Source organism: Mchenga conophoros, linkage group LG16 (genome assembly GCF_057382185.1).
Source record: "Mchenga conophoros isolate Kocher_MC1m ecotype Shallow Benthic linkage group LG16, M_conophoros_male_GT1.1, whole genome shotgun sequence".
Lineage (NCBI taxonomy): Eukaryota > Metazoa > Chordata > Actinopteri > Cichliformes > Cichlidae > Mchenga > Mchenga conophoros.
Window position 1 is genome coordinate 12,046,113 of NC_140541.1, and position 288,358 is coordinate 12,334,470.

At 41.5% G+C, this 288,358-nt stretch overlaps 7 protein-coding genes across 35 annotated transcripts; 5 read left to right on the forward strand and 2 right to left on the reverse strand.

Moving 5' to 3' along the window:
• Positions 1-3,885: 3,885 nt before the first annotated feature.
• On the reverse strand, positions 3,886-20,791 carry dnajc10 (DnaJ (Hsp40) homolog, subfamily C, member 10). The gene is made up of 26 exons (XM_085249674.1): positions 20,596-20,791; positions 19,951-20,057; positions 18,735-18,991; positions 18,455-18,617; positions 18,253-18,303; positions 17,015-17,097; positions 16,647-16,778; positions 15,892-15,985; positions 15,663-15,740; positions 15,420-15,463; positions 13,995-14,060; positions 13,478-13,543; positions 13,308-13,397; positions 13,066-13,176; positions 12,869-12,983; positions 10,366-10,493; positions 8,838-8,954; positions 8,645-8,746; positions 7,172-7,232; positions 6,586-6,680; positions 5,759-5,892; positions 5,523-5,576; positions 5,245-5,392; positions 4,934-5,056; positions 4,338-4,445; positions 3,886-4,263 (listed from the first exon to the last, which is right to left on the reverse strand). The coding sequence occupies exons 3-26, from the start codon at positions 18,942-18,944 to the stop codon at positions 4,252-4,254; spliced, it is 2,385 nt and encodes a 794-aa protein (XP_085105800.1). The 5' UTR covers positions 18,945-18,991; positions 19,951-20,057; positions 20,596-20,791; the 3' UTR covers positions 3,886-4,251.
• A 1,573-nt stretch (positions 20,792-22,364) lies between these two features.
• nup35 (nucleoporin 35) lies at positions 22,365-28,217 on the forward strand. The gene is made up of 9 exons (XM_085249085.1): positions 22,365-22,655; positions 23,256-23,423; positions 23,529-23,665; positions 24,325-24,382; positions 25,552-25,660; positions 25,738-25,807; positions 27,363-27,491; positions 27,603-27,731; positions 27,824-28,217. The coding sequence occupies exons 1-9, from the start codon at positions 22,643-22,645 to the stop codon at positions 27,899-27,901; spliced, it is 891 nt and encodes a 296-aa protein (XP_085105211.1). The 5' UTR covers positions 22,365-22,642; the 3' UTR covers positions 27,902-28,217.
• An 8,392-nt stretch (positions 28,218-36,609) lies between these two features.
• Positions 36,610-52,770, forward strand: ddx3xa (DEAD-box helicase 3 X-linked a). Of its 12 annotated transcripts, none has more exons than XM_085249919.1 (23): positions 36,610-36,945; positions 37,703-37,754; positions 38,044-38,091; positions 38,946-39,005; positions 39,907-39,963; positions 40,070-40,162; positions 40,257-40,328; positions 43,446-43,619; positions 43,942-44,077; positions 44,479-44,583; positions 44,664-44,763; positions 44,852-44,987; positions 45,159-45,256; positions 45,337-45,435; positions 45,516-45,676; positions 45,784-45,928; positions 46,022-46,166; positions 46,453-46,503; positions 47,600-47,781; positions 47,948-48,065; positions 48,146-48,299; positions 48,518-48,636; positions 49,574-52,770. In XM_085249919.1, exons 1-23 carry the CDS (start codon positions 36,901-36,903, stop codon positions 49,657-49,659), a joined length of 2,436 nt encoding a protein of 811 aa, XP_085106045.1. In that variant the 5' UTR covers positions 36,610-36,900; the 3' UTR covers positions 49,660-52,770. The 12 variants fall into 12 exon arrangements, with proteins under 12 accessions (XP_085106045.1, XP_085106049.1, XP_085106046.1 ...); XM_085249923.1 differs by having other exon boundaries at positions 43,446-43,553; XM_085249920.1 differs by lacking the exon at positions 46,453-46,503.
• Positions 52,771-53,769: 999 nt separating this feature from the next.
• nyx (nyctalopin) lies at positions 53,770-66,295 on the forward strand. Its single transcript, XM_085249809.1, has 5 exons — positions 53,770-54,425; positions 54,623-54,687; positions 63,139-63,425; positions 63,708-64,012; positions 64,513-66,295. The coding sequence occupies exons 2-5, from the start codon at positions 54,666-54,668 to the stop codon at positions 65,339-65,341; spliced, it is 1,443 nt and encodes a 480-aa protein (XP_085105935.1). The 5' UTR covers positions 53,770-54,425; positions 54,623-54,665; the 3' UTR covers positions 65,342-66,295.
• Positions 66,296-71,756: 5,461 nt separating this feature from the next.
• Positions 71,757-234,251, reverse strand: caska (calcium/calmodulin-dependent serine protein kinase a). 16 transcript variants are annotated; one of them, XM_085250296.1, is made up of 30 exons: positions 233,953-234,251; positions 176,640-176,752; positions 160,572-160,677; positions 155,903-155,980; positions 155,664-155,736; positions 128,633-128,735; positions 124,100-124,275; positions 122,917-123,039; positions 118,420-118,503; positions 118,193-118,292; positions 117,772-117,789; positions 116,869-116,990; positions 107,760-107,837; positions 101,925-101,972; positions 97,003-97,083; positions 92,922-93,110; positions 92,442-92,520; positions 91,973-92,058; positions 90,024-90,092; positions 87,842-87,910; positions 86,933-86,968; positions 82,925-82,966; positions 82,277-82,473; positions 81,484-81,599; positions 76,640-76,705; positions 76,479-76,559; positions 76,181-76,383; positions 76,017-76,100; positions 74,046-74,072; positions 71,757-73,227 (listed from the first exon to the last, which is right to left on the reverse strand). In XM_085250296.1, exons 1-30 carry the CDS (start codon positions 234,009-234,011, stop codon positions 73,051-73,053), a joined length of 2,883 nt encoding a protein of 960 aa, XP_085106422.1. In that variant the 5' UTR covers positions 234,012-234,251; the 3' UTR covers positions 71,757-73,050. The 16 variants fall into 16 exon arrangements, with proteins under 16 accessions (XP_085106422.1, XP_085106421.1, XP_085106423.1 ...); XM_085250295.1 differs by having other exon boundaries at positions 76,640-76,720; XM_085250297.1 differs by lacking the exon at positions 117,772-117,789 and having other exon boundaries at positions 76,640-76,720.
• LOC146556371 (putative G protein-coupled receptor 34) lies at positions 129,454-132,909 on the forward strand. 2 transcript variants are annotated; one of them, XM_085249961.1, is made up of 3 exons: positions 129,454-129,923; positions 130,308-130,857; positions 130,950-132,909. In XM_085249961.1, exons 2-3 carry the CDS (start codon positions 130,337-130,339, stop codon positions 131,509-131,511), a joined length of 1,083 nt encoding a protein of 360 aa, XP_085106087.1. In that variant the 5' UTR covers positions 129,454-129,923; positions 130,308-130,336; the 3' UTR covers positions 131,512-132,909. The 2 variants fall into 2 exon arrangements, with proteins under 2 accessions (XP_085106087.1, XP_085106088.1); XM_085249962.1 differs by having other exon boundaries at positions 129,454-129,825.
• Positions 133,220-136,994, forward strand: gpr82 (G protein-coupled receptor 82). 2 transcript variants are annotated; one of them, XM_085249959.1, is made up of 4 exons: positions 133,220-133,527; positions 134,691-135,514; positions 135,646-135,780; positions 135,871-136,994. In XM_085249959.1, the coding sequence occupies exons 2-4, from the start codon at positions 134,696-134,698 to the stop codon at positions 136,111-136,113; spliced, it is 1,197 nt and encodes a 398-aa protein (XP_085106085.1). In that variant the 5' UTR covers positions 133,220-133,527; positions 134,691-134,695; the 3' UTR covers positions 136,114-136,994. The 2 variants fall into 2 exon arrangements, with proteins under 2 accessions (XP_085106085.1, XP_085106086.1); XM_085249960.1 differs by lacking the exon at positions 133,220-133,527 and having other exon boundaries at positions 133,539-135,514.
• Positions 234,252-288,358: the final 54,107 nt, after the last annotated feature.

The following is a 288,358-nucleotide window of genomic DNA, read 5'->3' on the forward strand; positions in this document are numbered from 1 at the left end:
AGAATGCACACGCAGTAAGTGATTCCAGTGGTTTATGGAGCAGTGCTGCGTCAATGCTGACCTCCAACTGCCCACAAAACGGAGAGAGAGAAAGAGGTAAAGGGGGGGACTACATAGAAATGTCCTCCTCTAATAATGTTCAAGTGGAAAGTATCTAAGGTCATTTAGGTAATTACAGTAATAGAGAACATTTTAACTATTGGTCTTTTCCAGACTGTGAGAATTTCTATGTCTGATGGTTACACTTGTATGTAATTATATACAGATTTATATAGAGAGGGACGTGATGCTGTCCAACAGTATAATGTGTAAGGTTTGTGTAACAGGTGAATTACTAAAGGTAGACCTGAAACACAAATGCCTAGCATTATATTTTTTATAGGTGTCACTGATCACATGGACACATAAAGTAATTTAATTTTCATGTCCCCCATAAAATGAACCACGCTAACCTCAGTGATCCTCTCACGTTTCATCTACCGCATAGGGTAAGTAGCAACCAGGTCCTGCTAATCAAAACAACTCTATAAAATCAGAAGTTTTGGCAGTTTGTAGGTGTGCAGCATTCTCAGGTGTCTTAACACATTTTCAGCATTCAGCGAAAACAAACACCTCATAGGAGCTGTCAGTGGCGATGGTAAAGGGGTGATGATTTGGGCTTGTTTTGCAGCTGCAGGGCTTGGGCACCATGCAGTCACTGAGTTGACCATGAACCAAACCAAAACCAAAGTGTTCTAGAGTCAAATGTGAGGCCATCTGTCTGACAGCTAAACTTGGCCCATATGAGGTAATACAACAGGTCAGTTATCCCAAGCACATCTCAAATCTACAACACAATTGCTGAAAAATCAATGAATCGAGGTGTTGCAGTGGCCCAGTCAAAGTCCAGAGCTCAAATACTGTAGTGGGACCTTGTAAAGAAGAGCGGGCCAAAATTCCTCCTCAACAATGAGAGACTGATAAAGTCCTACAGAAGCAATTACTTCAACTTACTTATAATTACTGCTAAAGGTGGTTCTACAAACAATTGAATCATGGCATGCACTTTCACAGGGCCGCACAGAGCCCTGGGAAAATATTTTTTTCACAGGACTATGTTTGACCTTTTTTCTGTTTTCAACACCAACTGGATGGATTACTGCGAAATTCGCATTCCCACTGGGATGAGATTAATTGTTGGTTATGCCCAAGATGTGATTTGTTGCCAAACAAATAGGTTATCAGCAAAATCAAGAATAATCTTCACGAATCACATGGATTTAGATGGGTGTAGCTACTGTGACGTCACTGGTTTGTGAACTCCTTGAGAAGAAAGTTTTCACTGTCATCACATCACAGTGTTGGCGTTTTCAAACTGGAACCAGCAAGCACGTTTGTTAGCTAACAACTTAAAAATCATGAGTCATTAGCCAAGACGTATATCCAGTTAATCCTGCTTTCTGACTCTTAGAATGACCAAAATGTATAAAATGGAAATAATGTTATATTAGGTATGAACCAAAATGAGTGAGCCCATCAGGAAAGTGCTTACTGCAGTCAGAGCTGAGAGCCCTTTCCCCAAAGACTTCTACAGGGTTTTTCATGCAACAGGTATCCCCCCCTGGTGGCCATTAAAAGGCATTACCTGAATTGGCTTTGCTTCTCAGAGCCAGAGGCTACATTCATCTTTTACACTATGGTGCAAATTAGCCAGATATAAGCATCACTGCTGCTTAGTAGATTTTTACTTTTGAGGTAGACTCTCACCTACTGCTACAGAAGACAAAGAAGAGTTTCTCATTATCATCAAGAAATCTTTAATGTGAACCTGGCCAGTTTCCCAGTGTGATCATCAGAGACAGATTCGATGGAAATTATATGCACAGAAACATTAATATCACCACCTTTTTCTGTCTTACCGAAGGCATGGATGAACTTTAGGCTTCAGTTCACAAGGTTAGCAGACCAGCTGCTATCTACAGCTTAATTGATTGAGTATAGTATAGTCAGTGTCGGGAAGGTTACTTTTAAAATGTATTCCATTACAGATTACAGAATACATGCCCCAAAATGTATTCTGTAACGTATTCTGAATACTTTGGATTACTTAATATATTATCATGCTGTTTACAACTATGTGAATGTACTATTGCTGTGATTTATTATTGTTACTGAAGGTCCGCGGCTCCGAAGCGTAGTAAAGGGACCTCTGACTAATACGGCGGGTTCCGAGTTGGGCTCATAGCCGAAAAATAGCTTTACTTTGTTGTCTGGGTCAACTTTGCTTGCGAGAGACAGAGAGAGGCGTTGAAAGGCTGCTCCAACGGAAATTATTGTTTCAGAGGAAAACACGAACACAGCGTACAGTCGAGTCTTAATAGCTTACTTACAACTGGGCTCGTCAGGCACTCTTCTTGGCTGCAGTGGTTATTATTATATTTACATGCTTCCAGCTCCCGTTTTTCCTCGACGACAACTCGTACTTTTCTACTCGCCTTTTTCTCCCTCCTCGAGTTCACGGACACATAACGGGTATGGCAGTCCATTCTCCCTGCAGCACGGACTACACTGCCCATGATGCTACATTCTTTAGAGCTATACCTGTAGCATTCTGCCTGTTAGCTTAGCACAACAACAACAACAACAAAAAGGCGCTCTCTCACCCAGGAAACACGCAGAGAGAGAGTGTCACCTTGTAACCATGGCAACCGTAACGCTGCCACCTGGAACAACAGAACGTAGCTGTCAAACAAAACCCAAACAGTCCTGACCCGCGACAATATGAAACAGGAAAGTACTGCCGTGTAATCCATTTAATTCAACAAAGTAACTGTATTCTGAATACCACCTTTTTAAACGGTAACTGTAACGGAATACAGTTACTCATATTTTGTATTTTAAATACGTAACGGCGGTACATGTATTCCGTTACTCCCCAACACTGAGTATAGTAGATTAGTTTTCTTCAGACCACATAATACAGAACCGTGACACAATGTAATGTTCTCATGGTAATGTAATGTGACTCAGGTCCGTTGTGGATAAGCCCGTGTTCCAAAAGTTGAATCAGTGCACAGGTTCTGTTTCCTGATCAACTCTTTTCTGGGGAAGTCACTGCACAGAGAAGCAACAGTGACACCTGCTGCCCTTCTTAAGATACACAGCCATTACAAACCATTAAAAAGCTCCAAATTATTTCAATACAGTTTGTTGCTTTTGTTTTGTTTTTTATTTGTGTAAAATTTCCAAGAGCATAAGATAAATGCATCAGTTTTATTTGTTTGTTTTTTCTGTGGGAATACATATTACATATAACAAGTAATTAATGATCTAATTAACTTTAACGCATTAACAGTATAAACCTTTTTTTTTTACTGAGGATTTCAGCGGGCACCCAATCCTTGATATATTCTGAGCTCTTTTCAGAGACTTTATAAACCCTGTCTGCACGTATTTATCTTGTCAATCCAACTTTTCTTAAGCTCCTGTCTCCTACAGTTTTCAGCCAGATGACACAGTGAGTGAACAGTGAGTGAACAGTGACACCTGCTGGTCAAAGTGTGAATAACTAAGAAAACATCTACAGCTGTGTGTTTACGTTCTGGGGTCCATACAGAGCATTGAGGTGGACGATCATGTTTTCAGCGGGGCTATTGCCACCTCATGTCCCTCTGGATGCACCCCTATCCAATCCCCAAAAACTCAGTTTGACACACAGAAAAGCAACAGTGTTGAGAAACCATGAGATTGAAATGCTTGGCACTTTTGCTTGAGAAAAAAACAAAGTAATTGAAAGAGTTAATACTTTGTGATTATTTCTTTTTTCTGAATCTTGTCAACATCTTTGTATACTTTGAATTTAACCTGCAGGGATGGTTGTAAAACTCACAGGGATGCACACACATCTAACAGAAACGAACCGTTTTATTCTCAAACTGTTTTTACATGAGCAATAAAATACAACACTATGTCAACAATTGGATCGGTGAGTGTGTGTGTATGTGTCAGTAACATGATCAATACACAGTGTCCCAAAGTTTTACTTCATAGAGTAAATAGAAACAATGGAGACAATTCTAAACCAAACATAAACAAGGCAGAAGTGTTCAGTACATTCAGCACAGCAGGTAACAGTCGGTCCCAGTGTTCCAGCTGTAGCTTCTATAAAGGAGTGTTGACCGATTGATCATCTTGCTGGGCCAATCAAATTCACTTCTGTCTCTACCTGACCAATCAGGTGGCTCATCTTCCTCACAGTACCGCCCGCTTCCATCACAGCTCATCCTACAACATACAAACGTGTCAGACTCCAGTTCAGCGGCTGGGTTGATTTGTGCTTGAAGTTAACCGGCACTTACCTTTGGCTTATTGTGTAACCGTGGCAACAGCTGTTGTAGCCGCTGTCTGACGGTGTCAGCGATCACGTTAGCGTCTCGGCTATTGATATGCTCCCCACTCTGTTCATGCTGTCAGAACACACACATACACACACATTATAATCTTTTCCACTATTAAGTCAATCCATAACTGATTCTTTCCCATCAAATCTGATGATGAAGGCTGTGCTTTTTGCTTTTCTTTTGTTTTATAAAAGTAAACTGAGCTCTTTTTTTGGTGATGAATATAAAACATTAGATTATAAACCTTGCTTTTACTTTTTTTAAATGGTATTTGATGGACAAAATGTTAGAATGGGGAAAAATCAGGAGTTGATTCCTAATTAACAAAAATATTTGGGAGAAGACAGATTCACCAAAACAAAATAAAAACAAACATAAAAAACTGAAGCATGGAGAAAAACATGGCAAGCAACACAACTTACAAAATAAAAAGAGGCTACAGCCATGAAGTCTAATCCTAGAACATTCTTACTCTGAAGTGACAGTGCTAGTCACGGTGTGTGTGTGTGTGTGTGTGTGTGTGTGTGTGTGTGTGTGTGTGTGTGTGTGCTTACCCTCTTTTTTCCCAGGTATGGGTACAATCTGACAGTTGGGTAGGCGGTGATACCAGCTAACTGACAGGTCTGATAATGAGCCTGACAGTCAACCTTCCCTGCCCGGACCTCGCCTTTAAGCATCTGTCAATCGCACACACACAAAAAGCATGACTGCAGGACTCTTGACTACAAGAAAACCATACTTTTAAGAAACTCTTAATTTGTGCTTCGTCCCACAGTCTGTTGGAGAAGTTTACTTTCGGTTTGTCTCATCAGTCACTGCAGAAAAAAAGCAACAAGATTCATGCAGAGAAGCAAAGTTTTCACACCCGAGCTAGGACCTCAAACTCCGGGGCAAAGTGTTGACAGGGTCCGCACCAGGGGGCATAAAAGTCCAGGACCCAGTGATCCCGACCTGACAGAACCAGAGATCTGAAGGTCTCTGGAGTAAGGTCCACAGAGGCTCTGGGTAAAAAACTGTACACACAAGAGAATAACTCAACTATTAACACTGGACACGTCCCATTTCATTGGTTCTTTTACTGCAGAAAGAAAGAAAAACCCTAAAGAAATACAGAAAGACAAGAAAAGGCAACTTGCATCTCACCTCAGTGCCCATGTTCTCAGTGAATGGGCATCTCTGTGCCAACCATTATAACTCCTACAGAGACAGGCAGGCGAAAAGGAAATCAGTAATCAATAATCTAAGTAAAAAGAAGATGTAAGAAGGTAAAACAAATAATTCTGATCATCTGAGATGTTGTGATGAAACTCATATCCATATTCTCATCTCCTGGGAATATTCATTTCCCGACATCTGAGCATGTAAAGTGAGTTACATACGTATAGCGATCTGGCTGCCGGCTGTTTCCAGGGTACAGGCGGATTTCTGGGTATGCTCTCACACTCTGGCTCTGACAGAACGACTGAAAGCGCTGACAGTCGACCGAACCGACCAGGATCTGACCTGAAAGCAGCTGGATGGAAACCAAGACGGCGTCAGGTTAGAGGCTGCTCTCTCCTTCTGCTAGCTGAGTCCTGACCCTCTGTTTTCATCTGCTGATTTCTGTCACTTGCTTTAGGTTCATAAACAAAATCCCAATGTTCCTGGTTTTCTTCACAAATTCACTGTTTTGTGGAGTTGTGCAGATTCAGTCATAGGTATTAATTTTAAAACTGACATCTAAACTGAATTTCTTTCCTTTAAGGTTCATATATTTTTGGACCAGGGCACAATTTGGCTATTTTAACTGTTTAATAAATCGCATTCAAGCTTATGTTATACAATAAATATGGGTTTAAAGGAAAGAATCTCAGCTCAGTTTTTAGAAATATGCCATTAACTGTCAAGGACAGGTCATGCTGCAGAAACAAATCTATCAAAGAGAGAGCAGGAAAATTATGAATGGCAAATTGAGACCTTTGTACATTCTGAAAACAAAATACAAAAAGTGTCTACTAAGGTTCATCTAAAGCATACAACAGCAGAACAAGCTGGAGGCCGTGTCATGGCTCGAGCTTCCAGTGGCTCAGGGTTACTGAAGTTTACTGATCAGGTGACAGTAGAGTGAAGCAGCTAGATGACCTTTAAAGTTTATACAGCTCTCCTTCTTGTGTTCTTTCATTTTGTGTCTATGGTCTATATATGGCACATGTAAAGTGAGTTATACCCGGGCCATGCGTCTCCATTCAGGCATCAGAGCCTGACAGGGACCACACCAGGGAGCGTAGAAATCTACCGCCCAGATCTGTCCTTCATCTCGACCTGCAGCAGAGAAACAGACCACTGTGTTAGACTTTAACTTTAATAATCCGGCCTCTATGGTGCTTTAAACTGAAAGATGGGAATGGGTAGTTTTCATAAAACAGCAATTGCAGCTGTCAAGTTCTTTTACAACAGTGCTGTTCAAAGTCTTTGCAACTAGCCCTTTGTGCAAGAAGCAGTTTATTGTCACGGCCGTGGTTCAGGGGGTTAGGAAGCTCATCTTGTAACCGGAAGGCTGCCGGTTCAATCCCCAGCTCTGTCTGTCTTGGTCGTTGTGTCCTTGGGCAAGACACTTCACCTACCGCCTACTGGTGATGGCCAGAGGGGCCGATGGTGCGGCAGTCTTGCTTCTGTCAGCCTGCCCCAGTGGTTTGCCTCCACCAGTGTGTGAATGTGAGAGTGAATGAATAGTGGAATTGTAAACCACTTTGAGGGTCTCGAAAAGCGCTATATAAATGCAATCCATTATTATTGTCAGGAGCAGGTTTTACCTTTAATTTTCTCTGTGAAGCTTGAAGGATCCAAAATCAGGACCGATGGATTAACCAGGTCCTGCAGAGATAGAAAGAAGCCCTTTGTGATCTCACTGTCTTTTAAATACTCCACTTTGAGACCAAAGGCAACCAAAGGAAAACAGCAATGAAAAAAAATTATACTATGCATCAAATGTTATTTTGTAATAATATTGACAGTGGTGATGAGCCCTTTAGCTGCAATGATTTACTGAGTAATAAAAAAAAATTGATCATAAAAAAATTCTCAACACAAACTTTGCTTCGATGCTTTGGTTAATGCACGGCTCTGTATTGCACTGATGTGTTAAACGATGTAAACGTGAGCGCTTAACACAGGTGTGACTAAAACAAACCTTCAGAATAAATGTGTTTAGGAGCAGCGTGTGAATAAAAAGTCGGACAACATTCAGCCCACTCAGGCCTCAGTTTTAAACAAAAACACTGATAACACAACAGCAGCAATGATGATGATGCTGGCAGTTTAACGTGGACCCGGAGTCTGTTTACACACCACAAAGAGCAAAGAGACGGAGCCGTTACTGAGACATTGAGCTCAGGTAGAATGAAAGAAAAATGTTTCTAGTGACGTAAACAGCAGGGCTGTTCCTGTGATCACCAATGGTAAAAGGCATTAATCTTTAGTGGGGGAAAGCGAGCGGGAGTCCTTCATCAAAACACCCGATCATCAAACTCTGACGTAAAGAAAAGCAAAGTTTGTAGCTGCTCCGTCCACCGCTGTTTGTTTTACACAGAAAAATCTGCAGTAAATCTCCAGAAGTTGTATTAAAATGTTCAGATGAACCGTTAACTTCGTCCGAACCCGTGTTCAGCTCTCTGAAGGCTGACAGCAGCCGTCCTATTTTAGATGGAAACAATACCTGCAGTAAACAGGGATCAGTCTAAAGGGGGACATGGGGTGTAAAAAACCATATAAACGGCAAGTGCTTTCATAAAACATTTCAGATTAAAGTGAAATAATATAAAATATTGTATCAATTAAATTGCACTAATATTTAAATATATAAAAATAAAAGCTTTTTTTCACAAGCCAATAAAAATGTGTTTAATATATATATATTTGCATTTAAGAAAGCGTTTTCTTAAAAAAAAATGAAATTAATATGGTATGCAAATACAGCTAAAGGGTTTAGCTGGGTTTCTTCTTTTACATGCAGTGAAACTTTAAAATATTGCAATTTCCAAAATGGAAACCAATGAGCAGTTCATTCTGAAAGACCTGTAATCTCTTTTGAGTTTTTATTATTGCTCATAAATGAAACTCAAGTATTTCTTATCCGATTACTTGATTAGATTACTGATTCATTTGAAAAAGATTACTCATTACAGCTGGAGCTGTAAATTTCTTAAAGGTACATTTTGACCAAACGGTGTACAGATGACAAAAATCCAGGCAAAGAGGAGCCATTTCAGTTGTATTTGATGTAGTACCTGTATAAACTCCAGGATGCCATCAGCTGAATGATGGCCTTCATATTCATGCACAGAAGAACCATTAAAGATCACTGTGGTGGGATAAGCCTGAATATTATACTGAAAAAAGAGAAAAGTAAATTACTAATTGGTCGGCACATTTTAGCCTTAAGCTTAAAAATCAACAATATACACGGATGTGTGTGCTTACTCTAGAACAGAGGTTGTGATGGATGGTACAGTCCAAAGTGCCAAACTTCATCTGCCCAGCTAGCTGGATTGAAGCTTTTCGCAGTTCCGGCAGTAAAGCTCGACACGGGGGGCACCACTGCAAGCAAGAGCCAAATGTTTGTGAGGTTAATAAGTAGCAACAACAATTCTTACCCAATGTTCAAATCTGAGCTACCAAGGATTTAGGCTGTCGGTGGTCGTTATCACGTCAGTAGTTTGGTTTTTAACTAGTGCTATTTACAAACTTCAGTTTTCACAAAGTGGTAATAGATTAAAACTGATTTTAAGTCCCATTTTCTCACTTTTGGTTTTTAATGTTTTTACTACGGTTGACAAAGCTTGATTAATTAGCCCTTGTTCACACAGCGTTCTCAGTGTTTCAGGGTCTTTCTTGCCTCTTACAAGCTCACAATGCTCCCAACAAAGTGGTCCATATCTGCCTCGGAGTTAGTGACTGTTTGTGTTGTAGGTGTAGCACCACCACCAGCCCTGAAGTTAAACAAGGACTCTGACTGGCTGCATCATCAGTGCCAAAAACATTTGGCGCAACCAGCAGATTACTCTTGTGCTACGTTTGGTCCCTTAGCTCATAGCTCAGTCACACTAGAATAAAGATAGTATTAAACTGTCAAACCCTGCAATTATAAAATAAATAAAAAATAACAGTGATTGCATTGAATATTGTTTGCAACTGAAGAATGCACAAATAGCTCGCCTGGTGGGAGACGTGTCTCCAAACGATCCCAGTCCAGCTCAGACTGGATGCAGTCACGTGAAGCTACATCAGGGTCAAAAGCTATTTCAAAGTGAAATTCTGATATTTTTTATATTTAAAAAATAAAAAAATACAATTTTTTTCTTTAATAATTATTTTATTTTAAATAATTTATTTGTTTTCATTAACTTCTTTTTTTGGGTTTCAAATTTATTTTTTTTCACTTTCAGACTCTTGATCCTGATTTTGTGTTGTGACAGATTTCCAAAGTTTTGCAAATAACTCCGTCTAAAAGACAATGCAATCAATGTGAGTCAATCTGGACTGATAAGAGTAACTTGCCTCATCGATTGGCTTTTATCAATGTTTTACAGTCAATTGTCACATTATCACAGCTGTGTGTAACTTCTCAATCGCATTCAGCCAAATATAACATAAATATCAACGCTTAGAAGAAAGAGAACAGTATGGATATATTTTACAATTTATTTACTGGTTGTTCCAAAGTGGTTTACACTTTGTATTTTAGTCACTGAAGCAACTTTAGGTTTAGTCTACTATAATCTCGTAATATTTAATCAACTAAAACTAAAAGATTTAGATGCAACAACTACAAACTCTTTTGTAGTGAATCAAATGTAAATAAATAAATAAAGGAAGAGTTTGTTGTTCACTTTTGAGGTCACAGCTTAATAAATCATTTTAACCACTAAAATAACCACCTACTTGAAAATCTGCCACCAAAAGATAAAGCACAACATCATAATTGTGATTAAAGTAGTCAAATACAAACCGGAGCGAAGAAGTCGACGAGCCACGGCTCCTTTCTGTCTGAAGGAAAGTTGTCCGGCCCCAGAGTGGTGACAAAAGCTCGAACGCTGTCCCTCGCAAAACCCACAATATTGTACAACACATCTTTGCCTACACAAAACACACGAGTTAATGCAGATGAGCAAACCTTCTCTGAACGGATTAACTTAATAAGCCATTGTTCAACCAACCTTAGAAAAACTGGCTCCTCAAATAATAACATGAGCCCTTTTTTGGAACTCCTCTATCCTTGTAACCTTGTAACAAACTGCTAGTTGGACAAGACGTACATGTCCTCCTCAAACATGCAGAGATATTCAAACTAATTTAAACAAATAAAATGCAAGTGGAGAGCAACATGTATGGGCTCAAAATGTGGTCATAAATATTTTGTACTTGTAAATCGGTTTTGTACTTGTAAAAAAGATTTGTATGTGTAAAAAAGATTTGTGTGTGGAGTTAGCCCAAAAAAAACCCTGAAAGTTACAACTACGAATTTTGACCCTATTTTTCTTCCTTTAAGCTGATTGGTCAATGTCATGTCAATCACAAATTAAACAATCCAATCAGAGAACAGATGGGTTTGGCTGTCGGAGGGGCACTTTTTTGAACTGCAGGTCCTTGAAGGGTAATCTCTATATAAATATCCGATAGCAGTTAGGTCCCCTAACTTTCAGCAGCTGTTGAAAGGATAAAGTTGTGGTATATCAGTGGTTAGAAATACCATTATTACTTTAGGATTAGTTTAGCACAAAGTCAGGGCTGACCCAGGACCATTGCTGTGAGTCACAGTGCGCAGCATAAAAGTCCTTTCACATCGGACGCAGGATGTGCTGCTAATGCTAATTGCTAACTAAAAGCAAAGGATCCAGAATTTGTTGCTGGCTGCTGGGCTCTGTGGGTTTTTGCAGCAGCTCTACCTGTACTAGATGCACCTGCTCCTTGTCTTTTCTATCTCTGACTTTATGTCCTCTACAAGAGTTTCTGGTTTTTTTGCTAGTTCTTCAAATGTTCAATAAAAACATGTATGCTAATTCATAACGAAGAAAGCTTTGTAATGAAGACTGTCATTTCCAAAACACTGCCCCCCCTGCGTCCGCAGCGCTGTTGAAAAGGCTGTGGAAGTCCCTGTATTAAACACGTAGTCCTGTGACACAAAAATCACCAAACTCGGACGACCACAGACTGTTTTCCTTCGTGGTGATGAAGGAAAACGCTGGGTTGGCATGTAAAAGGGCATTTATTCCCTTCAAAGACCTGCAGTTCAAAAAAAGCGCCCCTCCGACAGCCAAACCCATCTGTTCTCTGATTGGATTGTTACATTTGTGATTGACATGACATTCACCAATCAGATGAAAGGAAGAAAAATAGGGTCAAAATTTGTAGTTGTAACTTTCAGGGGTTTTTTTGGCTAAGTCCACACACAAATCTTTTTTACACACACACAAATCTTTTTTACACACACACAAATCTTTTTTACGCACGCACAAATCTTTTTTACGCACGCACAAATCTTTTTTACGCACGCACAAATCTTTTTTACGCACGCACAAATCTTTTTTACGCACGCACAAATCTTTTTTACGCACGCACAAATCTTTTTTACGCACGCACAAATCTTTTTTACGCACGCACAAATCTTTTTTACGCACGCACAAATCTTTTTTACACACACACAAATCTTTTTTACACACGCACAAATCTTTTTTACACACACACAAATCTTTTTTACACACGCACAAATCTTTTTTACACACACACAAATCTTTTTTACACACGCACAAATCTTTTTTACACACACACAAATCTTTTTTACACACACAAATCTTTTTTACGCACGCACAAATCTTTTTTACGCACGCACAAATCTTTTTTACGCACGCACAAATCTTTTTTACACACACACAAATCTTTTTTACACACGCACAAATCTTTTTTACACATACAAATCTTTTTTACACACACAAATCTTTTTTACACACGCACAAATCTTTTTTACGCACGCACAAATCTTTTTTACACATACAAATCTTTTTTACACACACAAATCTTTTTTACACACGCACAAATCTTTTTTACGCACGCACAAATCTTTTTTACACATACAAATCTTTTTTACACACACAAATCTTTTTTACGCACGCACAAATCTTTTTTACACATACAAATCTTTTTTACACACACAAATCTTTTTTACACACGCACAAATCTTTTTTACACACACACAAATCTTTTTTACGCACACACAAATCTTTTTTACACACGCACAAATCTTTTTTACGCACGCACAAATCTTTTTTACACACACACAAATCTTTTTTACGCACGCACAAATCTTTTTTACACACACACAAATCTTTTTTACGCACGCACAAATCTTTTTTACGCATGCACAAATTTTTTTTTACACATACAAATCTTTTTAACAAGTACAAAATATTTATGACCACATTTTGAGCCCAGTACAATGCAAATGTAGTACTGACCATGGTGGATCTCAAAGTCGTGGATTCCCAGTCCTTTAAAGACAGCCATACAGGGTTTATGAATGTAAAGAGACTGACACAGCTCTGAGTCCGCTATACAGTCCACTCTGCCAACCTGGAAGGACAAACAGTCAGTCAGACAGGCAGGCAGACAGATACATGCAGAGACACGCACAGACAGTCAGATAGACAGATACCTGTATGTGGTCATTTCGGAGGAAAGCTTGTAGCTTCTTGTACTCGTTGGAGGCAGAGTTTTTGTTACCAAATGTAAAACTGATTAACCAGCGATGATGGGCCAATTTACTCTGGACGAAACAAGTTACACTGCATCAGAACAATTTTACATTGTACTTCTGTATTATATTGAATTGTGCTGTAATACAATACAAGTAATTATATTATGCACAGGTGGACTGTGCATCTGGAGTCAGAATACCTGGAAACTGTCGCTGGTGAGAAGTTCCAAATCAGGTAGATGGTTGATGACCTGATTATAAATTTCTTTACTGTCCAGAGTATTCAGCCACTGAAACACATACACATAGAGTCAGTATTCCAGTACTATACACAGTATTAGCACAGACAGTAGTGTGTTCTTCGTCTTACAAGTACACTGTCTGGTTTATTCAAAGCACTTCCAGGTGGGAATAAAGCAGTTGCTCCACTGGTCACCTGAAACACAGCAGAAAGATTAGCCAAGCAGGCGATACTGCTGGAAATAACTAAATCAGTCTAAAGTCAGTTCTAAGCAGAGCACTATGTGTTGACAAAATATCATCCTCCCTCCTGGCTGTAGCTCAGGGGGTATTGCAGGTCATCTACTAATTTACTAATTGGAAGGTTTGGTTTGTTCCCTAGTTGCTCCAGTCTGCATGTCAAACTATTCTTGGGTAAAATACTGAACACCACGTTGTTGTCTCATTGGAGTGTGAATGTGTGGGAAAAAGGGTGAACGAGGCATGCTGTATAAAGTGCTTTGGGTGCTGAGGTAAAGTAGAAAAGCACTATGTAGAAACCATTTACCCCCATCTTTGCAGATGATACTCCCACTTACATTGTATATAAACCCAACTACACAGATATCTCATGCAAGTACCATTACTATAGTACTTCTGACCCTTACCTGGAAACTTGCACAGATCTGTTCATCTGCTGTGCAGTCCATCCATCCCACCTTAACCAGACCATCCTACATTCAGACACAAACACTTAGCAGTTATAAAGAGATCAAACAGGCGCTGTAGTATTTATTACAACACATACATCAGCATCACAGCTACTAATAAACTTGTCATGATAGAACTACAAATAAAAGTTAGATTTTTTTAAAAGATTTTTAACATTACACAATGTACGTTACAAATGAAACATAACTTGAGGATAGTGAGCTACCTTTATAGGATTCAATCAAATTGCCTAGACGACACTAACTGTCATAGGTCTGTCGGTCACACACAGACATCGTTTACAAGGCTGTTCCTCGCAGCTATTAGATTGGAATGACAAGCTGGAAATCCAAAGTACGTCCTCACTTCAAAAGGTTAGAGGACAAATGCATGAAGATGACACACAACCCCTCAGAGAAAACATTTGCCTGTCATTCATCAGCCCCAAATAAAGCTTATCATTTGAAAAATATAAAGAGCCACACAGCAACACTGTGGTTAGACACACGGTCTCTTTGGTGACACATTCACATAAGTAGAATTTAGCATTTAAGCCTTTTTTTTTGTCTTTGTCTTTCATGTAGGACAGTGTTAACATTATTAGTGACATATATCCTCAAGGCCCTTTCACATAGGACGCGACATGCGCTGCGCTGACCGCTAACTAGAGCGAAGGACCCAAATTTTGTGCTGTGCTGACCGTTGTGCTCTGCCTGTACATCTTTTTTTTTGCAGCCGTTTTACGTGTAGTAAGATGCCCCTGCTCCTTGTCATTTCAAAATCTCTCTCTCTGACTTTTCTCTCTTCTCAAGTACTTTAGAGGAAAAAAATGACCTCTTCAAGTGTTTGAAAATTTCTAAATCCATCCAGGGCCAATTTAACCAATCCCATAAAACACACCTGCTGTGTGTCTGTGATATCACATCTCTAAAGCAGTTTTGTTCTGTTCTTCACACAGCTTCAAATGACATAAAATCTGAATGATCGTTAGAAGCAGAGCATGTGGTCTGCACCAGGCCTTATAATTTGACTAGATTCTCTCTATGCCTGATTTACTGTCCTCCTTATCTGCTCCGTGCAGCTTGAAGCAACTTCCATAAAAAATATTTTATGTAAGTGATGTGGCGCACAAAGCAGATTCAGGGATTCTTCTGAATCACACTGCAGTGTGTCTGGTGGGATTTAAGCATTTCTCTGAGTGGGTATTTCAGGTGTAAGAGTCATGGGTCTGGGAGACTGAAAACCAAAGCTGCGTGCCCCTCCCTGCATGGCTTTATAAAATGCTCTACTGGCTCAAATCTTTAAAGTGAATTCATTTATTCAGCAGACACAGCATGTCTCTGTGATAAACAGCTGTAAAAACATTACTGCTGTTGTCTCACCAACATTCCTGCCAGCTTCTGTCTCGTTCTTGGCTCCAGGCAATCTGAAAAAGAGACAAACACCATTTATTTTAAACAACAAGCTTGATAACACCAGTACACTCTGTGTGTCCACGTATCAGAGCACATGGTTATGTAGACTGATTTGTGACACATCTGCCTGTCTTTTCATAAAGAGTCTTGTATGTGTGTGTATGTGTGTGTTAGCATGCAAAAAAAAAGCTGACTGTGCACATGTGTTACCTCCACTGTCAGAGCAGAAGGTGATCAGCCAGCCAAGCCCTGACGAGAACGCGCTCTCTATCTCGCTGAACACGTTACCTGGAAAAAAAAACATTAGTACGTATAGGATGAGGAATAAACTCGAACAACAGAAAAACTCTCCACAGACTGTATTTCACTGAAAGTTTAGCCAGACTGCTCGCTAACACAAAGTTAGCTCATCTCAGTGTGGTCGCGGGTTGTAGTTCACCTTGCCAGAGCTGAGTGATGGTTGTAGTGATGAACTGCATGGAGAAGCGAACCAGGTTGTCTCTATTGCGCTCCCCATTGAATTTCTCTGGTCTCTACAGAAATGCAAAGAATTGATAAGAAATTATAAGAAACAAAACATGGAACATGTTAAATAAAGCTTTCAAACAGTGAGCGCAAACTTTTATGTCTGGGTTTTACTTTGTGAATGTGTGAATGCACAAACTCATCAGCGGAAAAGTGACATTACAATGCACCAACTAAACATGTGCCTCAAGCAGCAAACATCAAAGAGGTTTAACAGAAATAACCACTCGGCTGTCGGGTCTCCATCTGTCTGTCTCCGCATCCACAACAGAGTGCAATCAAAGCTATACACGGTTCTCCAACAGCATCAGTAGTTGAAGTAAATGTACCCTTGAATGAGAACGTACTCACTGATTTTCCTTAACATGCACTTTTTGCTTAGTGTAAACAAACAAAGGAGGCAAAGGATAAATAAGCTGTTTGCCTATCATAGGAAAAGTTCAATTATGGACTAACACTGGTAACTGTATACAACTGGTTTCAAGCTTTTGTCATTACTTTGATGAGTCTGTTAAACTCATTTATCGACGTTCGATTGAAACTTTTACTTGGTGCCTGCTCAGGTTTGTAGTGTTCAGGTGCTTGAGCTAACTCAGTATGTGCATGTACTACATTCATTTTTCAAAGTTGAGCTATATCCATTTTTGCTACAAAAAGCAGCAAACACACCTGTCCTGATCTGTATATGTACAGACTGGGGTAGCTGTTGATGCCCTTCCTCCTGCAGAGATGATTGTTGTCTCCACAGTTCACCGCTCCAATCCTGATCACACCATCCATCTCCTTGGCAAAATCCCTCCACTGTGACATGCAAAGGTCAAAGCAAACAGACACGTACATATTTTAGTAACTCACTCTGTCTGACACAGAGTCTAACTCTGTCTATGTGATTATTATCAAGTTACAACTTGAGCAAGAAACTAACAAAACCAGGAATGTTTTTCTAACAGATGCATATATAACACAGAAGAAAACAAAATCATAAAAGGGTGCAAGACTGAGGATGTGTGTTTAGTGTGTTTCTTGTGTAGTGTTACCGTCGGAGCCAGCTGGTGACAGTGGGAGCATCGTGGGAAATAGAAGTTGATGAACCAGATTTCTCCAGAGTTCACTGCTGCTTCTGAAGCAGACACACAGACACGTCAGTCACTACCTGTTTACGCTCTTGTTTCTCACACGGTGTTTGTGTCGTGGTGCCTTTGAAATCCTTTTACTGTTGCTCCCACTGATAAGAGTGGGGTAAAACTACAGTTTGGAGAAAGCTGCACAGCTGTTCTGCTTTATGCTAAGGTCTGAAGACTTACAGGAAAAAAGGTTTACGGCACATATATACACACACAAAAAAAACAGACAGCAAATAGCAGTTACTCTGGAGTTGGACCAGCCATTCCCAAACTTCAAAGTTTGAATAGTACCCTGCAGCTCACCCAAAACTAAAATCAAACAAGAAAACCATTAAACATTCCCTTTGTGTTTTCAATTTGATTTGCTGCTGACAGGTTTACTTCCAGATTAGGCTCTTTGTGTCTGATGACAAGATATGAAATAAGTTCAGGATAAAAAACATTTTAGAACCAATCCAGCATGCAAGACAAACAACTGAGAGCCTCTTCACTCATGAGCAGAGAATTTGAAATCAGAAGAAGACAAAGACATCCGTCATGAAAGAATGGAACCTGATGTCTATGTGACAGTGGGTAGGACTATTACAATTACAATGTGTGGAACCGCACATAGTAATTACAAGTGTATAAATGTGCGTCTGGGATGTCAAACATAAGACTGAGGGGCGAGAACCACAGATTAGATTTTGGACTTTGTACTGTGTTTTGTCTTTCAGACAAAATAATTTTTCTTCAGTCCTCTCAGACTGCTCATTGTGGATAACTAAATGTGAACATTTGAGAATGTGCTAAAATGTTTTTATACAAGAACAAACAAACAGTTTGTTTGTTTGGTGGGTTGATTGGTTGTTTGGGGCCATTGCACTGTTTTTCTGTTCCAGCACAATTAAGATTAGCTCAGGCTCTGTATGACAATGAACTAAAATGTGTTTGACACCTCTGAAGTTAATTATGCAATGTATGATGTCTGTCATTAAACAAGAACAACAAGATTTCAAAAGCCAATCAAAATAAATTTGAGAAATCTTTAAATTTACATAGTTCTTACGTGTTGGCTTTTTCTGAAAGGAAAACATCAAACAATCGAAAAAGGATGAAGGTTTTTCTCATTTGTACACTAAAGCAAAAACAGAATATGTTTTATATCTTACCAAAGTCTCCACTGTCCAGCGTGATGATCTCCAAATCATCGTCATATATACCTGGACAGAAAGACGAACTTAAATACTGAACAACTCTTTGTTCACAGCAGAGCTAGCTATTCTTTTCTTTTTACAATATCCTCATAAAACGATTTCTATACAAACAATTGTAAAAACATTCAAGTGTTGTAACATCCCATTGGTTACTTACCAAAGTCATATCTGTAGTAGTTCCAGCTCTCATAGCGTCCGCCCTGCTGCTCGTCCAGTCCTTTTTCTCCATATTTATCATATTTCTTTCTCAGGTCTTCATCCTTCAGAACTTCATAGGCACGATTGACCTGCAGGAACTTCTCATGGGCTGAGGGGTCACCCTGAAATAGTCGATAAGCATCAGTTTTGTCAGGGTTTCATAGAGACGCGACAGATTTCAGAGAATTACTGTGTCATTTTTTTGTGTTTCTGGATTGTGGTTTGTCCGTGTAACTCACAGGGTTTTTGTCAGGGTGCATGGTGAGCGCCAGCTGCTTAAAGGCCCGTCGTATCTCTTTGGTCGTCGCTTCCCTGCTGACTCCCAGCAATTCATAGTAGTCCTGGCCCTCTGCCCAAACTGCCACCAAAAGGACGGTGAGGAGCATCGGCAGCACCATAAGCCAGATGGACCGAGGGTGTTGGGCCCTTAAGGCAACCCTGTGCGCCATCGGGAATGTTCCTTCAATGAGTCAACAAGCAGCCGCAACTAAAGGAACTGGGGCAGAAAGACACAAAGATCAGTTCTAAATACCCTGTCCACCCAACCCTGTAGCCATTACCATCCCCTTGCCTCACTAATATCACAGTAAGTGAGGCAAACAGCTTCTTTCCACAGCAAGAAAAAAAAACAAATACAGTCACTACAGGAGAGCCAGCATGTCACCTTAGGAGTGTCGTTTACATATGTGGCCTGTTTGGATTGGCTTAAAGGATGGAAGCATTATCTCTACTTTTATATGGCCTCAGGCTTTGGAAGGACAAGTGGTCTGCAGATAAAAGAAAGAGGAGCATTTTTTTACACCGTTGTCTTTTGCATTGCAGTTTCCTGCACCTTGAACTATTCAAACAGTTGCTTTGATATCCGCAGATTTCTTCCCTGTTTTCAGGGTCACTCCAGGAGGATCGCCTATTTTTATGGTACAACAGTTTTCCTCGAGAAAAATGAACATACTACAACATATTTAATTTTACATCTTACACAAACAAAAATTTAAATGAAAGCTGCATCTGCTTCCACGAAGCTGCCTTTTAATTAAATGGTAATTACATTTGATAAACGGTAGCTTTCAAAGTAAAAGCCTCCATTTCTCTATTCTTGATCAGAAACAGAGCATCCATGTAGATTTGGGAACTGTTTACGAGATTAAGGGAGAAATAAATAGCAATAATAGCACTCAGATATTTAATCAAAATTCCAGAAGATTCTGAAAAACAAGCCTAGTGAAAAATATTTTTCTTGATACAGTAGACGAAGCCAAAAAGGCGATACATCAAAGTACATGCATTGTTAACACGCCTGTGGTTATTCCTGTTACAACTTGCTCAGCTAACTAGCTCGTTAGCTTCACTGCGACACGGAGCTGTTTGCTGTCTTATTGGTGAAGCAAAAGCCAATATTCATGTAATATTTAGCAGACATTTCAATATTAATTTTTAATGCGTCGGCTTTGTTACCTTTAAAGAGTCCCAACTTCCAAAAGTCTGGAGATGAAGATCCGCATCAGCGTCCGGCTCGGACCCGGCATCAAGTTGCACACAACAGCCCAAGCTGCTTCCGCTTACTGTGCTTCACAATAAAGGTCGTGCAGCTAAACGGTACACTCTGAGTCTCACACAGACAAAACTAAAACTTTATGTATGTTCAGAAAGCCACTCGTTAATCTAATTTCATTGTGTTATTCTGTTTATGATGGCCTGTTCCCAGTGTTGGGAAGGTTACTTTTAAAATGTATTCCATTACAGATTACAGAATACATGCCCCAAAATGTATTCTGTAACGTATTCCGTTACGTTACTCAATGAGAGTAACGTATTCTGAATACTTTGGATTACTTAATATATTATCATGCTTTTTACAACTACGTGAATGCACTATTGCTGTGATTTATGAAGGGCTCCGAACCCGTAGTAAAGGGACCTCTGACTAATACCTCGGGTCTGTGTCGGGCTCGTAGCCAAAAACTAGCTTTACTTTGTTGTGTGGGTCAACTTTGCTAGCGAGAGACAGAGAGAGGCGTTGAAAGGCTGCTCCAACGGAACTTATTGTTTCGGAGGAAAACACGAACACAGCCTACAGTCGAGTCTTAATAGCTTACTTACAACTGGGCTCGTCAGGCACTCTTCTTGGCTGCAGTGGTTATTATTATATTTACATGCTTCCAGCTCCCGTTTTTGCTCGATGACAACTCCTACTTTTCCACTCGCCTTTTTCTCCCTCCTCACGGTCACAGACCCATAACGTGTATGGCAGACCATTCTCCCTGCAGCACGGACTACACTGCCCATGAGGCTACATTCTTTAGAGTAGCATTCTGCCTATTAGCTTAGCACAACAACAACAACAAAAAGCCGCTCTCTCACCCAGGAAACACTCAGAGAAAGAGCGTCACCATGGCAACCGTAACGCTGCCACCTGGAACAACAGAACGTAGCTGTCAAACAAAACCCAAACAGTCCTGACCCGCGACAATATGAAACAGGAAAATACCACCGTGTAATCCATTTATCTCAACAAAGTAACTGTATTCTGAATACCACCTTTTTAAACAGTAACTGTAACGGAATACAGTTACTCATATTTTGTATTTTAAATACGTAACGGCGGTACATGTATTCCGTTACTCCCCAACACTGCCTGTTCCACCCACCAGCTAGCGTTATAATTTTATTTTGATAACAGAACTCTAGCTACCGGATACTTCTTGGTTTTCTGTAGAATAAGTGACAAATATTTAACAGTATTTGCCACATATTGATGACGTTCACGCAAATGGTGTGTTCGTTCGTCGGTGGATGTGCGATCCCAATGCTTCCAATTGGAATTTCAGTGTCCGGAAAAGAATTATGAGATAAAAATTTCTTATGCATAATTAAAATAAAGTAACCAAATGGGGGAAATATATAATATTCAATTAAAAAACGTTGATTTAATTACTAGATCAATGCATTTTAGTTATTCTTGAACTTTTGGTTAATTGATCAGCAATCCAACCTTCTAATATTTCACAACATATTTGTTTTCTAGCATTCCTTGTGTTTATTACACTATATGTAAACGACCTGTAAGGATTGTTTTGTTTGTTCTTTCTACTAGTGCTTTTCTTTTCATGGATTTTTCGTGGATGCAATTACTCCATCAGTCAGTACAGGTCCCAAAGAGGTTATTAATGTGATGCTAAAATGCTGGTGTTTAAATGAAGCTATTAAAAAGTTCATTTACGTTAGACTTTTCAGGTACTTAGGTTGTAGTGATTTCATTAAAAATCCTCGTTTGGCCAAACCAAGGGGTTAATAATGCTACAAAAATCTTATTTTTAAAGCAGTTCCCTTAAGAACTGGCCACACTGGATCATCTTTGTTTGTTTATCATTCAACACTGATTCCCCGTCAAATAGCAGATTGTATCACAGGAATAAAGTCTGTAGTGGTCAAGAGTTTTCTCCTGTGACTATGTACAGAAACACCCTTTTTCCACAGAGCTTGGTTGCCAGGTTTTCCCTCGTTTAATGTGACTGGGTCAGATTTTACCCAGAATGTGAAACATCTAAAATAGGAATTACAACTGGAGCACTTACAGCATGAAGCAAAAGAAAAAAGTGTAGTACAGTCTATAGTATATAGATTTTATTGAGTCCCTTAAATGTTTTCGGTTAAGCCAAAAATAAACAGATTGAAGAATCATTAAAAACAGATCCCTAGTATGCCTGTTGATAAAAAAAAAAATTAAGTGTAAGAAAATAAAAGCCCTCAGATATTTTCTTTTCTTTGTACGTTCATTTCATTCATTAGAAAAATACAAAGGAACGACGTTACGCAGGGCCATTGAACGCGTCATCACATTGACGCTTTCTAAATTCGCCGGAAGTAAGCTGTAGTACTTCCAGTTTAGCGTCAGCCTTTTCCCAGTGCCTCTGAACTCCAGAAACACCCCGTGGCGGACTGAAAGAGTAGATTTTAAATCGGTCAGCTGTAACAGTTTAGGTCCTTAAAAACAACACTGACTCCTAGTCGCGTTTACGGTGCAGTAACAGTGAGATATTGTGACACATCATTTAGCTTTGTTAGCCGCGTTAGCCGGCTGCCATCCTTTTTTCCGAGCGTCACTTCCTACTTTTGAAAATCGCGGCCAGAAAGGAAAGAAACAGAGATGGAGTTACAAGGTAAGGAAAACTTTTAGAAATGTTAATCCGTTGCGTTCTGATTGATGGTATTAACTATTCGGCATTTATGGCTTTATTAGGCAAGCATGTCATATGTCATCTGTCAACTCTGTGTTGGGGCAGCGGTGCTAATTTTCTTGCTTTAGAAGAAGGTAGAAGGTAAAGCACTACAAAAAAGCCCATGTGTCGACCACAAGTGGCTGTATTTTAGTATTTCTTTATATAGATAGATAGATGAATACTTTAATCATTAGTTAAGATTTTTATAAATTGCGGATGTCCTAAGACAAGAGAATAAGTTTTAAAAAAATATGCTCATGGCTCACAATAAAGTTCACACCATGAGAACATTCGTTTTTTCAGTAACTAAGATTCCTCTACACAGAGCATCATTCAAATAAATATACACCAATTTGCGTTCATCTCCAGATTTAACATTGATAATAAACACCTAGATTTGGGGCATTTGTTCCCACTTGTCAGAGTGAAGACATGCTGTCAGAAGCTTCATAATAATATACTAGCATCTAAGCTCTAAAGCTGTATTTCTATTAATGGCTGTTTTGGACCGTCTGTCATTAAATTATCCCTGTCCCTCAGTGGGTTCAGAGCCGATGACCTTGGGCTCTCCTACCTCTCCTAAGCCAACCTCTGGGGCTCAGTTTCTGCCCGGTTTCCTGATGGGTGACCTGCCAGCTCCAGCAAGCCCACAGCCTCGCTCTTTTAGCCTGGCCTCACCACTTGCGGATAGCACAAGCACACTTCGAGGTGAGTGGAAGAAGAGACATACCTGATTGTTGTCTAAAGCTTATATTTTAGATTATTTAGATTAATTAGTGACTCATATTCATACTTAACTTATTTTAAATGGAGGAGGAGGAGGTGGTGGTGGAGGTTCTGCCATGCAGCCTGTTGTCCCCACACCCAAAGACAAGAGTGGAGCCCCACCTGTTCGCAGTATCCATGACGACCTGGTTACTGTAGCGACACCTCTTGCTGCACACAGACAGGTGGGTAAGCATGCACGGTAAAGTGAGTTAAACCGCCTATTTTCACATGAAAGCTGCCACCTCCTGGTTTTGTAACCAAGACAATAGCAGGGATAGCAGGGGGGGTTGGAGAGGGAGACTGAATTAAGAAATGCAAATGGGTGAAGGCTCTGCCATCAGACGCTCCCCAATGAACCCCGACCCCAGGTCAGACACAGTCACCTTGTGTCCAGTGACACAAGTGCCATTCTTCTTCACAGAGGTGTCTTTTGAATCACATTTAGTTAAGCACCTAACCCCGGACTAGTTTGGGACAGAACTCCTGGGATCTTTCACAAACAGCAACGCCTCTACCTTCAGTAAGGTGGTGAAACATGGAGGCCTTATAGCATTTCATGGTGACTTAATTTCTGTACATCATCATGCATGGTCAATATAATTTTCATATGTTCACAGATGTTCAGGAATAGATACAGGTGGTTGAATGGCACACAATTGATTCCTGAGAAGGTGCATGATGAAAGTAAACATAAAGTAGGCAAACCAAAAAAAAACCCAGCGTGACAAGGCTCATTACAGGCCAGATGACTGGCTAGTGCTTGTGTTTGATGAAAGTTCACGGTGACATGTGAAAAAGGCTTTTTAAAAACATGTTCCTCTGTCTGATTAACTCTCTACAGTCGTTCCCAGTCATGCAGTCTCCTCTGTCAGCACGTCAGGCCTCCACTCCAGGAACAGGTACACACTGACACTGCTGACTACTCTGTTCGTAGTGACTTGACAACAACTTCTAACAGTAATGCTCGTGTTATGCGTCGCAATGGCTAGAAGTCATCAAGGATAATTTTTTTTGTAGAAACATTTAAAAACAGTGGCTTCCTGAGAGTACTTTAAAAAAATGTAAATAAATAAAAAGAGCAGCTGGTGACAGAAGTCATTGTAGCTAGTGAAGTGAGGGATTAGCCGGCTAAGTCAACAATCAAACTTTGACGGGAGCAGAAATATGAAGTTGGTTAGACTAATTATTACTGTCACTTGTAGCACTGGTTCACTGCTCAGTTATGGAGTGACAGATCTATATCCAGAGCAGCCCAAAATCCTCTCACTCATCATGCTTTTGCCCTTAGTGGAATTCCTGGTGGTACTTTTATCTAGACAGTTGATGGTCAGTGGCATTGCAAAAGCATATTCGGTTTTATAAAGGGAAGCAGAGTGTTGGTTGTAGCACTAATTAGAAAATGTTACTCTTTTCTTACTTTTTGACTAGCCTAGATTTAGATTGCATTTTGATCACAGTGACACTAAGGGGAAATGGTGGTATGAGACTGTGGCACAACCATAATTATTGCGACAGTTTGCAACAAATATGAGGCCATGTTTTCTTTAGGCTGGTTGCTTCAAAGACGGGTGGCAGGGCTGGGATGTTTCGCAGTCAGTTGCTGGCTTCAAAGTAACTTTGTTGCATCGAGATGGCAAAACGGATGAAGTCTGTCTGTGATCATTTTTTCTGTGTTAATAGACAAGACAAATAGTGACGTGGCTGCTGGATGTTGATAAGACTGCAAAACAGACACTTTGCAACTTTTCTTTTATGTGGGAATATAACTAGAACGTGATTTTAACTCGCTAGACAGCCACGTTTAGTATTTTTCCTCTCTATCTTCTAGTTTACAAGGTTTCCATCCTACTTTCATTCTACTGTTACTGAACCATTAGGAGAATTGGTAGCTAGTAGCTTACCTGCATTCTTTCATTGTTTGTTGCTGTAAAACCTGATAACACTTGCAGCTGCAGATACTGACACATCAGTGCACAAAGCTTTGTTTGTGTTGGCACTGAAAAGGTTTATCCTTTTGCTCACAGTGGGGTTTATGGGGATTAACTGGGTAACATATCTGTCCCGACAGGCATGCAGCAGATGTGTCTGTCACCAGCTCAGGTGGACCCCTTCTACACTCAGGGAGAGTCTTTGTCATCTGACGACCAGCTGGACCAGACCTGGGTCACAGTGTTTGGGTATTTATGCTCACACTTCATCACACTTCAGTTTAAATGCACTCTGTGTACATTAAGGGTATGTCTGTGTGTTTTAGCTTCCCTCCAGCCTCGGCTTCCTACATCCTGCTCCAGTTCGCTCAATACGGAAACATCCTCAAACACACGGTGAGACACTCGCACATCATTATCAGACTGCAGGATATTTGTGTCTGATCAAACGGGCACTATATCATATAGTGTTTGCATATTAACTATATACCGTTAATATGCAAACAAGTAAAGATGAGCTGTGTTCCAGTAGTAAAAACAAATACTAAAACAGAGTTAAAGGTGTAGTGAAAATCAAGAATGGGAACTCTTCATGGGATTTTATCCCAGTCCTCCTGGAAAAGAATTGTGATAAAATACACCTAAGAAATCCACCCAATACATAGGAACAAAAACTCTGTTACGTAATATAATCAGCTACTTCTCCGGTCAGTCCATCGTCCCATGGATGAAATTGCTGTAGTGGCTCGAGAATGACCTGCCTGTCCCTCCGGATCGCAGCAGACCTCCAGAGCAGAACAAGGTCACCATCACTAGCTGCAGAGCAGCAGGCTACATGACTGCAGGGCACAGTACATAAGAGAGAGAGCAGAATAACATGTTTGCTTCCTGACATTTCTGGTGTTTAACTGAATCCATTATACCTGCTAGCAGTGAAATACAGTTAAGTCCATAAGTATATGGACGGTGACACTTTTTTATCGTTTTGCATCTGAATACAGTCACAGAGGACTTTAAATCAAACAGTCGAGATGGGACCAAAATGCATGGTCACATCTTGTGGACCTAACTGTATTTTCAGTGCCAGTGACTGCAGCACAGGCCCCAACTACCAACCAACACTTGTTGAGCTAAAAATTGTTTCAATGACGTCAGTCCACAGGACATGTTTCCAAAATGCAGCACGCCTCTGGATGTTTATTTCTAAACGTTAGGCATTCAAATTCATGCTGAGGATGCAGGAAAGGTTTCCTACTGAGCATCGTTGAAGGTCATGCCTGAATCTTTTTAAGTCACTGCGGTTTTTCTTGACCTCTTGGCCACCACAGGCCCTGATGGCTGCCATTTCCTACAGACGGATGAAACGTCTATCAAAAACAGTTTATGACTGCTGGTTTTGCATCGCTTCCTAATGACTTTCCTAGTATTGGCTCTGAACAAGCACCAACAGACTAAATGAAGTCTGACATTGTAGCAGAAAGTTTCTGATGGTTCAGATCTTTCGGTTGTTGAGATCTTTCAAAGTTGAGTCAGTGACCAAAGTGTAAAAGTTGTTTGTTACCGGTGAGAGTTGATCCACATAAATCTTACAAATCATCTGTGAAATGATTGCACCTGTTTACAATCACAGTATTGGTATTTGGAAATCAGGTGCAATGAGTGAGTCTGACTGTGAAACCACATACTGTTTAAAACTGCTTCATTGTTGGCTTCACTTTTCAGACCTGGAAGCTGCATCTGTCTCTTATGCTGTCTGTGGTCCAGAGCGGACAGTCAGTGTATTTGAACACCTTGAAATCAGAGCACAGACAGGCTGTTGGAGCCCTGAGTCAGTGTTGGATGGTGTTTGTGATTTAGAGCCCAGCTCTAGTCGCAGCCCAACCAGAGAAGCAACTGGAGTTTGAGGTGTATTGCTGTGAACTAAGTTAACCTATTGATGACGTGTTGACAGATGGCGTCTCCTGGTAACTGGATGCACCTTCAGTATCAGTCCAGACTTCAGGCCAGGAAAGCACTGTCCAAAGATGGAAAGGTGTTCGGTGACTCCATCATGGTGGGAGTCAAACCCTGCATAGACAAGGTTGGGTTCCTGCTGCTCCTGTCTGATCTTCTCTCTGAGCTGTGATCAATTGTCCACACTAAGTTAAACTGAGTTTGAAGGAGCAATGAAGTTCGTTTATCTGTCTCTCAGAGCGTGATGGACAGCACTGAGGCTGTCTCTACTCCTGTCTCCTCCTCCTTCTCCGCGCTCCCTACCACCCCTCGCTCTGCAATCAGACCACTCAGCGCCACCTACAGGAACTCAGGCAGTGACTACCAGGTGAACTGTTACCCAAGAGTTTAGTCTGGTCAACTTTAAGAGTTGACATCTTGTTTTTCTTCGACTATAAATGCATGTGTGTCTGTGTTTAGGTGGTAGCAGACAAACAGACACCCAGGAAGGATGACAGCTTTGTTTCCAAGGCGATGGAGTACATGTTTGGCTGGTGACGCTGCATAAAAGGATGCCTGCAGTTTCAGGAGAGAGAGGGCAAGTGGTGGGAAGAGAGATGAACTGATTCACTACACTGTGTGTGTGTGTGTGTGTGTGTGTGTGTGTGTGTGCGTGCTAAAATGTAGGATCTTTTCTTGCTGTCTTCTTTTATAATCAGTGTTTCAATGTTTTTTAATCTTTGTCTCAATAAAAATGTTGTTTTGTTTTTTTTAACTCATTGAAATCGTTTTCATTCAGAGATGTTCTTCCAGCAGCCAAGGAGTGGGCTGTTCACTACAGTCACATTGTCAAGTAGATAAGGATTTTTGGCTGTATTAAACGGTATGAAGGATGTGGCCATCATTGTATCACCTGCTGTATGATGAAGACCTGTTATGACAAACAAGGGGTCGATATCACACACACGTATTGTCACTGTTCCTATTTATGTTCCTTTTTAATCTGAAACTAGTGATTGAGCTGTTACAACTAGAAGTCTGCAGGCAGTTAAAAAGAATCCAGTTTTAAGATACATCTATGCTGTCTCCCCTTTTCAGATCTGCCAGGTATATTTATCTTATGCCATCTGTGGACAAGCATAGCAAAAAAAGGAAGTGTTCAGAGCAGTCTGAATCGAAGCTTTAGGCTCACAGTGATTACATCTACACACACTGATCACCATTATTTAAAACTTTTGCCATATTTGAGCAGAAAATATATTTTTTAAAAACCCATAATAGATTAACACATCTTCCAATTGTTGCCAGAATGCATTCAAGAAAACTCACTTCTCTAATTAGGATATTTAATGTCCACTTTGCTAAAGTGCATAGCAAAAACTGCAGACATTGGGAAACTGTCGTCAGGCTTCTCTGCAGTGCCCCCTGGTGTCTGGAGATTAATCATTACAGTTTGTTTACATGGCAAACTTGTACTGTAACATCTGCGTCATGCCAGCAAAAATTATCAGCAAAAAAAAAAGCTCCAAATATGTTAAAGTAAAAGTTTAGCTGTGTTATTCTTTTCAAGCAACTGTGCAGCAATACTAAGTAAGACTTCATAGTTAATCTAAGGAGCTGGAAAGAAAAGTGTCTGGACTTCTTTAAGTTGCTTGAAGACGTTTCACCTCTCATCCGAGAAGCTTCTTCAGTTCTACGGTCAAATGGTGGAGAGTCCCAGATTTAAACCCGGTGGGAGTTTCCACCCAAAGAGGGACAAAAGGACCCCCTGATGATCCTCTACCTAATCACATGAGCCAAGGTGTGAAAACGGGTGTGGGTCACAATCAGCCAGGGTTTCGAGTAAAACCTGGCCTTCATAGTTACATAGAAAGATTCATAGTTAATGTCCTACACTTTCATGCTGGCAGATATATTCAGGAATGGACATAAATATAGTAAAGGCTGTCGGTGTCTTCCTCAGTTTTAGCTAATAGCAATAGCATTGGGATGTTTCCATGAGAGGTTTTAAATAAAAAAAAATTTTAATGATGTGTAAATAAGCTCCAAAAAGTGCTGCTGCAGAAAGAGGTGGGGCTTTTTGCTTAAAGACATTTAAAGTATTTAGGTTAACAATAAATTTCAACTTCGGGCATCTGACAAGGATGCCTCCTGGGTGAAGTTTTCTGGGCGTGTCCCACCGGGAGGAGGCCCCGGGGCAGATTATACCTCTCGGCTGGCCTGGGAATGCCTTGGTGTTCCCCCGGACAAGCTGGAGGAGGTGGTTAGGGAGAGGGAGGTCTGGGCTTCTCTGCTTGGGCTGCTGCCCCGCGACCCGGCCCTGGATAAGCGAAAGAAAATGGATGGAGAAATTTCAACTTGGTGTAAAATAATCAGCTCCTGCCACCCCAAAGAGTCTGCAGTAGAGTGGCCTTTGTAACTCCGACACATGTAACAGAATTTGTCCAGCAGATGGAGTCACAAATTCCACCAGACAAGCCTCAAACCTGCCAGCTTGAGGAATTAAACGACCGCTGATACTCCACATGTTTGGATTACTTTAACTGGGACAAGTAAATCCCGCAGAATTAAAATGATTCCAAGAACAGGAAAAGAACTGCCGAGAGTGAAGCTACACAAACACAAAGAATTCAATGGTCCTCTGTGGCACCCACACCCTGACCACTTTTGTGTCAAGTTAAGCTGCATTTTTTAGTAGGCAGGAGCTCTTCGGTGCTCTCCCGGTGTGTTTGCAAATACACGCCACATGAGTAATAGAGGATGACTAATGCTGAGGCATGGAGCAGAGAGGTGCAAACATAGCATGAGCTGATGTTCCTGTTTAAAGAGCAGTGGTGCAGGAAGTACTAGGATCCCATGCTGAAGTCGAAGAAGAAGCTCCAACTCTGTGCTGTCTATTTTAGCAGGTGAATCAGGCGGCAAGAGAGTCTGTAACGTAACGGAAACGCATACAAAAACAACAATTACACAATTCTTTATGATGTAATGTTGAAGACTGATGTGCAGCTGTAAAGAGCGTTATGTGTCAGGTCTAGAGCAAAGGGCTAAGACATTGTTAATGCTTCTGAATTGTGTGATGGGCCTGGGTTGGTGATAGGGCATAAAATGGATTTTTATTATTTATGAGAAATTGTAAATAAATATCGTTTTTATTTTCTAGCCATATTGTTGCTCTTTATGTGCACTTTGCAACAAGAGCTACAATTTTAATTTTAATCTTCTTCTATTTTTCCCCTGTTAAAATGAATGCGGTGATGATTATGAAATAAATGTGGGTTTTATATCTTATAAGTGTTTAAAAAACGGACTGCCCTTCATATCCCCGGCAGTGGTTTAGTCCAATGCCTATCACTCTTTAACTCCTTCACTTCGAAAAGGTACAAAGAATGTGTGATAAACTCTTCTTTACTTCTGCTGCTTAACAGAATCAATCATATTTGATGCTGTAATGAGACTGTGGCTTAGTCTGCTTCAGTGCAGCTACTATTAAAACAGACTACTGCTCAAACAGCTTTCAAATGGCCATAGTCCCTGTGCCACCTGAAAGCACAAGGAAAGAACAAGTTACCAAACCACTGCCTTGGCTTAGTGGTGTGAAAGAGACTGTGAATTATACTTTCTCGTTGTGGCATCTTGGTAAAAGGTAAAAAAGGAAGGGTTCCCTCACTATCAGCTTCATTTATGGCATGTCATCTTGGAAAAACCTCTTACCACTTGAACTTTGTTCTAGTAGCCACTTACCTGTGGCACACCTTATCCCAGCAGCATATGGTCTAAGGCTTCCTTCACTCTAACTAGTACATGAGCACTGAGAAGGAGGGATAAATAACAAGACCTGGCCAAACAGCCTGCCCTGAGTGCAGACAGAAGGCACGCTGCTAGGCTAACAACAGATAGGGGGTTAAGAGTAGAACAGAAGGGGCAGTCTTTGACTCAGCTTATACTTGACCTTATTCTGAGTTTACAAAAGGCTTTTGATACCATAAGATAAAGTGAGATTTACCCACCCTAGATGCAATGTTTCAATCCAATGTTGAAATTCTGATTCTAGAAATTGTGGAAAAATGTTGCGCAGACTTCTCCGATCTATCTAATTCTCTTTTAGCTCCATGTGAGCACTGTAGTTGAGTATGTGTCGTCCTTCCACTGTCACTGTGGTGAAGAGGACGCTGGGTGGAAACTTGCACTGGAAGTTGCTGTATATTTGCCTGGATCAGTGCTCACATTATTCAAATTATACTGACATTTTGTTTATCCAAAGCAGAAACTTATACTTGCTGTCTAATTTTGGCTGTCATTTAATTCAGTTTATCACAACAGCAGTTGCCTCAAGGAACTTTATATTGTGAGGTAAAGACCCTAGAATAATACAAAGAAAACCCCAACAATCAAAGGACGCCAAGTGAGCAAGCACTTAGTGACAGTAGGAAGGAAAAACTCTCTTTAACAAGAAGAAACTTTGGGTAGAGCAAGGTTCAGAGAGGGGCGGACATGTTGGAGGTGTTCTGTCACCAAACACCCTTCCAAAATTAGAAATTCATCAACATATCTGACTTACTTTGCATTTCGATTTTTCTCACTACCCAAAAAAGCCAGACAGGCTAGCATTTGTTCAGCAGGCAAAACAAACCAATCCAGTCACGTATATGTACACAGTCTAGCTCAGTATTGTCCCATTTGATGTTCTGACCACTCTCCAGTGCTTGTTTATTTTTAAAGATAAATGTAAAGAACAAAAAATACAAATAACACTAATGTAAACCCCAAACTCCAGATTCAAGGCCGCAAATCCATCTGTGTCATTTTTTAAGAAGCTAAAAACCAGCTTCTGAGCCAAAGACCCTGCATCAGTTTGGAGAGGCCTGCAGCACATCACCAGCTACAGGAGTCCATCCCCCCACCCTGAAGAGAATCCCAAACTGCCTGACAACTTTAACACCGTCTACTGCAGATTTGAAAGACCATCACTCACACCTCCCATCTGCTCACCCTCAACTCACACCTAAACAAAAGGACTACCTGCAGCCCTCACCCCCCTCCCCTCTGACCCAGAGACAGAAGACCAGGAAGACTGGTGTGTGCCTCTGGTGCTGGAAGGTCTGTGCAGAGCAACTGGTCCCCATCTTCACCCGAATCTTTAACAGACCTCTGGAGCTGTGTTAGGTGCCCTCTTGCTTCAAATGCTCCACCATCAACGCTGCCTGAGGGAAGCAAAGGACACCTACAGGAGGAAGGTGGAGCAGAAGTTGGAGAGGAACAATATGAGGGAGGTCTGGAATGGTGTGAAAACCATCACAGGCCACAACACCAAGAAAAGCACAGTGGGGGGGACTGTGGAGAAGGCAAACGAACTCAACAACTTCTTCAACAGGTTTGACCAGCCCACAACCCCCCCACCCTCACCCTCACCTTTACTACAGAGTCCTCTCCCTACTCTCCTACCTCCCTCGCTTCCCCCCCTCCCTGACACTATGACATCCCCCCCCTCCTCCTTCTCCAACCCCTCTCTAAACAGCACAACAGCCTCTCTCCCCCCCTTCCAATCATCTCCCAGTGTCACAGTGGATCAGGTCAGGAGACAACTGAGGAAGCTTCGCCCCAGAAAGGCAGCAGGCCCAGACAAGGTGTGTCCTAGGATGCTAAAGGCGTGTGCTGCTGAACTTGGGGAGCCGCTACAACGAGTCTTCAACCTCAGTCTGCGACTGGGGAGAGTGCCCGCCCTATGGAAGACATCCTGCATCGTCCCGGTCCCCAAAAAGAACCGGCCCAATGAGCTGAATGACTTCCGACCGGTGGCACTGACGTCACATCTTATGAAGACTCTAGAGCGGCTCTTCCTCAACCTCCTCCTACCACAGGTACAACATGCCCAGGACCCGCTACAGTTCGCCTACAAGGCAGGTGTCGGAGTGGAGGATGCCATCCTATACCTCCTACACAGAGCCCACTCACACCTGGATGGGGGAAAAGGCACGGTCAGGATCCTGTTTCTTGACTTTTCCAGTGCCTTTAATACAATCCAGCCCTGTCTGCTCCAGGAGAAACTAAACAGGATGCAAGTGGACCCCTGCCTGGTGGCTTGGATCTCCGACTACCTCACCGACAGACCACAGTACGTCAGGCTGAAGGACATCACATCGGACACTGTGGTCAGCAGCACAGGGAACTGTGCTGTCCCCTCTTCTCTTCACCCTGTACACCTCTGACTTCTGCTACAACTCTGAATTATGCCACATTCAGAAGTTTGCAGATGACACGGCCATCATGGGGTGTATCTGGGATGATCAGGAAGAGGAGTACAGAAGTCTGGTGAGGAACTTTGTCACATGGAGTCACACAAACCACCTGCAACTCAACACTTCAAAGACCAAGGAACTGGTTGTGGACTTCGGGAGGTCCAGAGAAGGTCCACTGCCAGTTCAGATAGAGGGGGAGGAGGTGGAGGTGGTCAACACATACAAGTACCTCGGGCTGTGGGTGGACAATAAACTGGACTGGTCATGCAACACAGAGCACCTGTATAAAAAAGGCCAAAGCCGACTGTACTTCCTCAGGAGGCTGAGGTCTTTTAACATCTGCAGGAAGTTCCTGAGGATGTTTTACCAGTCAGTGGTCGCAGGAGTCCTTTTCTATGCTGTGGTGTGCTGGGGGACCAGCACAGCAAAGAGGGACTCATCCAGACTGGAGAAACTAATCAGGAAGGCTAGCTCTGTGGTCGGCATGAAGCTGGACACTCTGGTGACAGTGGCAGAGAAAAGGACACTAAAGAAACTGATGGACATTATGAACAATGCCGGGCATCCTCTGCACACGGTCGTAAACAATCAGAGGAGCCTATTCAGCGACAGGCTGCTTCTCCCAAAGTCAAAAACCAACAGACTTAAAAACTCCTTTGTCCCACACAACATCAGACTGTTTAACTCCTCACTGGAGGGGAGAGGGAGGAGAAACAGGGGGACAAGGGAGGGCGGGAACAACTGAGTTGTAGGGGCTTTTCTACACGGTGCAATATTTGCAATATTTGTTTTTTGTTTTTTGTCTCTTTCTTATATTTGACTGTGCAATAATCACTGTGCAATATACTCACTCAAATGAGCAATCCTATTTATCCATATTGTATATTCTGTATCTATATATGTGTATATGTGTATATATGGTGTATTTATGCTTATATCCTTACTCTCATTCCCCTTAATGTATCTGTAACATGCAACTTCTTTCGGTGCTTTGCTACTGGAAACTGAATTTCCCGGAGGAACCCACCCGAGGGATTAATAAAGTTTCATCTCATCTCTCTCTCATCATCCTGGTCTCAAAGAAGTCCACCATTGCAGGGTTAATTGAGTACAGGCCCGTTGTGGTCATGAAGTCCTTTGAAGGACTGGTGTTGAAACAGGACATCACAGACCCCCTGCTGGACCCCCTACAGTTTGCCCCCTACATCCTGCACCACCTTGATCAACCTGGGATGTACGCCAGGATACTGTTCGTGGACTTGAGCTTGGCCTTCAACACTGTAATCCTAGACATCCTCCACCGAAAGTTCAACCAGCTTACTGTGCCCACCTCCAGCTGTCAGTAGATCCCAGCTTCCTGACGGACAGGCAGCAACAAGTGGCCATCAGCACTAGCCTCCCCCAGGGGTTTGTGCCCTCCCCGCCGTTCTTCTCCTTCTACACTAACGACTGTACCTTAGGAGAATAATCTGTGAAACACCTGAAGTTCGCGGATGACACCAAGGTCATTGGTCTGATCCAGAACAATGACGAGTACGCGTACAGATGGGAGATGGACCACTTGGTCCACTGATGCAGTCAGAACCACCTAGAGCTGAATTTGTTAAAGACGGTGGAAATGACATTGGACTATCAGAGAAATCCCCCCACCCTCTCCCCCTCACATTCCTAAACAACACATGCCCCCAATGTGGCTCACTTCAGATTCCTATGATGTAACTTTTCACGCAATCTGAAATGGTCCACCTTATGGACTCTACAGAAGGAGGCCCAGCAGAGGTTGTATTTCTTGTGGCAACTCAGGAAACCTGCCAAAGGAATTGCTGGTGCCATGATCCACTCTGTCCTCTGCACATCAATCACTCTGTGGTTTGGTTCAGCCACAAAGCAATACAGGGCCAGATTTCAACGGTCAATCTGGTCTGCAGAGAGGATCACCAGTGCTGATCTTCCCTCCATCCATGACATGCACAGGTCCTGGGTCAGGAAACGGGTAGAAAACATCTCTGCAGACCCCTCACATCCTGGACACAGACTGTACAAACTGCAGGCACTACAGAGCGCTGTTTACTCAAACCGGCAAAGAGAGACTTTATTCCCCCTGTCTGTAACTAAGATAAGATAAGATAGAACTTTATTAATCCCTCGGGTGGGTTCCTCTGGGAAATTCGACTTCCAAAAAAAAAAGCACAGCAACGACCGAAGTTACAGTTACAGAATTGTTATATATATATATATATATACACACACACACACACACACACACACACACACACACACACACACACACACACACACACACACACACATATAAATACAGAGACAAATATAAATAAAATATACAAAGGGGATAAATAGAATAAATAGGAATAAAAAATAAAAATACAAGTGAATTGCACATTTCAAGTATTGAGTCTATTGCACTGTTGACTATTTACAAAAAGTATTGCACAAGGTATTGTACAGTGAGGTGAAGAGGCACTACAGCTTAGTTGTTCTCCCCTCCTTTGTCCTCCTGTTTCCTGTTTCCCCTCCCTCTCCCCTCCAGAGAGGAGTTAAACAGTCTGATGGCGTGTGGGACAAAGGAGTTTTTAAGTCTGTTAGTTCTTGTCTTCAACTCTGTTGAACACTGTAAAATAACCCACTGTTGTATCATTTAAGTCATATGCACATTGCACTACCCAGATTTACACTTTTTCCTTAACAATTATTTTTTGCATGAAGAGAACAATGTGAAGTGGAGTGACATTCCTTGTTTGTGTGCACAAACTTGGCTAAATACAGATGATTCTGATAGCGGGATATAACATCTGTCTTACAGTTGTTTAGGTTTCAGTCATATTTTTCTTTCTTTCTTAATTTTTTTCAAGGCAAAATGCAGTCGATTTGCTCGGTGGCAGTACACACACTAGGGATTGAGTTTCATGTTTCCCTGGCTAAACCAATCAGAGATTAAAGGAAACATCGCGATATTTGCTTTGTAGCCCGCCGACCTGAGGTGCCAAAAGCGATATCTCGCGCTACCTCAACCTTCGGTGTCTCATTCCACCACGGTCAAGCCTACCGGGAGGGGTTTTTTGCTGAACAGCTCCGCAACGATCATTTCAATCGGAAACTTGATCAGCATTTATATTTATAATAAATAACGTCTTTTTATTTATTTAAAGTAAATATAATCTTCAAGGGAACTTTATAGATAACTGTCGATTCAAGTTCGTAATTTGTACAGAAAAAAAGCTTTAACGTTACGGGAATAGCCGGCTGTGCTAACAAAGAAAATCCTTTCTCTTCAGAAATAATCCCCCACTACTCTCTTTAGTTATGAGTCATGTGGTCGTTGATAATCCACACGGTCTAGATCAGCAGGTAAGAAACTATTTTGTTCTTCTGTTGTTCTCCTAGAAATTTTGGAATTTTCCATTACGCACTTGTAGTTTCGAGGAGAAATTGAGCGCTTCGTTAGCCCACTTCCTAGCCTGATGCTAGGCTAACGCTGCGGCTGCTAAAATGGAGGTGACGACGTTTGTGATGGCGACGCTTGCCGATGCGTTGTGATGGCTAATTGGCACTAACAAGCTCGGACACTTCCAAGTTTTTACCTTAAAATACGACAAGTTGTCGCCCCAAGCCATGTTAAGTACAGCAAGTGAACAGACTCTGGTGAAAACGTACTGTAACCAATGGAAATATACAGGGTTGGCTAACATTTACCACCCGGCCGGTATCCAACCGCGTTAGCCCGGCTAGAGTGAGGCCTTCTGAACCTGAAACGTGGCGCAGGAAAAAATGTTGGCACCGTTTTTCAGCGACAGTTATTTCTGAAATGTAATCCTCTAAATTTTTTAAGTCGCTTGGAATATATATTTAGGAGTCGAAATTGAGCGAAATTAAGAGGGCATATTTTTATTTCCGGTATATATAGTTTTATTTTTACTGTTAGGCCTAACTTCAATGATCGTAAATTCTAACCTCGGTTATTTAGAAATCCACTTGAAGCTGTCCCGCTTCAAAAAAGCGGCTAACCAGTGTTTCCGGTCAAGTAATGGTTTTCAAATATAGCAGTTGTGTGTTCTAGTTCGTTTTTTACCTTTCTTTATGTTTATTTTTTCTTTGTAATTTATAGCTTGCTGCCCTAGACTTGAACTCGGCTGACGGACAAGGTGGAGGAACTGGCAGTAAGTAATAAAGCAGATTTTACTTGTCAGTGGTAAATGTAAATCGATAACGCTGCTTTATCAGCGTAAGCCTTGTGTAACGTTGTTTACAGTGTGGTACAACTTTCATGGAGTTCTTTGGCACTCGAGACAAAGGGGGGGAAAAAAACCTTGTTCATAATAAAACTTTTTAAAACCTGCTTGGTGGGTTAAGCCCTAAGCATTATTTAAATCTACAGTTGTACCCATAATCACTAATATTGCCAGATTTCATACATTTTGGTAAACTTTTTTTTTCTCCTCTATCCAGGACGTTACATTCCACCTCACTTGAGGAACAAAGATGCTCCCAAAAATGGTAAGTTTAACACTTACCTGCCGATCTGCTGTTAGCCCATCAACACCAGTTTGTCTTTTTTGTTGATGATAAATGCCCATCAGAGCATGGTAAAAGCAAGCACAATTGAGGGGGGAAAATGAGGCTCTAAGAAGATGCATCTTATAATCTCGACTAAAACATTCGTACCAAAAAATTGGTAGTTGTGCAGTGTTTGCAGCATTTTAGAGCATACAAAATGAGGGAACATTTGTCCTAGGCAGAGATTGAGGACAACGTAATGTCAATTGGGCTTTCTGCATCTTTGCATGAGAACTTATTTTGGCACTGCAAAAGTAGGGCAAGTGGTATTGTATTACAGCTCTGGCTTTGTATTTTCACCCTAGACTGCTCATAAGTAGGAGAATATGGCAATTTTCAAAAGTTTTGATTTGGTTCGAGTAATTTCATGCGCAATTTTTCTGACTCGTATTCTTTGGTTGGTACAGTGTATCGCATGTGAACAAAGAGGAGTGCTAGCTATTGGCTGCTCTGATAAAGGGGGATGTGGAGGGAGGGTGGGTTTGTGTGTGTGTGGGGGGGGTGTTTTATTGATTTATTTTTTTTTAAAACTGAGGTAATATTTTGGTTTTGTAGCCAGAGTGAGGTGGCTGAGGAGTTTTTTTTTTTTATTTATTTTATTTTTTATATATATTATAATTTCCTTCTGTACATATTTGCTCTGCTAAAGGCCTTAAATCCACATACGTCATGCCTGGCATAGTAAGTCAAAAACTGACATTAAAACTTAAAAAAAGGGCAACATTTGGAATCATACTCCTGTGTCATTGCACACTTGACGTTTTTTCTCGTTGTACTGTTTTCTTATTCCACAGCAGGAAATGGTTATTCCGCTGGTAGACAGTGCGGTTATTCAGTGGCACCAGTAAATTTCTGTAAGTCCCTTCTGTCTGCTTTTGCTGAGGGCAACTTGCATTTTTTTTAAAGATGCATGAAATAGCCATTTTTTGTACACACCAGCAAAGCCAGTGTGAAGGGAGGGTCAGGTTAGATCCATACACTATACTTAGGGCTGTTCGATATAACGATATATATATATATCGGATGACGATATAAAAACGTCTATAGTTTCATTTTACGCTATCGTTTGTTTCGTGGTGTCGCAAAATAAACTGTTTACGGCAATATTTTTTCATCGTTTTGATGGTCACTGTAGTGACTGTATTAATTTCTTAAAGTTCTCTCTTTCTCTTATGTTTAATATAACCACACTACGGACTGACAAGCACCTGTTTTTATGCGTTGTGGTTAGCAACAACGACGGTAAAACCATCGCGTGTCGCTTGTTTATGTTCCACATAAACCTTTCACAATAAAGCTCAAGATCCTGTTGAGAATTTTCAAAAATAAACTGAATCACGTGAAAGAGCAGATTATTTACGGATGAGAAGTAAAAAAGAGCCGCCAGGTGCTAATAGGCAAACCTTAGCCTCAAACGTTATAACAGGCTTTTCTCCGCAGCACGCCGTGTAATAAATACTCACAAAGAAAACGGCGGCCGTTACAACTTATGTCTAAAAATGTATAGCTTCATACATCGGTTAAAACACTCGACTCCAGCTACATGATGCGCAGCTGGAAACACTTCCCGCAAGTCGAGATTCACAGAATTTACAGAAAATGTTACATTTTTGTGATTTAAATCGTTATCGGGACGATGGAATTTTTATATCGGGATATGAGATTTTGGTCATATCGCACAGCCCTAACTCCACTGTAAAAGTATAATGAGTTCATGTTTAATTGATGTGCTTCTCTATGCTGGAATGCTTGCAGTTGAAATTGGTTGGAGTTTTGAGGGGGGGGGAGAGGAATCTAAGCATCACCCTGTTGGTTCGTTGCTTTTCTTCACTGTAGTTAGTTAAAATATATTCGATTTATTAGAACTATATTCCCACTGTATAATAAAGCCAATATTTTACCTGCTGTGTGCCCCAAGTTTCTTCTAAGCCGTGCCCCCAACCATGGCAGGCAGTGTGTCAGCAAAGACACAGAAATAACTATACTTCAGGATGGGATGACTGTCAGACTGGTAACTATAAGCGTGAAGTCAAGCCCAACACTCATACTGCATGAGCCAGTACTCATGAGTCTTTTTATAGCCTGCTTCCCCTACCTTTGCTCAGGTTACCCAAGACTGGCCTCTCAAGAGCTTGCCTTTTACCATGCCTACAGTGGGGATTGGCGAAACCAATGTGGTATACTTTGACCTCTACCTGCATGCCATGCAGAGTTTCTTAGTGTATGTAGCTTAGTCAGTGTGCCCTTGCTTTGTTGTGGTCACTTGGAGGAAAAAAGCAGCACAAATCTGGGCCTAACACTGCATTTTTCAAAGCTTGCAAACAGAGTTGCTAATGATGCATTTTTATTTTATTTTTTTAAGTGCATTGCATCACTAGTGTGGCTGTTTTACTAATAACAAGACGATATCAACTTTTGTGTTGTCCAGTCATGCATACGTTACACCATGTTAGCCTCAGTCATTAAGTCAAAGTAGGACTTTTGTGGTCAAGTTATTTGAACACTGAATTATTATTGGGATTCACAATATTTATTAGCTGGAGCCTCTCAGTTGCAGTTCTGGGTTCTTTTTTGACTTCACAGCTTTTTATCTGCTTACATTTTATGTTTTTAAAAGGATTGGCCATTGAATACAGCACTGATAACCTGGTTGCACACACAATTGTGTTCCAGCTGATAACCTCAGGTGATTTCCTTGGTTATTTTACGTGGTGTAAAGTCAGTGTCCAGTGCAATCTGCAGTTGACTGTTAGAACAGAAATCTGCATACAAACACCTCCTTGACACATGATTGAATCATGATCTGTGTGTGTGTTTGTCTTAAACTCATGTTTTGTAAGTAGACTGATTAACAGTTGTCCTTCGTGGCCTTTTTTTGTTTTGCATTTAAATGAAAATAGTTGACTGAGGGCATCATTGTTTGGCTTTTTAGAGTCTGTTTAATCTCTCCAGTTGGTAATGGAGCAGAATTAATTCTTCATAGCCTGGACAGCATGGCAGCCAAACTTCCATTCAGTGTAAATCTGTGTTCTATAAACAAAAAGAAATCTGTGAGCATGTGGTCTACAAGCATCTCCAGAACATGCCATACATTTGCTGTTGAATGTTTTTTTGTTGTTGTTTTTTTTTTTTTGTGGCATGATCAAAATGGGGCAGAAGGACACAGTGCTGTTTTCTGTAAGTTGTCCAGAATCTCCAGATGAATTATAACTCGAACTTGTATGGTAAAACCTTATACCTTTGTGTGTATTGTATGCTTTAATGACTGCCAAGTATTCAGTCATGGATGTTTAACTTTTTGTAATCCTTAGTTATGTTTTGTGGATTCCCTTTTTCTTAAAGTGCTGTGTTCAGTTTTATGGGAAACATTGGCTGGGGATTTTGACTTGTTATTCAAACTATTTAAAATTCAACTCTAGTTGTAGCTTGCATTGTTTGCGTAAGTATTTATGGATGAATTTGTGAATTTTCTCTTTGGTTTATGTAGGTTATTGGTTTGAAGTCCACTGGACTCTGTCTCGGAACATCAGGTTCTAACATTGCTGCACTCTGTGCTTTACCACATGTATTTTTGGGTCTGATGCCACTCTGAGTCACTAAAATCTCTCAAATCCTGGACCCTGCAATACAAAGCTACAACATACCTGGAATATCTGTTATTTGGCTTCAATATCTCTAACATCAGCAAACAGGCTAAGTAGTGGTTAGATGGTTAACAATTCAGTAAATCAACTCCGTGCTCATTATTTTAGCTATGCACAAGTTTACACATGACAAGTTGAACTTGTGGCAATGGAAGCATCTGGTCAACATTTGCAGGTCTGTATGCAGCAGAAGATCAGATGTGAAAGGAAATTACAAGGGTAATATTTGATATGTTTTTGTTCTTTCAGCTGCAGCCTAGAGGTGCCTTTTGGTACAGAATTCAAACGTAGGCTGAGTCTGCTTGCAAAGTTGATATGTCAGCAAATACAAAGATCATATATTAATGTTTGAAATAATTTTGTGTGTGTTTGTGGTGGGGTTGGGGGGTCTTGGGTCAAAAAATTGAGTAATCTATTTATCAGTACAAAGATTTTCGGTGCTTTAAATGGACAAAAGGATTGTTTAGTTCAGAACAGGCGGGGTTACCATGGTGATGTACCCTTGTAAGAAGTGAAGCGCCAAAGTACTACTCAAAACCCAGATAAAATCAAGATAAGTCTTGCTTCATAGTACAAGTATTACGTGCAATGTGTCATACTCAATTTAAAATTGGCTTATGTATGTTTGTTAAAGTCAAGTCGGAACATGTTTTTCTAAATATGCAAGATTAAAGTTTGCAGAGTTGGTTGTCTGTCTGAAATGTACCTTAAAATGGCAAATATTCAGCTTGTAAAAAAAATTATATTTTTTGTTCTGTTGACAAAATATTTTTTTCTCTTTAGTGACTCAGATCTGTATCAAGACAGAATTTACTGGTTCACTACCCACAGACAGATTGGCCAGTGCTTGTGAATCTTTGGGGTTGTTTGTATGTGTTTAAATCTGCCGCAGTGGTGGAAATGAAAAGCCCCAGGGCAGGTTTAATTAGACCTTTAGGCTGAACGTTTTTGTTTGTTTGTTTTCCCTCCCCTAAAGCCAAACTACTTGAAGAATAGGTCTGTGTGGTTGGTCTGCCCCTTGATACTGCTGTGGCATAGATTGAGCTTTTCAGTATGGCAGCACTAACTACCATTGTCCCCCTCCACCAGCCTCATCCTCAGCCCGCACTGGTAACAGTGTGGCCACCGATGGGAATGATGACACAGCCAGTGTCCAAAGCTGGGCAGATCGTTGTGGTAAATGTCCCATATAGGAAGAAACGAGGTTCAGCTGGTCTTTGTAGAACAACTTGTGTGTAACCAAATAAAATAAGGCAACACCTCAGTAGTCACTACTTCTTTTAAACTTTTTTTTTATTTAATGTAAACACCATTGACTTGTCCACAGCTATTCCTTTGTACAGATCAAGTACATGGTTATGCAACTTAGATAATATGAATATGTGACACTAATGGTGGTGATGCTTTACTTGAGACTTGAGTCCCAGGTTTTAGTGTAATTGAGTTGCTTATATCCACTGCCAGTAATTCAGATTTAAAAATAGGTCAACTAGTAATGAGAGGCTCATGGATAGACAGCACTGAGCGCAGACGTGTGTACTGGCTTACTGACACAAATAAGTAACATGCCGCTTTCTGCTTTTCCTAACAACTCTTATTTAATATATTTTTATTTATTTTTTTCAATTTTTCTTTTTCCGCCCAATAAAGATTCACCTGGATGGGATTCCGGACGCACCAATGGCTTTGTGAATGGTTACCACGACAACCGCACAAACGGGGGCTTTGGAGGGCGTGGACCCCCTCGCAATGATAGAGGTGGGCGTGGTGCCTACCGTGGTAACAGGGGTGGAGGTTCGTTTAATCAGCCATTGCAAAATGCAGGTGGGAAAAACCTGTTGTCCTTAAAAATGTCCAGCTGTAGCCCTAGTCGTAGTGTAGTTTTTCCATTGTAAAGTCTACCCTCCCCCACCCCTTATTTTTAATACAGTATATTTACTCTGTATAAACTGGAAGTTGTTATTTGCAATATTAACTTTGCACTTTGTTAGAGTAACTAGATTTTTAACATTTAATGGTATTTTTGCTTTAGGGGAAACACAAGTGTGTTTTGCTGTTGGTAAGAAGGGTGTCGGTTGTAACCGCTCTTTTGCCCGCTCCAAAAAAGGTACAAATATTGCCACTGACCAATATATTTTTATTACAGGGTTTGGCAATTACGAAAACAAAGAAGCTGGCTGGGGAGGACCTCCCAGGGATGCGGCCTACAACAGCTTTGGGGGACGTTCTGATAGGTCCAAGTCTGCCTTCTTCAACGACCGCGGGGCAGGCTCAAGAGGAAGGTGGGTGTCATTGCGTTCAGTAATGTACTGTTTATAATTTTGGTATTTTAACATGTCCCGAGAGCAAAGTCTTGTATTGCCTGATAGTATTTGCATTTGTTCATTTTTATGTGAAATTGTTTCTCCATCTGGTAATTAACCCAACCAGTCTGGCTTCACTGATTGTTTAAACCAATTAGTGAAGCGTTGACCTCACTAATTGGTTTACTGTTAGAACAGCAGAGAGATTAGCAGAAATGTTTTTGATTGTACCATACAATCCCAGCATGGCTATTATTGCAGAGAGTATGGAAAAATAGTGCTGAGAGTTTGGAAAAAGAACTGTCGGTTATAGCTTGTTTTTATCTAATTTCAAAGTCTCATGACAATTTAGTTCATTTAAATAACCTTTGTGTGCACAGATACGAGCGTGGAGGTTTTGCTGGTGGAGGAAATAGCCGCTGGGCAGAAGAGTCCAGAGATGATGACTGGTCCAAGCCCACTGCTCCCAATGAGCGTCTGGAACAGTAAGACAGATTCCGTTCACCTATAGCAAACTAACAGCCGTGGTTATCCAAAACCTAAACTTTTCTGTATTGTCTTCTAGCGAGCTTTTCTCTGCAAGCAACACCGGCATAAACTTTGAGAAATATGATGATATTCCAGTGGAAGCTACTGGAAGCAGTTGCCCACCCCACATTGAAAGCGTAAGTGATTTAGTTTCATGGTTTTGTTTTAAAAAATAAAAATGGCTTGTTTATATGTTTATATATGGCATACTTTATTCTTTTGTAGTTCCATGATGTGGAAATGGGCGAGATTATCATGGGGAACATTAACCTTAGTCGCTACACTCGCCCCACCCCTGTCCAGAAGTATGCTATCCCAATCATCAAGTCCAAGAGAGACCTGATGGCCTGTGCCCAGACTGGTTAGTATCTCTACATATTCTGCGTTCACTTGACTACCAGCGAAAACTGGTAACCATGAACTTTGTTTCTGTTGTAATATTTAAATAACCCTAGAGAGGGCTTGTTTTTTGGGTCCGTAGTTTGATGTTAGTACGCCAAAATAACACTGTATGACCCTTGCTGTGTTTCAGGCTCTGGTAAGACTGCTGCTTTCTTACTGCCAGTGTTGAGTCAGATCTACACGGAAGGGCCAGGAGACGCTCTGCAGGCTGCCAAGAACAGTGGACAGGTGCTGTGGACAGAAACGGCACAATAACTGAACGAAACAAACATCTGGCTTTTTCTCATAAACATGTTTTGTCTTCTCAGGAGAATGGAAGGTATGGACGCCGTAAGCAGTACCCAATCTCCCTTGTCCTGGCTCCCACCAGAGAACTCGCATTGCAGATCTATGATGAGGCGAGGAAGGTGAGCTAGAAACGTCTGGCATAATCTTGGTCTGCCAAAATATTGACTCGCCAAGCTGAATTGTTTCCTTCCTCCTTTAGTTTGCCTACCGCTCAAGGGTGCGTCCCTGCGTTGTGTACGGTGGTGCTGATATTGGCCAGCAGATCAGGGACTTGGAGAGAGGCTGTCACCTGCTGGTGGCCACACCTGGACGTCTGGTCGACATGATGGAGCGGGGCAAGATCGGGCTGGATTACTGCCAGTGAGTATTACACAGAACAATTTTGGGTTTCATGGGAAGAAATGTTGCTTTAATGGAAATGTCTGATTCCCTTATTTATAATTGCTAATTATTAAATGTACTCGCAGCTACCTGGTTGTGGATGAGGCTGATCGCATGTTGGACATGGGTTTTGAGCCACAGATCAGACGTATTGTGGAACAAGACACAATGCCACCAAAAGGCATCCGCCGGACTATGATGTTCAGTGCTACCTTTCCCAAAGAGATCCAGGTACGTCGGCCTGCTGGCAGGTATACAAAACCATATTTCATATGTGTGCAATATAAATATTTGCATACTCATATTTGAACTTGCTTATTGTAGATCCTGGCTCGTGACTTCCTGGAGGACTACATTTTCCTTGCCGTGGGGCGTGTTGGTTCCACTTCAGAAAACATCACCCAAAAGGTGGTCTGGGTAGAGGAGACAGACAAGAGGTCCTTCCTCCTTGATTTGCTCAATGCCACTGGTGAGATTGCACATGCACTTTTATTTTTATTTTTTCCCCCTCCCATAAAGGGCTTTGGGCTCTAACCCTTCATCCTGTTTGTCTGCCCCATACCGAGCTAATATTGACTTTGCTACATTTCTAACAATCTGTCATTATATCAAAAAGTGAAATGTAAAAATGATCTGATGCAATTTGGTGAGCAGGCACTAAAACCACTTGAATGTGTTTTTAAGGGGTTAGCTTCTCACAATGATCTAAAGCTGTTGTAGCCTTGCGTTTACTGGCCGGTTTGGTTTTATCTTAGTTATTCCCAGTGAGGTTCAGGAAAATGTGACAGAAGCCCCAGAGAAAACGGGTAAGTGTTAACATACCATAACTTTACTTTGACACGCAAGAAACATCACATCCCACAGTTCATCCCGTTCCCTCTGCTCTGCTGCAGCTGACATGCCTCAGTTTAGTTTTGTTTTTGTCTTTCAAATTTCATTTCCAATAAGTGGTAACACTTGCCAAGCAGTGCATAGACTGATTTAAAACTCCCCTGTGAAATGTTAGACAGTGTAGTGTTTTAGTGTGTGTTTAGTTTTGGAACTAGGATCAGCTGGCTCTTTCTGAAAGTCGGAAGGCTGTGACAAATTTAATGGCGCTGATCTGTGAAGTCAGTGAACAGTGTGTCTGTTAATCTTGGTTAGAGCTCCTAAATGGCTATAATAGATGACAGTGAATAGGACCAGGTTAGGGTTTAATGGTGAATGAGCCATCACTCGATTATATGTCTAGGCACCAAAGCAACATGCCACCTCCATGGTGACTTAATGCTACCACCAAAAATGTGGTTTAGTTGTTTTAAAAAATGGTGAACATGGTACCACGTTAACCATTCAGTTGGATTTGGCTGATCTGTTTTATTTGAAGGTACTTGCAAGTTTTGAGGAATGTTGTTTGTTGTTGGCGAAACTATTGCAGGGTTAGCTGTGAATAATGCAAAACGTGGAATGGCCTGTCTTACCCCAATACCTCTGTCATGTTGATTATCTTGAGCTTTTATTCTGATGGCAATTAATGCCCAATATATAAACAAATTACTCCAGATGTAGTAATGTTTTTTTAAAGTCATTGAAATAATTATTCAGAGAAACCAAAGCCATTGTTATCAATTAATGGTTGTCAGTAAATTTAAAGCTTTTTTTTTTTTAATGCACCACTTGTCTCCATTTCTAAGTTGTCATTTTGGTATTTGATTGTTTTCTTTTTTTGTGAGTCATGGTCTTGCAACTGCCAGCTGTTTCTGATAGTGTTTTGAAGTTTTGCTTTTTTTTTCTTTTCTTTTTTGTTTTTTTTTTTAATTTTTTCAAATTCACGTGTAGCTTTGCATAAAGTAATAATTATTTTTCTCTTATGCTTTTTGTCCTGCTCCTCTTTTTTTTTTGTCTTAATTTCTTGCTGCTCAGGTAAAGACTCCCTGACTCTGGTGTTTGTGGAAACAAAGAAAGGAGCCGATGCACTGGAGGACTTCCTTTACCGCGAGGGTTATGCATGCACCAGCATCCACGGAGATCGATCCCAGAGAGACAGAGAGGAGGCTCTGCATCAGTTCCGGTCTGGACGCTGCCCCATCCTGGTGGCTACAGCTGTAAGTATTCTGACAAGTTCTTAATCTTCAAGGTTGGGGAGGGAACTGTGGCACACACTGAACCAACAAACTTTGCTACTAATGGCCAATAAGAATGTGAAATATAACATGTGGCATTTTTACAGATGCTTAATGTTAAACTTTTTTTTTCCATTGTCCTTTGCAGGTGGCTGCTAGAGGTCTGGACATCAGCAATGTGAAGCACGTTATCAACTTTGATTTGCCCAGTGACATTGAAGAATACGTTCACCGTATCGGCCGTACGGGACGTGTGGGCAACCTCGGTATGAACTGATTTTTAAAGAATATTTGCTCCTTGTTGGTGTACAGTCTTTTGACTGTGTACTCTGACCTTTGTGTGCAGGTCTGGCCACGTCGTTCTTTAACGACAAAAACAGCAACATAACCAAAGATTTGCTGGACATTCTGGTTGAGGCCAAGCAGGAGGTTCCCTCCTGGCTTGAGAGCCTGGCCTATGAGCACCAGCACAAGAGCAACAATCGTGGGCGCTCTAAGAGGTACATGGAAACAACAAATGCTGTCTTATTCATCTTAGTTCTGTGCTGCAAAATGTAACGTGTTTCCTGACTTGTACTGTAAATTAATTGAGCTATCTGAGCACTATACTTGTTAAGGTGTTGGGGTTTTTTGGGGGGTGGGAGGTTTTTGTTTGTTTTGTTTTTTTTATGTAATGCCTAACCTGTAACACTTAACCAATTGTTTTGGTTTTGTTCAGGTTCTCTGGTGGTTTCGGAGCTCGAGATTACCGTCAGACGCCTGGCTCTGGAAGTTTCAGTAACAACCGCTCAGGGCGCAGCGCTGGAGGCCATGGAGGAAACCGTGGCTTCGGTGGAGGTAAGCAAACTATTCGCACAGGGGTTTTTTGCAGCTTTTTTTTTTTTTAACTGTTATGAAAACTATGGGAGAATGTGATTTGAGAATGAGGTGATGTCTGATGTGAAATTCATAATATAGGTTAATTTACCAACAAGTTTGAATTTGAACTCAAGGTCAGATGTCAGCTCTGAAAATCGCCTAGGATTTTTAGATTTTGGAGCCTGAGGGGTTAACACTGGATACATCCAGTGTTTTTGAAACCAGACATGAGTGTGGAGCAGATGGCCTGTGTCTGGCATGTTTATCCTCCCTCTTGACTGTAACTGTGCTCATCATTTTCAAAGTAGCTTAGTCTTATTTATGAAAAAAAAGTGTTTTGAGGTCAAATGTTTTCTAGAGAAGAGAATTACTTACACATGCAAACCTTGTTATTTGGAACTGTTTAATGTGGGCACTTGGTGGGGATTTGGTTATTGAGCATGCATCAAGGAATTGCAGCATCCACGTGCAGATGTCTAAAAAGTTGGACATCTGGGCGTAGCGTTTTCAGGTAAGTAAATCACCAAAAGTTGATTCTGTTCATCTGGATGTAGTGTTTTGTGGGAGAAATGTTTTGTCACTCGTCCAAGTGACTGTCTTCAGTCTCTAGCTCCGAAACCACCAGAGAAGTCTTCAGTCTGGAAACTGAAGAAGTCACTTGGACGAGTGACAAAACGTTTCTCCCACAAAACGCTACATCCAGATGAACAGAATCAGCTTTTGGAGATCAAAGTGACTTCTTCAGTCGATAAAGAAGGATCAGCGATGAAACCTTTCTCCCACTGAAAACGCTCCATCCAGAATTTTGGGGGAAGTTAGTTAATAATAACTTGATGTTTGATCAATTTCTTCTAAATGCGTGTAAACAAAAACCTCACTCTGCCGTCAATTAATGTTTAGTTGGTGTCCTTCACAGGTGGATTTGGTGGGAACTTCTACGGCAGCGACAGCTACGGAGGAAATTACAGCCACTCGGGTAGCGTGGATTGGTGGGGAAACTAGTCACCATAGGAATAGGTTGCCATGCCAACCCAATGGAAACCACATGTTGACTTAAGCCAGACCATTAAAAAAAAGAAAAAAACCTTCCCTGTGTAGCTTCACTGACACACAGTACATTACCAACCCTGGTTCTCTGCCATTCGCTTCTCGAAAAGGAAGTGCAGCACGAAGCAACGGAGCGTCACCAGCACGTGCAGCACGCCGGAGACCGCAGAGATTTCGCACACCTCAGAGTGAGCATGGATGCTGACATGCATTGTCCGACAGCAACCTCGGACTTTCGTCTTTAAAACTATTTTTGTTTTGTTTTTGGTTTTTTTTTTTGTGGGGGGGAAACCCAACCGAGTAGCCTGAGGATCATTTGTATGTTAATGTACTGTGCCTTTTGAATTTAAACAGGAAATCTATGTTTTCATTTCACCAGATGAACCTGGCCAAGAGCTGAAATTTGTTTTACTATGACTTTGTTTGGTGAAAAATATTAAAGGGTAAAATAAGCTTGGATTTGATCAAACCTTGGCAAACACTGGGGTGTTGTGGCTCTCAGGAGTCATGACTCCATTTGAACTTCAAATTTATTACAGGAACATCATGTAGCCTTTTCTATACTCAAACAGCTAATGGAGCCATTACTATATCTAATACAAACTGGGCCACTCTGTGAGGTGACCGTATTTTAATCGTAAGAGACAAAGTTACATTTGTGTTCTTTTTTTGCTCACTCTATCCTGGACAGGCTCCTTTTTTACGGAAATGGTAGTCTTTGAAATAGCCATTCCTATCGTAATCTTAAGAAACACAGAAGTCATTAAGCTCAGTGCCAACAATTGCTGAGGTTGATACAAGAATAATAAATGCTGGAACTTGTTACTCCATGCTTTTCAATTGACTTGACAGTGTTACGGCAGCTAGTATGTTACCAAGTGCTAGCTACATTAAGTGGGCGGTGTTTCGGTGTTTTGTTCCTTTTTTGCGTGAGACCTTTTTGATGCAGGTGCGTGAAAAGTTTAAAAAACTGAGTCAGGTTTTGCTTTGTTTTCTTGTTTGTTTTTTTGTTTTCGAATAGTTTCTCTACAAATGTGTAACAAGACAAAAATGCCTGCCATCCTGAAAGTGAAGTTCAAAATGGCTGCATAAAGGACCACAGCATCGGGGGGGCATAGCGCAGTGTTAGTGTTTACCTGAATCGACCTGCAATCACGAGGCCCACACGGTATTCTACGCTTGCAAGTGTTTTGTTTTTTGGTCAAGGAGAAAGGACACGTGAACTGAGTCGCAGGCTTAACTTAATTACAAACGTTTTCTCTTTTCAAGCTGCGTTGGAGGCATGGTTCATCTTAAGGAGACAGGCATTTGAATAATCACTGAGGTTTTTCAATTAAACAGCAAGGAACAGATGCAGGTTAGAGGAACACTCCGACCACTGGGGTTAGGGCTTTAGGGTGGGGGGGGTTGTAGGCGATGGGCGCAGCTTTCAGTGCACCGCCATTGTCAGTGGCTTTGGTTTCCATCGCTGCGTTTTGTAACTGTGGATGTGGCCAAAGACTGGGGGGGGTTGGGAGGGGTGGTGTCTACTTCCTTTAAGAAATATTTAAGTACTGTCAGGTCTTCTGGGAGTTCATCTGCTCAGAACTGTATAAAAATGATAAAGACAAAAAAAATCTGTGGCTTCGTGAAGCCAGAGGTGCTTCTCCTCTTAAAGAGGAGCAGCCGTGGAGAGGAGGGGAAGACACGCATGGGGCGTTTCACCTCAAAATGCTCCCAGTTTTCTCATCGGGTTTGTTGTGCCTTGAACTTTTTTTTTTTATTTAAGAAATCAAAATAAAAGTGGATGCACTGACAGTGTTGAGAACTTGAGATTGAATGGTGCTACTTGATTTAGGTGTGTAGGCCCTCGTATGTTGTGCCCATCGAGTTTTACGAAAGTTGTTTTATTGCACATCTAGAGTTTTATATAGATGTCTTGGATATGTGTCCTTAAGCTTCCAAATATTGTGTGAGGAGACAGAGGAGGAGAAAAATAACGCAGCTTGTTTACAAAGGGGAAGGGTTCTCAATGTTAAAAACCAGGATTTATTTGGGACCAGGGGATTTAGCAGTCGGGGGAATTTAGCCATTTGCACAGATTTCTAGATTCTACTTTTGCTGCTAGTTTTGTGTAATTTATTAAGCATTTTTGACAAATATTTATTTTTGTAAGCCTCAGAGTGATTCTTTGAAAGTTTCAGAAACTTGACCAAAAGACAGTTCAAAAAAAAACACTGGCACTTGAATGTTGAATGTCACCTGTATGCGTGAAATTTATATATTTCGGGGTAGTGTGAGCTTTTTAATGTCGAAGATACATTGGACTCAGTAAATAATATCCACAGCTGTTTCAGGGCCTCCTCAGGGCCAGTCATCTCTATTAGATAATACTAATTGGTCAACGAAATTTGAAACAGAATCTTAACAAACATGCCAAGGTTTGGTATAATGCTGTCTAAAAAGCAAATAAATGTCCTAAGCATATCAGTGCAAAAGTGTTCAGATTCTCCAATTGTGTGCATTAATAACTCTTTATTCTAATTTGACCTGATGATTATTTTTCTCCAGTGAATGTCTGGCACATGGCAATCCTTAAAGAAACAAACATGTGGTTTATTCTCATTGTTGTATTTGCATATATGACACCTCTGGGGTTCTCTGGGAACGTGGAGCAGGTCTTTTACACGGCAGCTCTTTGGGCTGCTGGGGATTAACAGGAGGCTCTGTGCATGCTGACTGCAGGCAGAACCCGGAGACTTGCTCCACGGTCTGCGGAGAACCTCTGAGCTCTTTAGGTGTAGACTTTGCTTTCTGTATTAGCTTATAGGTAACTGCACTGCATGGGAATTACTCAGCTGTGCAAATTGTATGATTTTTACCTAAATAAAATGTTTGAATGCAAAAGTATCTGGATAAATCAAGCATGTTTCATCGAAGACTTGTTTGACATAGACATGCAAAGAAAACCTGTAGCAAACAGCCTGTGGCCAACGGCCAGCAAAATTCAATTTAGTAATGGTGATTGGATGGATGGGTTTCATTTCTTTTGAAGAAACTACATAAAGATTTCATTTGTAAATTAAACTGTGTCAGTTGATTTATTTTATTTTTTTGTCTTTCTGCTGAGCTCAGTGTGTCACCTCTGCTTTTGTATTTGCTGGGATTCCAGCTTATTCTCAGTCTAATCACAGGTGCGTGACTACTTAACTACTGCGCATTTCTAGTCAAATATTCAAGTTTCTGGCAGCTTGCACACATTTAAGAGGACTGAACGGTGCTCCCACTCATGAAGCGGTCTCTCAGTTGTAGACTGACAGTGGATATGCCGTCCTCCTTTAAAGCTTCTTGTCTCTGACAGGTTTAATTGGAGTTCCAGTGACCAAATACAAATAACATTTCAACTCCTGATCTTTAATCGATTTGATTTAATGCCGTAATGAGGGAACAGGCCTCATGTGGTCATGAAACTGCTTGTCCATCAATTTTCCAATTAATTTCAAGCCTTTGACAAACGGTAACTATGCGTAAAAATGTCTAATTGTTAAACAGGTTATGTAATTCTTTGTAAAATCCCCTCAGTTAAGTCTGCACTTGATTTAATATCCAGTATAGTGGTATACAGGAGCAAATTCACATGGTGTGAATGCAGTACATCTAAGAAAGTTTGAATACCTCACTCGCAGCTACAAAGACAAAGTCAGGTTATGTTTTCATGCCAGTGCACAGCAATGAGGTCGCTGAATTCAGTCGAGACATGTGACTTAAATCTCAGGCATGACCTAGATTCAGAGGGCTGCCCTTCCCTGTATGCTAATATTCTCTCCACCTATTGTGGAGAACCACATGTTCAAGGAGCATGGGAAGCTTGTGTGCAGAACTTTCTAGTGAAACCCATTCTAATAAAATAAAGAAGAAAAAAAACTGACCTGTGTTTTAGTCCTCTACAGATGGTCTCTACTTTGGCCATCTGTGGCAGCTTTTTAGGCAGTCAGGACACACAACAAATATATATCTTTCATCCTACATGAAAAGCATGTTCAGTCCAATTTTCCAGGGGTTTTCATGTTACTCTTAAAAGGTCACATGGTCTCTAATGTGCTGAGTAGGTTTCATAACCACTGAGTCAGTGACACCCATTGAAAGCCTGTTGTATAATTTCTGTGTCATGTTGTGAGAATGAGGTTTTAGGGTCATTTAAGAGCCTCAGATATGGGGAAAGATGCTGATCCATGAAGCTTGTATGGCACAGGCAGCCTTATTTAACTAACTGCTCTCAATCGCTTCTCTCCGACCCAGCAGTGACGACTCGATAAATATCTGTTCGCTTTCAGCATCTGCATTATTTTCATAAGTTTGACATCCAACATTCACTGCTCTGTCTCTGCAGTTTGATATGACAGAGGTTCACTTTACTTCTGTAATCCTGCCATCCGCTCTCCATCACTCCACTCTACCCAGGGGATTTGACTGCCATTAAGAGATGGCTTTTTGATGTGTGTTTTCCATCACGAACGCAGACAGGCACACGCACGCGCATTTGGTGAAGTGGGGTGGATGAAGGGTAAAAACATGCAGCATTTTTTGTTGGGGAACCGTGGCAGGCAGAAGCTTCTGCTCAGCTCACTCAGTGATGCTGTTGAAGGTGCCCTTTGTGGACTGACATGGGATGGACACATGCATGACTATTTGGGCAGTGACGTTTGGTACACATGGATGCAACTTTCTGGAAAGAGCTACAGGTATGTTGCTTTGAATTTCTTGGATTTCCTCTGTGATTTGCTGTAAATTTAGCATCGCTGTAAAGACCGACTGTCTGTGGTTTCCTGCCGTTAACAGATAAAACTATCCAACCACACTAGATCATCTAAAGATCTCCAGCAGCATTTGTATAACTCATAATTGTTCATCATTAAGATCTCTGTTTGTGCCATTTCAGACCTCCGTTAATCCTGGCATGTCCCAGATGAGCGGCTACAGTAATGACTGTCATCATTTTCACTGGTCAGTCTCAATCTCTTCTCTCTTCCACTGTTTCTGGGCTCATTTGACTTAGTTTCTTCTCCTGCTTTCAGAATTGCTGTGGCTCCATCAAAGACTGACCGATCAAACTGCAAGGCAGGGCTGAATTCGAGCTAATGCGAACCAGATCAAGAGTGAAAGCACAGGCGCAGACAATACTTATTGTTGTGGAGCTAATCTCTGATATAAGCTTGTCTTTCTTAATCACATCATCGTTTCAAACGGCCAGTTTAGCCTTCGGGCCACACATCGACGTCACTCAAACATCTAGTCTTTAGTTAAGCAGCAGTGTCCTGCTGTGGATGCAAAATCTTTTTAATATCAAAGATGTATTTATTTATTTTTAATTCATTATATCTTTTTATTTACTGATGATAGTAGACTTTGAAGGATTTGATGAATCAAAAACATCAAAAACTTGCGAAAACAATATTGTTTTCATGTACAGTAATACGGAGAAATAACAAATAAAGGAAATATTATGAAACACACATCATGAAATGTGCTTGTAGTGGGGTACACATATACAGAATTTCCCAGATTGGATAAATAGTATTATATAGTGTATTACTGTTATTGTTCAACAATGATAATTAAAATTTATGTTCAAGGTTAGTCGTTTTGCCTCTTATAATATTTTTAATGATTATGTTGTATCTTAGTCAAGCACTTTTTAAAAACTCCTGTCTGTTGTTTGAATCTGTCACAGTATTTCTGACCAATTTTTGGATGCATAAAAATAATTTCTGTAATTAATAAACCAAAAAAAAAAAATTAAATTCATTGTCAACAAACAACAACAGCAACAAAAGGAAAACCTGTAAAGTTTTTTGGGGTTTTTTGTTGATTCCACCTTGGTGGCCTCAGGATCTCGTCTCTACTTTTTGTGGATGACGTGGTTCTGTTGTCCTCAGCAGATTTCGTTCTCTAGCTTGCACTTGAGTGCTTCACAGCTTTGTATAAAACTGCAGGAATGAGAATTAGCAGCTCCATGTCCAAGGCCATGGTTCTCAGTAGAAAAAGGTGAGGTGGCTGACCCAAAGTGGCGGAGCTCAAGTATCTTGGGTCTTGTTCACAAGTGCCAGGACTTGACGGACAGATTGGATCACTGCAGACTGATCTGTTGTGGTGAAAAAAGTTCAGATCATGAATACAAGTGTTGGAAATGAACTTTCTCTGAATGGTGGTTGAATGGGCTCACAAAAAGGATGAGGTACAGCCATCTGGAAGGGGCTCAAAGTAGAGCTGTTACTCCTCCAAATCAAAAGGAGCCAGTTCAGGTGGTTTGCACATCTAATTAGGATGCCTCCTGGCTGCCTCCTGGACGAGGCGCTCTGGGCATGTCCTACTGGGTTAGGACACACCTGCAGGACACTGGCCCTCGAGGCCTGGAGTTGGACACCCTTGGTTTAGGCTGTTGCAGTAGAAGAGAATGGATGGATGGTTTGTGGCTGAGCAGTATGACAAGTCAGATAAAACAGCATACATTTATTTTATACTAGAAATACAGTGGGGCAAAAAAGTATTTAGTCAGCCACCGACTGTGCAAGTTCCCCCACATAAAATGATGACAGAGGTCAGTAAGTTGCACCAGAGGTACACTTCAACTGTGAGAGACAGAATGTGAAAAAAAAAAAATCCATGAATCCACATGGTAGGATTTGTAAAGAATTTATTCGTAAATCAGGGTGGAAAATAAGTATTTGGTCAATAACAAAAATACAACTCAATACTTTGTAACATAACCTTTGTTGGCAATAACAGAGGTCAAACGTTTACTATAGGTCTTTACCAGGTTTGCGCACACAGTAGCTGGTATTTTGGCCCATTCCTCCATGCAGATCTTCTCGAGAGCAGTGATGTTTTGGGGCTGTCGCCGAGCAACACGGACTTTCAACTCCCGCCACAGATTTTCTATGGGGTTGAGGTCTGGAGACTGGCTAGGCCACTCCAGGACTTTCAAATGCTTCTTACGGAGCCACTCCTTTGTTGCCCGGGCGGTGTGTTTTGGATCATTGTCATGTTGGAAGACCCAGCCTCGTTTCATCTTCAAAGTTCTCACTGATGGAAGGAGGTTTTGGCTCAAAATCTCACGATACATGGCCCCATTCATTCTGTCCTTAACACGGATCAGTCGTCCTGTCCCCTTGGCAGAAAAACAGCCCCATAGCATGATGTTTCCACCCCCATGCTTCACAGTAGGTATGGTGTTCTTGGGATGCAACTCAGTATTCTTCTTCCTCCAAACACGACGAGTTGAGTTTATACCAAAAAGTTCTACTTTGGTTTCATCTGACCACATGACATTCTCCCAATCCTCTGCTGTATCATCCATGTGCTCTCTGGCAAACTTCAGACGGGCCTGGACATGCACTGGCTTCAGCAGCGGAACACGTCTGGCACTGCGGGATTTGATTCCCTGCCGTTGTAGTGTGTTACTGATGGTGACCTTTGTTACTTTGGTCCCAGCTCTCTGCAGGTCATTCACCAGGTCCCCCCGTGTGGTTCTGGGATCTTTGCTCACCGTTCTCATGATCATTTTGACCCCACGGGATGAGATCTTGCGTGGAGCCCCAGATCGAGGGAGATTATCAGTGGTCTTGTATGTCTTCTATTTTCTGATGATTGCTCCCACAGTTGGTTTTTTCACACCAAGCTGCTTGCCTATTGTAGATTCACTCTTCCCAGTCTGGTGCAGGTCTACAATACTTTTCCTGGTGTCCTTCGAAAGCTCTTTGGTCTTGGCCATGGCGGAGTTTGGAGTCTGACTGTTTGAGGCTGTGGACAGGTGTCTTTTATACAGATGATGAGTTCAAACAGGTGCCATTCATACAGGTAACGAGTGGGGGACAGAAAAGCTTCTTACAGAGGACGTTACAGGTCTGTGAGAGCCAGAGATTTTCCTTGTTTGAGGTGACCAAATACTTATTCGTAAATTAGGGTGGAAAATAAATTCTTTACAAATCCTACCATGTGGATTCATGGATTTTTTTTTCACATTCTGTCTCTCACAGTTGAAGTGTACCTCTGGTGCAAATTACTGACCTCTGTCATCATTTTAAGTGGGGGAACTTGCACAGTCGGTGGCTGACTAAATACTTTTTTGCCCCACTGTAGCTGTCATATTCATGTACCATTCATGGTGTTTACACATTTCAATTTCCAAATGTACTTAGAACACATGATCAAGAAACGCATGACTCAATGAATGAACAGTGAAGTGCATGTAAGGTCAGTCATTCCACTGGGCTCCAAGCAAAATCAGATTATCTGCCTTTGAAATGCCTTTAATATCCCGAAGCTCATCCAATTTTGTTTCTTTCATCCAAGAAACACAGCAAAAATCAAACTTCTGTGAAAACTTAGTACACAGTTATTCAGATTGTTGTTTAGACTTGCATGTAAAGTAGTTCTTAAATAGTCCAAAACACAGCAGCTAGGCTGACAATCACACATTAAAGCAAAGTCTAATCTGAGTGAGTGGAACCGGTGGTTTGCACTTAGTCGTAAACTGTTTATTTTACCTTTCATGAAAGTGCATCTTAATTGTAAACTTTGACAGTGGACTCCTGTCTCTTTGAGAATGTTTTTCAGTTAGTTAGAGTGCAGTGGCTGAAGCAAAAACCCGGGTGTGGGAGGAGTTCGGAGAGGCCATGGAAAAAGACTTTCGGACTGCCTCGAAGAGATTCTGGCAAACCATCAGGCGTCTCAGGAGGGGAAAGCGGTGCTCTACCTGCACTGTGTATAGTGCTGGTGGAGCGCTGCTGACGTCGACTGAGAAAATTGTCAGGCGGTGGAAGGAATACTTCGAGGACCTCCTTAATCCCACTGACACGTCTTCCGAGGAGGAAGCAGAGTCTGGGGATGAGGGGAATGACCCGCCAATTTCCGGGGGCGAGGTCACTGAGGCAGTTAAACAACTCCTTGGTGGCAGAGCCCCTGGTGTTGATGAAGTCCGCCCCGAGTTCCTGAAGGCTCTGGACGTTGTAGGGCTGTCCTGGTTGACACGCCTCTGCAATGTTGCGTGGAGATCAGGGGCAGTACCTGTGGACTGGCAGACCGGGGTGGTGGTCCCCATCTTTAAGAAGGGGGACCGGAGGGTGTGTTCCAACTACAGGGGGATCACACTCCTCAGCCTCCCTGGGAAAGTCTATGCCAGGGTGCTGGAAAGGAGAGTTCGTCCGTTAGTCGAACCTCGGATACAGGAGGAACAATGCGGTTTTCGTCGAACACTGGACCAGCTCTTTATCCTCTCGAGGATACTTGAGGGTGCATGGGAGTTTGCCCAACCAGTCTACATGTGTTTTGTGGACTTGGAGAAGGCATTCGACCGTGTCCCTTGGGGTGTCCTGTGGGAGGTGCTGCGGGAGTATGGGGTGTCTGGCCCATTGCTACTGGCCATTCGATCCCTATACAACCGTTGCAAGAGCTTGGTTCGCATTGCCGGCAATAAGTCAGACTCGTTCCCGGTGGGTGATGGGCTCCGCCAAGGCTGCCCTTTGTCTCCGGTTCTGTTCATAATTTTTATGGACAGGATTTCTAGGCGCAGCCAAGTGGCGGAGGGCTTTCGCTTTGGTGGCCTCAGAATCTCGTCTCTGATTTTTGCGGATGATGTGGTTCTGTTGGCTTCATCGGGTGAGGGCCTCCAGCTCGCACTGGAACGGTTCGCAGCTGAGTGTGAAGCAGCGGGAATGAGGATCAGCACCTCCAAATCTGAGGCCATGGTTCTCAGCCGGAAAAGGGTGGAGTGCCCACTCCGGGTCGGGGATGAGTTCCTGCCCCAAGTGGAGGAGTTCAAGTATCTCGGGGTCTTGTTCGCGAGTGATGGGAGAAGGGAGCCGGAGATCGACAGACGGATTGGGGCTGCAGCTGCAGTAATGCGGACGCTGCACCGGTCCGTCGTGGTGAAGAGGGAGCTGAGTGTAAAAGCGAAGCTATCAATTTACCAGTCGATCTACGTCCCTACCCTCACCTATGGCCACGAGCTGTGGGTAGTGACCGAAAGAACGAGATCGCGGATACAAGCGGCGGAAATGAGTTTCCTCCGAAGGGTGGCTGGCCTCTCCCTTAGAGATAGGGTGAGAAGTTCGGCCATCCGGGAGGGGCTCAGAGTAGAGCAGCTGCTCCTCCACATCGAAAGGAGCCAGCTGAGGTGGTTCGGGCATCTGACAAGGATGCCCCCTGGGCGCCTCCTGGGTGAGGTGTTCCAGGCATGTCCTACCGGGAGGAGGCCCCGGGGCAGACCCAGGACACGCTGGAGAGATTATATCTCTCGGCTGGCCTGGGAACGCCTTGGTATTCCCCCGGATAAGCTGGAGGAGGTGGCTGGGGAGAGGGAGGTCTGGGCCTCTTTGCTTAGGCTGCTGCCCCCGCGACCCGGCCTCGGATAAAGCAGATGAAGATGGATGGATGGATGGATAGAAGTTGTTTTTCTTAATCATGAAAATAATTCTGTCATCACGCCCTTTGGTTGTCTTCTGTAATGTTTCAGGCCTTTTGGTGCTGCTGAGCTGGTCAGTTTATTCTTTTTTTAAACAATGTATCAGATCATTGATTTAAGACAGTGCAACACTAGACAGAACAGGACGATACAGACACAAGACAGTGCAGTGGAAATGTGCAAAATGCTGAGTATTGTGCAAAAGTAACTTGGTGTCTGTAGTAGAGATGGACCGATCCAATATTACGTATCGGTATCGGTCCGATACTGACCTAAATTACTGGATCGGATATCGGAGAAAAATAAAAAATGTAATCCGATCCATTAAATATCACGAAAGCACCTCAGAAAACTTGCAACACGCCATAACTCACCTCAGAACGTTAGCACGTCGGAGCAGTATGCATCACGTGATAGAGCGGCTGTGGCATGCGGGACCTGTCGGTGGTCTGGATAGCATTTGGAGCTTCGCTAGCAACCCGGCATTTCATCTCCGACAAAGTTATCCCGAGAGAAGTAAAGCAAGTGTGTAAGTCCATCTCTGAATGTTTGTAAAGCATTCCTGCGTTAAGCTTAACAAGCCATATATGGAGCGACTGCCTCTTCTTGCTGCTACTTCAATCATGAAACTGATCAATGATCAGCTGATCGGCTTTTCTGTCGCGAGTCCGTCTCTCTTGTTTGTTTTTGGCCCACTTTGCACCAGAAAGAGGAAACCAGCGGCTGAACAACAGCAGCACGTTTAAGCTTGATCAGCTGTTGTTAGAATTTATTTAATATTACTTTCTACTCCAGGATCTTTTTCTACGTAGCTGACGCTGGTAACTGTGCAGGGGCGGATCTAGCAAAGTTTAGCCAGGGGGGCCGATAGGGCATTAACAGGGAAAAGGGGGCACAAAGACATACTTTTCTTTCTTATTCTCATTTAAAATGTCGAGCTTTTAATAAATAATTATCCAAATCTTACACCCAAAGTTTTAATTTGATGTAAAATGAATAGAAGTCAATTACTGCATATAGTAACTGTTAAGTCTAATATACCCTAGTAAGCTATAGTACTTTTTCCTTTGGGAAGGTACCATCTGTGCAGTCTGCAATTCTGTTGAAGAAAGATGTTGAATCTATTTAATATTTCTTGAAAAATAATTGATTTCTGTGCATTTTTTTTCACACTGCATCAAATTAAGGTTGATTACGTCGATTAAGCATCATGAGGTGGAGCATGAGGGGTGGTTCCCTATTTTTTATTTATTTATTTTTGTTGTTGCTGGGAGTTGGAACCCTATTAGTTAGGTTGCTTAATATTTACGCTAAGTACTCTTTAAAATACCAGAATAGGGAGGATGGTGTAGGTTTAAGTTTATTAGATTGATCAGTATTGCTGAACTATGAAATTTTTTTTTTTTTTGCATACAGGTATAACAGAATAGCTTTAGTGTAGTTGTTGTTTTAAACTTGAGTATGAACTTATACAAAATGCAGCAAGATATTTAAAAAAACTGTTTTGTTGATTAAAAAACACTATATCGGATTCATATCGGTATCGGCAGATATCCAAATTTATGATATCGGTATCGGTATCGGACATAAAAAAGTGGTATTGTGCCATCTCTAGTCTGTAGGTGTGTGTGTGTATGAGTGTGAGATACTGCAGATAAGTGCTTGGTAGTGACATGTATGAAGGTGTGCACGTGTGTCAGTCCAGTCAGAGTGTTCAGGAGTCTGACGGCTTGGAGTAAGAAACTGTTCTGTAGTCTGGTAGTGAGGCCCGGATGCTCCGGTACCTCTTTCCAGAAGGCAGCACGGTGAAGAATGTGTGTGAGCGGTGTGTGGGGTCCTCCACAATGCTGGTGGCTTTGCGGATGGAGCGGGTGCTATCAGTGTCCGTGATGGAGGGAAGAGGGGAGAGACAGGTTGTTGACTCTACACCAGTCAGTAATGATGGCCTCCCTAACTTTTATCAACATCTCTTTTGGCCTGATATTTAAAATTACAACGAAAAGGTATAAAATAAAATAACTTCAGATATTATGTCTGCTTCATTTGTCATGATACAGTTTCACCTGACCACGAAACTGCTTGTTAGGCAATTTTCCAGTCAATTTTTGACTGGAAATAGGGGATGCAATTCCAAAACAATTCATGGAAAAGTTTTGTAAAACCCTTTCAGTTAAAGTTGAAGGTTTGCAACCATTCATGTGTTGGTTGTGATGGTGTATAATGACAAAACTACAAAAAGTTCCTCCAACAAGTTATGAGCCCAACTCCTTTTGTTACATTGTGCAACTGATGTTTTTTTTTAAATGGGCAGGAGTGTGAAAGGTTTTCTGTCTTGATATAGAGAAACTGAAGCATTATATAATAATAATTATAATAGTGCTTGATATAAGGGGATGTGGTAAAGCCCTGTAGTTTGAAAAGGGTCATACTACAGAAAGGTGCGTCATCAGAGTGATGAAAATCTGCTGCTAAAACTTCTTTCACAACTCTAAACTAGATTATATTGCAACAAGTAGAGCTTATTGTCCTTTATTTATTTTTTTATTTGTTTCATTACATTTTTTTATGTGATTTTTTAAATTCATTGACTACATTTAAAAAACAGTTATGAAAAACACTGCAGCCTAAATATTTAGTTAAAGACTAAGAGTAGACAAATGAAATAAAGAAACAACATGGTATAAATTTATACAATGTATATATTTGTGTCACTTTTAATTTCAAATCATCCGATGACCTGATTAATAAAAAAAGAAAATATTGTTAATAGTACATAAGATGACATCATAGACAACAATATTAACACCAGTTGACTTTTTGGTGGCTCATTTAGTATGCATTAGCTCACATTTCTTACTTAGTGCACTTGTTTAGTTAGAATTAGGCCTCCAACACTCTTTCACCACATGTGTAGACCAAGCTTTTCAATTCCTGTAAAAATACTGAAAGTACCACCACACTCTGAAATAACACCCATCCTGTCCTCCTTTCAGTCTCTGTGCTTTGCCTGCTGCCTCAGGAGGTGCTGGCACGGTGGGCTTGTGTTCGCGCCTGCCCACCATCCTGCACCTGCACGCAGGAGAAGAGCTGCAGCGTGCTCTGCGACCGCTCCGGCCTGGCTGAGCTGCCCAAAGAGTTTCCGTGTGAGGCCTCCGCCATCAACCTGGACAAAAACAGGCTCAAGTTCTTGTCAGAAAGGGCCTTTGGTACTCTGCCCTCCCTCAAGTCTCTCTCTCTGGACCACAACAACATCTCCTTCATTACCCCAGGAGCCTTTAAGGTTTGCTGAATGTTCTGCTGAAGGATTTTGTAACCAAAAATACAAACACGTAACAAACAGGTATATATATATATATATATATATATATATATATATATATATATATATATATATATATATATATAAACTGCCTGAATGATCATGTGAGGAAACCCATTAACATGCAGAAATACAAAAAAAATCTACAATTTCAAGCACTACTGTATCTTTACTAGATTTACTAGAAATTCATTTTTATATTTTTAGAGTTTTCATACTTGACTAACAGTTTCTGTCACGCAGGGCCTCTCGAACTTGGTGGAGCTGAAAATGGCGCACAACGAGTACATCAGCTACCTTCACACACGAACTTTCACAGGGGTGAAGAAGCTGGTGCACCTCGACTTGTCCGACTGTAACCTGTTCAGCATCCCCGATCGTATCTTTATAGAGCAAACGGCACTGAAGGAGCTGCTCTGTTTCCAAAACAACTTCAGGAGGATCCCGGGGGCCATCAGAGGCATGGAAAACCTGACTCACATCTATCTGGAGAGAAACAAGATAGAGGCAGTGGCCTACAACTCCCTGCTGGGCCTGGGTAGCCTCAAGTAAGCCACAGGCCCCAAGCTCATGCATGAAGTCACATAGCTACAACCAGGCATTCATTTATTGACTGAGGTTTTGCATAAACTATTAAAGCAGACCTGCTATGCTTATTTCCAGCTACAGATTTTGATTCCACAGTCACAGTTCAAAATACTGCTTATTTATCTCATGCAGGGTCTCATTGCACGCTCAGTTCATCTTCTGTTTGAACTAAGCATTCAGCCGTTCAAAGTTTGTGTATTCATCCTTAGTTCATGCACTGCTCCCATCCTGTTTTCAGAGATTTTACAGATGACATGGAACAAAGTTGTTTTGTGCAGGTGTGGTTCCTGGTGTGAGTCTGCAGTGCCTAAGGTAGCATGTGCGATTTTCTGTGCTGAAACAAAAGCATGACAAACTGAATATTGGTAGCAAAGAAAGGCTGTCTAAATCTAACACAGCCACTGATCTTCTCTTATTGTGTAAACCAGTTCATTCTTTCAAACATCTTTATCTCTCTCAGGTACCTGAACCTCCAGGAGAACCGCATCAACGTGATCCATGAGCAGGCCTTCCAGGACCTTACACGGCTGGAGAACCTTTACCTCAATGACAACTTGCTGTCTGATTTGCCCAAGCTCGCCTTCAAAGGCCTCAGCCGGCTCAAGATGCTCAACCTCGGGGGTAACCAGTTGACCAACCTGTCCAAGACCTGGTTCAGTGACCAGGTGGAGCTGGAGGTCCTGTACCTAGACAGGAACCAGCTGCTATACATCGAGGAGGGCACTTTTGAGAACCTGACCAGCCTAATCACGCTCCACCTGAACAGCAACAATCTTACCACCCTTCCCTTCCCTGTTTTCCAGCCCATCTACTTCCTGGGCCGGCTTTACCTCTTCAGAAACCCCTGGGAGTGCGACTGCTCCCTTGAGTGGCTGAAGGAGTGGATGGAAAACTACAAGCTGGTGCGGGACATCCCCTGCGCTTCACCTTCCTCTGTGGCCGGACTGGACCTCGGTGAGGTGGTCTTCGCCAAGGTGAACGGCACATGTGTGGACCCCGCCGACCTCAACCTAACTACGGCCTCCTCGGAGATCACCTCCACCACAGAGAACCGCTTCAAAAGCCTCATTTTCACACTGATCCACCCGGAGTTCGGGGATCAGATGGGGAACGGCACAGAGAGCCTCCGCAACGGGACCCTGATTGAGAGCGAGGATGGGCAGCTCTCTGCAGGGGTCACAGGTCAACGGGCCTGGCCAAGCGAGTCTCTTTTTTGCTTCATTGTGATGTGGCTCAGCTTGGGTTTGATTGGCCAGTCAGATCTATTTTTCTCTCTGTACTGCACGTGAGAACAGTGGAGATGAGATCTGCTCCATGACCCACATGAGGAACATGGGAAGCTTTTTAAAAAAAAATGCTCCCGAGATAAAAGATGGTTTTATTTACTCATGCGAATATAAAAGGGTTGCTATTCATGTTTGCGTGTGTTAATGCTCTGATGTAGGATTTTGGGATTGTTTCCCTGGTAAAATGCAAACAGGGGAAACTGAATATTTTCAGGTAAGAAGGACTGGATGTGGTTTACCATACTGGTTATAGATTAAAGATTTATATATACTACTTCATATGTGATCATGCTCCTCCTCGTTCATATACAAATCTGTACAGCGGCAGGATTCATCTGTGCAATTGCAGTGGCAATGAAACTCAAACTGTGTAAGCTAACATCTAGTTTTTTTGTTGCATAAGTCGTCATTTTAATTATGATGTAATATTCATAGCGTTACATAGTCCGACTATTTTGTTTTTGTATTTTCATTCACAATGTTAAAGGAGATGAGAGCTCCTGTAGTTATCTCCTAAACACACGTCCGCTCTTTTTTGTGTGTAGGCTCTGCAGCTTTTCCACAAATGCATTAATCTTCTTACTGCATGCAGCTCGGTGTCGTCGCTGCTTGTGTGTGCTATAAAGTAACACAGACGGACTTTATCTTTGCCTCTAGTGCATGGGTATAATCTCTCTCTATACAGGGACTGTGGTGAGTCATTGCCATATATTGTGGATGGAGGGGGGGGCAGTGTCAAAGCATGTTTAATGCATATGTACACACTTACACTGTTGTGCTTTGTGTGGCTGACATACCATAACACAGGCGACTGCTTTCTTTCTACCCCGGTGAGTGTGAGTAGTTTGGTCAGACAGCCTGTGGTGCAGTTCAGTTTTGTTATTAGACACAATGCTCTGTCAAAATCTATTTTTCTAAATAAAATAAATAATTAAGCTTTCAATGTGCTGGTTCAGTGACTCCTTTCAGCATCAGTCGAGGGGTTGACCCGTTTCACTTAATCCGCCCAGTGGCCTCTTTGGCTCGTTAATGTGGGATTATGCTGGGACTAAGACAAGCGAGGAGGCTGATGTCGCACCTCGTCCCTCTCGCACTCAACATTTTCTTTTGCTCGTCCAATTCCAGGTCACAGGGGAGCAGGAGGAGTCTATCCCAGCTGTCATGGGAACGGGAGGAGAGGCACACCCTGGACAGATCGCCAGTCTGTCGCAGGGCTGCAAAGGTTCATATCTGAACAAATTTCTAATGTGATAACAGCTATGACAGACTTGCATTAATTAATATAACATCATCTTTAGTCAGTGGAATTTCCAGGCACCTTTCCAAGAATTTATGATTACATGTTAAACCTTTCTAGGAAATGAACTGGAAACAACAGAAACTGTGATCAAGGGGAAAATCCTTCTGCTTTGAAGATTAGAAACATTATTGCATGTCTCATGGACATATCATGTAACATATGTGATGTAGTAGCAGGATTGTTCAGTACAGCACACATAACAATCATAGCAAATAGAATAGTACATTTAGAGATTAAATTTACTTCTCAACATATAACATGTTGGAATTATCTTAACAACTTTTACTGCACCATAATGCACTGAGTGTTGTTACTTACTGATGCTTTGAATATTTTACTACCTGTGGTCATATTTGTGCATGGTGGCAGGGCTATGCTTGTTTAGCTCTCTGAGGTCTAAGTCATCATAGGTGCCAACGTTCTCCTAACCCTGTATTTTGGAGAAGGGCACGTGTTTGCCAATTAGAATGATTAATTTGCTCATTTTCCGATCGCCAAGACTTAGAAAACAGTTTAATACAAACTGTAGTGACATAGGGTTGTAGATGTCACTGATGATGTCTCAGACCACAGGATTAAGTACATCTTCTAGTTCAACTGTATTATTATTCAAAATCAACAAAGCAGCCCAGGTCTCGAAGATAAACAGCAGTCATCTGGGAATTATGCACTCAGACTGTCATGTCTAAAGCTTTAACCCTCTGTTGCCATACAGCATTCAGCTTTAATCTAATCCTGAGGAAACAGAATATATATATATTTTCTTTTTATTAAAATATTCTCCAAAGTCATGGCAATCACAAACTAACTGACACAAAAAAGACAGTTTTGGCCTTCTTTAAAGTACAGTTTGTCACCCATGATGACTCAGACCTCAGCAAGTTAAAGGGAAGCCTGGTGGAGCTGCAGCCTATCAATCAAAATGCTCTATTAGGATATAATAACTGGGATTGTCAATGAAAAGTCAGGACTCTTGCAATCACATAATGACTATATACTATGTTAGTGCATTACCAACAGTCTGATAGATAGTGTTAGAGACTAGCTTACCAACGAAATGAGCATTTAGCAGCTAAAGCAGCAGCTAGTTCCCTCAGGAGTTGGTGGAGCCCAAAAACACACTGACTTTGTAAAGGTGGCAATGATACACAACAAATGGAGACCTCATTTCTAATTCACCACTACAGTCTCCTGACTTGAAATCTCAGTTGTAGCACTTTCTTTTGCTTTTCTTTTAATTTCAGCTATAGCCAGTTAGCTTTGTTGTATTTTGTTTTTCACAGACACAGATAGTTGCTAATCAGTGCAACTCATCAAAACTGAAAGCCAAACTCACAGGTCTGTTAGTAACCACATAACCATATAACTATATTAAAATAATCCCTTATGGTACATACGGGTATAAGATCAAGTTCAGTGACTCCAGTTAGAAAATGTGAAGCCCAATGAATAGCTATTGTTTACACTTGCACATGTGTGTCAGCTGGTAATTTAAATATGAAGGTCTATGGAGATGTCGGTGATGGCTCACTCTTAAAGTTGGCCTGAAGTGGTGAACAAAGTTTGCCATCTCTCACTCAGAGAACCAAGGTTATAGCGGTATATTCTGTAAATGCTGAATATATAAGCAACAATTTGCCACAAAGTTGTATCACCTTAAATGGGAAACTTTTCCCCTAGCAATACATCCATCTAAAATATTTTCATGTGAGTTTTCTTGCATTTAATAAAATCAGATGACACTTGCCCTGTGGTGATTAAAGTGCCAAAAAAAAGCTACATCAAAACTTCTGCATGAAGTGAATGTTAATATTTTATTTCTCTGTGTCAGACTCAACAAATCTTCACGTTCTTCACTGTTGATCCAAGCTGGATCTCTGCCTCCACCTCAGTGATAAAAGTGTGTGAGAGGATCGTGGTCATTGTACATTTTCCCGACTCCCAGGGCTGTTCTCTATAAATCAGTGTGGGGCTTTCAGAGAAGGTGAAGAAGCCAGATTTTAAAAATCAATTATTTTTCTTCTTCTTGCTTAGGTAACACATCAACTGTGAGATATTTAACATCCATACCTGATAAAAAATGAATAAAAAAAAGAAAACCAACCACAGCTGTCCTGTCAACTGCTCCTTGTTTTTCTTTCCCCTGACGTTAATGCTATGGGATTATTCAACAGCAAACCACAGGTTTCAGCTCTGGAGGACTCTAATCGCTCACTTGCATTGATTGAAATCACCAAATGCAGTGTTTCAACAGAGAGGTCAGCTTAATGCACATTCACCTGAGGTATATAAGCCTCAGGAATGTATGACATGCTGGACTCCATTTATTATGCGTGACTTTAACTAAAAGTCTGGCTTTTCTTTCTGGTGGAACGATGCATGCACATACACACATAAATACATGATTAACTTCATCTTCATATGTGCCACAAGGTGAAGAGTAACAAGGTCATTTGCATCTGAAACATTTAAATTAGCCAGTTGTTTGATATGAAAAATATATTGGGAAACACGTTTTTCTCTCTGCAGTGCAGCGTAAATGCATGCTGTGTGAAACAACACAGCTTCCTGTTGCTGTTTCCTCCTCCATTCCCTACTTATGCTGCTGAATGAAGGCCAGAAGGTGGTTTTGCAGAACATTACAATGATGTGTAACCTTTTCACACTGGCCTTAACCACCAAAATCTAATGAGTTAAGAAGAGGCTTTTGGGGCCATATCCATCAAGGTATTCCTGAGTTTGCCAGTATGAAACTTGGATAGATGGACGTGTGTGTGTGTGTGTGTAATGACCCTATCTGGCCTCAATAATCCATGCCCGTTATATTTTTTTTATCCACTGTGGTCTGCCTCATCTGCCCTTGCTGCTGGTACCGCCTCTCTGCTTTATGTGTACACGTTTTCCCGGTCTGACCTCACCATAACCAGGCTGATCCAACGAATGCACACCTGCAGGAACTAAAGGATCTCCTGCTAATGTTCTGAGGCGCACGTTGAGACTCTGATGGAAGAGAACGGCTCTGGCAGAACAAGGTGACCTCTATAATTAGGCAGATGATTTGAGCAAGATTTGAGCATTTTTAGTTCAAATGTAGTTGCGAAACCAGGATTAGACAAAAGTCTTAAAACTAAAAGCAGATTTGTCCATAGAGCTTTAGATGGGAACCACTGCACTAAACGACCTAAAATCATAGTAAATAATTGCAGCTGGCTTCACTTTGAGCTACTTCAAAACGTAGTAAATGTGAATTAAAAATCTAGTATTGCAGTAAAGTGTAGTATGAACCTTTTGATTTTATGCTGCAATAAAACTAACATGTGATCAGCCCAGAAAGCACCCGCCTGCATTCATTGGTTTGGATCGAGCTGCAGTTACTCACAGGCAGTGCTGAAGCTGGAGGGATGTGCACAAAGCATTTCTTACAGGAAACCAACTTTAATGTGGTCCTTTGGACTATTTACTGTGTAAATAAGATGGACGTATGTTCCCAGTCTGAAAATCTGCTCGTAGCTCAAAAACACACACTTGTACTAAACAGACAGGGATCTGGGAATAATGAAACAATACTGTTTTACCTCAGAAGCAGGCGGCTCTCTGAAACGATTTCTCTGTTCCCAACGCTGTTAACAAGAGTTCAAACTGCGTCACTGACATCCTGAAATATGTATGAAAGCGGTCATGACACAGCTTTAGCTCCAGAATCAACCTCAAAATTCTCCCTGCTGGTGTCTTGTGGTGAGAACTGGATGAAGCTCACTTGTCCCTGAACAAGAAAGGACCCTTTCTTGTTCAGGGACACCAGGACCTTGATGTTGACTGATTTTTTTTTTTTTCCACACTGAAACATACGTTTGGATGCAAAAACTTCTTAATTTTCTGTCGTTTTTACACACTTGGTGTGTAATGGCAGTTAGCCCATCCCTTTTTTAACCTCCTAGGACCTGGCGTCCACATATGTGGACATCACATTTTGGGTTGTCTAGACCAAAACACTAAATTTTGCTCTACAAGGGCCTGATATCCACTTATGAAGAAATTATGCTGCCACTGTTCTAATGAAATTTAAGATGAAAGTCCTCATATGTGGAGCTCATTTTTGTCATAAACAAAAACCAGGTAAAAAAAAAAAAAATCTGGTTAATTCTTTGTTTCCACATTCATTAAAAATGCATGCCATGGGAGAGTTCAGGTCTTAAGATACTACCTACATTTTGGACTTTTTACGTCAGCGAGTTTGGAGGTAACTAAAGTAAAAGTTCAGTAAATGTAAATATTAGCCAAGTTAGACGCAGACATAAACATCTATACAAACATGATTTTGCAACTAGCCTGGCTCAATGAAAAATGCAGGTATGAATAGGTTTTTTCCTTCAATAGATGAATTCATCAATCAAAAATTGCATATTGTATTTATCTGGGGTTATCTTTTAAAATGTATTTGATCTGAAGCATGTGAAAAAACCCAAACAAACAATGGAAAAATCATTTAAAAACTAAGGAACGGGGAAAATACTTAAAAAAAAAGTAATATAAAGTTCATGGGCTTCCAAATATCAGCTTAGAATGACCCATTCAGAAAAAGTCATTTGTATTGTGAACTCTACAAGAGCTGCTTTCTTTGTGGACGCTATGAAGCGCCTTGAGGCGACTTTTGTTGTGATTTGGCGCTACACAAATAAAATTGAATTGAATTGGACAGGCTGCTGGTGCTGTGAGTGCTCCGAGGTTTACTGCTTTTTGGCAAAGAGCCACATTCCCCAATATATGAGCAGACACTAGAGTTATCATGGCTATCTTCCAGCCTCTAACCCAGCATAAAGCTGGCAACTGAAACTGAAGATTATTATTATTAAATTTGAATATCCATTTTTTCATTACATGTGACCTTTGATTTTCCAGCTTATCGACCATCACTTTGTGAGAAGTCCCCATCTATGAAAACAATTTCTCACCCCTTCCTTACATCTTTCTCCATCTCTGAGTGAACGTCACACATTAGTGCATTTTTGTGGCTTTTAATACTAAATGATACACGTACAGCGTGACCAGCACCACCCTGAGCAGGTCTTTGCCAGATTTTAGAAGAGATGCTTTTCATGTGACGCTGCAAAAAGAACGCAATGAAGAGACACTTCAAGTTTAATTTTCCAACACATAAAAGGAAATATATTTAAAAAAAAAAAAAACTGTTCATACCGAAGAACCTGCATCATTGTGGAGTCATTTACACCCGAGGGGCAGTCATATTCATATACTGTATGTGGTTATTCAGCGGCACGCACGGCCTCCTCATCCTCTGAAGCCGTCAGCTCTGCACAAAGTAAAGCGTGCACTTGCACTTGCACCGCACACGGTTACAGTTTCAAGACAGATCTCATCTATCGCTGCTTTTTAAACTGGATTGAAACACACTCTTGGACATCACAGTTTGGAAATGGCAAATGCTGAACTAGGTGTACGATAAATCAAAAAGAGAAAAAAAAATCAAAACTTTTATTAGATTTCTTCCTTTTTTTTTTTCTTTTTTTTTTTTTAAATACAAACACATCTCACTTACATGGTCGATAATTCTAGAAATTTAGAAACATCACCTGAAATGCAAGGGATGTGCATAGGTGTCAAGTCAACGTCTGGCTCAGTCACTCTTGGTTTATTTTTAACATTTTTGTTTTCCTTTTGGTTGAGTTCACTTTTCCAAAGAGCTGGAATGTTTTCTTTTTTTTAATTTCTTTCTGGTAATATATATATTTTGCCTTCTTTTAATTCTCGGAGGGTTTACAGAGGGACACGGGGAACACTGACTGACAGCATGGAAGCTTGCAAATGTCCACATGCATGATAACCTCATTCAAATCTCTAAAACCATTTATGGATTTATTTAGAAGAGACAGTACCCGGTAGTCCAAAGGTGCGTGTGACTGCACTAACAGCTGGAGAGGGGAAAAACAAAACAAAAAACATCTACAGATGAAAGACATTGCAGTGTGTGTGCTTTTACTGCATCTGCAGACAGTGTCCTTCTCCAACAGCCGTGATGGGAGGGTTACTGCAGGTGCACCAACATGAGAGGACGGGACGCAGTACTGTCTCTTTAAAACAAACATCTACAAAAATGTTGCCTCCTAGCTAGTACAGACATGACAATATTCACTTTTACTCTGTTTTTATACAACACTATGAGACTAGGTCATCTGCGAGGGCAAGAGTCCGACGCTTGAATGCTGTTACGCTTTCACAGTACGCTGAGTCGGTTCCGATCGAGTGCAGTGTAGAGAGGGCTGCCCTGTCGGCTTCTGTTATTAGAGTCTTCTGTGTCGGTGTTGTAGTTATGAAGAGGGCAAGACAGCCGAGGTGTTGCTGGCGGGAAGTGGAAGAGGGGGAGAGAGCGCGAAGGCGGATGAGATGTTACGGGTCAGTACACCCAGGACACAGGGACCCACTGACTGGTGGTGCACACCAGGTCAATGGCCTCCTCCAGGTGCCTGATGGTCTCATCAATCTCGTTGTTGATGATGGTCTGGTCGAAATAGTGTGCGTAGGTCTTCTGCAGGATCTCCGACTCTTTCTGCAGCCGCTGGAGTGACTCGTCCTGAAGGAGGAGCAGGAGGAGTGAAAATGACAAAAAAGGTGAAGGCAAGACAGGACCAAAAAAAAAAAAAAAAGAAATCCTTAGGGCCCCTACACACTGTGGGATGTAAAGTCTATCACAGGATTTTCCACATTTTTAGGTTCTTATACCTAAAACTAACCATCTCATTTTCAGTTTCCATAATTTTATCCACAACATTTAAAGATATCAGTGAGAGGAGCCTCCACTGCAGGCTCACGATACACTGCCACGTTAAGACCTTTTTAGAGCTCATTAATTGGAAAATGCTGAGGCTCAGTTAGGGACAGGAGCAAAAAATTCACGAGTATATTTAGTAGATTTTTACCTTCATACTCAGAACATTTCTAAAGTTACAGTGCATTGCATCCCTCCTGAAACAAGGTTTTATATACTGTGTTAGATTAAACTCACAGAACCTAATGAATTGGCCATAGATGGTTTTCTGGCTTGAAAGGCTGACTAAAATATGGAACAGGAAGTTAGCACAGCAGACCAGACTGCCCGCCAACTTTAAAGCCCAACCCTGTGTCTGCTACAGCACTGAACAGGCTCCACACTGAACTGTACGCGTTTCACCGTGTTAGACCCACAGTGATGCACTCAACCTGCAAGATGGCTGTGTCACACAGCGTGTTGGCCTACAGCCAGCAGAGGAGGAAGAAAACAGTAAAACACAGTTGGCAGAACTTATCACTAGAATCATGGAACACACACACACACACACACACACACACACACACACACACACACACACACACACACACACTAAAGCATCTGCTCTGTCAGGTCTTACTTACTGGCAGTGTTCGACACCACCTGGGCATCTGAGCGGAGTGCCATGCAAACAAACACATGCAGCGTGCAAAACAAACAAAAAGACGAGTGCAGAGACGAGTGAGGAGCAGCATGCGAACTCAAACCTCAAGCCTGATTCAGACTTCAGCAGGAAATCTAAGTCCTAACTTACAACATAACCGGGAACCCTTTTAAGACAGGTTACATGGAAGGTCAGGATGTAGGGTTGAGAGCGGTTTCTGGTTATGTTAAAGGAAGATGTAGATTTCCTGAAGCATAATTCAGGTATTACACACAGCTCAGACATACACAGTAACATGTCTCACAGTTGGGTGAAATCAGTGGCACACAATTTCAAAAGGTGACTTATTATGAATCTCCTTTAAAACACACACACACACACACACACACACACACACACACACACACACACACACACACACACCTACCTTTGTGGGGTCATCTAACTGACATATCCCTTTCCCTAGCCGCTTACCCTAACCCTCCAACTTAAACAATAGGCTAAAAACCACATTTTGAGCCTCAGAAATGCTCTCAAACTCGTGGGGAAGGGCATTTTGTCTCCATAAGGGCTGTTGGTTCCCACAAGTATAGTAAAATTCCAATGTTTGGTCCCCACAAAGATATGTAAACATGGTACACACACACACACACACACACACACACACACACACACACACACACACACACACACACGTCAAAAAATTACAGGAACACTTTTTAATCAGAGTGCAGCATCAGGTCAGTCAAACTTGTTGGATATTGACCTGGTGAGTTAACTAGCAGAGCGGGTTGTTATCAGTTTCAGCTGCTTGGTCTTAACAACAGATACAGTATAGGGGCAAGAATGAGACAATCCCAAAACAGGAATGGTATCCAGGTGGTAGGGTAGGGGTCCAGGTAGGGTCCAGGTATCAGGTGTCCTCCACCTGTACGGTGGAGGTCACCTGGACCCTACAGACACATTACACAGGTAATCCAAATCCTCCAGGATGGCACATCAATATGTGTCAGTGACAGAAGGCTTGCTGCATCTCAAGGCACGGTTTCAAGAACATGGAGGAGATTCAAGGAGACAGGCAGTTAACTCCAGGAGAGCTGAACAGGGCCTTCAGCAGGACCACTATCTGCTCCTCTGTACAGGGAGGAACAGGATGAGCACTTCCAGAGCTACAACATAACCCTCAGCAGGGCAATGCTCTGGCTAAACAATCAGAAACAGACTTCCTAAGGCCGTACGGTGATGATGCCCAGCCTAATGCAACAAGATGATGCAGGTAGTTCCTGGAGGATGAAGGTACTGATGCCATTGACTGGCCCCCACACTTGCCTGACCTAAATCCAATATAAACTCTGGGACATAATGTTTTGGTCCATCTGAAGCTACCAGGTTGTAACTCAGACTTTTTGGGCCATATCTATCCAGACCAGGAGCTCAGTGATGCCCTGGTCCAGGTCTGGGAGGAAAGCCCCCAGGACACCATCCATCACTCATTAGAAGCATGTGCAGCGTCATCAGACATGCATACAAACATGTGTGGCAAACCACTCAGTAACATCTAGAGTTGGTGCAATGAAATTCAGCTAAATGAACTAACCTGCCGGATTATTTTTTCACCTTGACTTTCAGCCCTCCATATGGCATCTTTTAGTTATGGACACATTAGCCAGTCTCCCCCCCCCCCGATACTGAGAGTCCCATTACAAAGTGTTCCTTTAATTTTTTTCAACAGTATAAAAATATAAGACATGTATAATGATTATTTGGAAATATAAATTAAGCAAAGCTAGTCTCCTGCAGTCTAAAAATAAAAATATGCAGTTTGTCTTTGAAGTTGATTTGTTATGCTCATTTCAAAGTACAGTAGAGTCAGGTTTGGTTGTTTAATGAACATCAGGAGAGATGGAGAACATCACCAGCCTTGTGCTGAGTGCGTCAGTCATTTTCCTACCTCATTAATGCCTGGTGTGATGGTTGGTGCAGCGATGAACACGACGTACGGGGCAAACTCGGCCGTCCGCAGGACCTTTAAGGCCTGATGAAAACACATGTTAGGGTTCAGTGTCCTTACGTACTCCATGCATGAAGACTTGGTGCCCTCACATAAGCACGCACCTGAGGTTCAACGTCCAGTATGACGATGAGCCCCTGCTGGTGGATCTTGCGAATGGTTTCCAGGCGCGTCCCGTACATGGCATCCTCGTGGCTGCCATACTCCAGGTACTCATTGTTGCTGATGTCCTGCATCATCTGGTCATGGGAAACGAAGTAGTAGTTCTTGCCGTTCTCCTCATCCTTCTTTGGAGGTCTGGTTGTGTCTGTGAGCACACAGGATCAGACACAGGAAGTGAGAGAATTACACCTCCCTACATGCACAGCAGCGCTCGTAAAGACTGTCGATTGTGCGTCTTACGTGGGATGGGGTAGGCGAATCTGTCAGGGAGTTTGGTTATAAGTGTGTTCTTAATATGTCTCCTGCCCACTCCATGAGCGCCTGACAAAGACAAACACAGACGGTCAGCGAGGCCACGGCAGCTGTTCTAGTGTCCTGCTGCTGCACTTGGTGTTACTCACCTAACAAAACTAGCGTTTTCCTCTTGAAGGCAGGAAGCTTCACAACCTCCTCATATGTGACAAGGTCTAGTTGGTCAAACACTGGAGACGAGAGACGCCAGAGACAGATGCAGATTAGGAGGATGTGCAGAGAACTGTGTGGGATAAAAACAGCTAGAAAACTAGAGTGTAAGGGAAGCAAGGAGGCTAGAGAATATCTAACACATCCGCTAACTACGAGGTGAAGACAAACCAAAGCAGATTAAAAATCTCAGTGAAAAAAGGCCTGATGAGGAAACAGTGGGTGGGAATAACTAGAGTTGGGTTCAGAGAGACAGATCCACTGCCCAGCTCGAATAATAATTGTTAAGCTGAAATGCAAATGAATCTCTAAAAGAAGCTTTGATCTCTCCATGATGGTTTTTTAAATGCAGGCCAGCTTCTCATTTATTCTGCTGCTCATTCAGTCAGCAGCTACACAGGAAAACTGGGATATTTCAAAAAACCTGTTCAACCTGAACCGGAGCTTTCAGTTCTACTTTTTACTCGCTGTTGGTGGAGGTTTAAAGGACACCTGTTATGCTTACTTTCAGATAGAAAGTAGACTAAATAAAGGAAATTGCAGAATGTCTGGGCTGCAGAGCGTATCGCGTGTTAAAGCTGAGCGGCTCACTGTGCTACGTGCTCTCTGCCTCTGAAACATGAGCCTCTGTGCAGCCAACATCTCAGCCTGCTGACAAGCGAAATATAACACCCACAAGTCAGCAGCTGCTGCTCAGACTGACAGACGGACGGTGACTGTGACAGCGACATTATATTGGACTGAAAAGGTTATTAAAAGACTGGTTACATTAGTGGACCCGTAGATGAACACACTACACCAAACGTGAATGAGAAGACAGGTTAGGGTCACCATCACAGCACGCAGTGTCTAAAAACACACAGAGTAAGCTACACGGTTTCAGTTTTGCCTCAGCCTTCTGTTGTTTTTGTCAACAGAAACAAAAGTGAAACGCTGGCAGTGACAGCTGATCTAATCTACACAGTTAATCAGAGAAGAAGAAGAGAGCGAGAGAAAAGAGGAGGAGTTGGTTGCTGTCACTGGTTGTTACTTACATGCAGAGAGGCCGTTCAGTAGGAGAAAGCGAGAGAGATGAACAGCAGGGGTCATAACATGGTTACAACAGCAGAATTACAGAACGCAAAACAGCAAGATACAACATCTGGGCAGCTGTGCAGCAGCACACAGTGCTGAGCGGAGATGGATGCAGACAGAATACTGTTGTTGTTGCTGTTAGAGAGTTTATTCACACTAACTGGTGACGTGTGGGTTGGGGGTGGTTGGTGGTGATGGTCACCAACAACCACAAGCAGCGCAGCAGAGCCCGGCTGCATCCAACTATGGAGGCATCCTGCATCTGCCTCCAGCTGTCCGAGGGGTAGCAGTGGGTACTTCCCAGGAATCTGTCACCCCGTTTTCCAGCTATAAATGATGATTGATGACGATTTATATAAAATAATAATAAAGCAGTCACACAGAATTGTGCAATCGGGTGTTTTCCAGGACCTGCAGTGATTACCATATCTAGATGTTTAAAAATGTGTTGCTGATGATAACGTGATTGCTACTAGTTCCAGGAATTCAGGAGTTGCTCATTATTTCAGGATATATGAATTTATAAGGGACAGTTACGAACGCTTCTCCGCATTTCAGTGCGTCTTTGGATGTTGGCAGTGAAGCTAATGTTTTGTGCACCTGTTGCTCTGCCTGTGAAACGTTGGCCTGACTGTTTGATTGGGGATACAGCGTCAGGTTAATTCTCGCTCAACCATCAACAGTCTGATGTTTCTGTTTGATTGTCAAAGCTGTGCCATTGCAGTTTCTACCTCTGCATGTCCATCTCATTGAGATACACAGCACAGGACTAACAACAAGGAATATCTTCTGCTAACATTTATGTTAACTTAATGTAATAGTTGAATGTGGGCCTTCTACTCTACTGTCTGTGAAAATGATTCTAGATTAGGCAGTGATAAAGCCAGGCTCATTGATGGAGTGTAAATGGTGAGGGAGGGAGAAATATGTAAGAAACTAAGCTTCGTGGTGTCATCACACATAGTTTTATTTTTCTTAAAATTCAACCTATTTGAGGGACGTGGCGTTTTTTCAGCTTCTGAAATGGAGCATAGCAGGAAAAAGTTTGTGATCCAATGGACTAAACTAGCAGAGCTTGAAGTCAGTCCATGCGGACCGTCTTTGTAAATGTGATGAAGTGATTGTCATGAGAATAGCTCCCTCACAAGGAAAACAATTCCTGGGAAATAACCGGAAACGCATCTGACTGACACTTTAGTCTCACGGTCTCTAACATGAAACCGAGCGAAGCTCATCCCTGATCCCAAGAGATCAGCTGATCTAACTGGTTAATTATTTTGGATACACCATTTAGGCTGCTTTGGCTTGCCTACTATTACTGCAACCCCCCACCCCCACCTACCCCCCCAAGCTTTTATTGTCATGCTGTATGTGATTTAAGCAACATATCTATGGTGTGTTGTTTGCAGGGGGTTTTGCTGCTGCTTGCTTTATGCATGTGTATGTAAGGTGGGGCAGTCCACCAAAAACAAATGACAGAGGATGAAAATAATAATTGTTTTTGACTGTAGTGGTTCTGACCAAACGGTTACACACTGTTGAACCTGTTATCAGTAAAATGTTGGATGGAGTTACAGCGGACTCGCTGTTTTGATTATTTTGAATTAATCACTAAATGATGGCATGCAGATAACTGTGGGTCCCATGCATTCACTAGTGTGTTACATGCTTTGGACTGTTCAGACAATTTCTTTCACAGGACGGCTTCACAAGTCCATGTGCCTGTAAGGACCTTGGACGGTTTTTGTTCATACTGTCCATTCAAAGAAAACATCCAAACATTCCATTTGAATGGAAGCGAATGGGAACAAAGTCCTCATTTTGTGCACAGAAATGCCTGAAAAACAGACTGTTCACAGGGGAAAAAACAGATCTTTACTCTGTTAATTTGCAGCTTCAGGTCAACTTTAGAACACATTTCTTTCACAAAATGACTTTAGTCCCCATTACTGCCTAAAAGCAAGCAAGGTAGGATCTTTTCAATGCCAAATTTGAAGCAAAGGAATGACAACAGCACAAGAAGAGCTCTGATTGGCACTGACAGAAAATACTGTGTCTCCGTCCTTCATATTGGTCACTCAGGGTGTTCGAGTGCACGGATTTATAGACATGCTCACAAGAGTGGATTTTCAGATGCACACACACTGTACTGTACACACGTATGTGCGCACACACACACACCCTATAGCACCCTCGGTTACATTATCAGCATGACTTATCTTATCCCATAATCCTTTGAGACAAACTGTTTGCACAATAAAGAATGAATTAGCAGTACATTTTCCTCATTACTCAGTACACTACTACTCGACTCTCTCTGGGCTCAGTCTGTGGTTCATAGAAAACCAGAGGAGCAGTACACAAATCATAATAAGCATGCAGCTTCTTTAGACTTCTGTTCAGCTCAACATGGACATGTAGACACTGACTGGTTCTCAATATAGACTACCAAGTTCCCACATGTAATCAAACACAGCTGGGGCTACATGCACGTGTTTGTACGGGGGGGATGTGAAGTTCTAGTTACCTGAGCTACAAACTTGAGATCAGAAGTGACAGAGAAGGCCACAATGCACCACACTGTAAACGCCCCCCTTGTTTCACCCTAATAACTTATGTAACTACTTCATAGCCACGATATTAAAATCACTTAATATATTTTTTAAACGGATCATTCTGAAATCAAAGGACAAGAATAAACAATTCCACTGTGTAGCAAACAGATCCTGTTCACCTCTAACAACCTGATCATGACTGATCACATGATTAGAACAAATATGACTTATTATTTTTAATTAAAATTGGATTTATTCTCATCTTTTACTGTGCAAATGCTTTTTGATGTTTCTTTTTTGCTGCTTGTTGACGTCACACACTAAAGCTACGTAAAGGCAAGTTTAGCCACTCAGTGTCTTTCATGCTACAGAAGTCCTGATTGTAGTGGTCGTTGACATTATTCCTTTCTTCAGGACAGAGGATTGTGTCCTGTGGTTGGACTCATTCCAGCTCCATCATCTCGGACTGCAGCTGGTGACTGTAGTCCTTCTGCTGTGAGCTGGGGATCACGCTAACCAGAGCCTGCAGTGTGTGAAGAACTGATTCATGTGCTGCTACACTGTGTATTCTGTTCGACACAGCAAAGCAGAATAAGGACTACTTTTCCCAGCAGGATGGCAGCCACACTGAAGAGACAGCTTATGACTCAGTTAATTTGTGGTTGGTAAATAATATATTTGCAGAGCAGAAAATGATACTGCAATCATTAAAAGGCTGGAAATGCCGTCTAAACTGATATTATTTCCCCCGCTAATAATGCTCTTTCAGGACCTCTTTATTACACGCGTACTAAAGATGCCCATGCACATCCTCTAATGCCATTTAAAAATATGGCTAATAATGCAGAGATCTGCTAGAGTCTGTATCCACAAGCTGCCCACATCTCCCTCAACTGCCTCTGTGCTCATATAAGATTTCTGCTGCTCTGGCAGCTTTTCCTGTCATTCCTGGCTCTGCTACTTGAGATGAATATTACAAGATCTTGTTACATACAAGTTTCCCCGGCACAAACAATCTGAGAGAAAAGTGTGTGCACACACAGGGTGGGGGAAAAAAAAGCAGATGCATGCATGCAAACAGTCTGCAGCTTGTTGCTTTGTGTGCACATGCATATAAATGAATACAGATATGTGAGTGATTGTACATTGCGTACCTGCGTTGTGCTTTGCCAAATACTTGTCTTTGTACTGCTTCTTCTTCTTGCCAAACCAGGTACAGCTGGCCTGCTGCTCCTGCTTCGTCTTCTCCATGGCTATACACGCCACCCGCCTACCACACAGACAGACAACTGAACTTAGTTTACAATTAAAGCTGGACAGAAGCATTCTAGCTGTAAAGAGACAATAAAGCCATGTTGCCATCAGAATAATCAGGGGCTCTTCCCAGCATTTTACCAACTGCTATTTGAAAACACACAACTCCAACTTGTTTTTTTAATTCCTTGTGTTTTGATGCAACACAAAGTTGGGGGGAAAGAGTCTCTGACGAACTGGTACAGAACTAGAACAAAGTGCAGATAATACAACTAAGCAGAGAGACGGGCAGCGGAAATCTGAAATCTGGAGTAAAAACAGATCGGGCTGGAGGAACTGGTAATTACTTTTTATATTGTGAAATATTGGTTTATAGACTGCGTTTTTAAGATGTCTGCATTTTTTTCCTAATAGCTTAGTGAAAACTTTCTCAAAGCGTAGATGATCACTGTAGCTAGTTACAAGTTATTTTCAATACACCACTTTGTAGAGTATGATCCCGTTTAGAGTGCACAATAAAGCAGGGAGAAGTGGACTTCCGAAAGAGTTCAAAAACAGTAATTCACAAACCAGGGTGACATCTCCATCTTTACAGTTACTGTATTGGTCCTGGATTTTTTTCTTTTTAAATTTTTAGTGGGAACTTTTATCTTCCTGCCATCATGCTATCAGAGACTGCGTTGCTCTTCTCACCACTCCTGTAGTTCTGGTGACGGGATGAGGCCGGCTGTGCCATTTTTAGTGTTCTCCAGCTTGCCCTGCCACCAATTGTGATCATCCTTGGATATGATCTGGATGATGTCGCCCACACGGAAGCGAATGCCGGCCTCCTTGCAGGGGATGAGCTCATCCTTGGAGGGGTCATATTCAAACTGGGCCCTCACGTAGATCTGCGGTGAAAAGCACAGATGTTAGACGGGTAGTATGTAAGCTGAATGACGTGGTGGGAGAGACGCAGACGGGGGGGTAAATGTGTCTAGATGATGTGCTTTGTTTTGCATATCATGACAACTAGGCCTAGAGTAATGAGCAGTGGATTCTCAGGGGGCATGGGATCACGGGGTGGGGTGTACTGTTGAGAGGACTTCCTGTAGTGAGATGAACCCAGACACTGCTGGGCTATTAATGAGGCTCTCAACTCTCTGGTAATTACAACACAGGCATTGTTTATGTGTCCATTAGATCAAACTACAAGTCGTTATCCTGCTTTAAAACTTTTCTAAGCACACAGCTGATATTTTTCCACAGTGTGTGAGGAAAGTGAGGAGGCAGTGTTTGACAGGTGTTTTTTCTTTTTAATTTCTGGGGGAGTTGGGGGGGCAGAGGAAATCTGTCTCTTACCTTCACTGACATTTTGTCCTTGATTGGAGGTCTGGATACAATCTAGGATTTGAAAGCATCACATACATCATGCAGCAAAAACGGCTAGGTAACGTCTAAAACAGCAGTATGGCGGCCGAGGCCGGTGGCAGGGAGGAAGGTTGTGGGTTAATAGCAGGGTTTAGACATTTACTTCTCATTAATGTGGCAAATTATTAGGCAGTTCAGTAACCTTTAAGCTCTGCAGCTCTAAGGCTGCTGAGCTTGCAATACAGCATCGTATGTTGTGGTCTCCACTGCCCCCTGCTGGTGTGTCCTTTATATGCCACTTTTCTTTGAGTTTCTATCACAGCATTGAAGTTTTTGTCAGTTGCTTTGGATCGGTTCTTGAATGATAGATGAAGCTATTCCGGAACATTTAGTCAAACTACTGAGAACAACTCCCCACAATTTACACTAATTTTGGTTTTATATGCATCAGAAAAATAGATAATATTCTGTCATGAACAGTTTTACTATTCCAAGTATGCTACATGAGTTCATTGTGCAAAGCAACAAAAAAAACCCCGAGAAGCACATTCATTCATAAATGTGATCTAACAAAGGGAAAGGGAAAAAAATTAATCATGTTTGCTGTTCATATGGCTTGTAATTGGGATGAAGTAAACATCTGTTGAGTAATTTAACATAAAATTGTTTGATAGTGTTAATTTGGAAAGCCAAAACTCTAGCGGGTCCACCAGACCCATGAACACTGGCTGAGTAACAAAAATACGAACACCACACAAGGGTTAAATGTGCCAAAGCAACTGAGGAAAAACTGCAAAATCGTGTGACAGTCATGGTTCTGGATAAATAATGTTGGATTACCTCAGAGGGGATTAATAATGTGTCAGGAAGGCGCACACACACATAACACTGTGACTAGATGAGGGTTAAAGGAGACCATTAGGAAGGACAGTGTTTTAGTTGGCTTTTCATAGATGACACTCATAGTGTCTGTACTCACAGCGATATAACCATCGCATGAGATGTTACTGCATGAATTAATGTGACTGGGAACCAGTGGTTAAGGGGAATCCTTGTGCTCTTTAAGGCTCAACAATGCCTGTGCCATTGTTACCACAGAGATTGTTAAGAGGTTTGTGAAGTGCTGAGGACAGCAGCGGTCACAGCTTTTCATAAATGCTCTTCTAGTAAAACCCTGACATGGGATAAGAATCCAGCTGGATCCAAATTAGAGGCAGCTACTCTTAAGGATGGGAAGGGCACTGCAGTTATTCATAAGTTCTGATACTTCAGACAAAAAAAGAAACTGCACTTAACTACTTGGTGAAATTATATCTCATATATCTATCTATCTATATATATATATAATTACATATAAAAAATAAGATTCCCTTCTCCCACTGTGGATTTTGACACATTTTGCATCACATCTGATCAATGACGCAGAATCCTGACTGGATAAACACAAATCACAGTGAGAAAGCCAGAAACTGTGCTGTAGCTTGTACAGCTTTTTAAAAGAAAAGCTTCAAAACGAGCTGTCACCAAGTCTTTGTTTAGTGCTTAGATGTGGCTCAAATCATCAGAGCTAACTGGACTTGCTTAAACTTGAACTGAGTTTAAGGCATCTTTTAGATCCAGTTTTTTCATGGGTCTCGTTTGGTTTTCAGCCAAACTACAGGCACATTTCTTCACTCTGTAGCTGTCCAGCACTGAGTGACCACTGCAGTACGACCTCCCTTTCATGTGTTTTGTCTGTGGAGCTGTGGTTGTTAGTGGGCACGGATGAAAGGATTACAATTGTGTGTGTAAGCCAGTGATGCAGACCAGTTTTGTTGCTCACATCACACAGAATGACAGTTTCCCTCTTTGACTCAAAGGGAAGCATTATGTTCTCCAAATCAATAAAACTCAATTTCCCCGCCCACTCTTCAGACAAAGCTCAGATGCACTGAGTCCACTCCTGTCTTCAGCCTGATAAAAGCTGAACAGCTGCACACTACTTTTGGTGTAAATTATAGATTTAAATGGGATATTTTGGCCTGGCTCCAGAATCTTATATTTCTTCTTTTAAAGGATGAGGCCGGCGATTTTTGATATTTTCATTACTAGAAATAAATGATTACCAAGTACTCTGTTTACCCAAAGCACGATTCCACTAATTCCTGCGTGCCATGCAGCTTCATCAAGGCACAGTTTCCCAGGTTTCTTTATTACAAAATATGGGGTGGTAAATTATTAAAGAATAGTCTCAACTGAGAAAATAAGCCTCTTTTAAGAATCATTTTACACTACAATATATAAACTTTGATTATCAGTGTATGTAGACAAGTACCACCACAAAAACCACAAATATGAACGGTTTGGCAAATACACACTGATTACACTTAAAACAGCAATTTATTATTACTGTTATTTTTATTATTAGCAGTAGTATTAATCTCTGGCTCTCTTCCACAGTGTCTTTTTGCCCGTCTTCCTCCCCTGATGGTTGATGGTCAGCAGATGGCCGCTCTTCCTACCGTTGCCAAGGTGGTCATCTAATTGTTGGGTACTTTTATATGACTGTTGTTGTGATATGGTGCTGTATAAATAAAATTGGATGAGTAAGAACCGAGTACTGAAACGGGAACAGAAAAGGTCCAACTATGAAACGATGAGAGGGATTTTCTGGCTGCTGCACCAATTTCCTTCTGCGCCATTTGGGAATACCGTGCTGCACATTTCATAAAGTGGCCTTTAGAGACGGACCTGCTAGCAGACTTCTGTAACCGGTAGGTCTGCACACAGGCCAGACAGTAGCAGAGATTCTCATTCTTAGGAGAGTTTAGATACAGTACATAGTCACGTATGCTCAATTATTAGATTTTCTTTCTTTTTTTAAACACAGTTTTCAGTGAAACTTCTCTGTAAGAGATGACAGCACAATGAGCTACTTAAACTGCAGTCATGAAGTGAAAAGCAGCAATTTCTACAACAGCATCCTGATGTCACCTTCAGCCACCACAACCTGCTGCTACCCATTTCTACAGAAACTGGAGTGCACCATCTCAATCACATGGACGAGATTCCAGGAGACAGACAGCTAGTCTAGGAGAACTGGACAGGACAGTAGAAGGTCCTTAACCCATCAGCAGGACCAGTGTCTGCTCCTTTGTGTAAGGAGGAACAGGATGAGCACTGCCAGAGCTACAACATGACCTCCAGCAGGGCACTGGTCCAGATATGGGAGGAGACACCAGGACACTATCCAGGCTCTCATTTAGGAGCATGCTCCAATATCATCAGGCACACATACAAACGTGTCTGACAAACCACCGAGTACCATTTTGATTTGCTGCAAGGAAATTGACTTGACTGAAATTGACTTTCAGGGTGTCTTTGAATTCAGCCCTCTGTAGATTGATAATTTTCATTTCCATCAAATGATGTAGTGTCCTCCTGCTTGCTCATAGCGTGTTGTCTGACAGCTGGGGGGTTTCTCTGTATTATTGTAGGGTCTTTACCTTATAAAACTCAATTTAAAGTGCCTTGAGGCACCTGCTGTTGCAATTTGGAGCTATATCTTCCTGAAAACCAGCCTATTCATTAATGTCCTCTGTAATGGACATTTGTTTTTGGTCTATATCTTTTGACTTATTTGAGCTATCCTACTGAGTCCTGATGTACTAAATTGAGGACATTCTGGGCTTTCCCTTGGAGATCTCATGTGTTTTCAAAGCGTTCCTTTAATTTTAGTGAGCAGTGTATTTATTTAATGAAAAAGATTTGTCACCCAGTATGAGCAGGAGGAGCTCACCGACACACAAAAATAAAATATTTCAGGCTTTGTAATCACACAAAATCCTTGTCCATCAGTAGTTTGGGACAGATAAAAACAGCCTGACTTACATGCAACCAAATCACACTGATGAGTTTTATGAAGCAGAAGGGAGTTTGGGAGAAACTCAGACACACACTTTTGTGTAAAGGAGTGTGATGCAAGCATTTGTAAGGAGCTAGTGAGTGATTGTTAGTTACCTGTCGACCCTTGGGCTGGATGGTAGATGGCAGGTCCTGTGAAAGTGACCCATTGATGACAGAAAGAAAAGGTTAAGAAATATACTACAACACACACACACACACACACACACACACACACACACACACACACACACACACACACAGAGAGACTGAAAAATACCTTCAAACGCATGGGGACGGGGATTTTGGTCCCCACAAGTATAGTAAACTACCAATTTTTAGTCCCCATGAAGATGTTGATACCTGTCCACACACACACACACACACTGAGAACTTTTACATGCAATCTAGATGTTAAAAAAAAAAAAAAAAAAAAAAGTCATTCTCATCTGTTAAAGCAGATCTGGCTGTGGAGCAACCAAGCAAGCACAGAGCAAGCGAAGCAGCTGCAGCATCAGCACCACCACATGTCTGTCTGGAGCCTTGGCAGGGGAAACTGTGGAACCTGATTGGGTTTAGTAGAATAGCAGAGTAGGAGCACATCTCCTCGCACCATGGTGACCACTGGAGCCTCGGTGTGTTTTTGTCAGCAATGAGGCACAGCAACGGAGCAGGCTTTGTGAGGCACACCAATTTGTGAACTGAGATATCGGACACCCCCCGTTGCTTTGGCTCAAACAGATGAACAGGGAGAATGACACGGGAGTGAGTTGAGGCCTACGGCATCACCCGTCTACATCTAATCCTACTGCTACCACTACTGTGACACGATTTAACGCAAAATGAAATGAAAACAACTCATGAGAAACGCACGCAGCAACTGAATGTAACAACACGGACATGTAGAAATACGATGACACAACAGCGTGACAGAAAAAAAGAAAAAAAAAAGGAGGAGGAAATGGCTGGGTGGTAGTCTGATCGTGGGATTTTTTGTTTTTCTATGGTTGGGGTGGGGGTCCTTACCAAGATAGAACTGTTAATGCTGGAGTGGCCATTGGCAGGGGACTGCCTGGAGGTGGTGGGGGACTCATTCTGAAATAAGACACACAGGTCAGCAGTGCACAGCCGGCGCACAAACACACACAAGCGCACATATTCACACACTTCTGGGGTTGACTGTAGGAGATGGAGGGTGTATTTGTAGAACACAATAGAGACCCACCACAGAGTTGACGTAATGAAATGCGTCAACAAGACATGGGAGACAGCAGCACCAGCAGAACTCTAGCATGCACAGCCTTAAATAACCACATAGAGGCGCTAGACTGACACGAGATGCTAGACTGACACGAGATGCCAGTCTGATCAGCATGAAGTCATCATTAACTGAAGCTGTCAGAGCTCAAAAGTCCTGACTGTGTCAGTGTTCAGAACAGCGTGTGCTGGAGGACCAAAAGAGTTGAAATCGCCGTCACATTTCTCTTTTAATGGAACACTTAATGACTTCTTATCAAATGTGACAGCAATACAACAATGTTATAGGTTTTACTGTGAAAATCAACTGGAAATGGAGAGAAATATGAAGGCTCTGTTCAGAGAAAGCTAAATTATAAGCAGAAATAATGATTAAAGTGAGCTAACAGTCTGTAATGTCTCAGTTAGTCTCTCTGTTCTCAGCTAAAAATGACCTAAATCAAAGCAGGGCTGTGGTTTGCGTGCACGACTTTTCAAAATAAAGTTTCCCTTTTTTTTCGTTTCTGTTAAAAACAACCACATTAACCATGCTGTTCTAGTTTTAGACCTCTGCACTGGTTTCAGTGTGTTCTAAAATGATCTAACTAATTACATGTACGGTCTTAGATGGCTGGATACCACAATGTATGTATAACTTCCTTTTGTCCCTCACAGCTCTGCTGGTCTAGCTTTTCTTAGCTGGTCCAAAGTATTGGTGCCCCAGCTTTCTGTCAGTTTTAGTATGCTGGTATTGTAGTTGTCTGAACTGCTGGTTTCTACTTATATTGTTTTTGGACTTTACTTCCTGTACACTGGAAAGCTCTTTGTTCTACTTGCTTCAAAAGCTACAAAGATAATATAACAAAAACAAACAAAAAAAACCCTTAAGTTGTTTGCCACTCTGAAAATGTAATACTGCACACTTGCTTTACATTTATCTCAGAATGATTTCATCGTCTAATTTAAAAAAAAAAAAATTTGAAAAATTTTGAAAAACCAGACGTTTCAATAACAGATCGCAAAACAACAGGATTTTTTTGTTATTAAATCTGTTACTTAGTTACGTGTATAACATGGATTTTTTCAGGGGAGTTCCTTTTCAGCAAGAAAAGCTGTGAAACTTACAAGCAAAAAAAAACTGTGCAAAAAAAGTCAACCAGTCAGTCAGACCTGGAGTCTTTGCTGGTCTGATTCTGGCACCTGGACCGCATGATTGACACCCCTAATCTATGGCAAATGATATCTGAGTTAGCCCTCGTTGGCATCCCATAGCACACGACAAAGAGCAATTAAGCTTTGAGTTTTACTGGCTTCCATTCAGTTTTAGTATACTGGTATTGTATTTTGCAGTACCCAATATCCTGTGTTGGACTTTACATCCTCTCCTGTAAACTCGGCTCTCATGTAGTGAGATAGATGAAGGAAGATGGAGTTTTAGCTGTTCAAGAGATGCTTGAGGCAACTTCAGTTGTATAACAATTCAGCATCTAAACATCAGCAACATCCTGAAACATCTCATGCGCCACATGAGATGGAGCTTGGCCTAAGTTGAAGCATGACACGAGAGGTTACTATCATCCACGTCTGTACGGCGTGTGTGTGTAGGTGTAGTGGTTGTTCTATATGCAGGAGCAGGATGGGATACACAGAGAGGTGTAGCTTGTTTCCGGAGCGGAGAAGGGAAGAGGGAGTTCCGGTATCTTGGTTGTGAAATTGGTGTGCTGATTATCTGGCCCAGCCCCAGCAAAACACACACACAGCACACCCCGTACACACAACCTACTCAGGTTACACACACACATACACACTCAAGAATTTCACATCACATGTGCTGTACCAATGTACCTGCACATGTGATGTGACAATAAAAAGTGATTTGATTTGTGATTTGATTTCAGTAACCAGGCAAGCAGTTAGTAACTAGATCAAGAGCTCAAAAAAAGTAGTGAGGAGGAGGAAGAGGTGTTGTTACCTCACAGGATGAGCCCTGCGTCCGGTAGCTTGGTACTATTTTGAAAGTGATGCTGCCGCGCATCTCTCGCTGCAAACACACAGAAACACAGACACAGAAATATAGTGAGTTTTGTCTCATCTTCACATCAGCTTGTGAGATTTTCTCTCATATGCAGAGATACAGTGGGGCAAAAAAGTATTTAGTCAGCCACCGATTGTGCAAGTTCTCCCACCTAAAATGATGACAGAGGTCAGTAATTTGCACCAGAGGTACACTTCAACTGTGAGAGACAGAATGTGAAAAAAAAAATCCATGACTCCACATGGTAGGATTTGTAAAGAATTTATTCGTAAATCAGGGTGGAAAATAAGTATTTGGTCAATAACAAAAATACAACTCAATACTTTGTAACATAACCTTTGTTGGCAATAACAGAGGTCAAACGTTTACTATAGGTCTTTACCAGGTTTGCACACACAGTAGCTGGTATTTTGGCCCATTCCTCCATGCAGATCTTCTCGAGAGCAGTGATGTTTTGGGGCTGTCGCCGAGCAACACGGACTTTCAACTCCCGCCACAGATTTTCTATGGGGTTGAGGTCTGGAGACTGGCTAGGCCACTCCAGGACTTTCAAATGCTTCTTACGGAGCCACTCCTTTGTTGCCCGGGCGGTGTGTTTTGGATCATTGTCATGTTGGAAGACCCAGCCTCATTTCATCTTCAAAGTTCTCACTGATGGAAGGAGGTTTTGGCTCAAAATCTCACGATACATGGCCCCATTCATTCTGTCCTTAACACGGATCAGTCGTCCTGTCCCCTTGGCAGAAAAACAGCCCCATAGCATGATGTTTCCACCCCCATGCTTCACAGTAGGTATGGTGTTCTTGGGATGCAACTCAGTATTCTTCTTCCTCCAAACACGACGAGTTGAGTTTATACCAAAAAGTTCTACTTTGGTTTCATCTGACCACATGACATTCTCCCAATCCTCTGCTGTATCATCCATGTGCTCTCTGGCAAACTTCAGACGGGCCTGGACGTGCACTGGCTTCAGCAGCGGAACACGTCTGGCACTGCGGGATTTGATTCCCTGCCGTTGTAGTGTGTTACTGATGGTGACCTTTGTTACTTTGGTCCCAGCTCTCTGCAGGTCATTCACCAGGTCCCCCCGTGTGGTTCTGGGATCTTTGCTCACCGTTCTCATGATCATTTTGACCCCACGGGATGAGATCTTGCGTGGAGCCCCAGATCGAGGGAGATTATCAGTGGTCTTGTATGTCTTCCATTTTCTGATGATTGCTCCCACAGTTGATTTTTTCACACCAAGCTGCTTGCCTATTGTAGATTCACTCTTCCCAGTCAGGTGCAGGTCTACAATACTTTTCCTGGTGTCCTTCGAAAGCTCTTTGGTCTTGGCCATGGCGGAGTTTGGAGTCTGACTGTTTGAGGCTGTGGACAGGTGTCTTTTATACAGATGATGAGTTCAAACAGGTGCCATTCATACAGGTAACGAGTGGGGGACAGAAAAGCTTCTTACAGAAGACGTTACAGGTCTGTGAGAGCCAGAGATTTTCCTTGTTTGAGGTGACCAAATACTTATTTTCCACCCTGATTTACGAATAAATTCTTTACAAATCCTACCATGTGGATTCATGGATTTTTTTCTCACATTCTGTCTCTCACAGTTGAAGTGTACCTCTGGTGCAAATTACTGACCTCTGTCATCATTTTAGGTGGGGGAACTTGCACAATCGGTGGCTGACTAAATACTTTTTTGCCCCACTGTAGTGGAAAAAAAGGTTTTCTCTGGTGTATAAACATTTGAGAATTTCATTTAATTCTCTTCTGTAAATTGCTTCGGTACAGTTCATGCTAACTACACCTGTCAAGACCCTCTTGTCCAAATATAGTCAGTTGTGACTCCAAAAACAACCCCTCTCCCAAACAAACACAAAAGCAAAACTCACCAGCATCTTCTGCAGCTGCTCTACAGTCTGGTTGGCCACACTGATGCCGTTGATTTCCCTGATCTCATCTCCAACATGCAATGTTCCTGAACGTAGGAAAAAGGAAAAGAGAAACAAGCAGAAAGACAAACGTAAAATATTTTCTAATTGCAGAGGCATCCGAGATGCAGCCATAGCAGAGGTCCTCCGGTCTAGTTTGATTCTTCAGCGACTACAGTGTGGCATCCTTTGTAACAATCGAGGAGGAGTTTCTTTTACTCACCGTTAATTTAAAAAGCTCTAAAACCTTCCTCTTCTTTAAAGATTTCAGGTAACAACAGTAAAAATATTTATTGAGGACTTGAAATACGAAATTAGAGTATTGTATACAAAAAATAGGCAGAATATTTTAACAAATGAGTCAAAGTCTTGTGGGCAAGATTTATATAATGTCGCTTATTGACGTCAGTCAGAAGATGGAATAGAGTACCCTGTCTGTGGATCATCCCCCCGTGCATTATCCTTGCGACGATGCAGTGGTTTGATTCGTTCATCTTCAATGTGATACCCTGCAAACGCATAAATTTGAAAATGGTTACTGATACCATGTAAAAAGTCCCAATGTCATCCCAGATCAAATATCAGTACAGTGAATACAACACCGTACTCTTTAGATCATTAACCGTGAATTATGATGCATCTCGATTAATCATGAAGAACTCTCTTCAGCCACAAGTAGAACAAGCCTCCAACAGACGGCATGGCCCCCAAAGAGTCCCAACATCAGCATTATACAGTTAGTGTGAGCTGACATGAAGAGACAGAAGACTAAAACCAGAGAGGAACTGTGGCAAGTTACCTTTAAATGCTAAAACAAAGTATAAATAATAATAGGCATGTCTCTGAAAGCATCCTCACTTTCATTTCATTCATTTCAACTCAGCATTGTTCAAAATCCCAAAGGGCGTACCATTGGCTCATCTGTGTTCTTCTGAAACTGGACCAGACGGACTCTGGTGACGTTCTCCAGGTCCATGTCTCCGTTGGCACTCTCGGGGGAGTCTCCGTTCAGGAAGGGTGAGGTGGGTGGAGGTGTCACCCGCAGAGCCTCGTCACTGTAAACCTCGTGGGCCACTACGTCATGGGCCTGCAGCAATGCCTGTAAACACACACACTCCATAAAGGACTTCACTCTTCTTGGTAAAGGCACATTTTGTGTGAACAAGAGTGCACCAGTTATGGAACTTTACTGTCGGCTTCTGGTGGCATCACTGACATGAATATCTGCGATTCTTCCAAAGTAAAAGGGAGGCTGAGATGAGGTACAGGCAAGGCCACAGGATGTTGAGGAAGAGTTTCCCCCTTTCCTGTGGCAGCAGACGAATTAGGACTGAATATGAGTACCACTGTCTTATCTGGTGAAGAAATACTCTTTAGCTAGCTAGTTGTTCTCACCAGAAACCATTTATGAAAACAAGTGATTGTTGGGCACTGCTTTATGAGTTGGCATATACAAAGAATTGGTGAAATCTGTATGACTCCAACAGTACAAATAACGTCATTCAGCTTAAAAATTTGCAATCCACACTCTTTTTATGGTAAATTCACAGAAGACAAAGCCTTCAGTGTTCTTGAACTCCCTCAAGACATGATCTCACTAAAAATAACATGGACAATATTTTATTCAAGCTCTGAAGAGCAGGAAGGGATTTGCTTCTTGACTTTGTCTGACTCTCTGCTCTGCCACACATTACAAAGATATTTCTCCTTTTGCACAGGTGCCTTTAGTCCGTAGCCCCTGCATCTGTCTGAGCTCTGCATCTCCACAAGACGAGCCTGCTGCTCCCTCACACCCACAGAGTGTTAGACTCCACTTGTCTGACAGACGCAGAGGCCCTTCCCTTGAGTGGCACTTTAACAAACCCGTCTGAACTTCAGAAGACAGCAATCAAAGCCCAACAAAGGGGGGAAACCTGTGACTGTCTTCTTTCAGCGTCACGCAAACAACACACACAAGCGCACGCACCCGAGGAGGGAGAGCACATCAGAGAGGGAGAGACACAAAGGCAGCGGCAGCCTCTCTAACTCCAGTGTCAAAATACATCACACGCAGAAGACACTTCATGTTGCACAACTTGCAGGAAAACTGTGTGTGTCTGTAGGTGCAAGTACGTGTGTGTGTGTGTGTGTTTGTGCACCCTAATGAAAACAGGGTTAAGTGCTCAACTGATCCTTTCATGCTGTGTGCTTTAACCCTTTAAGACCTACCATAGAACTAAGTCCGCCAGAGCTTATCTTTATATTTTTACATGCTGTAGTGCCATTTTTGGGAGCATTTCAAGTTGCTTTACATCAGTACAACTGTTATAGCCCAAATTTTAATAATATGTATGCATTTAGTGCATAGTAACTATATAAATTGCAAAAACATGCAAAAAAAAAAAAAAAAAAAAAAAACTATAAAAATTTTTTTTAATCGTTTTTGTTTTGTTACATATATTTCTAGTTAGAGAAATTTAAGAGGCTTATGCCTCAAAATTGTAAATACAAAAAAGTTGCACAAATGAGTTTACAACAACAGGAAATTTATTTTGAGTGTCTTCATAATTTTATTTTTGAGATACACCAATTTTTATATACTGCAGAAAAAACGAAAATAAATATTAAATGCAAATTGGCAAAGAATTTCCAGCAGTGCAATTTGAGTTCTAAGCATCCCAGAAACGACACAGAAAAGCATAAATTCAAACATGACTTTTAAAAACACCAGTATAGGCTTATCAGGCCCTGAAGGTAAAAAACTACATTTTCCGCAAAAATGACGTCACTTCTGGTTTCGGGCAGGTAATGGCAGACATGCCCTAGTTCGTGCTGACGTCTATTCCGACACAGGAAGTGTTACAAACAGCTGATCGGATCGGCAATGCGCGTTTCTGGATTATTATGCTTTTGTTGCTGCAAATGCTTTTTACGCAATTTTTGCAAAGCTATATGTGGAAGGAAACCGTGACTTAGGACAAACTGAATGCATAAGAAGTACAACGCCTGCGGTTTCATATGCAAAAAAAAAAAAAAAAAAAAAATCATTGCGCTAGCTTACGTGGTTGCAGTTCTACAGAGATTTAAAAATAGATATGCACAACGGAGCGTGCCCGCTCCGACCGGTTTTAAAGGGTTAAAACGAGAAAATTTTAGACTGAGATAGTTAATGGACAGTGCTTTAAGCTGTTTAAACTGATCCCCATGTCGAAAAAAAGAAGAAAAAAAGAAAAAGAATAAATAATGCGGTATTCAGTGCAAAGTTCATAAATAATGTCCTGGACTGTGGGGTTTGTGGGGATTCTGCCATGTCAGCATCACTGCCACTCAAATGACAAACAAGATGACGTGAGCTTACACAGATCCTGTTCTTTATTTAGACATTAAAAGGTGATCGGTGCATCATGGGAAGGCCCCAGCAGCCTAGGCCTATTGCTACAGCATAACTGAGGAATGCTTTAGGATCACCTGATCCAGCTCTAACTCTACGCTTTATCAAAAAGAAAAGTCTTAAACCTTTTAAACTTTGTGATACAATTGTTCAAGATTTTGTATGTGAGAATTTTAAATTCAGGAAGCTTTAAGGGAGACCTGATAATAATCTGAGAAGCTAAAAATGCACAAAGTAGTTTTTCTGCTCTGATGATGTCTCTGATACAGGATGTTTCTTATTTTTGAGATATTGGCAAAAACATGAAGGCAGTTCACATATTTGTTCAATGTGTGCATTAAAGGACATATCCTGGTCGAAACGACTCCAAGATTTCTCACAGTGTTACTGGAGGCCAAGGTAATCTATGCAAGCATCTGGTTAGACAACAAGATTTTTAGGCCCAAGTACAGTAATCTCCGTTTTATCTAAATATTGAATCAGGAAATTAGAGATCATCCAGGTCTTTACTTCTTTAAGACATGTCTGTATTTGAACTAGTTTATTTAAATGATCTGCCTTGATAGATAAATAAAGCTGGGTATCATCTACATAGCAATGAAAGTGCCATTTCAAAACATATTAGTTTAATGTATGTGTTGAAGGACATTTCCTGGTCAAAAACAACTTTAAGAGTTATCACACTGTTGCTGGAGGCCAAGGTAATACCATTTCAGTTTCAAAAATATTCCCTGAAAAGGGGCAGCAGCCATGTGGGGAGGATTGCTAAACTTTAGCTACACTTTGCTAATGTTTTTCTATACCTCAAATACCATCTGAACACTAATTCTGAAACCCTACACCTCAAAGTAACAGGTTTACTTTGTTAAAAATAACCTACAAAGAAAGTCAAGTCTACTCTCATGTGTGTACATCAGAGCTAGACGAGTCAAAATCCTGGCATGGCTCCGTGGGCATCGTCTGTATTCAGTTCTCACTTGAACTTGTTGGAATGTGGAACACGTCAGTTTACGCTCTTGTAGCACCATGAAGGAGCCAGGCCTCTGACCCGACACAGCACATCGCATCAAACACGCCTTACTAACCTCCGTCTACGCCCGCCCTCCTCTCTCACTTCACAGCCAGGACCCTCTCCTTCCATTTGTCTTGATTACTGATCTTTTTCCTCAACTTTGCTCTCCCTATCACTTCATTTTGATACCGATTTGTCTTTTTTCTTTTTACGTCTCCTCTCTCTGTCGGTCTGTCCACGTGATATTGAGCAACACTGATCAGTGATGAAAATCAGATGTATTTATGTATATATATATCACATTCGCAGACACTTGAAACACCCTTCCATTTCCACACAGTTCATGTTAGATGACTTGATCTTTAAACACTTAAATAAACCAATACGATGCACTCCATCTTTCTTGTGCATGTTTTCTTTTTAGTCCTATCTAATCTGTGCAGACAACAATAAGACCATGTAAAAGTGCTATTTACAACATTTAGAGAGATTCTGATTTGTTATATCTGGACTCTAAATGCTTCGTTAAAGGGCCTTGTGCACATTTCTGTAAGAAATGGACATGAGAACCTCTTAATGTGTGTCTGTGGGATTTTTTTCCCCACTCACCATGAAATGTGGCTGGGTTACTATCCGTCTGAGTTCCTTAGCTTCGTGCTTCTCTGGGTAGCAAGAGACCTCTTCCAGTACCTGAGGAAACACAGAGAGAAGAGTTTAATTTATGCCTCAGTAGCTCTTCTTTATGCCCAAATCCCTCCTTCCAATGCGACCTGGCCACTTCAGCGTAGGCAGCGCAGACCAACAACACTCACAGTTCCTCTCCAACACCACCTCCTAATGCGAGACCAACTTTGGACACCACTCAGCAAGTCAAGAATCTGGTCAAGCTTTTGCTCCTCCTCCTGCCCTGCGGAAGCCACTTGGCTTGATGTCAGCTCCAGTTATGTTGCGCCTGACTGGTGAATGTGGCATTGTAGAGGTGAGGCCTCTGCATCGAGGAGTTTCAATGTACTTCTCCATATCAAACAGCAGTGTTTAGTTCACGAACGTGCATGGGGTCCAGGTATTCATTATCGCTACACTGTAATAATCACATTTACTTGTTACCCTCAAGAGCTGGCACTTACTGGCATGTCAAAGCAACATGCATTAATACATCAGCAACTAAGTCACAAGTACAGCCAAATGAGATAAAAATCGCATCTCCTCTGTAATAGCCAGATATGGATGCTATTTCAACACTTAAGAGAACTGCATGGACATTTTACAGGACAACATTATTGTTTAAACTATAGAGGAAAAACGGTCAGGTTCACCTTTAACCCTGTGTTTTGTTTGTTTCTTGGCAAGTGAATTGAACTAAAAATATGTGTGTACGGAGATAGATAGATTTGCATCCATTAATTGTTACTAGGGCGCGATACCACTTTTTTATGTCCGATACCGATATCATAAATTTGGATATCGGCCGATACCGATATGAATCCGATATAATGTTTTTTTAATCAATAAAACTGTTATTTTAATATCTTGGTGCTTTTTGTATAAGTTTATACTCAAGTTAAAAAACAAAACAAAAAACAAAACAAAACACTAAAGCTATTCTGTTATACCTGTATGCAAAAAATACACTGCACCCAAAATATTTCATAGTTCAGCAACACTGATCAATCTAATAAACTTAAACCTACTCCATCCTCCCTATTCTGGTATTTTAAAGAGTAAGCACCCTAACTAATAGGGTTCTAAAACTCCCTGCAAAAAAAATAAGGAACCACCCCCCACCTCATGATGCTTAATCGACGTAATCAATTTGATGCAGTGTGAAAAAAAAAGCCCAGAAATAAATTATTTTTCAAGAATAATTAAATAGATTCAACATCTTTCTTCAACAGAGTTGCAGACTGCACAGATGGTACCTTCCCAAAGGAAAAAGTAGGGGAGACCGGGGATAGTTGTAACGTGGGTCAGTTGTAACACTTTCAATTTCTCCAATCAGGGCTAAGTTTCAAATGATGTGACTCATCCTGTGCATGCCCAATTCAGTTCTGCTATCACATGTGAAAAATCAGCACATTTTGTCGAACACAGACAATTTAACATGAAAAAAGTAATTTGTATGCCAAAAAGTAAGTTTTTCTACTTTATTTCAATTTCTAATAGCATTATCTGCTTTGCAGTTAAACTCATCAAACTTAAATTATGTTATTTGTATGTCTATGGGGATATATTCTGTGTAGGTCTTTAGTGCTAATGTTTTAGCCGTTGGCTGTAATGTTAGCTAGTTCATGGCTATAGGAGTCTGGGTTAGTTGTAACATCTGCATTATTGTTACAACTTACCACACTATTACTTTAACTTATATTAAACAAGTTGGGGCAACGACATCAGCAGAGAGAGGTTCACTGGTCGCATTTGTATATGCGGTTAATGCCATTGGCAACACAATTCCTCCACTGTTTGTGTTCCCCACACATACATTATGCAGACCACTGTGTCAGAGATGGACCAGTAGGAAGTACTGGTAGTGGAAATAAATCAGGATGGGTGCAAGAAACAGATTTCCTCATCTTTCTGAAGCACTTTGCAAACCACACCAAGGTAAGCCATGATAAAAAGTAATGGAATTGCGATGCTGGTGAACTACTACATTTTTTCAGCTTCATTGTTATGTTCAAAATTGGTGCAAGAGTTGTAGGTTATAATGCCCACTGAGCCAATGAGGCCAAACCCAAGGAAGACCAACCAAAGTTAATGAAATATTCAGTTGCAGAAAATTCCATAATTTGTCTTTTTTGGGGGGCTGGAATATGTTCAAAAGCTAGATTTCTGCATTCTGTCACACACACACACAGCTACATAAATGGCTCTAAGTGCATTCATGTGTTGAATAAACAAAGATTACACGTTAATGTTTTGTTAGTACCCTTATTTCATTGTGTTACATTTCACCCCAGGATATGTTACAACTAACCCAGACTATGGGGTTAATTGTAACATTTCACTCTTCGTGTTTGAGACCATACCATGCAATGGGTAATTGTGCTGCAGAGAAAATAGCTGCACTATTTAATAGCAGAGACATGTAAATACTTTGCATTACATTTTGAATCCACTACCTTAAAAGACCTCCAAGTTACAGACAGAAATGTCAAAAATGTTACAACTATCCCCGGTCTCCCCTACTATAGCTTACTAGGGTATATTAGACTTAATAGTTACTATATACAGTAACGGACTTCTATACATTTTACATCAGATTAAAACTTTGGGTGTAAGATTCAAATAATTATTTATTAAAAGCTAGACATTTTAAATGAGAATAAGAAAGAAAAGTAGGTCTTTGTGCCCCCTTCTCCCTGTTCATGCCCTATCGGCCCCCTGGCTAAACTTTGCTAGATCCGCCCCTGCACAGTTACCAGCCGTCAGCGACGTAGAAAAAGATCCAGGTGTAGAAAGTAATATTAAATAAATTCTAACAACAGCTTATCAAGCTTAAACGTGCTGCTGTTGTTCAGCCGCTGGTTTCCTCTTTCTGGTGCAAAGTGGGCCAAAAACAAACAAGAGAGACGGACTCGCGACAGAAAAGCCGATCAGCTGATCATTAGCAGTTTCACGATTGAAGTAGCAGCAGGAGAGTGAGAGAGGCAGTCGCTCCATATATCGGTTGTTAAGCTTAATGTGGGAATGCTTTACAAACATTCAGAGATAAACTCACACACTTGCTTTACTTCTCTCTGGGATCACTTCCTCGGAGATGAAATGCCAGATTGGTAGCAAGGCTACAAATACACACAGCCGCTCTATCACGTGAGCACACTGCTCCGACGTGCTACGGTTATGAGCTGAGTTATGCCATGTCGCAAGTTTTGTGAGGTGCTTTTTTGATATTTAATGGATCGGATTACATTTTTTATTTCTCTCCAATATCCGATCCAGTAATTTACGTCAGTATCGGACCGATACCGATACGTAATATCGGATCGGTCCATCTCTATTATTTACACACCAGGGATCACTGTGAGGCCATCAGTTACAATGAGAAACAAAACTCCACCAGCTGGACAAAGAGAAAAAGCTGAGGCAAATGCACAGTTATGTGAATCCGAGTTAAAAAACAAACAAACATACAAACAAAAAAGACCAACAACAACAGAAAAAACCCCAACAGTGTTGTCACCTCCCATGTCAACGGTGAACAAATGTCCATAGAAATTAGAAACACCCACCAGGCACCAGATGTTCTTTTCTGGGCTAAATGCGGTGGACCTTTAAATTTTTTTACTTGCTGAAGAGAAAACATGTGGCAAGTTTAGTCTAAATCACATGTTTAGCTCTTGTTATGAATTTACGTGAGAATCATCTATATTTTAAAAGTTGTCTTCAGCTTTGGAGTAATACCAGGATAATAGATTACAAATATGGATAACCTTTCTGAATCTAAAAAGTGAAACCACTGCATTAGTGACTCAAACCTGCATACTTTCTCGTGGCCAGCAGAGGGCAAGAGATACAGTTTCTGATGGTTTAGAAGTCTATGAGAGAAGTGCACATCGCTTCCTCTGACCCATGACCTTTGATGAGTTTATGATCTCAATCACCAATTTTAGTTCTTAATAAAATAAGACTCGTTTTATTCAGTAATTATATTCCCCATCAAAATTAAAAGGGGGGATGCTTCAGAGAAGGCCTACACAATGACTGACAAGTCACACGCAGTGCCCTTCAGTCAAACTGGTTTTAAAAAGCTAATGTGGGGACAATCAAAACACCCGGTTTGAGGCTTGATAACCTCAAATTGAGGGCCTCACTAAGCACGGGGTGATCCATGGATCAACATATATACACAGTGTAAGTTGAGGATCATTTCTCATACATTCTGTCAAATGACAGGCAGAAGGTCATTTTCTCTGACCCCATGTCACAATTGTATTTAGGCCAAGGGGCAATCCTCCAGAGCGGAAATACTGAGCCAATGTGGAATTAGCAGAAACTACAGTTCCATTTAAGGCTGCCTGGACAGGAGTCAAGCCTCATAGCCTCATGTCAAAATTTGTTGTTTTAAAACCAATACTTACAATATGTTACAAAATTAACCAAGCTAGATACCCTTAATTAATAATTTAAGACTCCAGTCTTTCATCTGTATGTTGTAGCGTCTAGCTCCATGGCAGCAGTCAGATTGCTAACACTGAATGCCAATCAATGAGTGAAGTTACATCATCTTTTATATGGTACACAGCTCCGATGTGAGAAAATGAAAAGTTAAATTTAGTGCAGTGTTCACCTTGGTTTTCTATGAGGTTATATCCTCTATTACAGAATGTTGTGGCTTAATGTTTGCCCTTAAAATTTTGATTATAAAATATATTTATGTGGACTTGAAGAAGAGTGATCATTTACCCACCGATCAAAACTGCAGCAGTCACGCTTAAGTAAAACTCCATCCAATACTGTAACACTTTCAAAGCCAAGGAAACTACTTCTAACTGATGCCCAGTGAACATTGCAGTAGTGTAATGAGGTCTTACATCTTCCAGAAGTTTCAAAGCGCCACAGGCTCCATCTTGGGAGGAAATCTTAAGTGGAGGAAGACACAAAGAAGCATTATAAAAGCTGTTGACTCTTGTTTTCAGGACTCACAGGTAAAGGGTTAAAGGTCAGTAATGACAGAGGTCGGGTTAAATCAAGTTCGACCCCTGCCTTTAATCAGTACAAGCCGCTTTTTAAACAGGCTGTAAATCTGGGTAGTTTGTGTGTAGATTAGTATCAACAGCCAAAGTGAAACCTTCCCTCCTGAGAGAGAACAGTTCCAGAACTACACCAACAAAACTCATTTTACTGATTAGACATGACAGTGTAGAGGTAAAAAGGAGCGTATTAGTGCAGCCCGCAAGAAAAAGCTTTGCTGAAGTTTGAATAGTCTTCAAACTGCCCTGCTGCAGCAGAAACCCACAGGAGCCCACTGGAAGCTACCGTCTGATTGGTTCAAAGCAATTCAGCGTTAGCCAGAGTGAATCAGCAGAGACAGAGGTGAAGCAGAGGAGGAAGGCAGGGTAGTCCCTGAAAGCACAGCCAAGATTAAACAATACGTTACTCTGAGGTCAAACTATGCTGGAGAAGTTAGAGGCCAGTACAAGTTTACTTGTTTACTTGAACTAAAAATTCCCTTGCACAGCAGTGCAATACAGTCAGGAAATACCAAATTGGAGGAGAGCATGAACAGGTCTAGGACTAAATACCATTGTCAATATTCACAAATCAAGACTAAAAGTAGCTCCCAACTTGCCAATTTAGGGGGAACATATCAGTCTTCACTTGACAAAGCAGTTTGAAAATCTGAGAGAAGGTAGAGATAATCCAGAGACAGCAGCATCCATTTAGCAATATGGTCATATATTAAAGATCTAATCATCCCACTAACGATCAGCAACATCGATCTTCTGTGATCGATCTGATCGTTGATCATTCAAAGACCAACTCCTATCGGTTTGCTTTCATCCCATCTATCCATCCATGTAATATCAAACCCTAGTTTCAATCATATCATCATATGAAAGTCTTTGAAAATGGACTATTTTAAGTTTTTTGTTGCCATTTAAGTCTCAGCTGAAAGAAACTAAGTTGACTTGGGGTCAAAGTAATCAACAGAGTTTCAAATTAAGAAAAACAAAAACCCTGGGACAGACTGGCGACCTGTCCAGGGTGTACCCGCCCCTCGCCCTATGATGGCTGGGATGAACATGCACCATTGTAACAGTATTTACATGACACTTTCATAAGAAAAAGCATGACCAATTCCTCTGAAATCAAAACAACCATCATTCAATAAATTAAAAACAATAAATCGATGGTGAACATGTGTTTTCCACATATACTGGTGTAAGGGCACCAAACCACCATATACTGCACTTCTTGGCTCAGGCAAATTATATGGCTTAATAATAATATAAGCAGACAGGATACTTCTGTACAAAAAAAAAGTTTGGTGACACCATTTAGTGTGTATTTAAGTATCTGACAGTAGGTTTTCTGTAGAGACAGATCTAAAACTAATAAAAGACAGATGAAAGTCTGCGACAGCAACACTAAAACGCTGTTTTTATTCCCACAAACTAACTGCATCTGGTGTGGCTTCATCGCGAACTCTTGATCCATTTTCTGAAAATGTGAACCAGAATCTATAAGCCCAAATGAAGTCCACAGACACAGAGCTGCGTTAATTAGCCAGATCTCTTTGACATGAACCAAAGCTACATAAAAACAGAGCCCCGCTCCCAGTAAATGGTTTTCCCCGTCTGGAGAGCTTTGGGATTTACAACGCCAGCCCTCGCCCACTCTCTCAGTTGTCGGACTTTTTAATTGCTCCCTTAAAGCACACACACGTAAACACAGCAACATTTTGTGCAGCTGCCTGCATGCATGGCTGTTCAGAAAACTACTCACAATGCACACCACAGTCCCACTCTTTCCTCTCACATGCTCCCTGTTCTTTCAGCCTTCTTGTTAAGCAGCAGCTTCTCTCTGCATCCTGCTTGATGGTGAGGCCAGACTAACTGCATGTTTGTCAGCTCATCATAGTCACCGTCAGATGCTGGAGACTATTATAAGAAAAACCAGACTAAGAGCATTAACAAACCCATCATTGTTAGTGTTTTTGTGTCTATGCCTCATGTAGCAGAGTGTAATGAGGAAGGTCAAATACAGACGCTGTAGGTCTCTTTTTAAAAACACACAGGCCAGTGTGTTCTTAAGGCGGGGCCTGGGCTAACAACACACACGAGCTCAGTGGAGTTTGAGCCGAGATGCAGAGCAATTGCAGTGGGGGTGCGGTATGAATTAAAAAACAAACAAACAAACTTGGACACAGCTAGCATAATGGACAGGTTTTTGATGGGGCTCCCACACAAACTCAAAGCAGAAGATAAAGCATTGTCAAATATGTTTCCAAACCAACTTCCTTCAAACCCAAATACTAGAAAATATGTGCAAATCAAAAGTAAATGATTTAACCAAGCATTGCTAGCTGCACGCCATAAGACAGGAAGAGGAAACAGTGGCTGGAAATAACTCATGTGGTTACGCAGCGAAAACGCAGGGCTTCAAGTAGCTGGTTAAAAAGCTCAACCCAAGGTCCAACATTCCAGGTATAGCAGCAGGTAGAGATTTACTATTGCACAATAATGCTGCCACTACTGGCATCTTGTTGGAACACATTCACACTTCAGATTAGGTAATGTGTCATCAATGACAGCAGCTCACTGAGAAAATGGAATTACTCTAATCCCACTAGAGGATGGCTGCAAAAGCAATCACCATAGACCCCATGCCCCAAATAAGCCAACAAAATAAAATAACTACCTAACTTTAAACTTCTCCATTTGGATATTGTTCAGGCTTAAATTAAGGGACGACTGGCTGATGTGGTAACATAGACCAATGTAGCAGATTGCTCTCCTCTTCACATCCACAATTGTTAGTTACTATTCTGTGCCTCTCAACAATGTTTATTTTTAAGTGAACTATGACAAATAATATGGGTTGCTGTGTGGTACACATATGTTCCAGATTAGGTAAGTGACATTATCGTACTGTGTCTATATGTTATTTAGCACTGATTAGCAGGTATCTGCATCCATGTGTAGCACCCACACAATTTATGGATGCAACTTGTAGAGACCAGAAACCGGTGGATGATGTCATAGTGGGCATATCAATCTTTTATATGTAGTCAATAAGTGAAAACGGTAGCATGGTGCCATTGACTAGCTAGCTAGTGTTAATAGGCTAAGATACCTTTTCAGTGGTTTCACAGATAATCTATACTGTCACTAATAATATACTGTTATTTACTCTGATTGGGGCAATCTGATGACCAAAGGTTCAGCATTACAGTAACCAGCTACAGGCCACCTATGCAAGTTTTGCTATGTATGCTCTACATATTAGCATGCATTTATTTATTTATTTATTTGAATAGATTTTATAGTATTATCTACACTGTGTCTGCAGGTTCATCTTCCAGCAATAAGAGAGTACAGCACTGGCATCTATAACAGATAACTCTCCTGTCACTTGCTGCTGCTGATAAAAAAAATACTTACTTTAATTTTACAAGAGAAATGTCGCTGACGACATAAGACGAGCCAGTGTTGCTTAATAATAGTCAGAAAAGTGTGAAAGCACACCGCTGCTAAATTTAAGAATGTAAGATCTGCAACTAAGCTATCAACGTGTAAAGTTGATGCTGTGGGTGTTTATGGCTGGACTGCCATTACACCCTTGTATCAAGTATAATTCACTGTCAGACTGTCAGATTTGATTGCAGGTCAAACAGAATCAAATTTACACTTAGCAGCTTTAAGGAAGCTATTATGCTCCTCCTATTATGCTTTCACTTATTTTCCATCAAATAATGCTCCAATGGTCGATGTTCATTTTAAACAAGGTCAAGGTTTCAAATAATGAGGTCAGTGTATGTATAATTAATCTATGTGAGCCAACAGCTCAGATTGCTCTAAACACTTGGTGTCAGACAGTTTTTCTACTCTTTGCTTTGCATGAAATCCAAAAACACAGCCCACTCACCTGTTGTTTAAACATTTTGTTTGGTAGCCAATCAGAAGGAACACTGGGTTTCCTATCTTAAAACACGTATATTCACCCCTTTAAGGCAGATGACATATATGAAACCCTGCCAGCATATATCCTGCTGTCATCACAATCATTCCTCAGAAAACCTCTAACAAATATGAAGTTTGCTTAGCTGACAGTGCTGAAGTTAGCCACTGCTCTTCAGATGGGGCATAGGCTGCCTGTGAAGCATTCATTTCAAGTCTTCCATGCAGTAGTATCCATTCTTATTTGGATGGACATGCTCAATATTTTGGTATATTCTGCACTTTGTTTGAAAGCGCTTTATAAATAAAGTTATTATTATTATCAAATTGAAGCAAATGAAGAGATCTTCTATTCAATACTATTTCTCTTTACATGAGAAGAAACAGCATGAGGGATGCCCTGCCTGTCTGGGGACAACATATCTGTTTTCTCTGTTTTGCCACACAGTGGTGAAGCTGCAGGTGGAGTGGCATACTCCACTGGTTTTCAGGGTTTTCTTCCTACCCTTAACAATTGTAAAAATACACACGGCCCTGTTCCCGGATTTTGTTTTAGAGCCAGCCTCTACAAGGGTCAAATCAGTGACTACCCACATCCCTGTGCCTTGCTATGGATAGTAACTGGACCTGGACGGTGGGGTGGAAGATGGCTTAGTTAACCGAACACATATTGAGCTGTGCCTGGTTGCTTATCTGGCCCTATGGTGGCTTCTAAAGTCTTTCGTCTAAGCACTGCATCTCAGGTGGACAACATTTATTAGACTTTAGTCTTCAGTGCCTCCATCATGAGGTCTGTCACCATGCTCCACACATACCAGGCAATATTCTTCTGTTTTACTAGCCAAATGTAAAGCTTTATCTAAACAGAGGCTTTTCCATTCGTTCTGTGGAGGCCATCTTTATAGTTTACAGTACCAAAGATCTCTTGTTGCCTCAGGGTGTGCAAGCACTTTCTACCAGGGGAATGGCAGCCTCATGGGCCCTTCTATGAGCGACTATCAGCTGGATGTGAAAGCTCCTTCAGTGGCTCATTCTGTCTTTTCTGTCATGCACTAGGGTGCTGGTGGTTAGGCTCTTGTTTGGTAGTATGAGAGAGATTTTTCCTGAAGGAGAGACACTAAGTACAGCACCAAGTCGCCCCACCACACAGCTGCACTCCGTGAAGAGCCGATATTTAAGGGATAACTGTGAAGATGACAGGGGCTATCAGTGCAGGTGTCACATATGTAATCACATGTAAACAAAGGGGGGAAAATATACTGTATTTTTGTACCTCGTTCCTCTCCTTCACAGAACAGAAGGTGCTTTTTTTCCCCTCTCTTTTTTTTTTTTAAATAAACAGACCTTAATGAAACAGAACCTCAAGTACAAATACGACTCCATAGACTCTAGTGCTTAATGTCTTATTAGAATAACAGCAACAAGAAAATCATAGGGAATTATTTTCAATTTTGTTAAGGCCACCCCAGACACACTTTAAGGACCCCTGGTTGTGCCAAGACCCACAAACAAACAGCAGCTTCTTTAAAGGTGAGCAGAGCGATCGATGGCAGTGAAGAGTTGAGAGTTTTAGTGAGCAAGAGGATTAATGCAGCCTGAGCAGAAACAGAAGTGTGTGGTGAACAAGAGAAAAGCAGTAAGTGTGTCATCCATACGAGGTATTAAATTCATCACACACATCGCATGAATGCAAGTGTTGATGTGAAGAATGTAAGCGTGGGAGGAAAATAATGCACGTTTTCTCACCTCTTTGGCTCTCTGCACGGCATCACTGGGGGGGTTTCGGATCTGTGGGGATGACTTGGTGTTGATCTTATCGTAGAGCTGAAAGATAAAAAGCACAAGGACAATGAGCTGGACAGCGAGACTGTGACCAGAAATGAGTTTTCACTGAGGTCAACACGACCAACGACACGTCTTCTACATATTTGCTATATCAGACAAAGCTGTTCATGGCTGCAACATTCACATAGTAACTTCCTGATGCTACATCAATATCGCTTTATTGAACACATTTGAAAATGTGGGAATGTGTACATGCTTCCACTTTATTTTCACGGTTGAGACAAAAAACCCCAACAAAGAGCAACAACCACAACAAAAATCCCAGCATTACCTTTTTTGGCAATTTGCGCTACAGTAGCTCATCTGTTGGATCGGACCGCGTGGGCCACTTTTTAATCACTGATCACTGCAGACTGGGAACACCCCACAAGATCTGCACTTTTTAAGATTCTCTGACCCAGTTGTCCAGCTATCACAATTTGGCCCGTGTCCCACACGTGCTCGCATCCTTGCGCCTGCCCATTCTTCCTGCATCCAACACATCAACTTTGAGGACAAGAGAATCCTTAACATAACGCAACCACTAACAGGTGCCATGATGAAGAGATAATCAGTGTTATTCACGTCACCTGTCAATGTTATGCCTGATCAGTGTATAGAGACACATAAGATATGGAGAGAAAACTATATTAATAAAAAACAAAACAAAAAAAACACTACGACAACAAAAAAGAAAAACTCTTCAAAGACCAAATAAGAATGGATAAATGTATTTTGAATAATGTCTTCTGTGGCCAAGGCTAAGCGAAACAGTAAATGGCCTGTATTTGTATAGCGCTTTACTTAGTCCCTGAGGACCCCAAAGCGCTTTACACTACATTCAGTCATCCACACACACATTCACACACTGGTGATGGCAGCTACAGTGTAGCCACAGCTGCCCCGGGGCGCACTGACAGAGGCGAAATCCACAAGAACAGCACACATTTGCAAAATAATGTGTGGCACCTTAGAACCATTCAACCACTTCCATCCTCTGACCGTTAGATTTGCTCTCAGCTCCTTCAACAAACCACTGAATGAGGGGGATGTTTTAGGAACATTGATGTTTCATTCACTAATAACCAAGAGCACAAAGACATTCTGACAGTAGGCGGTGGCCCAACACCTTACTCTGCTCTTCAGGCTGTTTTTCCCTTTTATATATTATATTAAACACATTATATACATTATATTTAAACCCAGAAAATGGTTAGAGCCTTAATGTTTATCAGAACACGGTCAATGTGCGTATGTGCACAAAACTGCTCAACTAGTACACCTTTCCAAGTTTTATGAGTAGAAATTCACAAGGTTTCAGCAGCAACAACAACCACATCTCTCTCTTTGGCTGCATCAAGTGCACACAAAATTAAAATTGATGTAACACTTAAACTTAAAGCAGTTTCTATGAAAAAGCGTAAGCTTGAGTGCTGATGCCACTTTTACAGTTTGCCCCCCCCCCCCGTCCTAAAACCGCCACAACCTTGTTTCCTCATCACGCTGACTGAAAGACAACAGACACAAGCTTATAAAAATCCTGTGACTAATAAACAGCACTCCAAACAAGTCCAAACAAAAGCAGCAGCTGAAGCTCAAATCAAAGCAGAGGGTGGCTTTTTGGAACAAAAGACACAGACAACCACAGCTGTGGAAAGCAGCTCTAATCATATACAAAGCAACAACAATGTGATGTTTGAGGAGCAACTTGTAGTTTTCATTTAACCTGCTCTGCAGTGCATGAGCGGGCTGCATAATGTGTACAAAGAAAAGCACTCTCGGAGGCAGACACAGAGTCACAGACAAACTGTGTTTGTACCAGCCCTAGACTCAACGCTGCTCTGTTCTCCCTCTTACAAACACGACAGCAGACGACATCATGCAGCGCACAATGATAAACATTAACCTAAAAAATCTTTTTGCATTTTGTACACCAAGTACATGTAGCTGCTGTTTCACTGCACTGAGACATTCACTTTGCTTCTAGTTTGAATCAAAAGTGTCTGCAGCTGTCTTAAGAAAAGCGTGCCTTCGTGGAGGGGGTGAAATGCACAAACAGAAGTCGTCTGTGGTGCTACACATGCCCAAAACTGAAGTTTGAAGTTGTGCGACTAAATACTCGGCTGCCCCAGATTCTTATTTTCTGGTTCACGATCACAAAAAAAGCCCCAAAATATTTATATATATATATATATATATTTCTAAAAAAAATATTTTTTAAACAATGACAATCCTAATTTCCCTCTGAATAATTTACAGGAAGACATGCAGGTGTTCTTTGGCTGGTGTTCTAATTGTATTTAAATTGAGCCCATTATGCTCATTTCAACTCCATATTTTAACATGGCCTTTACTAGAGTAGCTTTGCATGACTCACAGCTTGAAATAATCCTTTTTTTTTTTACCTAATTCCAGGTGTTAGTGCAGCCCATCAGTTCATCCTCTGTCTGAAATGATCCATTTTAGCTCCCTTCCTCTTCCCTTAAGCAAGCTTGATTCTGATTGGCCATCCCAGGTAGACTAAAGATTTTAACAGGTGGGCAGGGCTTACATGTTTACAGCCAGAGCTCTGCACCTGAGATGATGATATAGAGCCAGTCTGAATTGGAGCACTTAGAGCAGCATGAAGCTCGAACTTTTGGCTTTTTCACTTGAGCCACAGTGAGTATTTCTCAGGGGAAACAACATTGAGATCTGCTTTGTTTCAACCAGAGCCTTGCCTTATTTTTTGGTTTCAAATGCCATGGCTCCAGTGGGAACACAAAGCTGTGCTTCTTCTGGCATCCACTTAATTGTTTCAGTCTCTTCAGTCTGACTTTCTCCTGCCTTCCTGTCTCAGCGGTGCAGCCTTCTCTCTTACAACATTATCATCACTGTTTCCGCTTCACCTCCAGGTTAATTTTTTTTTTTTATATAGAGAAATAGAAGTGTGGAAATATGCAGATGGTATGTAGACTGAATGCACAAACCTGTTGGTTCAGGTGGTTAAGAAAAGCCTGGGTAGGCACAACAGGCTGGTGTGCATGATTCATAAATCCAATTTTACATATGCACTTTTTTGCACAGGGTAACAATGTTTCCACATACATATTAATAAAGAACAGCCTTTATTTGTAGCGTTGGTGAGGCTCAGTAATGACACACAAATCTGGAATGCAGTGTTAATTTTAGTTCTGGATAAGGGAACAGTGACTTCTTTCCATTATAGAGCTGTAGGGGGAAACGAGAAAACATCAGCTATCGCAAGGAATGAGTTGTAAGACACATCTGGTACATTCCTGTAAGTTTCTAATGGTTCATCCACACATGGACATCAGTCCTCTAAACTGGAATGAGGGCTGGCAGACAAAGGAAGAGAGACGTAGGAGAGGAGGGACTGTGAGTCAATAGCAGTACCGCTGTGACAACCTGACATCGCCAGGAAAAAAAAAAGCCCCAAAAGAAACCTACACAGATTGCACGCACACATCTCAAGAGTGCATTTGTATCCAATTCTTTTTGAACAAACTCCTCAAAAGACAAACAGCACACTCCTCAGGAAACCTGAATGGCGGTTGGCACCACGAGTGCGTGCTGTGCCACACGCCGTCCGCAGCCACTGAGCATTTACGCATATTTACTGCGCTCATGTCCTCATGCTTTCAACATCTTCCTGGTTTTGTTGAGTGTTAAGCAATCGTGAGCTGACCTCTGATGGAGTTTTACATAAAAGTGTAGCAAAGACCGAAGTCTGAATTAAGGGTAACAAAAGACAAACCAACCAACGAGACACTCAAAGATATGTGCACAGATGCAGATTTCACTGTTACAGCTGTCACACACAGGCACACATTCGATCATGATCTCGTGACGGCGTGTGCATGTGGCAACAGCCACGACAAACAAGCGACGGCTCTTATTTTATGATGAGAAACAGTGCGATTTCCTCATTTCTTATTAGTGACAAGTAAATGCAGACATCAGTTCCTTGAGGGTAACTTCTTTTTCCTCGCCTCCATTAGCTCGAAAGCCTGAGGAGTTTCGGATACACGAGGAAAAAAGAAAAAAGAAAAATACAAATACAAATGCACTCGACTAAAATGCCTCATTATACATGTCAAACACCAGAAACACACACTGGGGGATGTCGGGTTGACTTCGAATTAGCTTGAGGCATGTCTTGACAAAACTCTTTGTGCTAACACATCAGATGAAGGGAAAAAAAACGGAAGACAACAAACTCACCCAAAAGACAGAAAGTGTAGTGTCACAAAAACACAGCCAATAGATCGCAAACACACAGACATGAGTTTTGTAAGCCAGGAGGCTCCATCCGTTCACCGTCTTCAGGATTTTGTGTATTCCCTCGATGTGCAGGCGACTTTGAGCCGCGCATACAGTGATGAAGGGTGCGCTTGCTGTGAATGGCACTGAGGCCTGACAATACCAGCCATTGTTTATTTTCAATGACCGAGGCTGGCCTGTGATGCTCTGTCCTTTCCTAACTCCCCCTCCTCAGAGCAGGGCTGGGGTGTGAAAGTGTGGGTGAACAGGAGAGATGCATGTTTGACTGTTTCATGTTATTGTATTTGAGCTGCTTACAACACAGAGTGTTTGTAAAAGGGCTTGGCACTGTTGACTGGAAACTGTATATTCAAAGATGTGGACAAATTTGTCATTTGTCATTGAAACAATGCTTCATTTCTCCTGAAAAATGGTTCAGTTAAAAGCAGTTATCAAATATATACCTGTATTATCTTTGGGATGTAATAGAGTACAATTATCAAAACAAATGCTGCTGTACGGCCTATTTGTAGGCAAAAACATGCAACTGTAGTTTGATATCATTGTGTACAGTGAACATGGATGAGAGAAAGCAAAGGAGAGAGCTGGTTGAGGAGTTCTATAGATAGCAATGTTAAAGACAAAGGCCATAAGACAATCTCCAAGCAGCTTCATGTTCTTGTGACCAAAGTTGACAATAGCAAATTAGAAGGTTAATGAGACTGTGGTCAACCTCCTGGGACTCAAGAGGAAATGCAAGACCAGGTTGATCAGAAGCATGGTCTGGATGATTGAACAAGAGCAACGAAATCATCCAAAACCAACGAACCAGTGTGTTCTTATCACACCATCTGTTTAATTTTGAACACTAATGAACATCAAAAACAGGAATGCACCAAAATGCATGCTGATGAGCCCAAAAGCTTCTGGGAGGATGTCCTTTTGTCAGATGAGATGAAACTGGAGCCTTTGACCTTTCAGATGAGCTCTGTGTTTACAGAAGGAAAAAATTAAAGAACACCATGCCTACTCTGAAAACTGGAGCTTGGAGACGCTGGCCTTCAAAGCTGAGACAGCTTGGGCAGTTGCTGCAAAAGGTGGTCCTACAAAATATTCTCCCGAGAACCAGCCTATACATTTATGTCACACTGTGGACATTTGGTTTTGGTCTATATCTTTTGACTTATTTGAGCTATCCTACTAAGTCCTGATGTACTAAATAGAGGACATCCTGGGCTTTCCACTGATATCTCATGTGTTTGGGTGGCCTCTTTTAGCTCCAAAGTGGAAGGAAATCCCCATAAAAGTTCAATGGTTCTCCGGAAGATATTAAATTAAGGGTACCATCTTTGGTGTCCATGCTAAATATGGAAAAATATTAAGGGGATACCATTAGTTACAAGAGTTTGTCTTTTAAATGATGAAGTGTATCTAAAGATTTGTCCACACTTGTACTTTAGAGCGAAAATAACTAAACACATAATTGGCCAAAACAGTCCTGAGAGCTGACCAATCAATCCTACTTTGAGTCAAATCCTAAGTTAAATTCTCCCATTGATTTTAACCAATTTGTTTTAAATGCAGAAATATGTGTATTAAAGTAGCTGAGCTAAATCTCAACACAGAGCACATTAACTGGCATTTGCTCATATTCATTGTAATTATCTTTCACTTAATGATGTGCCTCATTTACTATAAAAACACCGCTCACACCGGCTTTTTCAGTTTAACAAACTACAGCGCAGAAATCAGACTAAACAAAGTGGATCAAAGGAAGAGAAAGCACAGCTGCCTCAAAGGCAAAATGATGTGCTCGGAGTCCAACTAAATCTTAAATGTGGTCTGGCCCCTGTGCTGCGATTTTGTGACCCAATACGGTTTGAATGTGGCGCACCAGTTGTAGGTCACGGTCTGCTGCTGTCACCTACGACTCAGATGTTTCTGTCAACATCCCTGAGTCACGGAAACAAGCAGCAACCGGACCATTTGTCAAGTCCAAGCGAGCTGCTGCTGCTGCTGCTGTGTTAAGGACACATCTTAAAAAACAACATGACCTTTTCATAATGCCTCCAGAGGAAAGAGCATCCCCGTGTGTGGAAAGATGCTATTTATGCCTTATATCACAAGCAATGACTGAATCTTATTAAGGGGTTATTTCCACAAAGACATTGTGCCCCCTCCAAAAACACTGGTTGTGAGGTACATCACAGTAGTGGAATGGGGGCACTAAATGCTTTCCTAAAACCCAAAGCATGTTTACAGTGGACCTGTTAGGCTTTTCCTTATTTTCTGTCTTTTATTTATTGTTACAAAAGTTCATGCCTATATTAAACATGTAAAGTTTGAAAGCCATAGCTGTACAAGTTATGGCTGTACGTCAAAAGCTCAGGCTTCTGTCTGCTCTAAATGATCCATTTCACACACTTTTTTTCTACACTAACCTGTGTATGATATCACAGAGAGGACCTATCCCTTTTATAATACAGTACTGTCCCTGACCACAGACGCTGCACACACCTGCTGTTCAACCCTAAAACATTAAATTGAACTATGAATAATGCAAAACTTCACTATCAGAGGCCAAAGTTAAAAAAAATGCAGAGCTGGAAATGAGCAGAAAAAGGCTTTAATATTCATGCGTGAGGCTGCTTCCAAATCCCCTCGCTGCAGAAAGAGTGGCTGCTCTGTCCAAACCAAACTCACAGACGAGCAGCAGAATAAAGAGGTAATAAAGTTTATAACACATGATTATGTAGCAGTAAGAAACACATATTTTTAAAAAGGTCTTTGTTAACAACACCTGTAAGAAGAGGCTGTGGAAATTGTTTCACAGTAAAACAGAGCTGTAGTATTAAGTGACGATTTCATAGGAGCAGCTGGGCTTATCAACAGTTTCTGTGTATTAACACACTGTACTTTACATGTGATGTTAGGGCTGCTCAATTAATCAAATTTTAATCTAAATTACGATCTGGGCTTTCAATGATCATTAAAAATGACTGAGCCGATTATTAGCACCTCCCTCGTGCTTTACTCTCGCGCTGCTCCGTGTGGCAAATCGAGCGCACCTCTCTGCATTTCGAACACGCGTCACAACAATTAAGAGGACCCGAGGGAAGCTCGGAAAGCTAAGCAGAAGTTATTTGGAGAGGAGAGTGACTGCCGTTGGTTGAAAAGAGAGGTAAAAAAAACCTTCAGTGGTTGGAAACATTATGGGTTCGTGGAGTCAGACGTGTGTAAACTTTGCTACGGTGTCGTGCTGCACCACAGAGCAACACTGCAAAGTTCACTAAACATAGATGTTTACATTTTTAATTTATTTTTTATATTGCAAACATTTGCACTGTTATCAGTATTATTTTTTGACAATCTTTAAAGCCATTATTCAACACATTGTTATTGTTAAATAAATATCGTCAAATAATCGAGATCTCAATTTCAGTGAAAATAATCGTGATTATCATTTTTGCCATAATCGAGCAGCCCTATGTGATGTGTTTTCAAAGTGTTCCTGAATTCTTTTTTGAGCAGTGTATTAAAGGATTTCTTGTAAACCTAAGATTCCTTAAAAGCACTAAGTGGAATAATCCCTAATGTTTCTGCTTGACAGCTGTTTAAAGTGGAGATGAAAGGATAGAACAATGAATTTCTGTCAGCCAGTAAAATTACAGCAAGTACAATGCAAGTAAAGAAGAAAAACAAAAACAGGTCCACATATTTACTGAAGTATCGAAAAACACATTTACAGGGTTGTCTGTGAAGGTTCTCAGTCATCCAGGTCATCGTAGTCAAAGGAGCTTGCAAAGAAAAGCGTCCGGACTTCTTTAAGTTGCTTGAAGACGTTTCACCTCTCATCCGCGATTTACGGATTGGTTGGTTTATGACACCAACTCTCTGCCATCTATAATCCAGTTTTGAGTTCCCTCCCCAGACGCCTGAACGCCCACTCACATCCTGGGCCATCTGACCTCAGGAATTCGCATGATAAGGTGGGGCCAGGTTTCACAATGAGCTCACCCAAAACCCTGGCTGATTGGGACCCACACCCAGTTTCACACCTTGGCTCAGGCGATTAGAGGATCATCAGGGGGTCCTTTGTCCCTCTGTGGGGGGACACTCCCACTAGGTTTATATCTGGGACTCTCCACCATTTGACCTTAGAACTGAAGAAGCTTCTCGGATGAGAGGTGAAACGTCTTCAAGCAACTTAAAGAAGTCCAGACGCTTTTCTTTGCAAGCTCCTTTGACATTTACAGGGTTATTAATACATCTTTAGATCAAGCTTCATGTGCGATAGAATGGGTGCAGAAGTTTCCGTGCACTGCAACAGCCTAACGTTGGATTTGTAGGCTATGAAAGGCAACCACAGTGGACTCTTTAAAATAAGGGGATGCAACTGAAATAAAATGGACATCTGGCTATACATCTAACATTTGTGCATGCTTTTGGAATAATCATCTGAGTGACAATGACCTGGAACAGAGCTAGTTCTCAATGTCTATTTTTAGCTTAGGCTCAGTTCACGCAGTTCACACATCACTGTGCGATCTGCACAAAACTCCCATCCTTACAGTTAACGACGCACAGTCAACTGTAAACCAAATACCAGAAAATGATATTAAAGTTTCATTTTTTATAAATAATATTTAAAAAAAAAAAAACTATTAATGGAAAAATACAACAACAAAAATAAAACACACTATCTCCCACTGTTCCAGCTGTTAGAGTGAAGTGTTGACAATCGCTCATTTGCTTGTGTGACACTTACATCGAGCAGTGTGTGTAGATGCTGGTCCTGGAAAACACTGTGGAGGAAATCTAAATCTTTTTCACTGCAGTCCGTCAAAGCGTGGATCTCCTCTAAACTGTCCAACACCTGAGACACAGCACCTGCAAAGCACGCACGTCAGAAGTCCATCAGTCACTCAGCAAATCTGCACAGCTCTCAAGCGCCAAAACAGTTTCTCAGTTATTCAGCCTGGCTGCACTTTCGATTAGGTCTGTCACAATAATGACCTCCATTTCTTTTCAATACTGTTCTACAGTTCAGTTCCTCAGCCACCAAAACTTTGGCCGATTTAAATTTAGCACATCTCTACTTTAAGATCATCAGGGCTGTCTGTGTGAACTCGTCCCTCAGCGTGAGATTATCGTAGTGGGCAGGTGCACAGCTCATTTAGAGAAAATATCTATTTCAAAAACAGAATCTAATTTAGTTTCTTCTACTTATCAGAGTTACAAGACTTAAGTTGAATTTACTACACAGCGCACAATGCATACATGTGCAATGGGACAGAACAAGCCTTAGAGGAGGGGCACAAGAAGATTTTTTAAAAAGAGACTAATTTGATATCAAGTAAGGTTGTGATCACTCCTCATACACGGGCAATGACCTCTAAACTGTTATAACAGCTCCTGTGTTTAAGTGTGGGTTTGTAATATAAAAATAACTACACTTCAGGGATCGTGCCAGAATAAACAGCAGGACTGGCACTACCATTCCAGGACACAACATCTAATCGTTTATTTTAGGTGGCATAAAATGGCCACAACAAACTTGCTTTTAACAGTTAAATGTGAAACAACATATCAAATAGCAAAGGCAGTTATGGTGACAGGGCTACACAAACTACTACAAAGCACAGCACAGAGAGAACAAACAGGTACCTACGTTCTGCTGCTAGCAGTCCTAGCATGTGGGAAGCATTAAGAAAAATACACAAAAAATGAAAACATTGGCATTGTGCATATGCTGCCATCAACATTTAAACATTCAGAAGCAGTTGCTTCACAAGTGCCTCTGAGATTAACACTGATAAACTGGAAATGATTTGTGTTTTCAGTTGCTGGAATCTGTATGAGACTTAATCTTCATAAAGAGATACTCAGTAGATCCTCTGATTACAGCTCTTGTCTTTGGTGTATATTTAAGAGCTTGTTGCACAAACTTTCTTGTAACAACCTGCACAGGGCCTTACAGAGAAAGGAGAACTCAAACATGAAAAAAAGAGGAAGGAAATTAGACGGAGAACGTGTGATTATTTAGCCAAAAAGACAACAAAGAAGAGTTTGACTTCTGTGTCTTTGTCTACCTGAGGATGTGGGATCATCGGAGAAGTCTTGGAGTTCCTCGGGTGGATCTCCGTAGAAGGAGTTGAACTTGTGACTGGACACTGCAGCTAGCACGGCCCCCTGAAACCACAGCAGGAACATGAGCACGTGCATCTGTGGCCCCAGCTACGTATATCATCAATACACACTGAGATGATATCATGAACAGAAGTCTTGAATATTACAATATGATATTGTAATATTAAACCTTGAGCTTCCTCCTGGCGTTGAACTTTCTCAGCTGCTCCACGGTTTCCGGCAGGTGGATTTTGTAGGCATACCGATCCCTCTCCTTAGAAAGAAAACACAGAGAGGAAAATTGCTTACACGAGCTTAAACTGACTTCTTACACTGGGATGATTCTGCTGAGCCATGTTTGGCACTGTCATTATAGCATGGACCATTTATTGGACACTACACTTTGAAAGCAGTGGGCTTTTACCAGTCAGAGAAGGTCAAATGAAAAAGGGTGTGTTAAAGGACATGCATTATGTATGGACTAAATAATTCATTCACACCTGAAATTAAAATGTTGTCTGTACCTGGAGGACAAGGAACAAAACCCCCCAAACTGTTATGCAGATATAAATGGTAGTAAAATCCACTGGGATCAAAGCAAGACCAGCTAACCCACAGATCACACAATCTGTACAGTGTTCATACTCTGAGGAAATAAAGAATCCACCTGGGAAGATGAAGGCTTGTCCATGTTCTCTTGCAAATCTAATAAAAATTGTCCAATAATTTAATTTTGTACTCTTGAAATTTTCCCAGACTCGTGGTGGACAGTCTCTTTATTCCAAACATTTCCTCGCCCAAAACTAGCACTTACATTACCCACAATGCACTGCAACAGAAAGTTCAGTTAAAGGCTAAAGCATGAATTAAAGTAATGTGGTTGCAGTCAAACCTTAGGCTTTCAAGAAAGCCACATGTTGCAGCAATGTGGCCTGTTACAGCTTCGATCACTTCTATGTTGCAATATGTTATGATGCTTGCTGCTCTATTAACATATGCACTCTGTTCTTCTTTTCTATGTTTCATTGACATCTACAGGAAGCGGTGCCTGAGGAAAGCGGGGAGGATCATCAAGGACTCCAGTCACCCCAGCCATAAACTGTTCAGACTACTTCCATCAGGAAGGAGGTTCTGCAGCATCCGGTCCCGTACCAGCAGACTGAGAGACAGCTTCTTCCATCAGGCCATCAGACTGCTGAACACGTCATAGACACCTCACCTTCACTACTGGAACTTTAACATTATGCACTCCATACTGTACAGTAATGCCACTGTTCTGCACATGTCTCAACTCTGTATATTTTTATATATTTTATTTATTGTTTACTCTATTTAATTTGTAAAATATGTGTACACACACACACACACACACACACACACACACACACACACACACACACACACGTAGAAAAATATTTAGTATACACATCCAGAAATGCATATACTATTATATATTGTACATATATTTATTAGTTTCAGATGTAGCCATTCTTGTATTTTGCTTGTTTACATTATTGTATTTTGCACAACTCTGTTGCTTGTGAAGCTCGCACACAAGAATTTCACTCACATGTGCTGTACCAATGTACCTGCACATGTGATGTGACAATGAAAGTGATTTGATTTGAAAACTCTACGTGTGATGGCAGATGCACAGCAGGAGCAGATCGCTGAACTGAGAGTAATTAAATGTCTTCAACATCTTACGACAGACTTTGGAGGGTATAAGTGGCAAAATGTGGCTGGATGTTTTCTGATGCAACTTCCAAAAAGAACTCTTCAGGTGTAAAAACCTATGTGCATTTTAAAATCTATATTCCAGATTATATGTGGAAACAGGTTAAAGGTACAAGTAAACAAGGTAAGGTAAGGTAAGGTAACTTTATTTATACCTAAAGGCAAGGTAAATTTGCTTTACAGAAAAATGACAGCATTTGACATCCCTTTAAAAACACACATACCTAGTAAATATATAAAACTCACTGTGACACATACTTTAATATTTCGAATCAAAAACAGTTCTTATTTAATTCAGTGACAGCAACGGGGACAAAGCTATTTTTATAACGCTTTGTCCTGCATCTTGGAAATAGAAACCTCCGTCCTGAGGGAAGAAGCTGAAATTCACCCCTTAGAGGATGGGAACCATTTTTAAGGATTGATAAAGCCATCCTCTGTACCTGCTTAGAGTACAGGGAGGCTAAACAAGACTGTGGCTCACCTATCAGACGACTGGACCATCTCACTATCTGATTTAGAGAGTTTTTCTCTGTGACAGAGGTCTGACCAAACCATGCCACCAAACAAAAGGATAAAACAGACTCAATAAAAGAACGATAAAACAAAGTTAAAATTTTTTGGTCAATGTGGAAATGAACAAGTTTCCTAAGGCAATAAAGGTGCTGGTGACCCTTTTTACAAACTGATTTGCAATTTTGATCAAAGTTCAGTTTTTCATTGATTATGGTCCCAAGATATTTATATGATTGTACTTGCTCTATTTTCTGACCTTTAATTAAAGTGACTCCGTGCCCATTTTGTTGTTTCCTAAAATCAACAACCATGTCTTTTGTTTTAGATATGTTCAGCTGGAGATAAGACTCCTCACACCACTGAACAAAGTCATCAATGACTGGACCGTGGTTAATTTCACCCTCTTTCAGTAAGCTGACAATAACAGAGTCATCTGCATATTTAATAATGACCCTGTTTTCATGTCTGCCCTGACACATGTTTGTATAGAGAGTGAATAATAAGGGCGATAGGACGCAGCCTTGAGGAGAACCTGTGGAGGAGAACACTGGGTCAGACAGAACCCCATTTATTCTCACTCTTTGTGACCTGTCAGTTAGAAAATCTAAAATCCAGCCCACCAGGTTTTTCCTGATTTCAAACTGTTCTAAAAGTCTTTTAATTAAAATATGGGGCTGTATTGTATTAAAAGCCGAAGAAAAATCAATGAAAAGAAGTCTTGCAAAAGTCCCTTTACTCTCTACATGTTTAAGAATTAGATTTAGTAAAGTCAAAAGTGCGTCCTCCACTCCTCTGTTGGGCCTGTATGCAAACTGCATTGGATCCAGCTGACCTTCAGTCTCTTTCATAATCACATTTCTGATGATTTTTTCAAAGACTTTCATGACAACTGAAGTGAGGGCAACAGGCCTGAAGTCGTTTAGAATTTTTGGACGACTAGATTTAGGGACAGGAACCACGACTGCTTCTTTCCAAAGAGAGGGCACATGTTGTGTTTGCAAGGATTTGTTAAAAATAACCTGAAATATAGGACTGAGTTCATCAGCACAAGATTTAATTAGGCGGCCACTAATATTATCAGGACCCTGGCTCTTATTCACATTGACTGTATGAAAGGCCTTTTTAACATCGCTGAGTTCAATGATAAAGTGCTGAGTATCTCTCAGTTTCTGTTTCAGTTCCAAAATATCCTCGCTAAAATCAGAAGAACTAAAACGAGCATAAAACATGTTTAAAGCATTTGCAAAATCTCTGTCTGAATTAAAACCATCTAAAATGACCTGACTGCTGCTCTGGGGATTTTGAAACCCTGCTATGGTTTTCATACAAGTCCAGGCAGACCCCAAATTTTTTGCAGCAAATTTGCTTTCAAGAAGGTTTTTGTAGCTCTGTTTTGCTTTCAAGATCTCGATTTTCATTTCCTTGGTGGCTGTCTGAAAATCGGTAACAGCCCCCTCTTTAAAGGCCTGTCTCTTTTTCCTTAAACAGGATTTGACACTTTTAGTGACCCATGGCTTATTGTTAGCGCTAAACAAACGCTGTAGCATGTTTATCAGGTACTGTTCTGATGAGAACAATAAATCACACAAAGTAACATCACTTGCAGGCAGGCTGCTGCAAACAAAAACGTTATGCCAGAACCTTATTAAGTAACGTGGTTCTGGCTAATTAGCCACATGGCGCTGCCTCACAGTGTTTGTGTTGCCGTCAGGCTGTCAGAAAGCTGCAGTGGGAGTTTTGCCACATTTTTGGTTCTCTGCCTCTGATGTAATTTGGTAAAAAGAAGAATTCAGGTTAGGTTTCATGGACTGCACAACTGTGTGGGTTTGTGTGACATTCTGTTAAAAAGGGGAACGCAATCAACACTAAACAGAGTCTTGCACTGCTCCAGCTCGATCTCTCAGACAAACACTGATGTGTCTAAACTTTAGCAAATCAGGGACACCTATAACGGAGTAAAGTGCAACGCTGAAAGTAGGGGTGTCCTTTAAAACTCAGAGATTTGATTGATGTGTCAGACCACTTCCAGATGAATTCCAAGTCCCTTGGCAGAATTGTCAAGAAATCATTTTTAAGTACCCCTCCATCCCTGCCCACAGAAGAAGACACAATAAAAGCTTCCTCTGACAACACATGACAAGCGCCAACACCACTGAGCTGGCACTTCCTGTCATTGCTTTCCTGCTTGAATAGCTGACTGATCATTGCGTGTCAACTTCAGGCGACGTGGCATTAGTATTCCACTTGTGTCAAAAAAAGGCTAAAAGTTTTACAGAAGTCAAAACTTTGGATACATGTCAGTGCACGCTTACTATTCCTCAAAGGGATAAAATGGAGCCCAGCATAATGGTCAAACTATATCAGATTTGACACAAAGACTTTAAGATCTCACAACACCAACCACCATGGGATGTTTCTCAGTGCCCTGCAGTACCTTGAGCCAGGGGTGGTTAAGAGCCTCGTAGACTGTGATTCTCTCGGCGGGATCCAGCATCAGCATACGCCTCACCAAGTCCTTAGCGCTCTCTGAGATGTGATTCCACTGGCGGGGATTCATCTACACACACAAAAATACCAAAACAGGAATATGAAATCATAAGTGTCATGTTGGCATCGTCCATTTGTCCCTGTGCTATACATACAGCAGTCTCTGGGGATAATAAATGAAGCCAAATACTGCAATCCCTCCAGTGGCCATTTATGTGGGGTGTGATAGTATATATAAATATATATATATATATATATACACACACACACACACACACACACACACACACACACACACACACACACACACACACACACACACACACACACAACTGAATTATATATATATATATAATTCAGTTGTATTTGTATTGCCCAGTATCTCATAAAGGTTTAGGTTGCTTCACAGGCATAAAAAACATTTTAAGAAACAGGTGAATAGTCCAACAGATAGAAGTTAAAGGCCAAAATCATATTCAGTGGTATTCGTATTATTATGCACAACTTGACAACAGTTCCAGGTTAAAAGAAGTTGGGTGTTTGGTACAGGATTAGTTTCCATAAAAATAATTTAATTCCATTTTATTTGTATAGCGCCAAATTACAGCAACAGTCGCCTTTATTTTGTAAGGTAAAGACCCTACAATAGTACAGAGAAACGTTCAACAATCAGATGATGCCCTATAAGCAATCATCATATGATTGTTGGGTTATTCTCTGTATGTATTATTGTAGGGTCTACCTGACAATATAAAGGGTCATGAGGCCATGTTGTTGTGATTTGGCACTGTATAAATACAACTGAATTGAACTGAATTAAATTGAAGCAATCACTTGGCAATAGCGGGAAGGAAAAACTCCCTTTTAACAGGAAGACACCTTCAGCAGACCCAGCCATCTGCTCCATCCAGTATTAATAATGCTGTTATTAAAGAGAATGTGTAATGAATGTTAGTATTAATGCTCTTGAGCAGTTTAATAGGAGACTGAACTTTGAAACATCTACCAGATAAGGCATGAATCCACCTCTACAGTGTTTGCTCTTAATGTGGTGATTCTTGTCTTTGTAGGATTTATAAGGAACACACAGCGGCGCTCAGACTGTGGCCGCACTTTGAATGGACCCTGACCTTGTATTTGCCCTTGCAGATGGCTTCAAACAGACGTTCCTTGGTGCCATAAAAAGGGAGACACCCCGAGAGGAGGATGAAGAGGATAACGCCACAGCCCCACACGTCCACGGGTTTACCATACGGCTCTCTCTTCACCACCTCTGGGGCCATAAAGTGGGGAGTTCCTACGCGACCTGGAGTTACAAACAGAGCGTGCAAGTCAGGTAACAGTTCCAAAATAATAACATTTTGACAATAAAACACGCACAGCGAAACTTCCTTGTTGGTTCCCCAGTCATTTCGATTCTTATGTTTGCTGAAATTGAAAAGGAAGTAGTTCAAGTTTTATTTCCTTTGTTTTTCCCTAATTACCAACTACCAGAAAGTAATGTCTCACAATCAAGTGAAAAGAGGAAATGATACTTTACTTTGGGTGACTTCCTATTTTGATGCAAACTAGGAAGCGCACGGTTTTCATCCAGGTTTAAAACTAAGACAGTTTCTAATGTGCAGCGTTCTTACATTTCTTACAAGTTCTCAGTAGCTGATACTGTCTACTACTTTATCTGTCCTTTATTAGAGTGAAACTAAAATTATGATGTTATCCCAAGTTAGTTGCAGCAATTTAAATGCTGCAAAACTGTTTAATTACTTTGGTTTCAACAGTCAAACAGGCCAGCTGAGCAGTGCATTTCTCTCCAAGTAAAGACTTTTAATTTAAAATGAATTAATTTAAAAGGTTTAAGAAATTCTACAACTGTTAAGACTGTGAGTCTTTTAGACATCTGCATTTGACAGATGCTGAACAAAATCTGACCCATAAAACGGGTACTTCATTTGTACGGGACATCAGTTACTGTGCATGGGAGTTACTACTGACTCAGAAATAACTGAAATAACCAGCACAAAAACCAATGTCTGGTCAGAATTAGCAACAGCACCAACACACTGATTCCAAATCAGCAAGATGTGGTTGTGATCAGCAGTCTATAAAGGAAGTTGCCAGTATACCTCCTGACAAAGGAAGCCTCCCTCTGCCATGAGCACTCCCACACATGGAAAGTTTGAGCTTTACTCAGACTTGATTTTCTTTTTCTAGCTGAGGTATGGTACACAATGTTTTCACCAAGTTGATACCTTAAGCGTAGTGTGTACAGATTGACGATGAATTCTTAAAAAGCAAAAATTATTAAATTTCCATGTGACAGCTCTCCATTTAAAAGTCAAGTCGGCTGTCAGTTTCTGGCATCATTGAACAAACACTGATACCATCTTAACACAGTGTCATGAGTGTTAAACTGTATTAAGTGCTCTTGACCGAAAGTGGAATTCTGCACCTCCTCCTGTGTTTTAAGGCTTTAGGGCTGTGACTGGGTACACTTTCAGGTTGGATCAGGTGAGGTAGCCTAAAAAGAGAGGTTGCTTTTAAGCAAACAAACAATTGCATCCTATCTCTTTTCATAAAAGCCTTTAACTTGAAATTTAGAGGAAAATATCACAAAGTCAAGAAAAGATGTGAAGGAAAGGACTTTCAGCTCCTGACTGAAATTACCCAGGTTGCCTGAAAGCACGATGTGCTGAAAGTATGATCTCCTAAAGATGCACCACGGAAATCCATGTGTTCTCAATGTGTTGTCTTTTGCAAGCTATTTAGCTCCCCCATTACTCATTTAGCATTCATTCATTTCAATTCATTCATTACAACTTAAAAATATCATTATTATATTAACAAATATTACCCACTCTGCAGTCCCCTCATATTTTTGTGCTTTAACTAACATCATTAAGATGAAAACACTTTAAATCTCGCCTTTATTAAAGCATTTAGGATCTCTGAAGTGAAATTAATTCTAAATAACACCAAAATGAGGAGAAAACTATATAAATTGAGTTATAATCACTATCCATCCATCCATTCGCTTCCGCTTCTCCTTCAGGGTCGCGGGGGGGCGCTGGAGCCTATCCCAGCTGTCATAGGGCGAGAGGCAGGGTACACCCTGGACAGGTCGCCAGTCTGTTGCAGGGGCTAACACACAGAGACAGACAACCATTCACACTCACATTCACTCGCACATTCACACCTAGTGGCAATTTGGATTATCCAATTAGCCTATCCCCACAAGCTGCATGTCTTTGGACGGTGGGAGGAAGCCGGAGTACCCGGAGGGAACCCACACAAACACGGGGAGAACATGCAAACTCCACACAGAAAGACCCCGGCCTGATGGTGGAATTGAACTCAGGACCTTCTTGCTGTGCGGCAACAGTGCTAACCACTGTGTAGGGCTGCTCGATTATGGCAAAAATGATAATCACGATTATTTTCACTGAAATTGAGATCTCGATTATTTGACGATATTTATTTAACCCTTAAGACCTACTATAGAACCAAGTCCGCCAGAGCTTATATTATTTTTTTTCATGTTGTAGTGCCATTTGTGGGAGCATTTCAAGTTGCTATACAACTGTTATAGCCCATATTTTAATAATATGTATGCATTAAGTCCACAGTAACTACATTAATTGCAAAAAAAGTGCAATAAACTACAAAAAAATTGAAAATCGTTTTTTGTATTTTGTACATATATTTCTACTTGGAGAAATATAAGAGGTTTATCCCTCAAAGCTTTAAATACAAAAAAAGTTGCAAGAAATAGTTTACAACAACAGGAAATTTATTTTGAGTGTCTTCATAGTTTTATTTTGGAGATACATCAATTTTTATATACTGCAGGAAAAACGAAAAAACAATCCTATGATGCAAATTTGCAAAGAAAACAGCACGTCCATCAAAATAAACTATTTCCAGCAGTGCAATTTGAGTTCTAAGCATCCCAGCAACTATTCAGAAAAGTCAAACATGACCAGTATAGGTTTAAGGCCTACAAGTAAAAAACTACAATTTCCGCGAAAATGACATCACTTCCGGTTTCGGCCAGGAAATGGCGGACATGTGATAGTGTCTGTTTCACTGTGGGAAGTGTTACGAACAGCTGATAGGAACGGCAAAGCGTGTTTCTGGAATATTATGTTTTTGTTCCTGCAAGCGCTTTTTATGCAATTTTTGCAAAGCTTTATGTGGAAGGAAACCGTGACCGAGGACAAGCTGATGGCATCAGATGTAAGTACAACTCCTCTGGTTTCATGTGCAAAACAAATTATTGCGCTAGCTTACGCGTTCAGGTTCTACAGGGATTTAAAAAATAGTTACACAAAACGGAGCGTGCTGCTCTGACGGCTTTAAAGGGTTACAATGACTTTAAAAAAATAATATAAAATAGTGTGCAACACCACTGAAGTTTTTTTTAACCTGTCTTTTCAACCAACAGCAGTCACTCTCCTCTCCAAATAACTTCTGCTTAGCTTTCCGAGCTTCCCTCGGGTCCTCTTAATCAGCGGTCTCCAACCTTTTTTGCGCCACGGACCGGTTTATGCCCGACAATATTTTCACGGACCGGCCTTTAAGGTGTCGCGGATAAATGAGGGAGGGGCTAATAATTGGCTCAGTCATTTTTAATGATCGTTGAAAGCCCAGATCGTAATCGTGATTAAAATTCGATTAATTGAGCAGCCCTACCACCGTGGCACCGTGCTGCCAAGAGTTATAATCACTATAATCATTAATTCACTCTGATAAACCCACCTTACAAAGTGTTTCACACAGGACACAACTAATGAAGCTCCATAATCTTTACAAATCATCTGTGGGTTTAACAGCTGTTGAGATTTAAAAAAATATCCACATATTAGCGATGCATAAGAGTAACACAGTAATACAGAATTGACTTGCCAACATCGCCTTTCCTTATATAAAGAACGCTCCAGAGTATCCTCTGCTCAAGAACATGAAGGAGGCGCTAAAATATCTTGTATCTTATACTACAGCATCTTGGTCATTTCACTTTTGCTCACTGACTATTTCACTCCAACCAAAGTCTTCTTTACCAGTGAGATGTGGTAGCTTAATGACTTAAAGGCATGACTTTCACCCAGGGGAGTGCACTGTCTCTGTGAATGGTCATTGGGGCTCAGGACAGGTTTCTGCCTGTTGTAGTTTTAAGTTGTTTATTTATGAACTGGAATCCATGAATAAACAATTCAAATGGTTTCCAGCTTGTAATTGTTTCCAGTCAGCCAAATTGGAAGCAAAAAATATGTCCAGTAAACTTTTGGCAGATCCTATTAATGATGTACTGATGAATGTACACGCTCAGTTATCATGAATATCATATTCTATAATTTCAAGTAAAGTATTTATATATAATATGCTGGGAAAGTCACTCTAAATTATATCGATATGCGTCATAACTATGTGTTTTTCTCAGTTCTTCTTTATGTCACAAGAGTCATAAACCCTGTGTCCCTTATGTCACAAGTGTTTAAATGGTGTCTTCAACAATAAGTTCAATTATGGAGCAGAGACGTGTTCTGTCTCTTTGATCCCATCTTAGTGGAACTTTTCCCACAAGTCAGAAAAAATAAAAATCTCCCTAAACAAATGGTGACAAGGCATGCAGGGAGAATCCCGCTGTGTTGTGGTGTTTACTGTACCTCCTGCCACCAGTCCTGACTCTCCGAGCTGGATCGCCACTCCAAACCCGCCCAGCTTCACTGGAGCCGAGTTCTCTTTAGATGCCAGCAACACGCAGTGAGGCTGAGAATGAGAGAATGGAGAAGGAAACAGAGATTTTAGCAAATTAAAGAGTGAAATTCTCCTATAAATAACAGACATTAAACGAGCCAGACACACCCCAAACCACCACCCACCACGGCCACACACAAATAACTGAGAGTGTGGGAAGATCAGAGTAGGAAGTTTGCTGTAGTGTCTTTATACGACTCCAGTTATTTTAAATACAACGTTGACTTTTGCTTTTTTTGATCATGCTGTCGTCACACGCCATGAAAACACAGATCGCTATTTTCTTCCCAAAGCATCAAGTAATGCAACCACAACATTTCAGTCGAGCAGTTTTGCACATGGCAACACCTATTTAGATTCACATTTCATTTCATTAACATTTGTGGTCATCTGCAGCATCCTTTCTATGATATAGTGTTACTTTGTGGTTTAATGTGGACTGATACGGATCTGAAAAACAGCAGACAGAAACAGTCTTACCGTGCGGTAGCTGTTGAACGGAGTATTAAAATTTCTGCTTTTGCTCAGACCTTTCTAAATTCTTTCTAAAAATCTTACGTGAGGACATTAAATACCATTTTGAAAAGGGGGGGGGGGGATTACCACAGTAGCCAGAGTCCAAGGTGGAAAGCATACTGTACACAAGTGAAGCATGCCCTGTGAGTATTTCCCCTCATATGTATAATCAGAAGGCCTCTCTCTCTCTCTCTCTCTCTCTCTGCTTCTGTATGGTGCTCGGAAGAAAAGAGGGGGGCTGACCACAGTATGAAATTTCCTCTGTGCAACATTACCGCATTCTGCACTTCAGCATTTCTGACTGCACAGCTGTGGACAGGCGCTTATCTTGAAAGTGAGATAGGACAGTTAGGGAAGCCAAAAAGAAAAAAAAGAAAAAACTGAAGCTGAGTCTACACAGTACTATTCTGTGACGATGATAGTATTTGCTCAACGCGAGTTGGACTACAGGAGAAAATCGAACATGAGATGACACAAGGAACTATTTCCATTTTTTCAGAGCGGCAAATTTGGATTTTTCCTGCATGTTCAACTTACAGGGATATCCTGGAGTACCTTAGAGGAAGGCAAAAAGACTGCAAAACCTGTAAGTGTGTGAGGTTGGAACTGATCCTCACCGTTCACACAGCCCTTTACACAAAGAAAGGAACGCATACTTCTTTTTTAATGAACTCCAATAACTAGGTGAGTGTTTTGAAAAGTTCCTTTCTTTTTCTTTTTTTTTTTCACACTGTGTGCAACACAATCGCGCTGAGCTGTGAGTTGAGTAAGCAGTTTCCTTTTACTGCTATTTCATTTACTGATCTTTTGATATACTTCTCTTGAAGTAAACTGACTGAGCACATACACATCATTTTAAAACTGCTTGGCTGCGGTAATGTGCAAAAGATACCAAAGAAATCTTGAACAGGTTATTCACATGTTTCTAGGGCTTTCCAGTTCCTGAGGTTATGATGGTAAGATTGTGTTTTGCAGGGCAGATTAATGCTCACACCCACAAACCTGTACGTATGAAAGCCCTTTCCCAAAATGCAAATTATTCCATGTGTGCCCCTCATCTGTTTGCAGGACTGTCAATCCCCTGAAAAAAAGACACCATGGCAAAAAACTTCTCCTGTAAGAACCAAACAACAAACTTAACCCTTGACCCGTGTGGAGATGACGGCACACTGCAGGTCCTGCTGGCAGTGAGCTACTCTATAATCTTCATCCTGGGTCTAGTCGGGAACCTGGTGGCTCTGTGGGTTTTCTTCTGCGTCCACTCCAAGAAGAACTCTGTTCGAGTGTTTCTCATTAACATTGCATTGGCAGACCTGCTGCTGGTGGTCTGTCTGCCATTCAGGATACTCTATCACAGCCAAGGTGACAAATGGAATCTGGATCCCACCGTGTGTAATGTAGTGGGACACCTCTTCTACATGAACATGTACATTAGCATCACTCTGTTAGGGCTGATCAGTGTGGATCGCTACTTTAAGATCCACCAAAGTGTAGGAATGCAGTGCAAACTCTGCTCCACAAAGCTCAGCTTCGCCCTGTGTGCCATCGTCTGGATTGTGTCCACTTGTATCATTTCAGTGATGGTGTCATCAACGAATGACTCTCCACATGTGAGCAGGTTGGTAAAACCTTTAAATCTTCTTTTTTTTTTACCTTACTGCAGATCTGCAGTGGCCAACTTGTGTGACAAAATGTATTTCCTGTGTCCAGGTGTTTCCACTACAAGAAGCTGGATAATACAAAGTGGAAGGCTTACATCAACATGTGTATGGTGGTTCTTTTTTGGTTAGTCTTCATCTCTCTCATGATGTCCTACGGGAAGATCGCACTCAAGCTGCTGAGGACATCACAAGCAAATCCAGATCTGCCCAACTCCACTCGCTACACTCGAACGGCCAAGAAGTCCTTCTTCATCCTCTTTCTCTTCTGCATCTGTTTTGTGCCCTATCACGTGGTCAGAGTGTTTTACATAAAAACGCAGATCACAGACACTTCGTGTTTCTGGATGTGTGTCGCTGACAAAACCAACGAGGTGGCTCTGCTGTTTTCTGCCCTCAACAGCTGCCTGGACCCTGTCATGTACTTCCTGTTATCCTCTTCAGTGAGGAAGGAGGTGCTGCGCTTGGTGAACAACATGATCTGCTTAAGAGATGTTACAGGCATCAGTGGGAGCAGCTCCACTGCTGAGATGGATAGTAGAAATGTAAGGACTGACAGAGAACACCCAAACACCAGTCTAATTAGTAATACAAAGATAGAAAGCGGTTTATAAATCCCCACACAGCAGAGCGATAACTCTACTGACGTAAACGTAAATATGACAGAAGCCAGCAGAAGAAGAGGAGCGTGACAGGGCAGCTGCTGCTCTTGCCTGTGCGCCTTTACTTGGTGCTTACCTAAGAAAAACCTTTGAACTAAGGCTTATTTTGAAAAGGTTTAGGACAACTTCGCATTATTTTATGCAGAGGAAAAGTACTGGCTCTGTTACACTGTAGGGCCTATGATTAGTCCTGTGATTAAACATTTGTGTCATGATGGGAGTGGGCTCTTTCCACTGAGCCTCAATATATAAGACTTGGAACGACAGAGGAATATCTATCTGCACCAGAAACTTGGACACGCAGTGACAAGGAACACTGAAGCTGGTGGTCCCGCAAGTTACTGTGGGTTTTGTTTTCTGTAACAAACCCAGTCTGTAACTGGGTTTGTAGATGTGTCGTCTTCGATGGTAAAGAATCCCCCAAAATTCCTGAGACCCACCTCTGGAAACTTTTTTCATGTAAATCCGTCCTTAATGTTACGAGTAATCCTGCAAATTAAAAAATATGTCCTTTCTTATTATAGAGAAATTTGAATGTACTTGTGTGCCATGAGACATTTTGAGATTTCATCATCAGCATCGTTTTGATGTTTGAATCCAAATAGTTTCAAAGATGGAGGGCAAAGTAGTAGGGCAACCCCTCACCACACACACACACACACACACACACACACACACACACACACACACACACACACACACAGAGCTAGGGGTGTTTGACTTTGCCAGATGTGACAGTAAAAAAGCAAAAATAAAAATACTTAAGTCCATCAAAGGCAGGACCACTTGGACTTTAATGCTTTTTTTTGCATAAGCTGATGTTTTCATACTACACCGCTCGAGTGAAACTGTGAACTTAATCGGGGACTGAGCATTTCCTTTCACACCCATATGCTGCATTAATCTAGTATAAGCACTGATAAACGAGAGACACAAACCACAATTACACAGATAGAAACATGACAACAAGTCAATACTCTTCCCCTCACTGCATTTATCAAAACATTTGTCACATACTGTTTAAATATAAACGTGTGTGTGACCCTGCAGATGGCCATATGTCACTAACAAAACACGCTGAAGACAAAGTGAAGGAAAGGTGATGGGAACTTTGCAGATTTGATCAAAGCCTGAACTTTATGATATTTATAACAGCATTAGAAAAAAAAAAACCAGGGAAACGCCTACTGAGGTGAAAGCATGGGGCTTCACTGTTAAATACCACTTCTCACAGGGCAAAATGCCTTTTACGTATTTAGAAAAGCTCTGACATTTACAGAAGTCTGTTTTCAAAGTTTGTTCTGGATCTTGGTGTGATTTATTTCATAAAGCTTATGTTAATGTGCCAAATTGTGCTTTTCGAAATAAAGTAGGATATAAATAGTCCTGTGCTAATCAATGTTTATCATGCAGTGTGTCCCTTATTATGGAAGGGAAGTGTGTGTAGGAACCAAACAACTCTTTCTGCTTCTCATCTAGAACAACAGCGCCACCCCAAGGCAGAAAAGGGACAGTGTTTAGACATTTTTGCAACCCAAGCCAAACATTGTGTGCAGAAAAGATGAACGGATGAGTAAATAAGCAGAAAGATGGAAACTAATTTGAATGAGAGAAATTATTTATTTTTATTTAAAAGTGAATATCAAATTGAATCACTGATTTGAACGCTTAACATGCAACACACATCTGCTCCTTATTTTCAAGTCATACACAGCATACCCTGAAACCAAATGAGGAAGCCTGCTAGACAAAACACAGTATTCTAGTTACGAAAATACCACACCCCACCGACAACTTGCCATTTACAATAAAGCGCCACTTCGACAAGGAAGACACTGCAGAGAAGCAGCGTGTCATGCCTGCTGTTAAAACCACCGTTTCTACTCTACCCTCAGAATACTTCACATGGGGCAGTGTCATCTGATGCCTGCAGCCTTTTATTGAAACATCTCAGAGGACCTGTTATTGGTATGTATCATGAAGCCAAACGCATCTCTGAGCAATGTTGTGTTAGTCAAGTGCACTTAATTTGTTAAATGTTACATTTTATCACTTTGAAAGAAAGAAAGTATTGCTGACAATTTTGTTGCTTTTCCAACAACTTGTACTGAGAAGTGCTGGACATTCAAGTTAAGACTGGAGAGCATCATCATCATCTCCTCACCGATCAAATGTTAAACCTACAGGAAACTGTCATCTCTGTGACCTACTTCTTTAAATACTTTATGGTGTTTTACACAGGAGCATATCAGTTTCTCCAGTCATCCCTGTAAAACATGCATTAAAATGTGTCTATTTTACAAGCCTGACACTTCGGTATTGCCCATTCTCTAAGCATACAACTCTGATATAAGACGACAAATTTAGTTAGACTGCTTGCAAAGCTCAGGTTAACCCTTTAAAGCCTGAACTGTAAAATAATTGATGGAAAATTCAAAGTTTTTGTTTTTGAAAATGGAGTGTTTGTTTAACCTCCTGACAATTAAAAAAAAATGTTATTCAAAATAAATTTTGCATGTTTTAGTTTTAATTTATATAATATTTGCTACATCTACGCACAGCAGAACTGTAGAAGAGTAAGTTAAACTATGCAACTAAAGAAAGTACATGTTGGTTTGAGGAGTTCTGCACCCACAGACACCAGTGCACTGACAAGCCATGCACATAACACATAAGAGGTTAGCTTCTCACCCAGAAAAAAAAACTGAAACAATAACATGCTAGCCTGCAGTGGGTTACTAAGATATCATGAACTGTCATGATCCCACACCTCTCACACTCGGACACATGCTGTGCCTGAGTTATGCTCTCAGCTGGAAACCTTAAACTCTTTTTAACCCTGTGCTGCAGCCTTCAGAGCGGTTCGGGCTGTGCCCACCGTACGTTCAGTTGCACGTCAGGTTACGGTGTACGGTTAAGAAGGGTTTCTGGTCAAGTCTATATTTACAACATCTGACTATCTGAGCTGCTGAGTTTGGAGCTTTGTCACTGAATAGACTCAAAGTTCCTCATAGACATTCTGAAGTAATGGTCAAGTCTGATTTTGCTAAAAAATAAGTAAATAAAAATGTTTTGACAGTTCAGGAAGCCTTGATGTCAACAAGATTTAAAAGCCAGCTTCTGTGTTCTAGATCAAATGGAGGGCACGTTTCCATCAGAAAACACTTCGTCCACCACCTGTAACTTCTCCCTCTGCCCGACTGCTGCAACGTTATATTTCCTTCCCTCCGTCTATGCGCTCCTCTTCCTCACCGCCCTCCCAGGGAATGCACTCGCTCTCTGGGTGTTCCTGCAGTGCATCTCCAGCTTCTCCCCCATCCACATGTATCTGTGCCACCTGAGTATATCCAATGTGTTGTTGTCCATCACCACGCCCTTCCTCGCAGCCTACTATGCCGAAGGCTTGGTCTGGGGTCTGAATGATGTCCTGTGTCAGCTCGTCCTGCACGGCATTACCCCGGTGCTCCACGTTAACATCTATATAAGCTTAATGATGCTCACTTGGGTGGCCCTCAGCCGCTTTGCGTCCCTAATCCAGAACACCCACGCCTCGAGGCCCAGCGCCTGCACCACCCTGCTGCCACACACCTTCTTCGCTAGCCTCAAAAAAGTGTCCTTCGCCAACGTCGTGTGCATCACTGTGTGGCTAATGTCAGTGGGGAGCATAGTGCCAGTGACTGCTTATTACGCAGTGCACGAGGCTATGAACCAAACCACCAAAAGTGACAAATCAGGACGTGGGAAGGTGTGCTACAGCCCTGCTGTGGAACTCGGAGGCAGTCTGTCTCAAACTGCCACTGTGGTCATTACAGCCTTCTTCTTTGTTATGTACCTGCTGGTGCTGCTGTCCTACGTCACGGTGCTGAGGCATATCCGGCGCTCACGTCGCAACACACCAGTCACAACCTCCCAGAGACTGCTGAGCAGGGTGTTCCGAAACATTGTGGTCATCCAGGTGGCTATGAGTAATTTTATACTTTAAAATAATGTTATTGTTTAGTCACTTAATTCCCTCCTCTTGAGCCAAATAAATTTCCAATATACTTCACATATTTCATTAAATTTTAAAAAACCAACTCCACACAGGTCATTCTTTCTGTTTGCCTGCTGCCGCACCATATCTTCAAACCCATCTTCTTTTCTCTGGTCCATGAAACTCCCCTTCAATGTTCCCCCACCAAAGAAACTTCCAGCTGCCACCCATTCTCCGGCATTATCGAGGTGACTGCTTTTCATATACAGATTGAAAGTAAAAATGTCCCACAGTATGTGGAAATCTGACATGATGATGGTTTTCTTGTCCCTCTCTAGCTGAAGAACTGCCTGTTTCTTCTTGCTGCACTGAGAAGCTCAACTGACCCCATCATGTACTTTGTGCTGGACAGGACATTCCGCAATGAAACCCTCAACATTTTAAGGTGGAACCAGAAAAACTCCACAACACTGCAGGTGTTCTGCTCAGGTACAGGAAGTGCCATTCCGAAGTCCGAACAGCAGAAGGAGGAAACCGCAGTTTGTGGCACTGTGGAGTGCAGTCATGCAAGTGTTATATAGTTAATAATACTCATCTTTTGACTGCATGGGAAAGCAAACGTACTCAAGTTTCTACTTACAAAGCAGCTCATGAAAAAACTTGAGCAGTGAGTAGGAGAAAGGTAGTGGCACAACACTTCCCTTTTCACAAGTCTGTATCATTACTACAACTCAAAGCAAGAAGTTCTTGGTCAGTTTGAGTAACACGGTCAGTTTCAACCAAATACACCAGGACTGCATTCACAGTCTAAATTTCTCTCTCGTGCAGCTTTAATCCAAGTTTTCATTTAAATGATGTCCTCGTTATGTCTGAGAGTATCTTATTACTTCACAAAGAAATCAGCATATCAGACACGCGCTGACCAAACGTTAACAGTTAAAGCTCAATGTCCTCTGTGCAGTGATCTTTTAATATCAGCACTCGCCACTGGCCACACGTGCTCTGTCCTGCTGTGCTTCAGCCATTGCTCGGCTGTGAGACTGCAGGACTGCACTAAGATAACAGAGCACCAAGAACATGTCAGACTGTCAGTCCCTGAAAACTTAAAATGTAGAAATGTTTTTTAAAAAGTTAAGACTTTAAAAGAACTGCACGCATACACACACGCATTAGTTGAACCTGAGGAATAAACTAAAGAAATTCCAAATTTCATTTTCCTGTATTATCAGGTTGGACCACCTGTGACAATGGAGCAGCCTAAAGTAGCTTTCAGTTGAATATGGATACTTTGGTTGTGGTGTTACTGTTGTTTGTGAAGCTCTGTGAATTACACTCCTTTGCTTTGTGATATCCTTACTTGTGTTTATTTGAAATGAAGTCTCAGTATATTGAAGTTAAAGTACTCTGTGCCTCCAGCTGCATTCTTTCCCTCCCTCTCTCTCTGTAACCGCTTCTACACATTCACACTCTGGTCCTACTTACATTTCGCTACTGTTGCAAAGTTATTTTTATATCATGCAATAAATATGTGTATGTCCTGTATCACTTTGTGCTCTGTCTGTTTCTATATACTCACAGCATTTTCTCAGTCCCATTCAACATACCACACAATCACACAGTGCTTATATTTATAGCTAACGTTCACACACTCACTCAGATAAATACATTAGGGGTAAAATATGTGTTTCTTGGAGGAAGCCCCACGCTCGCTCAATCCTTAAGTGAAACCTACACTGGGACGGCATGTGTCGCCACATGGGGATCAAACCACCGACCTTGCAGTTGGTAGACAATAGTGTAGGTTTCACTTGAGGACTGAGCGAGCGTGGGACTTCCTCCGAGAAATTTTTAATTGTCTGACACTTCTATCTCTGCATCCTGGTAAAACTGCTACCGTCTTCTATATCAGTGTACGGTGGAACTGCATTGATTGCGACATAAAAAAGAAAAAGTCACCAGGCAACAGTTCGGTATGCGCAGCGAGGCTCTGACAATTCAGTGTTAATTCAGTTTCGGGAAAACTTTGATGTCTTGTGTTTAGGGAAGTTGCTTTTTTAAATATGCATTTAAGGTAACAACAAATAGATTTGTGCTTGTCTGCCCCTGGAGTTTACCAGCCCAGGTGCATCTAAGCAAGATTTCTGCTCAAACATTCTGGACGTTTAAATCTTTGTGTTTTAGAGGACCATTAGGAATTATGGTTTTCTCAACTTATTGAGGCTGGCTGCAAAAAAAGAAGGCAAGAAACATCTAAGATTAGTCAGTCAAGAGCTTAGAAACAACACTTCTAAACCCGAAGTGCAGCTTAGTTTTTGAATTCTTGACAAACACCTCTGACTGTTCTACGGTCATGAAAACAATTTTTTTTAAAAAAAGAAAAGAAAAGGAAAATCCATAAGAGAAATACTGCAGCTAAAAGTAGGTTTTTACTTTTGAATCAACTCCTTATTTTTCTGTTGTTGCTACTATTTCTATATCTGAGATTCATCTCAAACCTTAAAGCTCCTACCCACAGTTGTATTGCTTTGTCCTTTTGGAGGTCTCTGCTGTATTCCTCTCCACGCATTTCATTTGTCTGCTCTGTTATCTATTCTGATGTTTCAGGTTTCTTTAACTTTGACATCAATAACTGTTTACATTATGTAAATACAGCACTTTTGCTATTTGCCATTTACTTATTTCTGTTTGATACCACAAACTTTGGAATTGATCTAATACTAAGTAAAGCTTATATAGGGGAGAGCAGCGTGTCATGACTTATGATAATAATTTGCTAATTCTGAACACATTTTAATGATCACTGTGATTTTCACTTTCCATAAAAATTAACTAATAATAATTAGTTAATACAGCAAAACCCACCGTTAAGCTTTTCATGTATTGTGAAAAAGGCTTTTTTGGAGACCTGGAATGTAAATGTGCCCGTCTCTAAAGCACAGGCCAGGTCAGCTTCTGCTGTTTAAATGTGCTACTGACTATAAATAAAACAGACTTAACAGTCAAAACAGAAAGACTCAGATATTTTTCGTAGTTTATTTTTGAGGTATATTAAATAATAAAAAATGTATATGATAAATAAAGGTTTTAAAGGTAGTACAGTAGATAGTATTTCATTGCAACAAAGAAATATCCTTTCAGGTGTAAACTGAAAGTACAAGTCATTACAAATACAAATTACTTAATAGTGGTAAAATGGTAAAATCACTCTTCTCTCTTTCTGATTCACATGCTGTGACGTGACATCATGGTGTTGCACTCGTGCATGCATGAAAATGTCTGTAGTGAGGTCCTCATGTGCAACAACAAGCGATCAGTGTTTGATGCCTGTGTGTGAAAAGTCTTTTTCAGTATTTGTGTGTCCATTGATTCTGAGGGTTTAGACTGTGCACTATTGTTTGTGCTGATGTTGTGTGAGAGTGTGTTGAGGGAGTTTTCAAGAAGACAATGTTCTGTGAAGTGTGGCTCCTGCAGATGTGTATCCCCTGGCCCCCAGGGGCCGCAGTAGCTATTCAGACTGAAGCAGGCAGCAGAGAGTATCAGATACCCTCCAGTGTGCTCTCCCCCAAATACTCACAGACAGACAGGCACAGGCCAGAGGAAAAAAATAAATAAGTAAATAAATCAACGCCAAAGAAACATAGCCAGGAGAGAAGGAATTCACAGTGAGTCGGGGGTGGTTGGAAGAAGAGGAAAATAACAAGTGGAGATGTGCTAAGCTCAGCTGCAGGCCATTTTTGGAGCTTTTTGCTAGCCGGAAAATAAGTGAAGGTTTTCATGTAACTGGTGACTACACCTGCTGAGATATCGCTTTTGAATTGTTAAATACTTTCTTCTACTTTATAGCTGGACACCTCACACATCTTATTTAAGCTTGCAAAGGCAAGGGCTCCTTGACACATGAGTGCTAACTGGGGTCTTTCACATCTCTAAAACTCTATAAGGGGAAACAGACAGAGAAGTAGCAGAAAACAAAAGCAAAACAACCCAGTGTGGTTTAAATATAGCATGAACAGGAATTCTTGTTCTTGTTAGGTTAAAAGTGTTGTGTTGAGGAAGGCCTTCACACTGCAAAAATTCAAAATCTTAACATTTCAGTGAGATAGATGAACTTTTAGGACAGTGCATCTTGGATCTGGAGAATTTTCACTTGCTCAATTGGCAGATTTTTCTTTCACTTATTTCAAGCAAAAATATCTTTTAGTAAGTGAAAAAAATGTGACAATGGAACAAATGAAAATTCTCCATATCCAAGATGCACTGTCTAAAACAAGTTCAAACATCTCACTGAAATGTTACTCTGTAGCTGATTGTGTCTTATTTTAAGTGTCATAAGATTTTTTTGGACTAGAAATTAGACAAATGTACTTGGTAAGATTTTGAATTTTTGCCATGCATAAAAGATGCACTCAGCCCGTTACTAACAGTACCACCCAGCCTTACATATTCCTGTTTTGTCGCTCATACTTGGGACATTCACAACATTGAATTTTAAGAGATTTCCCATTTCAATTACCTTTAAGGCACACACACTAACATTAGCCGTTTAACTAGTAGCAATTACATGATAGCCACATTAGCTGTAGTGGCTCGCAGACTATAGTTAGAAAAAATGAGCAATTATTGCAGGCTATATGGGACAGAAGTCGTATGGCTGACGTGTAAACTTGTAAACTTTAGCCAACCTCTGTAATAAAACACATTCCATGATGACATAACATGATGGTCAGGACTTGTGGTCTGGTGTAATATTATGGCTGGAGGTTATTTTCGTTTTCCTGTGTATTCGTTTGTGTTTGTTATCAATTAACAGTTGAAATATATTAGCAAGAAGGGGAGCTGAAATAAATGAAGTCACACTTACTTACCCCCATTAACCCGTGGCAGCCCACTGATTGCCAATGTTATTCACATCACTCTCCCAATCATTCAGCTTCATTAGAAACGCCAGAGGTTTGCATTAGGGAGTATCAACAAAAGACCTCTGCATGTTTTGCATCTGTATACACTTTCTGTTTACACAAGGGTGTGTGCATTGTTTGTGGGTCTCCTCAGACATTGTATTATTTCCTGTGGTTTTCCTCTGCTGCTGCTGAGGACTGTGACTGTGGTTTCTTATGCCTTTTGTGGGGCTCATGCAACATGCACTCGGACACAAAAGTGCATTACTGCCAGCAGCTTCAGGAGGTGTTCTGCTGCTAATGTCTGAAAAGTTGCGAGCTGTAGTAAAGATTGCAGGGGTTTGTTTTATTTAGGGGTTTTTTTGCAAGTCTTTAGGTTTTCGAATGCGCACCTCATACAGGAATTGCATGAAACAGTCAAAGTTCAAATGAAGAAGCTCCTATGTACTGCCATTAATACAACACCTGATGTTCCTTATATTTTAATCAGCTGTAAGGCTTAACATAAGGTGAACTTTGCAAACTAGCAGCAACCTGCAATCGTTTTATTGTCGCACTAATTTTTAATTTCTGCTGTTACTCAATTTGTGTCTATACATGTGAGAGGACGAAGGGACAGGGGAAAGAGAAAAATATTTTATTCCTGGTTGACTACACAATATTGGACTGATTCCCACTTTGTTGAAGTTGAAGGAAACCAGCGTTGTTTTTATACATATATATGGACTGGTTGATTTAACTGATCTCCCAGCACGTTTCACGGCGTAGGGGAAACTAAAGTCATCTCTGTTTAGATTAGACAAACAAACAAATGTAGCTGCAAATTCACAAGAAAACCTGACAAGCACTGGGCTACTCAGAGGTGTTATTTTGCCATCATACACAGACACATTAAAAGCAGCAGTGCACGTGCCATGCATATTACTGTGCACGTTTGTGCTCAACTGTGAAACTGCAATGACTGAGTTTCATGGTTGACACCTCAAGGCCCATTGAAAGCCATTAACAAAGCCATTCACTCCACCCATCAACACACAAACAGCACTAACGACGCTGCTAATAGTCCTCCAAATGTACCACGAAGAGGTCCGAGAGGAGAACGACCGTTTTACCTTGTAAAAACAGCTGACATTCATTTCCCCACTGACAAGCAGTCAGTGGGGAAATGAGTCTCCTATCAATCACACTTCCCCATTCATATGTAGAAAGTGGTATTTGCTTCAAAGCCACCCCAAATAAAGCCGAGAATAGGGTCTAACATGTAAGCACAGTGACAGACAGATATCTGTATCACCTCAGTCTGTCTTCCAGTAAACAGGCTGAAACTAGCAACCAGTAAGCTGAGATATTTACAAAACTGTGCGTCACTGACATTTTAAGATGTTTAAATGTAATAATCAGAATCAGAATAATAAAACATTTAAAGTATTAGTGATTGCCTTGAATATATAAATGGTACGATGCCATAGCAGGAAATACAAACCTGTCCTTTGAAAAGTAGCAGCCATCGCTGCCTCTAGTTTTGCTGCATTAAGAGTCGAGGTGCAAATGACCAGAAAACCCCAATAAACAATATATATCATCAGATTATCACAATAAGGGCTGGGCCATATCATACCGTTCATGGTAATACTGGTATAATGTTGGGCAATGATAAGAAAATGAAATATCACGATAGAATATGGGTAAAACATGCATGCGCAGTGTTTTTGTTTTCATACGCACATGGAGGAAAAAGCATGGCGGCAACAGAGAATGAGAAGGGCGAAAGTGGATCGTTGAATGAAAACGATGAACCAGAATTGGTTTTTAAAAATGCTGCAACTTCAGTGGTGTGGAACTGGTTTAGCTTTCGTCCCTCAGATACAGAACAAAGCACTATTTTTGGTAGAGCATGCTAGCGGGCCATCGTTATTAACGTGTTTTTTGGAAAATACGGCACACTTAAAATCAATCCTTTGATTTTTCTGAAAATCGACAGTGCCCCTTATAATCCAGTGTGCCTTATGTTTGAATTCTGGTTGTGTTTACTGACCTCGAAACTAATTTATGTGGAACAAGGCGCTCGAAAATCTGTCAAATGTTTTAGTACGACTTTGCTAAGCTACAAAGCTGCACCGCTTGATGGACTGTTGGAGCATTACGGCTATCGTAGGCAGGAGCCTCGCGGAGTGATACGTACTGTGCTTCAACGTAATATTACCGTATTCTGTGTGTATAACCTTTTTTTAAGTTTGTGGATATTATACGTGGTTATGCTGAGGATATCATTATCACAAATTTTCAAATGTATATCGTGATAAATATTTTTGGTCATATCGCCCTGCTCTAATCACAATACTTCATTCACAATCAGTGTATCCAGTGTTTGACACACTTCAGTTGAGCTGATTTAATAGAAGTTTGCTCACCTAAAGCTATCTTAGCATTGTGGTGTTTGTGCTGTTGTTTATAGTATTCCCAGAATATTTTATTTACTTAATAAAATATCGCTATTCGGTGTCTCCGTGCAGCACCATACTTTATCACTTTTTACCAGAGCTTCAGTAAAAACAGCTTTAATGTGGGTCTAGCGATATTACACATGCTTTTGTCAGATGTGTGTTGCCGACTACGTACTAAACAGTTGACTGAATGACTACATTTAATCTAATGGATAGAGTTACATGCAGATAATAGCGCAGCAACATTTAAAGACACATTCACTGTTCCTATATTTTGTATTCTGAACAGACTCATCTTTACTTTCAAGATTGTCCAACATGCTGCTTTCTTTCTGCAGATATTACCCACAGGTATACATTCGAGACTTACAACACAGTAAGAAAAACTGACCTATCACAGACCACCAGAAGCTCAACAAGGGACAAGCACAAACAGAGTCTGACCGAGCACAAATTTAACTAGAAGGCTTGAAGCGTGAAGTTTGTGCAATGTTTTCTTGCAGACACACAATGTTATATGCAAGACATGGACACTATAAAATTTACAGAGGGAACACTTCCTGTTCCTTACATTCAGAAGATCTGACTGCAGATCTCACCTTAGCGCACCTGGAGAATGAAGAAATACTATTGCTGCAAACGAAGGTATAGGTCTGTGTCGGCACCACACTCTCTTTCCTCAGGTTTACATCAAAGTGTTGCTGTGTTTATGGTTTCCTCAGACGGCTCAACACAGAGCCCGGATATGCTTTGCAGATTCAACATTCAGCATGACTTTACTTCAGAACAGCTGGCTGTATAGCACAGACACCAGATATATGAACAGTCCCACAACACAAAAGTTCACCTTCAATCTTGTGCTGGCTTCTCTCTTCATCTCTCAACTTCTGCTTTCAAAGCTGACGCAGATAAACTCATCCTGCCTTGCTGTTTGCGGTGCATTTGCATGCACACAATCTGTAGCAGTGAGAGAGGCCAAAGACAAACACACAGATCCACAAAAATAGACATACAAGCGCGCTTGTGCTGCTGTCACTGGTGGAGGTCTGTGGTGAAGCAAGTGGGAAGATGAATACACAGCCATCATGGTGATTTATGAACAAGAGGATTGCGATGAATTCAGTGACTTTTATGCATGGAAAGCTGTGGCACGTTCACACTGTTCCATATTCAACAAGCACAGTTTTGTTGCCGAAGCTCTGCATGTGTATGCTCTATTTTGTTTGTGTCCCCTGTAAAGGGCATACGTCTCAGCAGTACATCTAATGAGCTGGAGACAGGGGCTCAGAGTCACTGTTAGATACTGATAACAGAAGTTTAATACTACTGTGGGACAATGTCAAAGCTGCATTTTTACCTCACTGTTCTAACACAAGGTGCCTTTTTAATATTTACTATTCATTTACTAACCATAAAGGAGTGTGGCTGGCAAGCTTCCCTCATGATCCCAGCAGTCCACTAAGCCTGACTTAATAAAACTAAATCATCAGACTGACTAACAGGTTTGGTCTGAGTTAACTCCCTCACCAGACCAAGCATAGAGGTTTAGCCATATGCTGTAAGTTATGTAATGTATCTCTGTAACTCTGATGAAAACAGCCTCAGGGAGTTAACTGAACTGTGAGGAAGTTCTAGGAATTAAAAAAAGAACCAGGCAAATGTGATAACTTGATATAAATTTACCAATTTAGCTGCTAACTCAACACTTATATTCAATAAGATAAGCAAGTTAAATCACTTGCAGGTTTGAGTCAGTTTATCGTGATTTTCTCGCTGGTATAGCTTGGAGCGTGGATAAGAGTCTGGCCTGTTCCAAAAATAGCCCGGCTCTAATGACAGTTGCATTATGCTAGAATTTTTTTTCAGTGACAGGATTAAAAACTTCTCAAACGTTCTCTAAACAGATTTAATAAAGGTAAAAGGTCAACACTTTTAGGGCCCCTCTAAATTCTAAGACTTAAGGGTCCAAGACTAAAATGAGGACAATTTCATACATTCGTGTCTGAGTCATAACACCGCTCAGAACTATAACAGTCTATTTCGTTACCGTATGGATTTTGGACTGCTTCGTTGCAGGGCTCAACTTTAGATGTCCAGCTGGTCCTTGGTTTCAAGTGTCAAGAGTTTCAAGAGTTATTATAGTTTAATATTTTATAATTCGTTTTTATTTTTATTTCATTTTTGACTTTTAACTGTAAATTCAGTTTAGCTTCAGTTAGTGTCCAGAGTGAGCTTTCTTGTTTCAGTTTAGTTTTATTAGATTTAGTGTTAATTTTTTATTAATTATTAATTTATTAATTATTTTATGGAGGGCACATGTCAGATTCAAAGATTTAAGAAAATCAGTAAAAATATTACAATAAAACACATGAATAATGTTTTGAAAGCAGTTGCAGTCTTGTTGACATCCAGAGTCTGAATAAACATGTCCATCAATGCCTCGTCGGGCAGTTTTTTTTTTTGGTACCAAACAAGCCCATGTATTTTAGTTCACATGTAAGATTTCTGTATAAGTATCGTTAGTAATCATGTGACCATTAGCTGTTGGCTCACTGTGTATAGACACTGCTGTTGCTCCTGGGACCCATTGAAACTGCAGCTTCTGTCAGTTACAGCAGTTTCTTTCACATACATATCGGATCATCAACGACAGTGATGCCTAGTCAAGGGTCAGTCGTTGATTGAAGTTGATTGGGGCTTTTTGAGCTCTTTGTCTGGCAGTTAAAACAAGCCAGACATCATTAACATTTCAGTGCCTTTCTGCCTGCACCTGGTGGGCGTGCCATTTTAACACCTCCCCTTGTCATCCACGTTAAGGACCACAATTTACACACTACATGATTGACTACTTTTCTGCTGAACAGAGATTGTAAATGAACTCCTATTGGTTAGGTCAAGTATGGGGTATTTCAGAAGTTTACTGGAACCCACCCAGTTGAACTATATAAATGAGAGCAGATAAGCTCCTGTTATTTACCAAGCTGCCGATCGCAACATACTGTACTACAGCAGACATGGCACAAATCAGCAAGGAGGAATCCCAGGAGACTCATCTCATGAGGGCAATGAGACAAGTACACGATTTCAAGCAATATCTCGCCAGCCTGGGCATTAAAGTTTCAGTGAGAACTGCAAGGGTTCACTACAAGGAGAGACAACCCTGCCGCGAAAGTCGGTAAGTAATCAAAGGACTGGATTACTGAATGGTAGCCTGCAGAAAATAACTTTTGCTTTTCTGTTTGTCTAATGTTTTCTTGTTTCTTATTAATATTTTACAGCAATATCTTGGCTGCCATTGATGAGATAACAAAAAGCAATGACAAGATGACTGCGCAAGACATTCAGCTAAAAATTGAGGAAGATCTGGGAGTTTCACTGAGCCTCTCCAGTGTACGCCACGCTCGACGACTCCTTGGGAGAAAAACTCCCTTCTCCCAAATGACGGAAGAGATCAACAATGACCCAAGATTACAACGAGTTCTCCAGAGGATCGAGTCTGGGGAGATTTGGGATGATAGCACAGAAGTTCCACAGCAAGACGATCGACCACAGCCGGGACGTGTCATCAAACTTCACATCTGGGGGATGATTTCACAGCATGATGCATGTCCTAAAACCATCTTACATGAAATCCTGGACAAACGCCGCTCTCAGAAACCCAACCAAGTTGCTGCTGCACGGCTGGGCCTTGACGAGGGCTTCTTTGAGGAGATGGATCTAAACCCCACTGCTGCTGCAGAGCCGTCAGCTTTAAAGCACATCAAGCTTGTTGTAATTGCAGTTGCGAAGGACAACTGAGAGCAGAGTGGAAAATTAGTTTCCACCAATTCCTATTTAGATGTACAATGTTCCCCTTCTATATACAGTGTGATATTGTTTTTGTTTTACTGTTGTGTAATGAAACTAAATCTGAAATCGACTGAAATTTAAAACATTGTGCAGGACACTGAACTTAAAATTGAAGAAGATTTCACCGAGTCTGTCCAGCACACATCATGCTGCCGTCTACTTGGCAGGAAGACCCCCGTCTCCGAATTGGTGGAAGAGATCAGCAAGGTTACAACAAGACGCGCGACCATATCTGGGGGATGATTTTACAACACGATGCACGTCCTGAAGCAATCTCAAAGTTATCCTGTACAACTGCTGTCTTCCTAAATCTGTGAAAAAATGTTGGTGCTGCACAGCTGGGCTTGAATGATGGCTCCTTTTTGCTGCAGAGTAATCAACTCTAAAGCACATTAAGTCTGTTGTAATTGCAGTTGTGAAGGGCAACTGAGGGGAGAGGAAATTAATTTTCCATTAATGTTCCCCCTCTATATGTATAGTGTGATATTGTGCTAGCTTTAGTATTGTGTAATCAAAGTATTTCAAAATCTGAAATGTTTTGAATGTTTTGAATCCGTTTTGAAATCTGACAAATAAAACTTTACAAAGACAAACAGATTTTTGCTTTGTCTGTTCCACAATAATGACTTGACTAGTTTAGTCCACGGGTTTTGCTCTTTCAATCCAGGGATTAATAATCTGGCTAATTTTAGATTCAAATATTAACAGATGTTCCATTTAAAACAGCGATGACTAAATATAGTTTTAGTGCAGGGGAACTAGCTGACAACCTGGCAACAGCTGCCTAAAGCAAAGTGAAGCTGACATTAGGAATTACCCAACAGAACGCCACGTGAAACGCCACACATCATCACAGCAGTGCTCATTTTAAGCTCTCGTAGTAGAGGATGTTTATTTTTATGTCTATTATGTAATGCAGCAACACGACTGGAGAAAATTGACTTTTTCATGTATAGGTGAACATTTTCTGGTTGTCTATACAAATACCAGCATTTAACCCAACAAGTGACTATTTAGGAAGCATGTAAACCAGGTTTTGTTCAGAGCTACAGTTCACAGGCTTCCCATTAAATGCATTAAATTGTGATCAGAATTACTGTTTGGAGTAGCAGCTGTGAGGCTGTTCTCACTGAAAGCATGTCTGCTCAAATTTGTGTATCAGAGGCAGATTTCTAGAGAACTAAACTCATTAGTCACATGAAAGTAAAGATAATTAATGCAATTAAATAACATTACGTGCGTGTATTTTTAGTTTTTTGTTGTTGTTTTTTTAGCTCGGAGGCACTGGTGACAACAACTGCATCAATTCATTAAAAAAAGAAAAAACAATCTGTCAAACTTGAGAAAAAGCTCCAGTCTGACCTCATCACAGTCGAAGGCAAAAACGAGACATTACAGCTGGGAAATTTGAATCTTAAAGGGGCTGTAACTCAGTCATCAACCATCCCATAGTTACTGCATCACATAACAAACTAGTTATTTGTAATTCATGTGTCACATTTAAAAGTCAACTACAACTCAGTAAAATCACCAAGTTTATTGATCACTAGTAACTGCAGTTAATTTGTTTCTGTGTTGATAACTTGATCATAGCAAGTCTGTGCTGATGCAGCTGATTACAAGTCAACATCCTGCAGTTAAATAGATGGAGCCATTTTAGAGTGATGAGCTAGACTTGTCTATTTTAATCAGATGTCTGTGGTGGCTGCGACCTCCTCGTGTTGGTTTTGAGACATACAGTTTTGTTATTCACACATTAATACCAAAACAAACTATGAGACAAAAAAGTGGTAAATCCTGACAAATGACAAGCTGGAGGTAACATTTAACACTCTTAAATAAAAATAAAGGACCAATGTGATCAATGACTTTTATCTGACTGGTTAGTATTGACGTGGATTTGATTGTTAAGCTTTATTTGTAAACTGTTAAGCTACAGCAGCATGCATGCATGTTTAATATATACCTGAACTCTCAACTTATCTTTCAGTTCCAGGAAATTCTCCGCCTTTACTGTGAGACATTTTACATGAGACTACAAATAGGTGAAACAACAAGCAGGAGGAAGTGAGTTCCATTTGTTGTTTCAGTTTGAGCGGTCTGGGTCACTGTGTTACATTTAAACAGCGTTATACAGATATACACATTATACAAGGCCAAAAAACAACAAGCCTTGAATTTAAATGCGTCCGCAGACAAACATGCTGCTCACCAGCACAGTGTCGGTAACACCTACTCTGTACTCTCCATACGAGAAAACTTGTTGACACAGAGGCTGCGATACACATACCAACATGGTATTTAACCAAGTTTTTACCACAGAAATGAAGTGCAGTAATTAAAACTTTTTAAGATGCTGCACATCAGATGGAAAATTATCAACAACAACAACGACAAAAGTGAAATTAAAAGCTAACTCTGACATCTGAAACATCATGGCAGGATCTGAGCAACCATTTTTATGCTCCTCAGATTAAATGCTCAATGATGTCGATGAGTAATAATGTAAATATAAAATGAAAAGGACTTTGACAGGATTTTGGATAATAATGGGGTTCATTGAACTCCAGAAATAAAACAGTCAGTAGAATATATAACTACTCTGTCACAAATACAACCAGATCACAGAGAAGGACGTAAAAGTAGTAGGGGGGTAGTTGTAGCTCAACTGGAAGGTTGGTGGTTTGATTCCATGCCAAATATGCTAACCCCAAGTTGCTCTCCTATGCACTGGATGGGTGTGGATGTTAGACAGAAAGTACTATGTACTTATGTTGGTGTGAATGGCTGAATAAGGGATATTGTATAAAGTGCTCAGGTAGAGTAGTAGTAGTAGTAGTAACCACTCTATTTAGCATTATAAAATACAGTTTTTAGGCAATGATTTCACTCTGTTCTAAATTGCTGAAATGTGTGGACAGTTTATAAAAAAGGCTGTAATTCAGTGAATGGCACTGAAACACATACTATCACTGCAAACAGGCAGCTTTATCATCTCGTTATGCCCTTCCAAACTCACAGGCTGGTATCGCTCACATCAAGACAATAAGACTAAGCCGGTGATTCAGCAGGGATCCATGTAGGGGCGCCGCAGAGTGAAGACAGAGATATGACTATATAGACTATGATGACTAATACCAAGGCACAATGCTGAAGAGAGAGATAGTAATACAACAGCTGGGAGCTGACTGTGACAAAATATGCATATGGGCCTTGTCCAACTCAGTAAAGTACTTATATTAAAGTGTTCTAATTAAGCTCTGTGAATATCTCGTAAAAGCATTAACCTCACTAACTGCAGAGGGGATTTTAGTGCTTTTACACTAAAGAAAAATGTGAAGCAGGGTATGTGAATGCAAAACAGTTTTTCTTTTCTTTTTTCCCTAAGCTAGCTCTACTTGTCATAAAAGCTGGCTGACACAATAGCTACTTACTGCTTGCAGCACACACAAATACCAAAGACTGACGTGCAATCAAACAACTGACACACTGACGCAAGCGATTACATTGACCTTTTCACACAGGCACGCACATAATCAAATAGCTGCAGACGGTGTTAGAGAGATACTGACGGGAAACGTAAGAGAAGGTATTACATATCAATCGCACGGCATATCACGACATCTAGATTTACCACTGCACTGCACAAACTATAGAGGAGCTGCCAGTCCACTGTTTACTGCCATGTATCACACAGCAGGCTGGAGCCAGAGCTTCGTTAGGAACACTCAGCACTACGAGTTGCTTCACTTTGTATACATGACATCTGATTAAAGCGTTTTATATCCCACACCAAGTCTGACTGTGATCCCGGTGGAGGAGCCTTGATGCTGATTTGTCCTCATCTAGCAGCGTGATGACATCTAAAGTACATGATCAGTTTCCCTTACTGTAGTCACAGTATAGTCACAGTTGTGTCATTACTTGTGCTACAAGGTTCCTCAGTTATCTGCACAATAAGAGAGAGAGAGAAAAAAAATCATGCATGCCTTTTCCTCGCTGTGCACATGTAACGTAGTCAGCTGATTTCAGTTTGTGTTCAGGGAGGAGGAAAATAGTGAAGCAATGAAAAACTGAGAATGCGACAGTAAGTGCAGACTATGTCCAGGCCAGAAACAACTGCTGATAATACATCAGCCTGTTGCAAGCAACTGCACAGACAGCTAACGCAAAGCTAGCAGTAAACAACCCAGAGTGATGTTAAAAGTATGACCCCCACGGCCAGCAGTAAGAGCCTCTTTACGATAGGGAGTGTGTCAGAGAGTGCAGCCAAAGGGGCATACTGGTCACTGCATGTCGGGACATGTTACAGAATAACTCAACCCTCATGTAACTAATTGAAACAGTAATAGCATTAGCTTTCTCTGCTTAAGCACATTAAGAGTCACTGAATCAGTGTGACACTGGTCCAACCACACCCACTAGCAACTCTATTGTTTCTCATTTCCACACAACGACAGGGAACTGAGAGAGTACAGAAGACCACTTTAGATGCAAAAGGCATCATAAGCAGAATGATACACTGATCTACTTTCGATCACACATTCCTCACTCATTCATCACTCATGTCAGACCAGTTCTACATAGTCTGACGTGAGCGAAAAAAGCAGCAGCACAAATGATCCACAGAGTTTCCCTTCATAGCTTGTTATGTCAGCTTTAGCCGCAGTGTTTCGAGAGAAGCCCTGCTGACATTCTTTTCCATTACAGCCTCACGCAGAAGAGCTGTACTGCTGTGGACCTGCTTGGTACCAGAGCCAACAACAGCCAACCAATCTCCTCCCCTCTGTGTCTTCTGCAGTGAAAAACATGTCCATTTGTTACTCAAATTCTTTCAACCCTAAATATGTACTCAAGGACTACGGTTTTTCAAACATTAGTTCTAACTGAACTTTAATTTTTTCGATTTAAAACATATTGGAAACTGTGTCAAGTGACTGGCTAATACAAATCAAACCTTTACTCCTGTTGTTGCTTCATATTTAACAGCTCTACACTGTTGAACTGCCCCAATGATTCGAATGTGGGGGGGGAATAATAGTGGAAGTGCACTGTGGTAAACTGGTGCAACCCCATCCCCAAAAAACTGGGATGCTTTGGAAAATATAACAACCCAAAATGTACTTGAAAGCAATACAAGGACAACGTATCAAACGTTTAAAACGTGAAAAATGTTTCCTTATTTCCAATTTGATACCAGCATTCACTGGGAGAGGGGTACGACTGCTTGTGCACTACTGATAAAACAAATAGTGGAAAATCTCACAATCGGTTCATCAACGCAAACAAACAAAAAAAAAACTTGAGGATTTCATCATCTCCGGTATATAACATCAATGAAATATTAAGAAAACCCAAACTCTGTAATGAAGGCTGTGAAACACTTGATCGACTGTGGCCTATAGCATTGACCGAAAACAATTCCAACCTTAAAATTACACCATGTGCTCAAAAACTCACCGTCATTGAACGTCACTTAATGCATCCATGACTGCAAGGTAAAAGTAGACTGGATAAATCAGAGCCAGAAACACATCTTCTGTGGGCCTGAGTTTATTTAAGATAACTAAGCAAAGTGAAAAACTGTCCGTGACGATAACCAATACATTTTTTTTTTAAAGATTCCTTTTAGAAATCATAGCTGTTCTCTGTGGGCTTACACCAGCATCTGCGAATGTACCAGGGGAAGGTGAATTTACTTCTGAATGGTATACGTAGGTTTTGCAGACCTATATGTTCCCACCCAAACACCTTTCAGGCGAGACATTAATTATTTTAGCCAGACAATGCCAAACCACATTCTGCATGAACCCCAACAACATGGCTCTGTCATAGAAGAGATTCTAAAGTGGCCGCCTGCACATTCAGATCCATTTAAATTTTGGTGCATTACGAAATGAAAAACCTGAAAAAGGAGAACTTGTGTCATTAAGCTTCTGAACTCCTTTACTGAGCAAAAATGGACAAACATTTAAGTCAATTCCATTTTATTAATATAGCGCCAAATCACATCAAGCGTCACCTCAAGGCCCTTTACATTGTAAGGTAAAGACCCTACAATAATATATAATAACAGAGAAAACCCCAACAATTATATGATCGCTTATGAGCAAACGTTTGGTGACAGTGGGGAAGAAAAACCCTTTTTTTTTTTAACAGGAAGAAATCTCCAGCAGGACCAGGTCAGGAGTGGCCATCTGCCGCAACTGGTTGGAGAGAACAAAGGAAGACAGGATAAAGCGTGTCTCTTAGCTTTCAAAACTCGAGCAAATGGCTCGTCCGGTCTGAAATGGTTACAGAGCTTGTTGATAGGTAGTAGGAAACAAGCAGCTAGCCAAACGCTGTCAAAACAGCATACTTAACCAGAATGCCAATAATGCTGCGGCTGACCCAGATTATGACCCACCACGACTTACAGGTTAATGAACTGTGTGAAGTAGGGCTGGGCGATATATCGAGTTTTTTAAAAATATCGATATATTTTCATACGAGATATAAAATGTGACAATATCGTTTATATCGATATAGTCTATGTTACGTTATGATTATACTTGTGGAGCCGCAGGTTTGCCTCTTTCGTCCACTTTTGTCTCTACGCAACGTTACTCGGCCTCGCCTCTCCTTCACTGAACACAACTCCGCCTCCCCCATAGCTTCACCTGCAGGCAATGACAAGATGAAAGCGGAAAATCTCCATTAGCGAGTTACCGTGCGTGGGGCTGGACGGCGTCAACGTGTTAGCGAGCTAACCGCGCTAACGACATGCAGCCCGGAGGTGCTGCACGGCCTAAAATCCTTTCATTTTCTCAAAAATCGACAGTGCGCCTTATGTATGAATTCTGGTTGTGCTTACTGACCGCGAACCGATTTTATGTGGTACACAGCGCTCAGCAATCTGTCAAAAAATTTTTTAATATGACTTTGCTAAGCTACGGAGCTGCACCGCTTGATGGATTGTCGGAGGATTACAGCTACCGGGGAGGAGCCTCGCGGAGTGATACGTACTGTGTGTGTATAAGGACCACAAATGGCACCTGTTCAGAGACGTGGTGCAGCTGTGAAATCTGTCTCTTTGTTATTATGCTCAGCGTCTATTAGTTTACATTTTCACTGCACAATTGTGAGCTTTTTGTTATGCACAAAAACAACATTTTCTTTTATTTATGGACCATGATTATTTAATAAATGCTGATAATTTATTTTTGAGTAATTTCTTCATGTACATCTATGCTGTATATAAATAAAAGTGCCCGTGTGACATCTGGGACACAGTGTGACTAAGAACTCTCTTTTTGTTCTTAACTTATGGCTTTAAAAAAAAAAAAATCGAGATATATATCTTATATCGCCATCCAGCTAAAAAATATCGAGATATGAATTTTGGGTCATATCGCCCAGCCCTAGTGTGAAGTACAAAAAAGAATGCGAAACTTTGCTTGTCATTGTGAAAATGAAAGTGTATTGAGAAGTTGACATGGGTGACAAACAGTCAAATCCAGGACGAAACTAATGTCATTCACCACCAGTCGAAAGTGTTTTCACTCAGAAGTATAAAAACTACGTGGTGAGTAGTAAATACGGTCACCAAAAGGTTGAATATATGTGAACGTACAAAAAGAGCCAGTAAAACAACAAATGTGACCTTAAGCAAAAATTGGGTGAAGACCCACCATGTAGTTACTGTGTATGTGTTTCACGTACACAACCTGACCAACACTGTAGGAGGATTAAGGTTGGGCGATATTTAAAAATTTTCCAACCGGCATTTGTCAGTCCAGTAAATGACGACAGGCGATATAAACTGATTTGCACATTTAGAATTTATACGTTTTGTTTGGAGGGAATATTTTACCTTCTTTTTTCTTTGTTTCAGTATTAATATAGCTACTTTTTGGATTATTCATTTATTTATTTGAGATGCGCACAAAAGACTTAACTTTACGTCAGAGATTTTTTTTTATTTTATGTTTGCTGGAAGAGACATTTTGATTTTTACCTTTTTGTTTAATTTTGTATTTGTTGTTTGGTCGAGTGTGTGAGACAGATAAACACTGAAACGGCCTGTGAAAAAGAAGCCAGTTACTCTTTGTTTCCCTCGCCACCATTGTGGGTTTTTTAAATTTAAATAAAATGTTTTAAAGCAGCGCTATTATTTTTTCCGTTGACTGCTTCTCTTAGCTTCAACCAACATTATTAGCAAACTTACTTATGGGCAAAAAAAATAAATCGGTCACACGTTTAACAGTTGATGTTGCACCATTCCCATTTATAGAAAATGTTTGCTTTTGCCTCCGCGCTGCAAGGATTCAATAAACTTGGGGAGGTCAAGAATTTTGTCAACTGTACAACCACCCAACCTACCCAATTGTTTTGCGTGGCCAACAATCCAAAAAGTATTTAGCGGGGCAATCGTGGCTCAAGAGTTGGCAGTTCGTCTTGTAATCGGAAGGTTGCCGGTTCGGTCGTTGTGTCCTTGGGCAAGAAACTTCACCCGTTCACTTCACTTGTTGTTTACTGGTGGTGTTCAGAGGGCCCAGTGGCGCCAGTGTCTGGCAACCTCGCCTCTGTCAGTGCGCCCCAGGCAGCTGTGGCTACAATGTAGCTGCCATCACCAGTATGTGAATGGGTGGATGACTGAATGTAGTGTAAAGTGCTTCGGGGTCCATAGGGACTAAGTAAAGCACTATACAAATACAGGCCATTTAAGCTGGATTGGAAATTTAAGACAAGCCAATCCAGAGCCACAACAATTCTAATTTAGCAAACAGCAAAACTGGACAAAACTAGATAAAAGTCTAATCACTTAGTATGCATCACCAAAATGCAGGAAAATGTAATAACATAAACTGCATTTAAACACACGTGACAACAGAAACAACTGAACTTTCAAATGTGGGCTGCTGCACTTCGTAGTTGGACACCTAAGCAGATGAAAAATACCTTGACATCTCGGTGGATGACATTGTTGTCGTGGCAGTAGCGTAGCGCCTCGAGGATCTGTCTCATGTAGTGACTAAGCGGGGGGGGGGGGGGGGGGGGGGGGGGGAGAAAGTGCAAGGTCATTGTTACATCAGAGTTATGTGTTTGTGTAAATCATGGTTGCAAATATTGATTCAAATAATTTTAAAAAAGCATCAGGAAGCCTTTCAGGGAAGTAAATCAAAGCCATAAAATCTCACCTGGCCACGGCTTCACTGTAGACAAAGCCAGCGTCTGCCCTCTTCACGATCTCAAAACACAGGTCCGCTCCATCCATACTAACACACACAGAAATTAGAAAGAGACTCACGGTGAGAGAGGGTCAGACTAGCATGAAGGTCAGGCCACAAATACAAGTAAGAAGGAAAGGCTATTCTTATTAAAACTTCAAGTGCTGCGCTTCTTTGTGATTGGCTGTGAAGGTGAAATGGGAGAAACAGGTCAGTAGCAGTAATTGTGTTTAGCGTCTGCGAGTTGAGGTAGGCACAGCTGGACCAGCTCGCCTACATGTAGCACAAAAAAAGCTGCTATGATGCTGGTAATATTTCTGTAAGCCTCTGCTATGCTTCAGCATTCTCTTCTGAAACTATTAAGAGTTAGGAAGTAGAAAAGTGTATTTCATAGCACCATTATTGGGGGAGGAGATAGCTCAGTAGGAAGATCAGGGGTTCAAATCCTGAGGTACCCCTGAGCAAGGTACCGTCCCTATACTCTGCTTCACTGAGTGAATGGGTTAAATGCAGAGAGTAATTTCCTACAGGGGATTAATAAAATATACAAAAACATTTTACCTAAACCTTATTTGAAACCCTGAGGGAATATTTAAATACAGTAAAAGACCCATAAAATATTACTATAAACAGATAAATACGGAGATAAATGAAGCCGATCTTATCTCATGAAAAAAGGTTAGCTCAGCAGGTCAGAGTACCCCACCAAGAACATCAAAGCAAGTACAGACAGTATATAAAAGATAATATGTAGTCAGCTATACAATCGGACCTGTGATCTCGGTGAAGACTTTCCTGATTTGTTTATGGTCTCATTCACCAGTTTTAAATCGTATCTATCACTCGATGTCCTATTTAAACTAAAACGAAAGTGAAGCAGGTCGTGATTTGTCGCCTGGCTACTTTTTGACTGACAGGTTGCAAACGTATGAGCATGCTGTGAGTTTCTCAGTCAGACACATCGTACACTTAGTACATCTGATTCATATAAACTTTAAACTTGACGGTTTAAAATGACCGTTGAATGATGCTGTGGTGGCTATGTCCATCTTTTGAATACAGTCTACGTTTTTGCTGTATTTTCACCTACTTTTTCCTGTGTAGAACGTCTTCTGTTTGTAGTACTCGACTTTTCTGAATGTTTGTAAGTGTTTATCCAAATATTAGAATTCTACTTGATGTCAGGGATTTTTGTAACATTGAACAAGACATACTTCTTTAATTAATGAATAAATAAAAATTAAATAATATAATATAAAGAGGCTCCACTGCAAATATTCACAAACCGCTTTGTAATAAATAACTCAATTGTATTTTCAGGAGCCTCTGGATTGAATCTCCTGTCCCAATAAGGGATTTCAGCTCCACCTAAGCCATGTTGAGCTGCCCTATCAGTTAAACCCATAGCCATATAGACTAAGAATTCAAGGCGTGTCATGGATTCCATGTTAGTGAGTGCTACGCTCCACAAGTGACTTAAATTTCATCTTCAAATGGTAAGCACGAGGCTCTGAGGAGACTTTGTGCCTGCCAGTTTTCTTTTCTTTGTCTTCTCCATGGAGAGACTGCACTAGAAAGTATAAGAGGAATGACGAGCAGTCTGTCCATGTCTGCATCAGCAGACAGTCTCTGGTGACTGTACCTAATGAGCAAATTCTATGCAATCAGTGTTGGGCCTCAGGTAGTTTGGATCAGTGACTGGATGATGACGTTGATAAGCTTCAAGCAACAATAAGAAAATAAGAAAACTTATGATTGTCAAATACTTAGGAAAAACAACAACTTGCTAGACGTATAATTGAAGGATATAGAGCATTACTGGTGGCGTGGTGTAGCAGAAATACTTCTAAATGTAAAAACTACCAGAGAGATGGTGATCAGCTGTCCCACAACAGCCTGCGTCTATCCTGGGACAGCACATCAACACACTGTACTGGAAGACTAACACAGAGACTGTACAGAAGAAGGCGACGAGCCATCTCGATTTCCTAAAGAAGTCAAGATTCTTGAAAATGTTAGAGATTTTCCATCAAACTGCTGCGTACACTTTGCTGTAGTCTGCTGAGTCTGCATCAGAGCAGAGATGTAGAGGAGGACACTGAACAAACTGATATCCATCACGGATAGTCCTGACAGCCTTCTACACCACTCAGTGGACAGTCAGCACGTTCTCTAACAAACTGATTCAAGGCTTCTGAATATCTTTCATATCTCATTGAACAACTCTAACAAATATCAAACAAGAACTTCCACCAATGCAGCTCACACTCTGAACAGTATTTACTTTTAGAAAAACGTTTGTGAGTAGGTAATGAATAATAGGTAAAGATTTGTAAATGACTGGATGCCAATAACTAATAACTTATTATTATTATTTAATATTACACTAAATTATGTTTCTAACTAACTAGGAAAAAACACTATGTTTAAAGACAAACTTTATACAGTATATTCTATAAGTCAACACCACACTTGCAAGAATCATAGTTTTTATAATATTTTTTTGACCATTTTTAACCAATAAATCATGAAGCTGACCTTGAAGATCTCAGTGGATGTAATGCACACACAAATAGATTGTTAACATGAGCCCACTCTACACACCTACAAAGTTTGATCAGAATTCATTCAAACATTTTTAAGCTCTCATGTTTACAGACATAATAACAAATACTACCAAAAACATTCAGTCATGTCGAGCAGCCTAACAGTGAATACGTCCTTGGAGGAGGTAATGACTCTTACACGGGTGTGTGTAGTGAATTTTTATTCTGTTTCTGCTTAGTTAACTGTGAAATACATTAATATTTTTACTCTGATTTTACTGCCTTGTATTTATTTAGAGTTTAGATTAGATTTAGTTCCTGGTTTGGCCACACTGCATTCTAATTTATTGAGCTACATACTGGTCAGCATATTTAAGCTATTTGTTATACTTTTTTTTTTAATCTGCTATAACCAAATTTGTGAACGGGGAAATTATTTCCAATAATTGAAACGATTTCCCAAAATCTGGTATAAATAAATTGCATCTTAGATTTTCCCATTGAACAAGAGGTTAGATCACATGCTCTGACATCACAAGACTAGACTTGTTCTGCAGCTTATGCATAGAGAAAACAGGCAAAACTCCATATTGGTGCACATTCATTCTCTTGAATGAATTTGGATGGGAATGAGTGAAATGAAGGATTTTTGCTGACTGTCACATAAAATCGGTTAATTTTATAGTCTACACGCTAAAGCGAGGTTCAGTTTTGTAAATCATAAGCAATCATGTTCTTTTCACAGTGATGATAGCATTTGCATGGAGCTCCCCACTATGATCCAAGTGTTCAGGAGGAGGAGCTGTTGCTGTAATGGTGATGCATTCATGAAAGCCCTCTGGAGGGATTCACAATAACAGCACGGCTCTAAAAACGACCGCTCCTCAACCGAGCTGAAACAAGGCTCCGGCCACAGCGTCTCAATGCACAGGAAAGCGGTGCGCTCGCGATCATTAAGCTGCTGGGAGCAGACTTTAAGGCAATTAGGCCTTTGCGCACAGGCTCAGTCTTCCTTAGGTGGCTGTTTTAAAAAAAAACACACACATATACAGATGATGGAATGACAATCATCAAATGCACACAACTCGCACACAATTGCAGCCAGGCCATTTAGCCACAGCTGATCCCGTCTCTCATAATTGCTCTGTTCCCAATTACTGGAAGCCTATTCTTTATTGTCACTTAGTCTCTGTGCCAATTAAACAGGACTCTGATGTAGGACTTGGCTACAGCACATCCACATTTTTCTGCACTCCTATTACGCACCACGTTCACATTTTAGCCTCTGTGATTAGTGAGGAGTGAGACCTGAGAAAAAGAGCGGCACGAGGCCCTCCACATTTATCCACTGCATTTACTCCCATATCCATTCCCCTCTCCAAGGCCCGTAGCGCTCCGATATCTGCCTGTGGTCTCATGAGCGTGTCAGTGTGTGTGTGTGTGTGTGTGTGTGTGTGTGTGTGTGTGTGTGTGTGTGTGTGTGTGTGTGTGCAAATGAGCTCCAAAAACCATGAAAATCTCTTTAAATGGCGCTCGTCTGCATATCCTTGAAAGTTTTCTCCCGGTGCACCAAGCCATGTGATAGAACTACGCACGAAACCCGAGCGTTCGCCTGCTCAGCGATAACAGAATTAAATGATAAAGGAATTAGTTCTGGAAGAGGAGAAAGATGAAGATACGGAGCAGGCTGGGAGGAGCTCCAGGGGATGATGCAGCTCTTGGAAAAGCTGGAAGTAGCAGCAAGTGTGAAATCTTAATCTCATCTTTTTTTTCTCCCCCCTCCCCTCATATATATATAGACTGCACTCATCCTCTGCACACTGCCCCCCCACAAAAAACCCCTCATCTAACAAGCTTTTTCATATCAGCTTTGATTACATAAAACCACTGCAGGGTTCACTTTCTCTCCACGCCCTCCTCACACTGTCATCCTTCTGCTCTGTGTCCTCTTTCCTCTGTACCATCCCCACTACGCATTCTCTTACAGATGTGCCCCACTGTGACACCCGTCCCCCATTACCTATCTTCAGCCTACATATGTGTTGGTGTGAGGAATTTTGTGTGTGTTTGCTGAATCACAGCCTGGGACTTACAACTCAAACACCATGTAGAGCATCCCATCTGAGCTGTAGGTCTCCAGCAGCTCCACAATGTGGGGGTGCTTCAGCATGTGGCAGATACTGGCCTCCCTCTTCAGATCTGAAAACACAGAGAACAGACAGAGAGAGAGAGTTTGGAGATGAGCAGAAGTGGTGCAGTGTTGTATACAGAGTGTAACATTAGGCCAATACTTTTTGCAGCTGAAGACAACTGTGCATTTAGGACAGGGGTGTTCTTTTTATTTCACTAAAGGCCACACTGGGTTCAACTTGAGGGGGGAAATTAGACCCCCCGCATCAAGAGCAAGACACACAGTATTCAGCTTATTGATACCCTGTGATTCCTTTGAAAATTACACCACCTCGCGTGCAATTCCATCCAACCAGTCAGCTGCGTACCCTCAAGTAAAATCAAAGCATTTTGTAAATCAAGTCTCATATTGCCCTTTCACAGGCCTGAAAGTGACAACTCAGTAGGTGTTGGTTTTCATTAAAAAGTAAAAATGAAAAACTCTTTGATCACATATTTCACATGTAATATACAGCCTAACCTTCTGCCCTCAACAGGCTGCACAGAAACTTTCTGAAGCCTGTGTTTCCTGCCCACGACTCCAGATCTCTGCTGGTGTGCTGATTCTAACATCAAAAGCATGCAGCAAATGATGATCTTTAAAAACAGAGACCGTTGCGTATGGACACATGGATCTCTCTGTCAATGTGACTGATAGGAAACTTTTCTTTAAACACTTTACATATCTAAATATGTAAAGACAAAACAAAAGACCAACAATGATTGACTTTGCACATCCTACTGATGTGCAATGTACATTATCCTCACAATTACGTGTTTCAGGCGTGGGTGTTAGCTCCCGTGACAAGCCCGTTTCTGAATGTGCACAGCCTGCATTCTTGATGAAGTCAATTTTGTTGTGGGTGCCTGAGCTTGACTGAGGGCTCCATTATAACTGCCATGTGGGGCCTGGCGAACGGCACCATGTGACAAAGTTGACTGTAAACCAATTTATAACTGACGTCACATCCACAGTCACTGCCACCTCTCCTTTGATGACACATCAACACAGAAGACAGAATTCTCTGAAGCAGTCTTGGTGGTTACAAATTAAAAAAAATTAATACATTTTTTTAAAACTTTAAAATAAAATAAAAAATGGTTTGAAGGTGTTGTCTGAGTGGCGACACCTAGCCAGGATAAATGGGATGGCGTGTGTTAGATGTAAAAACTGTGTCAAATCAAACATGCAGATCCATCTTCTGTGTCGACTCATGGAAAATAAAGGAGTAGCTGTACTACCTAAGAAGTACCATTTAAGTAGAAGAGATTTTGCCCTCTGGCCACGCTAATTTAAGAAGAACCTAGTCTTAAAAAACGGGATATATTTTATTATTTTCTGTCACTTTTATAATACTAGAGTGGTGACTGTTCTCATTAAACATTTCCAAGTTTTAGGTGGCATCAGTGTAGTTACAACTGATGTGAGCAGCAGGTGGCTGCCCCTCCTCTATCGGTTCTGCCAATCAAAAGAGAGGTTTTCCTTTCCACTGTCACCAAGTACTTGCTCAGAGAAGTTGGAGTTGGATCCATGTTCCAGTTCAAAAAACTCCTTAGAAACTTCAAAAGGAAATACTCCGTTTGGTATAGGATTGTTGTCGGGACAGAACGCACAGGAGACGCCAGTCACCGTTAGCTCGCTCGGACATTTAGCTGCTCTGTTGTTATGTGGCTTAAAAGATTGATGATATGATCTCACTGAAGTGCACATGTGCATTCTCACATATGGCTCTATCTTGAACGCTGATAAAAGTGACAGCTGCAGCATATGTGTGAAGGTGCTATGGTGTCACCAGTTGATTGTTTTCTTCTGCCTGCTTTGGCTTCACCATGAAAAGTGAACACCATCTCATCTGGTTACTCCAGCACCTTGCTGGCATGCAGAGCAATGCCACTAGCAGCATTTTGAGAGAAATGTATAGGATGTGTTTTCCCCTTTGTTCTACGTTTCTTATCAGGGATGAGATGCCTTTTATGAACCACATATCTCTGTGACACGTATGGCTGTTTGTCTTACATTAATCTAGTAACTGAACCTTTCCCGTCTCTCTGCCTCAGCATTCGACGTGAGCTTGTCTACATCATGGTTTCAGAATCCCAGAGGAAGTTATGTAGCTTAACTTGTGTAAAATGCATAGAAAATGCATTGCTGCATTTGGCCTGAACTCCAGAAATTGGCAAATTGGTAAGTCTCTGCTCTCCTTTGGTTCAAGTGCAGTGCAGTTTGTATCTATCCCATTATTTTACATCCTCTTACTGCTGCTTGGCAATGAGCATCTACCACTTTAATTGGTTCCTAATGAAGAGGAGGGTTAATGGAGAGGGTTACTGAAGCTGAAAAGAACAATGCGGGCTGGCTGTTTAGAGATACCGCTGGGGAGAGATGACAGACAAAAGAAAATGCACACACAAAAAGAAGCCAACCAAAAAACAAGAAAACCCCCACAAACCCCCACAACCATACAAATCCCTCCTCCTCATGAGATTAAGAACAGCTAAAAAAAAAAAAAAAGACAACTGGATATTTGATGGAAGCTTTGACAAGAATGATGCGCACAGGGAGGAGAAAAAACAGCTCAGACAATCAATATTCTGTCACTGTGTCTGTTGCAAATGAAAATGGTTCTGTCATGTAGATGGGATGGAGCAAGGATGGAAGGTAGACATGAATCTGCAGCATATCGGCGGACAAAAGGGGACTTGCATGAAAATTAAACGACACAGTGGCTACTGAAAAGCATCTCACACACTCATTCTCCCTGCTTCATTTCCCTTCATCATCATTAGCCTGAAGATATTTTTTGGACCCCCCACCCCCCTCCCCAGTGCCATTCAAATCAGGCGCAGCTCCAAATCTGTGAGGCAAATATGAACAACCTTAGGCTTTTTCGCTAATGACCCCTTTTTCCTTCTGCCTAATCATGAATCTAAATGAGGCAATTAGTGAATAACAGCCTTAAAACACTGTGTCGTTGTATCCATCCTAAAAACTCTCATCAGCTAAGCTACCAAAATTGCATGGACATGAATTGCTCAGGTTCTGATGGCAAATTGAAAATAAATATCAACATCACTGTATAGTTGCCGTTAGTGAAAAAGCCCCACAAAGCCACTCACGCAGACACAGTGAGAGGCAAGAGAGGGAACATTTGCATTCATCAGGTGGGCAGTGTCGCTGGCTGCGTAATCATCTGCTAATAAGTTCGCTGTATCAGCTTAAAAGGTGACGTGACACGTCAGTGTTTTGTTCACCGCTTGTTTCTGCCATTGCAGGTTATGAAATTGGATTTGACACACAATGGGGATTTGCCTTGAGTATGAACATCTGAACATCTCTTTCTATCTCGCTCTCTCGTCCCTCCATTCAGTTTCCCGCTCCTTTGATCTATTCAGTCATGCTTGGCAGCTGCTCTGAGAGCTTCTGAAGGTTGAAGCCAACCAGAGAAATATACATGATGTACGTAACCCTTCTGCATGAGCACAGTCTCAATCAAGAGCACTTAACTGTATTAACTGTTAAGATCCATCTCTAACTGAAGCACAGCTAAGCTGAGCCTATATATAAACACTCGAGTATGTGGTATACGAGAGCTAAATATTCCCCCCAGTGAGATATTTCCCCAGCTGTGGCTGCTGGAGGTGATTTATGGACAGGAAGACTATATGGTGAAAAAGGCGAGGCTGAGTAGATGCTTCTGGTAAGATGTCATGAGCTAGCTCACAATCACCACACACCCACACACCCCAGCTATGACAAAAAGTTAGCGTATTGTTCCGTCATGTATCCAGTGACATTTAATTAAGCTCGGAGCTGAAGCCACAAGCCACTTGTGCTGCCGTGAGCCTGAGCACCAACATTAAGCCAACCCTTGGAGGACAGGCGCGACGCGTCAGCTAGCTCTAACATGATGCTAATGCCGCTAAAGCTGGGATAAGTGTTACCTTAAGGGCAATGCGGTCCGCCACTTTTAATGTCATCTGATGAACTGGGCTGCTCATGCCCGGCACTGTAACTCCTGCTGGAGATTGCAGAAGTTGCCTAATCAAATGAACAGCTGTTGTCACACCAGTTTTATCCAGCTCAAAGAAAAAAAAGTTAAAGGAAGAAACTTCTAATTCGTTAAGTTTGGCGTGCGTGCGTGCATATGCAAGGTGGAACAATGCCATCGATCCTAAACGATCCAAAGTGTAAACGTGAGGCAGGACAGAGTAAAAGACTTAATGACTTAAAATGTAAAAATAAAAACAAAAACCAAAAAACAGAGTGGAAAGATAAGACTACAGATAAGGTGTAGAAAATTGTAAAGGCAACAGGGTGGGCCTATGGAAACATACTGAAATTAAAATCAATGGCATATGAAACTCCTGAACCCATCTTAATTACTCTCCCAAGCTTCTTCCAGCGCCTCAGATAAATAGATACACTATTTCCCCAAACATGAACTCAGTGAAGTGGTAGGAAAATCAGTGGGGGCATTGTCCGAAGTTCTCCTTTCATGTAGCACACACTTAGCAGGCCACAAGAGCTAAAATGGTTCATGTGGACAGCTGTAAATAAAGTACTGTGTGGAAATGAAAAAGCAGTGGAGGGCATTCTATGCTGAGGTTGACTCTTATACCATAAACAGCAAACCCAGCTTAAAGCTACTCCACAACCTCCCAAACAATGCATCAGCTCCACTTCATTTCACACCATATTCTGACCTGCAAGTTTCATTGCTATCTATAGCAGCGGGTGTCACTTGCTGCAGTAGATGAACGTAGCTCACTCAGAAACCTCTGCATCAGCAGTAAATTTCCTCCCCCCCCCCCCGTAATCCAGGGGAACCTCTGAGCTCCTGCACTGATCTCACTGATACGATCATACGTGCACTGAGGTTTTCAACCTGTCCGTGCAGCAAGGCCAGCACGGACAGGTTACAAAAACATAGGTGCAGAAACAGCTGGGAAGGGGGGGGGGGGGGGCGTCTTGGGGATAGAAGCTCCTCTTGAGTCTCTCTGTCCTTGCCCGGATGATGCGGAACCTTCTACCGGATTGCAGAAGTTGGAACAGTTTGTTGCCAGGTTGGGACGGGTCCTTCAGTATCTGCGCTGCTGTAGTCCGGCATCTCCTGGTGTAGGTGTCCTGAAGCGGGGGGAGAGCAATTCTGCAGCAGCGTTCAGCTGTACAGATCACTCTCTGAAGAACTTTTTGGTCCTTCACACAGCTGTTCCCAAACCAGGATGTGATGTTCTGTGTGAGGATGCTCTTAACAGCGCCTGCATAGAAAATCTTGAGGATCTCTGGAGAGACCCTGCACTTCCTCAGTTGTCGTAGGTGGTCGGTAGGCGAACTGGAGCGGATCTGTGGTGTCTGGGATGGAGGAGGAGATGATGTTCTCTTTAGCAGCCTCTCGAACACCTTCATTAAATGGCCTGGTAAATGGCCTGTATTTATATAGCGCTTTACTAGTCCCTAAGGACCCCAAAGCGCTTTACATATCCAGTCATCCACCCATTCACACACACATTCACACACTGGTGATGGCAAGCTACATTGTAGCCACAGCCACCCTGGGGCGCACTGACAGAGGCGAGGCTGCCTGACACTGGCGCCACCGGGCCCTCTGACCACCACCAGTAGGCAACGGGTGAAGTGTCTTGCCCAAGGACACAACGACCGAGACTGTCCAAGCCGGGGCTCGAACCGGCAACCTTCCGATTACAAGGCGACCTCCCAACTCTTGAGCCACGATCGCCCTACTACCGAGGTCAGTGCAACTGGCCGGTAATCGTTCAGGGATGAGGGTTTGCTGTTCTTGGGCACAGGGATGACGGTGGATCTTTTGAAGCATGTGGGGACCACAGACTGCGGACTTCGCCAGGGACTCGTTGAAGATGGAAGTGAACACACTTGCTAGCTGGTCAGCACAGCAGCGCAGCAGACGGCTGGTGATGCCGTCTGGCCCCGCCACTTTCTTTGTGCTCACTCTCCTCAATGCCGCTCGGACGTCGTGCTCCGCGATGCTGATCACCGGTCTTTCGCTGATGACTGTGTGGATGCAGCACCTGGTCCATGAGGTGCAGCTACACCACAAACCACACCCAGTCACAACCACCAAAAGCATGGCTCGCACCAGCAGGTGGGTATAATGATTCCTGTTTACCATCTGTTTGAGGTTAGGCTTAACACTCTCCTGTTTGACAAAGCACATATCTAGGCCTGGATCTAGTGACTGATTTCTCTCTGTTACGCTCCAATACACCTATGCTGGTGGCTGACAGGGGCTTCCCATGATGCATTGTCAGTTGCTTCTTCGCTCACCTTTTCACTGTACATCAGACACCACTCTGCATTTAATCAATAGTTATTATTAATCTCTGGCTCTCTTCCACAGCATGTCTTTGTCCTGTCTTCCTCCCATTCCACCCAACCAGTCGCAGTAGATGGCCGCCCCTCCCTGAGCCTGAGTGTACTGGAAATTTGGAAAAACATCTGGAGTAATGTTTTTCCTACAGTCGGGAAATGCATCTTACTCCCACAGTTTTACATGTAGTGCCTGTGCGCACACAAACTGCTGCTAGCTGTGGACTGACTGACTTTTTTTTCCAAGTAAAAAAAGAAAAAGAAAGAGGAGGTGATAAACAGATGTGATCTTCAGTGACCCCTGTTCCTCCTGCTGGGAGTCAAAGTCTACATCGAAAAGAGGCTTTGCTATCACAACACACAGAGTAGTAGGTGTATGTGAGCATGTGTGCATCATTTGAGTCCCAACTGCGCATTTGCAGATACTCAGGACAAGAAGTCACGGCGATTTATTAAAAAAAGAAAGAAAAAAGGGGAAAGAAAATCAAAACACAAGCAGTGCTGAAGCTGTTATGATTGATAAGGAAGACAGGAGAGAAAGATTAGAGGGGGGGGGGGGGGGGGGTAGACAAGGAATCAGGGAGGTGGAAAAATGAAAGGAGGTGGAGGGAAGTGAGTAGCGATGGCACATGATGAATTTTGCTCATTCTCTAGCTTGCTTTTCTCTCTCCTCCCCTCAGAGGGCTGACCTATTCATCAGACAGACCTCCGGACAGGCTGAAGAGAAATAAGCTTGTGTGTGTGTGAGTGTGCTAGTGTGTGTGTCTTTGTACAGGCCTCTGCTGACCAATCCATTGCCAAGACACGAACCATTTGACCCACTTCCCTTGGTCTGAGCTGTGTGCAGGGTGTTTGCGTGCGTGTACGTGCGAAGCGGCTTGATTACTGCGGTGCTGTGTTACAGACGCCCGCTCAAGTGAAACTGCTCTGATTTCTACAGGCAACAGAGCGAGGGAGTGGGATGGGGGGAGAATAAAAACAAATCAACAATGAGAACAGCCGGCTGGTATCTGGAGGGAGCGCAGTATTTGATGGATTCCTGAGCAGTGCAGGGGAGAGGCTGCGACTGGATATGAATGACTAGGGAGCGTGCTAACCATGTATTATACTGTAAGAGTGCAGACATACACAGACAGAAAGCTAGCACACACTTTTTAGTGATCGTTTAGGCCAGGTTTTTTCACTTCTGTGAGTAAAAGTTAGAAGAGAGATGGCAAAGAAGAGAGCATGTGCTGAGTAATGACACCTGATAATGGGCGATCTCTCAAATAAATCCTCCCCCTCCTTAACCTTTCTTGATGTAAAGGATCTATTTTGACTATGTGAATGCCATAACTGTGGTAGCAGATGCTGTGTATGAAGAATAGGACAATGGCTAACCATACCCCAGTTTCTAAATCATCAGTCTGAAACACAGTGCTGGATATGAGTGATTTATTTGCTGCCAGTGGCATTAAAAGCAGAACTTGCAGAAACCCTTGCTGCCTTCAGAGCTTAACAAGACATCTTCAGTTTAAAAATAAGTTGACTGTGATAAAGGGGAAGGCTACAGCTTTGTGCTAAACCTCCCCCACAGAAACCCTCGCTGCAGAGCATCTTGTAGTAGTGCTGCACGCTCAGGGAATCACACAGAGGCCCTTCACCATTCCAAACCCTCCACTCTCCCACTGCATCGTGGAGTCATGTTAGGATAGAAACACATGGGAAAACTCCAGGTAGCTCATCCTTTGATGGAACTTTGATTAAGATGGTGTCCAATTATCTGCTGTGATTTATGCCCCCCAACATCAGCTGCCGGATATGAGGACCAGCAGCAGATAGGTGGGTCTATTCAGAAGCTATTAGGGTGACAAGATGTCCCACTTTCTGTCAGACAGCATCTTGTGCCACATAATTAGGTTTTCTATGCAATGAGCATGCAGAGGGGCCTGGGTCACACGACACTGCACTTAATGCTGCAATCAAAAAGCCCTCTCTAAAGTTTAGCAAACTGGGTAAACTGGACTTGCATCTTCAATCACTGATACAAGGTTGCATGACAAGGTGCCCTTGAGCATGTTACCTGAGCTGTTCTCAGTGCGTTCATCAGTGTGAACGTTGGGTAGAAAGTGAAAAAAGTGATTGTATGCATGTGTGTGTGAATGACACATGTTGTATGAAGTGCTTAGAGTGCTCAAGTAGAGAAAAACGGCACAGAGAAGAATCGGTCCATTTACGCCCATCAATGGCTGTGCAGGAAATTATTTTGTCAAAGGAGGAATCATGGCTTTAAGATGAGACACCGCTCGTTTCTGTTACTCTACATCACAGACATTAAAAAAAACAAAAAGCTTTTTTGTGCTATGTTTTCTTCCCACAGTTCAAACAGCTCAACTGCCCGCAGGTCTTCAAAAGAAAGGAATGATTTCATCTTGGAAACCTGAGCATGAAGAAACTGTCAGTGTATTGGGTCACTGACCGAGAAATCTGAGTGTCTTTTGTACTTTTGATCCCTTTTTGGTATTTTTGGGAAAAGTTCAAGTTCTAGTGTTTACAGTTAGTATGGAGTTTAGTCCTGGTTATGTTCCAAGTTAAGTTAGACTTATGATCCGTGTTTTCTTGTCAGTGTGTCATTCCCTGTTTCCTGTGCGAGTCTGTAGTGTCCTCTTCGTATGTTCCTTAAGTTATGTCTGTGTATCGTCTCCTTCTTCTGTCCTCATGTTTCATTTCATGTCTCCCCCGTCTGTTCATGTGTTCTGCCCAGCCCGTCATCTCACTCTCGTTCCGTGTCCCTCGCTCCCTTCTTCCCCAGGTCATGTCTTTGTGTTTCGTCTCCATGTTCCCATTGTCAAGTCTGTGTGTCTGCGTGTTTCCCGTTTTATTTTGACAGTCTCTCATCCTGTGTTCAGTGTGTTCAGTCTTGCCTTTTCTTGTGTCATTAGTCTATTCATCCCAGCTGTGCTCCCCGTGTGTTTCCACTGCCTTCGTCACCCTCGTGTGTATTTATTGTGTGTGTAGTTTTCACAGTTTAGGTTACTTTTGCATTCTGTTTTTTCCCTTATTTTGTATCCTTGTGTTAAGCCTAAATAATAAACATCTCACCCTTGGTTAAATTTAAGTTTGTTTCCATGTTTTGTCTGTGGTTGTACCCACACGACACACCGGCCACCTGGCTGTAACAGAAACTGGCCTTACAAACTGAACTAATTATTACTACTTACACAGTCTAAATTAAATCCAGAGATTAAATGTAAAAGTATAAATCAGTGGCACAGGTCGTCACCAATTATTAAATAACAGAAGCTCAGTTTTGCTCCTGTGCAGGTTTAAGGACATCCAGGGTTTTAGGTCATGTTAAGTTCACAGCGACCACTTTGACTTTGAGTTAATGGACTTCAATGGTAGAACCAGGTGCCATCCTCATTGCAAAGAAAGAGGAAGCTGCGTCATCTAAAACTAGATCCTAGTGTGAACGGGTATGACGAAAAAAGAAGAGGACCTTTGTGGGATACCACAGGGCAGGTAAAAACATAACAAGGCTCCCGGAGAAGCTTCTGCTCTATGATTATGATTTAAACCAACTTAGTTCAATCGTGTGCCAGGTGAGAAAGCAGGACATGATCTAGAGAGTATTCTACAATATTCAAAGTGGCAGTGAAACAAAATAAAACCACTGGTACCACAAACAGTTTGACTAAATCCTGAATACTAGTGATAATTTCATTCAGCTTCACTGTGCTTTACTTTTTTGGTATTTCAAATTTATGACTTCATAGACAGCTAATCAAAAATCCATGAGTCCACTCCCAGCCCACTGAAGGAACAATGGGCTGGGAGGTCAGTTCCCCAACTCTCTGTGAATGGTAGTCATGGCCATTGATCAGTGGTCTTTGATCAGTGGGTTTTGGTCAGTGGTTGTTGATCAATGGTCATGAGAATTTGCATAATTAAGTTTAACCTCCTAGGATCTGGCGTCCACATATGTGGACATCACATTTTTATGGAAGCCCGTTTCCACCACTAAATAAAAACAAAAAAGCTAGTATCCATAACTCGAAATTTCAAGTTACTTTTCTCGAAATTTCGAGAAAAGTAACTCGAAATTTCGAGAAATATAACTCAAAATTTCGAGTTACTTTTCTCGAAATTTCGAGTTGGCTCTGCCAATCAAAAATATACGTGAACGAGGTCGCTTTCTTGTTACCCGGAAGCATATGGCGCAGAGGAACGCACACTCAAAAACGGATCCCAACAAATTGGCGCTTTCGCGAGTACGTTTGCTGATAGTAACACCATGTGATTCAGCTAATAACACAGGGATTTCATCATTTGTGAAGCCAGGCTGAAAACACTCAGCAATCTGTGGATTCACGACTGGATGTAATACCGGTAGCTTAGCTGTAGCGTTTGTAGCTGAGGGCTTCAGCTTCCGGGTAACAAGGAAATGACGTCATTCACGTAGATTACTGATTGGCAGCGCTAACTCTAAATTTCGAGTTACTTTTCTCAAAATTTTGAGTTAATAAATCGAAATTTCGAGTTAATAAATCGAAATTTCGAGAAAATAACTCGAAATTTTGAGTTATGGATCCTTTTTTTTTTTTAGTGGCGGAAACGGGCTTCCATACATTTTGGGTTATTTAGACCAAAATACTCAATTTTGCTCTACAAGGGCCTGATATCCACTTACGAGGACATTATACTGCTACTGTTCTATCGAAATTTTAAACGAATATCCTCATAAGTGGCTCTCATTTTTCTCAGAAACAAAAATTAGGTAAAAAATAAATAAAATACTAATTCTTCGTTTTTACATTCATCAGGTCCCAATCAGCCCTAATATCAAAGAGAAATTAAAAATGCATGCCGTGGAAGAGTTCGGGTCTTAGGAGGTTAAGGAACCGACCTCCCAGCCCATTGTTCCTTCAGTGGGCTGGTTTCAGTCAGTATGCAAATGTACTGTTTATAAGATTGGGGAAACCTGCAGTCAGCTGAGACTGAAGAAGTCATTTGGATGAGTGATGAAGGATTTCTCCCACAAAACGCTACGTCCAGATGAAGAGAATCAACTTTTTGGAGATTTACTTTCCTGGATGATTGAGAATGCATCAAGACCTTGGCTGTCTATGCTCAAACACTATTAATTGCCATGAAATTACTGCTTTCTGAGTTTTTTCTATTTCCGAATCTGTCCGCCTTCCTCTTTATTGTTCCTGGCACACTTGTATTTACAGAACTGTGGAAACAACTTAATTGAGACTAAAGAGCCCTGACATTCTGAAGGCACTGACCTTCAATTAAGCAGCTGGTGCTGAAAAATCTGATGGACTGTGAAGCAGGTCAAGACAACAGTGAAAGCTGACAGTTATTTAGCTACCAGCCAGCACCAATGTAGAGAAGCTCAAAGGTGAAGCACAGAAGGAGATAGCAGGTCAAATCAAGAACAGCTGCCTCCTAAACAGCTCATGCATGCATTTAAAGTCATGGAGTCATATTAGAATAAGGAGGGGATGGCAGGATTGCATATTAACCATTTTATTTACATAGAAGGCAGGAGGACGTATATTCATGCAAGAAGTGTAACTACAAACAAGGCAGGCAGATATTTAATTATCGAACTTTGTCTTATGTCTGGAAATATGCTTTGTTTGTTTGTTTTTAAGTTTGCTGGGGATGCACAGTGCTGTGCAAAGGTTTTACGCTGTGTTTTATTTAGACATGCAAACATAAATGCAAATAGTATAGTATGTAAGGCAAAAACAGAGTTAGCTCGCTAGCTTCTATCTAAATACAATATAGCATGTCCTGACTGCGGGGTTTTGGAAACAAATTAAAACGTACAGCTCTGTTATCACTTCCAGCATAAATGAAGACAGAAAACTAAACAGCAGTGACGTTTGTAGGGTTACTGAAGTTTGGCTAGCTGGTATATAATGATGTGCTACGTGACCGCTAGCGACACAGCTATGTTAGCATAATATAAACAAGCTAACTTTTTTTCCACTCAATAAAAGTTAACGGGAGTGTTCTCGGTGGTCAGGAACAAATGTAATCGCATGGCAGGATGCTGTAAAAGGACCAAACTTCAGCCAGAGAGAACAACTGAGATAATCCATCCACAATACGAGGTTAGTCATTCATATACTGCTGCATGGGCTGGGCTGTAGTTACATCCTAAGGTTTTAAAAACTGAGCTTAAATAAATGATTAGCGGTAATAAAAGCCGAGGGAGGTCAACAGTGATCAGTGACTGTTTTAGGAGCTTTTTGAGATCAAATAGAAGAAAATACATAACATTAAACATGTTAACAACACAAAAGCCATATTAAACGCAGACTACTTTAGGCCCGGAAGTAGGATTCGTCACGTCATCACTTAACGACCGGATAGGGGGTCCAACGTGTTTTACAGATAGCTGTAGACTTAAAAGACCCATTGTCACTGCTTTTGAGTCCAATTCTTGTGTAATTTGGCGTGTCATCATTTCTCTTCTTTAAGAATGGCTTCTTGAAAGTATTTCTGATTTGGCCTCAGTGAATACACTGCACACCTGACTGAAATATGCAAAGTTTTAGAGCTAACAGCAAACAACCAGTGTTAGAGCTAAGTTGTGATACGTTTTACATATGCATGTGTGGATATATTAGTGTAACAAAATTGGTGCACAGTACTGTAGAACAGAAATTAATTTTTAAAATCATTGTTTTCCATTGTTTTAATCTCATTGTGGGGCTTGTTTTCTAACTGGCTGCAAGACTTACTAACTGTTCAATTAGATGTGTGTTATAATTTTGTTGAGTTTAACAGAGGGCCTGTACTCAGTCAGTAACATGAAAAAAAGCTCTTTATCTTTTCTTCTGAAGTAACACTTGTTTAGATGTAAAACAAGAGGGTGAGACATGAAAAAAAAGGATGTGAGATTCTCATTAGGAGACCAGACCTACACACTGCTCTCTCTTTAAATCTCTCAGATTTGCCATTGTTTCCTCACTTTGCTAGATTATTGTTATTTATTTTAGGTTTATTAAACCTATTATGCGTTACTGTCACAAAACTAGACTCAAACACAGACTTGGAATATGCAGTTGCTTAAAGTGAGATCTGCAGCTTTCTGTAGACATCACTTTAAAAGTCACACTCTAAAGTCACACTGCACAATTGGCTGAGCATGTTATGTGTGCTGTATTGAAGCTCTACTAAACTACAGCGTCTCACGCTGGATTATGTAGCACAGATCAGTGAGAATGAATTACACGAGGTAAAGAAGGCTACTGCGTAATGTGGCAGTAAAGCCGCTCTGAGAATCATTAATTGTCTCGAGAGCATAGCATATATGCACGGTCACACGGCCAATCAAAGACTTGCCAGCTCTTTCAGTGGCAATATATGGAGTAATACACAGTTACAAAGCACACGCAACACTTTTAACCTTAATTAATAACTCAGTTCAATTCAGTTTTATATTTTCATATTCATATTTCTATAGGGCCACTTCACAAAGACCACACAATTTTAGAGAGAACAATCAGAACATCCTCTACGACAGTGTTTCCCAACATTTTGAAGCCATAGCACATATTTCACATTAGAAAAATCACACGGCACGGCACCAACAAAAATCTCACGAAAAGCATATTGATAATTTTCCCCCACACCAGGCATAGTGGAATTGTCTCGGTTTGTCCCCAGTATACCTTTTTTGCTTCTGACCACTACTCTTGCTAGGGCCTTCATCTCAGCCTGAATTTTCTCCAGGACCCAGGTCAGATTGACTACTTTTTCTTTTCTAATATTTATCTATTGCTATTTTGCATTGTATTGACTCACAGCATGACTATTATGTAATTTCCACTTTGTCTTCTTCTGTTTTACTGGCAGTTGGCAACCCATTTTATTAGAGCAGGTAGTAGTACTGCCCTCTAGTGGAAGAGAATGTAATCGTTCTGCCCGTTGCTCACACTGATCGCTTAGAGCAGCGGTCTCCAACCTTTTTTGCGCCACGGACTGGTTTAATGTCAGACAATATTTTCACAGACCGGCCTTTAAGGTGTTGCAGATAATACAACAAAATAAAACGATACGACCAAGACAAAAACTGTGGTATTTTGTAAATATCATAAACACGAATTTACTGTGTAATTGTGTAACTTTACTAGCAGCGTCCTCCAACAACACTGAGAGTAGCATCCTCCTCTCTGCATCTTAATGCTCTCTGGTCACTATGGTAACGTGTAAATATTTCTTTCAAAATAAGACACACAACTACAAAACAAATATAAAGTACATGAAAATGTATAGAAAATGTATTCATAACACACAGGAAAAGACTCAGGGAAACTGAGTTAACAATAAAAACCCTGAAAACCATAAATTTCACACCCGAGCCTCAACTCTCACGTCCCGGTACCAAACAACTCACGGACCGGTATTGACCTAAAGAACCACTTAATGCCTAGTGTATCATACTTCATACATGAGTTTCTGAGATTCCTACATCATTAGCGTGATTAAAAAAAATGTCAGAAGGTTAAATAAACAATCCAAATAAATGAAAAACTAAAATATGAAAATTAAAAATTTCCAGCAATTATTTCATGGTTCAGTCTTTAAAGGGTTAAACACAAGACTGAGTGAATAAAATTCTTTGTCTCTTTGTCTGCTTGTCTCTTAATAGGCTAAATAGTGTTGTTCCATCCAGCACCTTCATAAGCAAACATCATGGAAGAGAGCAGGTCTCTTTATTCCTTTCCAAATACACACACACACACACACACACACACACACACACACACACACACACACACACACACACACACACACACACACACACACAACTTGGATTCTCTTTCTACCATCTCTCCTTTCTCAGTTCACCTAATAGTTTCTTTCTTATCACCTCAACTCCACCCTACAAATATCTTTAATTCAATCTCTCCTCCTCTCTTGTTCTCTCAGCCCTTCCCTCCACCTCTCCTTCAGCCTGCGGGAGATATCCGATAAGACCTGCATGTTTTGTTTAGACTTTAGAATTTCCTGGACTGGAGCCACACTACATCAACACATTAAAGTAATAAATATGCCAATGATGCAAATAATGCTTTTTTTTAAAACATTTTTGTTACTTTAACAGTCACATGAACTATAAATTTACCATCTGAATCCACAAATCCAGTGTGAGCTAAAAATATGGTCAATGGTATGAAAATCGTGTTTCATTTGATTTGGAAAGTTTCACTAAAATCAAAGCTAAAGGCAGTGAACAGTGGAGACAGCACACGTCGTTCCTGAACAATCACTCTCAAGGTGCCCTCAGAATGGCTCAGTAATTAACTGCTTCAGCGGTAAAAGCCCAAAGACAACATCAGACGACTATGACTGAACTGGGAATCTCCCTGGTGTGGCTGTGAGCAACCAAGTGAATGAAAAGTAGGGCAGTGTTTAGAAGAGCAAGTGTGCTCAGAGGATTTGTTTGAAACAAAACAAACAAACAAACAAACAAAAAAAACTCACACACGCAAACAAGGGCGAGCATCTGACCTCTCCTCTGCATCAACTTTCAGTATTTAACAAAGCAAGGCAAATAAAAGCACTTACCTCCAGCTATACTGAGGAACAAGCCCAAACAGCAGAGAGTGACTAATGGGATGACAGAAAAGTGATCTCTTACCCTCTGTGCTGAGACCAGGGCTGGAGGTGAACTGGGCCACATCCACGATTTTGACAGCAAACTGCTGCCCCGTCTCTCTGTTGATGCATCTCCTCACCACACTGAAGGGACCCCTGAAGAACACATGGAGAAAAAAGGGAACACGTGGCTTGTTAACAAAAATCCATTAAGCGAACAAAAACTGGCACATGGTGGCAGCAGAAATAAGCTTCGTATTTCAAACACTGCTGCAATGAGCAGTGTCACTTTTCAGCGTGCACGGCAGGGCTGTCGCCACATCACATTTTCGATTCCCGACTATGTAACACACTTAAAACTTAGGTGGAAGTTGTGGCCCTGAGCTTGTGTTTGGCTACAAAGAAAAGGGGACTGTGGGCTGTCAACCTACATGCAGCCACTTGTGTACAGTCTTTGGAAAAGTAGCACCATTCTGCAGCCTGACAACCAGATATTGTGCACGTCTCTAATGGAGATTTATTAAAAAGCTGAGTTTGTCAGAAAACAGAATAACAGTGGGGCTTGCAGCAAAAAGCATGCATGAGAAGCAGAGAGAACGGCTGCAGTGGACAAACAGTTTCACTTTATCTACAAGGAACTTCCTTTACAAATACAGCTCCTCTTCGTCTGAGGCTGAGCTAAAGATGCCACATACATATGGCTCTCCAGAGCACAGTGATGCACCTGCAGGCTACCAACAAAGATCCAGAGCTGGCACTCTGTGCTGAAGTAAACCTTGTTTTGGATTCCAGCAACTCTAGAGGGCAATGTCTGCTCTGTAGATACTAAATACTTACTTTATGCTGTGCCCAGGAGACAAAGGTAGCTTTTTTAAGTGAGTGCAGAAAACTGCAGTTGTTGTTACTGTGCAACTGAAAACACGGGATGTAAAACCAAAACCAGCAAAGTGAAGAGCTGAATACTCCAGAGAGGGGGGGGCTTCAGAGTCATGTGATGAATCTCTGTGTTCATTACCGTGAGTGACCACATTATATACAAACAGTCATTTGATGCATGATTAATTTAAAAATTTTCATGCCAGCTGCATTAAGGGGAAAGAAGGCTCCATTAAGCCCATGCCTCTATTGTGTCACATCAATTTTCTGCTAGTGAACTGTTACAAAATTATGTGATGACAAGCTCAAAGACTTAACAAAGGATGGGGTTTTTTTTGTTTTTAAAACACAAAAGAAATAAAATAGTGTTGAAATAGTAACCCCAGGGGAGTGTACTGAGTGCAGCAGAATATCAGTACATGCAATTAAGCCACAGCTGGACTATGGCTCTCATCGCTGAGGTCCACACCATGAATCATCCCTCCTGCAGAGCGTGTGCATCATCCGATTCAGTCACTGGGATAAACACAGGTCTACCACCGATGGTTCAGATTTAACAAGCCAGCAGGTCAGGGTTACAGTGCACTACAGCAGCAGGACACCGGCTAAATACAGCGCCTGGCTGCAGGTGCACTCACAGCGCCTGGGTAATAGGTTTGAAGTGACCCGGACACTGAAGAATAATGTGTGATTAAAAAGTGAACGTGTTGACAGCATAAGGTTTAGCAGCGGAGAGTGGAGGCAGATTCAAACACATGAAGCAATGAGTAAGAATGTATAAGAATAGTCATGGTGGAGCATAGTCCCATCCACGTTCTTTCTGTCTGATTACCCCTGAAAACTGTCCCCAGATGCACCAAGTTTAACAGGAGCACACAGTCGAGGTCCACTGACTGCTGTTAGTAAGGTGGTATTTAAAGGAGATGTAGGATGAGAAGTAATGAACTGGACTTTTAGACTGTGATGTAATCATATGTGTATGTACGTATAACCACACAGAGAGTGAGAAGCAGCATGAATTATGCTGATCTTCCATCAGGTTTTGCAGCAAAATGACGGAGGTGAGTGTTCTGCGCACACCTCCTTTATTAGTGGAGGTATGCAAATATATTTCTTCTCCTATCTGATGAGAATTGGGATTTAAAAAACAAAAAACTACCAACTGTGATTCCTTCTACATGCAAATTGTCCCCTTTTGTCTTCACTGTGGAACTAAATCAGAATAAAACATGTTTTTACTCAAAACTTTTTTTCCCTCTCTCGTTTAGAAGAATTTCTGCAGCTGGTAAATAGTCTAAATCTGGCATTTCTCATTAAAAGCAAAAAATAAATAAACATACAAACATCATCAAATAACTGTTGTTTTCCTTACAATAAATCTTTGTAGGTATATAGAGTGGATTTTAAGTATCATTGGACCTCTCCTTCAAGGTCAGTAGATTGATATGAATCTCAAAGTGATAATACTATACAGAGCTATTTAAAACTATGTTACTTGATGCCATTGTTTATACTGACACCATATAGGTGTCATATATAGGGGAATATAGCGGATGATATATGGGGATTCTAAATATTGCTTACTTTGGACCTTTGACCTCTTCTTCAAGGTCAAATAAGGTCAAACTTTCATGAAATGTCTCATCTTTCAAGCTACACTTAAAAGCATTTATGAATTGATACTGGTATATGGGGACTCTAAACATCACATTATAGTTTGCATCTAAATATCATGACAGATCTGACCTCTGACCTCACTTTTGCATTTCAAATCTGTCTTTCTTTCAGGTTGACCTCACAATGTTTTCTATCGTTAAAGAAAGAAAATGAGCTGCCTAGTTAGAAATATACTGCAGTATAATATTAAATAATAAAATGAAGTTATTCATCCAGTTATTTACAGATCATACTTATTATCCATCACTTAAACCTTCAGAAGGTTTCTCTAATCCTGTACTTCTGTAATCTAAGTAGATATTTGACATGCATGAAAATTTACAAAATACTAAATGATTTCCTTGAAAGTGAATCCTGCCCAGAGAGTGAGCTGCCTTCACGGAGCTCTCAGATGTCTTCTTGTTTCAGTTGCATCTAAGGTTGCAGGATATCCCCAGTAATGTAGGAATAGGCCTGATTTTGTCATATTAAATAACTGAGATTGCAATACTGAGTATAATAACTATGATCAACAATGCTGTCATAATGAATCAGCCATACCGAACGCCATTTTTCTTAAAACCTGCTTGAATATTAATACCCAACTTTAGAATAGAGATTTTGAAAAATTGTCATCTTCCATCTGTTGCCTTGGTTACAATACCCCCAACTCAAGCTACTTTGAAAGCACATGTAAAGACGATCCACATATTAAAAAAAAAAAAAAAACTATAAGTAAACAAAAAACAAAACATGGCTTGAGAGCCAGTCTGAAGTTGACTGGATAAAAATGACAGCTCACTGCTGAGCACCACCGCATGTTTTTGTGGCTTTTGATCTTTTCCACACTGTCCTGTGGGTGAACTGGGAAATGCAATAGTCAGTTGGGTTCACTAGAAGAGCAGCTTTTAACTAGCGACACTGCTACCCTCCAGTATGACTCTCACTACCTGCAGCAGCTTTCTGTGAATTACACATCCCACAGCAAATTGCACTCAGCACAGCCTCAGCAGTAATGTGAAAACTCCCATTTCACAGCTAAACAACACGCTGTCTCTGCAGCAGGCACCACCGGGGCGGCTGGCTAAGGTCTGAACGCAAGCGGTGCTGCTCCAGTTTTTCTGTCTGTGTGTATGTGTTTGTGTGTGTTCACACAAGTGAGTGAAGAAGAGTGTGAGTCTCTGTGCACAAACACAGACTGGCTGAACAGATGGTGATCAAGCTAAAGCAGCTTAGCGTCAGAAGGGTGAGGTAGGACGGCACGGCGCCCAAACATGCAGACACACACACACACACACACTTCCATTTCTGTGCACGCAAGCGGTGTAAACATAGATCAAACTGAGGCTGAAATAAACACCATGAGCAGTGTTGCTGAATAAACCGCCGCTTTGACCTGAATGATTGTACAATGTTTATATGCTCTGTGCACACACACACACACACACACACACACACACACACCACCAGGTTTAGTGAACAGAAACATTCCTCAGTTTCTTTTTCCCTTCAACATCCCATGATAGTCATTTATTTTATAGGGAGCTTCTAAATGCAATTAAGCAAGACACACGAGGTGCGAGGTGGTAAATTCCACATTCACTTGTTAAAATCCATGTGTTTGCCCATCACTATATTCACTTATCTGCTGATGACTGATAGTTTTAATTAGAAAGATGCACCATTTGTGATTAGCCTGTTCACCCTAAAGAAGCAAAGTGTCAGTCTAATTATTTAATATAAAAACTGTTCACTGCTTTCCTAACTGTCAGCGTACAGGGTGTACTGAAAGAGAGGACAGAATGACACATAAGATGATGGCTTTCTTCCAGCTTTTTTCTAAAGCTTTTTGGACTGAAAGGAACTGACTGGCTCTGTGGGGAAATCTACCTTTCCAACTAAAAGCTAACAACAGCTCGCAAACAATGAATTCCTCCATTTCTGGAAGTTTGGCACACTGCATTTGAGTTTCAACTTTGTTGGACCAGGTGCACCAAGTCCAAAAAAAAAAAAAGACAATTCATTAGTAATGCAGCTGGGATCTCCTCGTCTGCCTTATCGTCCCCCCGCGCCACAGTCCAGTCACTTCACCTCTGCCCCACCCGCCTCTGCAAGCAGCGCCTCAAATGTCAAGACTCGCTCAAGGCTGCGCTCTACACAGCCACGAACGAGAGGCCCCAGAGGAGCCGGGACAAAAACAAGCGAGAACACGGGAGGAGGAGGTGAGATGGGACGTCATGTGATTTAAAAATAAAAAATAAAAATAAAAAAAAAAGAAAAAAAAGAAAAAAGCTCACTTGAGGAAATATAAAAATAACATGAACTGGGAAAAACGTCCCAAGAGGACCAGGAAAACACAAGGAAGTGACCCTGATCTTCAGCCATCACGTTCTAATCATTTCATCTCTTTCATCAACTCCAGCTGTTTGTGTCATGCCCTGCTTTGCTCAAATATACACTTCATCAGACGCAAGCAGAGCTCAAAAACAGTGCAGGAGCATCTTCATGTTTTATCACAACTAAGCTGCAGACAGTTTTGTCAAATGCAGTCCACTCTGAGAATTCATTTAATATCATCACTTCACAATTACAGCTGAAATTAGCTGTACATTCAACCATTAGTCAGCTGACAGAAAATTAAACAGTAATTAGGGATTGACGTTTAAAGACTTGAACATTTTCAGTGATTGGCTTCAGCCTTTCAGCCGTGTACTTGCTTTGGGTTTAAAATTGAGACTCATGATAGGACGAATCTGAACGTTACCCAGAAGTGCCACAGCAGGAGACGTAATGTACTTGCGCTTAGCCTGTTAGCTCTGGAGGTCTATTTAATTATAAGCAGCAGCTTGTATCCTCCACTGGTGTCTATAAATGATGCATTCAGGTGCAGGGCTCACGATCCAGTTGGCAAAAGTCACTACTTTTTACTTTAAAGCTACTGTTCCCTTTCTGCCAATCCTGACATGTGTGCAATGTGACGATGCTCCATTTCCATGTGCCTCCACACCATGTTCACAGTAGGTGACTGTGGGACAGCTGCCATTCTAATAACTATGTGACTACATGACCATCAGGCCCTCACTCTACCCCATGTTTATGTCGCAGGTTCACTTTGGTGGAACAGCTGATATCTCTGAAGTGTGAAATTCACCTTTGAATGACTTAACTACTCTCATGTGTACTACTACTGGTAGATATTCATGTTAAACATGAACAGTTTCAAATAAAGAGTTCCACATATATAGACATAGCTCATCCATTGGCTTTGAACTACAGACGGCTGAAGTGGCGGAACAGGGTGTCTTGGAAGAAGTCAAACTGCACATGGAGGAGACATTCTGGCTCTGAATGGGGCTCAGCTGCACGCAGTGTCAGGCATTATGGCTCTGAACAGAAGTCAGCTGCACATGGGCTATTCTGATGATTCCTGCACTTTATCCACCCTCATTGAAATAACAGGAAGAGGATGAGAGCGAAGGGGGGAGGTGGTGTCGAGACAGAAAGAAGAGAAGCATGGACAGGAAGAGGAGAGGAAAAGTGAGAGGGTGAGGATGCCACCTTTATTCATTTGTAACACAGCGTTTTCAGTAAAGTATTTACTGAAACATGCTTTACATGAAGTCCCATTAGATACCAGTACACTAGAATATATGGAGGACAGGTTCAACAAGGTCACTCAAATGTAATTACAGCAATATGTTGTTTTGGTTTTCCCTGCATTTATGATTCATCATCTCATTATCAATTAGTATTTACACACAGTGGGTTCCTCAGGGTCACAACATGTTGTTTACCCACTTATCAGATTATAGTGATGATTACTGCAGCTGAAAATGTAACTCTTACCTTTTAAAAGATGAGCAACTACGTATGCAAAGCTTTGGCAGAGCCATTTATTTTTGTTATGGGACTAAGCCAGTAAAAACAGATGCTATAAGAACCACGTTCAAAAATAAATCAATGTCATTATGCTGACACCCAGCTCTGTGTATTTATCTTGGACTCCACCAGAGTAGCACTGCATGATTCACAGTTAAAAATGATTATTGTTTATGTTATTCTGGGTCTTAATGCAGCCCCCTCAGTTCAGCTTCTGTTTACAACAAGCCTTTTAGCTTCCTTTCCCCTTTCTTTAAATCAGCTGTCTTCTGATTGGATGCCCCTCATTAAAAGGTTTGGACAGTAGGTCCACAGCTCACTGTCACACCCGAGTGTCTGGATAACCGTAATAGGGGCGTCGTCTGTCTGTACATACACTCAAGAGTATGAAGGAAAAAAATCTGAAACAGTGTATTTAGCTTGGCTCACAGGGAATACTTGTACATACACTGACCCCAATATTTCAAACTTTGGCAATGTTTCATATAACCCTCATTTTAACTGTGTGTATGTTAGAGAATTGTAAAAAACAAAAAACCCCAGAATAGTTCAAGTTTAAAATCTAATTTGAAAACAATTAGCTTAACGTAGGATTTTTGCATTGCATTGTATTCGAACACAGGCATGACGTAATGACACTGAGTAGGTGAAATGCTTATTGGCTCAAAAAATGGCAGAACAGGAGAGGGGAGTGAGCACGAACAAAAACAACAACAAAAAAAAACAAAACAGACTGAAATGGGAAAACATTTATTGTTGGTTTCACTTTACCACAAGCTGATCAGAACAATCCAAAGCTTAAAAAAATAAGTTACCAGTTGTTCAACACATTTTGAACACTGCCTCCTGATGACAGTCAGCAGCTACAGATGAGGATGAGAATCACCAGCCAGACAAACACAAAAAGTTACACAGTAAAAAAGAAAACCAGGAAAACAAATTGTTCAATTGCTCAGTAACACAAATATCTAAGCAGGCGATCACATGGCAGTAATTCACTGCATTTGAGCATAAGAGATCAACACGACCTGCTTCAAAGGCATAAAAATGAAGAATAAGGCTGATTTAAGTGACTTTAAACATAGCGTGGTTGTTGATGCCAGACGGGCAGGGTTGAGTTTTCAAAAAGTGCTTAACTACTGGGGTTTTCCTACATAGCCATCTGAAGGGTTTACAAAGAACAGACCAAAAAGGAAAATATCCAGTGAGGTGCAGTTCTCTGGGAAAATTTGCCTTTATACTGTAAAAGAAAGCTTAGCCAACAAATCCAAAGCTTATCGGGGTTAAATTCACTGTGTAAGGTTGCCCAACTGTGTTCAAATAGAGCTGTAGCACATGAGCTAAAGTGAAAGAGAAAGTGGGTTAACTAGATGCGGGGGCGAGCAAAGGGAATTGGCTCCAAACATGTGTGACCTTTAGTCCCACAGTTCACAGCCATAAGCACTTAATGACTGTACAACAGCTCCCGACCTTTAATCCCTGCACTTCAGCTGACCTCACAGGTAGCCCGGAGTCTTACTCTGCTCATACAATAACTGACTGAGTGAGAGGATGAGGGGGGAAAGCCTTGGAACAGAGAAACATTCACTGCAATCCAACTCAGGGTAACCATGGAAAATTTACTGCAACATCAAAAAGATAGGGTGCCCTATATTGCACACCATCCATCTGCATCTTTGTGTGTGTGTTACTGTAATAAAAGGTGATTTGTACTCTGCCCCGACTTCATATAGTGCATCAATCACCCTGTGTCTTATTCTGTAAGTGTCACCAGCTTTACAACACACACAAGTTTACGGCATCACTTACACCCAACTCTAACCTGGCATGTGTGCATGTCTGTCAGGCAGGTCACTGGAAGCAGCAAAAGAGGAAGTAGCACTAAGCTGCTTTAAACTGGGCTGCTCTTCTCAGCTGGAGATGACAGTCACATTCTCTCGCGTTATTAGATTAGCCTGCCACTTCTAGCGTGTCGATTCATGTTTCAGCTGACTGATCTGTTTCCCAAAAATCAGCACAAATAATGTGAATACAGCTAAATAATGCCATCGTCAGACAAAGTAGAACCAGCCTGTGTATTCCTGCAAAGGTATAGAATCACATCCTTATTCGCACAAAAGCCTGATCTGAGGAGAATGAAGAGGAACTGAAAAGCTTAGGACTGGATCTGACTTCATGTTATCAGGAGCCATAATGAAACGTCAGCCTGGGGGAAACATTAAAGAGAATCGACAGTAAATGAATGTCATTAGCATGTTTACACCTCCCACAGAGCCGCGGGAGAGGGGCAAGTCAGAGAGATAAGTGAGAGGGAGTGGCACACAAAGACGCAGGCATGTGTCTGAGAAATCCCATGTACTGTTAAAGGCCTGCCAGTGATGATGACTACAAAGTAACGCACTCAGTGGGGGGTTTTTTGGATTGGAAACTGTGACGCACGCTGTGACCTACAGCTGAGGCCTGCATGGAACAATCATATGCTGGTCATTCTGCAGGCAAATGCAAAGTAGCAGAAAACAAAACAAAAACTTTGAAAGTAATTCAAATCAGTTGTATTTATACAGCGTTGATTCACAACAGCAGTTGCCTGAAGGCATGTGAGGTAAACTTCCAAAACCCACAGACCGATGAGTAGCGCTTGGTGACAGTGGGAAGGAAAAACTGCTCAGTTGCGATTCAGTACTGACAGGTTGGACACTATGGTCTGCGTCCATACTAGAAATGATTCGCTTGTCGCATGAGGCTTTGCAGCTGATGGCCGACTGCTTGCAAACATTCCAGGCTCCAGTCGTTGAGGTAACCAAATGGATTTTCTACCCGGTCAAATCTCGGTGGTATTCTTCACTTTTGCCTGGAGGTTGAGAAAAGTTTATGTCAAGGCCCTGCCCACTTCTCGTTGCCAGTCCTCATTTCACCTGCAGTGACTTGAAGTCACCTAATGTTGTTCACCTTGTATGTGCACAGTGAAAGTGGAGCTGCCGACTAAAGCTAAAGAACCACTCCATACAGGACCTGCTGCAGTTCGTAAACTGGGTCATGTGCTGCTAACTGAAGCTCATTGACTCTGTAGAACAGACCAGGGACCACCATCTCATTACCCACAGTTCAAGACAGTGGAATTTGAGTCCAATGAGGGGATGAGGAACTGATTAGCAACTACTATTGCTCCATTATCAGTTTATCTAAGAAACTGTGTGAAGTACTTTCTCCATTTCTGTGGGAAACGTGGAAATGGGAAAGCAATAATGTTTTTGCAAAGTCTGCCGTGTGACAGCCACTAATCCATTTTTGGCACTCATATCTGTCTTTCTGTTTGAACCTGGTATTCTCTTGCTTCTCTGTCAAATCCCTTTGTTGACCCTCTTTTAGGGTTCAGGATAGTTTCCATCAGATAATTCAGCATGTAAGCCCAATGGCTTTGTCTCATTAGTTCTGATTGCTTTTTTGAAAGTAAATTTTTCTTCATAAAAAATTTACGGTAATTTCAAACTTAGAAACTTGAAATTAAAAACTTATTGTAAATGACAACTCACAGCGTTGCTGCAATGTCTATCCAGGCCACAGGGACCACGGTATGAAGGATTAACCCCTTTATTGTCTGGGCTCGGCAGCAGGGATACTACTCAATATTTATACTGAACCTTTTAACAGCAATTAAATCAGCAATTATCAGTATATAGCATAGTATCATGATATTTTGCATGGTGATATTGTATCGATACAGGGATACCAAATCTAAATCATTTCATATTTTTTAAGTAAATTAAAACAGTCTGGGAATACTATAAACAAGAGGGCTCACTTTGTCTGATAGGAGGCAAAGCTTCTGCAAACAGTCGCAGTCTGACTCAGACTGACTGCAATCACTCTCAGAGAGCCTGTCAAAGGTCTGTACATAATTGCGGTGTAATTTATAAAGAGAACTTGCTAACATGTTGCCATCAGTCTGAATGAGGCTGTCAATAAGCCCAAGTCGAGGGGGCTCGACTCACTTGGCTGCTAGCTGGTTGCATTCTGGTTAAATTTCTGAAGAACAGGAAGGTTGATGAGCGCGAATGTGATGTGAATTTCTGACTGACTGGAAACATTTATGGCAGATTTTAGTGACGTGTGTGTTGGTATGCTTGACAATCTCACTTAGCAGCAAAAGAAAAAGAAAAAAGAAAAAGAAAAAAATTGATTTCACATGATTTTCAGTTCCATATCATGATAATATTGTATTGTGGGATGTCTGGTGATTAGGGCCTCTACTTTTATCTGTTCTTTGAAGATTTGTTTTCCTGTTAGTTACCATGTTTTTACAAAAAAGGCTGGTCAACAGATAAATGAGATGAAGACCGTGTTAGCTGAAAGGCAAGATGGTCATGAGAAATTATTCTCCAAGGAATCTGATGCCAAGCTATGAGAAACCAGATTGACTGGCCATCCAATTATTCTCCCCAGTCGTTCCATCCTGGAAAACCAAAGAGTGGTCCCCCTTGATGCTGGGGGAATTGTTAAACAGCATGTAATTGACAGCTTAGCCAGTCAGATGCTTCAGCTGCCGCTAGCAAGGTTTCAGACAGCCTTCACTCAGCTGCCGCCGGGGCATTTGATCCTGATAAAAAGAAGTTATGGTAAAGCGATAAAAAAAATTGGAGCAAAAACAGCGTACATGAGACACTAATGCAGCTAAGTACAATGGGGACGTAGAACAGAGGCACTGGTGGTGTGTTGTGAGAAAACTCCTGAGTCTGCAGTTTAAGGTGAACAAAGCAGAGGCACAGCAAACATTAAAAGAAAGAAAAAAATACAAGTCTCCACCTCTCCCAAAGCAAGGGAGGTACAAAAACAAAAAACAAGAAAGCTGCGGAATGCAAATATCCCGAGAGAAAAAGGTATAACCTGAGGGCGGATGCAACGACAGATTATGTGTGAATAATCGGGATGGTAATGATTTCTCTTCAGTTGTTAGGGACAAGCCTCTCAAAAGCAGTGAAGAATAATTATTTACAGAATAACCACTGACCTATATCTCACACAGGAGTTAGCACATAATATTTGCCAGCTCGTGCTCTGTCTGTTATACTGTATAGGTGACTGTGGGCTTGGGGATTGGTTTAGGGAATATTAGAAACACTACAGTGCTAATGAGCAAGTTTATTTACTCGAGTCACAAAATTGTTTAAAGGAGGGTATTACATTGCACATTTTCAGACATATCCTCCACTGTAGTGCTTTACCATGAACCTTATGAAGATTAATGATCTGGCATGACTGTGCAAAAAGTTGATTCTAACCTTTCAGCATATTCTAAATCAAGCAATCAGAGAGGAAATTGGATTCCTGCACCTCCTCCTCTACACTCTGTTTTTAGGCATTAGTAAATCTAGTTGGGGAAAGAAGATTTTGGCCAGTCGCAGGTCTTCTCCAAAAAAGTTGACGTGTGATGGCAAGTCTGATACAATGGCAGAAAATCATGCAGGTACCCTTGATATTTCAACACCAGCAACAACTGCCTACTTGGTTTATAAAAAGCAGAATGTCTGCAAAATATTAAAAATAAATAAATAAATAAATAAATAAATAAATAAATCTACACAGTGCGAGAGTACTCTACATTTATAACATTTCAATTTTACCCTTACGGCCTTCAGACTGGAATTTCCAATGCGGATTAAAGCCATTATATCTATATATGCTGTATTAGACCACGAACTAGCAGAAGTAGTCTAGAAGCTCATGGATTTGCTGTAGTAAAATGCCAGTGAAGTCTGGTGGCTTTGCAGACGTCACAGATGGATGTAACGGCCTCTCTGATCACAGGGTAAACTGGTGAAAGTATTCTCATTGCACTGTACAACTGGGCCTCTTTTTAAATATGGCTAGAATTCATTTTGCTACTGACCCCATCTATGGCGCCACATTTCTTAGCTTCCCTGCTGCTCCTACTGTCTGCTCCTCCAAATTGGGGGCACCATCAACTGTAGGCAACACACTGACTATGTTAAGTACCTCATACAACCCCACTTCAAAGAATCCTCCCCACCGCCCCTCCTGCCCAGCGTGATGATTTCATTTCACTGGTGATATGATAAAGAGAAACAGAGAGAGAGCCTGATGAATGGGAGCAGAAGTCTGATGTGCCTTTAAGGCCTCTTAAGATAACTTTTCTTCAGCATTTTAAGCACTTTATGTTAAAATGACACAGATAAGCCATCTTATTGAAAGAGTTCCTTCCCCCTGTTCCCTCCTAATCTGCCTCACATCCTGAAGAAAGCATCATGATACAATAAAGAGCGTGCAGGTGGGAAGCCACTGCTCTAATGACTTTGCCTCTTATTTTAAGACCTTATTACCAGCTCCTCTGCCTAGTTACAGCTTAACCAAGTTAACTAAGATGGACTTTTTTTAAAATCCAAAATAAAACATGCTTAGTTCATCACCTGTGATATAAGCACACTGGTGTCCTGACTACAGTTCAATTATAGCTTTGTAAGGCACCTGTGCAGCGGCCAACTAGGGACAGATGATTTGTTTAAATTCCCTAGCTAACGACTAGCTGGCTAAAGCAATGTGGTTAAATGTTCAATGTTAGCTCTAAGATGACATGGTGCCTCACTGTGATGGGAAGCTGTGGAAACAAAGACAGAGGGCAGTCATATGAAATAGCACGCTTCTGAAATGCTTTGATCTCCAACATGATGACATGCCTGCAAAGCTGACCCATGCATACCCATGCTGGTCCACACTGTCTGCACTGCCCAAAAAGTTCTAAAGAATGGTTACGCTTCTCTTTTTTTCCTGTTATGAGGCGACACTGAATTTCTCTGTGTATGTTGACAGAGGAGGGACGGTTCAAGTGTTTCTTGACATCGTATTCAGTTGACTCCCATGATGCAGCTGTAAAAATGTAGGTTGCTCTGCCTTGCACAAAATAATTATCCACCCTGATATCGCTGATGGTTTAAGCTGAATAGGATGCAGACTTCTGCTAGGCATGAGCAGCTGAGTGAGACAAGAACGCTAATGAACAGTTGTTGAAAATCAAAGCTTTGCTGAATATGTTCTGACGCACGCATGCACGCACACACACGCGCACACACACGCGCACACACACACACACACGCACGCACACACACACACAGCAACTCACAGCACAACTGCGTCTCTGATCATAGCTGGGTGTCCATGGTCTCCATGTTGGAGTAGCTACCAATAATGCAACAAGTGAGTACTGCTGTGTGCTGCCGACGATCACTTCAAGTGGATTCAGCATCACTACAAATTCAATTAAATTTTATTTCCTAGCATCCACCCAGGAGCTCCAGAGTACAGACACAGGGAAATGGCAAAGTGTGCAGAAGAACAACAGAGAGTGAGGAGTGCAGCAGTTAGAGGAAAGTGTAGCCAGATGGAGCGTGACAGGAAGGGAATGAAAAGAGGGGAAAAAAGGTTTTAAAAAAAAGAAAAAAAAAGAAAGAAATCAAGAAATTGCACCTATACATCCACATCTTCCTCTAACTGTACTCCTGCTGTCATCTCTCCCTCCTGTCTGTGTCAGAGTGGGTATGTAAGGAAGTAGAGCTGGGCAGCTTATTTAGCCTCCCATGAGGACTAGGCAGAAGCCTGGACATGCCAGCACCTGAATGCTCACTCACAGTCCACACACACACACACACACACACACACACACACACACACACACACACACACACACACACACACACACACACACACACACACAGCAGCACAGGTGACAGGCTTTCCTGAAGACCCCCTCTCAGAGAGGCTAGTCAGAGGGTGTGATATACTTGTGTGCTCGATGTACTCATGCAGTGCCAGGAGTAGTAGCAGGCCACTGGGCTTAGATAAATTGCATTTGAGGTAAGAGGCCAAGGAACATTCCCCACAACAATGACGTAATATTTCAGTGTGTTTTCTGATGTGTGATGTAATGATAGTTGGTGAATGTACGGGGCTTTGCTGTAGAAAAGGGTACAAGTGAATGCAGCCTGGACTCGATCATGTTTATTCTAGCAGTGCTCCGTATCAGTTATGAATATTCCTGATATCAGGGAGCTGTATTTTGTTAATTCTCCAGGTGCTGGATCCATTTCTACAACTCCCATCTGATTTCCATCTTTCTTTCATAAAAGGACATGTGTATTTTTCAGCCCTGAAATTTGTATGTGGGGAAAAATGTACTCTAAGTGCCAATAATCTAGAAAATATTCATATGTAAACATTAGCATATTTAATAAACTGATGACAAAGTTATTAAACAACAATCAGCTGACTCTTCATAGTGTCAGCAATTTTAGTACAATATTTTTTGCCCCTTTGGGAAACTGAAAAATAAAATAAAATACTGCAATAAGAACTATAAACATGATTAGGAACTGACACTTTTGCAGATTACTGGTTATTGTAATGCATTGTCAGGAAGCCAAAAACAATTGCCGTTTATTCTAAACCCTTTATTTATTAGTGTGTCATCATGGTGATGCAGGTGTGGAAAGTATGGTGTACACTACGGTGCAGGTTAACTACATCTGGAGAGAACCTTTTATATCTGGGTATGATTCCAGCCACTGGCAGATGGATGAAAATGGAAACTGTAGTTTGGTGTGCAATGATATAAACAATTGCTATTTTCCAGACAACTTTTGCACATTTACTGGTCTAAAACACTAATCACAAATTCTAGTTAGGGTTATTACCAGATAATGTACGTACAACTAACGTACAAATACAAAAATGGCTCAGAGCTGTTTGAGCTCACAGACCAAATGACATCCAGGTCCTCTCAAAATGTAACCTTGATTCACGTCTTCCTCAGATTTTTGGTTTGAAAGTGCAAAGAAAAGATGCAAGTGAGAGAAACACTGACAAGGAGAATAATAACAGGAAGAGCTGCCAAATCAAACCAAAGTGCTCCCGAGTTGTATCAACAAATGACAAGACTACATTATACGGAGAACTGCGCACAGGCACAGGGGGCAGAGATGAAAACAAACCCAACTTGTGCGAGAGAGACCATTGGGTTTTATTCTTGGCAAAAAAGAAAAATATCAGAGGAACAAAATGCTGCAAGTCTAAATCTTTTTCCCCAAGAGCAGCCGTTGTGCTTCAGCATCTACTCGATTCATCTGCTCCTTTACAACTCTCACTTACATGCCAACCCAGCCATTTCATTAAGACTCCTTTTCACTCTTGTTAATTCACTTGGTAGTCATTCTAATGCTCTCGACTTTGATTTTGCAGTATCAGCTGCAGCTACAATTGACGTCAAAGGCTTCTGTATGGCTGGGATCATTTACACAACCGTTTTCATGAGAGAAATGTATTTAAGGACAGTAAGTACATTTTAAGGTGTAATATATTTCATTTGCTCTGTTTTGGATTCTGCGAGTGTCTGCCTAAAGCTGCTTCAAAGTTCAGAGCAGAAAACAAGGCCCTGCTGAGAGTGCCAAAGAGTTTTATTTACAGTGGTTACGAGAGTTCAGGCTGCCACTGTGATGCACAGCTAATGCAAAATGCTAAGTCTGATTTGCTTCCTGTGCACAGTGTCAGTCAGCTCTCAGCTCTGATGTGTTAATGTGGGATCACAGAGAAAATGACAGATCGAATGAACGGAAACGGGAAGGGATGGAAACATTAGAATTCTTACCGAGTCGGCACAAAGACGCACCCAGATGCAGGAGAGGAAAACGGCTCCTTCGCCATTACATCTTCGGGTTCTCTGATTTTCTGCCTGTAATTTCAAAGGTGACTTGGGGAAGTCGCGGTCCTAAATGTAGAGCAGGTTTATACTCCAGCTAGGGCTGCCACAAACGATTATTTTGATAGTCGACTAGTCACCGATTATTTTTGCAATTAGTCGACTAATCAGATCATCATCCATTGGACGTAAAATGTACAGCTTATTGCACCAGCATGCATCTGCTCTTATATAACTATCATTCGTTTACAGCTTTAAGTGTTTCAGGTATGTGCTAACTAAAAATAAAGACAAGATGATAGTTTATTAAATTTTAATGAAATTTGCAGATTGTTTCATTGGAGTTTAATAAACTCAGCCGTCTGTCCCTTGCTATCTAAAATATAACAGGACACCGCAGTATATTCTCCAGCATCTCACACTTCTGATGATCAGCTGTCTGCTTGACGTTTATTCAGCTGTGTAAAAACTGTAACTTTAATCTCAGCCAACCGATTTACTCAGGAACAAATAAAATACTGAAAAAAGCCAAACAATAAGATTTTTAAGTTATCTAAGTGACTTATATATGTTTAACCTGAGTAGTGAAAGACGGCTGTGGGTTCGTAAACGATTTGTTGGGAGTCCGGTGTTCTCGCCGGCTCTAGTGAGCCTTGAATCCCGGCTACCTATCGAGCTGGTGGATAACAGACGTCTCAGAAAACGTTGGAGCGCTTTTGAAAATATGTGGCGTCTTGATAAACAGAGCAGATATTTGAGGTTTACACAGCTACATTCTCGCCTGAAAATATGTTAAACGTTTATTTTGTGACCCACAAAGAATAATAAGAGTAATATTAAAACTAACTAGCTAACTATGAATTCTGGGATAGGTTGGGCCACGAAGGACACACCCGACCCATCCTTCAAATCTGGGGAAATGAAGGGTGCATTTGTCGGAGTCTTCGAATTTGGACAGTCTTCGTCATGTCGCTGTAACGTAATCAGCCTACAAATGCGGGCACAGTAGGATGCGGTACCTGAATTTGGACACAACTACGACACCAGACACAGCTTCTTCTTCTTCGGGGTTTAACGGCAGCTGGCATCCTTGTACATGCAGTGCTGCCATCTTCTGTTTCAGTCCGTTATTACACTCTTAAATCCTACTGCTTATTCCCGCATCTTTTGGAATCTTACAAAGCTTCAAACGACGCGTTGACTATTAAATTAGTCGTCAACAATTTTGATAGTCGACGTAATCTGACTAGTCGACTAAGCGTGGCAGCCCTAACTCCAGCTTTGGGTTTTCCACTTGTATTTTCATCTTTCCCCTTTTCACCCACAGAGCCAGTGGAAGACTTGATCAACAGCTTTGACTTAGCTGCTAATAACTTGCAAATACCCAGGAGAAACAGGAGAGTGGAGATGGAGCTGGAGAGAAAAGAAAGTAAAATTGAGGTGGAAAATGTCAGCACCCTGCTTTGGTCCCCTTTTGTGTTCACTGAGATTCAAACTCCCAAGTATCCGGCCCTTTAACCGACCCAACTACGCTCCAAAACCAAAGGAGCTCTGTGGAAAAAGAACCACAGCATTTCCTCCTGTGGTTGTGAGCCAAGGCTTTTCTTTTCTGCTTTCCTTCTGGCTGAGGCTGTGCTGGCCTGTGGAAGAAGGCCAAAGCAGCAACAAATCTACACACATTAGGAAGAAACGGGAACACATGCTGGGAGGCCCATCAAAAACAAAATGTATTCTAAATGAGGATGTGTGTGCACGCACTGCACACATTACCTGCTCCCTGACCCAGAGGAAAAAAAAGCACAGGGAGGACAGAAACACAGGATCTAAGGATGAGAGAGCAAATGAAAGAGCAAAAGGGGTGAGGGGAGGTGGAGGAGAAGGATTATTCACGACAGGACGTCCGACTATGGTCACCTATCACAGATTTATCTTAAGCCTGCCTTGTCAACCAATACTTGCAATCCCCTGCTCTACCACAGGTAGATCTGCACGATGATGGCCAAAATGATGATCAAAATGATTTTGATCACAAGTATTCATTAAAAAATTTTTTATTGGATCTCTTAAAAGAAAAATATTTGGCTCCATTCATTGTATCTGTATGACTGATGTAAACTCGTAGCTGTGAGACCCCTCTCCAGTTCCCTTGTGAGGTTTTGCAAACAACACAGACTTTTCACTGTGGAACAATAATTGCAAAAGGGGATAACATCTTTTGGCCAGTTTATTGACCATTTTCCCTGAAGCCTTTATTGCTCACTGTGTTTACTGGACACATATTTGTCCAAATGAATGAAATGTGATCTTTGTGAGACTGATGGAAATATTGATGAGCTGTATCGGTTTGCTTTCATGGATGTCTGAGCTGATGTGACCAATCATTTCTTCTCTGTTAGCGTCACTTGTCCTAAATCCAAAGTCTTTCCAAACAAAGGACGATGAGCTGCTTTTTAGGAACAAACTCTTAACCAACATCAAAATAAAATTCTAATTTTGTTGCATACGTGTCTTTTAATGTAGCGTTACTTGTCCTCACTCATCCAGGAAACTTCAAGCTCCATAGTGCACAGAACAGCTAATGACTGGCTCATGCAGGCACGTCATTGGCTTGCATTTCATTGTGAAGAAAACGGGAAAACAAAAACAAAACATGGGAACAAATATCCCTGTTCAATCTCTTTCTGTTGTGCGTATGTGTTTTGGACATTTATGAAGAAGAAAGAAGTGACAGGTCTGAGTCCTGCAGTTCAAGGCCTTTCCTGCCTCATCCTCCCACGCAGCTGTGGATGAATGAGCGAGCAGCAGTTGCCAGGTGGTTGAACAGAAAAGGACCTCACTTATATTCCCATCCCTTTTCAGTGATTTCTGATCCTGAGCTCAGATCCCCACTAACTGATCCGACAAGACGAGCGATTCAGTCAATCACCGTTGATTTATTCAGCCTGAATTAAAAGCAAGTTCAGTCTGAATTAATTTGCATAACTTAAACTGATCTTTGCATTTCTTTGACTTTTTAATCAGACAGACTGTTCTTCAAATTTCGCCATCTGATGCCTTATATCAGCACCACTCTGCACTCGTTTATTAACACAGTTCTGGCTAATGTATTCTGACTGCTGCATTCTTACAGTGTGGATTTGAGCTGCAAACATTTAAAAACATTTCATGTTACAGAAAAAGACAACATTCCTTTAATTATATGCCCTCATTACACAGGGTGGGCCATTTATATGGATACACCGTAATAAAATGGGAATGGTTGGTGATATTAAAGTCCTGTTTGTGGCACATTAGTATATGTGAGGGGGCAAACTCCTCAAGATGGGTGGTGACCATGGTGGCCATTTAGAAGTCGGCCATCTTGGATACAACGTTTGTTTTTTTTCCAATAGGAAGAGGGCCATGTGACACATCAAACTTACTGGTAATGTCACAAGAAAAACAATGGTGTGCTTGGTTTCAACGTAACTTTATTCTTTCATGAGTTATTTACAAGTTTCTCTTTGTTCACAGCCATTGACATGTCGAAGAGGTTAATAGAAAAGAAAAGTGTTATATAAGAGTTATATAATTAGCCATTTTTGCCAGTTTTGAAAATTCATTATTTTTCACAATGTCAAAGTGTTGTTGCATTTTCAGGATTGATTTTGCCATCGTAGTTGTCGTGTTTTCCACATTATGGCTTTCAATTTGTTGATGCTTTATTTATTTAGGCTTTGTTGCATAGTTTCCCAAACTGCCTTTGTGTTTTCTGTTTTGGTCTGTTCCCCAAAAACCTGTTTGTTTGTTTGTTTGTTTTTTAGTCAGGTTTAAAAAAAAAAAAAAAAAATACAAAATATGCCATCTGCATCATAATTTCTGAAGTGACTTTTTCTGAAATGTTGCCAAAAACACACATTTTAATGTAGTTACTTTTTCAGTTGGGCTGTATTTTCAGCTACATGGTTGCTTTCTAAACCAGAACACTTTATTGATCCCTGAGGAACCTATGTGGTCACAGCTGTGTACAAAAAGACAGTAAGAACAGTAACTAACTAAACTAAATTCAATCATACAATATATTACAAAGTCACAAAATAGCTCTAATGAATATAAATCGGTCTAATTATAAGCATTCCAGCATATTACACTAATTCAGTATACATGGTTGACATTCAAGTGCCCCTTTTATCAAACTGACTTGGTTATTTTCTCTGTACAGGATGTGATATTAACTATTGCGGTGTGTATTTGTACATTGGAAGGTTCAGCTCCATCCCCACAGTGTGTAAAATGTGCGTTTTCACATCAGGGCCATCATGCTTATACTTGTGTTTGCAGTTTGAAACGTCCCCATGATACTTTTGTATCCAGCTCCATTTGATCTGGTCAAGCATAGCCTGCAGCAACTGCTGACGAAACTGCAGTGATATATAGCTCGTGCCCTCTATTGCACACAGTACTGTGAGAGTGCAAACTCACATTCTGTTAAATGAACAGGAGTAAATGACGCCTCAGAAAAAAACACAACCCAAAAAACCCCACAAGGATGTGAGAATATTAACAATAGCAGAAGAGTGAGCGGACGTCAAAAGAAAAAAAAAAGTGAAGGGGACATGGCGAGGACACAAGAGGCAGGGAAACAGAAGAAACCAAAAAGAATAAGAAAACAAACTAAAACAAGACAGGAGAAAGAAAATCCTCCTGTACAAATTCCCTGTGTGTTTTGGGTCGAGAGCCAAGTGTGAGATTTGCTGCCGGATGCTGTCTCGAGGTTGCCCTCAGACAGAGAGAGAGGGAGGGAGGCACTCTCTGGATTAACTGGCTGATTTGTTGCCTAACTTTGAGTAAGTACCTAATCAGTAGAGTGAGAAGGGCCCATTCTTTATAGTATATTGGAAGTAGTTCATGCTAGATGATCACAAAATCAAAGCATCAAGCTGAAAAGAGAAGGTAGGGTTGCCACGTTTTATGTGGATTTCTACATTTTACACACATGAAGAACCAATGACTGTAGAAAACATGGACGACGTGACAGCACCTCTTCCCATTGTGCAAAAATAAAGCCAAAATATCCTGCTTGTGGAGGCTGCCATCTTGCATTTTTGGAGCCAGAAGCTGTGTCCCAAAACGTCGGCTGCATCCTCTGGTGGCCGCATTTGAAGGCCGATTACGTCACAGCAAGGCGACGAAGGCTGTCCCAATTCGTCGACTCCTTCAAATGCGGCCGACAAATGCGTCCTTCATTTCCCCAAATTTGAAGGATGGTGTCACTACCCGATCCATACCGGAAACCCGATCGGTACCCCGCATGCGCGAAAGGTGTCTACTTCCGGTCGAAGCATTTTACGAGTTACAGGTCAGAGTATCTGTTAAGATGTTAAGAATAACAAGTATCTCTTAAAATGTTTCCGATAATGAAACATTTAATATAATGTAGACAAAAACAAAAAAATAGACTCCCGATCCTTACTGCGCATGTGCAAAGTCGGACCGTACAAATCGGGTCTACCTGATCCGTACCACGCATTTGCAGGGATTTTCTTCTTCTTCTGTTTGTTTAATGGCAGTTTACTCCCCAGTGTACGAGGATACCGCCACCTGCTGACTGAGCGAATGAACCCTATTGTAAACTGAATTAGCGTCATTACAAACGTGTGTTAAATTTGATTTAGTGATAGTCGAGTGTGTTTATGCTTGTCTGTGTGGAGAGGATTGTTGGAATAGTGATGATGATGTGCGCTATCACTGTCAATTGCCAGTAAACACTTCATCTGGCTGCTGAATCTTCACGTGACATATTACAAAATCTGTATTAGGGCTGCTCAATTAATCGAATTTTAATCACGATTACGATCTGGGCTTTCAACGATCATTAAAAATGACTGAGCCGATTATTAGCCCCTCCCTCGTGCTTTACTCTCGCGCTGCTCCGTGTGGCAAATCGAGCGCACCTCTCTGCATTTCGAACACCCGTCACAACAATTAAGAGAACCCAAGGGAAGCTCGGAAAGCTAAGCAGAAGTTATTTGGAGAGGAGAGTGACTGCCGTTGGTTGAAAAGAGAGGTAAAAAAAACCTTCAGTGGTGTGGAAACATTATGGGTTCGCAGAGTCAGACGTCAAGTAGACATAGTGTGTAAACGTTGCTACGGTGTAGTAGCTGCACCACAGAGGAACACTGCAAAGTTCACTAAACATAGATGTTTACATTTTTCATTTATTTTTTATATTGCAAACATTTGCACTGTTATCAGTATTTGCACACTATTTTATATTATTTTTTTAAAGTCATTATTCAATACATTGTTATTGTTAACCCTTTAAATCCCTGTAGAACCAGAACCGCGTAAGCTAGCGCAATAATTTGTTTTGCATAAGAAACCGGAGGAGTTGTACTTACATCTTATGTAAATGGCCTGTATTTATATAGCGCTTTACTAGTCCCTAAGGACCCCAAAGCGCTTTACATATCCAGTCATCCACCCATTCACACACACATTCACACACTGGTGATGGCAAGCCAGTGACAAGCTTATGTCATCAGCTTGTCCTCGGTCACTTAATGCATACATATTATTAAAATATGGGCTATAACAGTTGTATTGATGTATAGCAACTTGAAATGCTCCCAAAAATGGCACTACAGCATGTAAAAAAAAAAAAAAAAAGCTCTGGCGGACTTGGTTCTATGGTAGGTCTTAAAGGGTTAAATAAATATCGTCAAATAATCGAGATCTCAATTTCAGTGAAAATAATCGTGATTATCATTTTTGCCATAATCGAGCAGCCCTAATCTGTATTATTAACTCTGTCATTAGGCGCCATTCTTCTTATTTTACAGCGCTGTTGTTCAATCGGGGGACGCTCTCTGTTGAGGAGAAAAGCAAAAATTTGTTGCGGATACGGATTATCCATTTTTTAAATGTCCCGGTAGTCAAAAAGGAGGCAGAGCTGTTGAGAAATGCTAAGAGCTAACTGGGCACCAACCATGTCATTCAAATATAATGGTCGTGTCCAAATTCATGAGTTGCATCCTCCTGAGGCCGCATTTGTAGACCGATTACGTCACAGCGACGCGCCGAAGGCTGTCCAAATTCGTAGACTCCTCCGAATGTAGCCGACAAATGCGTCCTCCTTTTCCCCGAATTTGAAGGATGGGTCGGATGTGTCCTTCGTGGCCTACCATATCCCAGAATTCATAGAGCCGCCCAGCCAAACTCCAGTTTCCAACAATGGTGGCCGCTACTAAGTTTTAAAATTACTCATACTAATCTTTCTGGGTCACAAAATAAACTTTTAACATATTTTCAGGCGAGAAAGTAGTTGTGTAAACATCAAATATCTGCTCGGTTTATCAAGATATCCCATATTTGCAAAAGTGCTTCGACGTTTTCAGAGGCGTCTGCTACCCACCAGCTCGACAGCTAGCCGGGAGCTCGAGGGTTACTGATGCGGCCGAGAACGGCACAACTCCCGGCACATCATTTTCAGATCACCGCGGACTTTCGCTGCTCGGGTTAAACGTAATATATAATTCACTTAGACAACCTACAAATGTTATTGTTGGGCTTTTTTCAGTGTTTTGTTTGTTCGTGAGTAAATCGGTTTGGCTGAAATTAAAGTTATTAGATTAAATTAGATAAAATAAAACTTTATTAATCCCCCTCCTTGGTTTTTACACAGCTGACTAAACGTCAAACAGAAAACCGATTAAACAGAAGTATGAGACAGTCGAGAATTTACGCCAGTGTCCTGTTATATTTTAGATAGCAAGGAGCAGACGGCTGAGTTTATTAAACTCCACCGAGACAGCGGTGACACTAATCAGAAGGCTAGACCGTCCAATTTCACGGCCGTTTACTTCCGGCCTACCCGACCATCTGAGGACCCGGCCCACGTAGACCGCGAAGGCCGGGTCCTCAGGAGGATGCAGCCCATGAATTTGGACACGACCAATGAATGTCACAATGTTGGCAAAGAGAGGAAGCGACGTAAGATTTGCGCATGCGGGGTACCGATCGGGTTTCCGGTACGGATCAGGTAGCGACAGATGGGTCGGGTGTGTCCTTCGCCACGAAGGACACACCCGACCCATCTGTCGCTACCCAAGTCTCCACCATATCCCAGAATTCATAGCGCGGCCCAGCCAAATTTCAGCTGCCAGCAATGGCGGCCGCTACTAAGTTTTGAAATTACTCTTATTAATCTTTCTGGGTCACAAAATAAACTTTTAACATATTTTCAGGCGAGAAAGTAGCTGTATAAACTTCAAATATCTGCTTGGTTTATCAAGACATCGCATATTTGCAAAAGTGTGCCGACGTTTTCGGAGATGTCTGTTCCCCACCCGCTCGATAGCAAGCCGGGGGGTTCAATGGTCACTCCAGCCGGCGAAAGCAGCGGACTCCCGGCTTCATCGTTTTCAGACCCCCGCTCTTTCGCTACTCAGGTTAAACATGATATATAAGTCACTCGGATAACTTAAAAATGTAATTGTTTTCCTTTTTTTGGTGTTTTATTTGTTCCGGAGTAAATCGGTTTGGCTGAGATCAAAGTTATTAGATTATTAGATTAAATACAACTTCATTAATCCATCGGGTGGGTTCCTCCGGGATTTTCACACAGCTGAATAAACGTTAAACTGAAAACTGATTAAACAGAAGTGTGAGACGGTCGAGAATTTAAGACAGTCTCCTGTTATATTTTAGATAGCAAGGAGCAGACGGCCGAGTTTATTAAACTCCACCGACACAGCGGTGACGCAGACGTGAAGGCTAGACCGTCCCATTTCACAGCCTCGCACTTCCGGCCTTCTCGGTCTTCAAAGGACCCGGCCCACGTAGACCGCGAAGGCTGGGTCCTCCGAAGGATGCAGCCGACGTTTGGACACAGCTGTAGTCTGCGCAGTAGTGACTTGAGGTGGAGGGACTGCATCACGCTCCCGCCCACACACCCACTGGACATGACCGCAAACACGTCCCCTTACACTTTTTACGTAGCCCGGCTGCGCCATTTTTTGCTGATGGGTTTACTGCGACTGGCGACTCGTTAAGTTAAGGTAAATACAACCACGTCACTGTTATGAAAAAGACGCACAGCTTATCATCTTATAGTTCTACAACATCTAAAATCACTCTGTTGTTAATTCGTTTGCTAGATTAGCCGCTAGCCTACGCAATGTGTTGGGGGCTTGTTGCTAGCTAGTTAGCGATGCTACATACCTGTTACTCTAATAGTCTGTGTTATTGAATGATTCACTTACTGTTATTGAATGTTATTAAATGACCCACAGTAAGTGGGTGCACTGTGGTCCTAACACTTCACACCTATCACACCCCTTTGCCAAGTCTCCTAAGCTTTTCAAGCAGAGGCTTCTGTTGATCAGGAGAGCAAGTTAAGCTCATTCTTTCCAGTTTCCAGTCACTACTATTTTAGCAATCAACATGCACAAGGTGCCAAACTCCATATTTATTATTAATTATTTATTCTTGCTGTTAGTTTTGTTTTTGTTTTTTTAAACCTGACTTCCATTTTGATTCATTATTTACTTTGTTATAGGTTATAGGTACTACAAAACCACCAAAACAGGTTTATGAAGAGAATTACACACCTTTTCACTAGCAGCTCCTCCAGTGGTTTTATGTGGACCTATTCACAACTGCAAAAGCTCATTTGATTTCAGAGTTTTCCTCTGTGGGGGGAAAACTCCACAGAGGAGTTTCTTTATCTTCAATGGCTTATAAGCCATTAAAGATACCATATCAAGGATTATGACAAATATTAAAGCAGACATGTGTCCTACTGGCAGCATTTCGGGTGAGAAACAACAGAACTTCAGAGAACTTAAAGGTGAAACCTGACTTTGTTATAAATTATTGCTTTAAAAAATAAATAAAAGAGAACCAAAGAGCTACACATTTCCATGAGGTGAAAATTACTGAAAATCTCCAGATGTCCCCAGAAAAGAGAAAGAAAGAAAGGAAGAAAAAAAAAAAACCCAACCACTGCCTGATGTCATGATCTTCTTGTGCATGTGTTGCATCATTAATGGGGAGGATGCACCATTAGTCCTATACCATCATCCCCACTGGTAAATCATTGATGAGCTTCAGGGCCATTGTGAGATCAGAAGGGGCCCATTAAGAAAGCATTAAAGGGCAAGCTCCTCAGGTCAGGAACATGTTTATGATCACATCCTGCAGCATCCACAGAAGGCTTCACAGCCCCACAAGCATATGTCTGTGGTGTGTTTGTGCCCACACAGCCAGGATCCCTGAACAAACTCTTCCTTCTCATAATGTGCTGGGATCAAAACCACACTGCACACTGACACAACTGTACTTACATGGGCTCTCCCTGAAAAAATGCACAAACACAATCTGAAAGCGAGTTTCCTGCCTCGGGGTGTTTTGGTTCTACTTGTAGCGCAGTGATGTATTCCAGGTCAGAGAGGGGACCGGAACAGGTATTTACACGATAGCATAACATGATGTAACCTTTTAACCAGGATCTACATCCATCACAGGTACAGAATCTGAGAGCTGCCCACAACAACAACAGCATGGAGCTTCCTACTACAGTGTGGCAAAAAAGTATTTAGTCAGCCACCGATTGTGCAAGAACGTTTGACCTCTGTTATTGCCAACAAAGGTTATGTTACAAAGTATTGAGTTGTATTTTTGTTATTGACCAAATACTTATTTTCCACCCTAATTTTCGAATAAATTCTTTACAAATCCTACCATGTGGATTCATGGATTTTTTTTTTTTCACATTCTGTCTCTCACAGTTGAAGTGTACCTCTGGTGCAAATTACTGACCTCTGTCATCATTTTAAGTGGGGGAACTTGCACAATCGGTGGCTGACTAAATACTTTTTTGCCCCACTGTATCTGTGGTTTGGAGATCTCTCTCTCTCAGATGCCGTACACAGTCCAAAAAAGGTTTGGGGTGACACACAAAAATCCATCAGGTGCTATAAAATTCTATGGGAAAATGCTCATTTCAGATGATACTTTGAAACATCAAGTGTACCTTGTAAATTTTTGTAATTTAGGTATCAGACATGAGGAATATCAAGGGTATGCTCATTTGCTAATGATTTCCCACTCATAATGAGCATACCGATTCATTTTTTTAAGCCATCTGCAAATAAGACTTCATGAAATGACAGATTGTTTTCCCTCCCCAAGCTTCAAAGGGGGGAGGGGCGGTAGTTTCACTCACAGTAGCACAGGAACAGAGCGGAGCAAAAGAAAGAGAAACAGAGCCAGGGACAACAACGTCACATTAGAAAGGTATAGTAATCATCCACAACTATTTTCAGTTACAGATGATAAAGGATTCAGAAAGTTTATTCATGCAGGTCCATATGACAGAGAATATGCATCTTCTTTTTGTTTTTATATTTTAATTTATATTTAATTGTGTTGTGGTTTGCAGTGTTTTGTGTTGTTTCACTTTATATTAGTTTAAAAGGAAAAAGCTGAAAATGTAAATGGTTGGCTTTTGTATTATATAATTTATTTATTACATTTTATGTGGCGTAAATAAATAAAAGTATATTTATGGTTGCCCCTAGAGACAAAGCACGTACAAACTCCAAAACACGTAGTGGCTACACAAGCCAGGAAGTACCAACGACCGGATTTGGTGTGTGGTAGTAACAGGTAAATTAACTTTTTTTTTTTAATTATTTGAATATATAATACACATATGCTTTCAATTGTGTAATTTAAGTGATCTAGCAATGTGTTTTCGAGTTTGTACGTGTTTTGTCTGTAGTGGCTACTGTATATATTTATATTTAAACATATATAAATAAAACTAAGTCTTTTTTACATTAGTAATTCCTTTTTTTCATAATTTTATATTGTTGTTGATAATAAATTAATTAAAGCAACAAAACAGCCTGAAGAGCCGGCTGGGAGCCGAAAGAGCCGGTTCTCTAAAAAGAACTTTTGAATTGGTAACTTGTTAGCCCTCGAACCGAATGCAACACTGTTTCACACTCATGGATGTTTAAGACCTCTCGTTGCCTCCTTCTACATAGGAATAGGATATAAATTGTGAACTCCTCTAGTCTTTTCACATTTTACTGGACCAAATATTCCAATGTAGTTATTATTCAAAAAAAAAAAAAAAATTCCCTCGATGCTGATGACATATTCCACCAAAGTTTTAGTGAAATGGTTTTGAGCTCAAGATTTCAGAAATTATTATTGTGTGGCAGACTGGAGTGGAAAAACACAAGAAATATCATTAGTGAAATATTTACCCTCTTTAGTAGAACAAATTGGAAAACTCTCAGCTGACGAAGAGGCATCTTAATTACAGGAAGCAGAGGAATTTATGGTTAAGTGTTCTTTATCCAGACAGCACTGGCACAAACAAACCAGAGGCATGAGATAAATCCAGATCTAAAATAAATTCTGTCTTCACCGTGGCCTCATTTGTTTGACTAATTAAAACTAAATCTGAATATCAGCACTATAACGGGGTCTTTAAATTCTTAAATAGTAAGTGCTATTTAAGAATTTAAAGACCCCGTTACAGCAAAGAACTAAAACTAATCTTATTTTTTAAATCAATTGCTGATCCAACGTCATTAACAAAGTGCTGTGAAATCTTAGACAGAAGGCCTGATTATCTGCTTTGTGTTTTTCATTTGATTTAATTTGGGAGCATTCCCAGTGCAGAATAGTTTTGCATCAAAAGCAGAGCAGGGAAAAAGTAAATTATGCCAATAATAAACAGCTCGAGAGGGCTATAAAGCTGTCATAGTCTAATCACAATGAAGAGTGAGTTAATAAAACAAAAAAATCCAACACTTTCTCCAACTTTATTTTTCATGATGCAGGGCTTCTGTGGTCACTGCTCGATCAGGTTAATATTTAGGGTGGTGCTGCACATGGCACCAAAACAGCATTAAAACAGTGGACAGCTGCCCGGCCTTGTATGCAGAGCAGAAATACATTCTAAAGGTTTTATTACACTAAGCCAGACCCAGGAGCCTGGAGCTCCTCTACTGGGAACCCAACCACAGCCATCAGCCTGCTGCTCAGATGCACTCAAGTGACCACAAGGTCCTCAGAAATAAGGAGTGGAAACTCTGACACCCTCCCCCATGCCGAGCCCAACTCCAAAACATGGCTCCCACTGCAGAGTGTCGGCATGGAGCGATCGATGAAATCAATCGAACTTTTGATTAACACTGCGGTGCATTTAAATGATGAAAGGGGAGTGAAGTGCAACAGAAAAGCTGCTGAATTTCGACTGACAAAACAACCTATGAATTTGTCTTTTCGCTGATTAAAGGTTCAATCTTATTTCTCCACACTATTAATCAGGATCAAGACAGATAGGGTTGAGCGCGAAGAGAGAAAACAGCGTCCGTGTGCATTTTGAGTCCTCTCTGAAGTGAATCTGCACAGCGGTCAGCATATTGGCTCTGCCATATCCTCTGCAGTCTATAAAAATTAATGGCCCCACTGATCTAAAACTGGGCACGCAAAAAAACCCAAAAAAACCCCAAGCAAGCATACAATTCAGTGTGTTTATATAAATCAAGAGACATGTAAATGAGCACACGTGCACCATTAATCCTCCTCCCACACATAAACAAACATTTCACAGAGTCTCGCAGTCCTGTCTTTCAGGGCTCACATGAGTCAGGGGAAGGAGATTTCCTCCCTGTCTCCTCAAATTTCACACACACTTCATTTGTAAGCCTCCTTACATAACACTGCTCCCAAACTTCCCCTGAGCTGCCAGAGATTGCGGTGTCTGTGCACAAATATGTGTGAGAGTGTGTGTGTGTGTGTATGATTCACTGGGCCATGAGGATCATTTCACTGGTCAGTAATCACTGTTCTATGTGACTGCCGATGTCCTGAACCTAATTTAGTGCACTGCCTAAAAGAGAAAGCAAGGAGACGTGTTAGGGCCGAACGAGAACAAAGCAACAAGAATGAAAGGTGGCAAAAGATAAACATGCATACTGTGGCCTCACATTGTAGAGGCAGAGTAAAGGAAGGGTTGAGCAAATTAGGAAAGGAACAAAGGATGGAGAAAAGAGGAGCAAAAGGGAAGAAGAAAAGGTGGATGAGGTAACTAATGAAACTAATGAAAAGAAAGCATGGCAGCATTGGATGTTAAAGAAGCACCGAGGAATCATTATGTTTCATCACAGTCAATGCTGAAAACTGAAAAACCGTTGAAGGAAGAGGGACAGAGATGTATGGTAATCTAGAGCAGACATGATAACACAAACAAGCTCTCTGAACCGGGAAAGAGCAGCAATGCAAACAGATGTCACACTATACGCTATTCTACACCGATGTTTACGTGCAAGTCAAAACTGGTGATGTTTTTTTCTATAGGTTCCTGTTCACACACCGTCTGAACCACAATGGGAAAGATAAATAAATAATCACATATATGACACTTTCACTCCCCATCTGTGCCTATATGATATCAAAGAAAATTGATGGTTGTGTATTTGTTAGTACTGAAGACTATTTGCAGCTGCAGCACTTAAAAAGAAAAAAAAAAAGAAAAGAAAAAAAGAGAGAGATGCAGTACGTAGGTTTTGTTTTAGCCCAACAGTGGGAAAGACGTTCCAATACATTGCCTAAACATCTTTATAAGCCAATATCGGCCCACTGGTACACAGGAGGAGTCAAGAAATTCGAGAAATCTTTTAAATTAAGTGGGGTTTTTTTGTTTTATAATAAAGAATTAAAAACAAAAAAGTGTTGGTTAACACTTTTGCCTCATAACAAGAAGCCCTGCATAGATTTCCTCTGGTTACGCTACAACAGTGCGAAGACATGCAAATAGAGTTAACTGGTTATTTTAAATTGACAGTAGGTATAAATGGATGTCTGTCTCTGTGTGTTAGGCCTGCTAGAGTGTGTTGATATAGCAATATAGTCAATATCTTATTAGCTCAGTTGCAATTATTCATTTGTACAAAGAAATGGTAAGCATAGAGCGCAGTGTTATAATTTTATTTATTAGTGCTTAAGGTATATTAGCTAACACTTTCAGCAAGCTATTAGTACAAGTTTTTTTAAAAAAAAAAAAAAAAAGGAAAAACCTTGGACTATAATTTTAAAATCATTTTTAACACAGAACCACATATTAGCTAATAAATCTTAGTCACCTGTAATTACAGTTAGCCATGGAACACAGTCACTCAGCTACATTTTAGCCTGTAATGCAATTGTTGTCTCAACTGTTCCATAATTTAAAAAAAAAATTTTTTCCTTGCTCTAATTGCTTAAGTTCTAAGCCAGCATAAACACCACTGATTTGTCATAAACTGTAACCGGCCTATAATAAGTCACATTTTCATACGTGTTGGTATGTGCAAACACCAAACCACAACACATCTGGAAAAATGGTTGGACGTCTGATCAGGTTCCCATTAAACCACATCCTCTGACCTTGTTTCCCCTTGCATTACTGTGAACCACATAAATGTTGCAGTCCTAACTATAAAAGCCTGTTTGTTCATTCAAATATTCTCAATGCGAGTCAGTATATGAGAATAGAAGAGATGTGGTACTACAACTGACTCACTTAAGCTTTAATACAAGAGTCCGAAACCTACATTGGGCAATAACCTAAATAATGGCTTCAGTATATCATGAAAATGAAGGTTCTGGCTACATTTCCAGCACTGGCTTGAGTCATCCACAATATCATTATACTCAGAACAGCATCAGCCTTTCCTGAGCACAGTTTTCTGCCAACTCTACAAGTTCTCCAGGACTAAGCAGGCCTGCCACAGGCTGTGAAAACCACTGCGCTAGTTTGTTCCAAGTTCTCAGACAGACCTGAAAGTAGCCATTCTGTTCTTTCTTAACAAAACGTTTAGTAGTCTTCAAGGTGAACAACGAGGGAAAAAAGAAAAGCAGTCAAAGTAAAATTACACGAAAAGAGGTAAGAGAATGTCTTTTGAGGACCAGTAACTTAAAAAGAAATGCAGTTTAACCCTGAAGATCAATCAACCCTTTTACATCTGCAGTGCTTGCCTATATCCAACAGCTTCCTCTGTGGTCTGCTTCCTTATCAGGGGACAAGTGAAAGGTCACAAATGGTCAGAACCTACCATCTCATCAAAACACCAGCGCTGCACCACTGGACTGAGTGCAACACAGTGACCTTGTTTTGCATCTTTACGGTATTCCCTCTTAACTCCACCTTCTTGTACACTCTCTTATCATGCCGTTTTCATTCTGCTCAGTGTTAAATCTTCTTCCTGACATACAACCTGACCTCAACATGTACATTTCACACATTTCTATGCTCTCCTCCCACAGTCAAAGGCAGAGCCACACGGCACAGGGACATATCTGATTTCTTGTGCAAGTGGGCATTGATCTACATGCCAGTGATGCTTCTCCAGAGCCCGGGCCCAATCAGCACTCCACACAGAATACACAAAATCTATGTAACACGGTCAATTGTCTGAGAGCGCAGTCCAAGAGAAAATGGGTGCGTGTCTGTGTGTGTATTCAGAGGTGAGGAACTCGACACTCAGCAGAAAGCTATGAGCAAAGCCTTTCTCTGGACCACAATAAGTTCCTGTGTGCTTGTAAAGGCCATCTCTGATCCTTAGTGCATTGTGGTTACAGCCCCGTCTCAACGAACAAGCTTCTCTGCACTATAAACAGACCGAAGTGCCTCGGCCTCTGACCACCCTAGCAGGACCTATGAGTGAAAAGAAAAGTTCTGACCTTTACCGTTGTTCTTGTTTCACCATCTGTGGGAGTGTGAAAGCTTCAGTACAACCCAAAGCCCACGCACTCCTTCAAGCTATGGCAGGGTCAAAGGATTAGATGGTGATGACGAGAGAAGCTGCTCAGCGTTGATGATGAAACTGTAACGAGGTTCAGTTTCTCATCAGTTACTCCCACTGTGTTATAGACAGGCAGACTGACAGACAGATGCAGTTGGTGCTGCTCACATTAAACATGTCAGTGCGTTCACAACTAATCCTAACGCTTCAGACTGCTCTAAACATCGTTTCTGTCGGTATGATGTCAGCAAAAAGGGTAATGTAAATAAGCATTATTTTTTACTGCTACTCATATAAAGGCGCCCTGGTGGATTTCACAAAAAATAAAAATATTGGAAATAAAAATAGCAGGTTTCCTCTGAAGCTTATATATTTAATAGAAAACATTACAGAAACATGATATGACATAAATCGAGAAAATAAATGCATTCATCCATGTAGCCATCCAGAGGGCCTCAGTAAGAGAAATGATCAACAGTTCAATGGCCGTTCTGGCTGAGCTCCAGGGACACTGAAGATGGGCGAAACTTCCATAATCAACATTACTGCAGCGCTACAACATCATGGACAGAAAATTCTCCTCCTTAAAAGACACAAAATTCCTGTCTGAAGTGTGCAAAACAGCACCTAATTGACAGGTTTTCAGCAAGGAATGGAACAACATTTAAATATTTAATTAATTTAGAAACAGGCTGCAACATGGAAAGTGCAAAAATTGAAGGGGTGTAAATACTTTGCTAATGCATTGCATTTCTTTGGTTTTATTATTTCATTTCTTCACATTTTAAATATGCCTGACTTTCAAATGTTCTGTTTTATACCAATGTGTTCATTTCTAAAGGTTTATAAATTTAAAATTTTTATACTTTTACTTAAAATCCTTGTGGATGGTCGAGGAACATTTTAATTTTTCTCTGATTTTTATCAGTCTGTGGTGACATCATTTCTTTGGCACTTCCTACCTTGGACAGTCCACTTTGCGTTCTGCAGTTCTGGCAAAAGCTCCATTTGTTACTGGCTGCCAGTGCAAGCCTGCCATCTGCCTTTTCTTTGTTTTTCTAAAGCGTTTCCTGCTAAATGTCACCGCTCGTCTCTCACCGCTCATTTGAAATGAATAATTATCCGCGGCTTTGTCTCCCGTTTTCACTGCCTGCACAGACGTATGGTCAGACATTACCGTGGATTCCTCCCACTTGAAGCTGCAATTTATTACTGTGGATGGAGCTTTTGTTTCCGTTTGTCATTAATCAAAAATGGTGCTCCATAACAGCAGCAGGGCTCAATAAGTGCTCTGAGGGTTTTCAGAAAATAGCTTAATAACAGTAGCAATGCTGTTTAGAAAATTATACCGTTCAGGCACACACCACCACAACAAGCCTAAACTAATTTGTGCAACTGTGACAATTACAGGCCAGATTTAAAAGGATGACCAGAAAGATATGTATATCAACATTTCTGGGCATCTCTCATCTTTATTTATGTTTTGCAATTAAAACAGAGGTATCCTAATTTTCAAATATTTATCAAAAAGCAGAATTTTGAGGAATTTGGCAAGTAACAGTGCAGTTCTACACACTACTGTGACCTGGTGATGCTGATCTCCAACTGATGCCATTAAAAGGTGCCTGGAAGGTTTGCCAATACTAAACATTATGTGCTCTTGTATTGTATCTTCTATATATTCATTTGACTTTCTTTTCTTTTTAAATATACTATATACTAGTGCAACGTGCACGTTTTTTTTTTTTTGCCCTGTTCAAACCCATTTTAATACACTTTACATCAGTTTGAGTACAATTATTTTTAATTATATCAATACATTAGCATGTGTAGCATTTATTTTATCATTTAGCAAATTTAAATGTTTAGTAATAAACAGCAAGTGAAATGAAGAAAGGCCTATTTGGGTGGACAAATAATATTTCCCTAAAAAAAGTACATAAGAAACTGGGACTGTCGTGGAGGCCCGCACCAATGAGCTGAACCCACTTCTGTTCAATATTAATTTTACTTCTTCATAAGCACTTTGATGTGGACACAACAGCCCCTTTTCTAGATGGATTACAACTTTGCAGCCAGAAAAATGAGTAGAAAGCCTGTAAGCAATCTTTTTCTAATATGTAAAACATTAAGACATTCCCAGGCATTTTCACAATTTTAGGAGAACTGGACAGAGTAAAAAGTTGTCCTTTTCTCACCTGTAGCACACAGCCTGCCAGTCAGTTTCTGACTCAGTCTGACTACTGGAAATACTAGCTTTTATTCAGGTACACTCTTGATTCAGCTTATGTGATGGTGGATAGAGAGTGCAGGACACAGAACACATGACGCCCACCTGTTTGCAGCAAATTCAGCAGAAAAGGGTGCAGTACATGACTTTTTTTACTCTGCAAGCTTGCTAAAGGCAGAAAGTGTCAATGCTGGAGATCTCATGGGTTATTTTAAATTTTCTTAAATTAAATACAAGTGCAATGATGTTTTAAAGATTGACACACAACTGCTACCTAATTAAAAAGGAAAAAATAACACAGAGTGTCTTTATAAATGACGTTAGGGCTGGAAAGTGCTTTCAAAAAAAGTTTCTGGAACCTTATTGGAGCAAGGATCATCATCATTTTATGTTTTAATTATGGTGGCGATTACCAAAGACTGTTGCCAACATGCCCATCCAAAATAGCTAACAATTCACATTGAGGTCTGGTGACTGAATGCTCGTATGTAGGGATGGGTATCGTTTAGGTTTTATCCATTACTGGTGCGAAACCGGTACTTTTGAAACGATGCCGGTGCTTAAAGAATGGAGAACACAAAGTTGGTCCAAAAACCTCTCATGTTCAGCTGTTTTTTTGTAAAAAGATAACAATGTTAGCCTTTTCTGCAGCTATGGGGCATATATGGTATCACTCTTGGCTGGAAGCAGTGCTTAAACAATGGAATAAACACAAACTTTGTCCAAAAACCTCTCATGTTTAACTGTTTTCCACTTTTTCTTTGGTCATTTTAGCCTTTTTGGCCAGGGTGAAGGGAGTATCTGCCATCAAACAAGAAGACAGCCGCATGTAGCTATGATGATGTTTGCTAGTTCACCTTACATGCATTAATGTAATAACGTGGTTAGCCTACTCAACGTAAATTACACATGAACAACATTAAGCTACTCACGCAGAGAAGAACGGCTGCTGCTGCATCATCATCCATCATCATTTCTGCTACACTGGCAGGGCTAGGGGCCAGGACTCTCCCCTTCGGGTTCTTGGGGGATGTTGCTCCGGGTCCGATAACTGGCACCACACCCGCAGTAGATGTGCTCGGTGTGAGGTCTCGCAGCAAGCTATCAAATACAGCGCATTTTTCGGCTTTTAAAAAAACGCTATGCGTTGCCAGGTGTTTCATCGGATTCGAGGTGTTACCTCCTTTGACAGTATCACAGTATCAGCTTAAAGCACTTGTTGCAGGCTGCTGAGTTTGCATATTTTGCTGTGAAGTAAAGGCAGACTTTTGACCGCTTCGCCTTGGGCATTTTTAATCTGTAGCTCTGCTCTAAAAGGACGTACATACCTGGGCCCGCCTACTATCCTCGGAAACGTAAAATGATTGGCTAGAATCCAAAGTGTATCACAGCTCAGGGGAAATAAAGCACCGAAATGTGCGCTGCTTTTTGGTCTGGTTACTACCGTTTATGTCAGAACGGGTGCCATCATGGCACCGGATACCAGTACCCATCCCTACTCGTATGTATGACTCCTTAATTATTTGGATGCCTTTAAATGTTTAGGTGAAATTTTCATGCTACGGAGGTCTGCCTCTTGGTGTATAGCTTGTTGCAGCTCCTCAGCCATGTCCAGGGGGACTCACCATGTGCTTATTACTCTTAATCCAAAGCTAAAGCTAAGATTAGCCCACATATATGAACATACACCCCCTCAAACACACACAGACCACATACGCCTTGCATAACGCAGGGTGACACAAACTTACACTCACATGATTACACATGCACACAAACCCAAGCACTCTGCTTCTTCTCACGGGCTACTTTAGTGAAAGAGAGCAGTTTACACCCTGTGGTGTCGACGCTCAGCTGGGACAATAGTGCCGAGTCTTTCACATACATACTTCACACAGCCAAGTGACCACATAAAGACAAATATTAATACTAAGAGTTGGTCAATTTTCTTCTCACAGTCCACCGCACAGACTTTATCCACGCAAAATCAAAATGCATGTAGGTCCGCAGTAAGCCAGCAGTTTCTACATGTATAATCAGAGCTGTTCAAAAATACCCAACAGGGTGGAAAAATAAAAACACTGATGACATTTGCCCCCCATTTTGTTTGTTTGTTTGTTTTTAGCAAGAACTAAACATATTTGAACAAGGTGGGGTGCCAAGCTTCAGCTAAAGCCAGTCTAGCCTGGTTAGTCTGGCTAACTGTATTTATCAATTCAGAGCTGGTTTAACTTTCCAGCTCCTAAAGTTGCTGCTTGGCAATCACCAAACAGTAATGTGTGTCCCAGAGCAACAATTGCCCTTCAGTGCGATTAAGAGGTATTAACATGCCATGATTAAATTAAGTGTTTTATGCTGGTTCAGTCGCCTGACAACAGAAACACTAAATAGGGAAACAACATAATGAATGCAGTGATTTTTCCTCTTTATTTTCAAATGAACAGGCCATTACTCAGTTAGTGCAGTGGTTGCTGTACTTCTTAAAATTACTCAGTTAATTGAGTCACTAATCAAGAAAAATGCACCTCGTTCTCTGGCTGCAGCTCATCAAACCTGAGGATTTGCTGCCTTAATTTTCCTCTGTGTTACGCAACTGTGGCTAAAACATTTTGGTTGGACTCTGGGTAATTCTGTTTGACATTTTTTGAAAAACTCCTGAAGTTTAATGGCTAAACATGAAGTAGTGCTGATGAGCAAGTGGAAGAGGGGAACGAACAGATGTTTAAAGAGACTATTTAGGCCAGTTTTTGCCAGAATGGAGCACATGATCTCAGAATCCTGAAGGCGGGCCTTGTTAAAGTTAATGCGAGCTAATGAACTTACTGTGACAGCACTGAGCAGCTCCTTCAGTGGGAGACTGCGGCACCCACGGTGTGGGACGGAGAGATTTCGCAGGTCTTTCCTCCCCACTGCTGTCAGACTCCATAATAAAGACTTTAACTGATCAAGCACACACATCCATACATATGCAATAATACTAAGTGCAATAATCCTTTCTGTCATCGTTGTATTTTTACTCAGTTGTATATAGTATTTGTATTTGTATTCTATTTTTATCTTATTGTATATTTATTTTATTTTATTCTATTCTGTACAGTTGTGTACTGTATTTATTGTTATTGTATTCTAATTTTTGCCTCATAATTTTTGCACTGTCCACTTCCTGCTGTGAAAAAACAAATTTCCCACGTGTGGGACTAATAAAGGTTATCTTATCTTATCTTACATTTCCCTCCATAAGGTGACTGAGTCTGATTGGAACAAAAAGAAGGAAGCTGAGTCTAACCCAACTCACACCAAGCTGCTAGATCAGCAAAGGACCCTTTAATTCAAACCCATATTTCCAAAGCGTTAATAAAATCTCTGTGACCTGTAAGAGCACTTCCAAGTGTCACAGGTGCCCAGTGTAGAGCTAACAATATCTCCAGTGTGTTAGTGTGAGGGAGACTGTGACAGATAGATGTCAGCTCATCTGCCACAGGCCAATCCCAGACACTTAAGGAGTTTTGACAGGTGGGACAGGATGGCAGGTTGCAGGTTGCCTGAAAGTGCCAGGTGAAGTGAAGACTGCTACTGTCTGCAGCAAACATGACAACAAATCTCGGAGACGTAGGATATGTGTGCAGTTTGTGATACATGAATCACTGATTTCCTCATCAACTCCTTGCCATCCAAGCCGCTTGGTTATTATTCCTGTACTCACTGAGTTACTGCAGCATTTAAAGACAACCCCACTTTTATCTCTGGCTACACGGACATCAGCAGCAGAAGACCTTCCTTTAATTTCAGCATCTACATCATCATTGCATCATTTACTATTGCTTTTTTTTTTTTTTTTTTAAAGAACAGTGGGATGAGAAAGGGAAAACCAGAAAGACAGAAAAGAGATAAAAAAAACTGTGAATGCCCCCCCTGCAGGTCTTTTCTTAATTTGTGTTAAGTAATGTCATGCAGTGAAACTGTATGAATGTGCAAATGTGAGGATGTGAGAACGTTTTTCTCAACAGTATTTCAATGTGCATAATTTCACAGAACCTTGAAGGTCACAGTCTACACAGAAGCGTGGGCCTTCCTGTAAGTTTAGGGCCTAAGGCGTCAACTGTTTTATGCAGAAATGAGAATATAGCTGAGTGCTATTTAGATACAATTACATATATTGGCTCAATGTGTATAAACACTATCACACAGTGGGCATGACTGGGGACAAACCCAAGCCACAGACATCAGCCTGCACAAGCACACACTTCTTCCTCCTCCAGTGCTTTAGCAAACACACACACACACACACACACACACATATGGCAGAAAAGGCGCTACTGAGAGATGAGCAAAAACCCTGCCTTACTGTCTGGCCAACCATATGGAGTTTGTGAGCATGTAAGTGAGAATGTGCGTATGTGTGTGTGTGTGTGTGTATGTATATATGTGTATGCATGTGTGTGACAGCGGACTCAGGAATGTGCGATGTTTGTTTACCAAACAGAGGGCTTGTGAAGAAGCAAAGTGTTTAAACAGCATGTGCTCCTCTCAGTTCAAATGCCAGTCCTCAGTATGTTTACCTGACACCAGCTGAGCATGTGCCAGGAACACACTCGCACAACAAGCCAGGAGCACCGCTTGGTCAGATGCTGTGGCAGAGGTGAGTTCAGAGCTTTTCAGGAAATCCAGGGGGGGGGGGGGGAGCAGTGCCCATTGTGGCTAATTTAAATTTGCAAGTAGTTAATATTAGCTTACCAACACAGGTAATACCAGATTATATATTGGCAGCACCAGTGTGAGCACGAACTTTTATATAGTTCCATAATTTAATGGTCCAAATCTTAAACTGCTTCTCACAAAGACAGCTGGAGATATTTGCATTTTAGTTTTTTCTGCCATTTCCCATGACAAATCACTTCAGTCACTCACTCATGCTTAGATGAGCGGTTCTCAGAAAGCTGAGTGTATCCTTAGCTCTGTCCTCCCCTTCATCACAGTAATTCTCCAACTGCCTGCATGTGACGTCTGCAGGGAACATCTGGAAATGTTAGCTCCTGGGTTACACAGTCTATGAGCAGGCACTCTCCCAGTATAGCTAAACCCATCACTTTTTCTGTTGTTGCACATGTTGGGAAGAGGCAACAAAATGAAGCAGCCTACCACATGTGTGCAGTCATTCATTGCACATTGTCTATAAATAGCAGTTCCAGCTGCATCCACTTGGTGGAAGGAAAATAAAACAATTTCTGAATTGCAGGCTCAGTTTTTCTATGGGTAGTTTCAGACCAGAGATGCAAAACTGAGAACACGTTGGAGCTGGGAAATGGATCTGAAGACTTCATTCAACAGCAGCATTTCAGCTTTTTGTGGTTTTTGTTTCTTGTTTTGACTAAAACACAGCAGTCAGTTCCCTCTGTAAAGTTGCACTAAGCACAGCAAGAGCCAGTATTAGTGCTTAGCTTGGCCTGCTGTTTCCTGGAAGTTTTTTGTACTGTAGTGTTCAGCTGTTCACATTAAAGTTTGCTAAAACTGTTGTTGTCGAGGAAGAAAGAAGCACTGAAGGGGGTCGAAATCTTGGGTCCCTTCTCACATCTGCACAGCTGGCAGCTAATGTGGATGTGACACACAATTGGACACAAACTCCCTTAATCCAGTGCTGGACAGCTGTATGTGGTAAATGGTAGATGGCCTGGTTGTTATATAGCACTGTTCTACTCTACTCGAGCACTAGTCTGCATGCCAAGTATCCTTGGGCAAGATACTAACCCCAAGTTGCTCTTCGATGCATGCATCAGAGTATGAATGTTAGGTAGGAAGCACTGAAGCTTAGCTTAGAAGAAAGTGCTTGTGTAAATGGGTGTGATTGGGTGAATGTGGCATGTTGTATAGAACGCTTTGAGTGCTCTGGGAGAGTAAAAAAAGCGCTATATAAGAATCAGACCATTTACATTCATACAAGCACTTCTTTCTATGTGCTCCACACATTCACACTGATGAACGCATCAGGAGCAACTCAGGGTTCAGTATCTTGCCCAAGGACACTTTGGCTGGAGCAGCCAGGGATTGACCTACCAACTACCTTATTGGCAGATGAACTGCTCTGCCAGAGGTGTGAATGAAGAAGCTTCTGTCTGTTTAAACATGGCATATTTTTTTATGGACTGATGTCCTTATGTTTGAAAAAAAAAAAAAAAAGCTTCCTTTTAAGAAGGTTTGGGGCCCATAAACACAAATAGAAATAGGTGGATTTGGTCATTAAAGCCCCTTTTCCATTATAACCTACTCGGATCGCCTCACCACGACATAGATCGAATGGTTTTCCTCCGGTACAACCTGACGTCCATGGTTGTCATCATAGGAACACGTCCGAACATCCCATGATGTAATTAATATGCGACACGAACACTACAGAAAAGGTGGACGTCGAAGCATGATTGCTCCAGCTGCTCGGTCTATGGCTTTTTGTCAGACTCAGGGAATACAGCATTGGGGTTTTTTTTAGCCAGTTCCCATGTTGCCGGGTTTAAAAAAAAAAAAAAGGTGTAATTAAAAAAAAAAAAAATTCCTAATTCATAAATGAGACGTTCTCATGACTTACTGAGTGATGCTACTGACCAGCCAATCGGTGGCATGCAGTCTGATGCTGTCACATATGAGTACCTACTCAGATTGCTCGGAACCCCGGGCAAGCAGGTACTAAGACTGTATCTGGTACAAGGCACTATGACCTAATGGAAAACTCTGAAAACCTTGGCAAACCAAGACGAGTTGATCCGAGTAGGTACTAATGGAAAAGGGGCTTCAGCTTTCCGGTTGCACCCTCCTGCCTTTCAATTACTACCCACTACTTCAGTGTAACCCGTTAAATAAATGGGGGGGGGGGGGGGGAACAAAACAAAAAGAACATGCATATGCATCCTTCACACGAACTCTGTGGACTAGAAAGAAGTATTAGAGCAAGAAGTTTCTTGGTTTGAACTCTGGCTGAGCAGCGTTTGCATGCTCACCCTGTCCCATGGTGCCGAGGTATGGCCCAATTAAACTTTACACCACTGATTACATTTATATTATAGCAACTGTATTGTTTCATAATCTTAATCTTATAGTTATAATGGCAGTATTCCTTAAAATCCATGATGATAACACTAGCTAACACTCCCTCTCTCATCTCAGCAGGTGATTTAAAGGCAGCTGCAACACTGCTGTCCTCGACCAGAGAACAAGCTGGTGTAATCATGCCTCACGCAGGCATCCTCCTCCCCACTCCTCCTCCCATCAATGACTCATTCTTCCAGAGTTCACCTGATCTCAACTGAGTTTCTCATCACTCCCGCTCAACCAGCCCCAGCAGCAAACAACTAGGAGGTATAGTCAGAGGCCGGAAGAGAGGGCAAATATTTGAGAATGTGTGTGAATGAGAATCTCTAGCAGTCCATTTCCTCTGTAATGGTAAATGGACTGTATTTGTATAGCTTTACTAGTCCCTGAGGACCCCAAAGCGAGGACCCCACCACACATCCAGTCATCCACCCATTCACACTCTGGTGATGGCAAGCTACATTGTAGCCACAGCGACCCTGGGGTGCACTGACAGAGGAGAGGCTGCCAGACACTGGCGCCACCGGGCCCTCTGACCACCACCAGTAGGCAACGGGTGAAGTGTCTTACCCAAGCACACAATGACCGAGACTGTCCAAGCCGGGGCTCGAACCGGCAACCTACCGATTACAAGACGAACTGCCAACTCATTAGCCACGATCGCATGCATCCACGAAGCACAAACGCATCCATAATGGATGGACAAAATAAACAAATAAGCAGTGATTTAACACTACAGGCTCCTCACAATGAAGAGCACACTAGTCCTGGAGAAGGTGAACACGGTCACTGAGTGTTTGTCACATTCATGCTGCTGTGCATGTGCGCCTTTAGCTGACAGATTTAGATGAGAGATATTTTGGAGCATATTTCCTCACCGCACCCGCTCACAGGGCATACCCATCATGCTCCAGATGGTAGGGCAGAGAAGGCCAAAAAAAATGACAGTGGTGCCGTTCTTTTCCACCTTTCCAAGGAGTTATATGAGCACTTGTATGGAAGGGATGAGTAATGACAGCTCCATTTAAGCTACTGACAGACAGAGAAAAAGGGAACAAATAAGAGCTGAGACACCACACAAGGGCAGCAGTGGGAGTGACACAAAAGAGTCAGAGAGCCCACGGTGCGTGGAGTGCTGGTGTACGTGTGGTTCAGTACACATCACGTGGCTTTTAGGTAGGAAGAGAATAGAGCTTCCTGATAATCCATTTATCATCCTGAGTGGGACAGCCGAATCATGCCACCTACTACTCAAACTCGAGGCTGACCATCTTGAAAGGAGACAGACGAGACTGATGCAAATATGACACCAGAGTTTGGACTTTCCAGAGTAGTATTATTTTGTGGTTCAGCGATTTTTACGTATAAAGCACAAAGACAGAAAACAGGAAACATGCTGCCAGTGCACACTTGTTGGCTTTTTTGACTGACTGATTTTGAAGTGGCATTTTACCTGAGAGCAGAGACACTGAACAGGAAGCCAGATAAAGGGGTAACTAAGGTGCTAATTGTGCACTGTACTGTGAGATTGTGGCAGCTTGAAGTAAGACAATGTGGTTTTCCACCAGGCTCCCTTCAGCAAGTCTTGCTCTGTGCCTCTGATACCAAGTCCCCCTTGTAGTTACAATGGGGCTGGGACACTGAGCATGTGTCACCCATCTGTCAGACAATATGTCAACACAGCCATAACACCCCATGCTAAATGTGGCTGCAGCCCGTTAAGACCCTCCACATTGCTGCTCCTCCAAATATTAAAAGCCTCCTAACCTCCACATTATCACTTTACCTTCATCTCTTTCTCATCCATCTTGTTTTTCATTTTCTTCCGATTTCTGTGGGTGCAGCCACATTCAGCGGCTGACTGCTAAACATCTTCCCAATATACAGCCAGCTGAATAAAACAGACACACGCTGAAATCTAAAGATGTAATATTCATTACCTGTGCCTGACAACCACGTGTACCATAAACTGCATCTCATCTTCCACCATTATAAATATTTAAACTTAAATTTAAACTACACCACAGCCATGGGCTACAACAGGTCAACGGGTACAGGGTGATGTCCAGTGGGAAAATTAGTGTTTACGAACGTGCATATATAAAAGGCGCTTCCAAGTATTGGAATTCAAGGTGATTCACGAAAGCCGTACTCAACAGCATGGCGAGGAGGTAATCATTATAGATTTATACATAGTTTCTTTGATGGCACCTTTTGTCAAATGATAAATAAAACAACCATTAGAAGAACAGAGAAATCAAAACAGAAACTTATGTATTTATAAAAAGTTGTATTTGTTTTAATATGTGAAATCAAAGTAACACATCCCTAATGCAGAATGACATTCATCCATACATCCATAACATCCTTGATACTATCAAGTGTATTGACCCTTTCTGTTAAAAACATAATGACATTTTGTAGAAGAAAACAATTTACCCTATAAAATGCACGTTTTGGGGATGTGGTTAAACAGAACCCAGCCATTATAAACTTCCTCTATGAAGTAGAAATAGAACAAAAGTCCAAAGAGCAGGAGTTCTTGAATATTTATATTCTTTGGTTTTAAGCAGTCTACTCTTCATATCTGGTTAACACAATATGAGGCCGGCGTGGATGTGTGGTTGAATAGACCCCCAATTCTCCTCCGATCTGATATGGAAATATATGTGAGAGCAGGGTGGTTTTAAAGGTACCGTCTGACAAGCAGTTCTGGCAAAGTATCCTGCCTCCTTTTTGTCTGTGCATTTCAAGTCAACTTTCATCTTCAATGTTCATCTAATCAATATCCACCATTGTTTGGGTGGCAGGGTGGCAAGAGTGTGATCAGGGTTTCTCATTCTTCCAACCACACAAGCACTTCCTCTCTCAGGTGCCCGTTATTACCATTCAGACAAAAGCATGTTAAACACAGAAACAACACAGACTAATTGAATGAAATAAATGGAGCTCATCTATTCTCATTTACACTGGGGCCACCATCAGAACGTATCAGACTGCACATGCAGCCACAGAGCACAGGCATGTGAACATGCCGCACATACAACACAAACACAGCTTGTAGCTATACAGACGTGTGTGTGTGCGTGTGTGTGTGCGCGCGTGTGTAGTCAGGTATGAATCGGCTACAGTGTAAACAAATTAAATTGGCATTTAAGCCAGATGCTGGAACAACTGGATGCACTAAAGTAAACACAACCAGCTTCATGTGACAAGGCCCATCACAAAATCAAATATGAAGTGAAAATCGGTTGATCTGAATGGTAAATGCTAATGTTTTAACTAACGGCTATGTAGATCTTAGACACAAATTCATACTCATCCCCCAGGGCAGCAAAGCAAGGTAGCTCTGTGTGTGTTTGTCCAATTAACAGTTTTAATGTAGTAGTAACTTGTTAGAGCCTAGAAGTCTTTATAGGTTTGTAAAGAATTAAGTGTCAGACTAACAGACTCCAGGATCTGACTACACATAATAGTGGCAGACCTGCAATGAGCTAGCTTTACCAGGTGCTTTGAACGTTGAGTAATTTTCTGAATGAATTTCTAAACTTTTGCAGCAGTATTTGGTCTTCCATGTTTTTCCTGTGCGTACGTGAGTTTTCCCGAGGCCTGGTAGTGAGAGCAAATTCACTTTCTTTTCTTATTGTTGATTGGGGCTTTGTAGGTACACTAATCACCACCTTCTGGTGGAAGTGTTACATCCCACCTGTGAAGGTAAAAACTCTCCCAGTTTTTTTTTTTGTTTGTTTGTTGTTGTTTTTTTAAAACATTGACTATTCAAATGATTTAAAAAGAAATTCATGGCCACTCTCCTGCTTATTAAGAAAACACATTTAAATGATAAACTTTGTCTCAACCCTTGTCAAAATACTGAATTTATGTCAATATATGCTCGCCTGGGACATTCATCTTAAATGAAACTCAAACACATATAAAAGGTGGATCTGAGTTTGTTTGATCAACAGTGATCCAACAAAGAATGAATTATCAGTTGCCAAAGGTCATTCCTACACTAAGGTGCAGCCCTGTAATTCTTTGTTTACAATTCAGCCATTTAGCAACAGCTTTTTCTGTTTCACTTTACGACAGATACATGAATCACCACTTCTATCCTGTTAAGTGTTGAGACACACAGTACATTTAAATGAATCAACACAGCACCAGCTCACTGAAGAAGAGAAATGCAAATGTTTTCCACCTCCACCTGACTTGAAAGTATAAATTTCTTCTTAATAGACCTGCCTCGCTAAATAGAGGTTAATTAAATAAACCTGCATTTTGCACACAGCCATCAGAGAGACAGTGTGAAGAACAGAAGGATCTGAGAGACAGAAAGCACATAAGGAGCAAAGTGGGCTGATATTTAACCGTAAAGTTAATGAGTAATTCTTGTTTCTAGTCATGTAGCTCTATAGAAACACTTATAGAGCATTAGCTTAATACAGCAGGGGGGGAAACCTCATGTATAACAGCAGTATATCAGCAGGCTTTCATGTCCATCTCCATCAACCACGGGCCTGCCACTAAGAAGAGAAAGCCTTAAGGCAGGAAACAGTTTGACTTCTATCCATCTAACAGAAATTGCTGTGCACTTGACAAAGTTTTCAGCAGTTTGCTGCAACTGAGCCTGGCAAGCCTCGGGGATCCACCCTAGGTCCAGTTCTTTTTCAGTGCAAATTCATACGACCACTTATCTAAAGATGGTGTTAAATTCTGATATCACACAGCGTGTAAAATTACAGTATGTGTGCTAAAGGGCCAAATGTCCGCAGCCTTCTTAGTCTTTCAGCATGTCTGTATTTTTGTTTAATGCTGATAAAACAGTTGGAAGTATATTAGTGGATGATACAAATAAAGAGGTTTAAACAAAAATCTTACTTTTTAATCTATCAGCAATACTGTCAAAGTTTTATTTAGCTCATCTACAATGTTATTTTGAGTGGTCATTGATGTCAGCTACTCTCTAGAGTCTTTTGAGCCATGTTTGGACAAAGCTCTCCAACTGTGGACTGCAGATAGAGTGTAGGTTTTGTTCTTCTCTACAAGTCCACTGTGAAATAAACAGACCACTCCAAGCAGAATCTGCAGTGAGCACGGACTGGCTTACTGAGGCTACAGAGCAACACAAGGTCTGCAGTCCTTCTCACAATATGAGACGACAGTGTTGGAATCCATCAACAGAATAATGAACTGAGTGGAGAGGGAGTTGCTGATTATTACTCTGTTATTGTCATGATGTACACATATCGTTCATGAATTTATTTAATAAAGCATCAATATGCCTTTGCACAAGAAGCCCCTGCCACAAATACACTTCAGTTCCACAGGAAATGTTAGCATCTACTATTCTCTCCAATACAATCCAAAGCCTTTGCACAATCATCTCTCCCAAGCAGCCCCCCCCTCCCCCACCACCACCCTACACTGTCCCCTTAAGTAATCCCCCTAATGCTTGAACCTTGACAAAAATAGTTTGGTTAGTTTTGCTATAATCCTAACCAGAACCACGATATTTGAGCACATCACATGACTGAGCTCCTTTAATATGCATGCTAAGACACTATGAGGTACTTAAACACAGCAGCAGCACAGCTTTACATCGTGACCAGCACAGCTCTACCTCTCAGCTCTCATTATATCACAGACACAGCACACATTCCAGGTTCTTGTGATTCTTGTTATGTCTCCCAGAAAGTAAACACATAATGCAGACCTGTTATTTGTGACCTCTGTAACTGTCCTCAGCTTGTGCAATTTTTCTTTGTGTGGCAAGACACAACATCTTAGCCTGAATTATGCAACAGGTAGATTTAGTGTTTTTGTGTCATATATGAAAGAGATGAAAGTGAACACAGATGAAATCACTGCAAAGTCTCTCAACATCTGCAAACCATCTTTAGCACAGGAGGGTTCCCGCTTCGAGTGTGTAAGTCTAACCTCTCTCTTCCTACATTTTTTTTCCTCCTTCCTCCTCAACTGAACAAACAGGACCAACTGTCACTGAGAGCACATGTCAGACATTAAGCCCAGCAGTTTTTCTGATTTAGGCACAGCTCTCATTTGGCTGCTGCAAGAAACCAGTAAACACATTTTTGAGCCAGTGGCTTCTGATAGTCTGTGCTGGTTCAAAGAATGAACACCGTTTTCTGCTACTCCTACAAAAACAGCAGAAATGCCTTTTCCCTGTGTGTTACAAGGTGGGTGTTTTATTTTCCTTCAGGCTCAGCTGTAACTCGGGTGACAGTGTGTGCTTTGGCATACGGTATGGAAACTGGTTTAGACTGAGGAGGTCCCCACACTGACACGAGGGCAGTGAAAATAAACCCGAAACAAAAGAAAGGATGTGAAGGTAAAGCTCTGAAATATCACTTACTGCATCAGCAGCTTTTGGTAACTCCAAAGAATGTCATCACCTCTGTAAATGAACCTTTGTGTGTTATAACCTGCTGTTAAACCTAATTATACACACATGAAAGCTCTGTGGGAGGGTATTCAGACATGCGGGTCAGCTGAATGATATTGCATTAATAATGCATTAATGAAGCCACTTTAGCCTTGTTAGCCAACAGAAACCTGCTGTGACCGCAAACTCCTGACTTGGAGGCACATGTGCTCACACATACAAAACAGTGCACATGTTAACTGGTGGGTACGTCTTATGTGACTGTGTGCACTGCCTGCCATGCTTCAGTGCCCTTCATCTGGGACTCAGGGCAGGTATGAGGGACAAGACAGCTGGTTGAACACTGAGGGCCCTCTCTCAACTAAACATAAATCACTTTACAACAACTTCCTGCTAGTATAGCAGGGGTTTTTTTTTTAATTTACTGTTAAATATTCATTGAAAGTCAGATCATTATTATTATTTGTGAATTCTTCAAATCTGGTCATGAGGTTTATGCCCATGTCCAGAGAGAGAGCATGGAATATTATGGTGCTGATGCTAAAACGGTTTTCCTGACGTAAGAGTCTAAACATCTAACAGAAATTGCCGTGCACTTTACAAATTAATTTTTTGCAAAGTGGCAAAATAAATAAAAAGCTATTCTATTCAATGCAACTATTTTCTGTGCAATATGTCTGTGAGGTACAGGCGTCCCATCAAGCTAAAAAACAGTGACCAGTGTTTTCTACACTGTCTTTAATTGTGACTTAACTGTTTGATTTTCTGTGGATACTCCTACCAGACTGGAGCTGATTAGGTCGGCATGCTTACCAAGAAAATTAAACCCTTTCACAATATGTAAAAACAATCCTCATCACTCCAAAAGTCAAACAATTTGCTACCAGCAATTTCCTACGGAGTTCTAGGCCAATACTGCTCAATGCTTTAAATTGTATCATTATTTTCAAATAGGATACAGAATTGGATTATATCATTTATACTGATACGTGCATCTTTTCTTAGTAAAGGTTTATGCAAGTACCTCTGTGCCTCAAACTTGTTTTCAAAGTTCTTTTGCGAGAGAGATAACGTTGCCCATCAATGAATAAGAGCTCTAACTTGACAGTTTATTGGCTTCTGGAAGCATGTTAAAAAATTGCTGTTTTCAGCATCAGACTACAACCAAAAGTTGACATTTTCACCCATCAGAAAATGGGGGTTGCTTGTTTGCTTTGTGGGACTTTTAGATTTTATTGCATTCGTTTGGGGTCAAAAATCACCCATTATAAAATACCACAAAATAACTGTCCAATCAAGGCACCAGCAAATGAACAACTTCTGTGTTCTGCCAGGTAAAATTATTTTTATATCACTGGAGGCTGGTAGATTAAGGTCTACTTCTTCTTTGTGAGAAAAAGCTGGCTGACTGCAGTAAGAACAGTTCATTTTTCCCCACGGGAGGTAAAAGTGTCTGTTATGTGAATGGTTATTGACTTGGTGGCTCCGACTATACTTCTTTCAAACCAGCATGTTTTGGCACTTAAACAGGCTCTTCAACGCGTTCTTTTACGAGTGTGAACACAGCCTATGAATATACAACCCCAAGTCCAATAAATGGACAGCGTTTAAAATGTAAATAAAAACAGAACTGCAAATCTCAAAACCCTTATGTTATTCACAATAGAACACAGAAAACAACAAATCCAATATTTACTATTACATGATAAATATTAGTTTGCTTTGAATCTGATGACAGCAACATCTCAAAAGTTGGGACAGGAGTAACAAAAGACTGGAACCGAGGCAAAGTGTAAAACTGTTCACAACTTTGAGACATGTTGCTGCCATCAATTTCAAATTGTACATTTTTATCGGTTCAAACATTTGATGTTTTCTATATTACATTTTTCAAAATGTAAATTAAAAACAGAACGCACAATGTCCCAGGTTTTTTGGTATTGGGGTTATAGTGATAGACCCTAAGACAGCTGATCCTTCCAGAATGAAGAAAAGACACAAACTAGGAAATATGGAAACCAAGAAAAGGAGTTTACCTTAGTAATGTGTGCAAAATCTAGGCACTTACTGCACTGAAAATGATCATCCTCCTTCTTGAATACCAGTGTCTGTGATGATAAACACACGTCTTTCTACTAAGGAAATTATCCAATGTTTTGAAGCCAAGCAAATTAAATAACTGTTGACAGCAAGTTTAAATTCCCATTTTAGACCATTTCCAGGCAGAACATGCTACCATGTCACTTGTAAAGCGAGCCAGGAGCCAAGAGTTATAGAAACATTTGAGATCTTCAATCCAAATTTCAAGGCACGGCAGGAGGATGAGCCTGTATGAATGTTTTAGTCCTAAAAGCAACTGCTAAGGAAAGTGAAATACTCCTGCAATCTGACAACAGTGAAAGTGACCACATAAAAACAGGCCTCTCTTTCGTGTCATCTCAAGAACATGACTGATTGCTCTATTAGTAAAAAGGTCAGGTGGCACGTTTTTCCCCTTCCCACTATGCAAACATCTGGAAACAAGAAGTACAAAGAGGTCCCTAGAAAACAGCTTCATTTATGCTGCACTAAAGTACTGCTATGCATACATGACACCCCAGTGATGTGAAAAAACATCTGTATTTAACCTAAAATGAACCTGTGACTCCATCCATGCCTGTCAGACTGAGTGTTTAGTAGAGAATAGGTTGTGTCTACCCTAAAAAAGCATTTTTATTTATTTATTTTTTAGAAACACAAGCCTGGAATGCAACACTGAAATATGCAAGATCCATTTATCTTTTCAGAGTGGGGCAACAGATAAGAATCTATCCAATCCACTTTAAAGTGGGCAGCTATTGGTGGTACTTGGTGTCTTAAGATTCAGGTCATTAGGCTGAGGGCATTTCAAATATTCATCAAATGTTGTTCACCCCCCATCAGTGTTTCCTTTACTCTCAAATAGGGCTGCCACAAACGATTATTTGGATAGTTGGATAGTCGACTAGTCACCGATTATTTTTGCGATTAGTCGACTAATCAGATCATCACCCATTGGACGTAAAACGTACAGCTTATTGCACCAGCAGCATCTGCTCTAATATAACTATCATTAGTTTACAGCTTTAAGTGGTTAAGGTATGTGCTAACTAAAAATAAAGACAAGATGATAGTTTATTAAATTTTAATGAAATTTGCAGATTGTTTCGGTGAAGTTTAATAAACTCCTTGCTATCTAAAATATAACAGGACACCGGAGTAAATTCTGGAGCATCTCACACTTCTGATAATCAGCTGTCTGCTTGATGTTTATTTAGCTGTGTAAAAACTATAACTTTAATCTCAGCCAAACCGATTTACTCAGGAACAAATAAAATACTAAAAAAAAGCCAAACAATAACATTGTTAAGTTATCTAAGTGACTTATATATCATGTTTAACCTGAGTAGCGAAAGACGGTGGTGGGTTTGAAAACAATTTGCCGGGAGTCCGGTGTTCTCACGGCTCTAGTGAGCCTAGCCCCCGGCTCGCTATCGAGCTAGTGGGTAACAGACGTCTCTGAAAACGTCGGAGCGCTTTTTAAAATATGTGGTGTCCTGATAAACTGAGCAGATATTTGAGGTTTACACAGCTACATTCTCGCCTGAAAATATGTTAAACGTTTATTTTGTGACCCAGAAAGAATAATAAGAGTAAAGTTAAAACTAACTAGCTGCCGCCATTGTTGGAAACTGAGCTGGGCTGCGCTATGAATTCTGGGACACAGCTTCTTCTTCTTCGGGGTTTAACGGCAGCTGGCATCCTTGTACATGCAGTGCTGCCATCTTCTGTTTCAGTCCGTTATTACACTCTTAAATCCTACTACTTATTCCTGCGTCTTTTGGGATCTTACAAAGCTTCAAACGACGCGTCGACTATTAAATTAGTCGTCGACGATTTTGATAGTCGACGTAATCGTGACTAGTCGACTAATCGTGGCAGCCCTACTCTCAAACAGAGGAATACCACTCGAAGAAATTCTACATCTCAGTGTGAAAGCCATACCTGTGACCACAAACTAGGCATTCTCCAGGAGGCAGCCATTGTGTGACATCAAGAAACCTTGTTCTTGTGAGGGTGGTTTCAACAAGATAGCAAATGTAGTTTTATTTACATAGGGCTGCACATGTAGAGCTGCTAGGATCTGCTAAGGGTGTTTTCCCCAGCTTGATGAAGACAGATAAATGTTTTAGTGGTTCAGAGCAAGATCTCTGTTAAATCATCTATGTTTAATTGTGCATGCGGGAACCAGCCTTTCAGCAGATATTTCCCTCCAAAACCCGACAGAGAGGCAAAGATCACATAATACAAGCTGCCTGCATATACACACAAACAGTGCAGCAGGCATAGGCCCTGGAGACAACACTATGAATGTATTCCCACAAGGCCATGGTCCCAATTCAGTCACAACCATTACTGTTGACACATTATTTAAAAATTGTCAAAATGACCTTTTTTGGTAATTTGATGTTATTCTCTACCTTTTGTTGTCTCCCAATTAAAATGGATTTATGGAAAAGGTGCTAAAGAACAGTCACAGCAAACACCCTGTGGGGGGGGGGGGGGGGGGTGGGGGGGGAGCAACTGTGGCATCACCCATTTCTCTCTGGACTATGCAACTTGAATCCTTCTAATTAAAGCCAGCTAAAAGAATTAAACGCTAGAATTTCATCTGCGAAAGCTTGGCCGTAAACTCCTTGGATTGCCTGCACTGCACAGCAGCTCAGTTTTTGTCAAATTATTCTATTAATATGCTTCAAACACAGGTCTTAATGTCTCACTCAATAACTTAAACTCAATGAAGTGACACATAGCAAATAGCTGTTGTGTTGGGAAGCATGTCAACAGTAATACAAGCAATTTTTATTTTTTTTTATTTATTTTTTTTACTTTGGGGGAATAATCTTTGAACTGTGAACCCAAGTGCCATTAATTCCCATTATTAGAAGGATGCCTTTTGAAATGCAATTTTTCTGACAATGTAAACAAAGCAGCGTTTGACCTACTGACTCATAGCCCATGGGCCTTGCAGTGCCATGACTGTGTTTGTTTCTTTGTCATACCCTTCTGGCCAATTCATTGATCCACACTAATACTGCCCACCGGTCATTCTCAACATTAGCTAGCAGAAGCTAGCCACAATTGTAACCACTTAATAAAACCAACCACAAGGCCGCGAACAACTCAACTCCTGTAGGGAATGGGTCTGTCCTGATCTAGGTCAGCATTGCACATGCTTAATTAACACGGGTAATGTGGGGGGGAAAAATCCACAAAACACAGCCTCTAAAATATGTAATTAAGTAATCTGGTTAGTTGGAGGAAAGTGCAAGGACAAGGGAGACTTACCAGACCTCCTTGTTATTACCATAATTCCTTCCACATGAAGCAGAAAAGGTCTTCAGTAAAACAGTGAACTAGCAGGTATTTCATTCCCTGTGGGTTACAGAGCAGTGGCACTTCACTCCATGAGGCGAATGGCACACATGCACAGGAGATGGAGCCAGGCCTTAGGGCTAAAACTCCCTGTCACCTCTTTTTAAAAAAAGGACACATAAGACCACACGACTGCAAGAATTGACAACAGGCACCAAACACACACAAACTTTAACACACACCTCCTTGGGCTGAGAGTTATAATGACATTCAGGCTTTGTACAGCACCCCCGAGTGTCCTCCTAGGCTATGAGGTATGCAAATGGAGGGTAATTTGTTTTATTCACAGTGGAGCGGATCGGCTCCACGGTGATGTATGTTCTAGAACAATATCCACTGTTGAATCCACAGCAAGGCCAAATATTCAGGACAGGAAGCCCATTGATCAATTCAGCTGGGTAATATTAGCTCCTGTTTCGGGCTTCATTAACAGAGGAGATGTCAGAGCACACACACCCTATGGTTCGCTGCATAAACTCTCAATGGCCTGTGACTGTGGCATCGGTGCTGTTAATACAGCGCAGACCACACCGTGCAGCTACAGCATGACATCATAGGCTGGATGCATTGAAATTAGCATGTTTCTGTTGTCATCAAGCATTAACTGCAGTACAGTTTAGAGCTGCAAGGATTTAAAAAAACAAAACAATGGTAAATAGCCTCTTCTTTGGAGTCCATTGTTTTATGCACACTGCTGTGTTATGCCCCCTGCCATGAGAAACACAGGCACACACGGACAACTTCTTCCAAGGATGAACTCGGAAAGAGCACGGCCCGAAGGCACAGGATGTCTCTTAATGTGTGACTCAAACTAATGGACTGCCTCCGTCTACTGTGCCCCTGCCCTCGCCTGCTCCCTCGCTCATCCCATCTCCAACGCAGCCTCTCTTTTCTCATCTTCCAACCCAAATTCCCTCTGCTCCTTCTCGTCTTCCAGCCCCAAACAACTCTATTTACTCCCTCCTTTGCCCCATCCTTTTGTTTTTATGCCTCAGAATGCAGTAGCACAGAAGGCGGGATCAATGTGACAGCAACAAGACAGATGTACACACGCACGCGTGGGTGACAGGCTTTTGTCCGAGGTCAGCATGCTTAAGAAAAAAAATAAAATGAAATACAAGCGTGGTACAAAATTTTCTTCAAACAATGCACGTTTTCCAGACCATCCCTAAACCTAACAAAGCACACGATCTGGGACACACACAGTGTTATCTGAGCACAATTCAGAATAGCCTATTTTTAGGCTATTCTGAATTGTATGTGGGTCTAACCCTGCCGAAAAAACACACACACACACACACACACACACACACACACACACACACACACACAGGGTGTCAGGCTTTTTAAAAGTCATGCCTTTGCTGACTGCGGTGTCGTCATCTGGTTGGGTTTTCCTCCGGTCAAGCCCGTCTCTTTCAGGATGACAAGCCGCAATTGGTGCTTCAGTGGAGACTTAAAAAGAAGCTGTGGCTGCAGCAGCCCTCCACACGGAGAACAGCAGGTCGGCTGATAAAAGGGCCGCTGTCTCTCCTCATGCAAACTGTAAATCACAGACTGTCCGAAACACTAAGGAAGGGCTGCGCTTTGCAAAACTGGGGGCGAGTGTGTCTATGTGCGGCTGACTCAAAGCCGCTTGTCTCAGATCCTGGCTCAAGATTTTTAATGATTGTATTTTTTACATGAGGACAGGAGGATTTTTTTTTCGGGAGGGGGGGGGGAGGGGGGGGAGTGAGGGAGAAATTGCTTGTGACTGTATGGGGATAAAGAGAACACACTCTGTGTTTTCAGGCTTGCCTAAACATGTAGTGCATGCGCTGCAGGTCTTATCACCCCGTCACACAGCCAACCATCTCTGTGACACAGCAGAAGTCCCATAACCAGTCAGCCCTGCCATGACTGACTGACTACGTCTGCCTGGGCCTGCCAAGCAACTGATTCACACGGAGCTTCTGTTTGTGCGCCCAATGAAGTGCTTCATTCAGCACCAGACGTTTGGATGACACACTCAGTTATTCAGAGCAGAAACAGTTTTTCCCCTCAGATTCCCACTACTCAACAAAACAAAGCAGCCGCTTCTCTTCTCTTACCATCCTCAGTTCCTTTATGAAGCGCTGCAATGACAAGTTGGGAAGCCCCAGGCATGCTTTTAAGTGCTGCAGCCATTAAGACAAGCGAAACTGAAAGACCATGAAGGTTAAGGACTACAGAATCCAGATTGTTAGATTGGAGGAGGAAAAGAAAGAACCGGACCATCTATTTGGTGGGTAGAGCTGGTTATTAGTAATTTCAACAGCAGCATGGAAACATTCACAGCCACACCTGCCTTCACACACTGATACCATCAATACATTCTGCTTGGTTTGCAACAGATTATAATTACAGGGATAACGGTTAATGATATACCCAGCTTTGTTACAGCCAAACAGGATTACACAAAAGTAATTACACCAAACTTTGTGAAATTCCAGCCACATTTAACAACGAAGATATTATCTTGAGAGTTTAAAGTGGTCTTACTGCTCATTTATACTGCGACTGTAACAGTCCCAGAAGATGCAACAAAAGCCTCGCAGTTTTTATTAATATAGTGTGAGCATAACGGCTCTTAAATATTGGATCCCATTCCTCAGAAGGGTAATTAGAAATACAGCTTCTCTGTGCAAAAACATTCCCAAAATGCATGCACTGCTATCAGCTTACCCGTGCAGGGAATGTTACTCCCAAGTAGTCTGGATTAGACCTTCGGTCACTAACGCTCGCCAGATGTGCGGACAGCATGACTCATGGATGGTGTGTGCCCTGCCCTTTAATCTCTGCAGCAAGTTGACAAGTGCCACCAAGTCAAAGCACAGCCGCGTAGCCAAGTAGTGCGTGTATGGGCAACTGTAACACACAACCCACGCAGGCACAACGGCTCTTTAGCTTCATCTGGGAATAAGGGCGATAAAACTTGGTGTTATGAGCTCGTGGCATCATAAAGAGACAATTACATCTCCCGTGATAAGTTGTTTCGGGGGAGGCTTGCGCCTCTGTAGAACGATATAGTGCTACATAGGGCGCAAAAGTAGGATTAGGGTCTGTTTACGTTCACTTCTGATGACCAAGGACGCGCCATTAGTTCCTACACAAATATTGCCACGCTTGTTGTGGGCGCGCACGGGGACGCTTCAGGCTGCGCGTGCAGGAGCGCGTGTGCCAGATCTTCAGGAACATCAGAGGGGGGCAATCGGAAAGCCAACGAGAAAAACTGCAAAATGACAACAACAAAAAAAGCAGCAGAGCAACACTTACTTGCCGATGACCTCGCAGAGCTCGTACACATCTTCAAAGAGAATGTCGTCGTCCGCCATAGTCCGACCCCGGTTGGGGAAAAATTATCCACCCCCCACCCCCCCACCAAAAGAAAAAGAAATGCGTCCCAAACCTCAATTTATGGTCCTAAAAGGAGTGCTACGGGCAGACGACAGTGTCAGGAATAACTGACAAAACGCCGCTCGTGTCGCCAGCAGCAGGGTAAGTCGGGAAAGAGTTGCAAAGAAACGTTTCCAAATCCCAGTTGTTGCCTCCTTCGTCGACCCCCTGTACCCGCTTCCCCCCAAAAAATAAAAATCCCCCGCTGCGAGTGAACCGGCACAGGGAAGAGCTGCGTATTCCAGGGCTCTGCCCCGCCTTTCCCGGTATCGTGCCCCCCCGTTTCAAAAAGCAAACCTCACAGGGTTGTCAAACAACATAGTAAACTACTTCACCAGCGTGACAATCCCCGTAACGACGTAGACATGGTCACCGTTTTCAGTGTTGTGCTGACAGAGGGCGAAACGAGCCGGTAAGGCAGTGTTGTGCATCAGGTTCGGGTTACAGCGCTGAACCAGGTGGGTTACGGTTATCTTCACATCCCAAACAGCTGCGGGTTTACTCTTCAGTGTTTTCGGGGGTGTGCGCGCGCATATACACAGAGTCCTCTTGTAGTGTAACGGACGACCTGGTTCAAGTCCTTGGCGTACAAAACCACGCGCGTCGCACTCCTCGTCTTTTACCTCGGCTTGACAAGACTTTGCAGCCTCTGGTTTACCTTTTATTTCTTCCCACTATCGCCCGTTTGGCCCGGACGCTCAGCTCTACAGAGCTTCCAGAAAACCAAGCTCCTCCTACACGGGAGTTATGAAACTGCTCCCTTATCCTCCATCTTGGCGCCAAGCCTTTCCTCACGGTTCCCCTGTCAGGTTAATAGGCTTTGAGCCAATATGGCGGACCGGTGGCGCCGTAAAGATTTCTCTAAACCCGCAGTTTCCTCTGGACCTTTTCAATGGAGTTCCCACCCGGAAGCGAGTAGTATGAATGAAGAATGTTCGCAAATGTTAGGAAGTATATTATTTAAGTTGAGTATTCAAGAAGTCACGTCTAACTTTTTTCTTTAATGATTAAAGGTACATAAAGCTTAAATTTGTCAAAGAATAATCAGCAACTATTTTTGAAACAAATTTTCATCTAAAAAAAAAAATCTAACTTTTTTCCCTAGTTGTCCGGGCTGAGCCTGTGCCTAATTGTTTTACATAATGAATGGATCTGTACAAAACAAGACCCTGAAGTTACAATGGGCTCTAGGTATGAACAGCCCACATATTTGAGGAATTATCCTCTGTCAAATCATGAATCTTTGTTTCCTGGATCCAGCCTCTTTAGTTTGCAGATTGTAAGTGAATATTTAGATTTTTGAATTGTTGCCTGGACAAAAAAGAAATTGTCCTGGGAACATGTGACAAAGCTTTTGTGCCAATTTGAATCGTACAAGTAATCACTTATTGGAGACTCACCAAGTTAAAATAGCTTTGAATTCTCACCCTATTGAGTATCTTTAAAATACGGTGGTCTAAATGCAAACCCATTTGTCCTGAGACATTTATCTAACCTTGCTGCTCAGCAGTAGTCAGAGGTATGGCCACCACAGACTGGGACTGCTTTCAAATAGCTTTGCTTAAACGGTTTTTAACTGAATGAAGTGACCCAAGTCTCACTGTGGCAGCCATGATAGTATTTACAGAAATCACTGATCAAAATCTAATGAGACCAGGGGTTCCATTATATTGACCTTTATTTTTTACTAGTTTATGGACAATCAATACAGAAAGTCTAATCACAGACACATTTATTTTTTGAGAAATTCTTTATTGAGTTCAGTTGATTCTTTTGAGCATTATTGCACTGACAGATTATGGAAGGTGGACAAACAGAGTGTGGCTGGCCCTCCTGCGTTGAAAAGAAAACCTTAATCAGAACTGCTCACGACAATTATTTGGCTTGTTAAACTTCAGTTAGCATTTCATAGTTTATTAAAAAAACTGTGCTAATATAGATGTTAGCAGTGCTCACCTTTTCCTGGTTTTCAGCAGGATGTGGAGCAAAAGAGTAAAAGAAGTTCAATCACTTGCTTATTAAGAGCCCCTGGGGCAAACCAAAGTAACAGGTTAGAGGAGTTTAAACAAAACATTTCTAATATCCAACTGATTAAATGTGTTATTTAATTATTCACAGAGATCTGTATATATGCGAAAATTCATTCTTTCTATTGTAGTTTGGTTTGGTGTTGGTTTATGTATATATTTAGATTTTCATTTGGCTTCGTTAGCCTTCAGACTTGGGTCATTCCAGATACTCACATGAGGCAGGTAGAGTATCAAAAGAAGCCAGCTGCTTCTTAGCACGTTGGTCAGTGTGTGTTGTTTTGAATTCCTCCTCTGCTAATAAAGGTCTTGTCTTGTCTTTGTGAATTTTCCTTCACATGTTATCATGTCTATGTGTGATTTCACAGGGGCGCAAAATGATATGAAAATGATGTAATGTAACCTGATGACACAGAATTGTATTTTTTATTATTGTGTGTGGAATTATTTATTTATGTTTTTACATAAAAATAAAGGAACATAAAGAAAATGCTTTCTGAGGTAATTATTCAGTAATAAAGTTACCCATTTTGTAAAAAAGATCAACAAAAGACTTTATTAAAAATAAAATAAAATAAACTTGTTTTGTAAAAATCCACAAGCCACATTCCACTGATTTCATGCAAACCTCATTATTTTTCTTATCACTTCTAGGTTGGTCAGTCCATCTGTCTATTTACTGTTTTTATTTTGCTTTGTTTTTTAAAAGTTTCAAATCGTACCCTGCGGCCCAATCACAGATCTATAAACTGTGAGTAATTCCCTTATTAGACAAAGTCTGCATAAATGCACTTTTCTGTCATTATTATTATTATCATTATGGCCTGATAGCAGGACAGTCATAACCCCTCATAGCGGGAATCCACTTTAAAGTCTCAATATATGAGTTTGGCCAACCCTCATAGCCAATGGTCTATTAAGTGTCTGTCATTTTAATGAATGCATCCACATATTTAAATAGTCATTATCTTAAAAGCTTAAGTAACATTCTGCAATCTTCAACAATGCTAAATTTACCATTATGCAGGCCGTGTTCTTCTACATGGCCTGCATAAGCAAATGATAAGAGTTAGTAATCAAAAGAACTGACTACTTGGTCTACCAGCCAAGCAAAAAAACAAAACAAAAAACAAATCAAGCATTAGCTTGTTTGCCGGCTGCACATCACTAATGGTCTCACTTCAGTCCCTTTTATAAAAACACCTAGTTCAACCACTAGTGTTAACATCCACAATGACAGTAGATCTGTTTTGTAAAACTGAAACGCATAGATGCTTATCGCGTGATTGCTATAATAGGGGGTAACGTTATTACTAAAATGCTAATGGTGATGCAAGGATACAGTTCATGAGTACACATTTCCAGCTGCTTCATTTCTATATGGAGAGAAGCTGTTGCAATTTATAGTGAAAACTGCATCACAACATTATACTGTAACAACAGAAAGACTGAAACTTAATATAGTAACAACCTCTAAACACAGTTTCAAGCACTGTGTACAATCATAATTTGACACACTTTAAATAAAATATCAGTTTGCCCTTTTATCCTCTGTCATGGCAGTTCTCATAATCTTAAACTGCTTTTTAATCAGCTACCACCAAAATACAGCCTGAAACTGAGCTAGTGTCTAGGCACAACATACAGACAAGCGCTGTCTATTCATATTTCATGGGGCTCTGGTGGGATAAATACATTGCCAGCCGATTGCCTAATTAATGCCGTGTGAATAATTAAGCAGAGTTAGTAAACCCAAGATGATGAGCTTGTTCTTTTATTTATGGTTTTTCAACAAAAAGGACTAGATGTAATTAAATGAGCCCCAGAGCAATTACTGTAGGTATTGTTTTATTCCCTTGGTGCATGGTTGCTTAGGTTGCACTAAAATCTTCTGTGTGGGTCTTGACAAAAAATAAATAAAATAAAAATAATTTTTTCAAAAAGTGCCCTTGCTGATCACGCAAGACTGTGTGTGCAGGCAAGGAAGTCAGGATGTTGCGAGGTGATGAGCAGGAGGCAATTTGGCTTAGGAATAAGAGAAATCAGGACATCAGAGGAAATCTTATCTCTAACCAACACACCCTTCTAGACTCGGCTGGTGGGGCAGCAGTTGTATGTGTGTGTGCGGGGTTTTTTGTGTGTGTTTACCTGATGCTCTTCAGACTCTTTCACCAGTCTAAAAAAAGAAAGAATTACACCTGAAGCTGATGTATTATAGATTTTTTCTGCTGAATGACGGTGTAGTATTTCTGTCATGGCACTGAGTCTGTGACCCAGTGTTTTTGGTTTATTTAATATTGCATATTCCAGGTTCTGGTTTTTTGAGTTGTTTTTCTGCTTTGTGTTATATTTGTAGTTTCTGCTCTTAGTTTTGTCATCTGGCCTTTAGGTTCTGTTTCCATGCGTCTCCTGTGTTCCATGTTCCATGTTTTGTCAGCCTCGTCTTCATGTTTGTTTAACTCTTGTCTACAAGTTCGGTGTTCCCTTTCTGTCTCCCCAGTCAGTCTTGTTCCCATGTCCTACCTCTGCCTGCCATACATCGTTACATGACAATTACTGTACACGTGCACACAAATCTTGACACTCAAACTGAGCTGGCTTTTTTTTTCAGTTTGTGTAGCAATTCAGAGCCGATGAAAGACTTCTTCTCAATTGTATCACTAATTACACCAGCTCATTATAGAGCCAAGGGACCTCACATGCTGAGCTATTGTAGTCAAAATACTTCAATATTTACTGGAAGTGTTGCTTAACCAATTCAGTATTGCATTTCCAAAAAATAATAATAATACAAAAACAACTTGCTATGCTAAAGTTTAGAATAGAATAGAATAGAATAGAATAGAATAATCCTTTAATTGTACCACAAGGGGAAATTTGTTTGTAACAGCAGCCAAAAAGACACATATACAAACAGACACAGTAAACAGGACACAGAACAGAAACATACACACAGACAACCACCAAAAACCAGGGTGTACAATTCCCATCACTGTTTGTAGAGGCTAAAGGCTGGTATGTGTTCCTCTGGGCTGCAGGTGAAAGTGCATGAGATCATTACATTTTGTGTGTGTACTATATGAATATTCATTAGAACATTTGTCATAAAACGGTTTGGTTTTTTTGGTTCTTATTTTTGAAAATTTCAATGAAGCAGTCAGATTAATTCATACCAGTGAGAACCAACGATCCGAGTTGGTGCAGGTATGCAAGGTCTTTGTTCCCATCTGATTCCCATGTGTGGTTAGCCTTAAAGGGGACATGAAATGCTGCACATACTGTATAAAGGCTAATAAACACCACTGAGCCCTGCTCTCAAAAACTGACATAGATGTTACACTGTCTGTCTAGCTGGATTTAAGAAATAAGTGCTTAAGAAACAAGAGATCGTTGGATAAGGTTAGTGGACAGCACAGATTTAAGGTCACTGTTAACTGAGCCATGAAGCACACTTACACCTCTCCAAATCAAGACTCTTAAAAAATTTCGGGGGTAGGTTGAGAAACATCTCAATGTGATCAAGGCCAGTTCAGAGCAGCCCAACCCAAAGCTTCCCACCTCCATGTGCAAGACACTCTCAGCACACCCACAGAGCTCTAACATCTAACAGGTCGAACCTGCTCTGGCAACTCAAGAAGTATTTGCGCAATATTATACACATGGTTTTAATGTTGCAGCATGATCACTGTATGCTGTCAATGAACAGTTTACTGATACCAGTCTCAACATTTTATACGTTTTTTATGCTGGGGTCTATTACTTAATGGTACCTTTGTCCATTATCTTATTAGAAGTGGCTTTCAGTTGTGTATTAGTGGCATTTTTATATATTTTTGAACAGATGTTGTTTGTAATGTCACATGATAGTACCTGCTGGAATTATGCATTTACTGACATTCTAAACATTAGCCTCAACAATCAGCATTTGGTGTCATGCTCCCTGGGTCACTGACCCAAGGTTTTGTGTTTTAGACTTGTGAGATTCGTTGATGGGTTATCTTTGAATTGTTTCTAAGTTGTTGTGCTTTTCTGCTTTGTACTTTGCACTTTGCTTCCAGTTATGGCTATGATATGATATTCCTTCTCCCAGATTACCTTCCCGCTGTTCCCAGTGTGCTGTCAGATCTCCAACTGTGACATTCACTAATTCAGTTATTTCCTGTTTTATTTTGGTAGCCTTTGTCTTGTGTGTTTGGTATCCAGTTTCACCTTCCCTTTCTAGTTTTTCTGATTATCCTGATGATATTATTGATATCTAGTGTTCCCTAGTGTTTCCCATCTCCCAGTTACTTGGTGTGTGTTTATTGTCTTAGTCTCCCAGTGTGCTTTGTCATGTCCTTCTAAGTAGTGTGTTTCCTTCTTCCACGTTTCCCTGAAATCCCTACTTTTTGGATTATTTGTGTTTCCAAGGGAGTAAAGTTTTTAAACTGCCTTTTGAGTTAATGTTTTGTTTCTTGAGTGCTGACGGTTTTTGAATCAGAAGAAATAAAGCTAAAGAAATGCATGGAATAAAAACAATATATTCAGAAGTCACTGTTCATGATTCAGAGAGGATCTGAAGACATACACACACAAACTGATGTATAGGATTTTGTTTTCTTACAGTGCTCCATTGTAAGATTCTGGCTTGCAGGCTCTCAGTATGAAAACATATCAAATAGAAACAAGTATTACTACAGCTTTACTGTCCTACTGTCTGACACATTGTAGCTGTTGATTTAGAGTTGCAGTATTTTGCAGAGCCAAAGCTGTGCATTTCAGTGTGTGCTAAGTGACCAAAGCCCAAAGAGCTCAATGTCGAACAACAATTGTATTTGTATGGGTGCTGTGGGACATTTTACACTTCTTTCAAAAGTTAAAAAGAAAAAGCCAACTGCATGTTACCTTTTCAACCTGTGCATGTGAAGGACAAATATTATTTTCATTAATGCAATTTCCCAACTTCATCACTAAGTAAATATCTTAGTGAGATAGCTAAAAAAAACCTTCGTACAGTCTTTGTTTGCTATCCTTCTCACATGCTTTCTTTTTTTCATCACATCTGTTAAAATGCTCATTCCACTGCAATCAGTCATGGTTAGGTTGAGCTAGTCCATAGATCACCACATCTCATTTCTTGTGAGATTTAGATGTCCTGCAGGACTCCACATCATATTATCCGTAGTGTGAAATTGAAAGACTTGTGAGAGTTGCTTTGTACGGGCCTCGCCCAGTTATTTATTGACGCACCATTTCCTATTCTGCAGAAGTCTGTATATGATTTGAAGTTTTCTCCATTGGGTCAAGCAAAATTACCCTTTAACATGCAGTTCACCTGTGATCATTGTCTTCTCTGCTTTTCCAAGATCTGTTTTTGAATAAAAGCCTGACTTTAGGAAAAGGTAGAATTAACTTTTAAAAACTATATGTGGGACATGTTGTACAAATTCTTTAGTAAATTGAGACACCTTTTCACCCTACTTTGCACAAAGCAGTTTACACAATCACTGCCAATAAAGCTAAAGGCCCACTAACCAGTTATTTCCCACTTAGTTGTGAGATTATGGTCATTTTTGGTGGCCCTGCAGTTTTGGTGGCCCTGCCAATGGCGATCTCTCAGTCACTGATAAGGAGCCGCTCTGCTCGCTCCTACAGTGGAGATTCTCTGGAATCTTTACTTTGAAAATTTGTTCACAAAATTGCATTCTTGCAAGGACTGAAGTCTTCAGATTGACTGTCATCTCTAATCCATCTTGGTCAGAGGGAAGCTGATCACTGTCTCCATTAAAAGCACAAAACAGCAAAGCTAGAAAGTGATGTTTCAGGGAACAGTGCATGTGACAGATAACTGATGCTTCAAAGCCTTTGGCATTACACAGTCTGATCGAGAGAAGATGCTGTACACCACTACAGTGGATTTTAAATCAGACAATATGAAGCGTAGACTTTCAGCTTTGATTCAAGATTTTTTTTTAATAAAAGTTTCCCATTTAGTATTTTAAGAATTACAACCATTTTTTACAGTCTTGTATTTCAACTTCGAAATTAATGGGACAGACTAACATACATTTAAATAGGATGAATAGAATGCATTTTTGCATTCAATAAAAAAGCACTTGGCCATTGAAGAATGGCCTGTTGCTTTTACAGTATGCTTTGGGTCATTATGCAAATGATCACATTTTGATAATAATCATATTATTGCATTTGCACTGTGAAGCACAGTCTGAGAGTATAGCTCTGTACACTTCAGAATCCATGGTGCTACTTGCTATCAGCAGTCACATCATCAATAAACAGTCGTAGCCTGTTGTCACTGGCAGCCATACTCTTGCCATATCGTTGCCTTCCTGTTGTGAGCATTTCCATTCATGAAGGCATCTGATTGCAGACTTTGACAGTGATACTACTTGAGAGTGTTCTTGACTTTACTAGATGTTGTGAAGTTATTTTTTTGACCAAGGCAAGATATCTGTGGTCATACACCAACTGTCTGGTGCTTTGGGTATTGTTGAGCAGTGACTTAATACTTTTAAAGAATAAACTGGATTTTTGATTTGGCCACTCCTAAAGTTTTTAGTATGTCTCTGATGTGTCTGTGAAGGTCATCGTAGTCTAAGGAGCTTGGAAAGAAAAGTGTCTGGATTTCTTTAAGCTTCCTTGAAGACATTTCACCTCTGGTCCAAGAAGCTTCCTCAGTTCTAAGAGCAATATGGGAGTGTCCCCATGAGAGGGACATGGAACTCCTATTGATCCTCTGCCTAATCACATGAGCCAAGGTATGAAAACAGGTGTGGGTCACAATCAGCAAAGGTTTCAGGTGAAACCATTGTGAAACCTAGCCCCACCCTATTATGTGATTTTACTGAGGTCTCTCTGATAGGTTTATTTTGATTATCATCCTAATAATGACCTCCTTCCCTTGTACTGACATTTCTTTTGACCTCTTATTGAGAGTTCCCGTGAGCAGCTACCAAATGCAGCTTCAATCAACTCCAGGTCTCTGTTTAATTTGCCATGATAATGAATGAACATGCCTCACCTGGTCATGAAACTACTTGTCAGTCAGTTACCTAACTTTCTTTAGCCTTTACAAATGGGGGACTGTTTTGCAAATTTCTACAAAGTCAATACATAACATTTGTTAGGCCCCTGAATTAAATCTGAAAATATGCATTTTAGTCTTATTCTGTTTGATTTTAAATCAGTTGTGGTGGTGTATAGAGGCAAAACCACAAACTTATATACCTTATATACCTGACTGTATATATTATACATGTCGTGCTCTGTTGTTACACAGAGTTGTGTTGATGTGAGTAGTTCATTATTGACTTAGAATGTGTAAAAAAAAAGAAGAAGTAATTTTGACGGTAACATCACTTCTAAAACACTGGCTGTAAAAATGACAAGACTTTGAGTGAGGGTGAGTATAAAGAATACAGTGTGTGTTCTTTGTGTGATTCCTTTGATGTGAGGAGGTATGATCAGAGACTGTGTTCAAGTCTTCAGCTTTCCTGTGATCTCATGGAAGTCATCAGCTACCCTGGAGCGTCTGCTGAACAGTGACAGGATCTCAATAAACTCTGCTGACAATCTGTTTTTATTCACTCCTAGATCTCCTCCTCGCCCTCAACTATGAATTTTCTATGATAAAGAGCAGAGTAAGCACTCCGTGCGTAGCTGTCAAGGAAGCACACTTAAGTATGTATATAGATTTTTTTATTTCATGAGATCATAATTTGACTGCGTTCGTTTCTTTGTGTTTGAAGTCATTATAGTAATTGTAGCTCTGTTTCTTTGTTGACAATGAACCACGAATCATCACATGAATTGTCATTCTTCTGGTTTGCTTATTCAGTATGAGAAGTGCGACCAGAACGTTTTTGGAACTAGCCCATAATCATCTGAACCCTTCTTATGTTCCCTTCCCTCATTGCTTCCTGGAGGCCTTGCTGTGACCACTTGGATTGTTCCTTCTGATTTCACCCCGTTTATTAAACACGCACAGAGAAAGAAATGTTAATTTCTTTTTAAAGTTACTTGAACTGTGAATGTTGGTGGTGAGTGCTGGATTTCCGCAGCGCCTTGAGGTAATTGTTGTTGTGATTTGGTGATATACAAATAAAATTGAATTGAAGAGAAAAATTGAACTGTTTTCAACATATTTCAGTCACAGTCCACAGTGTCCAGAGTTGAGCGGGAATACGCATGATCTGGAGTGATTCGTCCACCATTCGCTGTGCCTTGCAGCGTGAATTTGTCCCTCAGCCTGAGACTCTCAATGTCTGAGGGAGAACATTCATTAGAATCACTCTGCACTGTGGTGCATGACAATGAGGACGATGTTCTGACATACCAGAGGAGATCCAATGCAGAGCCACAAGTGCAGGAGGAAGTGACCTTAAAAAGGAAGTGAACTAAAAGTGACAAAGAGGTGCGTAACAAAGTAATCCTGAAAGGAAGAGACAATTTTAAATTAGGTGTATTTTTAGTTGGTTTTTTTTTTTGTGGCTGATTCACTGAATGTTTTGAACACTGAACACAGTTTGCATAGTCATACATTGTTCCTCAGTTTATGATACCTCTGTCGGTACACTTTCATACCTGCATGCTGTATTTATTTGCATTGTGAGGGAATTTCCACTGGGTACTGTTGTATCAAATTAAACACAGCATGTGCTCTTAATGGAACTGAGTATCAAGGCTTAATTGTAGCGCTGTTTTGCCAAAATTTACATTTAATTGTCATCCAGCCAACCACTTAATACTACTCTTCTGTTACACCGAAGACTACAGATTCACTGCATGTGTAACATTAATGCTGCGTAAAAATCTGTTACTCTTACTAAGCTAGCATTAGCGTCACTATCAGTACTGTGTGACATATCCTCTTTCTACTGGCTGAATATTGTTTTTTGGTCCTCCCTTCCAGTACATAAACAAGATGGTGACCCCGAGGGTAAGCTGTGTCACATATTCAGTTAAACTGCAGGTAGCTGCACTCTTCCATGTAAGCACACACAGACTGTGCTTAACTGCGCTAAAAGAATAATAATTTGCCGGTTCACATTATTCTCCATATTCAGGCCAGCACTGACAGAACACTGGGTCAAAGTGGGTTTTGTAAAATCCAACCAACTTAAGATAACTAAACTGACATTTTAGTAAATGTTTTAAAATAAATATTAGTCAGTTAGAATATTAGTTAGTTAGGGGAAAATTGTTTATAGTCATGTGATGCCTTACCTTCAGACATCCTTCAGACAGTCTCAATACTGCAAGTCTTCCCATATTTAAGATGAACACCCACCCCTATGACTGTATATAAATATATTCCAGAAAGGATAAACAAAATAGGTTCAATTTAAACACCTTTCAGTCTCCTTTTCTGTCTGCAGTTTGGTGCTGAGTGTGCACTGTACACACTGCCTGCTGTTGCTAAAAATGGTTTACGAGAGCGATGTGAATCTGCACATGGACAGCAGACATTCCTCTTTGTTTGTTGTCCCTGTTTGAAATGAAACCCGGTGATGACATCTGAATTAGGGCAACAGAAGGGAAAAGGAAGTGATGTGCACAACCCTAAATTAGGGCTACACAAGCATACAAAGTAAGAAAAGCATTCAGATCTCCCTACAATAATACATACAGAGAAAAACCCAACAGTCATATGATCCCCTGGGAGCAAACGCTTTGGCAACAGTGGGAAGGAAAAGCTCCCTTTTAGCAGGAAGAAACCTCCGGCAGAACCAGGCTCAGGGAGGGACGGCCATCTGCCGCGACTGGTTGGGGTGAGAGGAGGATGACAGGATGACAGACATGCTGTGGAAGAGAGCCAGAGATTAAAGTAGAGTCAGTCCATCTCAAATCACCCAAGCCTTCTGCTCAGCCTTCTCCAATTTGCATACAAATTTCATGGGACAAAGTTTGACTGAGTGATGTAAAATTTAATGTCATATATCCAATGCTTTTCAAGACAAATCTTTTTGAAAAATGGTCCTTTGACCCACTTTCAAACCATCCATCCATTCGCTTCCGCTTCTCCTTTTCAGGGTCGCGGGGGGTGCTGGAGCCTATCCCAGCTGTCATAGGGCGAGAGGCGGGGTACACCCTGGACAGGTCGCCAGTCTGTCGCATATTGCGAAACATGACCTCAGATTTCAAAGTAGGCGAAATAAGGGGGGCCCTGAAAGTCAGCTTAGCTGGCTTCTAAAAAATATCTAGATATATGAAGCTAAAATGTCACATCACTCATTATATATGTTCAAACTGTGGATCAGAAAAATGTTAAGCAAATTGGAGATGGTTTAACAGAAGCTGTTCTAAAAATCTGAGGATTTGCCACTTTCAGGTGTTGAAAATGAAAGATATGCAGATATTTAACCAAATTATTTCCCAAGTTATAATTAAAATACCATCAGAAAACTCTAGAGTTTTGTTCTATTCAAATTAGATTATCTCATGATATTTTGGTTCTGTTAAAACACTGCCTCATACTTTACGTTTTCAAAACTCACTTTTCAAAATTATTGTTATCTGTCTTATACTACAGCCCCTAAAACATGTATAGTATTTGATAGTCATGTTCAAACATTGCCTTAGATTTCAATGTGTTAGAAAAATGTTATGAAAGTGGCTTGACAGGCCTTTTAAAAAGGAATTTGATATATGATGCTAAAATGAACATCAATCATTATATAATGTATAAGTTTGAACCATAAAATGTTTATACAAATTGGTGAAGCTGGAGTAGAAAATATTCAACAAATTTGATGATTTGAGATTAGTGGGAGTGAGGTATAATCAGAGTACCATCTGCATCTTTCAGAATTTTGTTCTATTTCGATATATTTGGTTTCTCCAACAGGAAATGATCCCAAATGTACAACAGAATGTCTAAAAACAAAAAGAGCCAAAGTGGTCCGAATGGTCCGGTCAAAGTCCAGGCCCTAGCCTGATTGAAATGCTGTAGTGGGATCTTAGGAGAGCGGTACATAAACAAATACCCTCCAACTTCAATGAACTGAAGCAACACTGTAAACAAGATCAGGCCAAAATTCCTCCACAAAGACTCGACAGACTGATAAAGTCATGTGGAAAATGATTGCTTCAAGTTACTTCTGCTGAAGGTATCTCTACAAGCTACTGATTTTTTTTTCTGTTCTTTCTGCAGGAGTCTGTGACAGAAGAGAAAGAAATGTTAATATAGGCACTTCAAGCAAATTTTGAATGTACTATGTGAGATTAGCTTTCAAAAACAGATGGTTTATGACTCAAATTGTTGGCAGACACAGTCCATTAATGCTTAATTTACTTGCTTCAGAACTAACTGTATTTGCTCTGTACACATCTCTTTAAACAGCCCGTCGCTGGGGACTGATTCTGATGTGTGAAACACTGTATGCAGCCCCAAGAAGCACACTGGTACACATCACACAGGCACATCATGACAGTGTTGCTTAATGATATCCTCTGCTGGTTTTGGGTTTTGGAGTATTAAGTCTTGCCCCTGGCTGAGTCTAAAGCAAAGCTTGTTCCATTTTTCAAGAGCAGAGTAAACCAAACTCCCCCACTAGGAGGCTTTAGGAAAAGTATTGCATGTGGAATGCATCATCCTTTTTGCTGCAGGAATCCATTTAGGAGTTTTTTAAGGCTCCACAGTCTCTCCATCTGACTCTACAGTCTTCATACAAAAACACGCGGTCTTACTTTTTAATGTTTTTGTATCTTTCCTTTCTGTGAGTTTGACCCGAAAAATTCAAAATTTGATCAATGAGTTGTGTTTCAGCACTCAAGAGTCAAGAACGCTACACTTTTTTTTTTTTTACTGTGTTACCGTGCCGACCCAAAACCTGCCAATGGTAATTGGCGTACAAATTTTGTTTTGTATAGTTGAGACTAATTACGTTTCATCTTGTCCCTGGGGCAAACAAAAGCAACACACAGGAGGCGATCATTATTAGCCTTCCTGGTCCAAAGATCTGTCCTCATACTGACTACAACAGCTCATCTGTTATTAACAAAGGAGAAATCAATGATGGTTTACATGGGACGGATCAATAGACATCACAGCCTGCAGGATAGATGAATAATTTGGTTACCGGTGGGGCTGACACAATGAATCAAAACCAAGGTGTGTGGATGTGTGCGTTTGTCTTTGCATTCATTTATAATTGTGTGTGAGTGAGTAAGAGAAACAGGAAGCTCATCGGTCTAGCTGGCTGCAGCAGAAGTGCTGTCTGCAGGGTGCTTATCGGGGACAGGGGAGGAGGCGGGGAGGAAGAGGCGGTGAGAAGGGCTTAGAGGAGGAGGTATGAGATGAATGGCAAATGGTGTCTCTGAGTGAAAAAAAAGACACACAAAAAACAAAAACGAGACTCTCTGCTGCCCAGAGAGTCTACATGTCCCATGATAACGTCACAAAGAAAGGAGCACAAGTAAGCACTTGAAGGCTCAAAACCGCACAAGGTTTTAATCCACTGGGCCTTGTTCATGACACGACATACTGCTGAAGCCTGAGGCTGAATTAGCATGTTCCTCTGGTTTGTTTTCACAATGGCCTTAGAACAATCTTCACCTCAGTTTCTTCCTGAAGTTCACTCCCAAACACAAGGTACTGTGTTGAGTAGGTTTTACTCAAAGGCATTCATCTTCATAGGGGTAGTCGGCTTAATGAAATCACAAAGAAGAAGAAGTAGAAAAAAACTAGTTGTCACACATAATCACATGCTGCCTGCTGGGGTCTGACACACAAAAGCCTACCTGAGTAAACTCGTTCTGGTGTTTCTTCCCAGAGAGAGGGCAAACAAAGGACATAAACCACCCTTTTTTTCATCTACATGTGTGTTTACATGCACTTAATCAGCTGGGCAGGCTCATGTTACATCTTAAAAAACTATTAGAGAAATTAATCGTTGCACTTGTGTTCATGTGTGCATTTCCAGCTCTGCTGTGTGGCGTGGCAACCACCAAGTGAATATGTTGTATTGAAAAATAGCTCTTTTTGGTGTTTGCTCAATTTCATGTGCCCCGCGGTACTTTGTCCCCAGACAGATGAGTTGAAAGACACGCTGAAGAAATGTAATGGACACATTTTAATGGGCTGTTGCTCGGCGGCAGAGACGAAGGAGGGGAAAACACAATTATTCACTCTGCCTGTTCTTCCATGAAGGCGCGCACGTCTGTCTGAAGCAGTTGGGAGAATTTTCAGCGGGTTCAGAAATCAGATGCCGTTACAAGATTTTTATTGCGTTCAGATATTATTGATGTTGATTTTAACATCGTGTCAAAGAGATTCTTGTGCTCGGCTTTCCCAGGCATTTTAGTGGTGGTGATTTTGTTCTGGACATCCTCAGTGGACTCCTTGGTTTGAGTTGTGTTTGAGACTATTATGCTGCTGATGCCAGGGGTGTTTCCAGGACTTTACATGGGTAGCACAGGGGTGGTGGGTATCCAGAAAACCAGAAAATTCAATCAGATATAAATATTGAACATAACCACTTCATCCATTTGATGATTTTAATTGTGGACAGACCTACTGCCTCCATAAACATGCATTAATGCTGTGTTCCAGCTCCAACTCAGAAAGTCGCAGCAAACCCACCAACACGGAGTTAACAATCCAAGATGGCAGTGCTGAATAGAATAGAGTAGAATAGAATAGAATAGAATAATTCTTTAATTGTCCCACAAGGGGAAATTTGGTTGTAACAGCAGCCAGAAAGACACATATACAACAAACAGTACACAGGACACAGAACAGAAACATACACAATTTTTCTTACATATTTACATTAAGGACAATGGTTACTATATACAGAGAGTATTGTACAGTTATTAAATTAAATAAAAATAACTACAGATAAGAGGTAAAGCAGGTTGTAGTACGAATCGGTTAATTAACTTATTGCAGTTACAGCGCAGATGTAAACATCTGTTTGTTGGGAGCAGTTTTGATTGTACAGTCTGACAGCTGCAGGGAGGAAGGACCTGCGGAAACGCTCCTTCATGCATCGAGGATGCAGCGGTCTGTCACTGAAGGAGCTCTGCAGTTCAGCAACATTTACATGCATGGGGTGGGAGACTCTGTCCATCAGAGATGTTATTTTGGCCAGAGTCCTTCTGTCTCCCACCACCTGCACTGGGTCCAGGGTGCATCCCAGAACAGAGCTGGCCTTCCTGATGAGTTTATCCAACCTCTTCCTCTCAGCTGCCGATAAACTGCTGCTCCAACATACCACACTGTAAAAAATGACAGATGCCACCACAGAGTCATAGAAGGTCTTTAAAAGCGCTCCCTGGACTCCAAATGACCTCAGCCGCCTCAGCAGGTAGCGTCTGCTCTGACCCTTCCTGTAAAGAGCATCAGTGTTGTGGCTCCAGTCCAGTTTATTATTCAGGTGAACACCCAGGTACCTATAAGAGTCCACTATCTCAATACAAACAGTAGATGTGTTTGTATGCACAAAAACAAAACTGATGCATGAATGGCATACTCAACTCAGGAGTGACACTCGAGTTTCAGCCTATTCGGCACACTGTTGGCTTTTGGCATGTAAGTGTGGCTCCATAGCCTCTCCAACCGTTTGACTGCCAAACAGCAACACATGCAGACACTAATATGGGACCATAAACATTCACTAGGACGTGTGACGGCTACATTGAAGCGCAAGATTTCACAGTGAGGCGATGAAGCTAAAAACTGCAGCCTAGGTAAAACTGTAAACATGTTTTATTGTAAAGTACAATGTCTTACACATCCTTTGTTTTAAGTTAAGTTAAGGAAAGGAAGCTAGTGAACCAAATCAAGGTGAGACACATGAAAGGGAGTCTATTTGGCAGAATTTTGGATTGTGTTGTTTTACTTCTATGATCCAGAGCTTAGGATTATATTCTTCTTAAGAGTCTTGCTGAATGGGGTTAGGGTTAATGGTCCTCCAAGACGCCCTATCTCTCAAAGAGGCAATACCTCTTGGTAACCAAATTTGGTATTTTGATGGGTTCTCTCCTTCTGCCTCTGCTTCTTTTCCCTTGGATTTTTTCACATGTAACGTCACATTCCGACCCTCCTCTTCTCATAATGTGTCCAAAGAATCTTGCTTGTCTCTGTCCAATGTTCCTACAAAGTGATCTGTTGGTGTTTGATACTTTTTAAAACCTCTACATTAGTCATTCTGTTGGTGTACCATATTCTCATCCTCCTCCTGATGAACCACATCTCTGCTGCATTGATGGTGTTTGCAGTTTTCTTGTTTATTTTCCAAGCTTTGCTTCTATACATGAGTATAGTTGTAATGTAGGCATCTAGGACTCTCTTTCTACAATTTTATCAACAGAATATAGTTGTATTTATTGTGGCACACTGAAGAAGAAAAAATAGATCCCAGATTTTGTTGTCTCCTCATTCATTTTGCAGAATATTTATATTAATATTCTTTCTTTCTTTTGCCATGGTCTCCCCTTGTCTTTAGTGGACCTCTGCTTTTCCTTCCTTTCCTCTGTCTCTGTATCTCTTGCTTTCTGTTTGACTCTGCCTGGTGTATCTGTGTGTGAAAAGGTTTTCCTGAGGATGTCAGGTCTTGTGAGAATCCTAGTCCCGGCTGGATCTTTGATTGACCCCATATGCACAGCTAATCATCCATCTGAAGTACTTAAGGGCTATCTGACTGATTGTTACAGTAGTTCAAGTGGTTACACATTCAAGCTCAGTCATTTTGCTTGCTTTGTTTTCTGTACTTACTTTCAGCTGTCTGTGTTCTAAATCCCAGTCAGTCAGCCTTCTCCCTGGAAACCCACTCCTCCATAAATCTGTCTGCTGACGTCCTGTCACTGCACACCACCTCAGCCTCAGGCAGCATCTTTCTCAGTTTAAAAACACTTTTGAACATTCTAAGAGTTTGTGAATTTTTCCAATGTGCACATGCAAACCAAAGGGTGGAGCATGTCTCTGAATAATCGAGTGCTGCTTCTCCTTAGTCAGGGTGGAGTTGATTTGCAGCAGGTGACTGGTCCTGTAGTAGTAAAACACCCCCAGGATTAATACCACAGCCATGTTTCTCTGCCTCTGTGAAATGCTTGTTTTTTCTCCTAAGAAGTGGCACAGCGTCTTCTGAGATCCCTACAGAACCTATATGTATATGCAAGTGTATGAAGTTGCTTTGTAATATACTGACCTTCATGTTTGCGTTTCCTGATCCTGATTTGGATACAACTGATTCTGATCTCTGACACTTAAGCATAGTTTTGATTTCAGTGGAGTTAACATCTATATTAGTTACAGGTGAGCTGCCTCTGCAGTTGATCTAATCCCTCTGAGTGCTGCTTCACTGGAAGGGTACTGCTCAATGAAGTGTGACCTTTTGAACAAATAAATTAACAGAGGGAAGTTCAGTTTGACTACTGACACAGAGATAAAGCAGAACCTCAATAGTCCTCAATGTCAGAACTTCTGTGTGAAAATATTCTTCACTGATTATTTCTAGGGTTCTGTGAAAATAAGACAGATTTTCATTGCAGTCTCAACATTTAGAACCCACTCCTTACTTTTTGGACAACTGGCTGATCACTTAACATTCAGTCACTGCAAAAGTGATCGCACCAATGACATTACAGGGTAGTAATGTAGTGTTCATCCTTTGGTGAAGCACATAAAGAAAGTCTGGTAGTGGTTGTGATGTAATCTGTCTCCCAGTAATGTCATTTCATGGTGAAGTCAGATGCACTTTTAGCTTCGGCTTCTTGTGTCTGAGGTTGGTGGCTTGGTGGTAAGTGGGTTATGTCACCATGGTAACCCAGCCATCGTGGTGCACCTGCTTTGTAGTTTCATAGTGAACAGTTTTTATCAAAGATATACTTCTTTTTTATGGAGAGACACAAAGCAGTTAATTTCTAACAATCCAGAAAAAAACATCATTTTCCAGACTCTGTGTTACCTATCAATAAAAATGAGGTAATCTGCAGAATAAGTTTTGTAAAACCAGTATCTGTTCTCGATTGCTCATAATCAGTGATGACTATATACTTTTTGTCTTCTTCCCTTGGCTGTTCCTGTGAGAGGTTACCACAGTAGATGATCTGCTTCCATCTGACCATATTCCTGGCATTCTCAAGTTGATGAAACTAGTAAATTGGGGCCACCAGTTTCTTTACACTTTGCCGACAGAAGCTCAGGCACCCTGTTCCTGGAGTATTGAGTTTCCTTTCAGCGCCTTGACAATTTAGCTTTTGTCTGAGCATGTTTGTTTCTTGAAGCAAGCTGGAATTTTGGTAAAAATGTTTACTGCACTCATTGCCTGAGCCTCTTTAATGTCAGACCTGTAACGTCTAAAGGCTTTGTCAGAGCGAGGCAGACAATGACTAATGCCTTTTTGAAATCTCCTGTTCCCAACACGGCTGTTCCAGGAAGATATCATTAAAAGAGTGCATGGACTTGTGGAAAAGACCCCACCTTTTTAGTTTATTGCTTTAAATAGCTGTGTTTGACATCTGAATCTTGTGGTAGAGTGGAGTGGCAGTTTTCTTTTTCTCCCTGGTTTCGTGATGCAAGTCTATTGTTATGTTTCCTCGCAACACAAGCCGACACAATTAAAGAGATTTCCAAGAAATCAGGTGCAAACATAACTCTTGTTTTCCAATAATACTGTGTAATGAATTCATTTGTTTGCATATAAGCCAACAGAACATCGTATTGTTACCAAATGTCATATGATTGTTGGGTTTTTCTCTGTATCTATGAAGCGCCTTGAGGCGACTTTTGTTGTGATTTGGCGCTATATAAATAAAATTGAATTGAATTGTCACTTAATGCTGCTTTAATATACTATAAGGTGTGAATTCCACAGTATTCTTACTTCTGAAAATTACAGCAAAGATGCTTTCCGTGTCAGAATAGCGTAGCTGTTTCACCACATAGTGAGTGTTATGTTATTTCATTCAAGGGGGGATTTATTTACACCACACTGGTGCAATCTGACATACACTACCAGTCAAATGTTTGGACACACCCTCTCATTTAATGGCTTTTCTTTATTTTTACTACTTTGTACATTGTAGATACATACTGAAGACATCAAATATAGGAAGATATATGGAATTATGTAGCAAAGAAAAAAAGATAAATAACTCTAAATATGTCTTATATTTTAGATTCCTGAAAATAGCCCCCCTTTACATCGTTGACAGCACTGCAAACCCTTGGCATTCTGTCACTGAGCTTCATAATGTAGTCACCTGTAATCGTTTCACTTCACAGGTTTATTTGTGGAATTTCTTGCCTTCTTAATGGGGTTGGGACCATCAGTTGTGTTATGCAGAAGTCAGGTTGGTGCACAGCTGACAGCCCAATTTGACAACTGTTAGACTTAATATTATGGCAAGAACCAATGAACTAAGTAAAGAGAAATGATAGTCCATCATTCATTACTTTAAGAACTGAAGGTCAGTCAGTGTGGAGTTATGCAGTTGCAAAAACCATCAAATGCTGTGATGAAACTGGCTCACATGAGTACCGCTCATGAAAGGAAGACCAAGAGTCACCTCTGCTGATGAGGATAAATCCATCCAAGCCTCAGATATCGCAGGTTAACAGTATGCTCGATTAGAGACCACACAGAGTTCCAGTAGCAGACAGATCTGTTCAGAGGAGACGGTGTAAATCAGGCCTTTATGGTCAAATAGCTGCTAAGAAACCACTACTAAGGAAAAGCAACAAGCAGAAAGCATTTGTTTGGGCCAAGAAAAACAAGAAATGGACATTAGACCAGTGGAAATCTGTGCTTTGGTCTGATGAGTCCAAATTTGAGATTTTTAGTTCCAACTGGAGTGCCTTTGTGCAATGCAGAAAAGGTGAACAGATGGTCTCTACATACATGGTCCCCACCATGAAGCATGGAGGAAGAGGTGTGATGGTGTGGGGGTGCTTTGCTGGTGACACTGTTGGGGGTTATTTCAAAATTGAAGGCACTGAACCAGCGTGGTTACCGCAGCATTCTGCAGCGACATGCCATCCCATCCAGTTCACGTTTAGTTGGACCATCATTTTATTTTTCAACAGGACAATGACCCCAAAACACACCTCCAGACTGTGTACGGGGTATTTGACCAAGAAGGAGAGTGATGGAGTGCTGCGCCAGATGGCCTGGCCTCCATAGTCACCTGACCTAAACCTAGTTGGGATGGTTTGGGATGAAATGGAGTGAAGGCAACAGTGAAGGGCCAACAAGTGCTCAGCATCTCTAGGAACTCCTTCAGGACTATTGGAAAATCATTTTAGGTGACGACCTCATGAAGCTCATTGAGAGAATGCCAAGAGTGTGCAAAACAGTTATCAAAGTAAAGAGTCTGAAGAATCTAAAATCTAAAACGTGTTTTGAGTTATTTCACACTTTTTGTTTACTGCACATTCCAGCTGGAAAACACTCAGGTGATGATGACCTTGAGGCATCATGACCCAGTGGTACAGCTGCAAGAGGAAATATTTGAGGCCAGTTATTTAATTTCATTTACTCTGATTTGTTCCCTAAAGTGTGCTGTCTCTGTGTCATTTAAATCCAATAATGTTCGAGACCTTCAGTGGGGCAGTCATTCAATTGCGGGGTTTACATATTTATACAAAAACACAAACCCTTCTCTAGCTTACATAAACTGATTGTCATTCACTACTTTAATCAAGCTCAAAATGAGTCCATTACCTTTTTTATTATTTTACCGCTGCTACACTGAGTGTGTTTTGGATTCGGCAGATACAATTTAACAGTGGCCTCAAGAGCCCGGCGCACTGCGCGACGCAAAATAGACAGATTAGGAAAAACACATTTACTAACTTGACAGTATCCATGGAGTACAAGCGAAGAGTGGTGCAAACAGTGAAACACAAAGAAACAAGAGACTGAAAAACAAGTGTGCTGGAAAGTGAGCCATAAAAAACAAGGTACTTTCCAGTTTTTGTCATGATTTCAGAAACCTGTTTTACTGCTCTTGCATTTGGTTCGTCTGAGACACACCTACACACCCGCTCCACCAGCCACAAAAAGGTTCTCTCTGTTAAATTTGTTTAGAAGATGACAGTGAAAGCAGTAAAAATGGGCGAGTGGGCCAGATTCACAAACAACACATACATATAAATCTGTGTGAACATACAAAGGTTGCTTGCACACACACACACACACACACACACACACACACACACACACACCTGAAAGCCATCCCCACATATCATTCCCTGTATGCCTGTATGTACATTATTATCACTTTGACCTTCAGGTCAATCTACTGACCTTCAAAGAGAGGTCAGAGGTCAGATGTGACATGATATTTTAAATCTTTATACAGTACTTTCAATATGTTGACAGTACGCACCAAACTTGTAAGAATCATAATTTCCAAGTTAAACCTTTTTGCCAAGTTTCAACCAAGAAATCATGAAGTTGACCTTGAGGACCTTGGGTGGATGTAAGACTCTAATCGATTGTTAAGATGAGCCCACTCGAGCTACCATGTTTGTAGACAAACGCTACCAAAAACACAGCCTCTGTGGTAATGAAAAGACATACAGTGGGGCAAAAAAGTATTTAGTCAGCCACCGATTGTGCAAGTTCCCCCACTTAAAATGATGACAGAGGTCAGTAATTTGCACCAGAGGTACACTTCAACTGTGAGAGTCAGAATGTGAAAAAAAGTCCATGAATTCACATGGTAGGATTTGTAAATAATTTATACGTAAATTAGGGTGGAAAATAAGTATTTGGTCACCTCAAACAAGGAAAATCTCTGGCTCTCACAGACCTGTAACGTCTTCTGTAAGAAGCTTTTCTGTCCCCCACTCGTTACCTGTATGAATGGCACCTGTTTGAACTCATCATCTGTATAAAAGACACCTGTCCACAGCCTCAAACAGTCAGACTCCAAACTCCGCCATGGCCAAGACCAAAGAGTTTTCGAAGGACACCAGGAAAAGTATTGTAGACCTGCACCAGACTGGGAAGAGTGAATCTACAATAGGCAAGCAGCTTGGTGTGAAAAAATCAACTGTGGGAGCAATCATCAGAAAATGGAAGACATACAAGACCACTGATAATCTCCCTCGATCTGGGGCTCCACGCAAGATCTCATCCCGTGGGGTCAAAATGATCATGAGAACGGTGAGCAAAGATCCCAGAACCACACGGGGGGACCTGGTGAATGACCTGCAGAGAGCTGGGACCAAAGTAACAAAGGTCACCATCAGTAACACACTACAACGGCAGGGAATCAAATCCCGCAGTGCCAGACGTGTTCCGCCGCTGAAGCCAGTGCATGTCCAGGCCCATCTGAAGTTTGCCAGAGAGCACATGGATGATACAGCAGAGGATTGGGAGAATGTCATGTGGTCAGATGAAACCAAAGTAGAACTTTTTGGTATAAACTCAACTCGTCGTGTTTGGAGGAAGAAGAATACTGAGTTGCATCCCAAGAACACCATACCTACTGTGAAGCATGGGGGTGGAAACATCATGCTATGGGGCTGTTTTTCTGCCAAGGGGACAGGAGGACTGATCTGTGTTAAGGACAGAATGAATGGGGCCATGTATCGTGAGATTTGGAGCCAAAACCTCCTTCCATCAGTGAGAACTTTGAAGATGAAACGAGGCTGGGTCTTCCAACATGACAATGATCCAAAACACACCGCCCGGGCAACAAAGGAGTGGCTCCGTAAGAAGCATTTGAAAGTCCTGGAGTGGCCTAGCCAGTCTCCAGACCTCAACCCCATAGAAAATCTGTGGCGGGAGTTGAAAGTCCGTGTTGCTCGGCGACAGCCCCAAAACATCACTGCTCTCGAGAAGATCTGCATGGAGGAATGGGCCAAAATACCAGCTACTGTGTGTGCAAACCTGGTAAAGACCTATAGTAAACGTTTGACCTCTGTTATTGCCAACAAAGGTTATGTTACAAAGTATTGAGTTGTATTTTTGTTATTGACCAAATACTTATTTTCCACCCTAATTTACGAATAAATTCTTTACAAATCCTACCATGTGGATTCATGGATTTTTTTTTCACATTCTGTCTCTCACAGTTGAAGTGTACCTCTGGTGCAAATTACTGACCTCTGTCATCATTTTAGGTGGGGGAACTTGCACAATCGGTGGCTGACTAAATACTTTTTTGCCCCACTGTATATTCATTGTATAAGACAAAGTAATCTATTATAGACGCTATTAGCATCACTGTTTGATGAACTCTTATTTATAACCATGCATGACGTCACACTCCAGTTAGCCTAAAGTGCCGCTGCACAAACAACAACATATATTAAACACAGACATAATATCATTGCTTGTTTTGATATCCATCATCACCTGAAGCTTTGCATTATTTGTAACATTTTTTTTTCTTTTAACTGTCTTCAAAAGTGTGATTTTTATTCCTTCCTCCTTAGCCAACATTGATTCAGTTTCTTCAGTTGGATATTTTTCCTGCTCTTTTGCTTTAGTATTGCTCAGGTAGTAACATCACTGCTTTCTCCACTTCACCTTGAGGTAAACGTGCTCCCTTGTATAGAACAATGCGGCCTGTAGGCCTGCAAGCATTAATTGTTCATCTAGAATGACTCACGTAAGTTGCTAAGAACCAAATAGTCTGATGTACACGTTTCATAAATCTGATTGTGGATGCCTGCCTCCAGTATGAAGCTGGATTTTCAGCCAGGCTATTGTTTGTCAATCGTTTGCAACGGTAGTGGCGTGCTTTTACAAGATGCTAAAAATGGCATGATTGCCACATGCAGCTGAAAGTCTTTAAAGCAATGAGCGTTTCTTTTCTTTTTTCTTATCAGGCTGTTGCGAGTTGAAAACCTTACTGTCACTTTTTAACAAGCTGTACAACTACAGATAAAGTAGAGACAGAAAGTGCCCTCTATTCCTCAAAGTCAGCAATGTTGATGATACAGAGATGTAAATTACATGGTGACACTGAAAGGTTTGTCTTGTGTTGATATTCATTTGTCAGCTAAGCTATCATATGCACCGCAGGATCATAACTGAAATCTTTCAGGGTTTCATTTAGTGTTTTGAACGTCCACATCGATAAGAGAAGGAGTGAGTGCACCAGGTTCTATTTGTGCATGCTATTAATATATCTTCCTAATAAAACCCCCAAGTCCAAAGTAATAAACTGTTTAATGATGCTAACTTTACTTACATAAATATGTAACGGTTAATGCTGATGGTTTAATGAAGGAGGCACTGGTTGAAATACCAGTAGCATCAGGGAATGAGCTAAAACTGATGCAAAGATGGGAGGAAGCTACAAGCAAGGAACCTGAATAAGAGATTACTGAAAGATGTTCTCAAAATAGAGAAAATTAAACGGCACATACACCAGGAGCTGACATTCCTTTCATGATGTAGGTGGTGGCGTACAGTAAGTGGATAAAAGGCCAAGCTGAGGAGGACGTCACACTGAGATGTGCCCTTGTTACACCAGCAGGACTCGACCTGTGAAATGGTAATGGGCCTCTGGGATAGCACTCAGCAGATTTAAAGTAATGAGCCAGTTTAAAGCATGTGAGTAAATGGAACTATATCCATTTCAAGGATTAACCTCCATGGGGAGACGAAGGGGTAAAATTCTTGTCAGTTTCTGACTGATTCACATTACTCATTACCTAACCAAGAGGTTAACTGGGACTCTAAAATACAAATAGAAATAAATATTTTACACCAAGGGGTTAGACGGTATGTCTATATGGTGAATAGTGAGCATTCTTACTACTATCTTGCTTATTTCAGGTACTGACCATAATAATCTTGCAGTACTTTAATGGAATAATACTTTCTTTCCCAACTGTTTATTACATCTATACATTATTTTCACATGTTATATGATAAATGTGCTCAGCATAATGCGAATTTTAAAACTTGTCCCTCTTTTAAAGGTGAAGGAACCTGTCATAAAGCCTGTGTAAAAGTGAAGCTCTCGATTTACTGGTCAATCTACATCCCTACCCTCACTTACGGTCACGAGCTGTGGGTAGTGACCGAAAAAATGAGATCGTGGATGAAAGTGGCAGAAAATGGGCTTCCTCCAAAGGGTGGGTAGCCTCTCCCTTAGAGATAGGGTGAGGAGGTCAGCCATCTGGGAGGGGCTCAGAGTAGAGCCGCAGCTCCTCCACATCAAAAGGAGCCAGCTGAGGTGGTTTGGGTATCTGATAAGGATGGTCCCAGGGCGCCTCCTAGGTGAGGTGTTCTGGGCATGTCCCATGGGGAGGAGGCCCTGGGAAAGACCCAGGACTTGCTGGAGAGATTATATCTCTTGGGTGGCCTGGGAACACATTGGTGTTCTCACGGACAAGCTGGAGGAAGTGGCCGGGGAGAGGTAGGTCTGGGCTTCCTGCTTACGCTGCTGCCCCGTGACCCGGCCTCGGATAAGCAGAAGAAGATGGATGGATGGATGGATAGAAGCTGTCATGTCTGATGCTCTACAGAAAAAGTGCTATTGCTACTGCTATTACCTTACATGGTGTTTAATATGATGTTAGCTCACCCTTTGCAGCTGTAACGACTTCAGTTTTTCTTTGACTTTCAACCTCATTACAACTGTACAAAGTCAAGTTTTCACTTATATGCTCTATTTTCATGAATGTTTCAATAAATTGTAAATAAAGTAAAGAATTGAGGGGTGCATCAAGATTTTTGCACAGTACTGTATTATTGTGTCCATATCTTTTCTATGAGTTCCATCGATTGCTCATATATGACCTGCTTTCTTTATCATATCCTTCAAGAACCCGCGTGTTGTACGGTAAATGATGATTAACACCGCAGAGGATTCTCATTATTATTGACATCTTGATAAAGACAGTATCTGCCTGTGGAGATGCCAAATTTTAGCCCAGTGGGGACCTTGAGCTCGACATCTTTAGTAGTACACTCCTTATGTGGTACAAACAACAGAGGAAGCTGTTTTTAAATGAGCTCATCACTTTCATTCCCCATGATCTCACCCTCGGGCCACAAGGATGCACCTCCTGCAGCTCTTCACCCTCTCTTTTCCTTTCTTCCCACTGCTTGCCATCACACTCACCATATGACTTCATTTTCTCCTCCTCTGGCTTCTTCTTACTCATCTAAAGGATGGTTCATTTTTCACATCAAACAGAAACAGACCTGGTTAGTCGGGTGGGTGGGTTTAAAAAGACAACAGCTTGACAAATATGCTGACAGCTTAATAGTGGAGTTCTGGTAAATGATTCTACAAAGAACTGTTTTTTCGTAAGAGTTCAGGCTCTTTTGTAAGCTTTCGAAATGCTCAGTTGACAACTCAGAGGAGGTTCTTTCCAAAGAGAGCAGACTCTGTATTTCTAGCCTAAATGCATTCTGTGTATCCTTCAGGTATAAATAATGTGTTTAGTTTCCTTTCGTTTGCAAAGATAATGTTTCCTGAAAGTTCACACTTTGCAAAATTTGCAACCACACTGACCAGCTAATGGTTGTTAGACCTGTTCACTGTAATAGTTGGAGTCTGCCAGGGATGCCCATTGTCACTGATTCTGTTCATAGCTATTTTGGAAAGAATTCCCAGGACCATCCAAACAGCAGAGGTTTTGCTTTTTCCAGATGATGAGGTTCTTTTGGTTTTGTCAGGCAGATGCCTCCTAGATGAGCTGTTTCAGGCATGTGTTTTCAGTAGACCAGAACTTCTCTGCTTAGGCTGCTGCCTTGCGGCCCACAGATCCAGATAACAAGCAGAACATGGGTGGATGGACAGCTGTTTGGTTGTTCCACCATTTTCATGCTCATACAAGCTTTGAACCTAAGCTTATGGACTGTGACGCATGGAGGGACATTACTCTGCAGGACAGGACAGCCAGTGTTATATGGATTAATATTACTGCTGCAAATGTTCAAGGCGTTCATTTAAACCCTTCATACTCTTCATACATAAAATCATCTTTGTAGTGGCTTTCCAGTGAGGAACATAGGTTTCTAAAAAGTAGCTGTTAATGAGCTCAGATCAAAATAAAAGTATATTACAATATATTAATAACAAAAAATCAGCGTAAGCAGTGTGTGACATGGTTAATATCGTCAATACTTTCTAGGATAATAAAAATGTTGATGAAAAATGAAAGCAGTTTGTTGGCTTGTGTTGGTTTAACTAATTACTTTCTCCGGTGAGTAATTAAGTAAACTAATACATTACTTTTAGGCAAAGTGTCCTTTGTAATATGTGTAATAAGCTTTTTTTTTTACACATAGGGTGTAAGGACCTGAACACTTGTAATAACAAAGAGGGGAAACACCTCCAACATGCATGGAAATTGTCATGACCCTGTGCCTTCTCGGCTGACTCTGTATGGCTACAAGTGTTTTTGTTGTGCTGCATCTCCCTCTCTCCCCTTCCGCGCACTGCGCTCTACCGGGGCGGAGTCATGACGGCTCCAGCCCCTGGCTCGGACACCTGCAAACAATCATCCCACTCACTTCTTAAGGCAGCTGCTGGGAGTGCTTCCTCGCTGGATTATTGTGTAACACTCGTCAGTGTCATCACCTATCTGAGCCTTTTTTCCGAGTTTCTGTCGTGCCACTACTTACCTGCCTTTCCTCTCTGTGCCAGATTTCTCGCCAGCCTGAGGACCGCCGTTCGGTGACCTAAAGACCGGAGCCCGAGCTACCTGAGCTTCAGTGGATTGTGTATATAGCCGTTCCCTTCCCGTGCCTGTGTTCCCCGGAGACCCTCTTCCTGTGCCCCCTCACTTGTATATACTCGCACCTGGTGTCTACGTGTAAATAAATTGTGAACCTTAGTGACGGTCTGCCTCCGAGTCCCTCCTGAGCCTGACAGAATAATCCAGCCACCGCTATGGACTCAGCAGGCCCAGCCTCGGCAGCGACAGCCCCCATGTCTCTGGAGGAGCTTCTGCACCGACACGAACAAATGCTGGTGAAGCTCAGCGGAGACGTGGCGTCTCTAACGCAGGCCTTCGCCCAACGGATTCCGCTGGCCGAGGACCAGCCTCCCTCGGCCCCTCCCCAGGTAACGCACGCTCCTGCCGTCACTACAACAGCCACAGCTACCCAGGCTGCTAGCGCGGTAGCTTCAGTAGCCTCCGCGGTTTCGCTGGATAAGCTTTTGCCTTCACCTGAGGCTTTTTCTGGGGAGAATGGAAAATGTGCGGGATTTTTGTTGCAGTGTTCTATGCACTTTCAATTACTGCCCCATGTGTTTGTTTCTGACGGGGTTAAGATCGCTTACGTAGGCTTGCCCCGGAACGACTTCCTGTCGCGCTTCAAGTCGGTGTTTGATAAAGGCTCTAGTACGGAGGCAGCTGGCTATCGTTTGATTAATCTGAAGCAAGGTAGGCGAAGCATGGCTGACTTTTCTGTTGATTTCTGGACCCTAGCTGCACAGACCAAATGGGGACCTGAGGCTCTGAAGACCACTCTGTTAAATAATATCTGCGAAGAGCTCAAGGATGAGATAATGATGCGGGAGCTTCCTGCCTCTCTGAATGCATTAATGTCCCTGTGTATTCAGGTGGATGATCGCCTGCGGGCGCGCCAGAGCTCACGAAGGCGGCAGTTTCGCGAGCCTCTGGCTTCTCGGGAGCCCCAACCCGACGCACGGGAGGCTGGAGCGTTTGGAACTGAGGAGGAGGTACCCATGCAGCTGGGACGTTCTCGACTCCCTCCTGCGGAGCGACAACGCCGGTTTTCCGTGGGTGAGTGTTTGTATTGCGGTCGCAAGGGGCATTTCATCTCTGCCTGCCCGGCGCTGGCAAAAGGAGGCGCCCGCCAGTAATTGAGAGGGTACTGGTGGGCGACCTGTCCAGCAACAAGCCTCTTCCCCGTCTCTTGCTGCCTGCAAAACTCACCCTCCGGTCGTTGTCCCATTCCCTCTCTGTGTTAATTGACTCTGGTGCAGAACAGAATTTCATTGATGCGTCGCTAGTCTCCAAGCTCAACATTGGCACACGGCCACTCCCTCATCCTCTCTGCGTGTCCGCCCTGTCCGGTCACCGGTTGCCTGACATAACGCACATCACCCTACCTGTCACACTCACTCTCTCCAGTAACCACGTTGAGAACGTTTGTTTCTGTGTGTTTAAGGCACCAGTGACCCCGCTTGTACTAGGTTATCCATGGCTTTCACAACACAACCCACACATCGACTGGAGGAAAGAGCAAGTTATGGGGTGGGGTATGGGCTGCCACATGACCTGCCTTCGGGCCGCCACGCCGTCTGCTCCCTCTTCCCCCCCCGGGAAGCCCTCAACGTCGCCAGAGCTATCTTTGGTTCCTTCCGTCTATCATGACCTCGCAGCAGTTTTTAGTAAGGATGAGGCGGGCTCGCTTCCCCCACACCGGCCCTATGACTGTGCCATTGATCTTCTCCCTGGAGCGCCTCTCCCCTCTGGCCGCCTCTACAGCCTCACACAGCCCGAAAGGGAAACCATGGAGAGATATGTCAACGACTCTCTGGCTGCTGGGTTAATTCGCCCGTCATCCTCCCCCGTGGGGGCAGGATTCTTCTTTGTTGCAAAAAAAGACAAGACGCTCCGGCCATGTATTGATTACCGCGGCCTCAACAAGATCACTGTAAAGAACAAGTACCCTCTTCCCCTCCTGAATTCTGCTTTCGAGCTACTCCAGGGGGCCACGGTGTTCAGCAAACTAGACCTGCGAAACGCTTACCACCTGGTGAGAATCCGGGAGGGAGATGAGTGGAAGACCGCTTTCAACACGCATATTGGACACTATGAGTATCTCGTTATGCCCTTTGGCTTAACCAATGCGCCCGCGGTCTTCCAGGCCCTAGTTAATGATGTTCTGAGGGATTTTATTGATCGATGTGCTTTTGTGTACCTAGATGACATTCTCATTTTCTCTAAGTCCCAGGCGGAGCACGAGAGCCACGTGAGGCAGGTCCTGCAGCGCCTCCTGGAGAACCGGTTGTTCGTGAAAGCGGAGAAATGTGAATTTCACGTCGACACGGTGGCCTTCCTGGGCTATATCATCCCTCGGGGGGACCTCAAACCTGACCCCGAGAAGGTCCGGGCCGTGGTGGACTGGCCTCAACCGCCGAACCGCCAGCAACTCCGACGGTTCCTAGGATTCGCCAACTTCCACCGACGCTTCAGAAAGGACTACAGTAAGATTGCCTCACCTCTCACTGCACTTACCTCCCCCAATGTTCCTTTTCAGTGGGACCTCTCTGCTCAGGAGGCCTTTTCCCTGCTAAAGGAGAAGTTCACTACCGCCCCCATCCTCCGTCAGCCCAACCTCAGGCAACCGTTCGTGGTGGAGGTGGATGCTTCGGACTCTGGAGTGGGAGCAGTTCTGTCGCAGCGATTTGAAGGTACGCTCCATCCCTGTGCATTCTTTTCTCGTCGTCTCTCACCCGCAGAACAGAACTATGGCATCGGTGATCGGGAGTTGCTAGCGGTCAAACTGGCCCTGGAGGAGTGGAGGCACTGGCTTGAGGGCGCGGAACACCCGTTCATCGTGTGGACCGACCATAAGAACCTTGAGTACATCCGGTCCGCCAAACGCCTAAATTCACGACAAGCCAGGTGGGCCCTCTTCTTCACAAGATTCAACTTCTCCATCACTTACAGACCAGGGTCGTGCAACGTGAAGCCCGATGCACTCTCCCGTCAGTTTTCCAGTACGGAGGGAGACCCCGATCCAGAACCGATTCTTCCAGCTACCTGTGTTATTGGCGTTGTCACATGGGAGATCGAAGCTCTCGTGCGCGAGGCCCAGGATACTGACCCCGACCCGGGCACGGGCCCCCCCGGTCGGTTGTTTGTCCCTAGTGCTGTCCGACCTCAGGTGCTCCACTGGGGCCACACTGCCCGGTTCACCTGTCATCCAGGAGCCCGCCGCACCATCACCTTCCTCCAGCGGTTTTTCTGGTGGCCCTCCTTGGACAAGGACGCCAGGGAGTACGTTATGGCGTGCACCACATGTGCCCGGAACAAACGTCCCAACCGACCACCCGCCGGGCTTCTTCAACCGCTCCCCACGCCAGGACGGCCCTGGTCCCACATAGCGCTGGACTTCATTACGGGGCTCCCACCATCATCAGGTAACACCACCATCCTCACTATCGTTGATCGTTTTTCCAAGGCAGCTCATTTCCTCGCCCTCCCGAAGCTCCCTACAGCCCTGGAGACCGCCCAGCTGCTCACCACCCACGTCTTCCGGCTTCATGGCATTCCGATGGACATCGTTTCCGACCGGGGACCCCAATTTACCTCTCGGGTTTGGAAGGAGTTCTGCATGCAGATCGGCGCCGCGGTCAGTCTCTCTTCGGGCTTCCACCCTCAGAGCAATGGACAGGCCGAGCGTACCAACCAAGAGCTCGAAGCGGCACTCCGCTGTGTCGTCTCTCTCAACCAGACCACTTGGAGCGAGCAGCTCCCCTGGATTGAGTACGCCCACAACTGCCTGACCTCTTCAGCTACTGGACTGTCGCCGTTCGAAGCCTCGCTGGGCTACCAACCACCCCTGTTTCCGGCCGTGGAAGGTGAGCATACCGTCCCGTCAGTGCAACATCTTTTCCGCAGGTGCCGCCGGGCCTGGCGGTCCACCCGAGCCGCTCTGCTGCGGACGGCGGAGCGCAATAAGGTGCTCGCCGACCGCCGCCGGATCCCTGCTCCTGCCTATACAGTCGGGCAACAGGTATGGCTCTCCTCACGCTTTGTTCCCATTCGTGCCGAGTCAAAGAAACTTTCCCCGGCATTCATCGGTCCGTTCGAGATTGAGGCCCTGGTCAATCCAGTATCCGTCCGTCTGAAGCTGCCTCGCAACATGCGTATCCATAATGTTTTCCATGTCTCCCAGGTCAAGCCCGTGCTCTCCAGCCCGTTGTGCCCTCCTTCCGGGCCCCCTCCGCCCGCCCGGCTCGTGGATGGGTGTCTACGTGTAAATAAATTGTGAACCTTAGTGACGGTCTGCCTCCGAGTCCCTCCTGAGCCTGACAGAAATATAACCACACAGCGTGCAAATAACTTGCACATTGTGGTGTCTCCCAAAGTGCAGCCAGTGAGAACCAATAAGGAATTGAATCGATAAGTGATGTCGATAATGGAATCAGAATTACTAAATTCTTATCGACTCCCTTCCCTACTTGCTGATGCTAGCTCTGTTACCACTCAAAGCACAGATGGTAACTGATCTCAGTACCACCAGCAGCTTGCCTGGTACACTCCCATCCAAGACTGGAACAGAAAAATGCTGCTGGCCTCCCACCTTGACAAACACATGCTGTGAGGAGCACGTGACGTTGTGTTTTTGCACTTTCATATGGATTGAGACAAAACAGTGCTCATATGGAAAGAATAAAAAAACAACAACCAAACAAACAAAAACTAAATTAAAAACAAACAAAAAACAAAACAAAAGAGATACCTGTGCATAAGAGGATATAACCAAAGACAATAAGGCATGTATCCACACTTCCATTCCAGTAAGCATATGTACATTGCAACTCTGTGTGGAGTCACACTTGCGGCAGCTAAAATTAAGGAGGTGTTACGTAGGTATGGTGTTAAGGAGAGAAATGCAGGAGGACAGATGGTAGTGGACTTTGGGAAAAGGATGGAAAATGGGCGTGGTGAACATATAAATTAAGAAGAGGGAGGAACATAGGGTAACATATAAGAGTGGAGGAAGGTGGAGACGGGTGAACAACTCACACAGAAGGTGATAGGAGATAGGAGACTGCAATGTGGTAGCTTGGCAGCATTGGATGATAGTGTGTAGTTTAGCATCAAAAAGAGGAAGCAAGTAAAAGCAGAGGCAAGGATTAAGTACGGGAAGTTAAAGAAGGATGAACATTGTTCAGAGTTTAGGCAGAAGATGAGAGCAACTCTGATTGGTGGAGAAGAGTTGATGAGATGATTGGAGGAGTACAGCTGTAGTGCTCAGAGAAACTGGCAAGAAGGTGTTTGGTGTATGGTCAAAAAGGACAAGTAGACTTGGTGGTGGAATGAAAAAATGAAGTTAGATACTTAAAGGAAGAGGTTATCAAAGAAAAGGTGGATTAGTCAGGGAAATGAAGAAAGAGAGGAGTACTGGGAGGCAAGGTGCACAGGAAAGAGAGAGTTGGCAAAGGCAATGAAAAACTGAGTTTGCAGAGAGAATGAGCTGGAAAGGATGTGCAGCAGGTCAAAGTTCCAGCCAGCAACCGTCTCCTAGTTTTGAAATATTGGTCATCTCAGACACCAGAAACCTCCGTCTTTGTGGGAACTGCTGGAGAGAAATTCAAGGAAGAAAGGAAAAAACGATTTGAAGACTCAAACAATTCAGTGCTGACGTTTGCTGATCTCCTGTCCTGTTTCCACATAGCTGGTAAGATTAATGCTTACCAGAGGTACAGTAAAAAAAACAACAACAAAACAATGGTATCTCGCTACACTGGTCCAATACATAGTGTGACATATGATCTGTTTATATCTGCTGTATATCATATTTGGACTTCTATGTGCTGAATAAACAAGCTAAACAACATAAGTTGTTAGTTAGTTAGTTAGTTAGCATCGGGTAGCTTTAGCTACTATTAGATTATTCTGTTATTATATGTTACCTTATATATGTAATCAAAGTAGTTGAATTAGAATACTGCTGTAGATCACATTATACCCTTTAATATAGAGTGTGTGAGCTGTATGTAGTTTAGTTCTCATTATACTTTTGAGTTAACAGAACATATTCACATATTAGTTCATTAGATAAATGTGCATCACTCTGTATCCTTGATCTGCTGGGAATGTGTTACACTGTTTTCTTGACATGCTTAATTGTTGAATCATGAAGAGAAGGTTGTAAGCAGGAGACTCTGTGTCTAAAGACAGGGGAGATAGATAGACCACATTCCACACCCCCACCTTACAGAAAGCAGAGAAACAACTGCCGAGGTCATAACTTAGGCGCTGTAACAGAGAAAAAATGTGATGTTTTGGCTTTTACGACTAGCTGGGGGCCACTAGAGACTATAAAAAGCTGAGCAACCCGTCACCATTTTGAGACATGTGCCTGACCCTCTGGTAGCATCTCTCCCGTCCGGACGTTGTAATGCTCTGACTGTTGAATTATATGGAAATAAATGATTGTTGATTGAGCATTTATACACCGAGTATTGTCCCTCCTTCAGCCCAAAGATTCAAAGAATTGGGAGAATTCAACACTACATTTGGACAAGGGGAAGACCAGGGTTTTCCATCTGCTTCCACTCTCATGCCCACTATAGTTGCACTCCATGTCTAGTAAGTATAAAGCCACATTCACATTGTTTGACATAAAGGAGAACACAGAAGACGACAGTGAAAGCAGTAAAAATGGGCGAGTGGGCCAGATTTACAAACAACGCATACACACAAATCTGTGTGTAAACTGAACACACACACACACACACACACACACACACACACACACACACACACACACACACGGCTGTCATTTTGCACACCGGTCAATCACAGAGCCGAAAACATAAGCAAGTATGGATTGCCAGCAAAAACAGCAGCTAAGGAGATTCCCCACACTGGAATATTTGGAATATTCTTACAGATTCTGCCGAGCAGGGCGATAAATGAGGAGTGGATTTGGGTGCTGAGGGTGTGTGCTGCAGTAGAACCTTCTCGGAGAGCTTTATCTTCCTCAGCTGCTTGGGCCACTGCCTGTCTACTCTCCTTTGAAGGGAATTAGGTTATTAAAAACCAAACACATGCATGCACACAGTTGTGCATACAGGTCACATACACACTCGGTGCATCAATACAAACACACTCATACACTCACCTCAAACCACTGCCAGATTCTGAAGAGAGCAACACATTTGGACCTAGCTCATATGCTTTCTGGCAGAAATGCAAGGGCCCAATGCCACACACTTGATAACTGTAAATGTAACTGTGTGCAGAGGAGAAGAAAGGACTGCTAAAAACACAGCAGTCGGTCTTCTTCTTCTTCCTGAAAATGGAAAATAAGAGCTTTTATGGTTTTACTGGTACGAGACTGTGTGATACTTTTGAAGGAAGTGGCAGAATCACCCCTGAGAAAAGAGGGTGTGTGGCCAGTTGTTCCCTAAACTCTGAAGAATAGATTGACATTTTGAGAAATACCAAAGTCAGCAACTGCTAAATAATATCCTTCTCATCTATGCCAGCTGGGCTTTTGTACACAAGCTGGAAGTATTGGACATGAGCTAAAGTAAACAGAATCCACCTAGAAAGAACCAGATTTCACTGAGGCTACAGACCAACCAAAGAAACTTAGCAGCCCTGTCTAACTTCACCCTGTCCAAGTGTGTAGGCAACATTCTTAAAATAAACTTTATATTTACCTTTATATTGTAAGGTTAAGATCCTTCAACATCATAGTTATATGATCTCCACCATGCTCTGGGAAAGAGGGAAATGAAGAGTATAGCTTAGGGATGACAAACAACAAACTGAACAAACTACATTTCTGCTAACAAACCTCCCAAGCTTGTGCAAAGGGAAAAGTTAACATTTTGCTCTTTAGAGGTCTGAACAGCATTACTGAGTAATTCCATCTTAAATCAACATGGACCCTCTGCTCAGATAGCTGAGAGTTGCATAAAAATGATCTTAAATGAGTGATGTGAAATTTTAGTTTCGTATACCAGTAACTTTACAATTTTTTTTTCTAAAGATGGTCCATTGACCCACTTTGAGGCCACACACTGAAATCTGAGGCAATGTTTGAACATTAATATCACAAAAATTATTGAAGATAAAAGCCTGAATATTTCACTGGTGCTTCTTACCATCAAAAGGAATAAGGATCTGTAATTTGGGACAGATGCATTAAAAAAAAGTTAGAGCATTGGCTACTGATTTATTAAAATATGAAAAAAGAATTCCAGCATCCCCAAAAAGTCCCACATTTGAGCAGACATTAATAAAAGACTTTACATTACAAAAGATGACTAGTGACAACTTCTGAATGGCTGAATTTCTCAATAGTGCAAAATAAAGCATGTAGAATACTTTTTAACTCCTAAAACAAAGAAAATGCTGGATTGAGCAAATATGACAAGTTGTACCATAAAAACAAAAACATCAGCAGATAGTTGAATTCAAATTGAACCAATTTCTGGAGTCTATAGATTTTTTTTTTTTATATAACTAAATGATGTTTTTGAATGTTGCTAACTAGCTTCCCCAATTATGTTATATGCACATGGCACATTCAAAAACTACTCATGTAAAACACATTTCTTGAATTTCTTGTTGAAAAGTATTCTACAAGCTTTAGTTTGCGTTATTGTGAAATTCAACTATATACCATTCAGAAGTCACTACTTGTCTTTTGCCATGTGAATTTTCTCTAATAACGTGGGCTCAAATATTGGAGCTAGCCAATACTCAGACAATTTATGATGCATCTATCTCAACAGATGCTGATTCACGTTAATAATAAGAAAAACTCTGTACGTGTTCAAACGTTGCCTCAGATTTAAAATTGTGCAAGAAAAAGAAAAACGGCATGAAAGTCAATTAGATGGTCGAGCAGATGTTGCTCTTTTTGAGGTGAAGTGACCCAATAATCAAGACACTGAAGCCTTCTGTAAATAGAAGATTAAGTTTAGTAAGGCTTCGGTATGTTTATGTGTTTATGTGAAGAAACTGGTGTTGCCCTTTAACACATATAAAGCATTTGTCTCATTTTTCTTCTCTGTACATTATCTGTCATCAGTAAATACACACTATATACCTCAGAGAGCAGCAGGTCTAGCTTATAGGCTTATAAGCTTTAGAAACGCTGTTCTCAGACTGTAGCTCGAACAGCTTTTTAGGGGGAGTCTCGTCCTCTTTGTGGACAGAGGAGGCTTTTAGAAATTCATTGGGCCTACAGGAGATTAGACTGGAGAGGAGCAATTAAAGCACGACACAACTCTCTATCTCTGTCTCTCCCTCCACCTTTCTCTCTCCTCCTACCTCATCCCAGACTCGCACAACTACATGTTACTATGGAAACTACTTTCCTCCCTCCCTCTTTCCATCTCACCCCTCCTCAGTTGCTTTTGGTCTGGCTCCTGCATCCTGCATCTTTCTACCTTCATTCATACCATACATTCATCACGTTCATTGTTATCTCTTCATTAACGCCTCCGCCTTGATTATCACCTCTTTTTTCTACTAAGGCTTTTTAGTAGCACCACTTTTCCCCCCGTGTTCTTCCTCCTCACGTTGAGTCTCCTATCACACTCTCTATCTATCCTGCTGCTTGCGGCACGAAACCAAATGTCAGGTCTGAGCTGGCACTGAGAGAAATTGTAAGGGAGGCAGATGGAGAAGCGAAAACTGAAAGGGGAGAGACATGGAGGGGGGTGAAGAGACAGTGGCAATGAGTCGAGAGAGAACGAGAAACATGGGGATGGTATAGGGAGAGGGGTCAGACAGACCAACGCTGACCACAGGTTTCTGCTGATAATATTGGTCAACATACAGAGGAAACAGTTATTCAAACAGCCCCAAAGAGCTGGCAGAGAGAAAATATATGCTATTGTAGAGCTTCTATTAGTAATTTTCAGGTTTTCAACTCTTAGCAGAGCCCTGTAACAGACTGATGACCTGTCTAGGAAAAGGATGTCCAGGGTGCACTATGCTTCTTGCTATATGACAGCTGTGATTGGCTCCAACCCCCCTGAACTGGGTTAATGGAAGGAAATGAATGGATGGAACTCTTTAGCACTTATTTTAACACGAGCAATCTACGATGCTGAAATAGTAACAATAATAACTTCTTTCAGGCCAAGAAAATAGAGAAAGGAAAAAACAACCAAACAAACACTCTGATTACATGTGACTTCTATTATTAATGCTCTAGTGAAAAACACAGCAATTAGTAACTGCTACAACTAAAACTTAACACACTAAAGGACAATGGGGAACAGAAATACAAAGCTGCAGTGCTTGAATAAACAAACAGCTGAGTGTATTTTGGACAAATAAAATGAGTGGTACCTCGAGAAATAGTACATCAGCCCATTGCAACACATTATCTAGGGTTTGTGGGCATACTGTTGCACTCTCAGGAATAGGGGTACATTAAAAGTCCATTTGTGTGAAGTTAAACATACTCCCTAGGACTAATTACTGGACCTGAAGGTAATTTTTTTGAGTACAGAAAAGGTAGAAAAAGGAGTTTCCCACCCCTCATTTTCAAATGCAAAAGCAGGATACACTCTGTTTTCTGTCAGCTAGCGACCAACAGGGTGCTGGCTGAGCTCAGCAGGTAAGCAGGGTACCACATGCAGCATGGCCAGAGAGCAACAGCATGGGTTCGAGTCTAACCTGTTACCCTTTGCTGTGTATACTCCCCCCTTTGCTGGAACCGTCCAATAAAGTTGAACTATAAATTTTTTCTCTTAGATGTTTTCCCCTTATATTAAGTGTAAAGCACTTAATACGTTCTTACAGCTCTTTAGCTGTATTGTATTTGCTTCTGGGTTTGAATTTGCCAGGAACAGTTTTCCCTGTGCTCAGTTTGCTCTGACTGTGCAGAAACTGTCATCAGAGGTTCAATGCTGACCTCTCTAAGCTGCAAAGCACATGTCAATGCTACAGCACCAATACCTTAGTGGGGACTGGTCCAATTCCAAGCTGCTGTACTTCTAAATGTACAATAAGGAACTTTAATTTGGGTATGAGCACACTGGGAAGTCTTTTTATGTTGGAAAGCTGAGTCCAATTAGAAAAAAAAATTGATGAAGTAATGATGCACTGATGAATCAGAGTATTTGAACTGGAAACTGATGAATGAATGAGCCTGGGGCTTCAGTGGGGGAGACTCAGTGGAAGATTTCTTTGGCTCTGGCGTCTTTGCTTTTAGATTCAGATAGGAGTCTTATAACTGAGAGAGCGCATACTGGCCGCTCACAAGGATTATATGATCATAAGTTGACATCAACAGTGGCATGACACACTTAAAAGAATAATATCTTATATCTAATAATATCTTGCCATAGGTAGGTATTTAATAGTGGCTTGTAGTAAATGTTTCAGGCCTCCTTTATTTGAGTTCTTTTATCTGTCAATCTGTTTCCAAGAAAACAGAGTTCACAGAGCTCGAGATCAAAGGTGGCCGTCTGTGTCCTGCCTCAGTCACTGTGCACGAGACACAGCTCCTTCAGAACTTTATGCTTGGGTACAACCATGAATCATCTGACCACTGAACTTAAAGACACTTTTCAACCAGAAAAGCACTTTTTTTTTCCATTTAGGGCCAAATTATGATGTTTTTATTTCAGTTTTTAACATTTATCTGTTTGGAAGGTGAAGGTAGATTGTTAAGAACATTTGGAAAGCCAACAAACACAATAACTTGTTCTCTTTTGAGGTGTTGAAGAGCAGCTCGTGGGGCGAAAAGTGTGAATTATCCAGCTGTCGTTATTCATTCATGATTTCTAGCCTTCAGTAAATGTATAAAGACAATATGGTGGAAGAAACTCTACAAAACCCCTGTAATAAAATTGCAGTGTTTGAAGCAGACGAAGTCCTTGTAATGAAAATATTCTGGTGAGCAAAGTTAGTCACAGCAAAGCAGGACTGGTTGATCACGGCAAATCTATAATCACAACAAGTTTATTCAAGGTTAAGATCACAATCTTTTAACATAATTGGTCAGTCTGTGTAAAAACAGCAGATTTATTGAACTAAAAGACAAAAATATTTATCTTATATATTCCTTTCACTGTAATTGAACATAAATTAATGAAATAAGAAAGAATGACTCATGGCCCAAACTAAACATGCCACAGCCTGGTGAGGAGTGGATTTAAGAAGAAAGTTTGTTATCTGAAATGCAAAAAGAGAACATCACTGCAAAACAGATTGTGACACAATAATCATTTCAACCCCAATTATCTTATTTTAATAGTTGCTGGGAACCAAAGAACAAAATTGTAAATGAAACTTAAATACGACTAATTGCACATTAAAAACAATCACACTCAGATTTAAAAGAGAAAAAAAAAAATCACATTTTTCCTCCTGACAGCAAAGCCAAAACTGAGACTGGCTGGTAAATGGTGCGTGCTGAAATGAAGGCATCAGCAGCTGGTTGTTTGCTGTTGAGCCTTTAGGCAGTGGAAGCTGAATGAGACAACATCTGGGTGTCAGACGTTGCAGGTGGAGATTGAGGATGGCCGCTGAGGGCTGTGTACCCAGGATGAACGTGCATGGCAGTGGCTCTGTGTTGTTGCTACTGCTGACAGTGGACTGTTTCAGACTCCTTGGCCTCAGTCCCTGTGGACGCACCAGTGAGAGCGGCAACAAGGGTGGGAAGGCTGAGAATCTGCAAACATGGCCAGTGGTGTTTGTTGGTGAGCACGATGAATCAGGCTGAATGCTGAGTCGTTGCCGTTGAGGACCGGAATACCAAGAGGCCACATGTGTTACTGAGAAAGATTGCTGCTCAGGCCAGGCATGGCAGCCCCAATCCCATCACTGACTTTTGTTCATTTTTTAAGTCTTCCTGCTTAACACTTCAAAGGTGTGACACAGTAGTACCTCGTATCTCATTTAAAGGCACCTATTCTCTGACCAAACTCCACAGATACAGGGAGTAATTCTCACAGACAGTTTAATGATCTGAGAAAACCTAAAAACATTTAAAAATTATAATAAATCTTGTATTTTTTTCAGTACATCACCTAAACCTGTGAGTTCAAGACTAGCAGGTCCATTAGTGGCTCTCCAGAGTTTAAAGAGAAGTTGACAATAGAACATAGAAAACACAGTGCTTTTGTTTTAAACGGTACATTTTAAAACGTTTGATGAGTAGCATCTCCTCTTCTTTTAACAACAGTCTGTAAACATCTGGGAGCCGAGGAGAGCAGCTGCTAAACTTTTGGGAGAGGAATGTTCTTGTTTGATATTTGAGTCTTCTTTCTTGTACTTTTCATCGTATGAGGTGCCAAATGTTGTCACTTGATGAAAGGTCTGGACTTACAGCAAGGCCATTTCAGCACCCGAACTCTTTTACTACAAAGCCATTTGGAGTTTTAGGAATGTCATTCTGAAATATGCGATCCCTTTTCAGGAAGAGAAGTCATCTGTGTCGGAGCTCATGTCACTCTAAAACCTTTATATACCTTTCAGCATTGATGGTGCTTTTATAGATGTGGTGGACCCAGTGTCCATGTTTTCCAAATGAAATTTCATCTGACCACACAACGGATTTCCTACTTTGCTTCAGTCTGTTTTAAATGAGCTTTGACTCAGAGAAGATGCCGTTATTTCTGGATCATGTTCACATATGGCTTCTTTGCATGATAAAGCTTTACCTGCATTTGTGGATGGCATAGTAAACTGTTCACAGACACTGATTTCTCAAAGTGTTCCTGAGCCCATGATGCCATTTCCATGACAGATTCATGCCTGTTTTTACTGCAGTGCTGCTTCAGGGTTCAAAGATCACAGGCATCCATTACTGGAGGATTACGGACTGACATCATGACAAGTATTCACAGTTTTACACGGAGCGACATTATTCTGAAATTATTTCGCAATTTGTAGACACAGTTCGTTTCAGATTGGTGAACCTGTGCCCATCTTAACGTCTGAGAAACTCTGTCTCTCTAAGATGCTCTTTATATACCCAATCATGTTCCTGACCTCTTGCAAATAAACCTGATTGCTACATTCAGCTGTTTTGTTTAACCAACACTTACTTTTCTGGCCTTTTTTTCTTCCAGCGTCACAAAATTTTTGAGATGTGCCTTTGCCCCTAAATTCAAAAAGAGCTCATATTTTACAAAAGAGTAAAATCTCCAAGTTCAAACATTTCCCCTGGTGTGTACAATAAATATAATATGCATTTATGAGATTTCCAAATTATTTAATTTAGTGTTTATTCAATTTTACACTGCGTCCCATTTTTTGCAAATTAGGGTTGTACATTGGACAAGCAATCATGACATGAAGCTGGTCAAATGTTGTTGCAGCAATCTGCTGTCTTACTCCGTTAATGTGAACCACAACCAAGCATGGTAAAATAGCTCAGTGTGGTTCCCTGCAACTGATTCAAGCTTTGCAGTTTCCCCCAAAAAATGTTTTAATTAACCCTAACGTCACACCTGGTTTTCATCTCTTCCTTCTTGAAGAGGACTTCAAAGTAAATGTAAAAAGAGAACACAGAGTAAAAAAAGACTTTTAAGTGGAGGATTTTTCTCTGCATGGGTGTAATACAGTAAATATGCCACTGGCTGGCTCTAAGATCAAAGTTTCTTTTCTGTGTCACAAATGGGAACAGTCACCCATTTTTTAAAATCACACTTTCATCACAAAGGTAAGCAACTTTTTTTTATGCACAGCCTGGATTTGCTTACACTTCCAAGTTAGAAATATAGGTAATAATTCTTAAGTGCTGATGTTATGCAAGTGACCCAATTTTTTTAAAGCTATGAAAAAAAAATGTTCGTGTGTGTGTGTGTGTGTGTGTGTGCATAACTGTGACTGTATGAAACAGATAAAGAGAAGACAGAATGTGTTTGGTGTTGCGCTGGTGGTGCCTCTTTCTTCAATAGCACTAACAGTGCTTTTCACCTCTGAAATACGACTGGAGGAATTTAATTAGTTACTTAAAGTGTCAAGGTCCACACAAGAATCAAAACTAACAATGAAGTGATTCCAATTTTTTATATGTCCGACTATTCACAGACACTAAGTGTAGTTTTATAAACTTTATAAACGAGAACAGGTAAGTAGTGAGCTTTAGTTAAGCAGAAATGAACAGTCTGCTCTCCACAAACTACAGACAATTTGACATTTCACATGATGTGTTTATCGCTCATTACTAATTTCAAATGCCTGTGCTTGCTAGCACAGATGCTGCCTCTCTGTCTGGCTGTGGTGAGTGAAGCCACGGTTGTGCTTAATGCTATTACTGCAGCTCCATTTCTGGTTGGGCATTTGTATTTTTAATTACGTGTATTTTTTTTTAGTTGTTTATGTAGTCGGATGAAAAAGGAACGTACTGTTTCCCATTCTGAAGTTTTGCTTCAGAATTTAATAACAAATCATCTGGTACTTAGTAGGTCTTAATTTTTCTTTTAAAAAGTCAGACTTTTAATTTTTAAAGTAGAGTTTAAAATTTTTCATTTGCTGCTTTTTGACTCATTTTCAGTTCAGTCCTTATACGGGACCATTTTCAGAGGCATGTAAATAAACTCCAACGCTCTCTCAGGGGTTGTTAACCCACCTACACTGCTGTGAAAAAGTATTTGTCCCGTTCCTCATTTCTTCTTATATGAAGAATTTGTCACACTTTGATGTTTCAGCTCAAGCTAATTTAAATATCATAAAAGATATACTGAGTAATTTTTTTTTGTTGTTACATTTAAAAAGCTGTCCTGGCCCCAGGCATCCATCTACTGTTGCCCTCATCAGAAAAGCCTCAGGGTGGTTTCCAATAAGCCATTCTTAAGGAAGGATAACATGGAGAAAGGGCTGAGGCACAACAAGTTATATAAGAGCTGGACTGAATATCAGAGTCAACGGGTGTTGGAGTGATGAATCCAACCCAGACATTTTTTGGTTCAAGCCATCGCCAGCAGATACAGAGCAGGTCATCAGTGAGCATCTACAGCCATCTTTAAAACATGGTGGAGGCTCTCCTAGGGTTTGCTGGGAAATTATGAATGCAGAAAAGTACAATCAGATTTTGCAGTACTGGATGGAAAGCCTCTCACTGGTATTATTTTAAGCATGACAATAATCCCAAATAACGCTGTCAATGTAATAAAAGCATCCTAGCATAGAAGAACATGCAAGGCTCAAGACTTTTGCACAATTTTGCATAAAATGGTGCTTTTGCTAGTAATGACACATTTGCTACTATTAAACTTAAGGAGTTTAGTTGCTCTGGACGTTGTAGGGCTGTCCTGGTTGACACGCCTCTGCAATGTTGCGTGGAGATCAGGGGCAGTACCTGTGGACTGGCAGACCGGGGTGGTGGTCCCCATCTTTAAGAAGGGGGACCGGAGGGTGTGTTCAAACTACAGGGGGATCACACTCCTCAGCCTCCCTGGGAAAGTCTATGCCAGGGTGCTGGAAAGGAGAGTTCGTCCGTTAGTCGAACCTCGGATACAGGAGGAACAATGCGGTTTTCGTCCTGGTCGCGGAACACTGGACCAGCTCTTTATCCTCTCCAGGATACTTGAGGGTGCATGGGAGTTTGCCCAACCAGTCTACATGTGTTTTGTGGACTTGGAGAAGGCATTCGACCGTGTCCCTCGGGGTGTCCTGTGGGAGGTGTTGCGGGAGTATGGGGTGTCTGGCCCATTGCTACGGGCCATTCGATCCCTATACAACCGTTGCAAGAGCTTGGTTCGCATTGCCGGCAATAAGTCGGACTCATTCCCGGTGGGTGATGGGCTCCGCCAGGGCTGCCCTTTGTCTCCGGTTCTGTTCATAATTTTTATGGACAGGATTTCTAGGCGCAGCCAAGTGGCGGAGGGCTTTCGCTTTGGTGGCCTCAGAATCTCATCTCTGATTTTTGCAGATGATGTGGTTCTGTTGGCTTCATCGGGTGAGGGCCTCCAGCTCGCACTGGAACGGTTCGCAGCTGAGTGTGAAGCAGCGGGAATGAGGATCAGCACCTCCAAATCTGAGGCCATGGTTCTCAGCCGGAAAAGGGTGGAGTGCCCACTCCGGGTCGGGGATGAGTTCCTGCCCCAAGTGGAGGAGTTCAAGTGTCTCGGGGTCTTGTTCTCGAGTGATGGGAGAAGGGAGCCGGAGATCGACAGACGGATTGGGGCTGCAGCTGCAGTAATGCGGACGCTGCACCGGTCCGTCATGGTGAATAGGGAGCTGAGTGTAAAAGCGAAGCTCTCAATTTACCGGTCGATCTACGTCCCTACCCTCACCTATGGCCACGAGCTGTGGGTAGTGACCGAAAGAACGAGATCGCGGATACAAGCGGCAGATATGAGCTTCCTCCGAAGGGTGGCTGGCCTCTCCCTTAGAGATAGGGTGAGAAGGTCGGCCATCCGGGAGGGGCTCAGAGTAGAGCAGCTGCTGCTCCACATCGAAAGGAGCCAGCTGAGGTGGTTCGGGCATCTGACAAGGATGCCCCCTGGACGCCTCCTGGGTGAGGTGTTCCAGGCATGTCCCACCGGGAGGAGGCCCCGGGGCAGACCCAGGACACGCTGGAGAGATTATATCTCTCGGCTGGCCTGGGAACGCCTTGGTGTTCCCCCGGATAAGCTGGAGGAGGTGGCTGGGGAGAGGGAGGTCTGGGCCTCTTTGCTTAGGCTGCTGCCCCCGCGACCCGGCCCCGGATAAAGCGGATGAAGATGGATGGATGGAGTTTAGTTGCTCCATACAGGCAACACAACCATAGAAACTGACTGCACGCATACAATTGTTGCTTGTAGCCTGGTTAATGCTGATGAGTCACAACAGCCATAACTGTCACGGTCTGAGTGGCAGACCGTGGGGAAGGAGGACCCAAACGCAGTGAATGGTGCGTTTATTTACAGTGCAGAAAATGACAATAAATCCTCGTGTGCTCCAGGGGCGTCACTAGGTTTTAAGGACAGGGGGGGCTTAGCCCCCAAGAGATGCACACGACATGAACGAACGTAGTGAATGAGCACAAAATTTCACAAACAGAAAACAAAGACTGAGAAATTGTTTTCCTACTTTTTTGGACAGATTAAACATCCTAGGCCACCAATAGATCTATTGTTTTATTTCAGTCTGCTTTATAATACAGTACAACAAGAAAACAGAGGAAATGTGTTTGCCGCATCAATAACAAGAAAAAAACTGAAAATAAAAAAGTACATTTTCCTGGCTGCAATCACCAGTTACTTGGTGGGTGGAAGCATCAAAGAATGACGTCTGTTTTTAAGAGTGGCAAATCGGTCAATCACTCTGTTGTGACTCAGATGCTGAAGCGTGTCTTTTTCAATAGACATGACTGCAAGACTGTGAAGTCTTTTCTGACCCATTGTTTGACGCAGCCAGGAGTGCAGCCGACGCAGTGCACTAAAGGACCGTTCGCACGAGCAGCTGCTGACAGGCACTGTTAGGGCAACTTGGATGGTTGCCTTCAGAGAGGGAAACATGTCTGAATCAAGGAGGTTGTACACAGACAACATATTTTTGGGTGGACATCCAGCCTCTGTTTTCCGGGTAAGAAAGTTTCTGGCCACCAGAACCTCCTCTTTTTTCAGGTCAAGTCTGTAGTGCTTTGCAAGTTCATTCAAGTGTGGTTCACTCAAGAAGTTCTCAGATTTAGGACTGCATGCCTGGACGCCTTTTAGCAGCCCTGCATCTACACTGCAAAATCTTTGATCAAGCTCGCCAACCATCCGATCCACACAAGGGAAAAGTAACTCTCTTTTCAATGTGTCTGAGTTGTTCAATTCAGTGCGTGAACCCACAGTTGCCTCCAGGACAAAATCCTCCATTTTCCTCTGTTTGTGCCTTGTCTTGGCACCTGGTTCAGGGATACTGTGGGTGTTACACAGGGCCTTGGTTTTCTCATACAGCTCTGTAGCAAATGCATCTGAGTGTTTGCCCTTAAGTGTGTCACACACAGCTTGTTTGCAGATAAAAGCTTCTGCCAGGTCTAAAGTCTCTTTCTGCAGGAATTTGTGGAGTCCTTCGGTTACAGACAGAATCGACTGAAACATCAGTAGTGCATAGACTGCTGAGAACTTGTAGAGCTTTGCTCTGAGACCAACAGCTATGGGGGATCCAATTGCAGATAGGCACTCCAAAATGGCAGGCAATGTCTCAAGAACTGCACTGATTGATCGCAACTGACATGCCCAGCGAGTGTTTGAAAGTTGCACAAGCTCAGTTTTTGTCAATCCAAGCTTTGCCTGAGTCTCCATGAACTTATGATGATTGACTAGGGAGGTGCTGAAGAAAGAATACACACACTCCAACAAGCTGAAAAGCTCCACAGCCTCTGGGACAGCCTTGCAAGTATTGCACAAAACCAGGTTGAGTTGATGAGCATAACAATGCACATAGATAGCCTCAGGATGGAGCCTTCTAAAATGTGCTTGTACACCTCCAGTATTACTAAATTACTTGAATTGAAGTAATATTAAAATAGAACCCTCAAAAATATGTGAGTCAGGCTAATTTGACTTATATATATCTCTCTCTCTTTGCTCTCTCCACTTTCTAACCTTGACTCTCCTAAATAAAAGCTCAAGTTAAACAGGTCTTATATGTTGTACCGTGACTGAAATGTTTCATATTTCATATCCATATTGAGTCCCATAAAATTCTAATCAGACTGTCTGCATCACAAATGACTCCATCCTTTGACTCACCTCTCCAGCAGACGTCTCTCCCCTCTGCCTCTCTGTGCTCCTCTGCCCTGACTCCTACAGGTTAATGGGGATGGAGTGATTATTATTATTTCCACTGATGATAACCATACCTGAATGAGCTCAGCTGGATTTTTCAGAGCTAAAACGAGTGACAGAAATTAACATTATGCTAACAATTTAACTTAGTGCGCTAGCCAGGTTTTTATTTACAAAATGGGGAGCACCTGGTTCATTATTTACATGGGACTCTCTGCTGTTAGCTGGAGCTAACTAATTGTTACTACCAGCCAGTGATGAAAACTTACTTTCTTGAAAAACTTGCGTATATCCATGATTTCTTGCCGTTTGCCACATGTACGCTAGTGTGTCCGCAGGTGTATACGAGCGGAGTGTAAAGTAGCAGTGAAAACGAGGACTGGATTTTCAGTCATGTGGATGTCCCCTGTGAACAACTGGAACGGATTGGATAACGAAGCACTGACGCTACCTTAACAATGTAAAGCGAAAGGGACCAACCGAGTTATGATCATATTTGTGTGAATAGCGACAGGTTTATATTATTATTTCTTTAAACTCATATTCCTGCATCTTTATATTGAATTTGTCTGCAAGTTCTGTAAAAAAAAAATCGAATAAGTTAAAAAAAAAAAAACCCCAAAAAAACCCCCACCAAATTATTTAGGGGGGCTTAAGAATATTTTAGGGAGGCTTCAGCACCCCTAAAATAGGCCTAACGACGCCACTGGTGTGCTCCCTGGGAAAAATACCAGAGGCAGCCGCCAAGACACACATTCTCGCAGGTATGTATAAACTGATTTTAACTTAAGCTAAGACACTGACGTGGAGTCTTATGCAACAATCCGGCAGGCTGAACACACCCACCAGGCCTGTAGACCGGCGCTCTGTACACACATCCTCACACACACAAACCAGGAAGACGAGGGACAGCAGCACCAAAAATACACATGCCCATAACATATTCAATAACCCTGTGTCCCTCAAACCCAGGTCCGTGACAATAACAGTCATGATTACAGTAATGACAGCCAGCTAAAGCTAGCTGCAGTCATTCAGACTGCATGCTGCACCACAGAGGTCAAGAGAAAAGCTACTCATACAGTTAGATTTACACCTATCACTAAACTTCTCTCAACTGTCTCTTCTCACTTCCATCCCAGTGGCTGCCTCCTTCTCTCTTACGTAGACAGCCCACCCTCCCACTCTTGGAGTCTCATCTGTGTGTCAGCGATAGAGGTGAGGTCAGCCTCTCACCAGGCTCTGCAGCGCAGCTATCAGCAGCGTTTGCCCACAATGCAAGTAGCCAGTGGAGCGTGTGAATGGGGTCATGCCTGGGAGATGGGAGATGGAGAATGAAGCCGCCATCCGTGAATAGGGAAGAGAGGGATAACAATTCCTGAGGCTGTCTCCACTGCAACAGCAATAAATCTGAGAGCCTGTAGCCGGGGTCCCCAATCCCAGTCCACGAGGGCCGGTGTCCCTGCAGGTTTTAGATGTGTCCTTAATCCATCACAGCTGATTTAAATGGATAAATTACCTTTTCAACATGTCTTGAAGTTCTCCAGAGGCCTGGTAAAGAACTAATCATGTGATTCAGGTGTGTTGACCCAGGGTGAGATCTAAAACCTGCAGGGACACCGGCCCTCGTGGACTGAGATTGGGGACCCCTGGCCTATAGTGTGCCTCTTGATTGTTTGTCCCTCCTCCACATGCTTAAAGGAGGAAGCAGTGCTCGTGCATGTCTACAAGAGCAAGTGGAAGTGTGCATTCTTCTGCTGCCGTATACAATTTGACATTCGTTTCCTTAAATGCTAGCGGAAGATGAGGTGGCCCCTCCAATCCATTTTTGATTGGTGCAATGATTATTCTGTTTTCCACAGCGTACCTCAGACCATTTGTATATAAATGGATGTCTCTTATCACTGTTTCATGATGAGAGGCAGCATAAACGTGATATGAATGAAAAAAAAAAGATTTCACTCAACAGCTTTCCACTATTTGAATTTAATTAGCAGGATAATGGATTCATTCACCCTCTCCTCACAGGTTCTGAATTTAAAAAAAAAATTCAATTGGGTTCACAGCGTGGGTGGGGGAACAGATCTCCAGAGTATCCTTTGTGTGTATAAAAATGACATGAAGATGAATATACACCAGTGTAGTAATTATATTTTCAGCACCTCAAATGAAGCTCTTCCTTTCTAATTGTGCTGTTTATTGAGTATTATCTGCGTTCTTTACCTAAATGCCTCCTGTTTAACTTTTTAGAGGTTTGCCTTGAATACACAGAATGCTAGCGTCTATCCCGGTCTTACTCCAAACACACAAAGTGATACACCAAAACCCCCTTTAGCATCATTTTTCAGCTTACTTGGATGTGCAACAGATTTCAACAGGAGCCCGTCTTCTGCTGAAATACAAGCAATGAGACCACAGGCAAAATTGCTGTATTGGTGTCACTATCACAGGAAGTCTAACGATGGTAATCAAAGGTCAGAGAAGTCATATTGGTGCATTAATCACTTACTTATTGCAAACAAAGGAGTGAGAAAGGCAAAAATCATATAATGTATGCATAATTTATAGTGCTATACTCAGGGTTAAATTGGACTGAACAGCATTTTTGTCCATGGGTTGTGGTTGAGGTGCTTCAGTATCTAGCTGGTGTTACTGAAGAGGTGTGAACATAAAGGGAGTAACGTTTTTTTAAGTGGCAGGTCATTCCAAATCTAGCGTTTGTGTTTGTGTGCATTTTGTCACCCATTGTGTTGATAGCTAAAGGTCCAGATGTTATATTTCCCAAGGAGAGAAACAGAATGAGCGCTAACTTCACTTAAAGATGGAGAAAGAGGTAAGTAAAAGGACAGGAGAGAAAGAAAAGATGTTAGATTTAAAGGTAAGGACTGCTCAGTGGCATTTGATAAACTGTAAATTTAAAGCTTATGTGTAATTTCCTGATTTTTTTTTTAAGAAAAGATTTGTATCAGTGTTGGGAAATTCACAGATATTGACTCTTACATGATCTTATTGTTCCCCCAAACTGCCAAATCTTTCTTTAATCCCTGATCGTGTTCACTTTTCTGTTCCTGGATTTGGCAAACTGAAAGAAAGTTTGCATTGCCACATACTAATGTTAGTATATCACTATAGGAAAGTTTCAGTGAGGTTTGCACAAAATACGTCATTCAAAGAGCTGCTTTCTTAGACTGAGTATCTTTCAGAGCCTGTACTTTTCTGCTTTTACTTGAGTAAATCTGTTGAATCTGCACTTCAACGTTTTATGATTTTAAAACATGTATCTGTGCTTTTGCCACCACTGGATATCTGCTACTCCTCTCCAAGTCTTTTTAAGATTTCTCCTTGAAGGCAGATCCCAAAGGGCCATCCCTTTGCCTTGGACAATGATGGTAAAGGTAAATGCTGCTTTAAAATATGACTAGTTTTTTCAGTATTGTAATCTACATGTTTCTAGGAGTGAGAATGTGTTGCAGTAACATGAGTCAACAGATGGCAATGTTGTTCTACTGATACAAATATCTTGAATCAGTACCTTGAATCAATTTGAATGACATCTGGTACAGACGTTCACTGATGCTTCTTAAGATAAACTGTAAAAAATCAGGATGAACTGATGTGAAACTTTAGTGCCTGAAAAACCAATGGCATTCCTACTGCTAGTTAGTGCTACTTAGGAAATATTTGCAAGTGATGTATTGATCCATCGTCAATAATCCAGGTAAGGAAATCCCAGGAAGTTGATTCTGTTCTGTTCTGCTCTGTCTGATGTAGCGCTTTTTACTTTCCTTCCACTTTCCTTATCTCCTCAGTACATGTTGATCAAGCAAGAAACTTGAAAGTGGAAAATGGAAGGAAAGTAAAAACCATTTATATTAATTACTCTTTCAGATCCTGTTCATCTGCTGTACAGTTATTTTCATACCTACCACAACATCTTTTGTCCTCCACTTGTTTTCTAGGACACACTGCACACCATGCAGCCATAAGCCAGGTTTTTGGGATGCATACTACACATAAATACTGTTTCATATCTACTAACCTGTGTTATCTTTGGCATTTTTATAGATTAGAATTAATTCAATGCATACTGGTAACACATACAAACTACATACATGTGTGTGTACAGCAAGAGAGGCAGGAAAGAGGAAGGAAAATGTAAGTGGCTAAGGGAGAGTTGCAGGCAACTGAAAAGGGAATTGTGAACAGGTGTGTATGTGGCTGAGTCAAATGATGGCTGAAGGTCAGAAACAACAGGGAGCTCTGCAGGGTGAGAGGGGAACAATGGGCCCTGAACATAAGAGGAAGCATTATTGATCAGCAGGTTGAAAGGGGGTAAAATCATGCAAAAAATATTGGGAGCTGGTTTCAGTCACGACAGCCTGTGTTTTTTTCCTTTACCTATCCTGATGAAACCTCTGTGAAAAATGCATCACACTCTTTTGAACTTGCAGGAACTCCTTAAATAAGAATCCAGATATTTTAAGTTAGGCCAGCACCGAGGCTTTGCTTTTCTACAAGCACTTTCGTCATGTTAGATTCTCTACTCACTCGTCCTTGCCAGGGTTTACATTTATATTAATCCATGTTGATGATAAGAAAAATCAAGACATACAAGTTTGTAACATTCACAGACTTGTCATCATGTCTGAGCATCAAGTATGAAACACAGAGAGCTGAAGGTTGCCAGTGCTGCAGTGGGCCCATAGCAACATTTAAAAAAAAAAAATTGAATCTGCTGAGGAGTATTTTCCAATCTTTCTGTATTTCCAAAAGTGTGAGGTGACAGTAGTTCATTGCCCCATTTGGCATATCAGCGTTATTGATGACGAGAATATGGCAGCACCACAAAGGCACGCAACGGAGCCATAATAATAAACAATGACTCTTCGTGTGACAGAGAAAATGAAAGCATATAATTGCAGTCAAGTTGAATGCTAATGGATGCTAATCACAGGGAAACTACCGCACACTCGCACACACACAGAGCTGCATTTACACCTTAAATGCGCGGCCCTGCTGAGGTGTTGTTTGGTGACTAAAACGGGCGGAGTGGTGCACAGAACACAAAGGTGTGAGGAACAAAAGAGAGACTTGGAGGTTGGCAAGGTTTGTGTAGAAATGGTTTACTCGCATTCAGCTGCACTCAGATTGAGATTAATGGGCTTCAGTGAATAGCGGGAAGCTCGTAAAAACAAAACAAAAACAACAACAACATTAACACAAAGAATGCAGCACGACATCCTGTGTTAAAAACTCCAAAACAATGGAAAATATTGTTTAAAAGATAAATGTTCAGTTACTTTATGGGTTCTGCCAGTTTGTATATTAACGTTCAATCATTCGGTCTGTCTGCAAAAATTGATTTTTTGATTAAATTTCCTAATCTTCCTCCATGGTTTTCTCCTTGTGCACCTCCGGGCCCCTTCCAGTGCTGCTGCTGACTTCAGGTCAGTACCTGCGAGTCCCATTCTGAGCACTTACGCAAGTAATGCACCAACTAAAGCAAAATACAGAGTAACAAAGTACACCCTTACTACTTCCATAGAAATTAAGAAGAAAACTAACAGCCTTGTGCTGCTGTACTTGATTAACTGGTGATTAACCTCCACAGAAGCTCAGGTTTCAGATGTTTTCAGGTCTGGAGCATTCTGGTGCCCCAGCCAGCGTAATGACCTTACACAAACACTTCAGTAAGAAACATCATAAGGCTGTTTCCAAACACTTCAGGGTTTGCTCATTTTATGGTAAGAAAGAGTATTCAATTGTGGGAAATGTTTTAGACAGTTGCCAATCTTCCAAGGAGTGGGCGTCCCAGGAAATTCAACCAAAGGTCATTCCATGCAGTGCTCAGTCAAACTCCAAAAAGCCCAAGAGCTGCATGTCAGAGGCTTCAGGCCTCGATTAGCTTTTTAAATGTTAAAGTTCGTGACAGT

Coding starts and splice junctions, on each gene's coding strand:
- dnajc10 (XM_085249674.1), bottom strand. CDS start 18,944: ATGGCGCACAGGGTTGCCTTAAGGGCCCAACACCCTCGGTCCATCTGG. Junction 14,061..15,419: donor AGAAGCTGGCAGGAATGTTG/GTGAGACAACAG, acceptor GTCTGAATGTAG/GATGGTCTGGTTAAGGTGGG. Junction 13,398..13,477: donor ATAAACCAGACAGTGTACTT/GTAAGACGAAGA, acceptor TATGTGTTTCAG/TGGCTGAATACTCTGGACAG.
- nup35 (XM_085249085.1), top strand. Junction 27,492..27,602: donor TCAAACCCTGCATAGACAAG/GTTGGGTTCCTG, acceptor TCTGTCTCTCAG/AGCGTGATGGACAGCACTGA. Junction 27,732..27,823: donor ACTCAGGCAGTGACTACCAG/GTGAACTGTTAC, acceptor GTCTGTGTTTAG/GTGGTAGCAGACAAACAGAC.
- ddx3xa (XM_085249919.1), top strand. CDS start 36,901: ATGAGTCATGTGGTCGTTGATAATCCACACGGTCTAGATCAGCAG. Junction 44,764..44,851: donor GCCCACCCCACATTGAAAGC/GTAAGTGATTTA, acceptor ATTCTTTTGTAG/TTCCATGATGTGGAAATGGG. Junction 46,504..47,599: donor AGAAGCCCCAGAGAAAACGG/GTAAGTGTTAAC, acceptor CTTGCTGCTCAG/GTAAAGACTCCCTGACTCTG.
- nyx (XM_085249809.1), top strand. CDS start 54,666: ATGACTGTCATCATTTTCACTG. Junction 54,688..63,138: donor GACTGTCATCATTTTCACTG/GTCAGTCTCAAT, acceptor TCCTCCTTTCAG/TCTCTGTGCTTTGCCTGCTG. Junction 64,013..64,512: donor CTGGGCCTGGGTAGCCTCAA/GTAAGCCACAGG, acceptor TATCTCTCTCAG/GTACCTGAACCTCCAGGAGA.
- LOC146556371 (XM_085249961.1), top strand. CDS start 130,337: ATGGCAAAAAACTTCTCCTGTAAGAACCAAACAACAAACTTAACCCTT. Junction 130,858..130,949: donor GACTCTCCACATGTGAGCAG/GTTGGTAAAACC, acceptor TCCTGTGTCCAG/GTGTTTCCACTACAAGAAGC.
- gpr82 (XM_085249959.1), top strand. CDS start 134,696: ATGGAGGGCACGTTTCCATCAGAAAACACTTCGTCCACCACCTGTAAC. Junction 135,515..135,645: donor GAAACATTGTGGTCATCCAG/GTGGCTATGAGT, acceptor AACTCCACACAG/GTCATTCTTTCTGTTTGCCT. Junction 135,781..135,870: donor CATTCTCCGGCATTATCGAG/GTGACTGCTTTT, acceptor GTCCCTCTCTAG/CTGAAGAACTGCCTGTTTCT.
- caska (XM_085250295.1), bottom strand. CDS start 234,011: ATGGCGGACGACGACATTCTCTTTGAAGATGTGTACGAGCTCTGCGAG. Junction 118,293..118,419: donor ACGCCAGGAGGAAGCTCAAG/GTTTAATATTAC, acceptor CTGTGGTTTCAG/GGGGCCGTGCTAGCTGCAGT. Junction 86,969..87,841: donor GCATTAACAGTTCTATCTTG/GTAAGGACCCCC, acceptor TCACTTTCACAG/GACCTGCCATCTACCATCCA.